Raw genomic sequence first — 247,636 nt, 5'->3', positions numbered from 1 at the left:
CATTGTAGCCAGTCACAATCATATCTAATTAGCACGTGAACGCAATGGCCTATCAGAAGTGCTAGTCAGTAGGGCTAGGTATTGACCCAAATTTCACGATTCGATTTTGAATATCGATACATTTTTGTATATACATCAGATACAGTAGGCTACATGGCAAAATTGTGAAATGGCAAAAAGAAATCTCTCAACTAATGCTGTAAACTGTACATTTAAAGGTTAAAATTAGCCTAACTGATTTGTTAGTTGTTTGTTGATAACACAAATTACACTCAAGGATGTTTTTTTATAATAATAAAGTCATAACACTAACTTTACAATTACGTAATCATATTTCTCCAATACTCCAATTCGTTTTTTCAAATATAAACATTTAAATGGTGGCTGTTAAGTTAACTTGACGGATTTATTCAAACGTGCATTAAATATTGAAGAACAATAAAAAATTATAATGAATGTGTAATGTGGTGCATATATTTATCAAAATGCTCCTTTCTAGATTTCCTTTTCCTATTTGACTAAAAGTTTATGGTTGCCGAATATGTTTTTTCTGCGGTAAATGTATACGTGACATTATGTTTACAAACTGTTTTATTGACTGTTTTTCCGCAGTTGAAACATTGATTTAGCGATTACATGTGACATGATACAGATTTAGGTAAGTTGTACTGTATTTGAACATACCTTCAGATGTTCATTCATGTTTATTTTGCGCTGTAACTGGTATTAAAGCGGTGGAGATGATCAGTTCATGTGCACTCCGTGCTGCTGCTTCTCCTGAACTGAGGCGCTACAGCGATGTCACGCCACATTAAACCGTGCCAAAACGGTATTTAGTTTTTGAATTTCATAATAAAATGGACGTAATGTGAAATCTGAGACTTTGTTTCATAAAGTAACAAAGCACAAAGATTTTTGGAATTTGTTGTATGGGAGGCGCACTACAATGTTCCCTTCATTCATCAACTGAAGAAAGGATAGACTAATCGATTCTTGGGATTTAAAGGGGTCATGTGATGGTTCTAAAAAGAACATTATTTTGTGTATTTGGTTTAATGCAATGTGTTTACGTGGTTTCGCGTTAAAAAAAGTCATTATTTTACACATACTGTACATTTATTATTGCTCTTCTATGCCCCACCTTTCTGAAACGTGTAGATTTTTACAAAGCTCATCGTTCTGAAAAGCGCGGTGTGCTCTGATTGGCCAGTGATCCAGTACATTGTGATTGGCCCGAATACCTTAAGCGAGTGATGGAAATGTCACACCCCTTACCATATTTGGAACATCAGCTTCCAAGGCAATAATGACAGGGGATAATGTAAATTCAAACCTGAATCTGATCCGCAAAATGCAGATGACCAAGCTGATCGATCAACTTTGCTAGCGCGACTGGACCAGAACTTATCAGATTGGTAAGGTTTTATTTCATTTGGGACATAATTACTGATTATAATGACTTCACGCGTCGCGCCAGCATCTTCACGACATGGCGGCGCCGGCGGCAACAATAAAACAGCGAGAATAAAAGTTACGGTCCCTTTCTCTGCGTATACGTTTGGGCGGTGTTATGAAACTCTGCCCCCACAAACTGACGTAGATTTGTGGGGGCGTGTTTGAATGAAGCGTTTTAGGACGGTGTGGCTGAGCCTTAACTTCTACAAAGAATATATCTTTAGGTTTGAGACTTTGAGCTTTGTAACTCTGCAGATCTTATACATGCACAAACAACTACATAACACAATAAAGAAAAAGGAAAACAAGAAATCGCATTATATGACCCCTTTAAGAATCGATATCGGTTCGTAAAAATGAGAAGGTTTAACTTCCAGCTAAAGTTAGTTTGATTGATTCACTTCCGTCACAACAATCATTAGTTATTAACTTGAGGGCCTTAGGAGGCCTTCACAGGGGAGAGACTAGTTGACACTTCAGGACTGCGTTGTTGTCGCGTCCAGGCACAGGTCCTTCATCAGGTCTGGATACGGCCTGAATACGGCGGATTGCGGTAAACCTCGGGATAAACAGAGAGACTAATATTAGCATAGACGCCATTCTTCTTATGATGTAACAAGTACATCAGGATTTATGGGAAGTGTTCCCGGTTCCGGCTTACCTAATCTATGCAGCCTAACATTGAATTATAGAAGTCTATAATGTGTTGTGTATGCTAGATCAAATACATGTGTTTTTAGTCTAGCTTTGAACTGACAGAGTGTGTCTGCTTATAGCCTACTCTTTTTAGACTTTTTTTTTTTTTTTTTTTTTTTTTTTTTTTTTTTTGGTGTGTGTGTGAAGGAACTCGATGGGTATTTTAGTTTTTTAATACATGAAAGTAATTAAAGACTTTTGTATATGAGACTTTTATTACTCATTTGTGATCAATTCCATGTGTGATGAGGAGTGGAGAAAACGTAATCGGAGCAGTGAAGGGACCGTTATACTCGTGTCTCTTTTTGTCCTGAGACATTCATCAATACCTTGTATAGCTACACTTTGTTATAATCAGAGGATTTGCCAGCATGCAGAATTGAATGAATGAATGAAACATTTAAATAGCGCTTTCCTATGTAGCCTATCTACTGTACACCCAAAGCGCTTTACAATCATATCAGGGAATCTCTCCTCAACCACCACCAGTGTTCAGCATTCACTTTGATGATGCGATTGCAGCCACAGTACAACGGCACCAGTGCGCTCTTCACACACCAGCTATAGGTGGAGAGGAGAGAGAGTGATCGAGCCAGTTCAGTGGATGGGAATGATTAGGAGACCATGATTGATAAGGGCTAATGGAGGGGATTTGGCCAGGATACCGGGGTTAAACCACTACTCTTTACGAGAAGTGCCATGGGAATTTTAATGACCACAGAGAGTCAGGACCTCGTTTTAACTTCTCATCCGTAGGATGGTGCATGTTGCAGTATAGTGTCCACATCACTATACTGGGGCGTTAGGGCCCACACAGACCACAGGGTGATCACCCCCTGCTGGCCTCACTAACACCTCTTCCAGCAGCAACCTAGTTTTCCCAGGAGGTTTCCCATCAGGAACTGACTGGGCTCAACCCTGCTTTGCTTCAGTGGGCAACCAGTCTTGGGCTACAGGGTGATATGGCTGTGGCAATTCAGCACTGAACAAAAACCCTGGTGTTTTGAGCAGTGCGTGGATTCTAACTTAAATGTTAGAATCTGATTGGCCATTGCGGTCAAGAAATCAACACATGTCTGTGATTGGCTACATTGCTTAACGCTGCAAAAAGATGTTATAAATAGAAACATACAACCTTACTGATAGAGCAAGCAATAATCTCGGACAGCTTGTCTAAGATTATTTCAGAGAGTAAAGTAACCTGTTGAAAAGCACCGCTCACTCGTGGCGCCGCGGCTGTTTCAGCACTTCAGCAGACACACGACCGCGCTCATGATAAGAAGCTCGAGCGCCAGGTGTGTTCTCTGCAAGACGCTCTAAACATAAATATCTATGGTTCTAATTACGTACTGCTTCTATTACTGATGGACGCACATAATCTTCAGGAACATTAACATTTCTCTGTTCTTGCTACACTTCGTTCTGCCAGTAAATGCCTCGCTCTTAATAGCTCTGCCGCCGCCATGTTTCCAAAACCTGGCCCCGCCTTGATGCAAGGATTGACAGGAGGAGATTAAGTAAGGATGCCAAATTTTTGGTTAAGATCAGTGATATTGTAATAGAATCAAAAAATTTTGTAAATTATTTAGGATGTCTTATTGATAATAAATTAACAGGTGAATTTGTGGCTAGAAAAGTTATTATGAAAATATGTAGTAGAATAAAAATGTTAGCGAGACAAGCTGATTTATTGGATGTTCATAGTCATACCTTAAAGATGTTGACAGTTGCTTTGATACAGCCGCATTTTGATTATGCAGCTTTTTTTGCTATAGTAGCTGTTCCATTATTATAAAAGATAAATTGCAGAAAGGCTCAAAGTAAATGAGTTGGAATATTATTAAAAGTTCATATTTGTGTAGTGAATGTTTTAAAGGGTTAGGCTCGTTGTCTGTGGCCACCCTAGTCATGGCCTTAAGATTTTTTGCTCACCAAGACTGCATTTATTTGATGAAAAATAGAGTAAAACAGTAATATTGTGAAATATCATTATAATTAAAAAGATGATGTTTTTCTATTTTAATATATTTTAAAATGTACTTTATTCCTGTGATGGCAAAGCTGAATTTTCAGCATCATTACTCCAGTCTTCAGTGTCACATGATCCTTCAGAAATCTTTCTAATATGCTGATTTGCTGCTCAAGAAACATTTCTTATCAATTTTGAAAACAGTTGTGCTGCTTAATATTTTGGTGGAAATCGTGATACATTTTTTTCCATGAAGAATTTACAAAACGACAGCATTATTTGAAATATTACTAATTTAATGTTTCCTTGCTGAATGAAAGTTAATTAAGTTATAAATAAAGCTATAATTAAAGTAAAAAATTACTGTCCTTTAACTTTTAAACGGTATTGTGTTTGGCAAATTAGTATAGTACATGCTGCACACTGCAGAAATAGTAAGTGCAGTGTGATTTATTTGAACTGACTTTGTTAAACTTTTCAGGAAGATTGTAAAATGTCAGATAGTAGAGTTGTACATCTCGACTTGTCTGTGCTTGTTTAGGGTGACTACTCGTACTGTTTACAAGTGCAGATCTGACATTCTTTCCAAAATCCACTAGTGAATAATATGCAAATACTGTTGATTTCACTGTAATATTGATATGTTTCTGTTGAATCACCCTCCGTTGCTGGAGGAAACGAGACTTGCACGGTAACACAAACAGATGCTGAGTCATATCAAATGTTTTGTCCCCCAAAGCTTGCCTGAGAATTTTGGTGCTGTTACTGGCAGTCTCAGAATTATACAAAGAGATATGCAGAAGTCTGTCCGTTTCACAGAGAGCACAAGTGATCAGATCAGAGCTGGAGCTCACAGGTTTATTCAGTTGGCCAAGCTTGTTTTTGTGGAGTGTGTGTAATGGAGTGAAACGTGGGTGTGCGTGCAGTCATGTGCCTTACATTGCTCTGACTTGCTTTTTCCTCTTCTTCCTTTAGAATTAAACAAGCATCTAAACTACGACTGTTAAAGAAAAGTTTTTCATTTTGTTTATATGTCAATGTGGTGTTTTTAATATGCTTTTTAAGACAAACCATGTGCAAATTCATCAGTCAACACCATTGCTCATGCTGAATATTTTCTCCTTAACTGCAGTGAACCAAAAAGAGTCTCAAAAACGTGGTTTGAAACCGTATCTGTTTCCTACCGTCACAAACATGTAACCAATCCCGTCAACGTGAGTGTTATAACCCGGCTTCCCTCCACTGACGTTCTATGATGTTCAAAGCGTTTGTAAGGATGTTGACTGTTAGAAGGCTGCTGTCTGACTCTGAGATGCGAACGGGAACATGGTTTGTGTAACATTAGCAACGCATTATTAGCTGTTTGATAACGTAGTCAAGCTAAAGGCTAATCACATCAATTATCACTGTGTCCAACGTTGTAGAGAGCGATACATAAAACACATTACCATTCTGATACAGTGACTTTTAGACGAGCCTGTCTAATTCACTCTTCTTCTTCTGAATCAGTTTCTGGTTCAAACATTATTATCAGCAAATTATTGACCGCAGAGGGACTTTAATAGAGAACAAGTAATAGAAATATATATAGAAGTAATCATAAAAAGCACTGCTTTGAGTCAGTTTTCTACGTACAATATAATGTGTTTGTCATGACTTGACAACAGTAGTTACATTTAATTATCAAATTAAAAATCGTGATTGTGCAGCCCTGTCAGAACTGCAGTGTGGCTCGTTTTCACTGCTGCAAACGTGGTTTGTTTAAAGAGACTGACTTATTTGACCAAATAACCTTTGAGTCCATATCAGTGGGTCCAGTGGTCAAACAGGTTGATTTAGTATTTGTAGAGTGCGTCTGAGTGGCTGTTGCCGGGGTAACCGCCCTCCCACAGAGGCCTACTCTGTTTACCTCTCGTCATAAATGAATGCAAAATACAATCGTTCTCTCGCCAGAACAGACAACAACACTGTTGTCAGACCTCACCTGTTTCATGTCAGACTGTCACTACATTGCCTATAGATAACACTTGGGATGCGTTGCGTTATTAAAGTTATTGGCTTCAGATAAATCTATTCATTTGTGGTAGAAGGAGTGGCTAAAAGCATTTCCAATGACCTTTGCCCCCTGCAGAATGCTCAGTAAGGATTATGGGAAGGGATCAAAGCATCTCACTCACTCCAGGGGTCGCTCCCTCAAAGGTCACAGAGATGGTGTGTGTCATGAGTTATGTGATGGGCTAATGCAGTAATGCTTTAGTAAAGATGAGGTTCATGGTAGCCTAGCAACAGTCATGTGCATGAGGACAACAATAATCAATCATGAAATATAATAATCTGGCTTATCCAATAAGTATAGAGTTTGAGATTGCAAGGGAGCCAAAATATGTATCTTTACATAATGTTTTGTTGCTGTACATTGGCAGTTGATGTGTATTTATTAAATAATGTGTTATTAATAATGTTTAATGCATATTGAAGTTCAAATTATGTACATTTTTCAAAGCTGACTAGACAGGGTACAGAGCTGTTACAGAGATCCAAGTCCATATAGAAAGTAGTAGGGCTGCCCCCTAATAGTTGACTGAACGTTAGTCGGCGAGAAGATGCTTGGTCGACTAAATTTTAATTAGTCGGTTAGTCGCTGAAAAAAACTTCACATGAATTGGCGAAGTCACACAGTGACAGATACTGAACATATCTGGTCCACGCGGCAAGATGTCAAGCAGAAAATCCAAAGTGTGGGAACATTTCGACAGGGTAAAAAATTACCACAAAAAGATGTGACCTCAAACATGACTTATTATACACGTTAGTAGAAGTCTAACGTTAGCTAATAACCACTTTTCACGGTCGCTCGGTCTAATGTAGATAAACGTGCACCAATATTAGGCGCTTTTCTAAGTGTTTTTGCGGATTGTGGAAGTTAAATCACCACGCTTACCGCACATGTTTAACTTGATTTCCACGTCTGTGCCATCACCACACATTTTCTCAAAGGCTGGCATCATTGTGAGCAAGACACGGAGCTCACTTCTCCTCGACAACGTTGACAAACTCTTTCTCATAATATGCAAAGATTAAAATCAGAGTAAAAAAATAGAGAGGGTTAGTCAGGTAGGCTGTTGCCTAATTGTTCATATTGTTTTAGTGTTTCAGTTTGTTGCTATATTTTATATTTTTTGTTTGTGTTCTGATCTCTGAAAAACTGAGTTTTTATTCAGTGTTAAAGGCTATACTTGTCCGTCGGGGGCAGCCCTAAGTGCCACTCACTCACAATCCGTAAGTAGAGAGGGAACATGCATCAGTAAGTGTTGAAGGATGCAAATCTAGGGCTGTTCATTTGCAGAATATCAAGTTGATCTCTAAAACATTTCAGTATTAAATCTCTCCAACCTCAAGTGTTACTGTGTGGCACAAAAAAGGTGAACGTTTCAGACCTGTTCATAGGCAACAGTCACTGGTCTTTTTGGGCTAATTTGATGCCAGCTATGCAGACTATTAAACGTTTGGTGTTCTGTGATGTATTCTACATTGGGCTGCTGATTTGTTATCAAGATAATGTTATCTAGTTGGCTGACATAGATGGGGGTTTGTCAAATTTACAAAAATTAGTCTTGAAAGTCTGAGGAAGAATGCGTTGACTACTACATTCTGATGTTTTGCATAGTTATTTATGGACGTTATAGCCATATAATTTTCCACTTTTTTGTAAAGAGAATTTGTAGCAAGTATAAAAATGCATTGCTAAAAATTGAGCCATGCTGATGTGTCAGTGATAAAAAGGAATAAGTCACCCAAAAATGAATATTCTGTCATCATTTACTCACCCTCATGTCATTCTAAACCTGTACTTATTTATTTATTTCTTCTGCGGGACACAAAATATATATTTTTTGAAAGAATGCAGGTGGTAACCAAACCAAAATGACATGAGGGTGAGTAAATGATGACAACATTTAAGTTTTTGTGTAAACTGTTCCTTTAAGAAATGAACAATGAAAATAATCATGAAGGGGGAAAGAACAAAAGCAAGTCAGACAGCAGCGGATCATGTAAAATGGCATGTCGTTGGATATGTACACACTCATTTTGGATAAAGCTGTCAAACAGTAGATGGCACTGTCATCACTTTGCTTTCCTAAAGAGATTTGCAGCTCTTAAAGGCATTGAGTGATGTGGTGTGTGTGTGTGTCGCACTTAGTGTTTAGTCCACTCACTTCCTCTTATCTGTCAACACTGGACCTTTAGAAAAGAATTGAGGACTTTACCTATTAGTTTCAACACTTGTTGATTATTTCTTGAGTCTATGTTGACTAGTCCCAGATCATGATCACAGGTCGGTAAGATTTTAAAGTCTATGCTCACCAAGTCTTATGATCACCAAGGCTGCATTTAAATGATAAAAAATGCCGTAAAAACAGTAATAGTGTTTAAAAATGATTACAATTCAAAATATCTTTTCTATTGTAATATATTTTGAAACTTAATTTATTCTTGTGATGGCAAAGCTGAATTTTCAGCATCATTACTCCAGTCTTCAGTGACACATGATCCTTCAGAAATCATTCTAATATGCTGATTTGGTGATCAAGAAACATTTCTTTTTATTATCAATGTTGAAAACAATGGAACCTGTGAAACTTTTTATTCTTTGATGACTATAGTTCAAAGGAACAGCTTTTATTTGAAATGGAATATATTGGGACGCCCTCCGGCGTTGAGTATGAATGAAACAAATTACATGTGAGAGTTTAGCGCTCCATAATGCTCACATTGTCCTATTTTGGATAAAAATAGGAAAAAAATACTTCTCTCTAAAGATGTTTGGAATAAACGTACAACATATATATATATATTTTACACGGCAGCTGCACGCTGTGTGACTGATTTTGTTTTATTACAGGTGCAACCAGCATTAATGTGCAATACTGACACCTACTGTACGTTGGGATGTCAACCAGATACTAGCGCTGGAGAATTTATGTGCCATTTTATCATACTGTACGTGTACTCTTCATTTGAAATATTACGGTGATTGCCGATACCGGTATATTGAGACACCCCTAATTAAAACAATAACAATATTTCATTTTTAAAATATCAGTTATCGTCAATGCCGGTATATTGTGACACTACTAGTCTTTACTATTACTTTTATATCAATTTCATGCATCCTTGCTTAATAAAAGTATGAATAAAAAAATAATAATTACCAACCCCAAACTTTTGGGTGGTTCTGTACAAACTGCCTGAGACTCTCAAAACAAACCAAATGTTGTCCGGTGAACATAAACTATAAGTGAGTGGGATGTGACAACACAAGCAGCATCAATAGAGATATGCAAGCTTTTGTTTCTCAGCTGCGTGGGACACTTTCTCCAGCTGGCCGTCAAACTGCTGATGCTGCGCGACATGTCATTTTACATGAGGTAAACAGTCCTTCGCCAACAAGTTGACTACTTTTCTCCATGACTAGTTAAGTAAAAATGAGAAATAAGATCTTGAAAAATATACTTCATTGGAAGTAGATGTTTTTTAATTATAAACTCTCATTTGCAGTTATAGAGTGTCAGTCTGTGTGGTCTGTTTCTTGTGTTATTGAGCCACGTGTTCTGGCTGCCATAGATACATTTCCAGCCCAACTAGTTGTCCAACAGCGAGGCCTGAAGTGTAACACACGCAGACAAGTCATCATGGTCTGCGCTGTGCCTCTGACCTTGTGGGCTTGAGTTTAAAACGAGGAAGGCAGAAAATAGAACGTTAGACACAGAGCCCGTCCGTGTTTCCGTGGGCTCAGCTCCGACACCTGATCTCATGGGTTCCTCTGTGGAGCTCTAGCTCTGTGCACTGTACACATAATACACACACACACACGAGGCTTGCAAACAGTCACCTGTGATTTTACTTTTTTAAATCCTTTCCTTGGAGCGAGCGACGTCTGAGTGAGTGATGGAGAAGCGAGGGTGTTCATGGTGTATTTTTGTTATTCTGTTGATGTCTGTCGTTAAGCATGTTGTTTGGTGTTTTGGGGGCTGAATGTAACTCTATGTGGTTAGAACCAGCTATCCAGGAGTGTCACTTCAGCTTGCTCAATCTGCAGCTATACTGTAAAAATCTGTATTGTAGCTGTGTTGCTATAGCGATGCCCTGTCTGACTGCACTCAAAAATGAAAATACTGCCCATTTCATAAACGAATCACTCTGGTGGTGTATAGTCCTTCTAATTGGAAAAATTATTTGGGATTTAGTTTACTCAATTATTTACCCGATAAGACCATACTTCTTTTGATATCTTTGTGCTTTGCGTGTTTGTGCATTGTAATCATAAATGGCGCCAACCAATATTGGTCAATAATAGCAATTATATTTATTAATTGTTTTTTACTTAAATCTGCTCATTTCTTATATGGCCGATATTGCATATTTAATTGGTTTCATTGTTTATTTTCTCTATTTGTCAATTTAGTTTTTACCTTATTACATTTGCCTTCAGCTAATGCTCATTTAAAGTTCTTTTTAAAAACACTAATAACACTGTTTAATAGTAATACTTGGAAAACCTCAAACTGAATATCCATTTTTCATACTGTACTACTATAATGTTGTAATGCCTAAATTCAGTTCTAACATTTTATGACAATTTAGGCTAATTTATTAATTTAGATTTAGCTTCTTGTAATGACCAAAATGTTAAAATCTGTGCATCACTAAATAAGTTAAAAAAAATTGTAACTGCAGACTTGCTGTTTCATGCTCAAGTGAAAAAGACCCTTTAGATTCAGGGAACTGTGTGTGTGTGTGCGCACGTTTGCATTAAATACATACAGTACATTTCCTTCTCAGTCTCTGGCTCTGTAAAAGTCACCTGTCGGAACAACTCACGCACACGCTCTCTTGCACATGCATTACTTCTGTGCAAGTAACTAGACACACAACTTTGTAACCAGCACACTCTCTCTCTCTCTCTCTCTCTGTGCATTTTAAAACAAACAAACAGTCTCTCTAATGTAATCCAAGACCACCATTCCATCGAAGTGGGGGTTTTCCCCACCCAGGTTTTTAAAGTGTGTGTGTGTTTGTGTGTGTTGTACAGCAGCACGAGGCGTCACCTTATATGAATGTGTCCCTGCATCTTGGAGATCTGTTTCTCTTTAATGTCTCAGAAGACCTCTCTGCACACCTTCTGGCTTCTGTTTAGTTTATTACGCTTCAGACCTTTTACTAAAGCGTATCTTTAATATCTCAAAACCTTTTGCTTTGTGGACTGACCGACTGTTAAACGAACAGGCAATCAATCTGGACGCACATGGAAAATAACTGCAAGTGATTGAATCACCTGAGCCAAAATGACTGTCATTGTGAGTGTGTCTAAATTAAGCAATGGTGCAGATGTCTTTCCTCTAGATGTGAGACATTTACAGAAAACGGCTCATCTGAATATTCTCTGCTTTTCTTGACTTCTGTGCTTCTGGTTGTTCAGGTTTAAATGCAACATTCTGTGGACCCGGTGTTGTTTTTCATAGAGCAAGTTGATCTGTCAAATTTCTGTATATCTGTGTTGGTTCTGTATTTTCAATTAAAGTTGTGCAGTCTTGCACGTCATTTGTAGAAGCCATTTGCTTTTTGTATGGTAAAGATCTCATGATGTCAAAATTGGAGTTTTGTGGCTATTATTCCATGACTAGATTGAGAATTGAGACTGCTTCCTACATGCTGCACAATTATACCTGTATACAATGTGAAACAGAAGTCATTATGCAACAATAGATATTTAAAGGGCACCTATTATGACTCTTTTATGACACCTATTATGACTCTTTTCACAAGATGTAAAATAACACAGCGAAGTACACAAAACACTCGTTACAACTAACAGTAAACAAATATAAACACAGCTTTTCAGTGGGTGCTTAATAAACTGGTAAACCTTAAAGGAGAACTTGGTAACTCTAGCGAACTCTTGTCACTTCTTCGCTGATTTTCCCTTTTGTTGTCGCATGTTTTCCCCACGAGCTCCCCCTACAGCTGTGAGGGGGCGTATATTTCACAACACAGTCGTAAAAAACTCACTTGCGGCGGCCTCCTCCCCCTCTCTACCGCTCCTCATGTGCGTTTGTTTTGATCGGAGCAAGCCAACTGTATCGCGTGGAGCTATGTCTACCGAGGTGGGTAATCTGGTAATACATCATACATGCGTGTGTGTTTATGTCGAATTGCCGTAAAGCAATTTGTGTTTCGCGCTCGTTCTCGTTCTAGTTCTCGCTTCTCACGAGACTTCCAATTTCTAACTTGCCGGGACGGTAGTGTTGCAAGTTGCAAGGTTGGTTTTCCGCCTGGGAACGCTGGGGGGAGCGGGGAATGTCACCAATATCACCAGAACAGGTTGTTTAACCATCCAAATGATTTCTAGACAGTTTTATTAAGTTAAAAAAGTTACCAAGTTCTCCTTTAAATCCGTAAAATGACTCGATGAGCTGTCATAAAGAGCGCGCTCTCACTTTCATTTCTGCCGTGATCAGTAACGTTAGGCCTGTCGCTCCGGAGACCGTAAGCTGGATCACAAACAGTACAGATCCATCCTCGAGTAACAACGAGAGTAAATGAAGACTGCTATGTTCATTCTTGCATCCAACAACAACAACACACCTCAATCGCTTAGGAGACATTCTTGTCTACAGCTGCTCAAGCGTCGAAACAATGGCAGACTCTGTGTCCAGCTCACTCAGGGCGGGTCTATGCTCAAACTGCAGTGTCAATCAACAGTCGTGGGAGGGGCCTGTGCAATTCTACGTCACATTGCATAGAATCTTAGAACAGCTCATTCTGAGACAGTGCTTATGATTGATTGAGATTGTAAAAAAACACTGGGTGGATTTTTATCATTCTAGGGTGGTTTTGCTCACACACTGCCAACACACATTTATGTATATATATATACACTCACCTAAAGGATTATTAGGAACACCTGTACAATTTCTCATTAATGCAATTATCTAATCAACCAATCACATGGCAGTTGCTTCAATGCATTTAGGGGTGTGGTCCTGGTCAAGACAATCTCCTGAACTCCAAACTGAATGTCAGAATGGGAAAGAAAGGTGATTTAAGCAATTTTGAGCGTGGCATGGTTGCTGGTGCCAGACGCGCCGGTCTGAGTATTTCACAATCTGCTCAGTTACTGGGATTTTCACGCACAACCATTTCTAGGGTTTACAAAGAATGGTGTGAAAAGGGAAAAACATCCAGTATGCGGCAGTCCTGTGGGCGAAAATGCCTTGTTGATGCTAGAGGTCAGAGGAGAATGGGCCGACTGATTCAAGCTGATAGAAGAGCAACTTTGACTGAAATAACCACTCGTTACAACCGAGGTATGCAGCAAAGCATTTGTGAAGCCACAACACGCACAACCTTGAGGCGGATGGGCTACAACAGCAGAAGACCCCACCGGGTCCCACTCATCTCCACTACAAATAGGAAAAAGAGGCTACAATTTGCACGAGCTCACCAAAATTGGACAGTTGAAGACTGGAAAAATGTTGCCTGGTCTGATGAGTCTCGATTTCTGTTGAGACATTCAGATGGTAGAGTCAGAATTTGGCGTAAACAGAATGATAACATGGATCCATCATGCCTTGTTACCACTGTGCAGGCTGGTGGTGGTGGTGTAATGGTGTGGGGGATGTTTTCTTGGCACACTTTAGGCCCCTTAGTGCCAATTGGGCATCGTTTAAATGCCACGGCCTACCTGAGCATTGTTTCTGACCATGTCCATCCCTTTATGACCACCATGTACCCATCCTCTGATGGCTACTTCCAGCAGGATAATGCACCATGTCACAAAGCTCGAATCATTTCAAATTGGTTTCTTGAACATGACAATGAGTTCACTGTACTAAAATGGCCCCCACAGTTACCAGTTACCATCTTTGGGATGTGGTGGAACGGGAGCCTCGTGCCCTGGATGTGCATCCCACAAATCTCCATCAACTGCAAGATGCTATCCTATCAAAATGGACCAACATTTCTAAAGAATGCTTTCAGCACCTTGTTGAATCAATGCCACGTAGAATTAAGGCAGTTCTGAAGGCGAAAGGGGGTCAAACACAGTATTAGTATGGTGTTCCTAATAATCCTTTAGGTGAGTGTGTATATATATATATTGGAACTATATGTAACTATTAGTTATATGTAAAACTTTGATTAAAAAAAACTTTTTTTTTGTACAGTGGCTAAATCTGCAGGATAATGTATAATGAGGTGAGTGAACAGGTTGGTGGTTTTGCCCCCTTTTGATCGGAAAAAAGTCTTTTCATTTTCGCGGAACCCAAAAAACGTCCAATCTGGCGAGCAAACATTTTTCTGTATTTAATCACGATTAACCGCCCTTACATTAAAGTTTTTAATATATTTTTGTTAGAATACTTTCACATTTAATGTCCAAAATGATGTAGAAACAACATACAGTAGTCTATATTTTAAATATTTGTTTGTTGGCATCTTTTTACTAAGCACTATGAATGAAGGCCAGTATCACTGATACCAATACTGATGTCTCTATTACAAGTAGTTTTTCTTTCTCAATTTTAGCCATTAATTATAGCCATTCAACATTATAGTATAATTGAAAGCTATCGATTTGAACATTTATTGGATTTAAAAAAGTAACATTTAATTTAAGAGAATTTAAAACAATCTTCACATACTGTAAGCCCATTGTAATAAATGTCACATTTAGCTGTGCCTTTAATATATCAGGGCTCAACGCTAAGTTTTTATTATTTTATTTTCAGGTGGTACGGTTCAAATTTTTACCTGCCCAGCTAAAATGCAGTTTTTTACCCATGTGACAGTGCTTTAAGATTAAGGAGGTCTAACTGGAAATATACAGAAATTGAATAAAGTAATCAAACACTTCACAGTCTTCACTGCATAAATTATAAATTAAATATAGATTAATCCTTATTAAAGCTACAAAAGTTATTCAGTCAAGAGCAGTGAGTGATTTTCTCAGATTTTATTGTTATTTTATTAACACTTATCACAGACAGCAGCAGGTTTATTAAGCTGCTGTCACTTTGACATGACGCGGATCCGACACACACAATTCTTTGCGGTCATTGAACTATTTTTAACTCATTTAAGGCTGTGCTTACGAGGATACTCAACAAAACTGGAATTTGCATCATTTTGTGTGTTTTTGTCCATTCAAGTACGCAAGAGAACTCAATGTTCTGTAGGAAATACATCATCTCAGTGAGGGAAACTGCTCATCCACCAATTTCATGGGGTGTTTTTATTGTCATTTCTAAATGATGGTGATGGTTCAAATGCTATCTGTCAGGTGGTACTGACCCAACTAACCCAACCAAACTAGTGGGTCCAATTCTCAAACCACAGCACTGAAGTGCTTCTAAATCAGCGTTCTGCCATCATGTGTGCGGTTATGTCAGCAAATTGGTTTTGAACCCTGGGAAGTTTAGGCTTCTCACCCTTCCTTTTCTGCTCACTGATTAGTTTACATATCTGAGTCCTTTTCAGTTCTTGGATAATGGAAAACTGCCTATTGTGACGTCTGATGACTGACCTGGTGTAATCCTCACATCCTCAAATCTTTTCCTCTATTCATTAAATAGAAATGGGATCTTTTGTCTTGTCTGGCATGTGTTTAATAAGTTTGCACACTAAAACGATTCCCCTTATTAGCTTTTCTCTCAGGCATTATCCGAGTCAGGTGGTGTTTCTATGGAAGGACACCCTAACCTTTTATCGCGAAGAGAAGTTTCAGCAGGGCATTTTTGAACCTTTTTTTCATGTTTCTCATGTGTGTGTGTTTGTTTGCGCGCAGACGTCTCTGCTCAGGAGCAGCCGGAGTTGTTCCTGAAGAAACTTCAGCAGTGTTGTGCTGTCTTTGATTTCATGGACACTCTCTCAGACCTGAAGATGAAAGAATACAAGCGCTCAACCCTCAATGAGCTCGTCGATTATGTCACAGTCAGCCGAGGATACCTCACAGAACAGGCCTACCCAGAGGTCGTCAAAATGGTGAGTGAAAAAGTCACCTGAACATGCATCATCTATCTGTGGACAGGATTCATACATTTACCTAAATGGTATAATCTGAATTTGGATTTCAATAATCAGTCAAAGTCAGACTTTTGACAATGGACATGAAATCTGGTCAGTTGAAACTTGTTCTGGCTGCTCATTTAGGAATGAGCCGTCTGGTTTGCTCTTGTTTATGTACAGGATTACTACCTCTCAAAAGTTTGGGGTTGGTAAGATTTTTTTGGAAGATGATTTTAAACTTTGTGCTCACTGCATTGATTTGGTCAAAATTACTGAACAGTAATATTGTTAAAATATTTAAAATGACTTTAACAACTTCTTCTTCTTCTTCTTCGATGTTGAAAACAGTTGCACTACTGCAACTTTTTTCAGGATTCTTTCATGAACAAAGTTCAAAAGAACAACATTTATTTAAAATAGACTTAAAAAAAAAAAGTTTTTGCCATGTTTAATCCATTTAATGCATACTTGCTGAATAAAAGTATTAATTTCTTTGAAAAAAAATCTTACTGACCCCAAACTTTTGAACGGTAGTGTAAATCTGAAGTCAGTGATACCACAATAATAGACTGGCATGCAGCAGAATTTGTTCATAAGACATGAAATTTCTCAGAATTTTTCATCTGTTCAAAAGCTGTGAATTAGGATTATTTTTAAGACATTATACAACATTATAACCTTTGAATTATAGTTGACTGATAAAATATATATAACACAGAAAAATACAGGCACACACTCACACCAGGTTGACTAATACATCACAAACCTGTGCACACTGATTCCCAGAAGTTGCACAAAGCCAATTTGATTGGAGCTGTGAGATTTTAAGAAAGCTTGTCTTTTTGTGTGAAATAGGCATTCATTGAATGGTCTGTAATATTTGATTAAGAAGTTTTAATCAAATTAAAGGGTACCTATTTTATGCCCCTTTTCACAAGATGTAAAATAAGTCTCTGATGTCCCCAGAGTGTGTATGTGAAGTTTTAGCTCAAAATACCCAACAGATAATTTTTTTTCAGCATGTTTAAATTGTCACTTTTTTGGGGCTCAGAAAAACGCACCGTTTTAGTGTGTGTCCCTTTAAATGCAAATGAGCTGCTGCTGCCGGCCCAGAGGGCGGAGCCTCACGAGCTCGCGCTCAGAGCCAGAACAATCTCATCTGATAGTATCTGAACAGAAACTCTCAGTAGCAGTGTTCATTTCGCCCTAGAGTCGGACAATAATGCCCACAGAGCCAGAGAATATATGCTGTATAGAAATAGAACAGATATAGTCTAGTTTAATTACGGTTATAACTTTATTTTTCATCTTGCTTTTATCCACTATTAGTACAAGCCTGTTGTAACGGACCGTGTCCGAATGATGGCCAAAAATATACTGATGAGTTTAATGAAGTTTATTGTACATCACACAAAAGATGAAGCGTCAGTTTTACTCCAGAAAATCACAGTAAGAGCTGAATAAACACAGTATAAGAAGTGTGCATTAAAATCTTATTCATAAACTCTCTCTCTCTCTCCCTTTCATTATCATCAACATACATAGCGAAGTACACAAAACACTCATTACAACTAAAGCCTGGAACACACCACACCTTTGTGCGTCGCCCGACTCAGTGTGACTCAGTGCACCGTCGGCTGAAATTGGTCCTTGTCGGCTTTTTTTTCGGCCGATTCGACATGTTGAATCGGCGTCGGGCCGTCGGTGAAAGAGTGAACTTGGATTGGCTGTTCAGCTTAGTGAACGAGTCAGTGCACGAGAATAATAGCAAAACAGCGAGCAAAGTCAAAACGGTACAGATAGAAGGCTGTTCTAATGTTACGTCATCTTACCTGAGTGTTCCTTGGCGAATATTTCAATATTAACACGAGAGGAGTGGAATAAAGAAAGTGTTTAGGAGGCACGCACTGCTTTGATTACGGTTTGTGTATCTGCAGCCGTCAATGTCGGTTTCCCTTTTTGAATGACGAATATAGACGAATATATCTGCAGAAATAGACAGTTGTCTCATTTACACGCAGGCGCAGAACACGCATTCTAGCTAACAGTCGGCAGTAGTTCTCTCGGTGTGTTCAAGTGCAGCTTTTTAACCCGACGCGAGGCGACAACACAGTCGGCTTTCATCAGCGCTATATCGGCTTGGTGTGTTCCAGGCTTAACAGTAAACAAATATATACACACCTTTTCAGTGGGTGCTAAATAAACTGGTAAACCTTATATCCGTAAAACGACTCGATGAGCTGTCATAAAGTGCGCGCTCACTTTCATTACTGCCGTGATCAGTAACGTTAGGCCTATCGCTCCGGAGACTATAAGTTGGGTCACGAACAGTTGGTACTGATCCATCCTCGAGTAACAACGGGAGTGAATGAAGACTGCTATGTTCATTCTTACATCCAACAACAAAACACCTCAATCACTTTAGGAGATATTCTTGTCTACAGCTATCCTGGAAATCCAGAGTTCTCGCGAGAGCACAATTTGAATTTGCTGCTCCGGTGTCGAAACAATGGCGGACTGTGTTTAGCTCTCTCGGGGCGGGTCTACGCTAAAACTTCCGTGTCCGTCAACAGTGGGACATCGTGGTAGTGGTAGGGCTTGTGCAAATCTACGTCACATTGCCCCGAATCTGAAAACAGCTTGTTCTGAAACAGTGCTTATGATTTATGGGGATTTAAAAAAAAAAAAGCACAGGGTGGATTTTTATCACTATAGGGTGGTTGTGTTAGTATACACACTGCCAACACACATTTATGTTCTAACACCATGTAAATGTGAATTTTGTGTAATAGGTAAAATAGGTTAAAAAAAACCTTTAAAGTTGCACTGTGTAATTTTTAGCGGCAGTGGTGAGTGAGGTTGCGAATTGCAATCAACAGAAGTTACGGTGGCCGACAGGAAAAGATGTCATCGTCTGAGACAGCAGAGAGTAGCCAGTTAAGCAGTGATGTTTTTACAAAGATAAATGAAGAAATTAGGTTTACTTAATTATTCAGTAAAACAATATGTTATTGCGAATATTATTGTTACTTGTTCATCATTGTGTCAGTGTTTTATTCGCTGACTTTAGCTAGCTTCTTTGCACGAAGAACAACATGGTTTGTACTTTCAGGGCTACTGTAGAAACATGTCTGCGCAAAATGGCTATTTCAGTGTAAATGTAGATAGAAATGGCTCATTCTAATAAAAACATAACGGTTCATTATGTAAGGTCTCTATACACCACTCAAAACATAGTTATGTATATGATATTGCATTTCTGTCAACAGATCTTCCTAAATATTACACAAATGCACCTTTGAGTTAAGTTTTTCCATGTCTTATGTTTATGTTACATCTCTCTCTTTCTCAGGTGTCCTATAATATATTCCGAACTCTTCCGCCCAGTGACAGTAATGAGTTTGACCCAGAGGAGGATGAACCCACTCTAGAGGCCTCGTGGCCACATTTACAGGTGGGTGTGTGTGTGTGTGTTTCTATGCGGTGGAGGTTCTTGAGAATATTGTTGTGTACTTTGGTCCCTTTCTCCTTGTGTAGAGCTCCTGTCTGTTTTATTTATTTCAGCATGTTTGTCTGTGTGTATTTTCGAGGGTTTGTACACACACTCTGACCCTCTGTGTGTGTGTGTGTGTGTACTCACTGTATGCTTCCAGGACTCCTTTAGAAATGAGATGCATATCTCAAGGAGAATCTTCCTGGTAAAACTTTTCTCTTTCATATTGTTATTAATCCCTGCTTCCTCGTCTGGAAAAAAATTCCAATATTGAAAGTCACATTCCCAGATTTGCTCCTTGTCCTTTTTTTCTTCCAACCTCTTATAATGGCAAAGACCACTGGTGGCAGTAGCAGTGTGTGCTGTGACTGTGTGACCTCAGTCGAACCATAACCTTTGACCTTTTCATTTTTTCTGCGTTTCTCTGCATGCATGCTGAGTTCAAAGAACTCCCCCAAATAACACAAACTCTCTCTCTCTTTTCTCTTCTCAGCTGGTGTATGAGTTCTTCATTCGCTTTTTGGAGAGTCAGGAGTTTCAACCCAGCATTGCCAAAAAGTACATAGACCAGAAATTTGTCTTACAGGTGAGGATGTTCTTTTAAAAAAAATCTCCTCAATTCCTTTTTTCTCAGTAACATTTGTTCATAATTTTTTTTTGTCCATCTGTTGTCCTGTCAGCTGCTGGAGTTGTTCGACAGTGAGGACCCACGGGAGAGAGATTACCTGAAGACAGTCTTACACAGAATCTACGGAAAATTCCTGGGACTGAGAGCTTTTATACGAAAACAAATTAATAATATTTTTCTACGGTGAGGGATCTAATATGACAATTTACATTATATTTGCACATGTAGGAATGAAGCGCAACCATTCATCTCTGTCTCTCTCATTCATAGTTTTGTTTATGAAACTGAGCACTTCAATGGAGTCGCAGAATTGTTGGAGATTTTGGGCAGGTGAGTTGTACTTTTTTGGTACTTTTTCAGTCACAATGTAAAAGTAGTTACAGATCATTTCTTCTGTATCGTTAAATGGACTATTGAAAAAGAAACCATGTAAGGCTATCCGTCTATCCATCAGTTGTTAATTGGCTGGAGGCAGATTGGAATGCAAGCTTGCAGTCAATAGAGGTTATGTGTGTGTCTGCGTGACGTCACCGTCGACCGGAGAGACTACGGTTACGCCCACTGAGTGGCAAAAAGACTGAGCGGCAGCATTGGTTTTCAGCGTGAATGCCACGTGAACACAAAACACAACTAAAACGGGAAAGAGCTTTGAGATTGACTGTATAAATAGAATTGACAAGAAATCTTAGGTATATTTGGACATCTGAAACATCTGGACTCCAGGCAGCGAAAGGTGGATTTGCGGTTATAGTTTTGTGTCATTATGCTGAATTTTGGGGTAAAATCATACCCTATATATTGTATTGACAACTCATCAATTAAATATTTACCATCGTATATTCTGCATAATTGGATATTTTTAAATAAACACTGACAAAAAGCTATTCAAGTTTTAGAGCTGGACTATATGATGTTTTATATATTTCTTTATATACATATATATAAATGGGTATTCATTCATGGGTATATATACACTTTCCCCCCGTGTTCTGGCGGGAAAGTGACATCAATGCATACCCTCTATTGTAAGAGAGGGGCAGGATTTAAGCAAATGATTGGAGAAATCTGGCATACCAGAGAGAAGTATGATGTATTACCTCGGCCCAGTTGTTTAAAAAGTTTAATCTGGATCAGATTTATCTAGATTTGGAAATCCCATGTTTTGCTTTCCAGGATCAAGTAATCCATCTTATTTTTGCGCTGGTTTTTCAAAGCAAGATAGGATTGGATCATGCTGATCCAGATGCACAATTTTTCAGATTACCAAATCTAGATTAGCAGTGCTTCAAACACATTTCACAAAGAGAAAGAATACAACATAAACAAACATTCCCGTCCATTTTACATTTTCTTTAAACAATCAGACCCCTACGGAGGCATGTTGCGGATGTTGGGGCAAAATATATGACATGGGTGAATTTTTTTTATTTTTAATGCTTTTGCGTTCCCCCAAGAAACTCTGCATTCACTCTCAAAACTTGAGTCCTTTGCAGAGTTTCTTGTGGGAACGCAAAACATTTGCAAGAGAACACTAAAGCATTAAAATAATTGTTTTCTTCCATCTCATATTTTTCCTTTCAGAGTTTCCATAGCCCCTCATGTGACCCACAACAAAAACAAGCTAATAAATATTCAATAAGGGATGCAATTGTTTTAGTGATTAAAAAAAACACCTACAATGAAATATATTATTTTTGATAATGACATCTGTTTTGAGGATTATTTTATAGTGCCAAAATTGTGTTTTTTACCTTACTGTATACTGAAAAGCTTAATAGGTAGCCTAATGTGTACTTGTTATTTAAACAGAATCCTGTTTTTTTTTAATCAAAGATATCCCAATCTTACTAAAACGTTTTGAACAACACAAACTTGAACAAAACAAGATTGGATTTTGTGATCTAATCTGATTTCAGAATCCTTTTTGTCTTTTGAATAACCCATTTTTCAAGCCGAAATCCGATCCGAATACTTTTGAACAACTGGGCCCAGAAGATTGAGTTATGGCATTTTGATAAAAAATATGGTCAAAACCTTTTTTTAAGATCATTAAGATGCATTTAGTAAATAGACAGGGTTCATTTCCATTTTATGCTGACTTTTATCTTAAAGCTGTACTGTTGGGTTTTTGTTTTTTAGAATTAGTAGACATTATTAGGGTTTTCATGGGTTAGTTTTCTTAAATGCTAGCCTTGCATGCATGGTCATTTACACGTTTAATTGATTTATTTAAATGAATCAAGTTAATAATATCTATAAGGATGTGCCACCAATTATGGTTAGTATTTGTATACTTTGGATAGGGTTGGATGGGGGGTAGTATTGGACATACTAAATAGGGTTAGTATTTGTATGTGTTGTGTATGCAATCAGTGTTGTGATTGTATTGTATGCAATTTCAGTCACTACACATAATTAAATAATTGCAGTTAACTAACTGCTGGGATTTTCTTTTACATGAGATACGAGTTATTCTTGATCGCCTAAACATGTAAGTCTTAGAGGGATGGTTCATCTGAAAATAAAAAGTATTTTATTTACCGTCATGTTATTGTAAAACCACAAGACGAGCAGAAGTTTCCATACAGTAAAAGCATACAGTCTCCAGGGGCTCCATAAAAATAGTCCATACTCATGTGATTGTTCTAAGTCTTGGCCAGACAAAAGCTTTTTTGTGAGGAACAGGCTGTAATTAAATTGTTATTCACTAAAGATCTTGACATCCGCTGCAGCTTTTGTCAAACTTGAGAACTGAAAGGTTATAGCACAGTCTTCTCAGGAATTTCCCTCAAATATGATTAAATTGGCAGAAAACCCCTGAAGATTAAATGAGTTTTGCATTGTGCTGACTGTAGGGGTAAATTCAGGGTTACCCAATCAGAATTCTGTTAGTGAAAGTTGTGTTTGTCTCCTATCAGCATCATCAATGGCTTCGCTCTGCCGCTGAAGGCCGAGCACAAACAGTTTTTGGTGAAAGTTTTGATTCCTCTTCACACCGTCAGGAGCCTCTCGCTTTTTCACGCACAGGTACCAGTGCCCATGCGTTTTAAAACATTCAGATGAGTTTACTTCCTGCAGTCTTGATCCTGTCAATGAAACCTCTGTTGTTTTCACAGCTGGCGTATTGTATTGTACAGTTCCTAGAGAAAGACCCAGCGTTAACAGAACCAGTAAGTGCAGTAAACGTACAAAGCCTTTCACTGATCATCTCTCTTTTTTTAAGTCCATTTATTTAACCAGTCTCATGTTTTCCTCTCTTTCTAACAGGTTATCAGAGGTCTGCTGAAATTCTGGCCTAAAACTTGCAGTCAGAAAGAGGTGAGCTGAATAGAGCTAATTCACAGCAAGAGGTTGATCGGTCATGATTTCAGGACAGTGGAAGTGTTGATGACGATATAGGATGCATTCTTCTTCATACACTGCTCTGATTGTCTGCATTGATGTGTGTGTAGGTCATGTACCTAGGAGAGTTGGAGGAGATTCTGGATGTGATTGAGCCCACGCAGTTTGTGAAGATCCAGGAGCCTCTTTTCAAACAGATCTCTAGATGTGTCTCCAGCCCTCATTTTCAGGTATGCACAAACCCACTCTTGTCCGAGACTGAATTAAACTGGTCCAAATATAATTATATTGCCAGAAATTAGCTCTTTAATAAATGATGATATTTAATAATGATATTTCACAACAGATCAGTTCTCCTCACAATTTTACCAGGTTTTCTTCTGGAGTTGTTTGTATCAAAATGCTTATAAATGCATGTAGTAATTGCTCGCATCAAGATGCTAAATAAATTCCACATCGTATTATGGGCTTAGACTCCTGGTGTTTCTATGTGTGTCCAGGTGGCTGAGAGAGCTCTGTACTACTGGAATAATGAGTACATCATGAGTTTGATTGAGGAAAACTCCAACGTGATTCTTCCCATAATGTTCACAAGTCTGTACCGGATCTCCAAAGAACACTGGAACCCGTGAGTCAAAGCCACACTCGTCTGATGTTATTTAACAGCAACAGTCTGTGAGACTTTCAAGAGTTCATTGGAGCCTCTCTTGTCCTAATCATATTCCCTGCATTTTCCTCAATTTCCAAACTCTCTCAGGACACGATTTAATTAATAAAATAATTATGTTAATTGAATTAAATTAAAATGAAATAATAAAAAATTAAGTATTTTTCCACACATTGCTTTTGGGATATTGGGACATTGCTTATGTGGTTCCTTTATTGGAGAAGTTAATTTAGCTTTTTTTATGTTAAAGTTGCTATACTCACTACTGTATACTTGTTTCCGCCACAGAATAAAAAATAAAAAAGGTAATTGCGACTTTTTATCTCACAATTCTGACTTTTTTTCTCTCAATTGCATCTTCCAATTCTGAATTCTTTTTATCTCAGAATTGCGTGATATAAAGTCGCAATTGCATGTTATAAAGTCAGAATTGTGAGATAAAAACTCGAAACCCGAAAACTTTTTTTGCAGTTTATATCTACAATTCTGACTTTATAACACGCAATTGGGAGATATAAAGTCATAATTGCGTGATATAAAGTCGCAATTGTGTGTTATAAAGTCATAATTGTGAGACATAAACTCGCAAAACTGAGTCGTCAGTCTTTTTTTCCTTAGAATTGGACTTTATAACTCGCAATTGCGAGGTTATATCACAATTCTTAGAAAAGATGTCAGAATTGTATGGTAGTCGCAATTGCGAGAAAAAAAAAGTCAAAATTGTTTAATTCTCACAATTCTGACTTAGCACGCAATTGTGAGTTTATATCTCGCAATTCATTTCTGACTTTATATCTTGTGATGTAAAGTCGCAATTGTGAGATAAAAAGTCGCAATTATTTTTTTAAATGTTTTAATCTGTGGCGGAAACAAGCTTCCATACTACTGTTCACTACTGGGGTCAGTATGAATTTTTTTTTTTTTTTAAGAAAATAATACTTTTATTTAGCAAGAATACATTGTTGATCATCATAAGTCACTGTAAAGACTGGTTGTTTCAAAAAATGTTTCATATGACACTGAAGACTGGAGTAATGGCTGCTGAAAATGTAGCTTTGCCAACACAGAAATTAATTATAGTATAATTAAAATATAGTGAAGTATAGAAAAACTGTAACTTTAAATTGTAATATGTTGAGCATAAAAAACCTTACCGATCCCAAACTTTTGAACGGTATTGTACACTCCATGTAAAGTTTCAGTATATCTGTATGTGATATTCACAACACATCACTGTCCAGCACTAATTGGATATTGCCATCTGCTGGAGTAAACATGTCCTGTCCTTCCATTTCCACGTGCTTTAAATGGTCTAATTCTTTCTCTTTCTCCACTTTAAGGGCCATAGTAGCTTTAGTCTATAATGTTCTGAAGTCCTTCATGGAAATGAACAGCACTTTGTTTGATGAACTCACGTCCACTTACAAGTCAGATCGTCAGAGGTGAGCTGTTTTTTCGATTCTTTACTCTTTGGCTTGCGTGCTGCTTATGCATGTGGTCTTAAACATAAATCCTCACCGTTATTTTCATTCCTCAGAGAGAAGAAGAAAGAGAAGGAGAGAGAAGAACTGTGGAAGAAGTTGGAGGATCTGGAGTTGAAGAGAAGCCTCCAGAGTGATGGAATTATTCCCACTTAATGACGCGCCTCTCCTGGACCGCTTTTTCCCCAACGCCTCCACCACGCGCTCGGAACGTTGGCCACTTTTTTTTTTTCTTTCTGTATTTGTGCGACTTACTTTACCGTAGATTCACCTCGTCAGTCTCATTATTTCAAAAGCACTGTAAATAACTTTATTTTATCCTCTTTTTTTTTCCCCCTTAAAAATATTATGCCGAAAAAGAACGTGACTAGAAAGTAAGTTAAAAAAGAAAAATAAGCAACAAAAAAAAAGAAAAAGAAAAAAAAAGAGAAACCCGCACTGGAGTTGGAAGAACTTTGAATAGACAGTAGGACTGAAATGAACGACTGCTGTTAAGAAAATCAAACAAACGGAGAATCTCAACCTACCAATCTGACTTACCTCGCCCATCCTTACTGAACAACACCAGCCCAATTCTCTCGCTCTCTTTCCTCACTTCCTGCCCCCCTCTCTACGTCCCATACTCACCCCCTTTTTCTTTTCCTCTTCATGTCAGCGCTCTCTGAATTGGATCAACATTCGCCACCTGAGTGTCCTGAATATTTGAAAGCAGATTTGTCTACCCCTAACCTTTGACCCTTGTTTATCCATTAACATCTGGATAAATGCAGCAGGTCTGGATTGTAGACTTCTCCAAAGGGAACGCAAAGGACACTATGCAGTAATCAGCAGAGAAGAGGAAGTGGACACAGAATCATGAATACACACCAGCTCATTCCCTCCCCCCCACTTTTCGTTCTTTTTCTGTCCAAATGCGGTACACTCATTTGGACTCTTTAGCACCAGTCAGGTACTGGTACCAGTGAATGAGAGACACACACACACACACACACACACACACATCTGAGGTAGTGTCTAGAATTCCAGCAGCAAAACCGGAGAAGCTTGTCACGAGAAATGGAACTGCACGTTCACACACACATTCTGCATTCGAGTGTGTGAGGGAGTTTCTTACAGTGTTAAGTACCTGTATACTGTATTTGAATGCAGTACTTTGATACTCTGTATCTAGTAGAACCTTTAGCGTATTTTTTGTTTAGGAGAATCCAGTATATGATGAGGAAAGATTGAACAGCCTCTTGGGATTTATCTTTTCGTTCTTTCTTTCTTGGGTTTCACTTCTAATTTGTTTTGGGTTTAGGTTTTTTGTCTGGAATTGGTTTTGTTTTTTTCTTTTGACCAAGTGGAATTTGTTCTCTCTTCCTTTTTTTACTTAGTTGCTGATTGGGGGGGAGTGAGAGGGGGATTGTGGAGGACTGATGCTGTGGTGAGCATTGTCAGAATTGAACCTGTGCTTTAGAAAGCCCAAGACATCAAACAATTACAAAAGTTAAAAAGGGTCGGAGAAATACAAATGTTTAATTATTTTAAAAAATAAAGAGATATTAAATTAAACCTGTTTTGTGATAAAGATGAAATGCACATTTGCTTTTTTTGTGGCGTGTGTGAGCGGATGAAAGCGTAAATGTGAAAACACTTTTTACGTTGGGCATTATTAGGGGTTGGAAATCGAGAAATGTTTCTTGTTTTCACGATCTTTGCTTCTGTTAACTGTTCTTACATACTTTAAAGTTTTTTTTGAGTATCTTTTAATGAACCAGTTGAATCTGTTCACAAAACCCATCTGTGGTGCGTCTCCCAAAAGAATCGTCAAACAACTGTGGTTTTAAGTTCCGTTGAACTGTGTTGGTGACCATAGTTGGCTTTGGGAAAAACACACACTGAATGATTCGTTTACAAACTGAACTGAATCAGAATTGCAGTGGTAGCAATGAATCGTGCTTCCTGTCACTCACTGTCACACAAATGACTCATGAACTGGTTCTTGTAATAAATTGATCCAAAATACTCAAAAATCATTGTTGAACTTGGGCTATCGAGTCAAATCAGTCGGAATGCTTTTTTAAAAAACTCAAGCAAGTCATACTGCTGCAGTGAGTCGTACAAATTGTCCAAACGAATGACTCTCTTGAGCTGGTTCTTCTAATGAATTCCTCAAAAAGACAAGCATCATTGGTGATGTTGTGTGTTATGTGTTTAAAAACAGTCAGTGGTGCGTTTCCCACAGCCACAGGTCGCAAGTTCTGTAGTTATCAACACAATTCAACTGAACTTGAATTGAATAACGATGCTTTTGGGAAACGCACCCCAGAATGATTCTTTACACAATCAACCACATTATATTTTAAATATTTTGTCAACTTGAAACTGCTACTGTTCACTTGTAAGAACAGAAACATTTAAATTGTTGTTACTCACCTTTTTTTTTTTAAACACCTGGCCACTATGAGTATCATTTTATTGCATAATCTTTGTAATAAATTATTTCTCCTTTTGTTTTCTATGGGGATTTCGAATGACTTGAGCGTGAATAAATAAGAGTATTTTCATTTTTAGGTGACCTATTACTTTTGACTTTTTTTTTTATTCGACAGATATGTTTTGTGTTTATAAAGTCAGTATGATTCTCTTTCCAGCCCTCTACTCACCAGTACCAAACTCACCCACAAGAGTGCAACAGAGCTCAACATCAACATTTTGCAAACCAGCTAATGATACTTTTGCTTCTGTGGAAAACTTGGATGTGGATCATAAGCTCTTTTCAACCTTTGTGCATGTAGTCTTTTGATGAAGGTCGGTTTTGTTGTTCCTAATGGTTTGCATGCTAAAGTGTGAGCTTGCAGGATTTTTCCTGAGGGGTTAAAGGATTTAGGGGCTGCTCTGAAATTGGCAGGTATATATGTACTTAAGACATATGCTAGCTTTATTCTTTCAGTTTGAGCATTAACTTGTCAGATACTTGGAGGGAGAGGAAAGGATAGGAAGGAAGGAAGGAAGGAAGGGCATATTTGGGAAACCTGGAAACAAGCATAGCAGTGTGTTTTGGGGAAAAAGCTAAATGTTCTTAAAGAGAGAGTTCACCCAAAATTGAAAATGATTTATTCACTATCATGTTTTTCCAAACCTGTATAACTTGATTTATTCTGTGAATTTTTCTTTCTTTCTTTCTTGTTTTGCCATTGGTTTGGAACAAATGGAGTTTTTATATTTTGTTTCTCATTCTCTCATAAAAATCCTTTGATTATAATATAAATTTAATGGGTGAATGGACAAAACACAGAATGCCACTGACACTAATGGACCTCTTTTTTGATGCTTTATTGAACCAATTCTGAAAGCGGAAAAATCTTTTGAGTCTTGATAATTGGAGAAGAGGATCTTCCACAATAACTGTAACTCTTTCCATTCATTTCAGCTCCACTACATTTCTGGACTTAGTTGGTCTCCCAGCCTGGTCCCGCTTGTTGGTTTTAGAGGGTTTTGGACACATGTCAGCTGGGAAAATACAAAACAAAATACACTAAACCTGCTAAACTAATTGGACACTCAGCCATGCTGGAGACCAGTTTAAACCAGCTAAGACCATTAAACCAGCTTAGTTTTTTCCCAGCAGGATTCTGATTAGTCTTCTTTACCAACTTAAAAAAATAAATAAATCTTTCTTGGTTTACATTTCACCACAGTGAATATGATGAATTACCTAAATGTATTATTATAATTCACAGGGTTCCTTCAGTTTGGAAAAGCATGGAATCTGATTTGAGTATGTTCAGGTCTGGATAAGCATGGGAAAAAAGAAAACCTGTGGAAAAAATTTGTTTGTGTCAGCATAGTATCCCCTATTCAGTTTTCTTAAATATTAAATTAAGAATTTCAAAAAAAATAAATGTATCATATAAGTAGAGTGTTTTCATTATAAAAGTTTAGTGATTTGTCAAACACAACTGAATGAATTCAAGGCGCACATTTTCATCATGCGAAACTGTTTGTCTTTACTATACCCACGTAGGGTCTCTTGAACAAATGTACCACTCAAACCATTAACAGATAAAGGAGCAAACGATCATCTAAATCAGACTGTACTTTACTGTTATTATCATGCAACATCAAACCACATTTACAGCATTAAACCAATGTGTCGGGTGAATATATACAGGTTTTAAAGCGTTTAAGGTTTCTTCTCATCATTTAAGCGCATGTTATCACTTGAAGAAAACCAATGAAAAAAAAAACTATTTAGGGATGACTGTGTTAGATAGATAGATAGATATACCAGATATAATGCTTAAGACCCATTTATGTTAAATATGGTCTGAAAATTTTGAAAAAGGTTTGGAAATTTGGGTCTGGAATTTTTAAATTGAAAATGTGTAGGAACCCTGAATTCAGTTGTCATTGTATAAACTAGTAAAAAAAAATTCTTCCATAACTGGAAAAGTATAGAGTAAAACTTTATTTTGATGGTCCACTTAAACATTGCACTAACTTTGCAACTATACGTCAACTTACATTACAAGCCAACAATAGGGCAACTCTAGCACAGTAATGCATAGCAAGTTTTTTTTTTTTTAGTTTTTTTATCTATAGAATAGTAAGTGTTAGTATTAATGGGTCAAGTGTTGATGAAAAAGATCTTGAAAACGGTTAGACTCAGCTGCTCGTGTTTAGTTAAGCAGGTCATTCCACAAGAGATTGCACCACAAGTTGGCCGGGACCACAAGCACCTCCGTCTTCACAAGGTTTATTTGAAGGTGGTCCTGAGATGCCTTTCATTACGAGGGTTGACAGGAGGATCTAGTGGTTAACTGTGTCAAAAGCAACAGACAGATTCAGCAAGATGAGTACTGAGGATTTGGAACCTGCTCTTGCCAATCTCAAAGCTTCAATAACCGAGAGCGGGGCACAGGGGCAGTCTCAGTTAAGTGGCCGCTTTTGAAACCAGACTGGATGTTGTCCAGGAGGTTGTTCTGGAAAGTTAGAGAATTGAACATTACTCGTTCAAGTGTTTTAGCAATGACTGGGCGTAGGGATACTGGTCTGTAATTTTCTAAAAGTGCTGAATTTAGAGTGGGCTGGATTTAAGCAGTGGGGTTATCCGAGCCTGCTTAAATGCTGTGGGAAAAGTACCAGTGTGAAGAGAAGTGTTGATGATGTGAGTGAGTGTGGGTACAACTGAAGAAGAAATGGCTTGAAGGAGATGAGTGGGGATCAAGTGGACAGTTAGAAGGGTGAGTTTGGAGACTTCTGCCTCTGAGAGCAGAGAGGAGGGGAGAATGTGTGTGTTTGTTTTTAAGATGTGTGTGTCAGTTTGGAAAACTGGCCTCTGATGGTTGTTGTTTTTATGAAGAATGTGGCAAAGTCATCAGCTGTTAGGGTTGATGAAGGAGGGGGAGGAGGATGATCAAGAAGAGAGGAGAAGGTTTTGAAAAGCGTGCGAGAATCAGAAGAATTGTTCATTTTGTTGTGGTACTATGTCATTTTCACAGTAGAGATATTAGCAGAGAAGGAAGAGAGGAGAGATTGATACAAACCAAGGTTAGTGGGATCTTTTGATTTGTGCCAATTCCTCTTGCAGCCCTGAGTTTAGATTGATGTTCGCGGAGAACATCAGATAGCCAGGGGGCGGAGGGGGTAGCATGGGCTTGGCCTGGATGAAAGGTGGCAAAAGTTGTCTAAACAAGATGTTAGAGAGGAGAAAAGAGCATTAGTAGCCCTCTAGTGATGAAAGCTGGTTAGGGGGAGGAAGTGTGGATGAGACCAAAGAGGATAGGCGGGAGGGTGAAAGTGAGCATAGGTTACACCGCAAAAAAGTGACCTGTGGAGGAGTTTTGTCATGTGCCAGATTGGTTAAGAGAGTGAGGAATTATTTTATTAACCTAACGGTCTACTACACTACAGTCTGTTAATACTCGGAGGTAGTTGACAAGTTACAGTTATAGTTAGTTTAATATCTAAAGTGGACCATCGAAATAAAGTGTAACAAAGACTATCTTGGATTTTTTTGAGAGCATCTTTCTGAATTACTCAAACTTGCTAGTGATGGAAACCTTGGGCCATGGAGTGTTTTAGGTCTTTATAGCAACAGCATAAAGTTATCTGGGGCTAGATTAAGGTCCTCTAAAATATTTATTAACCCTGGGAGGGATGGCCATCCATAGAAAATAGTAAGTTCAAGCGACAACTCTGAAAAAATGGAAATCGACGCAAAGCATAATGTGAGGTTGGGTTTTTTTCTTTTCTTTTTTTCTTTTTACTAATTTGTTCCTCACATATAATGTGGTATCAAATCTATATTTTGGGATTGTACTTCAAACCTGCACTTTTAAATTTGGGGCCGGTCTAGTGTGCTTTTTAAAATGTAGGCCTGTTATATAACTGAATATTCACACACAGTATATTCAGGTCACAAATGTCACACAGTCCTTGTATTTGCTGTTTCACTTGTGTGAAATTGCTGTATTTTCTATAATTCACACATTTACACAGTCTGTTTTGGTTTTAACCCAGTAATTGTGTAAGGGACTCCACAGTTTATGTGCCATAGAGACTGGGACACCGTCAACAGAGAGCAACATCTGTGTGTCACTCAGGTAACTGATATTCCCAAAGCAATTGTTGTTCATCCTAGAACAACTTTCAAACAAACATGGTCCACTAACACTATCTGATTGACAGTACTTTTGTTTCAGGACCAGTAAGGACGTTGATACAAAACTTGGACATTTTCTATCCTGTTTTTGACCCTCTTTTTCAAACACTCGGTTTGATGGGCGCGCCACATTCAAGACTTGGAAGTAAACGCCCACTGCTCCGATTGGGTAACAGTTTTGCATTTTAAAATAATTATCAACATGCTGCCATAACACTTGTGGAATTGTTTTAAAAACGTCCAATATTGAAAAATGGCAACCGGTGAAATTCAGCCATACATGTTTGAGCCAGAGTCAGGCAAATTAAGTTGAAGTAGGCCCTACTTAAAGTTACCACACTTATAGTTGACAAAATAGCTTACAGAGTTTAATTAGTGTAAACAAATTATGAAAGAGGGAGGGGGACTGGGGGGAGGAGGAGGAGGGAGGGTCTAGCTAGCCTCCGTTTTGTTTTACAATACTTTGAACGTCAACAAGAAGTGACGTCAGCCAACATCGCTTAGAGCACCTTTAAGGCGACGCTGAATAGGGGTTGAACGACTTCAAAAAAAATTTAAGTCGACGTTGACTAGTCGCTGATAAGTCATTGATGAACAAATAAGCCTGAAACTTGAGCTGAGACTCGAACGTGGGTTGCTTTGTACACTGATACAGTTGTGGTCAGAATGAATGGCACCCCTGGTAAATATGTAAAAAATATGGTAAAAAATTAATCTGCATGGTTTATCCTTTTGATGTTTCATTCAAAATGTTTGCAAAAATCAAACCTTTCAAAGAAGTAAAAGAATTGAAAGTGGGGGGTAAATCACATTATGAAATAAATGCTTTTCTCCAAAACACGCTGGCCATAATTATTGGCTCCCGGTTATTAAATACTTTTTGCAACCTCCTTTTGCCAAGATAACCGCTCTGAGTCTTCTCCTATAATGCCTTTCAGATGACTTCCGGACCGCAGTATTTCTACCTGGATGACACCTACTCTGAAGCAGCACTGCATGAGTCCTTCTGCCCTCATTCCGTGGTGGAGCTGCGAGCCAAGCGAGGAGACTACAGCTAAGGGATCTCGATGTCGGCACAATTCCCGCATGGCCCCCGCTCTCTAACATGCAGCTTCCCACCTCAGAGCGACGATCTGCTGTGTACGAAGCACAAATCACTCCAGCTCCACACCCATTCACACGATATAGAGCACAGAAAAGTTCCAGTCGTGCACACGTTATAGCTGTTGAGAGCCTGTTGTTACAGGCGCAGACGCTGCTGCCGCTCTGCACAAATTATCGGTTATATCTATGTGCATTGCTGTTGTACACGTTAACTGTGTAATAAGCACAGCCGGGAATCCGTCATCACTTTCTTGGTTTTGCCCAAACAGGTAGTAATCTTTGCGAAAAAACAACATCGTGTCGGCCCAGATCCGGCCCACATCTGGTACACATGGATTCCACATGGCCCAGATGTGGACCGGATCTGGGCCGACACTATGTTGCTGTCTGGGATACCAGATGTGCTGAGGCACCTATGCATATTGCAGTGCTTGAAGTGAGGGGGGAAAGTGCCGGTAATCTCATGCACCGCTGGCATATGCAAATCATTATCACATTTGAAATTTCTACAATGAAAAAAAAAATGCTGACACAAGAGGCATATCATTCACTATGGACACACACAACAGAGACAGACATAGAGGAGGAGGTTAGCCAGAAAGAAAAATAGAGAGTAGCTACACGTGTGCCAGTGAATTCAGTAATTGGCTATTCCAAAGGAACAGTTGACAATTGACAATTAAGTTGTATTATCTGATTAAATATTTGATGGTAGCATAAATTCAGCAGGCACTAGAAATTTCTGGGAAGACAAACATTGTTATTTATAATGTATAGATGATGTTCATACTTACAGATGTTCATACTTATGAAGTTCATACTTCATACTCAGCACATCTCCTTGTCTTTGTGAGGCTGGATGCTATAAGAGACAGAGCCAGAGGCAGAAGATTAGTCAGCAGTGTGGGAAGGAATTTTGCAAGGATATCACATTAAATGGTCAATTAATTCACTTGTAATCTATTGTGCTGACTCATACTCATTGCCAAAGACATGGATAAAACAAAAAGTAGCCTAAACATAAATATTGAATCAGAACTTGTTCTGAAAAAGTCTGCTCTAAATTTTATAGGATCCAAAGATGTTAACCTCATGAGAAAAGGCTCCAGATGGTCTTGTGGTCAGCTGGTGCTGAATGGTTAAATAACTTTGTGGATTGAACTGCTCTAATGGTGGTCCATTGCATTTCAGGAAAACCAAGCTGGACAGTCTCTTTACAGCAAGTAAGTTTCTTTTGACTGTAAGAACATCATTCATGAAACTGCAGTGTCCACCAGTGAATGTGAAAGAGCCTTCAATGGTATGGACAGCTTTAAAAATAGGCTTGAGGGTAGCTGGGGTTCGGGATGCCCTCAGTTCCTTGTATTCCTCGAAACACCTCCTCTTCTCTCTATTTTAAATGCTTCATATAAACGAAGCACCTCTGCTTCATCATGCTGTATGTTCAGATTTCCCTCAGACCAAGTGTCCGGTTAAAGAACCAGTAATGGCGCTTTTCCACTGCATGGTACGGTACGGCTCGGTTCGGTACGGCACGCTTTGGCGCTTTTCCACTGCATGGTACGGTACGGCTCGGTTCAGTACGGCTCACTTGTGACACGTTTCCACTGCATGGTACGGTACGGTACGGCTCGCTTCGGCTCGCTTTAAATGGTAGCCTACCACCTCTGTTGAGGTTCCAAGCGTACCGTACCGATACTAATGGCGCTTTTCCACTGCATGGTACGGTACGGCTCGGTTCGGTACGGCTCACTTATGGCGCATTTCCACTGCATGGTACGGTACGGTACGGCTCGCTTTAAATGGTACCACCTGGTCCACCTCTGTTGAGGTTCCAAGCGTACCGTACCGATACTAAAATGTGACGTGAAAACACTGCAGATCACTGATTGGTCAGACAGAATCATCACTACCAGCGTCATTCTCATTGTATTTACGACACGAGACACTAAACCCGCTAGATTTAAATAGCCAGTAGACAACAGCCAACGCTGTAGCGCCTGTTTTAAAAGTATTTGCTTTAAAAAAAAAAAAAGAGTATAAACTTTAAAAAAAGAAATGGCTGAATCGTGGTCAGTGGACGAGGTGCAGACGTTCCTCTCGTTGGTTGCCGAGGAGCGGATGGGGAAACACGGAATGAAAAATTCGCATTTCATATGATGATGTCATGGCAGTAGAGACGGCAACTATAACGATCAGTCCCACCCACTTTGAAGCGGTACTAACTGCAGTGGAAAAGCAACCGAGCTAAAGCGAACCGAACCGTGCCGTACCGAGCCGAGTCGTACCACGCAGTGGAAAAGCGAAGCGAGCCGAACCGTTCCGCGCCGAGTCGAACCGTAGGCTACCGAGCCGAACCATATGCAGTGGAAAAGCGCCATAACTCTTTAAGGGATGAGATATCTAAGGACACCTCATTTATATGTGTCATGTAGTATTGAACTTTTATATACAATATTTAAAAAATATATAGGGCATTTTATTGAAAACATGTCTGTTCAAACCCTGTTTCTCACCTTGTCTTTTTCTGAGGGTCTGCTATTTTAAAAAATAATTGTTTTTGAATGAAATATGGTAATGTACAACATGAGATCCACCCACTCCTGTTTCTAAAATAAAATACAACGCTGGCCCACACACATCCACACTGTCTCTCTTTCTGTCTCTATCTCTTTTTTCTTTTCTCAGACTGTTTCTTGTCTATTTTTTTGTCTTATTTCTTTCTTTCTTTTATCCCTGCATGGCTCGCTTTCTGTTGTGATCACAGGCAGAACAAAACCTTCTGTCAATTGATGTACACACCGTTGTGATGTCATGTCGTGAAATAACACTCTTTTTAACATGATGAAACATTGCATGACTAGTCTTGGGCGAAACTTCTGAATGTGCATCCTGTCGACAATCCCTAATTATCTGTCTTGTTATTGGCCGATAACAAAAATGGTCTTCCTACTCTCTCCTGAGCTCATCACCCCTTCATTAGACTTACATAATCTTCCTAGTGACGAGGATGTGTGTGTGTGTGTGGGGGGGGGGGGGGGTTGTGATTTCTCCATGGAAGAACTTTTTAAAATATATAAAAGGTTTTTTTTTTATTGTTATAATACACTCACCTAAAGGATTATTAGGAACACCATACTAATACTGTGTTTGACCCCCTTTTGCCTTCAAAACTGCCTTAATTCTACGTGGCATTGATTCAACAAGGTGCTGAAAGCATTCTTTAGAAATGTTGGCCCATATTGATAGGATAGCATCTTGCAGTTGATGGAGATTTGTGGGATGCACATCCAGGGCACGAAGCTCCCGTTCCACCACATCCCAAAGTTGCTCTATTGGGTTGAGATCTGGTGACTGTGGGGGCCATTTTAGTACAGTGAACTCATTGTCATGTTCAAGAAACCAATTTGAAATGATTCGAGCTTTGTGACATGGTGCATTATCCTGCTGGAAGTAGCCATCAGAGGATGGGTACATGGTGGTCATAAAGGGATGGACATGGTCAGAAACAATGCTCAGGTAGGCCGTGGCATTTAAACGATGCCCAATTGGCACTAAGGGGCCTAAAGTGTGCCAAGAAAACATCCCCCACACCATTACACCACCACCACCAGCCTGCACAGTGGTAACAAGGCATGATGGATCCATGTTATCATTCTGTTTACGCCAAATTCTGACTCTACCATCTGAATGTCTCAACAGAAATCGAGACTCATCAGACCAGGCAACATTTTTCCAGTCTTCAGCTGTCCAATTTTGGTGAGCTCGTGCAAATTGTAGCCTCTTTTTCCTATTTGTAGTGGAGATGAGTGGTACCCGGTGGGGTCTTCTGCTGTTGTAGCCCATCTGCCTCAAGGTTGTGCGTGTTGTGGCTTCACAAATGCTTTGCTGCATACCTCGGTTGTAACGAGTGGTTATTTCAGTCAAAGTTGCTATTCTATCAGCTTGAATCAGTCGGCCCATTCTCCTCTGACCTCTAGCATCAACAAGGCATTTTCGCCCACACCCACAGGACTGCCGCATACTGGATGTTTTTCCCTTTTCACACCATTCTTTGTAAACCCTAGAAATGGTTGTGCGTGAAAATCCCAGTAACTGAGCAGATTGTGAAATACTCAGACCGGCCCGTCTGGCACCAACAACAATGCCACGCTCAAAATTGCTTAAATCACCTTTCTTTCCCATTCTGACATTCAGTTTGGAGTTCAGGACATTGTCTTGACCAGGACCACATCCCTAAATGCATTGAAGCAACTGCCATGTGATTGGTTGATTAGATAATTGCATTAATGAAAAATTGAACAGGTGTTCCTAATAATCCTTTAGGTGAGTGTATTTCACAATGTTACTGTTTTTACTGTATTTGTGATCAAACAATTGCAGCCTTGGTAAATATAAGAGACTTCCAGTGATGGGTAGATTACTAACAAATTGTAGTCAGTTACTGATTCCAAATCAGTAGTTAGTTAGTAATGTAATCTATAGATTACTCATTTTAGGTAATGTATTCTGACTACTTTTTGATTACTTTTAGATTAATTTTGACCTAACTCATTTATCACATTGACTTGAATTGGATAATCTTGTACCATATTGATATAAATTTACAAAGAGAAGGAAAATGTATTCAAATCATTAATATAAACAACATGAAGTGCATTAAATATTGCATTAAGTCAGGATTTCTCAGACTGTGGGGGGTTCGTGTGTTTAATGAAAAGCTATTAAGTAATGAAGTCATAAAAATGTAAAATTAAAATAATAATAAAAAAATGAAAACAATCAAAATATAGCATTTACTAAAAAGATTGTTTACCTGAAAGTCATGTGACCATTAACTGACATCAGAAAACTGTGAACTTTATTATTATTATTACTGACTTAATATTATTATTGACCTAACTTGTTAACTTAAAATCTAAGGCCTTACTTCAAGTAAATGTATTAGGTCAAAGAGGTTCAGCTGACAAAAAAAGTTGGTGAATCCCTACATTGCATGTAAATATGAAACAACATGGAATTGTACATTTTAATGTGTTTGAAAGACAAAAGCCTTCCAAAGACAGTAATACATGGTTAAATGTCTCACTGAGTGATAATTCAAATAATAATTAATGTGTTCTTCAGGAGCTGATTAGATTTGCAATTTTGAGAAAACACTTCTTAAAAGGGAAATGATTTCTGTAAATCCAGTGATCAAATGCTGTTTTATTCTCAGTTTTCAATGATTACTAGGTCACATGACCATGATTATTATGGTCTGTGTGTGCGACTACACAAACATGGAAGACCTTCTGAACGAATATAAACCGTAGACTTTTATAGAAACGAAAATTTAAAGATGAAGTAGAAGAATCAATGAATTATGAATAATTTACTGTCATTGTGAGTATAATGTAATCATATAATCAATAGAAAATTCTGATTACCAGTATTTTCAAATGTAATCTAATCTAATTACAAGTACCTAATTTTTGGAATCAGATAACATGTACTGTAATCAGTTACTACCCAGCACTGGAGACTTCGTTCAAAAACATAAAACAAATCGAATTGTTCCAAACTTTTGACCGTATTAGTTGAGCACCACTGAACCAGATAAGCCAGTAGTGTATGTATCTGTAGGTCCCAGGTTGTTTTTGAGTCCCAGTCCATTCCCAGTGCCTGTCACTCAAACAGCACACAAGATTTCTTAACTAAATAACACAATGTTACATCATCTTCAGACCTTAGTGCTGAACTATGGTGGGTTATTAGACGTGTTTATATTGGTTTATTAATTATAATGTGTTGGAATTAACGAGATCAGGTCAGTGGGATTTATTTTTAAGTCGTGCTTTCTTCCACATAAACACATGTTTTCCTTCTATTTTCGTTTCTCCATTTCTTCATTTGCCTCTGAATATTTAATCAGTATTAATGTTATTCTGAAGATGTTTAGTGAGCCGGATCTAAAACTATCTGACATATCAAAGCGTTTCAGTGCAGTTGAAATGCTTCAGCGTGGTGCCATGAGACATTTTGATACAGACTGAGATCGAATGGATTAAACTGATTAAGAGAACGGTTTTATTATTTTCTTTTCACTGGTGTGTAGCTATAATTGTTTAAGTGACAGGACTTCAGAAAGAAACAAATCCCCAATTATTAAATGTATAGTTCTGGATGCTTAGTAGTCGACACAGCTTTCCAGTTGGGCTAAGATACTCAACATAGTAAAACTAGTTGTTTTATCATGCCTAGCGTATCCTGTTCTTTTTCCACAGATGAAAGACAGGAAGGGACAACATGGGGGTGAGTAAATCAGTAAACACAATTTGGCTGAACTATCTCTTTAATAACCCTGCATGAACACAAACTGTCATAGATTGTGGCTTGCCACGGCAATGTTAAATATGAACTATAGCCTACTTATCCTCTGTTTCCTGTGGCATCATTATATGAGGCTTCTGCAATATTATCATCACCTGTGCATTGTGGCTGTCCGTGAAGGAACTATATCTCTTCTCCTCCTTACACTTGGACTATAATGAGCGGAATAACAGTAAAAATGATTTGAACTGCTGAACTTCTGTGCCTATGAGGCTGGCTCATTGTAATTAGGGAGCATTTGAGACTATTAAACACATTTCAGCCCTGGATAATGTAGGAGTGTTTTAACTAATTTAATGAGGGCCTGACTGAATGTCAGTGAGTCATATCACATCAGGATCCCTTTCTCTCATGAGCTCTTTTTCTCCCTCACACTCTCTGCCACTGTCTTTTTGCAACTATGGTGTATTAATTTAGGCTATATGAGTGTTGGGGAGCAACTACCTAAAGGTATTGACGTTACTAAATATTTTTCATTAGCGTGACAACCTTTTTAAAACAGCGTAGGCTATTGCAGACACAGCTTTACTGCCAAACAAACAAATGTATTAATAAACACACTCACTCACCTATATAGTCAATCTCTATGGTGTCCTCAGAATGTGTCTGGGAAATTTCAGCTCAAAATACCACAGATCATTTATTATAGCTTGTCAAATTTTCCCCTTTTTGGATGTGAGCAAAAATGCGCCGTTTCCCTTTAAATGCCCCTGTTGTCCCTTTAAATGCAAATGAGCTGCTGCTCCTGCCTCCTTTCAGAAGACAGCCTATCCACGAGCTTCGGATACTCCGGCAATAAGGAAACATGCGAATCTCATCCAAAATTTCAGAAATAACCAGTAGCAGTGCAGCCTTACGGAGAGCCTCATGAAGAGGTTGCAACTTTAAGACTGCACTGCACCTGGACGTTTCTGAATGGTTAGTGGATACATTTATGTAGTTGTTGTGGAGTTACATAGATTCATCTCATCGACTTGCATGTAGCCTACTGTCTATCATGTTTAAATTTTACACAAGTTGACACAGTTTCCTGAGGTCTTTATAAGACTGTTGTGACAATGTTTCGTCAAAACAGTGTTCTGTGCTCATCTGTGCAGCAACGACAGAACAGTTTACATGCTTCGTCTTAGAACTGGTTACACTGTTGTCGCCTGCGAATTGTGCGAAAACCAAATGGCAGCGCTGTGAGTGGAAACGTGCAGATTAAGGGGCGGCAATATTATAATAAAATCCCCTTCCTACGGTGGCCCAGTAGGTGCACAACACAACGAAATTTAAAAAGCAAACATAAGTTCACAACACAACAAAATGAATCCACAACACAACGGAAATGAGCCACAATGAGCATATAAAATACAAATTATACGTTTTAACCACTTGGTGGAATTGCCAGACGTTCCCTTAGGGATCATGCGCTGTGGTAGCGCGTCAAAGCATTCTAGACTAGAGCATAAATATGCAGTTATAATGCACGTAGTTGATTTTGAATTAATAAATGTCGATATACAATGGTTAGCCATACTGTTAAAGCTAATCGTGGTATTGATATATTAAGACTGCTGACTCTATAGAACAATGACTATGGAAGTAAAATAAAGTCAAATGTTTTTGAAATAAAAAAGCCTGTTGAATTGCACTACTTGAAAAAAATAGGCATTGCATTAACCATGCTTGCATTTTAATGCATTGTATTTTCAGGGCTTGAATTTTTATGGGCTGAAATTCAACATGGTTGAATATTTAAGCTGTGAATATTTCAATTAAAAACATTTCAAACACATTTTCATTATTCAAATTTCAATAATCCATATTCACCTTTCATATTTCACTTCCAAAATATTCAAACTGTTTAAAAATACAACCTATAATATTCAACAGGCAATTTTCGGTCCATTTTATTTCGCTTTGCAAATTCGCTTCCACAAATTCAGTGGTTCAAATTCGACAGTAAATTCAACATTGACATCCAGGAACTGCAGGAAAAGCAGTAGATTGCCGAGCATACTCTCCATCTGCTGTTAGTCCATCTCACCAGCAGGCAGTGGCGGTTCTAGGGGGGTGGCCGGGGGGGCCAGTGCCCCCGTGTCACCAAGCTTGGCCCCCCCTCTGGCCCCCCTAAATTTGGAATCGTAAAATCACACCAAACAACTGCGCATTTTATCAGTTGCGGCGCCTTCATCTATAGGCTACACTGCAGCACGACGTATATTCACATCAAATGTTAACGCAGAGGAACGGGACACTGCAGTTCACAAAAGTTCATTATTTGCATGTGCTTTAAAGCCTTGCCGGTTAAACATGTCATTCGCTGCTGATGCGCTGTTCAAATATGCGCTTTACTGAGCGCGTACACTCGACGCGCACATGCACTAAAAGCCTGTTACTGGACTAAGTTATCTTTTGAGTCTTATATTGCGCTAATACTGTCAAATACAGACAATTTTTACACAAACAAAGTTTTTGGTTATGTCTATAGTGAAAGCAAACAGAGAAAATTAATTAAAATCTGCTTGTCATATGCGTGTATATTAGACGCGTCGCGTGCAGTTCTTAAAGAGACAGTAGCCCTAATAATAAACATGCTGCCGCTTGTCCTTAAAGAGATAGTTCACCCAAAACCAAACAGTTGCTGGTCCCCATTGACTTCCATTCATAGTAGGAAAAAAATATTACTATGGAAGTCACAGGGGTACATCAACTGTTTGGTTACTCACATTCTTTCAAATAACGTTTATTTTCAACAGAAGAAAGAAACTTATTCAGGTTTAAAACAACTTAGAGTAAATTATGACTTTTTTGGGGGAGAACTATCCTAATGTTAATAAAACAACAAAACACACAGAGGAAATCATTCACTGCTCTTGACTGAGAACTTTAAGTCTGTTGTGTTTTATTTTCATATTTGTTCATTTAATTACTTTCTTCAATTCTACTGTTAAATACACCTATAGCTGAAAAAATAAAGCACTGTTTATTTCATTTGTATATTAAGTTGTGTATGTGTAATATGTATCTCTGTTCTTAATTTTTAATAACAAAGAAAATAGTGACAAAGATTTTATTTTCGCCACTTTGGCCTAAATGTCTGCCATTCTTTTTTATTTTATATACCTATATTTTGTTACCTATAAGGCTTTGCTTTTAAAATAGGGACATTAGTTTGGCTGTAATGCTCAATCACATGCAAAATAGTAAAAACCAACATGAAAAAAGAATCGTGATAAAATCGTGATTTTCCTGAAAAAATTAATAAAATTGTGATATGATATTATAGCCATATCGCCCACCCCAGGTGTAAAAAAGTGCCTAGATGTGCTTAGATGCTAAAAATGTGTTATTATTGATAATTATATCACACTACAATTAAACATAATGAAACATTCATTTGAATTGAAATTGTTTTATTAGCTTAGCTAATATAATTTATTAGCTTTTTCTAGAGATTGCAGTCATGCATGACATGGTGAAAAATGACTTGAAATAATACTGAAAATAGGTTAAGATGAATGTTAAAGGTGTGCCCCCTAAAAGCACAAGTGGCCCCTGCCTGGCCCCCCCAGTTACTGTGGTCTAGAACCGCCACTGCCAGCAGGGGGTGCAAACGCGTGTTGTTGACGAAGACAGCAACAGTTAGAGCAAGCCATTCATTCATAAAACTCATTTACAGCAATGTAAGTGTATTTGTGATTATTATGATGGCTGTTTTATGTTAAATTCAGTGTCTTCACGGTTACTTTTCCTGTGTAGCCTACATGCATCTTTCTCTACCGTGAACGAGATTATGTTATTCCCCGATGCGAATATACAGATCCAATGTTACATTTTTGAGGTTGACATATATTTCTCTTGGTTGTTTAGTTGCCTACTTTATATTGTGGCGATGTGCTGCATGCAGGCTATTAGGGTTTCCCTCAATACTTCAGGATTCCCCTGCTGGACATATACAACGCTTAACGTGGAAATGTATGGGAATAAATGGTTTTTATGATTCTAGGAGCAAAAGGGACTTCCTGTTCTTAAATGTGTATGTGGCATTGAATCTACTCGTGGGCAGAGCTGAGCTGTAATTAAGCCCAAGCATGGAGACAAAAGAGATCAGGACGGTTTGCACTCGGCACAGGCAGCAGCACGACATGCATTTATCTGGCTACGTTTAAACAGATTCATGTGACTCTCAGGATACTCTGTGTCTTCAGGGAACAAATATTACAACTTAGTAGGAGGATGGCATATAATCTTATTGGTTCCAGGAAGACTACTCCTTTGAGTGACATCACTTAAAGCCATATGAGGCCAGTTCTGGGACACGATGATGTGCTTAAAATAGAGGCAGCCTGATACCTAAATCTTACGTTTAACTCGTATCAAGACAAATGTGTTTCGTGCTGTGGAAAAAAAAATCATGCTACTGCATTTAGAAATCGTCACTTCTGCTCTTTGATTGTTGCCTGTTATTTCTCATTTCATTCCCTGCTGGGAATAGGCCAGTGTGTCAGTTTCAGATGCTGGAATCCTGCTGTGATTCTGTGAGCTGTACTTGACCACACCACGTTTGATTGTTAGAGAACCATGAGGCAAACTTCTCACCTGACTGCTCTGATGAAGGAAGAAAACGCCTCCGCAAGAGGGACAATTATGTCCATTGTATCAGCACCCACTCATTTGCATTAGTGTTTATTTAATCTGTAAATCTTCTAAAAGAAAGTCAACATTGGGTCAAAACTGACCATATTCACTTTCATAATGTTCCTGCTCTTATTGTACATGATTGATTGATTAATCATTTAATTTATCGATTAATTATTATATTTTTTCATAAAAATGTACCAAGATGCTCCACCTCTTAAATATCTCCTTTTCAACTGACGTTGTTTGGGCCGCATGGGTTATTGGTTAATGTTAGCCAACAGTGAAAGCTTCCATTGAGACTAATGCAACTTTTCTAAAATCTTATGCAATATTTAAAGGTGAAATGTGTAACTTCAATGCCGCTGGCAGCAACAAACATGTCTGCAAAATTAATGCCAACGAGTTTCAAACTCTCTCTCATCTTCCATTATTCAGAAACAGTAGTGCTCTCCTAAACTCACACTACTGGTTCTGCTCAAGCAGCAGTTTGGTATCACTAGTGGCATATAAAATGACAAGATTCACCAATACCGTAGTAAATACATCCCAATTAACAATAATGTAATTAAGGTTGCAAATAATAAAATAACGTTATATTATGAAAAAGAAGTGTTACCATTATGATACAAACTTGACCTTCAACCTCTATATTGTGGTTCAAAAGTGTACGTCTCTTGTAGGTCTTTCGCAATTGACATTCAGGTCTAGTTCCATTCTGGTATGGGACGCCTACTTTTCATTTTCTATTCAAGTCCGGATGGATAAAATCAAGCCCAACCCTACTTGTTTGGGGGGGAATATCGCATTTTGCTCTGAAATATGTCACAATACAAAAGTAAAATGTTGACTTTATTTAGTTCACTTAATGGAATGGCCATTACAGTAATTCAGCCCTCTATGGGAAGTCTGGCAGTGCTACAGAGTCCGCTAATGGTGTAACGACAAAGGAAAATCTATCATGTCTGTGAAGTTATCATTTGTTCTCTGACCCTGTCACAGTTGCTTAGGGAAACCTCTCTGCTTTTAGATTCAGAGGCTATTGGCTTATCGACGGGATATTTTTAGTGATGTTCAAACAGATTCTAGTTAGGGAGAATTTTTGATATCTGACAGAGAGAGAAAAAGGGAGACAAAAAAAGACTGAGATATGCTCACGGGCTAATTAACAGTCACAATCGATGTGGAGAAATGAAGGCATGCCAGGCTTATTGTGGTGTGTGTGTGTGAGCGAGATTGGGAGATTAAGCGAATGTGTGTCAGTCAATACAGTAGAGTGTGTGTGTATATGAATTAGTGTTAATAATTGAGTGTGTACAATACATCTGCAATTACACAGCAGGTCACCGTCTCTGGAGGTAGAATGAAGTCACAACCCCGCTGTGTTCTGTCTCTGACATTTACAGTGAAACTTGAATTATTAAACATTTGAGAATATATCGATTACTTGAGGTTCATACAGTCAAGCCTAAACTGTGTTGATCATTAAAGAACCAACAGAGCTGTTATAATCAGATTATGTCTTAAGGAATGAGTTTTGGGCTCCTTTAAAGTTCCCAGCTGAGGCGATTGAATCTCTTTTCCTTGTGCTTCGCTACTCTCCTTTCCTCAAGTCCTCCATCTCTGTTTCTTATGTATTTTATTTCTGTCTTTACATCAAAATGATATATGTACTTTATGCCTCTCATGTTGTTCTAACTGCAAAGACAAAGTGTATGAGCCGGCTGGTGAGTGTGAGTGATTGAATGAACATTGACAGCTCTCAGAGTTCTGGAACCTTCTCTTTCTTGACTTGTGCATTCTTTTCTTTGCTGTGTAGTATTGTAGGATATGAACTGGTTGAATTTGACAAAGCTTTTATAAATATTTTAATTATATAAATATTTTATTATATATATAACGTATATATATATACATATATATAAAATTATATATATAAAAATAAAAATATATATACAGTGTATATATCTCGCTCTTGGACAATATTTTTCTAATTTCGTAAAAAAAAGGAAAAGGTTGGAAAGGATGTTTTTCAATACTGTATTAAATTAATATGAATAGTAATAGTTAGAAGAATCATTATTGAGGATAGTGAGAATTACAAACAAACTCTAAATAAAAATATCTGGACAATGAAAATTCATAAAAATCTGCTTAATTGTCATTAAAACCATTAAAAATACAAGCTTTTTACAATAATACAATAGCTTCTTTTTTTTTTTATTAATATACAAATATTATAAATATATTTTTTACAATTAAAATTGCAAAACTATTAATGTTCCTATTCCTAAACAGACTTCATTTTCTTTATACAATTTTCTTTTTATATATATATTTATTTATTTTAGTTGAAGGTAGGGTAGGCAATTGCGGAGAGGATAGAAATAGCAAGTTAGCTTTGAAAGCATAAGATCCCACCCTCCCTTTAGAGCGTCTCCAAACCCACGCCTCCTTCAAAACACATGAACGCGTACAGCAGGGAGAAAACAAAAGCGTCACAAGAGATGGCGTTAAATTAATTTGTCTCAAAGCACAACATTACAATAATAATGAACAACTTACAGAGCTCTTACTTGTACCACCTGACTGCTGCAGATTCATTTCGGTGTTGATAGCGTTGACATTGAAACTCATAAATCTTGAACAGCTCTGAGTAAAACATCAAGGGTTGCCATCTTGTAATTACAGTTACAATGGCGTGAACGCAGCATAAGATTGTTGTTTTGGTTCAGGAGGAACTGCAAAAGTAGGCGCTCGTTGACTGTCTGTGTGAGCAGGGTGCACGGAGTTATGGAAATATATATGTTGACTGGCAGGTAGGACATCCTATCAATACGCTATTTAGCTCATTCAGACCGAATGCAAATGGACAAACATTTTTTGGAGACTTCCACAGGAGATACATGTACACGTTTTAATATTTAGACTAGAACATTAGAAAATATTAGAAAATTTCATATTAGTGATTGCTACAGTATCGGGATGTGAAAAGAGTTTCTAAAACTCAATAAAGTTGTCTATACCCTAACTTTATGGTTAAATATCAACATGGACATGTTTTTGTGAGATTTCCCACAATAACATGCTTGCTTGCATAAATAAGTGCACTATATAAGTGTGCTTCTGCATGACTTCCTATGGTTTGGTAATTACCTTGCACCTCTTTAGGAGTTAAAAACAGGAATGGACTGCTCTAGTGCCAAAGTGTGGATTATGCCATGCCTGACTCTAAAACTGAACCGTTACCTCCTTTGATCTGTTCTATCTGAGTTATTAGTATTATTAATGGAATACATACATGTAAACTCACTCAGTATGAACCTCTATCACAGAATTCATCATGTCTCTTGGTTGGCAGGTGGCTGAGGGCAGAACGGGTGTTTTTGTGAGGGACCCATCCGAGCCAGAGTCTTCTGTGATTAAAGCTAAATAGAAATTAAAGGGTACAAGCTGACAGCACTAAAGCTGATATGTGGGGTCTTAAAGAAGCAACTATACACAGAGTTTGGCTGATTTTTGTGCTTGCTGTCATCTGTTGCATAAGCCGGTGTACAAATGGGTCTTGACAGCACTGTTTTTAGGAAAGGACAAATGGGAACATTGTCTTATGCCCTGTGACAAGGAGACAATGACCTGAATAGTCAAGGATGGAGGGAACCAAAGGTAAAGTTTTAGTCAATAAATAACCAGTAATTATTGGTCAAATCAGTAATCAGTATCTGTCATTATTAGCAGAACACATTTTACACATGGGGAAAACCAATGGTTTAGTCAATAATTCAATAGGGTCTTACTTTAAAGCTTGTGATTCTATCAAGTACTTGGCCTTATGAAATAGTTATTGTTATTGTTTAACTATAGCATTTATTACAATAAGGATATAATTATATCTATATCTATATATATATAGCTTTTGTAATGATAAATAACAATATACACATTTAGAAACTATAGCAACAACATACCACAGTTGTAATATAAATCTTTAGTGAAAAGAGATTCACTGTAAAAAAAAAAAAAAAAAAAAAAAGTTGCTGCCTTAAAGAGGTCCTATTATTCCCTTTTACAAGTCTTGATTTTGTTTTTGGGGTGTACTATAATGTTTTCATGCTTGATTGCACAGAAAAAGCATTATTTTGCACATATTTTACATTATTTCAGCACCTCTCTCCCCAGTCTGACTCAAACAGGGTTATTTCGATGAAGCCACTCCTTCCATAATACGAAATACTGTGATTGGTTAGCTGGACCAGTGTGTTGTGATTGGCAGCACTTAGGTGTTTGGGAAATGCCCCGCCCTTCCATAACTGCGACTTCTTCTAGTTTGAATATTGAGAATGGCGTCAATTTCAAACCAATTCGCCCGTTTCAGACCCTGACAATGTTGTTAACAAACAAGAGGATCGTGCAGAAAGGATTTCATGCACAGACTTTCTGATTTCACAGGACGTTTCAGAGTGGTATGTTTTTTGTAAACTTGTTTTACAAAAGCGAGAGCTTACAAAAGTAACAGAAAACAAGCTGTTCACCATAAAATGTGCAGCACACAGATAAACATTGGGGCAATAATGTTCAGGAACAGTGGTTAAAATAAGTTTTAACCATTCTAATTTCGTCAGCCTTAGGAAGTTCAAACAAATCTGTTTCGGAAATGTTGTGGGAAAAACAATGTCTATTTGACATAAATCGACCCCTAAACCCTCATTCACTATTTTCTACGTTAGTCCACTAATATAGGCTAGTGTTCACTTGAAGGAGTGAACGAATTCGGACAGCCGTTGAGTGTACGTCGGCTGTACACTCGTTATTGCAGTGCAAAGTGGGATTAAATAAATGCACTCATAACGTCCACTAATGGTTTCGGACACCACTACAACTGGCTTGTCCCTTCAAATAACGCCCTATTTGAGGGTATAGGGGGCGATTTTGAATTCCGCCACTTTCTTCTCTACTGCAGCTCAACCAGGCCTCATCCCCTTTTTTGCGTATTATTTAAATGAGGAACATTGTGACTTCATAAAAAAGTGGGGGGAAATTAGTCTTTTAGTTGTAGTTGTTGAAAAGTGGATTCTGTTAAATAAAATATCTCCCTTTGGAGTGGACTTTGAGCTTTGTTACCTTGCAGATCTTTTTTGTGCTCAAACACCAACAATACACACTAAATAAAGTTGAAACAGTGGAAAAGCATAATTGGAACCCTTTAATTTAAGTACAATCAACTTGGATGTTGAAGTCATTTCAACTAAAATTACATTAAACTGACTTAAAATTAGTTGAATCTTGTATTTTTTTAAAATTGACCATTTCTTCACTTATTTTGATGAGTTAAGCAATGTAAAAATGCATGTTGTCATAACTTAATTTTTTAGGATATAAATTCTACAAGTTAGTCAGAATTTACCACAATAAATACAATAGAATGTGATAGTAAAGGTGGTCATGATTAGTTTGTTGTTGCAGGATGATGTTTTCTCTTCTTTTCATCAGTCTTTTTAGTTTATTGTGCGGCCGTTTTAGATCATGTTTGACTTTCTCAATACGCGTTTTAAATTTTGTCATCAGCGTCGCAATAGGAACGGCTCGCCTTGCTCAAATCTTATCACACTTTTGGAGCGCGCTGGTGAACGCGCCTACGGGGATTCGCGCGCGCCACTCATGCAAAAATAGACAATTGGGTTCAGTCTTATTGCGCAGATAATTGATCCGTTCAGTTAGTACGGGAACTTGGTGCTTATAAAAGCTCCGAACGCACGACGTATATAATCAGTCAATTTTACGGGTATTATAGTATAACGGGGGTAGTATTGGGGCTATAGTATAAAGCTTAAGAGATTTGACAATGCTTTGTTTTTCCTCTGCAGTGGAGCTGTTGGGCACGCGCTCGGCGTTGGAGTTGGAGATCCCCAGCTTCTGCCTGTGCGCTTCGGTGCAGCTGCGCATGCGCGGGGAGCTCCCCGTGCCCACAGACTTGTCGCTTTGAGCCCAGAGCGCGCGCGGTTGGCACACAGAAGCTCCCGGCCAGCCAGCGCGCGACGTTACCATGAGCCTCCCCGCTCCACCGGCAGAGACTCCACGCGCAGAGAGTGCCCACCTGACGAGAGCAGCGCGAGAGCCACAGACGCACGATGCCCGGGGGAAAGAGAGGGCTGGTGGCACCGCAAAACACTTTCCTGGAGAATATCGTCAGACGCTCGAGTGGTGAGGAGCACGCTTGTGGTTTCTGGAATGCATTAGGTCACTTATCGTTACAGTGCCCATGTTACTCTGCATTTACAAACGGAGTAATTAGTAAATCATACTAAAACAGGTAGCCTAATTAATTTGAAGCTGCTTTTTTAAATTGAAGCTGCATTCGTAATTAGTTATTTATATTACATTTAAGATGCTAATCATGGACGCTGTAATGCTAATGTAATGTTTAATGCTTTAACTTCGTATTTTTCTGTCTTTTAGTGGTTTCTCTGAGCTGGGCAGGGTAGGGCCTACATTGTGATATTTTTTTTTAAATGCATAATTTACACAATGACAGGCTATTTGTTTTTGAGTTACAGAGGCGTTTTAGAAGATATTAACTCATCTCATGTATTAGTATTCATGTATTAAGATATCTTACATCTGAAAAAAAAAACAGTCTTCAAATTTACTTTATGTAAATAAAACATTAATTTCTTACCGCGCTGCTGAATTTAATTGTTTACAAACAACATTTATTTCTGTTTATTATATATAAATATGTATGTATATATGTATATATCCTATATATATATATATATATATATATATATATATTCAAATGTATTTCTTATTTTGAGTTAGCTGATTTTTCGTTCTTTTATAAAAAAAAGAGAGCATAGTATTGTCAACATCTTTAGAGAAATATATTAACGACAATATAACGTTAAGCAGCAGCAATTGACTAATACATTGTGTAGTAGGCTACTATACCAATACTTAATTTAATATAATTACGCATTTCTCGCTCAGTTGTTTTCTTCCTCCTTCAGTTGATTAAAAATGAACTCAATAAACAGTAATTTCAGTCCACGTCTCTGCGCCAGCAGCTCATCAGGACTCGCATGAAGTCGGCCTGATTGTTTTGAGAGAACTGTTGCGTTTATGACCACTAGAGGGGGCAACATCTCTAGTTCCTGTCACAATAATGCTGTTTGTGTCTGGTTTGCCGTCTCCATTACAAACAAATCGAATCTGAGAATTATAGTGTATATAAGACATGATCAAATTGAATAGAAGAAAAAAAATGTAGACAAACTCTAAGAGATTTTTAAACATCCCATTCACATTATGTGGTCAGAGAGTCTGCATTTTGTAGTTGTTTTGTTTTATGATGTTTTGAAAGTCTACATTTTCTAGAGATTTCACCAGATGTTACAGTAGGATAAGGGATAGTAATATACTGTGTGTGTCAGGTCACTAATTCCTGCTCTCTCTTTTATTTTTATCATCTTCTCTGAACACTCAGAGACAAGTTTCTTGCTGGGGAACGCTCAGATTGTGGACTGGCCTGTAGTTTACAGTAATGACGGCTTCTGCAAGCTGTCTGGATACCACAGAGCAGAGGTCATGCAGAAAAGCAGCACATGCAGGTGAGGGGATGTACACGTGACCATAGAAATCTGTAGATGTTACACAGTTCATGCTGTATTGAAGATCTCTGGTGTTGCAGTACATTTAAGGGGTCTGTATAACAATTTAAGACTGAAGCTTAAAATGATTTGTTGTGCATCCATGTGCCCATTGTAACAAAACCAAGAAATAATAATGTCATAATCTTGGGGTTGTGCATCACCTTGCCTCTGCCTAAAATGTAATATTATACAGTAAGTGTGTGTGTGTATTAAATATATATATATGAATCAACGTGTTAGGAATTTGGAATTTAAGTAGATGAAAGTATATTTTTGGCCCAGCCATGATCTGGCATTGTAGTGGCATATTGTGGTAAAAAAAATAAAAAATAATTTTAATTTCAGTAAGTGGCTTGAGACACAGATATACTGCCTTCCACTTAGAGCATATTTTTCTGCCATGCTCACAAGACAATCTTTTTATTTTATTTTATTAATAAGCTTTTATCTGTGACTGCAAGAGAAACAAACAGGTTAAGATGCCATAATTGGTCCCACTTTGCATAATGGGTGAGGTGCACACACATTTCAGAAAATCTCTGTAATCTCTTAATCTTTGTTAGAACATATGACCATGAGCCACTCATGTGGGAAAATCTGAATCCTGAACATCATCTGAGCATTTTACTTCCATGAATCTTTAGACCGGGATTTATGTAGATTCTAATCAATTCAGGGAGGGATAATTACTTAAAAACTATGCACTTTGTGAATAATCTCTCTCTGTAGTTTTATGTATGGGGAGCTGACAGACAAGAAGACTATAGAAAAGGTGAAACAAGCCTTTGATAACTATGAGTCCAACTGTGTTGAAGTGCTGCTGTACAGAAAGAACAGTAAGTGTGGCTTCAAACATATAGCCTACAGATACTAACATCTTTTAAGTTTCTTATAATGTCTAGTAGAGGTGTTGTAAACAGTAAATAATCATGTTGACTAAAAGAGCTACTAGATATTAAACATTTCCATGTACACTACTGGTCAAGGAATAATTATAGTGTTTTTGTTTTGTTTTTGTCTTTAGTCTCTTGTTGCCCACCAAGGCTGCATTTATTTTAGCAAAATACAGTAAAGATATTAATACTGTAAAAGATTACAATTTAAAAAAATTCTATTGCAATATATTTTAAAATGTAATTTATTTTCAGAAATCATTTTAATATGCTGATTTGGTTCACAACAATTAGTAACTGTTTTTGCTGCTTAAAATCTTGTTGTGGAAACTGTGATACTTTTTCAGGATTCTTTGATGCATACAATCATTGAATGTCTTTTAGAAATAGTAGAAATCTTTCTGTCACTTTTGATACATTTAATGCATTCTTGTTGAGTAAAAGTATTAATTATTTTATTTTTTTTTATCTAAAATACCCTAACATTTTGAATGGTTGTGTATAACAGTTTCCACACAAATCAAAACTGTTTTCAACATTAATAATAATAAGAACTGTTTCTTGAGCACTAAAATATCATATAAGAATGATTTCTGATATAAACTGAAGACTGGAGTAATGAGGCTGAAAATACAGCTTTGACATTTTTCCTAAGAAAAAAACATTGGGGGGGAAAATAATCCAGTGGAATCCAAGCCAAATTTAACGTATGGTATAACATGGATATCATGTGCTTATGAATTTATTGTCATCTATTAAAACACAATATATACTATGGTATATATACTATACTTCTTTACTTGATAAATACAGGAGCATATTTTCATCAACATTGGTTTGAAGACTTAATATGAAAAGGCTCTGAATGAAAGATTTAATGGTCCTGTCAGAAATCATGTGATGATGCTGACTTTGACCTCTGACCTTGTGCAGGAACTCCGGTGTGGTTCTACATGCAGATTGCACCAATCCGAAATGAAAATGACAAAGTGGTTCTGTTCCTGTGTACATTTAAGGACATCACTGTCTTTAAACAGCCTATTGAAGATGAAAGCACCAGAGGTGAGTTCGATATATACACACATTGTACAATTGTACACTTGTAACATCAGTGATGCATTCAAAATATATACTTGTCTGAAAGATGCAGACGCAGACGTGCGCGTTGTGCTTGTTAGACTCGAGTTTGTTCTGACAGATTAACACTTCCTCTAATGTGCTTATGTCATATAAATAAATATGTATTTATTATTGGCAAGCATTGATCGTTTTTTCCTTTGGCACTCAATCTCAAGTGTTATTTTCAAGCGTGTGTGTGTGTGTGTGTGTGTGTGTGTGCGTGTCTGCTGGGGGCTTGTTTATTAAGCTTTAATATGTTATATAGAGTCTGTTTCCAAAACTTCCAATAGTGTGTGTGGGTGAATTTCACAAAACTTGTCCAGCTCAATTTTCAAGAAATTATATTTTTCCTGTACAAAATAGTGAAGCCTGTATTTTTTATTACAGTTATTCTTTACAACAAGACAATTACTGTTACAGAATTGAGAATCACTTTTGAGAATAAAGGGGAATTGTTACAGTAATGAGAATTACTACATGAAAATAATGGTCCTTAGTTTTCTTTATACTAAATGATTTTAGGGTGAAGTGTGACTTGAGCAGGTTTGCATCAGATTCACCAGTGTGTGTGAGATGAATGTTAATCATACAAGAATCAAAGAGAGAGAGAGAGAGATTTGAAACCGCTCCAGACAGTGTTTCAGCAGTTATATTTCATTGAAGGATCATAACAGGAGCGACAGCAAACACATTCTTCCACTTTTACTCTACATAAAAAAACTTTGCTGAGTCATATCTGAGCCACAGAGGACTTATGTTTTGGATGTGTTCATGATATATATCATTCATATAAAGTCATCAAAGAATCCTGGAAAAAAAGTATCATGGTTTGGACTAAAATAATAAGCAGCACAACTGTTTTCAACTTAATAATAATAATAATACATGTTTTGTGAGTATCAAATCAGCATATTAGAATAATTTCTGAAGGATCATGTGACACTGAAGACTGGAGTAATGATGCTGAATTTTCAGCTTTTTCATCACATGAATAAATTACATTGTAAAATACATTAGAATGAAAAGTGACAATATTACTGTATTAATGCAGCCTTGGTGTCTATAAGAGATTTCTTTCAAAAACATAAAAACTGACCCTTCTATATATATAAATATATATATATATATATATATATATATATATATATATATATATATATATATAAATAATTCTCCCCTTTTTGGGAATTAATCAAATCAACAAACTTGTGGGATTGAATTTGTGAACCTTTTTGTACAAAATGTCAGATTCTTGCTCACGATGAAGCAACATGCTCTTTGAAATATTTTTAATTCAGTTCAGTTATGCAGGACCTTTATGATAGCAAAATATTGAATTGAGTTTCATTTGTGCAGATTATTTTAGAAGAGCACTGCACAACTGAACTGGGCCCTATTTTAACGTTCGAAGTGCATTGTCTAAAGCGCACGGCACAAGTGCACTCACAAGTGTCCGAATCCACTTTTGCTAGTTAAATGATGGGAAAAATGGTTGAGGCGCCTGGCATGTCTAAAAGGGTTGTCTCTATTTTTGTAAAGAGTAATGGGTGTGTTTTGGATGTAACGTGCAATAAACCAATCAGAATCTCATCTCCCATTCATTCCCTTTAAAAGCCAGTTGCGCTCGCACCATGGCGGATTCGCTATTTACAAACTGAATGCTTCTCTAACGAGGAAACGGATCTGCTTGTGTACGAGGTTAAAGCACGCAAGCAGACCATCAACGGGACAAGCCGGATTTCACCATATCTTTATGTACACTATAATCTTTTACATTGTAATCCTTTTTTTTTTATATTTGGCATGTTTGTGTTCTGCTGTGTGTGTAATAAGCAGAGTGTACGCGCGTTGTGGACCTGCCTATAGGCGCATATTACTGATGCGCCTTTTAAATAACAAAAAAAATACTGCACCATTGACTTTAGATCAGGTTTCAGTTGGTCAATAGCGAAGTCTATTTCAGTTGCCTCAAATTAGCAACGCGCCAACAATGCGCCAGAACACACCTCGTTTTCAGACCAGCACACCCATGGATGTGCGCAAATGCATTTGCTATTTGCTATTTAAACAAGGTGGTGGAAACAGGTCTTGAAAATTATAACTGCGTTGGGCTGAAACTACATTTACATTTATTCATTTAGCAGACACTTTTATCCAAATCAACTTACAAATGAGAACAACAGAAGCAGTTAAACTAACAATAGGACAACTATATGCAAGTACTATGACCCATCCCAGTTTAATCTAACGCAGTACATGCTTTTTAATTTTTTTTATAAATAGATATAGAATAGGAGAGAAAGTGTTAGTATTAATGGAGCAAGTGCTGCCGAAAAAGAGGTGTCTTCAGCCGTTTCTTGAAGGTGGCTATGGACTCAGTAGCTCTGGTTGGTTAGGCAGATCATTCCACCAGCAGGGAACAGTCAAGGTAAAGGTCCGAGAAAGAGATTTTGTGCCTCTTTGAGATGGCACCACAAGACGATGTTCACTTGCAGAGTGCAAGTTTCTGGATGGCACATAGGTCTGAAGTAATGAGTTTAGGTAAAAGGGAGAGAGCCAATGGTTGTTCTGTAGGCAAACGTCAGTGACTTGAATTTGATGCGAGCGGCAACTGGCAACCAGTGCAATTTACTGAGGAGAGGGCTCATAAAGACCACTCTTGCTGCAGCATTCTGGATCAGTTGCAGAGGTTTGACAGTGCAGGCTGGAAGACCAACCAGGAGAGCATTACAATAGTCCAGTCTGGATAGAACAAGCGCTTGGACAAGGAGTTGTGTAGCATGCTCTTATAGGAAGGGCCTGATCTTCCTAATGTTGTATAAGGCAAATCTGCAGGACCGGGCAGTTCTAGCAATGTGTTCTGTGAAGTTCAATTGATCATCAATCACAACTCCAAGGTTCCTGGCTGACCTTGAAGGAGTTATGGATGACAAACCAAGCTGAGTGGAGAAATTATGGTGTAGTGTTTGGTTGGCTGAGACCACAAGCAGCTCTGTCTTTGCAAGGTTTAGTTGAAGGTGGTGGTCTTTCATTCAGCCAGAAATGTCTGTCAGGTAGGCTGAGATGTGAGCAGCTACTGTTGGATCATCTGGCTGGAATGAGAGGTAGAGTTGTGTGTCATCAGCGTAGCAGTGATAGGAAAAGAAGAGAGGAGGAGGTTTTGAAAAGTATGCGAGAGTCAGAAGAATTGTTCATTTTGTTGTGATAGTAAGTCATTTTAGCAGTAGAGATATTAGCAGAGAAGGAAAAGAGGAGAGATTGATAAAGACCAAGGTCAGTAGGATCTTTTGATTTGCACCACTTCCTCTCTACACCCCTGAGTTTAGAACGATGTTCGCGGAGAACATCACATAACCAGGGGGCAGAGGGTGTAGCGCAGGCTGGCCTGGAGGAAAGGGGGTAGAAGTTGTCCAAGCAGGATGTTCAAGTGGAGAAAAGAGTATCAGTTGCACTGTTAGTATCTAGTGTTGAGAGCTAATCAGGTGGAGGAAGTGTGGATGAGACCAAAGAGGATAGGTGAGAGGGTGAGAGTGAGCGTAGGTTTCGCCGAAAGGTGACCTGTGGAGGAGTGTGTGTTGTGTTCTGAGGCAGGCTGAGGTTGAGAATAAGGAGAAAGTGATCTGAGGTGTGCAGCGGATTGACCAGTGTATGGTCAGTGGAGCAGTAGCGCGTGTAAATAAGGTCCAATTGGTTACCTGATTTGTGAGTAGCCACAGTAGATACTCGTTTGAGATCGAATGAGGCAAGCAGAGTGTGGAAATCAGCAGCCTGAAGTTTTTCTAGGTGGATGTTGAAGTCTCCGAAAAACACTAGCAAAAATCACTGTTGTCGCACCTGGCACCACATTGCGCCATGTGTATGATCCCTTAGTGTGTGTTACTCTGTATGAACACAATGCATGTCTTTTCAGTTCAGTTGTGTAATGCTTTTCATTAAATATGTCTTGTAGGTTGGACCAAGTTTGCACGTTTGACTCGAGCGTTGACAAACAGCAAAAGTACCATTCAGCAACTCACGCCCGTGAGCAGAACCGATGTCACTTCACACAAACAGTCCAGACTCGCAGAGGTGAGCGCGCACACGCACACACACACGCACACACACGCACACGCACACACACACACACACACACACACACACACACACACACACACACACACACACACACACACACACACACACACACACACACACACACACACACACACACACACACACACACACACACACACAGAGGCAGCATTTGCTTACATCCTTGACTGCACAGTACAAGGTTATACAAAACTTCATCTCACGGAGGACAAACTTGTAATAGAATCACACACACACAGGATGCTGCTGTAACGCAATCTCACACGTGTCTGTTGGACAGCAGAAGTCTACAGTTGACTGCCAGAAGCTGCTATTAATAATTAACACTGATGAGGAGTTTGTGTTTGTGTGTGTGTGTGTGTCAAAACCCCGGTTCGCTTTTCTCAAGTTTATGATTTACTGCTCTGTCACTGTTGTGTGATGGTGTTAAAGAGGAGGGAAATGTGTTACTTTTTTGAATGTCAGGAAGGAACAATCTTACTAGATATTTTTTGATGAGGGGGAACATTAAAAGATGGGATAGGTTAGCGAGGGTGGATGCTTTTATCATGGTTTAATGTCTCTGATCCTTGCTGAATGTGTGTTGTTGCAGTGTTCGCAAGGCAGCATTACACTGGTTAAGGTTTGTTCTTATTCATTAACTCTTAAGTATTAAACTTCTGCAATTCATTCAGCCTGAACCTCTTAAAGGAATATTCTGGGTTCAGTATAAGTTAAACTCAATCAACAGTATTTTGACAATGTTGACACAAAAATTTATTTAGACTTTTTCTTAAAAAAATATGGGTTACAGTGAGGCACTATAATGGAAGTGAATGGGGCCAATCTGTAAATGTTAAAATACAGTTAAAAAGTAAAATTACATGTTACTATTATTTTAGCGCTACCTATACTTTTATCAAATTAAAATGCCTAAAACCTTAAACAACTGTCAAAATTATGAGTACACATTTACAGCTCAAATAATACATAAGTTTTAGCAGAACAATTAATGTAAATGCTATTAAAAAATTATGTGCTGCACATTTCTGTTTTTAAATCCCAAAAATGGACCCCTTTCTCGTCCCTTTTGCAGTAGGTGCCTCAAAGTGACCTTGATATTTGCCCAGTTTAAAAAAAAGTTAAATAAGGGACTAGTCAGTTTTGCCACAAATGTGGTTGATTGAACCTTATTGTATTTAACCTTTGATTCGCATTGAATTCTTTATTACTTTTTTTGGTATAAACATTATACTTTGTAAACATATTTTTTCTTTCTTAAACTTAAGTTTAAAAGTCTCCTCATGACTTACACTGACAGAATTCTTAGCATTCAAAATGTGCCACCATTTTTGCATTTGAATTCTGATTGCTCTTCTTTTCTTGCATAGCTTACAATCAACAATTTAAAAATAGCGCCGATTGATATATGATCTGAAACAATCTTTCTCCCTCCGTCATCTTCTTTTCTTTATTGTCTCTTTGAGAGGAACTTCTGTTAAATCTCTGAGTAAACTTCATGTTCTGTTAATACAAAGATGCATAATATACAGAAAACAGCGTATTGTCCAGGGAAGAGCAGAAATTAGTCAGAGCTAGAATTAATATTGGAACAAACACTTTCCTGAGGGCCCTCTTTATTTCATTGCATTTTCACTCTCTCTTATGTCCCTAAAGAAAATCTGCTTATTAGGGATGTCAAAAATACAGTGTAAAAATGATTTGTAAAGTTGTGAATAAACAGTATTTTCTTGTAGAACATACTACAATGATAATTATTTGAGTATTTCTACTTATTAACATTCACATTTAATTCAATATGTTACTTGCAATGCCACGTTTTGTTGTAATTACTTGTGAACTTTACTAGCAATTTCTGAGTGAAAATTAAAAAAGTAGAAAAATTGTTTCAAATCCTGCACCAATTTTCTTTCAGGGCTGAAAGGAATTATTGTAAAATATGTATAAACGATATAAAATTATTGTAAAGCTATATATATAAAAATAACTTGATTACACAGTTTCCAATACTAAAATTTAAAACAAATGCCACTGGCTTCGGTATTTAACTTCTGCAATTTTGCCATTTTTCTTTTCCTCTGTGTCTCAGATCCTTCAATTCCTTTATCTTTTGTTTGTCTCGTTCATCTTTCTCAGGTGCTTCAACTGGGTTCTGACATCCTTCCGCAGTATAAACAGGAAGCCCCTAAGACCCCGCCTCACATCATCTTACACTACTGCACCTTTAAGACCACATGGGACTGGGTCATCCTCATCTTGACCTTCTACACTGCCATCATGGTTCCTTATAACGTCTCCTTCAAGACCAAACAGAATAACGTCACCTGGCTGGTTCTGGACAGCGTTGTGGACGTCATCTTCCTCGTGGACATCGTGCTCAACTTCCACACCACGTTTGTCGGGCCTGGAGGGGAGGTGATCTCGGATCCGAAGCTGATCAGGATGAATTACCTGAAGACCTGGTTCGTCATAGACCTGCTGTCCTGTCTGCCCTACGACATCATCAATGCTTTTGAAAACGTGGATGAGGTGAGAAACCGTATAACCGTCGCTTTGCTCCTGGTTAGGACTTGTATATGTTTGAAACTTTATTGTTATAAGATAAGCTGTGGTTGGCTTTTTCAAATAAAACTCCTCAAAGATGAAAGATTAAACAATTATTTCCTATGTCAGGACTTCTCACAGGTTCTCTTCTGAGAATAGTGCTTTAGGGTTCTTGTTCAAATTCATTTAAACTTTTGAAGAGCTTGATAGTTTTGGGACAGAAAAACAAAAAAGCTGAACTGGTAACAAATATTTTTCCTTTTGAGAAAATGTAGGAGTTTTGCCAGAAGGAAAACCTCAGGTAGTGGCACATAGACATACTTTTTATTGACGGCATAAAGTCTGTTTTGCAGCTTATTTAATTAAACACTATCATTCGCGTGGATTTAAGGTGTATGTGCTATTAAGCAATTTTACAATGTGATGTGACGTGTTGCCAAGAATGGTGTCTCATACTCTGAATTTGTGCTCTGCATTTCACCCATACAAGTGCACACACGCATCAGTGAGTGAGTTTTAAACACGCATACCATGAACACACACCCGGAGCAGTGGGCAGCCATTTTTGCTGCGGCGCCCGGGGAGCGATTGGGGGTTAGCTGCCTTGCTCGCTCTTCATTCACTGAGACTCGAATCCATGACCTTCGGGTTACAAGCGACTCTCTAACCATTAGACCACAACCGCCCCCATAAGGGTAACACTTTAGAATAATGGTCCGTCATTAACTAACTATGCAGGAAGTAATGCAGGACAAATGAGTATTACTACATTAACACTTCAGCTACTAATAAAAACTAAAATGGGAACAAGCTTAACTAATCATTAAGTAATATCAAATTTAGGACTGAGACAGGTAATCAATAATTACTGAATGAGATTATTAAGAACAATTAACTATGACAAATTCTAAAGAATTACCAATTAATTACTAATCACAACATTAACGTGTGTCTGAAAGAATTGAGCAATTTGTCTTTTTTACTCATTTGACCTGCATTACTTACCTATTAATGATGGATCATTTTTCTAAAGTGTTACTAAATTAAGTTCTGACAAATTAGTTTTTCCCCAGAAGCTCTCATTTTATCAACTCTGTACCCAGAAACCGTACTGCACTTCCACTTGCCAAAACAAAGAATGTGTAGGATCTTCTCAATTTTCTGAGCATTATGCCTAATGATGGGACTTTGTGCAGTCTGTGTGTGTGCCTACCTTCTAGACGGTATTTATTAATACACAGTCTGTACATACTAATATATTAGGGCTGTAACAATATCTAGCAATACACAAATGCAACAATATGTATCGTGGATAGTGACAATATGTATTGTGTATAGTTCACCCAAAATGAAAATTTCTGTGTGAGAAAAAAATTCAAGTTTACAGAGTTTTAGTGTCAGTTCTACATTAAAGTACTATATATAATGTATAATAATGCAATGGGGGAATATTTGTGGGTCCTGATAATGCCAAATGTATTATGTTACCAGTAAAAACATTGTTTTAAATATATCTAGTCAGTGACAGAGTGTAAGTCAGTGTAAAATAATTCAGTTTTTTTCAGCTTCAGAATCATGAATATTTTAAATCTGGTGTTACTATTGTCCTGTGAATTGGGTTACCAGTCCAAGCCTATTCATTTCCACCCAAAATGTAATACCAAATTTTGCATTTTAATCAACAGCACATTTTCTGTAATGTATAACATTTTACCATATGTCTTGGAGTATCGCAATAATATCTCAACAGTTAATAATCTGTCATGAAATTCGTTCATGATAGTTCCCAGTGCATTAACTAATGTTAAAACATACAACTTTTATTTTTAAAAATATATTAGTAAATGTTGAAATTAACATTATCTAAGACTAATAAATGCTGTAGGTTTATTGTTCATTGTAAGTTCAAGTTAACTTATTAACTAATGTCAACCTTATTGTTAAGTGTTACCGTATTTTCTTGTTTCATGCGTAAATCTAACAATATTTAGTGAGGTTAATGCTTAAAACAAGACAAAAAAGTTTTTTTTTTTCACCACCAGTCCTCAATTAACTATTTTAAAATAATGCATGCTGTGGCATTATCTACCATCATGCACTATACATAAGTGTTAATGGCCCTTGAAAGTTGGTGTGTGCTCTTACCAGCCCACAACCCACTGTATACATAATGCAAGTTTAATGTACAAGTTTTACCTAAGAGAGCTGTTCACTGTTCCAGAAACCTTCTGAGGAAGCCTTTATATCATATATATATTACTATATACACATAATATCACTATAGTCTGGACCCTATAATCTACTGTTCCTGTGGAGTCCTCTGCACCTCTGCACCTGTAGAATTAGTAGAAATGTCCTGCCCCAGTTAAATTGGACAAGCCCAGAAGCATCTACTGTATATATCTATCAAACACACATACAGTAATTGAATTCTGTAAAAAAATTGACACTTTGGAGTGTTTTATTTTTCTTCCTCAAGTCCACTTAATCAAGGTTTCTTGTGGCAAAATTTTTTTTACGTAATTTTTGTAATTAACCCCCTTATGCATCTAGTCCACTGTAGTGAATACATCTTTAAAACCATTTTTAACCAGCAAGGGTGTAATTATCACCATGGGTGATTGATTATATTGACCCATTACCATAGTTCTGTATGACTGCCCTGTTTATTTGTCATTGCATTTTTCATTTATTTCAACAAATTCGATATGGCTTAAGAAAGTACTGTTGATTCCAATAAAGAACCTTTATTTTAAGAATATAATGTGTATCTGAATGAGGGTTTAAAATCCCTTACTGTTGCATAGTGCATCTTGACTAGTTCAGGTCCACTCTTCACCATTTGCCTTGATAACAGAACTCAATTCTGTGTCTGAATTGAACACAGCATTGCGTGTTGTCTCTGATAAATAGCTCTGATAAACACCTCAAAGAAAATAGTTATTCCAGGACAAGCTTTCAGTTAAATCCCATCGCGCAACATCTCCATGTTATATTTCAGGTGGATTTCTTATCACATGAAAGAGAATTTAAGATTTAAGATTTTGCTGTAAGCATTATGTAATGCTCTGTTATTCTCATAAAGTTTATTCTCAGGCAGGCCAGCATCAGAGAAATAAACATGAGCAGCATACATGACTTCAGGCTTCAGTATCTCCGTTATTCATATCCATTTATGTGAAATCTGCATTTTTTGTGATAACAAATGTTTATAGTTTCAGTGTCACTTTGCTAGTATTTGTCATTCCCTGTAATTAAAGTTTTTCTTACTTTCATGAATCTTATTTATTTTTTACAGTTGACTTTTGAAATAGGATTGGGGTTTCATAACCGCTTTGTTGTAGGCTATATCTTTACATATTTTGGTTTAGCTTTACAGTTTCGGTCTGAGTATAACAAGCTACATTGTTGGTCATGTCTGCAGACAGAGTTGCTTGAATCTTTTACTGCATGTCTGTAACTGAATTTGCACTTTAAAAGAAGGGATGTGCTTCAGATGGTCACACCAGGCCAGGCTGGACTGAACTGCAATGTTTTTACGCAGGACTAAAGTGCTGCCTGACATCAAATTTTCAGAGGCCTTTTAATGTTGGACGATCATGTGTGAGAACAGAGCGTTCTCCTTGCAAAGTGATTCTGATGTCCAGCCACTTTCCCACCTTTTTCTGTCGTCTTGTCTCAGCTCTCCTGCTCCAAATTTAGAACAAACTGTTTGCACAATTATATTTTGTGCAATTTGGACTGTAAAGAGTGTGTTCAGTGAACTGAAAAATTTGAAAAGCACTCGTTGTTTCAGAATGTAGCGTCTAATTAACAATGCTGTGTGCCAAATAGTGTAAAATAACTCAGTGGTCGTTTAAGAGGCTTTGTAATAAATGACAATAAAGGAATGATTTAACCAGATAGACTGAACGTCAAATAGATTTTCCGTTTGTGTGCTGCATGTCATTATGTAGTGTAGATGATTGTTTAATTATGGGTTCATAAAGAGGAACTCTGTATATAAAAAAGACATCAGCAGATTTATATATATTGTATATATATACACACAAGTACTGTGCAAAAGTCTTAGGCATGGTACTATTTTCACCAAAAAAAAAGGGGGTTAAGCCAGTTATTTATATAATTTGCTGTAGTGTGTCAGTAGGAAATATCCGGTTAAATTTCCTTTAGCCATCAATTATAATAATCCAGTGAGATTTTTATATAAACAAGGAGTCTGACAGCAGCTGGTATGCTCCACACGGAGATCTGATATTTCTGATAGGTTTCCTCGAGCGTCTTAGAGTTGTTGCCGCAGTTCTTCTGGATTTAGTCTCTCTCTTCATGTTTCTTCATGTAATCCCAGATGGACTCGATGATGGTGAAATCAGATCTCCGTGTGGAGCAGACCGACTGTTGTCAGACTCCTTGTGCATACAAAAATCACACTAGATAACAATTCATGTAAAACATTAATTTGTATCTTTTGTACATTTTTCAACCCAATATTAAAGCAGTTCTAGTTGTACAAATCTGAAGAGAAACATTTTCAATGTAGCATTTACATATGACAAATATGCAGTAAAATATATGTAAAATACAGTACCAATACCAATTTTTTTAAATATATTATATTAAATTATAATATGTTATGTTATATTATGTTATGTTATGTTTAACAGTTTATTTTGAAAGTCCACTTTAGACATTCTACTAACTATAACTGTAACTATGCAACTACATGTCAATCAGTCATTAGAGTATTAGTAGATCGTCTACTTAATACAGTGGTGCAGCTACAGTATAAGTAGGCTACTGACTATAAGAAACTTGTAAGAAACTTAAAACTTGTACTTTGCAAGTACGTCAACTTATTCTACTAACCCTAACCGTAACATAACAGTCTACTAATACTCTGAGAGTTAGTTGACATGGTTGCAAAGTTAGTTGAATGTCTAAAGTGGACTATTGAAATAAAGTGTTACAATATTATTATAAACTATCTTTTTTTTCTCTTTTTTTTTTTCCAGGGCATCAGCAGCTTGTTCAGTTCTCTGAAGGTAGTTCGACTGCTTCGATTGGGTCGTGTTGCGCGTAAACTGGACCACTATCTGGAGTATGGCGCAGCTGTGCTAGTTTTACTGGTCTGTGTGTTTGGATTGGTGGCCCACTGGCTTGCCTGCATATGGTACAGCATTGGAGATTATGAGGTCATTGACGAACAAACCAACACCATTAAGACTGACAGCTGGCTCTACCAATTAGCCATCAACATTGGATCCCCGTACCGGTACAATGCCAGTGGGACTGGCCAATGGGAGGGCGGTCCTGGGAAAGACTCTCTGTATATAACATCACTATATTTCACAATGACCAGCCTGACCACCATTGGCTTTGGAAACATTGCGCCAGCTACAGACGGAGAGAAGATCTTCTCTGTGGCCATGATGATGGTCGGATGTGAGTGATTTTCTTCTTTAACATCATCTTTTTCACAACAAAATGAGCAGGTGAGATAGATTGTCATTTTCACCTGATAAATCAGATCACCCGAAGTAAATATTAATATTAGGTCAAACTGGGTCTCTTTTCTTGTTTCTTTTCTCTTTTTCTGTTTATTCTCTCCTCTGTCAGAGTTAATCTGACTAATCTCATCTGGCCCCTCTATCTTCCAGACAGCAGTGCTTTGCTTCTAGTGCATTTCCTTCAGAAATAACTCAGAGACAGTAATACAGAGAGATGGGTGGAGAGAAGCACATATAACTGGCCAGAATGAAGGAATGAAGCCAGTCGTTGTTAATGTCCTCCAGATCTGTGTGTGCAGTGAGGAGTCACTCTGGAGACTATACAGATATACAGTAATAATTATCAGCATGTTTGAGTGCTGAACTGCACAACACACATATTGAAACCCTGCTCACTGACCCCGCATGCACTGACTCTTGGGGCATCATGCAACTGTGTTTTCTGTAGGCTTTTTAAATTTACAGTTTGTTTTAGCGTGCAAGAAAACCTAGGTTCAAATTGCAAAAACACACACACCCGTAATCACCCGACACGAAGCGAGTGGTTGCCTCTGCGGAGTGCATTCGAGTCGCACTCATACATAAGGGATAAACCATGGCTAGCTGTGCATTAAACAGTTTAAATGCCCTCCGCGAGCATTCAAATCGTTTAATGCCCAGCTAGACATTGATTATCCCGCTCACACCATGGTCATTCGCCAGCATTGACAACTTAAAGATGTTATTGATGTTTGCGGTGCAGTATTTGACCGGAAGGGTTTAAATCAGACAAAGAGATAAAGTAGTACGTAAGATTACATTTATTTGAATGAATGAATTAAAGCATTTATTTGAATTAATTATTGAGAGAGAGAGAGATAAAGAGAGAGAGAAATGCATGTGTAAATTACCTGCATCTGTTCAGCATTTCTCTCTATTAACAATGAAGCTGTGAGTTTAATTGTTTCAAAACAGCGATGTAACCCCCTAGTTTCTAAGAAATATAATGCAGCGATTCAGTTACGAAGTCATTGTAATGTCGCAGGGCAGCGTTGATAAGTTTCTGTGTTCCTGAATGTGTCTGTGTGCGCAGCGCGACCTCAGATCTCTATGTGCGAGTGACGTGTGTGTGGTTCAATGAAAACAGCGCATTAATATAGAACGGTGATTAAACTGACTTGGAACTACCTGTGCATTAAACGGTTTTATTGCACACCTTCCAGCCAATCAAAATCGAGTATTCAGACAGGCCATATACATATTATTTTATTTAAAACAATAATTTTTTGATATTTCTTTTATTAATTTATTTTTACAATTAGATTTTTACAATTATGAGGTTTTTTTTAAAAGGAGTTAATAGTTTTATTCAGCAAAGATTAAATTGATCAAAAGTAATATAAACCTTTTACAATTTATAAAAAAATTCTATTTCAAATAAATGCTTTTTTTTTTTTACTTTCTAATCATCAAAAAAAATCCTGAAAATAATGTATCATGGTTTCCACAAAATATTAAGCACAACTGATTTTAATAATAAGTTATTTTTGAGCACCAAATCATTATATTAGAATGATTTCTGAAGGATCATGTGACTGAAGACTGGAGTAATGATGCTGAAAATTCAGCTTTGTCGCCAAAGCAATACATTACATTTTAAAATATAGAAAAATATAGAAAACAGTTATTTTAAATTGTAATAATATTTCAAAATATTCTTGTTTTGCTGTATTTTTGATCAAATAAATGCAGCCTTGGTGAGCAGAAGAGACTTCTTTAAAACTTTTCTTTAAAAGACTTCTTCATTATATTATATTATATTATATTATATTATATTATATTATATTATATTATATTATATTATATTATATTATATATAAGATGTGCAGAAATAGAATTACTTGGGCTGACAATGTCTTTTTGCCTCCCATCTCTGCTCCACTCGTCGTCTTCGTTTCCTCTGCCTTTTTGTAAAAAATCCCCCTCAGATCTAAGAGTCATACAGTATTTTCTTGCTTTTGACCTAGACAGCGGTTTCCCTGACCTGTAATATTCTCTAACAACATCACTTAGGTGGAACAGTCATTTTAAAAGCTCATTACACTAATGGGGTCATTGTGAATCTTTAAGAGGATGGCCGAATGAGCTCTGTTGATGCCGGTTTGGTTTCTGATGCATGAAATGTAGGAACAACAAGATACAACTTTCAGTGTGACGTGCTTATGGCAAATACAAGCAAAGACTTGATGTCAGAATAATGTTAGAACAAGGGATTTCTCCCGTAATGACATTATTGACACCAGAGTAAGGCCATGTTAGGCCAGAAATTAGTATGTTTTGGGCTTAAGGCATTTTAAAAAGGCTCTGTTGATCTACTCATGATGTTGTAAGGTCTTCAGAACACTTTGGTTTAATCAAGGGGAGATGATCACACACGCCCAATAAAAACAACAGCTCACAATTAATGGAGAGAATAATTGTAGTTAGCTGTTCTGATGACTCTTTGATAAGGCTCGTACACAGCGCAGAGCCCCATTCTCTCTTTCTCCGTCTGTAATTAACCGAACACATTGTTCTCATCTCCAGATCCTTCAGTCAAGATATTTTCTCTTTTGTTTTCATGTTTCGCTAAAGATCCTTATCTCATGTCTTACTCGTTCTTTCTTCCTGTCTTGCCCACATCTCTCTCTGTCTCTGTGGTAGTTAGGTCCTATAAGGCCTCATTATGTGTGTTAGTTTGTACATGCTCCCCTGAGACTCTCCCTAATGCACCATTTGCTCTACAACTTTCTCTATTTCTGCCCCAAAGCTACACCTGGATAAAAAGTTTAAAATCTCACTGGGTGGTATGTGGGGTGGAATTAGGGTTACCAACTGTCCCGAATTAGCCGGGACGTCCCGTATTTTGGGTCTAATTTATTTGTCCCGTACGGGACCTCCATTGTCCCAATTAAATAGACTGCTATGCTGATCTAACCACTGACTGATACAACAGCAACACGACACTTGAGAATGATCATGACACTGCATCATCCAATCACAGCCCACACTCACGCGCATCAGATCATACGCATAACAAATTAATTGAGAATTAATTATTCTTTTGGGACAAATTATTGTTTGATTTGCGAACAGAATCCTCTGCTGTCTGGTCGCTCCTGGTTCGATCCGGAGAATCCGGACTTGCGCAAACGGCAAATCGATTTCACTGTCCGCCCGGGTTTTGATTTCGGCAAATCAGTTTTGGTGAATTCAAACAACGTGATTATTGTTCATGAGTCCAACATCCAGCCACGCAAGAAAACATGACATCTTCCTGAGGGAAAAGTATGCTATTACTTTCTTTAAAATGTAGTGTATAATGTTACAAAAGCTTTCTATTTCAGATAAATGCTATTATTTTGAACTATGGTTTGTGTGTAATGTGACTTTTTTGTGTGACCTTAAAATTGTGACCTTATATTATATATACAAAATAATTATGCACAGTACACGCACATATATTATGTAAACACAAACTTTTATTTTGGATACGATTGATCGTTGCACAGCCCTATTTGGAATGTTTATATTTATGCCAAGCAGATTTTGATGATCACAAGTTCTCAGTCCTCATCTCTAACTGATGCTGAAGAACTGTGAGGAACTGTCACATCCAGTTAGGGCTGGAAAATATATCAAATATTCATGATATCTCGCAGGCGAGTTAAGCTGATGATTTTAATGCACATTATATCGTCCATTAAAGACTTATAATTATTTTATTTTTTCAGAGAGTGTTAAGTTATGCTTTAATAGCATCTCTAATTTAAAAATTCTGTGGAAAAAATGGCATTAGAGTTAAGTTCAGTTCAGTTCAGCTCAGTTCTGAGAGTCAGTTCAAACATTTTGTTTCACCTAAACTGATTCATAACAATTGATTCAACGATCCTCTGCATGGAAGTTCACCTTTAATGTGTCTGTTAAAAACCATCTCACTCACAGATCATTTCTGTTTCTCAAACCATATTGATTCAGGTATGGCCAAAAGAGTCTGTCTTTCCTTCTTTTCTTTTCTTTTCTTTTCTTTTCTTTTCTTTTCTTTTCTTTTCTTCTTTCTTTCTTTCTTTTACAATGACTCTCTGAGTTTTGTGTATTTATGAGGTTGTGTGTGAGGTTTCTTTGACTATAATTACTTTCTTTGAGTACAGGTGAGTCAGATGGCTGATATCCAAAACTTAAAACTGAATCAGAAAAAATACAAAGAGAAGAAATCCCCTTCCTAACTCACTCTCTTCAGCCTTCTGACTCCCTCTTGTTTTCCCTGTTTCTCTCGATCAGTTTTCTCCTCCTCTAACTTGGTCATTTCATTTGGCTTTTCATCATCCATTTTATCTTATCACATTCCATCCATTTCACTTTCTTTTCTGTTCCCGCTCTTCTCTTATTGGTTGTGAGTGGAAGTATTTGGAAAGCTATTTCAGGAAGGTTGCCATAGAGATGAGGATCGGAGATACTGTGGTAACACATGAGAAAGGCAATAAAAACAGGAGCAGAAGTTTACATTGTGCCATTTGCATTGTAAAACTGCATATTGTAAAATGTTTGAAATAGAGCTGCACGATTCTGAACAAACTAAACAAAATAACATAATTTACTAGAGGTTAAGAGACAAAATGTTAATTGCTGCAGTCAATTTAAAATGTTTAATTAATCTGAATGAATATTTTTTTTTAAATTGGTTTCAATTAATGATTTAATGACTCATAAATACTTCACTTGTTTCTTTAATGGATGAATCTGCATTTCTCAACAAATCTTTCACGAATGATTCAATGACAAATACTTCTTCTTTTTTTACAGTCACCAAATCATTGTCATTTAAGAATGAGATTTGTGGGTGTTTGCATCAAGTGTTTGCATTTTTTTTTTTTCGTGCAGTTCTAGTTTGAAACAATTACTGTGTATTTCAATTAATGCTAAATATATTCTGTCACACATATCCAAATCTATTGTCACATTTGAACAATTTATTTATCTACATTTCATTTTTCATTCATTCATTCATTCAGAATCTACCCAAAAATTGAATATCTGTCAAATTATAATTCTGTCATCATTTACTCACCCTCATGTTGTGCCAAACCTGTATGCATTTCTTTCTTCTGTGGAAGACAAAAGAAAATATTAAATAAACTTTATTTGTACATTTAACAATTTATTTAAATGTTTAAAATGAATTGATTTGAAGGATTTATTTAATTAGTTTTTAGGTACTTAAGTCTGCCACACATTTAAGACATTTAAATGCCACAAAGTGTTCTTTTTTTTTTTCTCATTTCAAATCGTCTGACCAATATCTATTTTATTCTTCTCTCCTCATGTCCTATAGCTCTCCTTTACGCCACCATCTTTGGTAATGTGACAACCATTTTCCAGCAGATGTATGCAAACACCAACCGTTACCATGAAATGCTGAATAACGTGCGGGATTTCCTCAAGCTCTACCAGGTGCCCAAAGGCCTCAGTGAGAGAGTGATGGACTACATCGTCTCCACGTGGTCCATGTCCAAAGGCATCGACACAGAGAAGGTGAGACTGAAACAGATGGGATTGGTTGCATGATTGAAGTGTTTGATATTATTCTTGGAAAATTCTACATTGGAAATTCATCTGTGCACAGGTGCTCTCCATCTGCCCTAAGGACATGCGGGCTGATATCTGCGTGCACCTGAACAGGAACGTGTTCAACGAGCACCCTGCCTTCCGATTGGCCAGTGACGGATGTTTGCGCTCATTGGCTGTTGAGTTCCAAATGATACACTCCGCCCCCGGTGACCTCATCTTCCATGCGGGTGAAAGCGTGGACCTGCTCTGCTTTGTGGTGTCAGGATCACTGGAGGTCATCCAGGATGACGAGGTCATCGCTATACTGGGTTCGTTTGGTAACTGTTTTTAAAAGCACTGATTTATGCCAGGTTCACACTGTACGATTTTGGCTACGATTTGCCCGCCTGAGAGATTCCTCTAATTCCTAGGCAAAAATCGGAAGTCTTTGATCGCTAGTTTGACATGTTCACCGACTTCTGATTAATGACTAATGTGATCAAATTTTCAAAGACAAAAGATTTGATGCACAGTCCAGACTTCTACGACAACTGTCAAATCAAAAACCAATAGGAGTGCGGAACATGATGATGCAGTTAGTAAGACAACAACAAACCACCACTTGCTCCAAACACACATCTTTGTTTTTTTCCCAGTTTCCTTTTTTAAGAAAAGCCATGATCAAAATTGATGCTAGAGTGTTTTTGTTTGCTAGCTAGAATTTCTGTCCCGCATGTAAATGCAGCTCACAGTCAACGAATGCGTCATGGATTGATGTTAAACCCCAGGCGAGTCTTCTTGCGTGCATCCGTTTTTTACTCGTCATGACTGCCGTACAGTCTCAGTTAAAGCGTAACTCTCGCCAAAATGCAACCTAGGGTCTTTTTGTTAATCTACCCGAAGCAAACTTTCATTTAAAAGCATAATTAGAATGGAAACGGCACTTTTAAGTTTGACCGTATTTTCGTTTTCGGTCAAATTGCCTTTTGAATGGGAGTGCTTGGGGCACGACTATCATAGCATCAAAATCACTATTTTTAAAACACTAAGAAGGCTCGACACAACATGAATTTTTGCTCGAAGTATCACCAGGGGCTCTACACATGAACTCGAGCATTGAGGACATTGTTTGTGTACACAGAGTTTACTAAAAAGAAAGATTTTGAACAATTCACTGTAGCTGTGTCCGCCGGCATTTTGACAATCTCCGAATGCGAATGAACTGACTCTGAATTTTAGTATTGTTTCTTATATGAGGATCCTTTTTCAAATACAAGGTCAATATTGATTTTCACTTACGACAAAACAACAAATTATCCGTGAATTTATATGGAACTAAGCTTTATAAGCTTTCCATCTTTACTCTCCTCGGCGGACAAAGCTACAGTGAGTTGTTCAAGAACTTTCTTTTTAGTAAACTCTGTGTACACAAACAATGTTCTCAATGTTCGAGTTCATGTGTAGAGCCCCTGGTAGAGCCCCATTTTGATGCTATGATAGTCGTGCCCCAAGCACTCCCATTCAAAAGGCAATTTGACCGAAAACGAATATACGGTCAAACTTAAAAGTGGCGTTTCCATTCTAATTATGCTTTTAAACGAAATTTTGCCTCGAGTAGATTAACAAAAAGACCCTAGGTTGCATTTTGGCGAGAGTTACGCTTTAATAACAACTGAGATCTTACAGTGTAACATGGCTTACAGCGGGGATCATGATCGTACAGTCTGACAAGCAACAGTCTGAAAGGACTATTATAAATCGTACAGTGTGCACCTGGCTTAATACATGCTCTAGGTTTTTTTTTTACCATCTATTAGCATCTCTCAATATCTGTTCATTCTTGCTGCTGTCAGTGTTTGACTTCTACATTAGAAAAACATTTTGGTTGTCATGGTGATGAAAAACTTTTTTTTAAATGATTTCTTTTTGACATCATTAATTTGATTTTGATTGAATCTCAAGCAATCAGACTGACTTCCATTATAAACACCATCTCACTTTTAAACTTTCAATCAGCTGCTTCACTGAAATCGCATTAGAATATCACTCTCCCTTGAGTCGTCATCGGAATGGAACCATACAGCGGCATTAATCATTAAGCTCTAATGGCCGCTGAGTTGAGGCCTTGTCTCTCCTCCAGCTCGGCAGGAAGCCTGGACTCACAGTGTCTCTGTGTACCCAGGAGGGTGGTGGGTGTCTGGGCAGAGGAAGATGGGCTCCTGGGGAGTCGAGTTAGTGAGGTGTAGAGCTGTGCGGCTCAATAGGAGACAAATGAGAAGAAATTATGACATTAGTCACATTTATCCATATGGCTTACATTTACCCAAAACAATTTTCACTGGACCGTCTTCAACAAAACCCTTGTAAATGTGCTTAAGGAAAAACATACCCAAGTGTCACTTGTTTACTTAAAGAGATTGTTTTCCCAAAATGGAAATTCTGGCATAATTTACTCACCATCATGCAGTTCAAAACCTGTATGATTTCCTTTCTTCTGTGGAACACAAAAGAAGATATTGCTAAAAGTTTCTCGGTCTACATTATTCTGGAGACATTTGAAAACAGCGTTTTCGTTTCAAAACGCTCTCGTTTTCAAGTGTTTTCCAACAGTTGCTCTTCCATACTGAAGCATCGGATAACGTTTAAATCATCTTACTGCATATGCGTAATACTAAAAGATCACTGAGATGATGCTGAGAGACGAGACATAATAAAGATCTCATGCTATTTTATTAGCAAAATATCCCACAACTTACTGTACTTGCGTTCAGTTTGCACTCAAAATACGAATGGTCTAAAATGCAATTTCTCTCAAGTTTTGCCACAGAACAGCAATTTTCTGGAATCTTTGCAGCAATGTAGTATGAAGACTGCACAAAGTAAAAACAGTTTCTAACAATACTATGAAAATAAATAGCAGGCACAACAATGCTGGTATAACCATAGATACCTTTGGGTACAATATACGTCACATGACTAAACATACGTCATTTTTTTCAAATACCTATGTTTTTACAGTCTACACTACATCATAAAAACAGGGTTTTTAATGTATCCACTTCAAAGAGCCTCTTCAAATGTCTCTGTTTTAGCAGGACACCGTCTCAGTTTGGACAGAATTTGTATATTCCACCTAACATTCTCAACCTTTACACACACTATAAAAGTATTATAAAATATTACAGTATGATCCTGAAGGTATGGGTTTAACTGTCCCCACGTGGCAACAGAGTGCCATGGTAACACATGACTCCTTGGAGACAATGTTTGCTGGCTTCTGTCTGAGATAAACCGTAAATCCCCACAGCCTCTTTAGGGATACGACTGTCTTCAAACTCTCAGTAGAGTCCTTGACAAAGTCTCTGCAGACCAGATCTGCTGCACACAGTATGTTCAAATTAAAATAAATACCCTGACCGTGTGAAACAACTTATTTTTTGTACCATAATAATGTTTACATGAATCAATTTGGAATTTGTATTAAGTTATATATACTGTATATATTGTACTAAATGCAACATATCAGCTCTTGTGCATGCAGTCTACAACATGTTATTAGGGTTGACGCAAGAGTGGTTTGCTTTGTTAAAGATGACAGCAGAACAATGGTTTTCAGGAAAAGAGGATGAATTTTTGAATGGTTAATTAGAGCGCATGTGTGCATGCATTCCTAGCAGCTGCTAATTGTGGTTTAATTGGTCTGGCATGTGCAGCCAATTAAATATGTTTTGTTACTAGAAATAAGTCTTTAATTGGCAGGACAAACACCTGTGGCAGATGATCTCTGTAAGGAGATAATGCTGAGCTCAGCATCAAAAATATTAGCTTGAAAACAAGAAACTTCTCTTTGAACGAGCCAAAAATGATTTTGATTTTCCCAGATTTCTTGTGGTAACTGCATGTTCAGCACTGCTGCGTCCTATGGAATCAGTGCAGGGTTTTGCACTTGAAGGTTGAAGGTCTATTTTGGGTCGCTGGCGCCGAGGATCTGTGGAAAGTGATGGGAGAGATCAGTGTGCCATTGATCTTCGGCATCTTAAACGAGTAGAGACAGCTACACTCCTCTCTGATAATACCACGTTCATCTATGCAGCAATTATCCTGCTTTCTTACTGTCTCTTAATGTTTCTTGGCTCTTTCACTCAGTTCTGAAAATAAGAGATAATTAAAAAATGATACTTGAGCTCTAAGTTATCTTTTGTGCTTTACACTTATTGCATTTCTGAGTAGTTTGAGTTCCTTTTTGGCCTTAAAATTTAAGGTTGGCAGGAAATGGTTCTCCACCCTATCTATTTTCTAAATGTATGTCATTGATCTTATTGTGAACAATTCATTCATGCATATGTTTCTTTTTTAGCTTGTAATTTTGTAACTTCCATTGAAATGTCAGACTTCTCTCTGGTAAAACCCCGTCCCTTTCTTACAATTGACAGCAAGCTCACATTCAAATCTGCCTCCATCCAAGTCCCTGTCCTACTTTTTTATTTTATTTTGATCAATCCATTTCATTAGGATGTACGTCACAAAATGGATTAAATAATTTGCCGCTAATTCCGTTCCATTCCTTTGACTGGAAAATGAAAATTCAGTCATTTACTCACCCTTTTGTGGTTCCAAACTCATTTGATTTTCCTCTATGGAACACATTTTTTTTGAAGAATGTCCAAGGTTCTCGTTTTCATACAACAAAAGTTGATAGTAATTTTTACTATGAAGGATTAAAAAAAAAAAACACCAAAAACTTCATATGACTTTTTATTCTAATTCACTGTTCTAATTCTTCTGAATTCACATGATAGCTTTGTATAAGGAATGGACCAGAGCAAGGGCAACGTTTCCAGTAAATATCCAAAAACTGTTAAAATATCATCTTTTACAGAAGAAAGAAAGTCATGCTGGTTTGTAATGACATGAGGGTGTTTAATGATAACAGATTTTTGATAGAGAATTCATTTTTGAGAGAATTATTAATTACATTTTCTGTCAGTTTACACAAAGCTATTATATGGCTTTATTCAGCTCCACGCAAGACATACATTCATATGAGTTCAGAATGAAAGGAAAGTGAGTAATCCAAAGTTCTGCTTTTTATGTTAATTACCCTTTTAAGTAGAGTAAGCTAAACTCTTTCCAGTACAGTAATTCTCCTGCTCAGGTTGGTGCCTGTCTCTAGATCTACAGTATTAAGAGAATATTCATTGAAATGTCAGATTTGATAACTCTGCTGCTCAACCTTGCTGTGAGATGATACATTTGATACAAGACACCAATTAAATCTCCCACTAACTCTCTGCTCTGTTAAATATCTTTATAATCTTCCCTTTGCATGTTCTCTGATCCTTTTGTCCTTTTGCTCTCTCAGGTAAAGGGGACGTGTTCGGTGATGTGTTTTGGAAGGAGACGACTTTGGCCCACTCATGCGCTAACGTTCGAGCGTTAACATACTGTGATCTTCACATCATAAAGAGGGAAGCCCTGTTGAAGGTGTTAGACTTTTACACAGCATTTGCCAACTCCTTCTCCCGGAACCTCATTCTCACCTGCAACCTGCGCAAAAGGGTGAGAAACATTAGCAAGTACACATCTCGTATGTTATGTCTCATTGTTTTTGATAGGATTGTCAGTGTTTCCATAGATCAGCATTTCAGACTCCTTTGTTTGAATGATTCGACCTATTTCAGCATTTTATGTGCTGAGATATCGCGCTTTCTTGCTTCCCTCGATATTTTCTCTTCCTGCTAAACACTTACTAAGCCACACACACTCATTCTCACACACACACACACACACACACACACACACACACACACACACACACACACACACACACACACACACACACACACACACACACACACACACACCCCTACCTACACCTACAAACAACAGAGTGTTTTTAGGCTAATGGTCAGATATGAATAAATCAAAACACAGCAAAAGCTCCTCTCATACATACTTCCCCTTTATCACTTTCTCTTTCTCTCTCTCCCCCTAATGTTATTCCTTTTTTCCACCCTGATTGTTCCCAGCATGCTTTTACCTGTCAAACAGTCTTACATTTATGCTGAAGCAAAAGACAAAATCACAGTAGCACTGTTTTAAAAAGTTTTAATAGATTTTTAGATTTTTGACTTTTTATTCTTAGACTTTTCTCTGCTGTATAAATAGTAAATAGAGGGCAGAAAATTAAGGGAATAGGAAAAATAGTGGAATAGGATCAGGATCATTCGTGCAAGCTTGATTTCATGATCACCATGACTTAACAGCTTGGCCAAAAAGTTTAGAATTGTTGATGGGAAAAAAAAAGATTAATTCACAGCAATTAATCCGTATAGTATTTATGATATAGAAATAAAACGGCAGCATAGTGATTTCAGATGTATTTTGTGGTCAAATGAAAGACCACATTTGACACATCTTGTTTAGTGCCTTTGTTGAGGGAGCCTGAGGGTTTCAATGGAATTAAAGATTTAGATTTCAAGCATGTATCTGCCATTTAAAAGAGGACAGAGAGAGAGAGAGGGGGGGTAAGGATGGCATCAGTCTGGAGAAAGGAGTGAAAAGAGACTTGCTGGTGTTTTTGATTGTGTGTGTGTGTGTGTGTGTGTGTGTGTGTGTGTGTGTGTGTGTGTGTGTGTGTGTGTAGGGCAGAGGTGTGAGATGATTATTTTAAGAAGGTTTGTGGAATATTCTCACATGTACTGTGTGTGTGTGGTCCTGGTTATTTTTTGGAAATTTTTGGGGTAATATACAGTTTGTACGGTATAAGAATAATTATGTCTATGGAATGTCGTGTGTGTTTGTGTTTTCTGGTTAATCAGTTAGGACAGTCTATAAGACAGCTTGTGGGCCTTCAGGCTGACACACAACACACAGACACACTTCTTCCAGAAGGCTTTTGCATTAATGATGTGACCCAGAATAAGACTCTGTCTGGCAATAACTTCCCAATTCTGAGACTGGTTGTTTGCCTAAACTACTACAGTACTACTGTCAAACCACATAAAATGTTCACTAGTTCCATGGCTATCTTAGCATTATATGCAAACAAATAACATCATTGTAGGAGGTTAATGTTATCTTTCTAATAACATGTCTAATAATGATGACAATGAGAATCATACTTGTATTAGTTAACCAGACCACCTTGCACTGCCCCGTGAAATATAATTTTACAAAAATATTCTAATATTCACTTTTTATTCAATTAATTCAATTATTATAATTATAATTTATATATACATATATACACACATATACTACTACTACTAATAATAATAATAATAATAATAGTTTTAACAAGTCAATTATTTTAAATAAATATTTTATGACTGTGTATACATAGCCTCAGAGATCATGTGGTTTTCTGGAGGTGATGCATTATTTATATTACTGTTTTAAAATAATAACATTTAAATACTCACTTTATTGTTTTGTATTACTTGTATTGGTATAATAATAATAATAATAAAGATCAATAATAAAAAAATTCTTATTATGCTATTGTTGTTGTTATTGTTAATAATAATAATTATAAATATATAGCAATAATAATAACAATGATAATAATAAGTGCATTTTTTATACAAGTTAATCATTTTAAATAACTGTATTGTAATAAAATTGCCAAAAGCACTCCTGAGTCCTGACTGTGTCTACATAGTCTCAGAATTCAAGTGTTTTAATGGAGGTGTGTGGTGTGTTATTTCCTCCGAGAGTCACATGTTTTTTAGGCAAAGAGATACGGACAGGTTTAGAATTGTTTTCTTTAAACAGTAAATTGAACAGAAGACTGAATCTCATATCTCATCAGTCTGATGCTGAATTAGAAGAGTTTTCAGTGTGTGTGTTCACTGCATGACTGCATTAGACGTGTGTGTATGACTGCAGGTGACAGGCAGGATTACCTGAACAGCCCTAATGTGTCACCTAATCACCCACCGAGACTGACACACTCTCCCTCAGTGTGTGTGTGTGCGCGCATGTGAGAAAGAGGAGGGAGGTTTAGGTACGGTACAGTGATGGCTCTAGGGTTTGAAGGAAAGAGAGATATTTATAGAGACAGACTTTTTTTTTTATTTTTCATTTTTCCTGAAATGGAAGAAATTCTTAAAATATATATATAATATTAATTTGCATTTAAAATATTTATATTCATTTATCTTTGATGTATAATGTGATATAATATAATATATATTAGCATTTGCACTACCTGATTGCAGTTCCTTTAGTGAAACATAAACAACGCTAGCAACTGGTGCCATTCATTCTTAGTGAAGACACACACGCTCCAGAGTGATACCATCCTTACCTTCCTCTCTCCCTCTCTCTCTCTCTCTTTCTTTCTCTCTCTCTCTCTCTCTCTCTCTCTCTCTCTCTCTCTCTCTCTCTCTCTCTCTCTCTCTCTCTCTCTCGTTAGTTTTCTCTCTCAGTCCTGTCTTCATCTCCATTTGGTCTGTTTAGTGGTCTAATTAGTGATGTTTTTAAGTTTATTCTCTGTAGTGACAGGGCTCAGGAGAGTACAGAGATACACAAATACACGTTCAGGCACACTAGATGATAAATATATGGAAAATGAAGTTACTGAAAAAAAAAAAAAAAAATCAGATAAAGATGGAATGCTTCCATGCGCTCGCTTCAGGCAGATAGTCCCCCCAAAAAATCAGACCCATTTAATCATAGATACACACAGCGACATCTTGGCAAGAAGGTGAGACTCCCCTGCCGATTTCCCTCTTTGGAGTAATGGCTTCTCTCTTGAGTGCTTCCAGAACATTCTAGAGAGTGAGAGATTGATGGAAGAGAGGAGCAGCCCTGCATTTTATTTAATTTTTTTTTTTTTTTGCTTGCTGGCAATAATGCGTGTAAGGAAAGCTTGTGTTTGTGATATTTCTGCTGCTTTAATTTCAGAGGGGATTCTTACATTTAAGACGGGGTTACATTGTCTATTAGTATATAATGAGGAGGAGGTGTGTGTGTGTGTGTGTGTGTGTGTGTGTGTGTGTGTGTGTGTGTGTGTGTGTGTGTGTGTGTGTGTGTGTGTGTGTGTGTGTGTGTGTGTGTGTGTGTGTGTGTGTGTGTGTGAGAGAAAGCACACCTGGTTTCCTTCTAACTGTAATGTGACAGTAAGAGGGTCTGAAGCATTTGTCAGTGATTCTCCGCAGTAAACGTTCTGGACACATTTTGAGCCAATTACCTCTCGTCAGAGAGAAGACGCTTCCCCACTGCGGGATGGCAGTTTGTGTGTGTGTGTGTGTGTGTCCAAGATCTGTTATGTAATTGTGTTGCTAACAGGCTTCTGTGTCATTTTAAGTCACTCAAGCCTCAATGGTTTACGCACACAAACATGCACACAAAATAAACATTCAAACTGGAAAAGGACTGACAAGTGACATGTTCAGAATGATCAAAGATTTTAGAGTCAGTATTTCTTTCTGCATTTATTTAATGTATTTTAAAATGTAATTTATTCCTGTGATGGCAAAGCTGAATTTTCAGCATAATTACTCCAGTCTTCAGTGTCACATGATCCTTCAGAAATCTTTCTAATATGGTGATTTGGTGCACAATACTTTTTTTATTATTATCAATGATGAAAAAGAGTTCAGCTGCTTTTTTTGTAACAATGTAAAAGCTCACCAAGGCTGCCTTAATTTGATGAAAATACAGTAATATTGTGAAAAAGTATTACATTTGAAAACATATTTTTTCTATTTTATCATGTTTTTTTTCCCATGATATGAAATCTGAATTTTCAGCAGGCTTCAACACGCATCAGCAGCAAACAAGTTAAAAGCTCCTTGCTCCATTGAATTAAATGCAGTAGCTGTTGGATCATGTGAAGTCCGTTAGTCCGTTGCATCTTGTGTGTGATCACTTAAGTGATGTCTTGCATGTGATGGGTGCAAATCAAGTATTTTGATTGCTCCACTGACCTAAAACCTCAGCAATCACATTCATCACGACAGATGGTTTTTCTTAGCAACCACAAGTTTTATTATTTATTTTTTATCTCTCATTCTGTCGGCAGTTGCAGGTGACTACAGACCAGTGCACAAAGCCTTCACTCTGTCGCTCTGAGATCAGAAGTGGAATCTTAAAATAGCCATTACAGTGTGGAACAGACATTTTCAGAGTGCTTTAATACTCCAAGAAAAGGCATGAAAATCAGATGCGTATTGCTATGATGTGCGGTATTCCTTCGGGGAAGGACAGTCAGGTCAGCTGTCTCTTGTTTAGAAAAAGTGAGATTCTAAAGTCCTTTGAAATGAATGTGAATCAGTTCATTTGAAAATTTTGAACCGTATCATTGCTTAGGATCCGTAAAAAATGTGATAATGGCTCTGCCCAAGACCTAGTCTGCAATTCTCTTCTTCTGCCTCTTTCTTCTGTCAACAAAGTATTTACAATTTTTCATGTATATATTTCAGCCTTGCACCTCTTTATGCGGTAATTGTTTATACAATATGCCTTCTGGCAATGTTAATTTCTCTGATATTACCATATGCATCCCGCAAATCTGAATATGCATAGTACAAATTTGCATCGTGTCCTTTCCGCAAGAGGGTTCATGATTACAATGTCATAATGTGCAGTATTTCATCTTTTGCAGCTTTCAGTGTCATTTTCTTATTGAGAATTACAGAATATGCTGTAAATCTTGACAATTTCTATTGGTTGCATGTACTTTTGGACCACCACAGTATTAATTGGGTTCATGTTTTTTCAGGTTTGTTTGAGTAGAGCCTCTTTCTTCTAATCACTCACATGCTCTCCATGCACTAATTGCTTGGGTTATGTCCTCTTACAACATCATCAAAGAGATTCTGCCTTAATTTCAACCTTTCTCTGAGGACTCTTGTCACAGCACATGAAGCGATGAAGGTCGGTGGAGAAGACAGACAGAAAAACCAATGATAATAATAATAATGCCTAATAATATGTTGTTGGTGCTGCCAAAACAGCGTCAACCTGCCGATGCATGGACTTTACAAGACCCCTGAAGGTGTCCTGTGGTATCTGGCACCAAGACATTAGCAGAAGATCCTTCAAGTCCTGTAGGTTGCGAGGTGGAGCTGCCGTGAATCAAGCCTGTTTGTTCAGCACATCACAAAGATGCTCAATTGGATTGAGGTTTGGGGAATTTGGAGGCCAGAGCAACACCTTGAACTCTTCATCATGTTCCTCAAACAATTCCTGAACAATGTGTGCAGTGTGCATTATCCTTCTGAAATAGGTCACTTCCAACAGGAAACACTATTGTTATGAAGGGTAGTTTAGGTAGGTGGCACGTGTCAAATTTACGTCCACGTGAAAGGCCAGACCCAGGGTTTCCAGAGCATCACACTCCCTCTACCGGCTTCTCGTCGTCCCACAGTGCATTGGTGCCATCACTTCCCCAGTTAAACGGCACACACGTACATGGTCGTCCACGTGATATAAAAGAATACAGGACTCATCGGATTAGGCGACCTTTTTCCACTGTTCCAAGGTCCAGTTTGACGCTCGTGTGCCCATTGTAGGGGCTTTCGGCGGTGGACAGGGGTCATCATAGGCACTCTGGTCAGCGGCTGCACAGCCCCATACGCAGCAGAGTGTGAAGCACTGTGTGTTATGACACATTCCTCCCATAACCATCATTAAAATTGTACATGACCTTCTGTTGGCTCGGACCAGACAGGATAGCCTTCCTTTTCCTCATCCAACGATGAGCCCAACACCCTGTCGCCAGTTTGTTGTTTGTCCCTCCTCGGACTTCTCATGGTAAATTCTCACCTTAGCTAACCAGGAGCAACCCACAAGCCTTGTCATTTCAGATACTCTGACCCAGTCGCTTTGCCATAACAATTTGGCCCTTGTCAAAGTCGCTCAGATATTTATTCCTGCCCATTTCTCTTGCATCCAACATGTTGATTACGAGAACTGATGGTTTGCTTATCATCTAATCTATCCAGACCTTAATATGTGGCCTTGTTAGGAGATGATCAATGATATTCTATTTACTTGTAACTGGTCAATGTTTTGGCTCATCAGTGTATATAAAATAGTGATTCAAATATATATCGTCAAGAGACAGGAGATTTTGAACAAATCTTCTATTTAAATTCGAAAGGATTTGATTTGTTTTCCATGAAAAGGACATGGAAACGTACTTCTTGAAAATCGACAGCAAGCAAGTCTCCCCTTTGGATGAATTGATTGCTTTTCTAATGAAATGAGACAAAGATTATCACACAAGGTTAAACTTGAACCGAAGCCTTGTTTGCTGATATTCTGGTCTGTAACTCCTCCCCGAAAATCCCGCTGCACTGTATTGCTATCTCATTGGCTATAGGTCATCGCCGATGTAGTTTTCAGTCAGAACACATTTCACAAACGTTGGCTTCAATGGACTGGCCAGGGTAACATTTTCTTCCTTTAAATCTTTGTTTTTGCTTTGTATGTTTAAAGTTTGACAGACAGCCTACAAAACAGTGGTCCCAGCATTCCTGTGCTCCCTATGGCCAGTTCATCCCTGGCTTTACTACAGTTAGTGGAATCACATTTAAAGTGTTCTTTATAAAACCTTATTTGCAGATGTCCTTAAAAGGCGAACAAGCAATCATTGCCTTGAAAGAGGGCAGAAGAATTAGGTTCTAATGAGCTTTCATCGCTCAACGTTATTAAAAAAAAACAACACAAATGCCTGAAGTTCCCTCCATGATTGGAACTCTTTAAATAAATTCTGTTGGTTTTGTGTGAATAACTTTAAGCTGTACCAGGAAATGTGTGTGTCAGAGGAAAATGTGTGGTCTCAAACAAAGCCTCAGTGGAACAAAAAATGTTGTAATGTTCAAATAGAGAATGTTTCAGTGTAGCTCTTGTTTTGCTGACTTTCAGAAAGGGCAAAAGTGAATGACAGACTTGCTCTGTCTGTGAGCTCCAGTGTCTGAACAAATCCATCATTTTGGTGTTCAGATCTAAGAGTTGCATATTCTTCAAAATGAAGCAGATTCTTAAGAAAAACAGGAAAAAAGGTGATGTGTGTAAATCTGCTGATCTTAAAATGTATTTTTCCTATCCCAGCTTTTTATCCCAGCCTTTTGTAAGTTGATTTCCCCCTAAAAGTGTATCTGTGGCACTATCAAAACAATAATATATTTATTTGAGCATCCTACTGGTTAATTAATTGCCTCAACTAATTGTTTGGGGTAGGACTTTCTGTTTTACACAAACGCACACACATTGTGTGTGTTTGTGTGTGTATGTGCGTGCGTGCGTGTGCACGCATGTGCATAAATATACATATAAAATGTTGTTTATTTCGCTGGATTAAATGTCTTCTAGCATAATCGATTTGCGCGAAAAAAATATTTATCATAGAAAATTCTAAATGATCTGGGCTGCATTTTCCAAAAGCATCGTAAGCCTTTGCCACCAATGGTCCCTACGATCAACTTAACTCACAATGCTTTTGGGAAACGCAGCCCTGGTCAATAATGATTATTATTTTTCTTGCAATTCCAGTTCATGATGCTTGTAGTGCAGCAATTACAAACTTTAAAACTGTTATAGCTTGAGCATTTTAGACATGTAAAAACATTAAGGTCTATTAATTATAGAATAATTAAAAGAATAAAAACCTGATTATAGAATGTATTTAAATGGGTTATCAGAAGCTATTCTGTTGACCGGTTTTGCCTCTAGTCTGACATTGTTCTTGTCTTTTACAGTATCTTGAGAGAGAGACAGACAACTAAATGAATATAATCAGCTGAACGAAATTAATCAAGCACCACAAAGCAGTTTCAATAAAGAACGTGATGATTTTCATGTGGAGAAAAAGTGGGATATGAGAAAGACAGTGGGGGTGAAGAGATCAACGTATATATAATTTAAGACAATATACAAGCATAGGTAATCTGTGGGCAGACAATGGCAAGACACAAAAAGAAGCGTTAGCGTGATGGGCTGGCTTTAGAGGAAGATAAAACATGTATAATTTAAATCTTTCTTTCCCATCACAGCACACATTATTGATAATCCCCTTATGCTGAAATTCCCACATGTCAAATGTTTAATTTTGATACTGGAGCAGCACTTCTTTTTTGATGCTCATGTAACTATTTTATGTTCAATATTTAAATATTAGTAAATCTTTTCTGATACTGTTTTTCATTGTTATAATTTCTAAATAATAGAGAGAAATTTACATCAAGAGTCTTATAAACCGAATTTGGTCAAAATGCACCATATCTTAAAGTGAAAGTTTTGATGATGATTCCAAAATTCTTGTAGATGCCAAACTAATGGTATTTCTTATTGTCTCCATATTCAGTTTATATTCCGTAAAATCATCGATGTGAAGAAGGAGGAAGAGGAGAGGCAGCGCTCAAAGAATGAGGTCCCACTCACCATTCCGGTGGACCACCCGGTCCGAAAACTTTTCCAGAAGTTCAAACAGCAGAAGGAGCTCCGTAACCAGGGTGCTTCGGCCCAGCTCGACCTGGAGAAGAATCAGCATCACCTACAGCAGCCCGCACGCATGCCAAAACCACACGCCTCCCTCATGCAGAACTCGCTGCACACGGTTCAGAACGGATCCACAAGCAGCGTGGTCACCATCTCCCAGATCACACCCATCCAGAACTGTCTGGCCTATTCTAAACTGGGCGACTCCATCAAGCAGAACAACCGCGACATCATGGAACTCAAACCTGCTGTGGCCAGCGGTGACCAAGTCGCAAACCGGCTCAAAGTGAATAACACAGCGCGGACCAAGCCCGCAGGAACCGCTCGTGGCTGGATGAGACTGAAAAACAACATGGCTGCCCCAGATTCATCTCCAGAGGAGGGGAGGAAAGAGGGATTAAACAATGCAGCTAAGGCCGTTTCCATGGAGCACCTTTCACCAGAAGTCAAAGTTCAGATAGAGAGTGTTGAGGGGGTTGGAGGATCTAGGAAGAATTCGCTCCGCAAAACGGACTCTTGGGATAGCGGCCTGACCTACAGTGACCAGAGACTGGATCGGGTTTCGGAACCACAGAGCCCTGTACCCAGACTTAGTAGAGGAGAAGGACCAGCCTGCGATTTTTCCCCCTGTAGCGAGAGCTCATTCCTGGCCTCGCTGCAGGAGGCCAGGGTAGAGCTGCGGACTGATATCCAGGCTCTGAACGGAAGGATGGTGACTTTAGAAGAACGGATTGGACAAATTCTCAGGCTGCTTTTAGAGACTTCAACGGCCCCATCTAGTGAAGACTCAAATCTGAAAACGCATAGACCCAAACTCAAAGCACAGGGCAGCATCCCTGAGTCCACACTCAGTACACCTGATTCTGAAAAGGATGAGGGATCGCCATAAGAAATTTGCATTCAATAAGCATTTGAGATGAAGCATTTGTAGTAGTGTCACTGTTTTGGTGCATCCACATCTGGCTTCTATACCTGCAGCTCATAGAGGAACGTCCTAAATAGGAGCTTGGTTTGGATTCTAGCTTGTAATTGTAGACGATAGAGCTGTCAGTTGAACATTTGAGTGGGAGCAGGAGTTGGTTTCTAGGTCTAAATAACTGCCAGGGACTCTAACCCTCTCTGAGTACAGTGGCATTTACTGCTTAATACAAAAAATGAAAGGATTTATAGTTTTAGTGCTTTAATGTTCAATCAGCACTTTTGCACACTGAAATAATGCAGGAACTATACCCCCCTTTTTCAGCGTGAGTTTGTATATATTCTGCATGTCCAGCTGGGTTCTGGCTTGCCAAAAATTTACGACCCTGATGATGTCGAATACAATTGAAATTATATTTAAATGCTTGTATATTATGCAGTTAACTGCATGCAGATCTATTTATTCTTTATTCTAAGAATGCTTATTTTCAATGTCTAAATGAAAGAGACTGTTGATTGTCTTGATTTCACCGTAATGTACATTCAGGGTTTTTAACAACATGTAGCATGACAGATCACTGAGAAAGAATGTGTCTTGTCTGAAACATTTCACGTATGCATGAATGACTTTCACAGCACTCAAGAACTTTGCCTTAAAGGACCTTAACATCACTCTTGAGATAAAGCCGAAGAAGAAAAAATTGCATTGGTTATCAGTGTAGGACATGTCTGTGTGGTTATTTTTTTCATCTGTCCATGACATTTTAACTGCCATATGTCATTTTTTTGGACAAGGATTTTGGAGGGTGTGGGATTTTATGCAGTTCAATTATGTACCACTCAATGTTATTGGGGTTTGTTTCATTTTATATTGCACCAATAGCAGCTTTTGGTGACTGCAGCTTCACCACTGCATATCTGTCAACTGTATTATATGCAACCTTAATAAAAAATGGTAAATAAGTATTTACAGTTTTAAGGATCAGTCACAATATTTTGTTCTCATATGCAAAATAACATTATGATTTGTTTATCTCTCTAAAAACAAAGTCACCCTTATCATAGGACTGGAATTCCCAGAGATGTCCTCACGAATTGAAAGACCTGAAACACACCCTCTTCAGTAGATCAAGTCCAGTTTCCAGACCAGGACCCCACAATGACAGTAAAAAATGGAACTAAATCTGAAAAACTGCTCATAAGGACTCAAATTTAAAGGTATTATTGGATTTTTTTTTTTTTTTGAGCTTCACTTAAATGCATTGTGTGCCATATATATATATATATATATACAGTATATATATACACATACGTGTGTGTGTGTGTGTGTGTGTGTGTGTGTGTGTGTGTGTGTGTGTGTGTGTGTGTGTGTGTGTGTGTGTGTGTGTGTGTGTGTGTGTGTGTGTGTGTGTGTGTGTGTGTGTGTCTGTCTTTGTGTGTATATATAACTAGTATGTTTGTGTAATATATATATATATATATATATATATATATACGGCACACATTTAAGTGATATATATATATATATATATATATATATATACATACATACACGTGTGTGTGTGTGTGTGTATATATATATAACTAGTATGTGTGTGTAATATATATATATATATATATATATATACACACTAGTTTGGGATCAGCACGTTCAGCACGTTTTTTTTTTAAAAGAAATTAAATGACTTATGATACATACAATTAATCAAAAGTGACAGAAAAGACTTTTATATTGTTGCAAAAAAAATTACTTTCTATTTATCAAAGAATCCTGAAAAAATGGATCACGGTTTTAATTTTAAAGAGACCAAATGTTCTCTTAATTGATTTATTGCATTTAAATAATGTTGCTTAAGTTTGGAATTTTTCCAGCTTTTATCAAAGTTTCTGAAAATGAACTGAAGAGGATTTTCTCAGTTCTAAAAGTAACCTTATGTGTTTTTTCTACTACATCCAATTCTTTTAATCACAGGTTTCATGTGCCTTGTCTCCCTGTCAGTTTCCAGGCATCAGAGAGTTAAAACTTCCTGCACAGGTTAAAGAGTGCAGCTCTGTATTGCAGTCCTGCTGGTTTGATCTTGTCCTCTAGAAAAGAAAGACGGATGAAGCTCTCAGCTGAAGCCAATTTTCAGGTAGTGGAAGCTGCAGTTTGGCATCAGGCCCTCAAGATTCTGTTATTACAATCCATTTATCTCTTACTCTTTCTTTTTGCTGAGCTGGCTAAAGATCTGGAATAGGTTTGGTTTTGCCATAGCAAAGTGATTTTATGTGAAAAAATTTGCTTTTATATTCTCTTCACACACACACACAGACACATAAATGTTGTTTCACGTATTCATGTCCATTTCAGGAGTAATGTGTGTTTGTGAATGTAAAATCAAAGGGTTGGTGCTGTATTGAATATAACATGAGGTCTGCCCTCTGTGTACTAATGGGTCCTGACTTTAGCTGGTCTTAAAGTCTCAATGAGCTTAACTTCAATTGAGGTCATTAGACAACATTTAATTGGGAAAAGACCCATGGGTCAAGAGTTTTATTGGCATGGTTCTGTTGGCTTCTGCTGGAAAGTACAGTAACATCATTCTGCTCCTCAATCTTTCTGCATTGACAGCCATTCTAAAGTAGCTTGCAATTAAGATGAATGGGAATTTTCAGATTCTTATTGATCAGATTGTCCAGATATCAGACAATTTTCTTTAGCAAGCTTCACACAAGCTAATATTGATGCTCTCTGGGAAGCATCTTAAAGTGATAGTTCACCCAAAAATGGAAATTCTGTCATCATTTACTCACCTGTAAGTTGTTCCAAACCTGTATGAATTTCTCAACAACTTGAGGCTGAGTAAATGATGAAAGAATAAAAATTTTTGGGTGAACTATCACTTTAAGATGCTTCCCAGAGAGCGTAAAACAGGAAAGTGATGATACAATTGCAACCCTTTCATTTGATCCTGGTTACAGTATATAGTTTTATAGAAGTTCAGAATTTTGTGGACTAAATCTAGTTAGAAAGTTTTTTTGTTTGTTTTTTTAAATTAATTTGCATGTAAGCTTGTTTCCGCCACTGAAAAAGGGGGGGGGGGGGGGATGGTAATTGTGACTTTTCTCATAACTGTGAGATATTAACTTGAATTGTGAGGTAAAGTCTCAATTATCTTTGCTTTTTTTTTTTTATTCTGTGGTGGAAACGAGCTTCTGTAGATTAGTGACCTTGTAGTGCAGATATAATTACTAGTATCTAAAAAGACTAAAAATGAACGTAAATGAACATAAAGATGAGAGAGTGAATTGTGGTGTAAGAAGACTGAACAGTGTCTCCTATATTTTTCCCTCTTGCTTATATTTAGAAACTCATTCGGTTGGATCTGTACCTGTCAGCTCAAACGCCTCGAGTCGTTTGAAAGAGCCTGTCATGTCCATGAGTTGGGCCAGATTTAGAGTTTGTTTGTTTGACAGTTAATTGAATGGAAGTGATTTGACAGAAGGGTAATTTTGGTAATTAATCTGGGACAAAGGCAGCTTTGGGGGAGGTTTGACATTTCTGGGAATGCTGGTGACTTACATACATGCCAACATTACCGTAGCAACAAAATCACTGGGAACAGCGTTGATCAAAAGCCAGGATGGATTATGGTCCTACCAGGCCCCGGGGCACCCGTCTCTTTGGAGGCCCCCTCTTGTACCCCCACACACGGTTTTTGCTAGGGACTTAAAAAAGGGAAAAATGGTATATTGTAATTCCAAGTTAAAATAACAGAAAAGATTTGATATTTCCTGACCCAAAGTTAAGAATTAGCTTTTAGCCTCTCTTATTTTACAAAATGCAAAAAAAAATTATTGTAGTAGTCTGCATTTTTGTCTCACTCTTGTGAAGAAAAAACTACATTTACCTGAACATTTACCTTAATGTGATACTTTATATGGAACCACTTCCATTCAAGTCTGTTATGCTCACCAAGCCTGCATTTATTTGATCAAAAATACAGTAAAAATAGCAACATTGTGAAATATATATATGAAATATGAATTTTCAGCACTATTACTCAAGTCTTTGGTGTCACATGATCCTTCAGAAATCATTCTAATGTGCTGATTTGATGCACAAGAAACTTTTCTCTTTATTATCAATGTTGAAAGCAATTTTGCTGGTTAGTAGTCTGCAATATCTTGAGAAATTAAGCATCAAAAGATGTGAAATTACATTTATCCTTCATCCTTCCATCGCACTTTGTATCTTTCCCTCGCGGGTCAAAATGACCCGAAGCCCTAAAATTGTTTAGGAATTTTTATTTTATTTTATTTTTTACTTTAAATGACTAGATTTGATCAATACAAAATAAATAAATAGTCATTTAAGCACATTCCTCACATTGTTTCAACTTAAATTCAAAATAACTCTCAATTTCATGCATAACCCTTTTAATTAATCTCAAAATATCTTATATGTGGTGTCTTTGCCGACCTCTATTGAAAAGAAATATATATATAACATGATATTTCATGACTCTTGCCACTATAGATGGCCTTATAGCTCTATAGTCTATAATAGACTCTATATGGAGAAAATTAGCTGTTCCGCTGGGTTCTAAAGTCAGTTTTTCTTTAGTATGCAGATACACATCTAGACATTATAAATAATTTTTTGGTAAAGTTTTAGCATTTTCTAGTTTGAATTTTGAGCATTTTTAGGTTTTTCTAGGTGTAGGCCTACTGAAGCATTCCCCGGATTCCATTTATAGGGGGTCAAACTGACCCACGAGTGAAGGATATGTCACGTTTTAAAATTTCAACCACAAAACTCCTTGAATCCATTGAAAAATGTATATATATTGTGTGTTCTCGGTTGAATCGTGACGAAAGTCCTGGGTCTTGGACCCCTCTGATGAACATTTATTTTTTTAACGAGTTTCAGGTGAAAATGACCCGAGGGAAGGATGAGGGTTAATTTATTTATTTTTTTATTATTCTTTATTTTAGATTGATTGATTGATCAGAAGCTGACCAGAACTTTCAATTTAAGTAATTTTTTTGTTTTAATGAAATGGCTTTTTTGGTCCACTCTTGTGAAGGAACCACCACATTTACCCTATCAAAATCAATTTAACTAATCTGCACACATTTGTAATTGTGGATCTTAACGAAACTATATTTAACTGTTGGCAAAGGTAATTTCCAGTACAAAACTGCAGAACTTGACCTCTGAGGCCTTATACACCAATGGAAAAGGTAATAATAATCATAAGCGTCTGCTGCTCAATACAATGCCAGAATAGGAGAGGAAAACGTTTTCTCATCATTTTCACATTAGTGAGGTTTTAAATAATTTATCTAGCAGGGACTGCTGGGACATGTGAACTCACAGTAACACAGCTTTCTGAGATATTAGTCTTCAGTGTTGCAGGATGCTGATGATGAGAAAATGATTTATTCTCATTCTCATATGTTTTCATATGTGTGTGATCAGCACACGAAACAGCGTAGATGCTTAGATGCAGGAATGGATTAAGTATATGAACAAAGTAAATACACAAAGTTCACCTGGTTGGCCTGAGAAGGAAGAGCCAGAGCAGGTGGTACTGTATATATAATACAGTATATGACTGTGAATGACTGTCAGAGATGAATCAGTGAGATGAGAGCAGCATTGAACAGGTGGTTGGACCCCCTAATGATACATCCATGAGATCCACAAGACTTTCTTTAGCACTCACACACACATATGGACGTGTCATAGTCACAAGACTTTTGCATCTACCGTTTGGAACAAACATATAACAAATCTAATGGAAAAATAAGCAAAGCAACAACAACAAAAAAAAAACGTTACCATTCGAACAGAAATGGAGTTGATTTATGTTAGCCAGCTTGTGCGGCCATTTGATTATATGTCCTTAAAAAAAAAAAAAAAAGATAATTTATTCCTGTGATGCAAAGCTGAATTTTCAGCATCATTACTCCAGAATTCAGTGTCACATGATCCTTCAGAAATCGTTCTAATAATGATGATTTGCTGCTCAAGAAACATTTATTTTTAATAATTTTTTTCCAGAATTTTTCTGATTAATAGAAAGATCTGAAGAACAACATTTAATGTGTTCTTGCTGAAAAAATTTATTAATTAAAAAAAGATTAAGATGAAACTTATGTTACGTGATTTTGGCTTATGTCCTGCCGCTACAAGATCCATATTTTTCAGTTTATGACAGAAGATCGCGGGTGTGGTGTTTGCAGTTTTGTTTTATTAATATAATTTTGATCTTTTCAGAAAGAGGAGGAGGGGAAAAAAACATACAGGGACCATTTAAAGGTAAAATGTTTATTCCTGCAGTGCACATGGCGTTTGGTGTTTTAACCGTAACATAATGGCTGGTTTCTCCTGCATATCAGACAGAGGTGATGCATTCAGTGGTGCTGGTGAGACACACCCCACAGTCACACCGCAGGGCCACTGGATAGGTGTAGGACGGGTCCACGTCGGCTGAGCAGTTGGGCAGCTGCACCGTCTCTAATCGGGTCTCATTATAGGTGCACACGCGCTGATGCGACTCGATGAAGGGCGGGTCCAGGACAGGCTTCTGCAGTGATTGACAGGTGATGTCAGACTGATGCCATAATGAGGACTTTTCATTTGTGCATTTTTTTTAGATGGACTATATACTTAAAAGCATCTTTATACTTTAATATTTAACAGTACACTAATCTTTACATTTTAAATAATGTCCCAAATGTCTGTTCCAATTCAAACGCCATTAACTGAAATAGAAATTTGTCTCTGAAGGCACTTTTTTTCTTTTCTTTTAAAGTGAAACTGTGCAGTCCTGATCTCATCCTTAAAACTGGAGTGCTCTAATGTTGTCAGGTTGATTCAGCTATATAAAATTATATTTTTGAATTCAAAGTAGTTGATTTTGACGCTAGCACATTTTTTACAGTGTATGTTGCTGCACTTATAGACAAATTGTCTGTGAGATGACAATAAATTACAATAATTAGACAAATTGTCTATGAGTACAGCAGTAATAATACTAGTAATATTTATACATAATACATACAATTATGGTACTATGTAAAACATACTGTGGTATTATTAAATATTATTTTTAACATTTATTATTATAAACACCACAAAAAATACATTGAAAAACATTATAAAACAATAAAAACAACAGTAAAAAATAATGCCAGGCCTGACTGAGCAAATATTGCTACCATTTTCCTCAATTTCCTGTTGTTATTTTATTCCCCCTTTAATTTCCAGCAATCCGCCCAAGAGGTTCCCGACCTCTCTCTTAAGAGCACTAAAGGAAAAGCGGTTCAGTTTTTTTTCTTTTTCAGAAAGTGATTATTTGGGTCAACGTGAGTTCTGCTCTCAAAAAGTGCCTTCAACCGCTCTGTGTGTAAAAATTAAACACAATTACAAACAATAAATAATGCAAATGCAAACTCTGATTATATATTAGAAAGATTAGTTAATATTAGTTATATTAATTGTTTTCAAACCCTGTTGGCTGCTTCAATCTGTGTTAAAAGCAAAATCACCTAATCTATTATTTTCTGCCACTGAGTAATAAATATGGGGGTTTAATTTGATTAATTTGATCCATTTTACAACCCTGTTAAGTCATTTCAATGCATTACAATCCTTCTTATAAAGTATTTTCTCCTTGACAGTTGTATAAGTATTCATCACATTGCAGGTGTGTGTGGCAAGAGCCTTTCTTCTCTCTGGCTTTAGTAAATGCTGTTCATAGTCTTACTTCCCAGGTCTCACAGCGTCCCCAGCAGGCGTCAGTGGAGATGTGCAGCCCACCGCATCCCGGCTTACGGGCCAGAAAGGTAAATTCTCGAACTGCGCAGCCGATGAAACGCTTCAGGTTGAGCACAGAAGCCTCAGTATGAGCTCCACAGCACAGCCAGACAGCCAGTGTCACACAGCACAATCTATCACACACACACAATACAGTACATAAGAGTTCATGTGTCTCAGAAGAATGATTCAGAGTTAAATATTCTGTTGGTGTTCTTCCTAAAAAATTTAAAGTAATTACTCTTGATTAACGTAACATGCAGTTTATAATTAGAGCTATTAATTATTTGAGTTGTAATGATCCATGTAAGCAGAAACGTTTTCCTTTTTTTATATGAAGGTCACATTACACATTACGTTCAACATGTACACTGTCATTCAAATGTTTATTTAAAGAAATGAATACTTTCATTGATCAAAGGTGACAGTAAAGACATAATGTTATAATATTAAAGATTTCTGTTTCAAATGATTGTTATTTTGAACGTTTTATTCATTAAAGAATCCTGAAAGAAATATATATATATATACAAAAATATTAGGCAGCACAACTGTTATCAACATTGATAATAGTAATAAATGTTTCTTAAACACCAAATCAGCATATTAGAATGATTTCTGATGGATCTGAAGGTGCTGAAAATTCAGCATAAAAATTTGAGATTACATTTAAAAATAGAAAAGTTGTTTTAATTGGTAATATTTCACAATATTACTGTATTTTTTATTAAATAAATAACATTCAAAAAATGTACCAACCACAAAATTTCGAAAGGTGCACAATAAAAAGTGATCAGTTGACAACTTAAAAAAAGTGAGGAAACCCGTTGCCTTAAAATTATTAATAAACTTCATGCATAATTGAAAAAATTTAGTTATTTGAACTTGACAATTCCACATAACTTAATCTTTTCAATTACGCATGAAGTTTATTTACTTAATTTTAAGGCAATGGGTTTCCTGCCTTTTTTTTTGTTGTCAACTGATCACTTTTTACAGTGTGGTGTATTACTGTTTTACCCTTGAAAATCTGTCATAAAAATATAAATTTAAAAAAAATATGATAAGATAAACCAAAATAATGTTTCCAAACCTAAAAAAATTAATAAAATAAAATTAATAAAAAATAAATAAAGTGCTTTGTAAGTTTCTCACCCCTGTGCTCCAGACCTCAGAGGAGTCATAGTGTTTCCAGTGATTGTGGATCTCAGTGGATGAAACAGGTGCCTAAATCACAGTAATTAATAAAATACAAGTATTTCTAAAACATAAACCTCACTTATCTTACTTCTATTTGTCTTCGGTTCAGCAAGGTCAAAGATACCTGGACAGCAGATTCAGCACAGCAGAACTCTCCAGAACTCTCACTTGCTCTTGTAGCCTTGAAGAACCTCTGATGCTGATCTTGCACAAATCTGTAATTTATTAGAAACGGCAATGCCAACCCCACCTAAAACACACGGGGCTGTCTCTGTAGCGCCAACTGCACCCAGCAGTAATAAAGAGATGTCACATAAGACCAAAGACAAACAGGGAAGGAGCCGATGTGTCCATGTTTGTGGAAGTTGATCCAACCCCTCAGGCTCTGAAATCTCTGCATGTCTTACTTGCTAGTACTCAGGTACATCAGCCGTACATCCATTAACTTAATGAAGAGGAAAGAAGCTCTTTTTGTTCCGACTCATTCACATGGAAGAGAATGGGAAGCACCTTCATCCTCTAATCCATGTATTCATCTATTCATCCATCCATCTTGTGGGCTGTGGTTAGTCCTGGCTCCAGAAAGAATAGGAAGGTGTCAGGACAGGTTAAATGAGACGTCAGGCTGCAAACACTCTGAGTTTAGTCAGATACTTACCATGGCAACATGTGGCAAAATCAAAGAAGCAGTTTTCTCAAACTGAGGGGGCGAGGAAGACAATTGCGCTGACTTAATTCAGTTCTTTATTACATTTCTACATAATTGGAGTATAAATTAAATGACATTTGAAAATGTTTGGATGACAAACAGACATATTAGACATAACTATTTGCTGCCAAATCAAACAGAAGTCTGAATAGAAGACAATAGCTTTAGGATTGATCTGACTGAGGCCACTGTTATAGGGCAAATTTGATTCATAAAAAAAGTATAGAATATCTATTACAATGTAAAACAAAACAAAAAACTAAAAAAAATTTAATTAAGTTGCTGCCTTAAATTTAAGTTCAATTAACTAGGATGTTTAAGTCATTTAAACTTAAATTACATTAAACTGACTTAAAATGAGTTGAATCTTAGACTTACTTGAAAAATTGAAAACTGCTCAACTTATTTTGATGACTTAAAGCAATGTAAAACATGTTCTCTTAACTTACTGATCATATCACTTTTTACAGTGTACCTGAAAAGTAGGCTACAAAGTACCAATTATAGAGTAAACATGTTGTTTTTCTCTGCATTAAACTGCATGAGACTATCTTCAAGTAACGTTAAACAAACTTTTCTTAAATGACGCCACAGTGACGTCTAGTGGTCAATTTGAGAAGTTTCTGGTGAACTTCAGAGACTCAATATGAGCTAATCACTTGAACCGTGTGATCATGCTGTCTCCCAACATTTCCTTTAGTTCTGCATCAGTTTCTTCTACACAGTGTTATTGGTATTAATATTGTAATTATTAAGGATGTGTGACCTATAGTGCTCCTGAAACTGATGTCAATGGAAAGAGCCTACTTTTATAGTGTCTATTAGCAACTGGTGATAAATACGCGCTTTGACTAACCTTGAGCCATCCTGTAGCCTATTACATCATTTCTCAATAGGCTACTGAAACTTTAAAGCCCATTTAAAACCTATACTTGTAGCCTATGAAACTTGCTGTAACTTTACTAAGGCCACTAACTATGTTTTGACTTCTTTGGCGTGGCTGAAGCATTAATTTGGTGGGTGTCCTGCACAAATGCTGTAATAATTCGCACCGTGGGATATTGATCTGCACAGAGGGTGTGCTCCTGCTATGCTCCTCTGTGTCTATTCGCTGCCCTGAGTGGTGGTTATAATTAGAGACCCCCGCGGGCGCGTCCGGTTTCACTCACACACACACTCGAATCACACCGCGAACGGGAGGGAATCTATAACTTCACTCTTCGCTACACGCAGTAATATGAACTCCCTAACGATTTATATGTGTCGTTATTGTAGTTGACGACGGAAAACATTCAACACTGGATGTGTAAGTGGACATTTGAAGAGAGTTTCATACTTTGCCTAACATGTGAGTAGAAACCGAGTTCAACAGACCCATATTAACAGCTCTAAGGTCATTGAATAACGCATAACATAATTGTAATCACACCATATTTATTTTAATATAGCCTATTAACTAGGCCTATCTTTGTTGTTGTTATTTGTTTTGTTCTTAATTTAAAACGTTTTGTTAAAAAATAGCCTAAATACTGTAAAATAAATAATGATAATAATAATATGGCATAATGCCACTTTTATAATATAGCCTAACTTATAGTAATAATAATAGGCCTAGCTGTATAAGTAGCTAGTTTTAGTTTAAAATATTAATTTCGGGACTCAAATGACGAAATAAAGTCATGCAGTAGGCCTAGAATTGATTATGTGTTAGTTGATATTGATATTGTGCTCTTTGTAATAGCGACGTGCCCGCGCGAGCGCTATTTTGGTGCCCGTGGAGCGCGCCACGCCCCTCTCGCGCTCAAGGCATTCTGTGTGTCAGAGGTCACGCTGGTTATTCTGGACCGTGTGCGGAACGGAACGTTTCTGTCATTGTCATGTCATTTTTATATGCCATTGACTTGTTCAACGTTTTGGGTAGGCCTACAGATGTGAAGATGCAAACCAGCTTGGAGGAAAGCTTAGTTAGTCTACGTAAAGTCACTTACAGCTTTTGTGGATGAGCACTGTATTGATTTCTCTCATAGATATATATAAAAATAGATAAAACATGTTTTATAATGGTTTAAATGAGTAGTTTACACAAATCGTCTGTAGCAGTTCTATCACTATTTGGAAACGAGCTTCATTTAGCTACTATTTTAACAAAATTATAGTGGGTAAACAATGATAGATGTTTACATTCTGGGTGAATTATCCCTTTAAACAAAGACAGTTATCACAATGTTTTGTTCAAAGGCAGTGACACATGTCCATAGATTTGCCTGGGGTAATGTGGTGTACGTGTGAAATGCTTCAGATGCTGTGGTGGTCAGTCCGTGTGGATGAAGTTTCCATGTAACTTCCATGTCGTATTTAGTGTGATTCGACTGTGATCCCAGCACACTATAATGTTTGATCTTTGGGAATGTGTCCAGTTCGTGTTAATGCATGCTGTGTGTTTTCATTCCACATCATTATGCCAGTATGTGCAGTATCTCTCTCTCTCTCTCTCTCTCTCTCTCTCTCTCTCTCTCTCTCTCTCTCTCTCTCTCTCTCTCTCTCTCTCTCTCTGTGTGTGTTCCTGGGATTCCATCTCGGGATAGCACACCCCTCTGTACCAGAGTCACGTTGTTCTGCAAGGACATGCAATGACATTTTACCATGACTTTGTTTATTTAAGAAAGTCGTCTTTAAGACAATAGAAAAATAATTGATCTAAAACTTATAATAATTTAATAATTCTCCCACGCATTCTGAAAAAGTGGCAGTTTTGGATCCTTAGAAGGCACAACTGCTGACTTTTTTTGTCTACCTGCAGGAATTTAAAGACATCATGAAAGGGAAGTTGTGACAATCTTTTCTTCATTATTGTGACATGAAACGGCTTCTTGAACAAAAAAAAAATGTAGGGTGGGACTTGATTTTGTCCATCAGGAATTGATTGAATCATTGGCTCTGCTCTCGCACCAGTAAATATGTCATCACAGAAGAGATGCAAGAGGAATGGGAAGTTATTTTGATAAAAAATTACGAGTGCACTTGAATAATAAAAAAATGATGTCCATACATAATTTATAATAAATACTGCAATATTCCATAAAAATAGGAATGGTCAATTTTGATTTCATGGTGCCTTCAGCAGTAGGCTATGCAGTACATTTCAGTATGTTCAATTTCCTCATCATATACTGTATGTCATAATATAATGGATAAAATATTAAACTAAGGAACTCATTACTGTTTCTATGACCACTAATATGAAAAAACACCCAAAGTTTGTCCTTGTTTCTAATCAAAATGGTTATGTATATTGAGAATATTGCTTTAAATTAGTACACCATTTATTGATTTTTTTTAATTGACATGTGTAATTTTTGGCCGGAAGATACCAGCTCGAATAGCCAGTATTATGGAATTACCATTTTCATAATATTGTGTAGGTTATTTATCAGGCAAATTGTCAGCTTCAACAGACCATATTTCTGTAAGTCTAATGTATATATTTATAGAAATGCTTCCTTAAATTACAAAACAAACCCTTCATAAAAGTTACAGCCAATAGAAGAAATGCATAACAGAAATTTTAATACAAATCTGTGTCAAAGGAATGTTAAAATAAACCTGGACTGATATGACATCATCTGTCCCCTCGACAGATGCTGCAATCCCTCAGGTGGTTCTCAGCTGAACCGTGTCCGTGGGAACCATGACATCACAGAGGACATCCGAAGACCCGCCCGTCGAACGTGGCTCACTCCCACTAGACATCGATGATGTCCACATACTACTGCAAGGTCAGATGGAAGCTCTTGATTGAAGGAAATTATATTATCTGATATAGTCTGATATTATCACTATATCTATTGCACTGTGATTTTCATCGGACTTTGGAGGATGATATGAATTTATTTGTTCATTTAACAAACTTTTGGTCTCCTCAAAAGCAGATTAAACTGATTTATTGGTGATACTGAACAGTATGGGTTAAAATCGCTCTAGATCTCGCTCTCTCACACACACACACACACCCAAACACGTTATGCTTTGAAAAGATGAAATGAATGACTTTATTAAGGCATAATTACAGCATGGTCACGTGTTTTGCAGATTGTTTGGGAACAGGCAGTTCTATTGCCCTGAGTCATGAAGAGTTGCTCAAAAGTTTTTTTTTTTCTAGCATGCAAAGTGTGGGTGTTTCTGTGTTTTTTATCCACAGAAATCTTCCCTCTCTCTGTTGTTGTTTCCAGAGTAAGGTGATGATGAATGTGATTTCTTAATGAACATAATTTAGGCAAATACTAAGGGATGATTACTTCTAAAAAAAACACAATTGCTCCTTGCTCGATTGTAGAGCTGAGGGGTCGGTTAAGCTCCTCCAGAAGACATAAGGAAGCCCCATAAAGAAAAACAAATAGATTTAGTAATTTTATATTGTAGTCAGTTTACTTTAAGCAGTCAAAATCTCTGCGAATTAAATGTTGACAATGTGTAAGATTAGGGATATGAATACCGATATGAAAATGTTGGCCAATACAGATAACTCTTTATATTTGAAAGCCGATAACCAATATATATATAAACAAAACGCTAAATCTAAATCAAAAATGTTATATAACTTTTGGGAGCCTGATTACAAAAACAAAAGTCTCACCATTAAAAGCCACATCCCAAACACAATCATAATGTTCTCATTATAATTTTATGTAGCCTATATGACAGGCTTGTGCTACACATGTTGCACTTCAATGTATTTTCCGTAGCAAGTGGTTCCAATCATATTTTAAGCAATTCAAAAGCATTATGGCAAATATTGCTCATCTGAAGTGTCTCAGCTGAAGGAAATAATTAATATTTATCAGCTTTAAAGGTGACATATTATGCCCCTTTTCACAAGATGTAATCAAATCTTTGGTGTCCCCAGAATGTGTCTGTGAATTTTCAGCTCAAAATACCACAGATCATTTATTATAGCTTGTCAAAGTTGCCCCTTTTTGGGTGTGAGCAAAAACGCGCATTTGTGTGTGTCCCTTTAAATGCAAATGAGCTGCTTTTCCCTGCCTCTACTCAGAGGTCGATCCTTTACACAAGCTTCGGATACTCCGGCAATAACAATTGCACATTTCACAAATCCAAAATCTCAAAAATAACCAACAGTCAGATTCAGGAAGAGAATACATACATATATGTAATTGTTGTGGAGTTACATTGATTCATCTCATCGACTTGCATGTACCGTCATGTTTAACTTTCACACAAGTTGACACAGTTCCCTGAGGGATTTATAAGACACCTGTGGCATTTGTTGTCTGTGCTCGTCTGTGCAGCAACGACAGAACAGTTTACATGCTTTCCTTGAACTTTTGCCATTGCGTTATAACTGGTTACACTGCTGAAAACCAAATGGCAGCGCCGTGGGTGGAAACGTGCAGATTAAGGGGCGGCAATATTATAATAAGATCCCCTTCCTACGTCAGAAGGGGAGTGAAATCTGATCTGCTTATTTTTTGACAGGCTTGCAGAGAAAGGCTTACCAAAACAAAGTTACTGGGTTGTCACTTTTCATGTTTTCTGGGTTGGTAGATGCACTGAGCACTTAAACACGGATAAAGTCAGATTTTCATGATATGTCCCCTTTAATATATTGGCCAAATGTTCTTTTCGGCCCGATAACGATAACATTAAAAGAATAGTTCACTTAAAAATGAATATTATGTTATCATACTCACCTTCAAGTTGTTTCAAACCTTTGGTGGGACACAGGATTATTTTGAAGAATGTCAGTAACCAAACTGTTGATGGGGTCCATCAACTGTTTGATCACTGACATTCTTCAAAATATCTTATTTTGTGTTCAGCAGAAGAAAGAAATTCATACAGGTTTGAAACAACTTGAGGGTGAGTAAATGATGAAAGATTTTTCATTTTGAAGTGAACTATTCCTTTTAAATGAACATATATCGGCTGATACCGAAATGGTGGCCGATATATATCGTGCATCCATACACTGTAAAAAGTGATCAGTTGATTTAACCGTTGCCTGAAAATTATTAAGTAAATAACTTCATTCGTAATTGAAAAACTTGACAATTCCACATAACTTAAAGGTATAGCGGAGGATCTTTCCAAATTTTTGATAAGACCCGCCCTCTCCACTTTTTGAAAAGTTTGATTGATTCACCAGAATGATTGACAATTAGGAGGACCAATAGTTTAGACTACCCACCAGGAAGTAAAACATCCTCCGCTATACCTTTAATTTTTTTCAATTACACATGAAGTTATGTACTTATAATAATAATTTTAAGGCAACAGGTTTCCTCACTTTTTTTAAGTTAAGTCAAATCCCTTTTTTAAGTGGTTTTATTGTGTTTCAGGCTACTTAATATGTTATTTTTTAAATCATTAGGAAAAAAATACCTTTATGACAAACTGCACAAAAATAAAAAGTTGTTATTTTTTGCTAAAATTTCTCTCTGTCAGAGTTCTGAAATTAACAAAAAGAGTCAGTTGAAAATGGCTAAAAACTTGATGGCTGGTGAAATTGTGAAACATATTTTGACCCTGAGGATAGAGTAGATCTGCATTAGAAGAAGCGTTAATCAGCGCCTGTGTGGACATGCTGTGTGCGTTTCTTTTTTTGACATAGGTAAAAGGTGGAGCCTTTTTTAAAACCTGCAGTACTGGCACTTGATCTTGAATTACTTAGCTAAAGGTTACCGGGCAAGTTGTGCCATGTGTTTACGGTAGTTTTCAGTTCTTCAGCTGATACATGCTTTCCAGATTTTCGATGCAGGAGTTTTGTACTGATTTGCTGAACTGCAAGATGAGGCTGGTTTATAAAGCATTTACCATTGCACACTCCAACATGCAACAACTGATTATGATACAGGAAATTCTTGGATAGTAAATCTGATGACGTCAGAATGGGTGAGTTTGTTGTAGCTCTAAAACTAGTTGGACAACAGATACAGTAGTATGCAATAATCAAAATAACATTTTGTGCATTTTTAATTGCCATAATATTGTTCTATCATATGTATATCTGAACATCATGGTGCAATCACTGCTGATGTCTCCTTAAAAGACAACAAAAAGAAGTTGCCTCGTTTTGTCGGGGTTGGACACCCATCTGAAAGGTCTCATAGCAAGAAACATGGATCACAAGGTGAGGTGCTTATAATAAAAAGTATTGCATAAGCATAAAAGCATTGCACATTCTGCAGTGCAGTCTTACAGAAATTGGCAAAAGATCTGATTAACAAATCAAACATAATTTTAAATTATACATTTTTCAATATTGTATGTCATGTAAAGGTCTTTCGGGTTAATTAAGGAGCTTTTTAAGCGTGGTAGTGCATTTGATTTGATTTCACTATTATTATTAATTATTATGAAACAGTCTGTAATTTGTTCATGTATCTGTATCGCCTAAATGAAGTGTCAGTCAAAGGCATGTTATGGGGCTTTTCTTTTTTATCTGCTTGATCGTTTCATCATTGTTTCCCCTCCCTCTGTTGTTCTGCTCAAAGGGAGGTGTTGTATGTAACTATTTACGAACCACCCAAAACACATTAGAACACACAAGATGTGACCTTTGATCAATGGAAACATTCCAGTCTGTCATTGTGTTTCTGTAGAGTTCATTTAAATGAAGTCACCAGTAATGGAGAGTGTTTGCTGAGAGAATTTTGTTGTTTCCAAATCTTTGTTTCTGAGGTGGATCAACACGTTGGTGAAAGATTCCACGAGTTTGTGTGTCCCTCTCTGCACTTGCCTCACTGTGTTTTAACTATATTTTTATGTGAGCATTTTAAAGGAAAGTTAGCTCATATTCAGCTCATATTCATCTCTGCAAAACTAGAGAAACAATAAAAAAGAAAATAACTAAAAACTCTGCTACAAATCCCAGGAACCATACCTGATCTCCATGTTGTTTTCTCTTTTACTTAATAACAAACATTAGCAACATGAGGTTTAGTTTTTTTTAATCGTTACAGATGGATGTCTTTAATAAATGTCATTAATTATATTTGACTGAAATTATGTATAAACATATTTTGTATAATATATTTTTTGTATTACTATAAGAAAACATTTTCGCACTATGGTTACCTGGACTATCTCAGACAGCAACACAGTGTTGGCCCAGATCCAGCCCACATGTGGATTCCACACGTACCAGATGTGGGCCGGATCTGGGCCTACACAATGTTGCTTTCTGGGATGGGTCTTTATGTTGTTTTTTTTTACCCTGTAAATGCAATAGGCTTCATTTACTGGGTTATGCACGTTGCACACTTGCAGCAGTACAATATCACAGCAAGCTGTTTAGCAACAAGACACCATTCAGTATTATGTACTTCCTCAGTGCTTGACAAATCATTTTCCCAGGGTAAAAATGACCCTGGGTTAACTGCGTCAAGTGTAAAAGTGCATTAGTATTTGATAGCTGAACTCTAAATAAATCCACAGGAACCTGAGGGTGGGTGTCAGCTGATAACTTTAACCATCTCAAAGCTTTCCCTCATTCTGTGCTACTGATACAGGAGTGTGGAAACAGTGACTGTCAAACCCTGCCAGTCCTGTCAAAGAATTTATTCAAACACACACTCTCTCGTTCTCTCTTTGTGGGTCAGTCGGTCAACAGCGACATTATCCTGATAACTGACCTGAGAGTCTTATTCATAGTGAGTGTGGCCATGTTTAGCACTTAATGAGGGAGAGCTCTTTTAGAATCACTGCTCAAAACAGAGTCAGGTTGGCGATCAGATTCGTCTAATGGGGTTCATAGAAATAGTCGTTGTAGATTTTACGTGCTCGTTTGAAGAAGAGTGTCGACAACTCTGAGAAAACAGTTTTGGTAAAAGTTGATCTGTGTAGACTTGGACGTATTGTGAGAGATTTGAAGGTTCTTGAACAAGGAGAAGAATGGAACAAGTGGATTGTCAGAGTATGGAGGATAAAGATGTTCTTCACACAGCTGATGAGCTCATTGATTTTATGGAACTTTATAACGGTAAACATAAATTGCACTCTATTTGACGTGACAGCTTTTAGGTCTGAATTGCATTTCATGGGAACCACATGCAAATTATTAAGACACATAAAAGTTTGTATGAATGAATGAATGAATTTTTTATATGTGAGAAAATACATTTTCTTTCCTCTACAGATTAAAATGTTATTTACATTAAAAGTTTATGCATTGCTACACATTCAATTAACTGAAATTGACAAACCTGACCAGTGTTATTAATTTCTCATGCATTTATAAGATCTATTCTTAGACATTGTTTGAATTGAAATGAACACAGCACATAGAGATACAATCCTACAGATCATTTGTGTGTAATGTATTCGCTCACTATGTTTGTAAATGCTGGTTTTCATGCTTTTCTCCTGTCTGTTCTGCCCTCAGTGGAGCAGGAACAAATTCAGAAGAGAACCTTCACCAACTGGATCAATGCCCAGCTGTCTAAGGTTAGAGTCCAAGTTTATCAAAGTTAACTTGACTTAGAAAATATATATCAGTAATAGACTCTGTGTCATGTTTATCTGAATCCTCATGAACTTCACTTGCATTATTTGTAATAATTTGTATTAACTGCGAATAACACACAGGACTTTTCCACTTTCGGAAACGGCACCTAAACTACAGATAAATGACGGATATGGAAAGTGTTGTTGGTAGAGGTCATTCCTGCAGGTTCTCCAATAGCGGGGAGGGAATGAGGGGTGTGCAGGGGGTAAATATAATCTTCTCAAACATGGCCCAGAAAGACAGACAGCAACAGGAGTTGTGTCAGCGCACACACTCGTGAACGCACATATTCACAGCCACGGCTACTTATAAAGTGAGCAAATGACACAATCAGTTTGACGTGGCTTGGCATCCTACAGGCATGAACGGGATGTGTGCACACATAAAAGAGACATCAGTGTGTCATTTCAGATCATTTCAGATGCTCATTTCTGTCTCCCCTCAGTTTTATGTAAAAGGTTGAGTTCACATAAGCTTGTCTGATTTGTCCCCTAGACATAATTTGAATATCTGCCGTGAGCATTGACTCCTGTTACCTAACAAACTGATACAAATGGACACTATACAATATTCCAGCAATACAAGGCTGTATTTGTCAATTCAAAAAGTTTTGGGTAGATTTAAGGGGAAATTTGCTTTGTCATGAAAATTAGGCCACAATGCAAAATATGTATATATACAAGTGTAAAATAGTTTTTAGCCAAAACCCAAAATGTATTTTATATCTTAAATCTGGGGTGAGATATCATATGGCCCTGAAATGTTTTCGTGTGATTTGCCTGAATGGTTTAGTTCTGAAGTTATAAACCATGTGCATTCTGGTGTTTAATGTGGGATATTTCATTCTGATCTCTCAGAGGAGTCCTCCGGTTACTGTGCTGGATCTTTTCAATGAATTCAGAGATGGAAGCAGACTATTGGATCTGCTGGAGGTGATGAGTGGTCAGAGAATGGTAAGTGTCTAGTTCAATAGTTGTTAAAGGAATAGTTCACTTACAAATTAAAATTCTGTCATTTACTCACCCTCAAGTTGTTTCAAACTTGTATGAATTTCTTTCTTCTGCTGAACACAAAAGAAGATATTTTGAAAAATGTCTGTAACCAAACAGTTGATGGACCCCATTGACTTCCATAGTATTTTTTTTCCTACTATGGAAGTCAATGGGGTCCATCAACTGTCTGGTTACCGACATTCTTCAAAATATCTCAATTTGTGTTCAGCAGAAGAAAGAAATTCATACAAGTTTGAAACAACTTGAGGGTGAGTAAATGATGACAGAATTTAAATTTTTAAGTGAACTAATCCTTTAACTTATTTTTCGATAACCTATGCTGATATCTAGAGAGCAAGATGGCCATCGCCCAATATATACACAAATATACCTATACATGTATAATATAATGCAATATAATTTGATATAAGATTTATGAGACTATATTAATGTTAATTTTGCATTATTACATTAAAACATTTTTTTTGAAAACAGAAAATGTGCACTTTCCAGTTACTAGGCTATTGGTGCAAACCGATAATCTCAAAATGGCCAAATATTGGCAAATATAAGAATCTATTACAAAAACTTAGTGGGATTTTCTAATAATCATAACCAACCTTCATTACAGAGCCGGGAGAAAGGAAGGGGGACATTTCAGCACAGATCAAACATCGAGAAAGCTCTAGCGTTCCTTATGAGGAAATCGGTAAGATGCCACACTTGGAAAAAACTAATGGAAATGTATTTCAATGGGCTTTCAATCAGTTTAAATTTGCACACACACAAAAAAACGTAATTTGTGTTGAAACTACTTTTTTGTTTGTTTGGGGAGATTTTCTGTTCCCAGCATGGGACTGAATGGGGAAAGTTTGAGAAAGAAACTTAAGAAACTTTAAGAAACTTTAAGAAAGTTTTCTTAATTAAGAAATTAAGCTGTATTTAATTTGTTTTTATGTAGAGGGAGACTTGTTCGCATGTGGCTAATAAAAGATTATGGTCTGCTGCTTTGAAGAACAATCGCATTTTTTTTTTTTTTTTTTTCTAGTTTTAGTTCACTTCTGTGTGAAGGTGAAATATCAACATCTGTAACTTTATCAACATCTTTACCCTGCAGATCAAACTGGTCAACATCAATGTCTCGGACATCATGGACGGCAAGCCTTCCATCATTCTGGGTCTGGTCTGGACCATCATCATGCACTTTCATGTACGTTTGCTGTCTCAGTGTAACAAAAGAGTTGGGTTATATCAACCCCTAGATATAAACTGAGGAGAATGATTGTCAGTTTTGTTGGATGATTTCTCTGATGGGTCTTCTACGTTGTTTAGATTGAAGAGTTGGCCAGCACATTGTCCTTTAGTTCTCGTCAGTCGTCTCTGGAGTCGCTGGCGAGTTTGGACACGCGTTCCACCAGCAGCAGTGCCCGCAGCAGTCCAGTGCCACCCCGTGGTTCACCCCTGCACGCACGTTTCCGTGTATCTGCCAAGAAAGCCCTGCTGCTGTGGGTCAGAGAGCAGTGCCAGAGGTGAGGAACACCTGCTGAAAGGGATTCTTGGGAACAGTGAGATTCTGGACTATAAAACCATTCATCTTTTCCTGTCTTTTCAGGGCTGGTTGTACTCTGAATGTGAAGGATTTTAAGGTGAGCTGGAGGAGTGGCGTAGTGTTTTTGGCTATACTTCATGCTCTGAGGCCGAATATAGTGGACCTAACCAGAGCCCGAACAAGAACGAACAGACAGAACCTGGAGGAAGCCTTCCACATTGCTGAAAGAGAACTTCACATCCCCAGACTACTAGATCCAGCCGGTAAGTGTGTGTTTGGGCAGTGCAAATGTACTGTATGCTGTGCAATTTAGTTTTGTGTGTGTAACAAACAGCAATACGTTTGTGCTTCTGATCTCTATGTATATGAATTATCATATAAGAATGGTGTATGTGTATTTCAGATGTTGATGTTAGGGATCCTGATGAAAAGTCTATAATGACTTATGTTGCTCAGTTTCTACAGTACTCTAAAGATACTTCTGTTTCTGACGAAGAAATGCAGGTTAGACACACACGCACACACACACACACTTAGACTTTTTTGTACACTTTTGAAGATTTCTTGTTTACTTTTTTCACTGTTTACAATTACTATACCCTAACTTTAACCTTTCACAGATGGCTTTTGCCATTTGAACCATTTCACTAGTGAACACTGTCCTCACAAGTATGGAAATAAGAAATAGTTCAACCAAAAATGAATGTTCTGTCATAATTTATTTATTCTCATGTTTCAACTATTCCTTGAATTGTTCCTGTAGTAGGATTAACTACAGCTGCACAATTAATGGAAATAAAATAGAAATCACGATAGAGTTTTTATTTTGAATCACAAACACAATTTAAAAAATCGGAGTCGCATTTTTTTCGAAATTAGATTTATGTGATACTATATTTGTGAGACTTTTTTTATATTCAATCATAATTATATATCAAAACAAGTGATAGTATTCCTCCAACATTTCACACTGTAAATCTAAATGCTCAAATGACTCTTTATACTCTCTTATCTCTTTATCTTTCTGTTTTCCCCCTCTCTATGGTGGTTTAGTATCTCACTCCTCCTCAGCGTCTCTCTCCTGTCAATCTGCCATCAGACTTTACTCCCTCTATATCTGCGTCACCTCTAAGACAGGTACTTCTATCTCTCTGTCGCTCTCTGTGTTATTTTTAGGTGCATGATTCATTCATTAACTGCTTTTTCTCTTTTAGTTTGGTAAAGGTGTGTTAGTTTTTGCTATCAGTGTCAGGATTATTCAGAAATGTCTATGAAAGGTTAATTTGAACTTGTCTGGCCTGTTTAACCTGTTTTGTGAGCGAATACACTATACTGTTATTGTAAGTGGTTGACACATAACATGTTTATAGACTTCTTTTAAATCATCAAGATTTTGGGTTAAAATGTAAAATAATGTGTAAGTAAAAGTGTATATCTTCCTGTAGGTCTAATGATTGAAACTGACTGATTTTGACTGAAGAGTTTGAATGCTATGGCCCACTTTTAATTGTTTTACTTGATATGTTCTCTGATCAGGCTCACCTGTTAATGCCCTGTCCAATCAAATCAGGCCCTCCCCAATCACCTGATACAGCTAGAGCAGCTGGCCCTGGGGTAAAATATCCACTCCCCTTTTTAAAATACCCCCTCTGATGCTCCGTAACCAGTGTTTATACCAGTGTTTTGCATGTATAAACATGCTGATGACTATACACTCAATTATGAAGATAATCCCAGAAATTACAGAGCTAATCCATTAAAACCAGAGAAAATCCCTGAAATTAAGGAGATAATTCAATTAATAAAGCCCCTCTTGTGTTTGAAGATTCTAATACACTGAACTTTAGCTTTCATGGTACTTGGCAGGAGCATTTTAATCACAGACATGCTGAGAAAGTTGGTTTGTGTTAAGAACTTGCTTCCTATAGAGGACTGCAATACTAAACTCTTTTACTCGCTTTACTGTTTAGTGTGCAGTGCAAATGGTTTAACTCGTGCACAGCTTTAATCTTTATTTTACCTCAGATATTGATTGCTGAAAATATTTTTGTTTCGTATATCGTTACTCCCTAATGGATAATAAAATCAAACAATTATTTTTTGTTTCTGTATGTCCAGACCTCAGCCAATCAGAAGGCTCAGGAGGTCACATGCTGGTTAGATCAGGCCTATCAGGAGCTGATTGAGGGATGGGACTCCACAGAGGGAGAGAGCTATGCTGAAAGATACCAAGTAAGACCTGAATATCAATGAATGTCTGAGGGGACGTTTACACAACACCGGTTTTAACTAAAAGCTTTCAATTAAAAATGCTCCTTTTAGTTAGTTTTTGTGCGTTTTGGCCGTTCATTTACACAACAACAAAGTTTTTGGGCCCTGCTTTTGAAAACGATACCGTTATGTCTCTGTGTAAACTACAAAAATGTGAATTTGTGATAACGGTGACGTCATGCGGATGTGTATTACGTGTTCAGTCTTTAGGCGTGTAGTGTTTCTTTACAAAGTGACATGATCGCCAACTACTGGTATGGCAGCATAATACAGTATTTTTTGTTGTTTTCGCAGATCTGTGTGAACGGGGGTCTTTTTGACAACGTTGTTGTCTGTATGTGAAAAATGCAACTGGAAAAACGTTTCTGTTTTTAGTAAATTATTGTCGACTTGTGTAAACGTACCCTATTAAATTCTTGAATTTGAGTGAAGAACATTCTTTTTTTTTATTTAGCAATAAATGCACAGTCATCATTCCTCAAAACAAAAGTTTATGAGCAAATCTGCTTTATTTGTTTGTATATTTGTTTGTATATTTACACATTTAATATGTAGCATGAATTAAGAATGTGAACGGTACCTATTGTGTCATTGACTGTGTTGAGGTACTGAGTTATAATATCCTGGTAATCCTGGTAAATAAACACATTTTATATTTGCATTGGTTTTGTTGTATATGATCATTTGCTTCTGTTGTTGATTTGTTGCATTAATGTTTATTTACATTTGTTTCAGGTCTTCCACACTTTCATTGTGTCCTTCAACGAGCAGAGGCGGCCCGTAATGCCGTTACTAACAGCGATGAAGAGGACACCTCAGCTCAGTGTAGAGCAGAAAGCCCTCAGACGAGCATGGGACACTCTCGCTGAGAAGGTCAGAGTTCACAGCATCACAAAAACGTTCTGTTGTGTTACTTTCTTGATATTTGATGTGTTTTATTTGATTATTCAATTTTGTGCTGAGATTCATTAGACTCAATTGAAAAACAGAAAAATAACAAATGAATATATTTGTCTAAATGTGAGCCATCTAAATGGATGAACTAGCTTCCTAGTGTACAGAAATACACAGAAGCCATTTGCTAATTTATTTGCACTGATATATGTGTCTTTGGTAGCTGCGTGAATATAAAACAGAGCTGGACCTGAGTCTCCCATCTCCACTGGACATTGTGGGCCGCTGGTTGTTGCGTATTGAAAAGGTTTTATCTGCCGAAGAGGGCGAGCCAATGGATCATGCTCGAGCCGCGGAGGAGGCCCGTGAGAAACTCGATCTACTAAAGGTTTGACTGACTTCCATATGTTAATTTTATGATGCTATAGAGCTGTTCAGACATGAAAATGTAATTTATGTCATATTTCTTCCACATTTTTGCAGGTGTGTTTGGAGGAGATGTCACATCACATCAAGAGGTTTAATATGTTTCAAAACACAAATGAGTTTGGAGAGACTCTGGTGCCGACAGACAAGATGGAAGAGATGAAGAGAAGGTGAGTTTGACTGCTTAACCAGACATGAATCCTACTGGGAATGAAAAAGCATCACTTTTAATGACAATATTTCTGTTATCGTTTCATGAACAGCAGTAAACTGTGTTTAATTATTTTGTGTACGTGTCCATTTTCCAGGTTCACCAGTGTCCGTGTAACAGCTAAATATCATGGTATTAAGCTGGAGTACCATGAGCGCAGACACACAGTGTTAGACCTGCTGAATCAACTCAAAATTAAACTGCGTTCTTGGAAAAGAGCCTACATTTCCCAGGAGGCTGTTCGTGTGCTAATGCAGGACTGGAATGTAAGTGAAAAATGACAGAATGCTAAAAGTGTATTTACGACTGGGCATTACTTTGCGATTATATTAAAAGATTGAAATCATTAAAGCTTTAACATTTTATCACAATTAATGTTTTTAGGAGACTGTGAACAAACAGGACTTGACATCTTTGCTGGATGGAGCCCTCCACAAATTTAAATTAATCGCTAACAAATACACCAGCAAGGCTGCCTTGGGTAATACAAAGGAAGTGTGTGTGTGTGTGTGTGTGTGCGCATAGTAATTACAGTATAAATAAATATGACAATGAAATGGCATTTTTTGGAAAGTGTTGTTAATCAATAATTATTGATAAGCTGATGTCTGCTTCAGCTGGAGACTCCACACAGGTAAATCGCCAGGTGGCTGATCTAGAAGCAGATGTGACAGCAACTCTGGAAGGTATACGGATGATGAGGGGAACTATGGGACGTGTGTTGGCAGCATGGGACTCTTACAGTGATATCTATACCTCAATGCGCGCATGGCTGGAGCAGGGTCCGCATAGTCAGCGACACGGGCAGAGAACAGAGGTACACACAAACTTTTAAATTACTTTTTTATTGTAGTTTTAAATGCTATAAAAAAAAATTGTACTGGGCAGAAAAACCTTAAGTATTTTTTTCTGTTTTTTGGAATATAAACATGCCTATCCATCGACTTTTTTTTCTTTTTTTTTAGGTGACATTATCAGTGATGTCAGAGTGGAGTTCTCGGCAAGCTCACCTGAACGAGGTGGCCAACTACCTGACTGAGGTCACAGACCCGCAGACTAGCCGTGCTATTTCAGACGAACTCTGCAAGATAAATCTGCTCTGGGCTGACTTTGCCAAAACAGCCCAGTTTGTGAGTCACCCATCATGTTCAAACTTGAATAGTCTATGTACAAACATATTCGAAAGTGAAGTATTTAAAAATGTGCACCTATCTTGACTTGGGACAAAGTTGATTTGTCCGATTGTGTTGGACAGATAATCTACTAATTAGTTTGCTTCTACAAATATAAATAGGTTAACACAGATTGGATGGTAAAGCTATGCATGCAATTTTAAGTAGTATTTTGAAGCAAATTGTATATTTCAGTCTTTGGCTGAGGAGCCCAGTGCTGGCCCATCTAGTCCTCAGACATTACAGGCCCTGATGAGGGAGGCTACTCAGTTACTGAAAGAACCTGTGGATGTGGTTTCTGGATCGCTACGTACTTATACAAAGAGACTACAGGTATGCAGTGTGTGAACAAACTCTTATGCACGCACTCACGCATCAATAAAAGCATACAATATATACTTCATATGTCCTGCCATTTTTTGTAGTAGCTATTTGTGATTATGTTGCTTTATCTTTTTGTTTTCTAAATTTGAGACTAGACTAAGTAGGATTTAGCTTCAAATTGTTATTTCTCCCAGCTTATGATGAAGAAAATAAAGGACGTGGATCTAGAAGCCCTCTCCCCATCTCTAGACTGCTCTCCAGAAACCCTGAGCAAACTTCAGCAGGCCATTCCTGAGGTAAGCAAATACAATGCTTTGGGTGGCCCCTTCAGTTTCGTGTGAATTGTGTTAATTCCCCTTTGTGTGTACTATCAAATTATACATGACCCGAGAATATTAGCAGATCATCCTGTTTTTAATATGTGTTAATCTCTACTAATTATGATCTTTTCTGATGCTTGTATTAATTTCTGTTTGTATTTGTTTATGTATCTATATCTATCCCTGTATAAATAGGTATTGCAGACACTCTGTGAGGCTGAACAGGTGTGCGATGAGCTGCGTGTGAGTGTGAGTGGGTTAGACGGGCGTCTAGCTGAACTGTTACACTGGGAGATGGAAGCCAGAGAGCTGTATCAGCTCCTGAAGGAGGAAACACACAGGCAGAAGAGAGGACAAGACCCTAGAGCCCGGGTGAGTATATAGAAGTATATACCAGAAAATATGCATTAATTCTCCCTCTCTTCTCGCTACATCTCTTTACTTGGCTGAATTGAAATAAATTCTCTCTTTTCCTGTAGCTGTTAATTTCGAGAGGGCTACAGTTAGAAGGTCAAGTGGTTATGGAAGAGCAGGATCTGCAGGTGATGGTCATGACTGGTCAGAAGACTTCACCGCTGCAGTATCTCATGGCATCCACCATGCAGGATAGGGTCCGCTCTGTTGTTGAAAAGTCACAGGTCTGTCTATCGCTTTTAGATTAACAACACTTTAAAAAGCTAAAAGCATGATTGCACCTATACAATATTAATTTGAAAGATAATATACAGCATTGAAACAGCTCTTTCAGTAATTATCAATTATGCCATAAATAATGTTTTCTGTTAATTTCATATAATGCCAAGGAATGAGTAACCATATTTTAGAATTGTATGCAAATGCATTATGATTTTTTAATTTTGCTAAACCTCAACAGGAAGCCGTAGGCATGCTTAGCTCTTTGGGGGCTTGCAGAGACAGAAGCCCTGCTAGAGACCGAAGCCCTGCTAGAGACCAGCCCCCTTCCAAGGTTTTTGTCCAATATCAGGAGGCAGAGGAAGAGTCCAAAACCCAGAAGCTCTCCTTCCAGCCTATCTCTCCTTCAGGAGCCCCTAGCCAAACAGAACCCCAGCCTGCAGTCAGAGCCAAAGTCCCAGTACCTTCTCAGAAATCATCAGAGATACCTTCTCAAGCTGTAGTTCTCAAGAGCCAGCCGTGTAGTCAGCCTGTGCCTATGATTGTTGTACAAGAGTATGAAGAAGAGAACAGGAGTCCACAACCACAAATGCACCCCTGTGAGCAAGTGAAAGACTCTCAGTCTATTGAGCAAGTGAAAGACACACAGTCCATTGAAGTGAAGGCACAGAAAGTTGTCCAAGCTCAATCAAAAATCAAAGAGCATCATGTAGAAAGCCAGACATCTTTACCACAGCCTGAGACACAAAAACAGACAGAAAACCAGTGGAAGATGCAAGCTCCAATTGCTAGCCAACCCTCACAGATCCTGCAAAAAGCAGCATCACAAGTTCATAATGAACAACAATTAGCAACACAGCCACACGTGCACATCCAAAAACAAGAAAAAACTCAACCTACAAAACTGCAGAAGGTTCAAGCACAAACGACAATCCAGTCACAGCCTCAGGGCCAATTAGAAACACAACCACAGAAAGATATTACAAGCCAACATCAAGCTCCAAAGCAGCAGAGGAAAGCAAAAAGATCCAAGGCAAATCTGCAGAACAGACCTTGGCTTCAACAGAGGAGTCAGCTGGAAAATGTTACCCAAAAAACAGCTCAACTGGTGCCACAATCTCAGTCAGAGCCAGAGGACAAGGGTCAAATAAGTCCTCAAGCACCACCACAACATATAGTGGCTGTTACCTCACCTGAAGCTCAGGGACCTGTTCATGGCACGGTGACAAATCAGTCTAAAAGCATTGTTGAGAGTGGTGAGAAACGCATGAAGCACGCTCAACCTGTTGCACAAGAGGAACCCCTTATAGTGACACAAAAACTACCTCAAACTGTGCCAGCAGTTGCTGCACAACCAGTGATTCAAAAACAACCACAACAATGTGTGTCTCCTTCGATTAGTCAACAAGTATTAACCCAACATCCACCTCAACCCTCTATATCAACTCAAACACAAGGAACTACACAATACTCACAAGCAACTGCACCTATTCAGCAACAAAAGCAACCTCAAACATCGATATTGACACCACAACAACCTCAAGTGATGATCATGAGACAGGCACAACCTCAATCCATGACTCCCATGCAACCACAATGGCAGCCACAACAGACTATTTCACAATCTCATCCTGCACTGCCGCAACCACAAAGATTTCCAGTGACCCAAGCAATGCCCCAAGGCATTTCCAGACCAGGGCAGCAGTACCCAACATATCCCATTCAACCACAAGTGATTATGCAGAGACAACAGTCACCACATGGTGTAGTGCAGACCCAGCAACCCACACTGCACAATCCGACTGTGATTTTCCCTCAGCCCAAAGTTGCATCCCCCATACAACCCAGAATCTTCTCTATGCCTCGACCCCAGATGCCTGTTCAATCTCAAACCCAAACTCAGGTCATAGCACAGGGAAGCACACCACTTATGAGTCAACCACACGGGAAACCCCAGTGGTATCAACCAGGAGATGTCCCCCAAACTTACCCCAAGGTCCAAGGACCAATTTCTGTTGCTGCCCAAATGCAGCCTCTGGCCCATTTCCAAACTCATCCCCAACCTCAAAGTGTCCCTCCATCTCAACCTAAGCCGTGGTCAACAGTAAGACCAGGCATAGTGGCCCAGACCTACCCCACTGTTGAATTTCCAGGTCAGAAAGTCCAAACTCAACCTCAAATGGCAGTTTACCCTAAAACTCAGCCGCAACCACAGCCTCAGCAGTGGCCCCCTGCTAGACCAGAATCAACTTGGGGTCAATCACAGATAAGACCCCAAGGTCCAGCACAGGATATGGTTACCTCTCAGCAATGGAGACCTGTCAGTCCAGTATACCCAAAGGCTGAATCTCAAGGGCATGGACCATATCCCCAGCTCCAATATCAAGCCCTTCCAAGACCACAAAGCCCTCAACGGCAGTGGGGTCCAGTCCAGCCAGAACATCAGTTTCAAGTCTCTTCCCAGACTATGTCCCATGGTGTTCTCCAGCCAGTGGCTCAATGGAATCAGCCACCTGCTCAAGCTCCCATAAGATATCAGAGTCCACAGCAGCCTCAGCAAAGTCAGCAAAAGTGGGTTTCATCCAGGATAGAGGCCCCATCTGAAACTCTCATCCAAAGTCAAGCTGCTCAGACAGAGCTTCAGTCCCAAGATCTGACAAAACCTCAGTTACCAGTACAGGAACTGCCCCAACAGCAGTCAGCTCCTCGGGTTAAGCAGCCAGCACTTGCCCAGGCTCCCCCTAAAGCCTATACTGAGGCTTATATAAAGGCACAGGCCCTGGTTAGGAATAGATTTGAGGAAGCCAAGCACTGTCTTCAAGAGCACATTCTCGAAGCTATCAATGTATTCAAGGATAAGCGAATGACAGACGAACAGGCATCAGTTAAGGAGGTTTGTCCATTTTAGACATGACTTGGTTTGCTTGTTTTTCTCTAGTGTTTTCAAGAGCCAAAAAGCCAAATTTCATGAAAATGTACTGTTGTGTTTGGGTCTTTTATAAGAGAATAATAAGTCTCGGTTTCTCAAGTGTCTGTGTTGTTTTTTTGTTTTCAGGAGACGCTCCGGACTCTGGACCCTGAACTCCTTGAAGAGTTCTTGAGGGCTACAGAAGGGATGGAAGCTTTCTGCACCCCATCTGAACTTAGAGACATGGAGTTTTTCACACAATCTGTTAGAACACAGTGGAAGGTATATGCGTAGTAATATTAGTGCTTGTGTGTCTATATCTGCAGTGTGACTGTATTGCAATGTTATTAACAATTTTTATTTTAGATACTGTTTAACTGAAATGCTCGACAGTATATTGAACTGTATGTGAAGTTAACATTAACTCAAACATTAAGAGATTGTGTGTTCTTTTGTGTGTTGTGTGTTCTTTTATTTAATTAACATTTTTAGGCTGTTCGAGTGCAAATATCAGAATTTTTGAGGCAACTCAGATTTGAGTTAACCCGCCTGCATTTTAACCGTATGGTTGAGATATGTGAGATGCACTTTAAAAGGGAAAAACTCAGCCTTAGGCCTGAATCAGTATCGGAATCAAAGGGAGAGGTAAAGTTACTGACCACAGAGCATGAACATCATATGATCGAATCGGAAATTTCTCTCTTTCTTTACATTTTATTTCCTCCTTTCATTTTTTTAATCTTTTGATTTGGGTTCCATTAATTTCTTGTTCTTGTCTTTCCTCTTAACCACATTACTACTCACTCATTTGGCATGACATAATTTTGTTTGCATGTTGCAAGGCAGGAAAATACAATAAAATACTGCCAAATTAAAACAATAAAGGAGCTTACAATAAAGTAGCAGCATTAAAGTGCCCTTATTATGCTATTTTAAAGGTTCCTAATCCTAATTTTGTTTTAAAGGTCTCCTACAACTGGTTTACATGCATCAAATGTTAAAAAAAACTCTTTAATTTTCTCATAATATACATTGCACTATAACACTACATTTTTCAATTATTCTCAAACGACTCATTCCGATGATTCAGTCTCTCTAAATACCTCCTTTCTGCGAGCTACTCTGCTCTGATTAGCCAGATGACCCAGTCTGTTGTGATTGGTCTACCGCTTACAGCGTGTGTCGGAAACGAAATGCTTATTACCATAATTTAATTTCAGCTCCAGAGGCTTCCTAAAATTCAGAGTTCGGAGTTGATTCTTTCTTTTGAGAGACAATAGCTTTATTCATCGTGCACTTTCGGTTTCACAACTTTGCAGATCGTTTACATTCACAGACAGCTATATAACACACTGAATTAAATGTAATATTCGAAAAAACATAATTTTTTATGGCACTTTATGGGGCACTTTAAATAAAAATTTTAAATGACAAAATAATCCTTTTGTGATACAGGTTTAATGATACAGGTTTTTTTTTCGCTTCCTGCAGGCCTGTTTTTCAGCAGAGGGCAGTCTGGCAGAGGCAGGGCAGCAGCTTGAAGCTCTGAAGGAGTTATGTGATACTCTGAGCCCTGAGGACGCACACAGGCTTGCACAAGCCCAACTCAGAGAATGTGAGAGACGGCTTGCTGCCATCCAGCGGCAGTTTAGTGGAGACAGAGATACACCTCCTCCGGACACTGGGTAAAAGAAGGAGAAAGAGCCTCTCTCATATGTGTTATTTATGTCTGATAAAAACATTTTGGCATTAATTCTTTTTTTTTAATGCCTAATAGTTCACAAACAGAGCAAACCCCTGAGCCACCCCCTCAGAAAGCACCTACAGTCTCACCACCAGCTGAGAAGCCCAAAGAAGTTATTTCAGAGGTACAGCTATATGAATATTTTTTAGGACATATGTTTTTTATATATATAATAAAGTTAGTCCCTACTAAATTTATCTTTGGTGCATTTTTTGTCTGGGGGATATTGGTTTAGGCTGTTGCACCGGTCAGCCCCCAGCGACCGAGAACTGTGGAGAAGAGAGAGATAGTGAAACAAACGAGTACAGAAGAGGACAGGTATGGATAAAAAGAGAATATTGTTTATGTTTCTGTATATGATTGTGTGTGGTATTGTGTCAGATTCTTATTTTTCTTGGATTGCTCAGGTACCGCAGCTCCAGATTTGCATTACAAGCTCAGCTAAACAGAAATGAGCAATGCATGCTGGGAGATCGTCCCTCAGAATCAGTCACTCCCACAGACCTGCAGAAAAGATTAAGAGAATTAAAGGTAATGCACTGTGTTTTGTGTAGTTTTTAAGCTGGTGATTTGATATCATTATGCATTTTCAAAGGACAATTACTATAAAAATCAGGCCGTAGCAACTTTTAAAACTGGCAGGGAAATTACTAAATTTACCCCCTCTCTGTTTTGTTTTAGTCTCTATGGGACGAGACAGAGACTTTGTGGAAGGAGTATGAAACACTGTGTATGCAATGTGTTCAATTCAGCGAACGATCTGTTGAGCAGGACCGAATGGAGCTCACTGTCAGGTGGAGAGAGCAGAGGTCACAGTTACAGGGCAGGTATGTGTGTGCATCAAGAAAACAACCCTGTCATGTGAAAGTTTGTGTGTTCAGAGTGAGACATTGCATTACTTTCATCTTTCAGAGCAGTATAAGCTGGTGTGTTTTAAACTAGTGAGCTGAAATAAATATTCACATAACACTACAGCATATTACAGCTTTGTTTTTGTTCTTTCACCCAGTGTCACCCAAATGATCATATGATCCACTCAAATCAAAGAGTTCCAGAGAAAATATCCTGTAGCCAGACTGTCTGTGTTTGCATTGTGTTGTTTGTTAAAATAAGTCTATGCTCTCTGTCAGGGTGGATTCACTGGGAGCAGCACTTGAGCTCATGGACTCCATTACACTGAAAATCACGGAGTTTTCTGAAAGGCTGGAAAAATTCATTAAAGAGCCCAAAGACATTAAAGGATATACACTAGCTAACCCAGTCATTCTGAAAGATGTGAAGGTGAGAGACATTTATATATATTAATTTATGATTCTTATTTATGGTTCTGTTTGTGGTTAAGCTTCATTATAAAGACACAAATACCATTTTATTTGGTTAATGTAGTTAGTTTTATTATCTGTCAGTCTAATTTATATATAGCATTTATTCATAATAATATTTACTTAGAATGTTTAATATTTATATCCACTGAGTAAATGAAATGAGGAATGTACAAGTACACAGATGGCATTTTATTTGGTAAATGTTGCTATTTTTTGTAGCTATGACTCTCATGCAACACATCATAAAATATATAATGTAATAATATTTACTTTTTCTACTTTTAGCACAGTTTATAAATAAAATGAAAGATTCAGCTGTAAAGGGCTATAAATTTAACGCATTAATTTAGTATAATAAGTTATTTTTAAAAAGTGGGGGGGAAATATTAATGCATTTAATCATGCATTCTGATGATCTGTACATAACAGGCTATGTCTATTCAATTACATAGTTCAATTCGACTGCATCATTTGTATATCTTTTCTCATCTTACTGTATATTTGCATATTGATATTTGCTATTAATTTGAGTCATCTATCAGTGCTTTGTGCAATTACTATTTAAATATTATATAATCTGAGAGACAAGGAAGTTTGACGTAATAGATTCCGTAGTAATGTCGCTGCATGTTAAGCTTTTTTTCCATCTCATCTTTTTATCTAAATATCTACCTCGTCCTCATTTTCAGGACCTAGATGAAAGTATCCAGACCGAGTTGGATCGTCTGTCTCGATTCGACTCTGAACCCAGTCATCTGGACCTGCGAGACCGATCGCCTCTGACTCAGGTGGTTCTGAACCACAGATCCAGCCTTGACCGACTCAGGCAACAAGTGCGCAAGAGCGACGCTGCTGCCCGTGCCCTCGACCGCTTCCTCATGTCCCTGCGGACCGTGGAGCTCGATGTCTCTTCTGTGCAGAGCGCCCCTGGCAATGATCATGTGGTACTGCAGGACAGCAGGTCTAAGCTGGCACTAATCAGGAAGGGACTCAGCAGCCTTAAGGATAAGGCTCCACAGCTGGACCAGCTTTTGGGCGGAGCACAGCTCGAGGTGACCCAGGATGGGAGCCCTGTTTCCTGTCTGGATATGGTGGGCGTCCTGGTTCACAGGGTGGAAGAGGCAGATGATCGTCTGATGATTCGACAGAATGAGTTCCAGAAGGAACAGCAGAACCAGGGACTCGGCCTGAGGAGGAAGACTATGCAGGCTGAGCTGAGAAAGGTGCAGGGGGCAGCAGAAAAACAAGGTCTAAAAGATCCCACCATGCCAGCTGTGCAGCACCGGTATTGACATTTTTTCATGCTTTTGTGTGCAAGTGTGTCTTGTCTTTATTTGGGCTTAGTATATTGATTTGGTGTTAATTTATCTTAATTTGATTAATTAATCAGCATGTGATGTAATTTCATTATTTAAGCAATTTAATTGATCGATAGTCCCTTTTTTTTTGCAGAATGTCCATTTACACTGTGTGCATCTGTGTTTAGGATTCGAGCGCTGTCCGATCTGGAATCACATTTGAACTCTCTTCGCCCTGAATACGAAAGCATCAAGAAGCAGAAAGAGCACCCTGATCCAGCAGACGAAGAGCTGGACCTCCTTTGGGAAGAGACTGAGAGAGCTGTATCTGACAGGTGGGTTCTAAACAAGAGACACAAAAACTAAATTAATGAAATTTGCCCATATAGGGTTAGTTATTCACTCACCTTCATGTAATTCCAAACACAAATGAAAGATTTTTTAGAAGATATTTTTCATTAAACCTGAGATATTTCTGTCCCTCCACTGAAAGTCCATTCCACCAAAACTTTCACACTTCAAATCGTTCTTAAAGAGATTATAAAATAATTCCATATAAACCGAGAGGTTTAATCCTTGTCTTTGTGGAGATGTTTTTTGATCCCATGAAGGAAAAAAGCTTATAAATCCATACTAAGTGATGTTTTTTGAAAATGTAATAATGCAGAAAGTTTTCTGTGATGGGTAGGTTTAAGGGTAGAGTTAGTGTAAGGGGAATGAATATACAGTTTGTACAGTATAAAAATCATTATGTCTATGTAATGTCCCCATAAAACATGAAAACCCAATATATGTGTGTGTTTGACAGACAAGAGCAGTGCACTGTTCTTATGGAGCTGCTGAAGAAGTTTCAGAACTGTCGCAGTAACCTTAGCAACACTCTCCAGAGGGCGGAGCAAACGATCAATGAGCAGGCATCATACATGGGCAAAGACAACCTGCAACGCCTCCTAGCAAAAGTATGTCAACCTCAGACTAATCCCAACTCTTCACAATACATGCTAATGTTATAATTGCCTATTGTATTTACCATCTGTTTTCTTTCACATAAAAAGTACTTTAATACTGGATTTGTACCAACAGGTGTCACTCACAGTAATGTCGCTTCATTACTCATAATATAACACTAAGATCTTTTAAAATTTTCATCATCTACATGTACATAATCTACGCTTTTATTTGTCTGAAAGAAACTACTTTCATCATTGCTCTGACGAATCGGCGCTGAAGTTTCTCTAATACTTTTAGATGCTTGCTATAATTGGTCAGATCCTTCATATCCTGTGGTACATTGTTTTCTGAGTAATTTTCATGAATAAAATTGGTAATTTATTATTTTGCGTGGTCTACACTGAAAATTCAATAACTGCAGGGTCATTGTTCATGGGTAGGATCAAAGAAATTCTTACAGGTTATAGATCATGCCTACCTAGAATGAGTAGCTTTAGATCCTTAACCATCAGGCCACCATGGTCACTTTTTCTATTTAATCTCATACTGTTTCTTTTAAGCGTAGTCCTTTATTATATTTACACTATGCGTTATTATTGCAGGTTGTTGGCATAAAGGAGGATCTTAATGGCCTCGGACTCAAGATGGAGGAGTTCAGATCTGTGTGCAGACAGTTGCAGTCTCAGCTGAAGAAAATTCCTGATTGCTCAGAAACTCCTTTTGAGATAGAGGCAGATGCTTTGGTGGACTCATGGCTGGATGTGAGTATATGAAAAACATCTGTTCACATGCATCACACTTTCAGTTGTTTTAGTTTCTTGGTTAATCTGCATGTCTCTTTGGCAGGTGTCAGAGAAGACTGACTGTTACATGGATAACCTGCGTTTGGGTCTGGAGTTGTGGGAGAAACAGCTGGTTCTGGGTGGAGACGTGGACAGCTGGACTTCAACTAAACTTATCATCTTCTCAGAGTCTCACCCTTTCAGCAGTGAGACGGAGGTTCTCAGCATGAAGGTGTGTCTTCACAAAATGCTTCATAGGGATTCAAAATGTTCACAGACATGGACTAAAAAGCACAAGACTATCGTTTTGATTAAACAGGTTCGTTATGTTTTTATTAGAATGAGATTCAGTATCAGGAGGACAACCTTGAACACTTCCACAGGAAGTTGCTAGAGATCCAGGAACTGCTGCAGAGCAAAGAATCTCCACTTGAGTTACAGGTGAATGTGCAGATTACTTTTTCTGTTTATTAAATGATTGCACTTTCCTAATTCCTAATTATTCCTAACTTTAAGTGTACACACACACTGTCTCCCTTAGGTAATGGAAACAAACCTGAGGAAGAAAATGGAGCAGGTGAAAGAACTCTTCTCCGACTGCACTGACGTGTTCCAGGAGCTCCTCACAGTTAAAGCTCATTTGGCTGAAAAGATTGACACTTATCAATCATCTGTGAAGAATATACGCTCCTCAGTAGATACGATTAGCTCAGAGGATCGCACACAGCTGGATGCGCACTTACAGGTATGATTAACAGACAGACAGACAGACATGTACTGTATAAACACTCTTTTGGTGTATAATTTTATTCATTTTCTTTTGTAGGACTTGTCTGAGCAGCTTTTGGACCAGGAGGAGCAGGCTGATTCTTTGCTGAAGGAAATCGAGCTCATGTCCAGCATTACTGGACCGCAGGCTTTGGAGGAGCTGACCAATCACACCAAGCATCTCAAAGACAGCATTGTGGAAATACGAGAACTGATTCATCAAAAGAAGGAACAGGGGGAGAAAAGCTTCCTTCAGACTATTAAAGGTTTGGAAACCTCATTCTTTGCCAAGTGCATTGTGCCATTAATTGGAAACTAATTGAGAAATAATGTAAATTTTTAAGCGATTTTTGTTGTGTCTATTTGTCCCATTGGCTCTCTGCAGAAGAGTTCCAGTCATTTGAGGAATGGTTGCAGGATGAGCAGCTCTCTGTGAATGAGTGTTTTGAGAACCCTGAGAGGAAGCAGGATGTCGAAATGTCCATGCAGAGATTGACAGTGAGTAACAGTGAGGTCACAACCCTATGGTTATGGTTTCCATTGTGGCTTTTACATTTTTCGAAATAATCGCATAATTATAAAATAACAGGAAGGATTGAAATTTAGTAGTGTCTGTTTAACAATACTGAACAATTTGTGTTTTCTTCAGAATTTCCTGGCCTCTAAAGAAGGAGAACAGCGTCTGGCCCAGCTGAAGGAGAGATTTGAGAGAGGTGAACGGGCAAAGGTTCCTTCTGAGGCTCAAGCTTTGCTCTCCTCATGGCATCAGGAACAGGAAGGAGAACTGGCCACACTCAGGGCTCACTGCCAGGGACGCCATAAACAGCTAGATGACATCCTCCACAACCTCAACAGGTACATGGACTGAGCTAACATCACAGCTATTTGTTGCTACTGTTTTTTTTAATCCATTCATTCATCCAATCATGTCTTTATGTATTTAGTTTGGAAGAGGAACATAACCATTTGAAGGACTGGCTTCAGCACAGGGAGAAAGTGCCAGAACAGAGAGAAAAAGTTCGACAAATCCAAGAGGAGTTTCTTAAAGAAAGGTATTCGCTTTTCAAAATGTTCATTTTGTATTTTTTTTTTTTTTTTTTTTTTTTTACAAAATTAACTAGAATTAATGTGAAAAAATGTAACAATACATTTGCATTTTATTGGTTCTTTGAAATGCAGGTAAACAAATTATAATTTTATAAATATAAATAATAGTAATATTAATTATTATTATTATTATTATTATTCTAAAAGGAATATATTAATTTTGTAATAATACAGTTAAATATTTAATCATTATTAGGATTTTTTACATTATAAGATACTAATACAATACTAATATTTGTCAAATTTTAAACACTCAAGCTTTTAATTTGGTGGAAAACTGCAGAGAGACTTTAATTCTTTATTTTTAGTTGCTTTATGCTTTAACCAGAAGTAACAAATCTGGTAAAATTCTTAAAAATACTGTAATACGCATGTAAATGAACACAGTGCTGCGCTTCATCAGACTTAAATCGCAGCCTTTTACAATGTGATCATTGCACTAACTCATACCGCGATTCAACTTGACTTAAATTGAACAGCCCTTTTATTTGTAAAATTTTTACAATTTAAAGGGGTGGTTGATTATTTAACTGTTTTAACTTTAGTTAGTGTGTTATGCTGCTGTTTGAACATAAACAACATCTACAAAGTTACAATGCTCAAAGTTCCAAGCAAAGGGAGATATTTGCTTTTAAAGAAATTGCTTTTTAAGGACTACAACTAACGGCTGGTAGGGACTACACGACATTCCTCTTGAGTTAGTGATGTCACCAACCCTAGAATTTACATAAAGCCCGCCCCCTGAACACGATTTATAGATTATCAAGACAGAATATGCTAATGACTAGAAGATAACTACACATAAGCAACATAAATTCATAAACTAAACATTCAGAAATGTCCTGTTGCATTCTACATGTTGTCACTTCTTCTTGAGTCTCTCCATCATTGTCTGAATCTGATTTGAACATAAAAGGCTAAAAGTTTTTGAAATTTTCAGTGCATGTCTGTGTGAGTGCTGGTTTTCCGGTTTTCCCTGAGCAAGAAAGCTTTGATGTGCACAATTGCTTGCAAAAATTGCAGTTGTATTACATATGCTGCCTTTCCACAACAAAAATGAATGACCTGTGCTAAGTTTTGGGGAGCAAATACTGATACTATACACCCATAAAACCTGCACAACTCTTACCTTCATCCTTAATCTACAGTGGTCGTATGGAGGCATTCAATGACCTGTTATCAACTGTAAGGATACGTGGCCTGAGGGGTGACCCTTTCCTTAGAGACAGCGAGACCCTGATAGACCAATATCACAGCCTGGGGATTCTTTTGGAAAATCAGGCCCAAGTCCACAAGACCCTCGATGATCAAACTGAAACATTCCAAACCAATGCAGAGCAGATTAGAGCCTGGATCAGAGATTTAAAGCAAGGACTTGAGTGCATCACCACAGACACGCCAATCCAAAAGAAACATATGAATGCTCAGGTGGGTCTCCTAACCATTACTGTTTGGATTTTTTAGCTGTGTTTTGCTGGGGGAAACATACATATATTCAAACATTCTTAAACACCTAAAGGAATAATTTACAAGAAATGTAAGTTCTGCATTCATTTACTTGTTCTAAACCTGTATGACTTTAATGTTTCTATTTAACAGAACATCTAATTTTAAAGAGTATCCTCAATGTATTTAGGATAATTTGTATGTTTCTGTGTTTTAAGTCTGTTCTGAATCTAAGTGCTGAAGGTGATTCTAAACTGGGGGCTCTGAAAGAAGAAGGTGATGCTTTATGTGCTCATGAGATTTTGGAGGACACCAGAAGACAGGAGCTCATTCACACTCTTAGAAACATTGAAGATGAGTGGAAAAGAGTTCTGGATATGGCTCAACAATTAAAACATCAGGCAGAACTCCAAGACACTCTCTCCCGGGAACTAAAAGATCTACAGGCCCAGGAAGAGAGCTACCAATCCTGGGTGAGAGAACAACTGCAAATGCTGCACTGTCTGGGGAAGGAACTTCAGCCACAGGAAAAACTAATCAAAATACAGGTAAGAGCAGAGGAAAAAGTTTGTTTTAATTGAAAAGTCCTTTTTTAGGAATCTTGAATGGTTCTTATCTACCTAAATCTAAAGGTAAATGTTGCTTGCAATGCACATATTGTGTTGGAGAGTAATGTCTGTATATCCTCTAGGCTGTATTAGACCTTGGTGATGAAGCCAATTCCAGACTGGCCAGTTTACAGAGACAAGGAAAAAAATTATGTTCTTATAAAGAGCTTGACAATGAGAGGAGGAGCCACATTGACCAAACCCAGAGAGCGATAGAAGAGGAGTGGAGGAAAGTGCTACAACTTGCCCAAGAGCTCATGAACCAGGTCAAGCATGAGGAATCTCTCTACAGATTGATACAAACCTTCTGTGATCAGGGAGAGGACACTCGGTCCTGGATTGGACGGCTCAGAGAGACCCTGGGTTCTCTTCATGTGACATCTTCCATTCAAGAGAGGCTTAATGGAGTTGAGGTAATAGAGAGGAATATTTAACCCTTAAATGGTGCAGTTAGTGGGTGGGCCTAATTTATGATAAAATGTAATATGTCTATTGAAAATAGGGCAACTACTCAGGTCAAGTGACTTAACTCCGCTCACCTCATCTTTTTCTAAAAGAATAATGGCAGTATGTTGTAAGAAATCCTCTGGTTTTGAGGTAAATGTTGATATTTTATGTATTAACTATATTTGTAGGAACTTCCCTGTCAAAATACCGTTTCTAAGCATGACGTTATTTATGTTGAAAACAGATGAAAATCTAAGGGCATACATTGAATTATATCAGATGACCAAAAGTAGCCGACACATCTTAAGCATTCAAAATGGAGGGCTACATAAATATCATTGGTGCATAAAGTGATAGGATGGGTCTTATTCCTTAGTTAAAGGGATAGTTCACCCACATTTTTATTTATCCCATTATGTACTCACCCTCAAACCATCCTAGGTGTATATGACTCTTCTTTCAACCAAACACAATCGGAGTTACGTTAAAAAAATATCCTGGCTCTTCCAAGCTTTATAATGGGAGTGAATGGTATCTGACATTTTGAAGCCCAAAAAAGCGCATTCATCCATCATAAAAGTAATCCTTATGGTTCCTTAAGGTTTAATAAAGGCCTTCTGAAGCAAAGCGATGAGTTTGTGTAAGAAAAATATCCATATTATAACTTTATAAATGGCCGTACGCGAGTAAAGTTCCGGCGGAAGAGTGACCTCTGACCCGACGCAGATGTAGGAGTAGCGTAAGCTTAGGTAAGAGTAGATGCCTCTCGCTGTTCAAACAAATAGGGCTGGGCAACAAACTCAAGCTTCTCTTATATTCTCATTTTAGACTTCTAATTCGTGACCGGTGTTTTGTTTTGCTCTTTCCTATGCGCTTCCGCGTTTGTCAATAAGTCATGCGTCGGGTCAGAGGTCATCCATCCAAACTACACTTGCGTACATCCGCTATCGGAAGCCAGTGATTATAGTTTATAAAGTTATAAATATGGATATTTTTCTTACAAAAACGCATCGCTTCGATTCAGAAGGCCTTTATTAACCCCTGGAGCCAAATGGATAACTTTTATGATGGATGGATGTACTTTTTTGGGCTTCAAAATCTTAGGTACCATTCACTCCCATTTTCACTCCCATTATAAAGCTTGGAAGAGCCAGGAGATTTTTTTAACATAACTCAGATTATATTTGGCTGAAAGAAAAAAGTAATATACACCTAGGATGGCTTGAGGGTAACTAACACTTTAAGAATCAATACAATATGTCCTGGAAGAGTATACATTTATTAAAAACCTATAAAAGCTTCGATTGGCTGCACAAATGCATAAAGAAATAAAAGCATGATAGAAATGTTCTAGATGAATATCCTGTTTTTTTATTGTTTTTTTTAGGCAGTACTAGCTCATAGATCTGAGGGGGACTGTAAACTTGCTGACCTAAAGATGAAGGGAATGAGTCTATGTTCCTGTGAAGATCTAAAAGAGGACAACTATCAGACAATCCAACAGACATTACAAGATGTACAGCAAGAGTGGACAGGAGTTTTGGCGGATGCTCTTGAGCTGAAGAACCAATCAGAATTTGAGGATTCTCTTTCCAAGGACCTTCAGGATCTTCAAGAACAGGAGGAGAGCACTCAATCTTGGATCAAAGAGCAGCATCTGAAGATTGAATTGCTAGGTGAAGATACTCCGTTACAAGAGAGAATGAATGGAGCTCAGGTAAGAGACAAAGCGTGATATTCAACCTTCAACAAATATGTCTGACTTACTCGCTGACATGTTTTATTGGTTTATTTACTCTAGGCCATCCTGAATTCTGAATCAGAGGTAGATTATAAGCTTGCCACACTGAGGAGGAAAGCAGACGGTTTGTGCTCTCGAGAAGGCCTGGAGGAGAAGAGAAAACAGGAAATCCAACTGAACCTAAGATCCATTGAAGAAGAATTGAAGAAGGTCCTGGCAAGAGCTCAGGAACTAAAGAACCAGACTGAGCTCCAGGATTCTCTTGAAAGGGAGCTTCAGAATGTATATACCCAGGAGGAGACCACCTGGTCCTGGGTGAAGAACCAGAAAGATGGCCTGGACTCACTGGGAATAAGCACTCATGGTACACAGAACCAAATTGAGGAGAGACTAAGCAAAGCACAAGTAAGTAGTATAATATGGAGAAACTGAATAAACAATTAAGGAAACTTTAAATTCTGCTGATAAAGTCCATAGTGAAATGCTTATTTAAATGATGAAAATGTGGTAGTCAAGAACAAGTATACCCCTCTGTCCTTCAGGCAATTCTAAGTCTTCACTCTGAGGGCAACTCTAAGATTGCTACCCTGAAAAGGACAGTAGACCATCTATATATCCGTAAAGATCTTGATGAAGACACAAGACATTCTCTCATTGAGAAAATGAAAAATGTAGAGGAGGAGTGGAAGGCAACACTGCAGCAAGCACAGGAGCTGCATAGGTTTGATATAATAATTCTATATGTAAATAGTAATCGCACACAGCACTAATAGATGATTCAAATGATTGCAAATAATCATATATTCCGCAGTCTGCTGAAAAGTGTAGTGGAACGCCTGGTGTCCTGCCAGTGTCAGAAGGAACAGCTTCAGTCTCGTCTGGAGCAGGTGAAACAGCAGACAGCTGCACTGCCACACCACTTCCCCTGGCCTGGTTTAGGGGATCGAAGGCACACAGTGGAGCAGGCCAAGAGTCTGATAGACCGTACCAGAGCCCTGACCCCATCTCTGTCTGCTGTCCGTGCGCTCGGGAGGGAGATGAGCCAGCTGACCCGTGATTCCAGCTGGATCGATCCATCCTGGGCCACCATGGAGGAGTCCATACCTGAGTTGATCACAGAGCTTACGGTAAGGCTGTAGGAGAGTGCTGTGCTAAATATTTCATAGAATGTTTCATAGAAACCTGATTTATGTGTATGAATTTTTTTTTGTATGTGTGCTTGCATAGGAGTTTTGCGTAAATCTTGAAGAGGAAATACGGAGAGAGCGGGTTTGTGCTCAGCTAGTTGAGCAGCACACCGTAGCTCAGGATTGGCTAAGAGAGCAGGTCAAAGGTTTCGGTGCCCTGCCCACTGAACGCCATGGGTTACAAGGCTCTATTAACACTCTTAAGGTCTGTTTGAATTCTTTGTTATTATATGTATTTTATTAAGACTGTCAACTGTCAATGCATTAGTTTAATTTAACTTAAATATATAAAAAAAGAAAAGTTAAATATGTTCCCTTATATAAAGGGAAATAAATTCTTTAGAAAATATTTTTTAATTCCTTTTTAAATTATTTTTTTCTAATAGCATCTAATATAGCATCTAATACTCTAATATTTTTCCCTTTTTCCGTCAAACCTGTTCATTTATAAAATCATAAATATTTTATGGTAGCACTGTAAGCTTTGAGTAAAATTATGATGTTTCTTAACTTTTCTAGGCGCTTCTTCAGACCGTAGACAGGGAGAAGAGAGAAATGAAAGAACTGAATGCTGTTAAAGATTCCCTGATGGACCTATGCACTCCAGGAGGTTGTGATGCCCTGACCTTAGAGGTCAGCCATCTTCATGACCTCTGTGTGTTCTCGGAGAAGGAGATGAGGGAACGGTTATCTGTGTGTGAGGCCAGATTGAGTGAAATCGACCTAAGGCTTGCTGGAAGGGCACAGATTCTCAGGGAGCAGGCAGAGAGCCTCCTGGATGAGCTCCGTGCTCAGGACCACTCTTTAGGATTTCTAATGGGTAGCCAGAATATCAGCCAGCTACAGGAGAACTGGCATAGATTCAAGGTATTGTGGGAATATGCTAATTATTCTATGTTCAGTTGGTTTGTTCTAAAACTTAAGAGAAAGTCAGTGTATCCAAACCTTAGGCCTACTATTTTCCTTTTAAATGATTTTCTCATAGACATGTGAGAGAGACGTTGAGGCTTTAGAGGCTAAAGTTTGTGACCTTAGTCAGGCCCTTCGAATGGTCCCACCTGATGAAGAGCCCCCTATTGATGTCATTTCCATAGTGGACAAAGTTACACAACAATATTGCAGGTACATACAGACATGTTGCTTGTCAAATATTAAACTGTTTAAAACTGAAAGGTCTATAATAATGTATTTACATTTGTGCTGTCAACGTTAACGCATGCGATTCATTATTTCCAGTTTAACACGTAAAAAATATTTAACGCAATTTACGCAGCATCCATTTTTTCTGCCATCCTTTAGCTAGCGTTACATTTATGATCACGCACGCAAATGCTTTTAAACCATTCAAGCGCGACAAGACAAACAAGGAGAATATTAATGTTAATCAAAGAACAAAGGTAACAGAGAGAATTATTCACTGCTCTTGACTAATGAACTTTTGTAGCTTTAATAAGGATTAATCTTTATTTAATTTATAATTTTATAAATGTAAATATGACATTTATTATGAGTTTATATGAGGATTGTTTAAAGTTCACTTAAATTAAAAGTTGTTATATTTTTTGAAACCTAATAAATGTAAAAATATTGATAGCTTTCAATTACACTGTAGTTTTGAATGGCTATAAAGTAATGTTTATAATTGGGAGGGGGGATCAATTTCATTGAGACATCAGTAGCAGTAGGTTATTAGTATCAGTGATACTTTGCCTTTAATGCCATTAAACAAATATTTAAAATATACTGTCTTTATGCTGTTTCTACATTAATTTGGAGATTAACTATGAAATGATTACATTATAAAATATATAAAAATATTTGTAATCGCTATTAATCACAGAAAAAATGTGTGATTAATCTAGTTAAGTTTTTTAATCGATTGACAGCACTAATTTAAATCTGAATCCAGTTTATTTAATTGTAATATGGATAGCATGTTTGTCTCACTGTTATAGTGAGTATATAATATTTATTTATTGGATGTGCATTTTGGAGAATCATAATTTTTTTGTCAGTCTGCGATCAAAACTGTCGGAAAGGCAGAATGACTGTGCAGACAGCACTGTGCAGTGTGTGAGACAAGCCTTACAAAACATACAGTCATGGAACCAGATGACACATGCAAATCCTCCCAGCAGCTCAGCCTCATCCATGCAGGTGTGTTTGTGGCTTAATTTGGATGCAGTGTGTGAGTACAAAACACATACTGCACCTGCAGTATACTGGTCCTTTTGAACAAGTATGGTTGCTGTTTCAGTGTAAACATACAACATTTTTACTCTTTAGGCTGCAATTGAGGAAGGTGTGAAACTATGTAAAAGCCTGCAGGTGGTGCTATCCCATAAAGAACTCCTGAGGGACTGTCTAGGCCCTGACTTGGCAGGCAAACTTGAAAGAGATGGACTGAAAACCCTAAATGAGGCAGAAACAAACACGAATGACCTTAAACAGGATCTTAAGGTGAGTGTGACTCAATTATGTGGGATGGTGTTTTAAATGAAATATATAGTGTTTTAACCAGATGAGTTTCTGTTTCAGAATTTTGAGGAGAAGCTGAAGCAGGAAGCTCAGAGTTTGTCACTAGAGGCTCAACACATTCAGTTAGAATCACGGGTACAATTTTCACATTCGAAAACATATTTCTAGACTTTTGTTGTATCAAGCCACACTAACAGACTATGTGCAGCAATAATGTATGATAAATACCATTTGTAGGTTTCTCCTGTGACACCATCGACCAAGGAGTCTGAACAGTTGGAACTTCTTTCTACCTCATCCTTTATCACTGAGAGCTGCGAAATGATGGATAACCGCGAGGTACTGCCATCTGAAAACCCTGAAAGCAAGATTCCTAAATGTGTAATCACAGAAACTGCAACAGAAACAGAAGTTCATGTTGCAATAAAATCACCACCAATATTAGAAACTGACACTGAACAGGCTGATGTCAAAACAACTGTACCGTTAACCATGGAGATTCTACCTGAACCAGACATAAGAGTATATGATTCTGCTGTTCCTACAAGCAGCCATGGAGCAAATGAAGCTGAAAATGAGAATTTAATTTCTGTTGCTTTGGAAACAAAGGCTGATAATGATGAGGTTGTAGATGAAAAGAAGTCCACTTCCTTGTCTGCAGCTCTCCACAGCTTGGAAACCACAGTGCAAGACACAGACTCTCAGTGCTGTGGAATTCCAAGTCTGAGCTCAAAAGGACAAGAAAGCCAGTTGTCTGTTGAGGTTGTGAGCTTAGACTCTTTTGCTGAAAGAGTGAAGAGTGTGAACATTGAAGCAGTGACTGTAGAATCAGATAAAGAGGAAGAGGGCTCATATATTCAACATTTTCAAGAGGAACCAGGTGAAAAAGGTGAAGCACAAACAAAAGTAGTTGCTGAGCTCATTTTAGATGTGGATACTGTACACATACAGAGTGTAGACACACGCACAGACAGTTCAGTGAGGACAGCCTCTCCTAGTGCTATTGTAAATGAGAAGACATTGTGTACAACAATGGGAAAACAAGATGATGGAACTTTGGCTTCTCCAGAAGCTGAAATGTCTGACATAGCAAAAGAAGCAAGCAGCATTCAGTCTTTTCTTAATGAGGCAGGTATGGTGAGTGTATCACATATTAGTTCAGCAATTGAACCTGAACAGTCACAGCTCACTGAAATAGACACCAACAGACAAGTGCAAACAACCACAGCCCCACTTGCTGAAACACAAGGTAATGGAGATGCTGCTTCAGGAAGTATTGGAACATTTTCTTGGAACAATGGACCAAATGCTACAATTGCTGACAGAGAGGGCAACTGGACTACAAATAATGGCCCGCGTGAAATCCAACAGCGATATATTATTCTAGACCTCCCTGAGGGGGCGGAGATGCAGAGACGTCATGCTCATGAAGCTACTCCATTAAGGGAACCTACTGAGATTCAGGGATCAGAATGTTCAGCATCAGAAATAATGGAGACAGAAGGTGAGGCAAAATCTGCTGAAACAGAAATGGGGGTTCTAGCCAACACAAACAGACCATTAGGAGCATCAGAACAATCTGAACCGGTTGAAGCAAATCAAAACCTACCAGCAAGGCAGGTTGGAGAAGTCATGCATGTCATTGTAGAAGAAGAGACAAAAAAGACCCTGTCAGGTGGTGATCCTAAACCTCCAATCAAGCAACAAAATGAGGGAGAAACTGAGATCCAAACAAACCAGATGAATGTCTTAACACTTGAGGAGAAACCTGAGGGGGAAGAGGCCATGGGTGTCATTTTGAGAGAAGAGACAAAGACCCCATCAGGTGATGAAGCACAATCCACAGAAATTGAACCTAATCTGACACCTCCAATCAAGCAACGGAATGATTGGGGCACTGAGATACAATCCAAAAGAATGAATGTCTCACTGACACCAGAGGAGAAACCTGAAGTTGTAGAGGCCGCAGATACCATTGTAGAAGAAGAGACAAACAAGACCCAATCAGGTGATAAAGCACAATCCATAGAAGTTGAACCTAAACTGACACTCTCAATTAAGCAGCAGAATGACCAGGAAACTGAGGTCCAGTCAAAAAAGGTGGATTTCCCACCAGAGGAGAAAACTGAAGGTGCAGATGTCATGCATATCATTAAAAAAGAAGAGGAAGAAGAGACAATTGAGACAAGTGAAAAAGCACATTCCATAGAAGCCAAACCTAAACCAACACCTCCAGTCAGGCGAAAAAACGATAAAAAGATTGATATCCAATCAAACAAGGTGAATACCTTAACAACATCAGAGGAGAAACCTGAAGGTTTAGAGGCCATTGATATCATTGTGGAAGAAGAGGTAAAGATGGCTCCATCAGATGATAAAGTAGAATCCCTAGAAGCTGAACCTAAATCTACGCCACCAGTCAGGCGACAAAATGAGGGTGAAACTGATATCCAATCGAACATGGAAAAAGTCTCAACAACACCAGAGAAGAAACCTGACGGTGGGTACACCATGCATATCACTGAGGAGGGAGTGACAAAAAAGGTCACATCTGTTGATGAAGCACAATCCATAGAAGTTGAGCCTCAACCAACGCCACCAGTCAGAAGACGGAATGAGAGTGAAACTGAGGTCCAATTTGACAAGGTGGATGTCACACCAACACCTCCCACCAGACGACATAAAGGTGATAGGTTATCTTTAAACATTGAATCACAGATAGAGGGAGAAATATTTCCCACCCCACCAAGCAGAAGACGTAAAGAGAAAATGGGAAGTGAGAGTTTTTCTCTTGATTTAGAGTCCCAACCCACACCACCAGCAAGACGACGTAAAGAGAAAGAAGGTAGTAGATTATCGCTCAATCTGGAGACCCAACCCACACCACCAGCAAGACGACGTAAAGAGAAAGAAGATAGAAGATTATCGCTCGGTCTGGAGGTCCAACCCACACCACCAGCAAGACGACACAAAGAGAAAGAAGATCAAAGACCTTCCCTTTGTTTGGAGACTCAACCAACACCACCAGCAAGACGACGTAAAGAGAAAGGAGAAGATCAAAGATTATCCAGATCCATTGATAATCTGGACACTCAACCCACTCCACCATCAAGAAGACATAAGGATAAGCCAGAGAGTGACACATTATTTTACAGTGCTGAATTAGGAAAAGGTGATGATGGACAAACTGGTGAACATAAAGACAGCGAAGAGCCCATTGTTAAACCAACTCCACCTGTCAGACGCAAAATTAGTAAAATAGAAAGAGATGTAACATTAGCAATTAGCAAAAACCAAGAAGAGAAAGAAACTTTTGTGAATCCTACACCACCAATAAGAAGGAAAGATAGCAAAGTTGAAAAAGAGATAGTCACAGGTGCTTTTGTGAAAGAAGAGATAAGCATAATTAAACCAACTCCACCTCTGAGACGAAAAGACAGCCAAGCAGAGACTGAGATAGTTTCCACCACTTCTAAAAGTCAACTTGAAGAAGTCCTACCAACTCCTCCAACCAAGCGAAAAAAAGATAAAATCGAAGCTGACAGCGTTCAATTAATGCCAGAAGAGCCACAGGTGATACCAACTCCAACAACCAGCCAGAAAGAAAGTTCAGGGAATGAAATGGTTTGTGCAAAACTGGAAGTGGAAACTTATGTTGAACCAATAACTAAACAGGAAGATAAAGAGGAGTGTGACACCAAGCCATTGATTGGTCATGAGCATCAAGAGGAGGGGCAGGACTCTGATACCTTGGTCCCAGAAACTATAAGTGTAGTCAGCCAAACAGAGAGCATCAGTGAGATGCAGGTAACTTTAATATGCATGATTTTACCAAAGGAACAAACCTGCATGATGGTGTGGAATCTGCATGTTGGAGATCTTCTACTGAGGACGTGTGATTCTAGGGCCAAAATGAAGTGTCCATTTTTGCAGTAATCCAATTGTCTCCATTACCAAGCACAGCTAACACATTTGGTTTTAACTCTGATGGAAAAAATCTTCTAACAAAGTTACCATTAACACCTGTGGCTCCTGAATTGGATCCTTTTTATGTCTTTATATGTTGGTCTGGCTTTGGCTGTCTTACCACAGAGACAATCCCATCACATTTTGCACCATGCACTGCCTTTTATCAGTGAATAAAGATTTTGTTATTTTAATATTGTCATGCTCATAGAGAAGGCATAGATATTTGTTCTGTTCCCTCTTCTCTTTCTTATGGTACTTTGTATGTTTGGAATGGCTTTTTGAGTTTGATTTTGTGTGTGTTTTTTTTAAAACATAGTTGATTTTGATTGCTTAAATTTACTTAATTTACTGCTCTAATTTCTCAGTTGTCTACAATCTTTTATCCTGTGCAAGTAATATTGTATTTGCTAGTCTTCAGTTCAACAATTAGTTTACTCTGTTATATTATTTTATGTGTTGCAGCCACAGGATCAAGATGTGGATTTTTCTCTGCAAGTTGGTCTAACCACTGAAATCTCTGAGAGTCCACCAGAGGAAGAGCCAAAGGGACCCACAATGAAGGATCTCTTTGTGGAGATCAAAAACATGACTGAAAAAGGACTAAAAAGTGTACTCATGGAGGTAATATAAAAAAATGTACCACTATATCATCAAATTCAAAATACTGGTGTCAATGCGATGTACGGTACATTTAGAATAAACAAACAGGAATAAATGTGCATTGTGTCAGCTGTCCTTTCAGAAAGCTTTTATTCTTTAGGGTATACCACATGAAAGTACAGAGAAACTTCTTGACACGTCCTGCACTGATCTTGAAGCTCAGTTAAAAAGACTAGTGTTCCAGTTACTGGACCTTCGAATTTGCCCAGCTGCTCTGAACTCCACAGACATGGCTAAACAACTAGAGGAGGCTGAGGTGGGTCTAAGATTTTTCCTTAGCCTATTTCCTATTTAATATGTGAATGCAGTGTTACTGTTTCTTTTTTAAGTATTCATTTTTATAAAATAATTCTAAGTTATGGCTGAAGGTGAGCTCATTCAATATTTTCTACTGTATTGTTATACTATTTTAGGAATGTAGAAGGTGTGCCCAGAGACAGGTATCTATGCTGTCTAGGCAAGACCAGGCTAATGGAGACATTGGCACTGGCACTAATGGCACAGTTCATGACCCCGAGGGCATGCAACAGCTAAGCGCTCAATGGAGTGCAGTTTTGTGGGATGCAGCAAGCTCTGTTCATTCCAAGGAAGTACAACTACAGATGGTTACAGATTTTGACAGACAGATCAAGAAAGTCAAAACTACTCTGGAGAGACTCAAAACTGAGCGTGAGGCACTAAGAACGTGAGTATTTACTATTAAGCAAGTTTATTTTTGTACTTATCACTCTGAAAACGGATCAAGTTTATTGCTGAATTAAACCTCTGGTTATTAGAATGGAAAACAAAAATGTGTCTTATATATCTCTAGATCTCCAGCCATGAGCAGTTTTGCTGAGGAGGAGAGGCTGCGCTCTTTCTTGAGAAACATGGAACAGGAAAGGACAGCTCTCGGTGAGCTAATTCAAACTCGTGCAAAACTCTCCCCCCACCTCAGTCTGCCTGAGAGACAAGCAGTGGAAATACAGCAAAACAACTTGCAACACCAGTGGAGGGCCCTGGAGAAGGATGCAGAGATTGCTCTTTACATGGTTAATGCTTATGCTAAAGAAAGTGGCAGCCTTCTTCAAAATGTCGGTGCCTTAAAAGACCATCTCAAGAACATTCAGAAAACCTTGGATGCATTGAAATCCTCACCAGTTTTATGGGATGGCAAGAGAGCTCAAGAAATTATGAATATAAATGCTGATCTCACTTCCACCCATCAGCAGTACCTCTACCTACAGAAGACCTCTGAGGCACTTGCCCAGGAATTCCAATTCAAGGCAGAGACATCCAGCGTAGAGCAGGACCTTCAGCATATCAAAGATCAGCTGGATCAAATAGGCAAACAGTTAGCAGCTGCAACCCCTAGCAGCAGCAACCCAACGTTAAGTAAAATTGTAAAAGTAATGACAGATGCTCTAGCTTGGGCCAAGCAGACAGAATTTGACATCAAAGGACGCCAGAAAAGGGTGTCTCTGCTTCCAGAAGAGGTACATCGACAGATTAAAGATTTAAAGAAATTGCAGTCAGAGATGAGCTCCAAGCAAGCCCAGTTAAAGGCTTTGGTTGAGGAAGTCAGTGAGCTTATTGGTGACCTAGATGAGGATGATGTTTCAATGGTGACTTCATCCTTGAAAGCCCTAGAGGATTTGTCCAAATCCACAGCAGGAAAACTGTCCAAGGCAGTTCAGGAGGTGGAGTCAGGGCTTCAAACCCGGGAGAAGATGTCAGAGCAGATAGCAGATGTTGATTCCTGGGTGGTTGGACATCTCTGGAGGGAAGCTTTGAGGAGAGAGGATTATCAAAGTTTGAGTCCGGCAGACCTGGATCGCAGGTTGAGGCAGATCCAGGACACTCTTGGAGAGGCAGAAAAGCAGTCCGCAGTCACTGAAGCTCTTCTGATGAAAAGCAATGACATTGCATCAGAGCTACATGTCTCAGAGAGTACTCAGCTCCATGGGAAACTCACCAACCTTCAAGAAGACATCAAGGCTATTGTTATCTATGAGAAAGCATGTTGCCAGAAAGTTATGGATGTCATACAAAGCCAAGAATCCTCTCAAAGGAAGGTATCATCTCTTGAGAACAGCTTGAGACAAATGTTAGTTGATTTAAAAAGACACAGGTTTCCTGTTACCAAGGATACCCTCTCTGTTATCGAACCTTTTAAACAGATGATTGTGGAGCGCAAATCTCAGGTTGAACAAGTCAGTCCCTGTGCAGAGGACAAGAGAAGAGAGCTACTATGTGTTATCACTGAACTGCACCACAAAATGATCGATTTGGATCTCAAAGCACAAGCTCATGAAAGGTACCTGAGTCTCAGTCAGTGTATTGAAGATCTAAAGGAAGAAATGGAGGCTCAGATTCCAAGGACCAAAGATGAGAGCATCAACAAAGAGGAACGCTACAGAGCCTGTCAGAACCTACTGATCCAAATCCCTTTAATAAAACTCTTGTGTGAGGAAACAAGAGTTGAACTCCAGGAAATCATAGCAGATCTTTATCCATCTCAGATCTCTGCTGAACAAATAAGACTCAAGCAAATCTTGGAGAGTCTCAAAACCTCAGAATTGACACTGAAAAATAATCTTCAGATACTGGAATGGGATCTGCTGAAACATATTCACTACCCATCAGAAAAGAGAGTACTTCAGCAGTTCCTCAAAGACACCAATGAGGAACTAGAAAAGCCTTGTTGTATTGAACCAAAAGGAGGAGTAATTGAAAAACAATTAAGAAAGTGCCTTGTGCTCAGAAAGACTGTAGAATCTAGAATGCATGTGCTTGAGTTTCTTGAAAAAAAGATTGGAGCTCAACCTCCGCAGGACTCCAAACAGCTTACTTGCTTGAAAGATATGGTTTTGGAAAGGTGTGATCAACGAATGGTGAGTTTATGATGCGTTTCATCTTCGACTCACAATTTCATGGACCTAGTTCTTTGCAATATAATTGATATAAATATAAAGGTTTATAAATATATATAGAAACTTTATTGAAAATATACATTTAAGCATATAGACTTCAAGGAATATTTTTTGCTCTCTTTTCAGGTAAGTTTAACTAAAGCCAAAGAACTGTTGAGGAACTACAACAAGGCAGTGATTGATACCATTCGGTTCCTCCAAAGAGCTGCATTGGTCCTTCTTCCCTCAATCTGCTCTGCTAGAAGCTGCTCAGAAAGACTCAAAGACACTCAGCAGGCGTTATTGACCCTAGACACAGAGTTCCAATCACATATTTCACAGCTCCAAACTAAAAATCTACAGCATCCCTGCTTCAATCCACAGCAAACTGAATTTCTACACATAGAGCTTCTAGGCGAGCTCTTGGTCAGGCTATCAACCCTCAAGGCCCAGGCCCAAATACAACTAGAATCTCTGAAGAGGTACATAGTAGGAAACCTAATTGTATATACTTTAGTGTATAAGAACATAGAGATCAGAGTTTTTTTTTTTTTTTTTCTCACAGTAAATTACCATAATCACTAATTAATTTGTGAGATACTTAATAAGCATTTATTTTATATACAAAATGCTCACTGTGCTTATCAAATCTTATCATCACCATATATCCTGTCATCAATTTCTAAATGCCCCATGTGTAAAATTTCTTGTCCATAACAAGGTGTGTTGAGTGCCAGAAACATTCTCGCAAATGCTATGAGGAGCTTTGCCAGCAAGTGAGAGACACAGAAACATTGCTATCACAATGTGCTTCCAAAAAAAATACTTCACACAAAGACTGCAAAGACCAGCAACTAAAACTCAAGGTAAAGGCAAATAAGACCCTTTTCTGTAGAACGGCTAGCATTTGTTAGCATTAGCTCCCCATATACAGTAACTGAAAGATCTGTATCATTTATCTGTTTTGCCAACTTATGCATTGAGATACATATGGTTTGGCTGTTAGGCTAGTTTATTCAAACATATTCCTTATCTTTTTAGGCTGTAGGGGAAGAGGTTGCCATACTTCTTGGAAAACTGGAGAATCTGAGAGAATGGTGTTCATTATATGGATGTAGAGCCAACAGGGAGGATGCAGTGAGTGCTGTCTGGGGGCAAGTGGCAAGATTGCAGCGCTGTGCCAATGATCTGCAGACACGCTCAGGACAAATGGAAGCAGAGTGGAGCTGTGTCACAAGGAGTGTAAGTGCCATGACCACAACTGATAGCGAGTATCTGACACCTCTGTACATCAACATTCATGTGAAATAACAAAGAAACTTTAAAAAAGCTTGTTTTCTTTTGTTGTCATTCTACAGGTGGAGCAGGCAGCCGGTGTGTTGGAGCAGGTGGATGCAGAACTTCCAGACAGCGGCAGAAAGAATCTGACTGGTGACGAGCTGCAGGAACTGCTGCTTTTCTGTTCCCAGTACCAAGACAGACTGGACTGTGAACACAGAGCTCTTTCTGCATTGGAATTAAGAGCTGCGAGGTTGCTTGGTGTTCCCCCCCACCTGGAACAGGCCCCACCCATTGAGCTGTGCCAGAAACTTCATGCCCTGCAGGAGCGTTACCATAGGTCAGAAATCTACTTGGTTTTCAGTTTTCTTTTCTTTCATCATATTCTGAGATATTTAAATTATTGTTTTCTCAAAACATTAATGACTTTTGCGTAATATTTCCAATTGTGGACTCCATGTGCCAGTGATCCATGCGTTAATTCCAAATCAGTGGGCTTACAAAATAAAGTGGGTCAATGTTGGATGCCAACGTCCCGTTACAGAGAGGGCCAGCAAGCACATGCTGCCTTCAGAACATTAAACCACACAGTCTCAGCTAAATATTTATATTTAAGTTTACTTATATGCATTTTTATATTATGCTGAACAAGAACATAACAATGTATGGATTCTGGGACATGTATCAGCATTTATAGCATCCATTTTGCAGTATGGACTTGGACTGAGAGTTTAACGTATTTTGACTTGTATGTTCTGCAGTCTGAAGGAGCGGAGCACTCAGGGTCAGAGGGCAGTAAGAACAGAGGTGGAGGAAAGGGGACGAGTGCAGGAGCAGCTGGAGGGAGTCAGAGAATGGCTGGAATCTGCCACCTCTCTCCTCTCTGTACTAGAGCACGAACCCAGCAAGAAACAGCTGCAGGTTAGTCACCCTGCTTGACTTGTGCTTTGATTAACTTTATTTTTTTACATTGCAAAGTTATAATCCAATTCTTTAACTCATGTCCAGGATAGGTTTGTACAGTAAGAAAATCTATCGCTCCAGCCTGAGAATTACTTTTGCTTATGAGATGGAAAAAAAGGAAGGGGGATTTGCCATTGACACAATGTTCCATTTGTCCCTGACTGCAACCGGCAATCTTCATTATCTCTGCTCTGAATAATACCTCTCACATGTGAAGTCCCTTTTGTGTCGGGAAGTAACTAGCATCAACTAACGACACTACTAGCTTGACTACATTTTTTCAGTAGCATGACAGCTGATCTGCTTTCAAAACAGTGTTGTTTTTTTAATTGCAGTGTAGCAGAAGCAAAACAATGATTCCTGTTTTTTTTTTTTTTGTAGTGTAGATTCAGTGTTACCCCAGACTAAACAGATTTAATGACATACTGGAAAAGCAAAACAAATGCACATACAGAAGTGCAGACGCACATTTTACACATGAATAAACCTGAATGGACACTGACAGACATGACTGCTGTAATGTGGTTTGTGTCTGGGCACTAGAGATACAGTACTGTACTACTGGCATATAGTGTGGTTTAGTCATGGCAGGTTTTTATTGCTAAGTATCGGTTGTCCCAACCAGGCTGTTTTGAGTGACAAGCAATTTGTAGAAATGGAAACCAAGAAATCGTCAAAATATCCTGTTTACAGCTTAACACAACTGTTGCTGGTTAAGACAAAGCTTTGCGCTTTATCGCTTCATGTCTAGTTAGAACTCTGTGTGAAAGAGACTTTTTTTTGTGCTGAATAGGCTGTTCCATCCAATCAATTCAAACACACACACACTCTTAAAGATTCAAAGACTTTTAAACAGTTATTCTCTTTCAAACACACACAACACTGCTGCAGACTCTGCTGTTTTTCTCTCTCATTACCACACACAGATGAGAGGGCTAGTGTGTTAGTGTTCTAGTTAAATAGCTGAGTCAAGTTAAACATTCCCACACAATCTTTCTTTTCACTGTTTCAGATACACACACTCTCCTTCTCTCTTTTTCTCAAGCACACACTTTTGATTCAGATTTTCCCACACTCACACACACCTGTAAGTGGATCCTCCAGGTTTGATCCCAAAGCCAATAATGCACTCTCACTCTTACTCACACACTCTCACTCTTACTCACACAATCCATCTTTCAGTCTTTCTTTTGCTCAAATGTGTCCCATAAGATATTGAAAAAATGCTAAAGCAATAAAGGAACAGAATGTGTAGGAATGAGCATAAAACCATGAAGAACAGAGGTCCTAATAAAACACAAACAGCCGCCAAATAGAATGATCTGAATGGATAATCTATTCCTCTCTCTCTCTCTCTCTCTCTCTCTCTCTCTCTCTCTCTCTCTCTCTCTCTCTCTCTCTCTCTCTCTCTCTCTCTCTCTCTCTCTCTCTCTCTCTCTCTCTCTCTCTCTCTCTCTCTCTCTCTCGCTAAAGCATGGTCCTTTCTGACTCTAAATCCCTCTGGGTTTTTGGTAATTTTGGGATCTTGTTTATGCAGCTTTTCTTCCCATCTTAAATGGCTCATTATAATATAAATAGGAGTTAGAAGCTTTATCTCACTAACTGGAGCCGGAGAGGTGAATAGGGTTGAGAGAGCGAGAGAGCTTTTTGAGTGAATTGTCCTGGTTCTGTTATCTTAAAGCTTGAGGGACTAAGAGCATCATCAGTGACTGGGTCCACCAGCGAGGCTAGTGCTAAAGAGTGGTACTGGTACTGATATGCATAAACCGAATATCGCATTGTGCATCGTTTCCATGTGCTTTATGATGTTCCTATAAATTTACAGTAAGTGTTTTCTTCATTATACCGGTTTTTGTTGCTATTTCCTATCCAGTAGAATCTCAAAGTAGAAATTCTGGGCACCTTCCCACTATTAAATGTATAACCTATTTTTATTTTATATATATATATATATATTTTTTTTTTTTTTTTTTTCTGCTAAATGTTTGCTAATATTTGTTACGGTGTACGAAGAAAAATGAAAGAGCCTGAAGGGAAAAGCATAGGTATTGTTTTTATACCTCGCTGAGGATAAATTTCTTAAACAATACTGCCTATTTTTATATATATAAATATTAATAATTTCTCTTATGTTTTCAATTTCCTAATTAATCATTCGTTTGATATTTTTGTTTGACAAAGTAAAACATCTAAAGGTGTACAGTAACTGTCCTGATAACATGAAATTCTCTTTTAAAAAAATCTTACAGTATGTATTATTCCTTAAAAAGAAGTTAAACAATTTTGAATGAAAATATAATATTTTTAAACAGTAAATTAGTCTGGTGTATAAGCATGAAGCCATTTTGTTGTCCCAAGGACAAGTAAATTAATTGTATGATATGACAAGGTTAGTTCAGGTAGTCTAAAATAACATTTCTAAGAACTTGGTAGTGACCTATAAAACTTTTTATATCATAATGAATATAATTATATTTTCACCATAGGAACAACCTTAAGTTTCAGATGTTTTATAGTCACTTTGCCGAGTCAGTTCTGCCCTCAGTGAATGCCTGTGTTACGTGTGTCACTTTTTCCATTCTTGTTTACGATTAGCTCTAGTTTGGAAAAAACTTTTACCGAGAAGTATTTTTTAAACGAAATGGATAAAATGGAAAAATGGTTATTTGTGCAGTACACATATGTACTCAATACTAATGTTACCTAATTGATGAGTAATGTCCTTTTTCGCTCAACAGGAGGTTCACTCACAGCTGTGTACCCAAAAGGCCATTCTGCAGCGTATTTCAGAAAGCTTGAAAATGATGTACTCTGACAAAAACACACCGATTCCCGAAGAGATAGAGGGACTGTTACAGGAAGTCTCACAGTCATTACAGGAAGTGGAGGAGCAGGTTTGATGCATTCTTTAAAGTGGTTCCCAACTTATGTTTCAGGACCCAGATTTTACATTCATCAAAACAGACCTGTTAGTTTTTGGTTTCTGGTTGAGATACTGTATGAGAAATTTTTTTTTTCTTAAATTGATATCAAATGTTCAAAAGGACTGAACTCATACAACTAAATGTGCTTCACACACACCCTGTAAACATCACACTTGCTGCAGTTTCATCTCATCTTTAATGAATTAAGCGAGGAGAACATCTCAATCTATAAGAGTTAGATCCCTGCATCAGAGACACATAATCTGCACACATTCACAGGTGTAAGAGGTGTTGCATCATCCATATACACATTCAAACACACACACACAGACACACATACTCCTGTTACTAGAGTTTTGTCTCATAGACACTTATTGTGTCCATGTGTTTAATGATTTTTAAAAGTGAATATAGTCAATTTGTTTGTTTCAATTGACGTGTTTGTTTTTATGTCCATTTCATTATCCATCTGTCTCGCTCACAGGTGAAGACAGCCGTGGAGAAAAGTGGCCCACTTCACAGGCTGGGTGCTAAAATCTCAGAGATTAAAGCAGGTCTGGGATCAGTTCAGAGCTGGTTAGAGCAGAAGAGCCAGAACTTCAATGAAGCTGAGAGCACACAAAAGGTCAGAAATTAGTTTAGTCTACTTAGTCTAAAACCTGTTTCACAAATTTTGTATTGTAAGCATATATTCATATTAGAGCCCATGTGACAGATTAAAGTGTAGCAGATGTAACACTTCATGTACGGTTTCGGTGCAGATATGTTCTGGATTAGCGTTTATAAAGATGCACTATAAACCAATTTATGAAGAAATACACAGTAACAAGGTGAAGTACTTTACACATAGTTTGGAAAAGTACATTATTCAAAAACAGTTGATGCACGCTCCCTGTGATATATTTTAAAATGTATTAAAGATTTATTAAATTGATTTAAGTCATTAAATGAAATGCACAATATAATAGCCCATAAATCACTTTATTTTTCCATACTGTACTGATATGTTTGTCATCTGATTGTCAGTCTGAAAGCTCAAAACGCACCTGCATTTGCTTATGGCCTATAGGTGCAAGTTCTGAGAAACAGTGTTTTAAATCTTTTAAATTATTTCTTTACCGTGAAGTCTAGAAACAGATTAAATAACCTATGGAAGATTTAATGTGTTTTTTTCTATATTGTTCCCTCGCAGCGAGTCTGGGACGAGTTGGATAATTTACACACTCGCCTGGCGGCAGTGGAGGTGGAGCTACAGGACGTGAGTGAAATGCGTCCGGACGAGACCCGTCTGATTCTGGACAACCTGGCCAACACTCAGCAGACCCATACGCGCCTCACCAAACAGGCTGAACAGAGAACCACCTTCCTCAGCAAGGTCACCTGAATAGACTCGCATTTAACCTAAAAATTAGCAAAGAAGTTGAACATGATAGATTGAGATGGAAGGAAAACAGAGTTTTAGTGAATAATTACTGACTTCAGTTGCATCATGTCACCTAAAGTGTGTTATCTACACGGTCTCTGTGTAGGTCCGTGATTGGCTGCAGGAGCATGAGGAGATGGTGAAGGGGTCACAGAGCTGGATCTCAGAGGCTCAGTCCTGGCTTACGACACCCTGCACATACACCACTGCCAGATGCCTCGACAGTCATGTAAACGCATTGCAGGTATTATTCTCAGAAACATCATTATCATTTAGCTGACAGTTACTTATAACAGGAAAAGTCCTCCTGGAAGAAAACTGCATCATCCCATTGTGGGGTTTGAACCTGCACTTATTCGGTTATATAGATTAGGCTAAAGACCCTATTGAATCATTTTCATGTCTAATAATAATGTGTGTTTGTGTGTGTTTCAGATGGTTCTGGATGATTCCGCTCAGATGAGACGGACTCTACAGGGTTTCAGCAGTGTGCTGACAGAGATGGGAAGTGTGTTTGATGTCAGTCCATTAGAGGAGCAGCTCTCAAATGCTGATCGACGTGTGGCAGACATGCAGCACAGCCTTCTGGGACCCCTCTCTCAGCTGGAGCATGCAGCAGCAGTGAGCACACACACACACACACACACACACATATATATATATATATATATATATATATATATATAACATTTAATTTTATGTTTAATTACTTAATTATGAATAATTTTCCAAATGAGGATGTCAATGTATGTTCCCAGAGAGGGATTTTTTTTTTTTTTTTTTTTTTACTCACATTTGAGGATAATTTTGTCCCCAAACTAGAGCTTATTGTTGAAAAAATGCACAGCTGTCTAATCTATAGAAGGTGATTTTTATGAAACATCTGTTTATGTGTGTGGTGTGTGTTTTTAAGGAAGTGGATGCCATTGAGACAGAGGTGAAGGTCATGGAGAAAGATGTAGTCACAATTAAATCTACTCTGACTACCAAGGAAGACATCAGCCAAGACAATCTTAAGGTAAAATAATTGTGTACTTAAACATTTGACCAGTTGTAACCTATAGTGCGTTGTAAATGATCCACATGACACAGGTTACCGTAACCGATTGGATTTTGTTTAAAGAAAAGCACAAAGCAGAACAGAATGGTGCAGCATAAATTTGCCTCCGTCATTCTTCCTACGTATGCAAGGCTCGGAGAAACCCCAAACATGGGTCCTAAAGTAACATACACAGAGACCATACACAGTCAATGGGGAGACGTTATGTAGTTACTGTCAAACACCTGATTCCTGTGGGTGTTTTGTGTGTATTTGCAGGCAACAGAAGACAGGATTGACCTGATGAAAAGGACAGTAGCTGAGATCCAGAACTGTAAGGATGGTCTGTGTCTTCCTGACAAAGCTGAAAACACACTCCTGGTGTTCAAAAGAGCAGAATTACTACAGAAACAGCTCCTGGAACTAGAGCAGGTAGAGCACATATACACAAACACATACACTCAGGCAAACACACAGTTCACACAGTGCTCAGTGTTGTGTTCATCTCCTCTCAGCTGGCTCTAGAATACTCAGTTGAGGTGCAGGATATTCCTGCTCCGGCCCTAAGTGTTCCGCCCACTATCACTGAGGAAGAGACACAGGTTAGACAAAATATTATGTTCAAATCTAATGCTCCAAACGCAAAGATTAAATATTAAAATATATATATGTTATGTGTGTGTGTGCAGGACAGCGGTCAGATTCAGATTGCGCATGTTGAGGAGGATGTGTTGAGAAAATCAGGAGCAGCGCTGATGACGGTGGCGCAATCCACACCGGAGCAGAGACTCACCTGGATCTCTGAGAGGAGCAGCCACTCCCCCACAGAAACACAGGTATGAGGGAACACATTGAATGCCCCCTTTTTGAAATCACCCTGGAAGTTGTAGGTCATCCGGGTTCTTTTCGTTTACTGTTTTATGAATACACTGAATTCGGACATACTACTCATACTGTTTTTTCTGTTATATAGTAGGGAAGTATGCAATTTCGAATACAGCTATAGTCAGAAAGATATGCAGGTGTCATAATTAATCAATAAAGTATTATTACTAAATATAGTCATGGATAAAAGGCTTTGTTCACCAGAACATGCAGAGGTTATTATTGCTTTTATAAAACAGTTTACTAAACAAAAATATAAAGGACAAAATCATCATCCAGAAATCGGCATTTTCATTTTATATTGCTTATATTAAAGTCCCCCTGTAGTCAATAATTGTATCCCTTAAAACTCAACTTTGATCACCAAAATGACATATTGAAAAAAAATAATAATAATTGGAAAAAAAAAGTATTCATGCCTTAAAGGGGTCATCGGATGCAAAATTCACATTTATATGGTGTTTGCATATAAATGTGTCTTTGCAGTGTGTGGATACAACCACCATACAATGAAAAAAATCCATTCCCTCCTTTTTTTTTTTATCCTCAAAAAGTCTAAACACTCTCAATAATCAAGCCGTTTGGATTTTCTGAGCAATATGATGTCATATTGCTCATGCTCCGCCCACAAACACTGACGGACTGTCCCGTATTAGCATATTTCCGCCCTCAGCCATTTGTATGCTGTCCGCCAAGGCAGCACTTTACGTGTCTTGTGTCGACACACGCCCCATGGAAGAGAGGGGTGGGGTGAGCAATTGCTCATTATCATTTAAAGAGACATGCACCAAAACGGGTCGCTGTGAACAGAACTGTTTTTGAGGAGGTAAAAAGGGTGTTGTTTTACACAACCATTGAGGAATTTTAACCAAAGTATGTTACAAACTTTACATGAAGATCCTAAAGAATCATACCAACTTGTGGAAAAGGGGCATGACCCCTTTAAAATACCTAATTTAGTATACATGGTTCTATAAATATACAAATTAGCCCCGCCTTCACTCACTCACACCACACGGACATATAGACGACATTAAAAACTTGATTTTCACCACAGGGGGGCGTTAAAGTATAATTTACCATATACGCAAAACGTTGTTTTTGCTAGAAATGCATTATTGTGTCTGTTCATTGATCTTCCTCAAGAATCCGTGAGGCTGTCTACACAAAGCTACCCTTGCAAATCCATTTGTTCTTTGTGTCAGAAGTAGCGCGAGCGCTTGAAGTGCATCAACTGGTGTAGACATGGTGTAACACTTATTATTTATCTCTTTTGAATTTAATGTTCATTTCCAAATCTGTAAATACATACGTAAGCTCTCAGGTCAAAATGTACCTGGCAATATTTCAGATAAAAAGTAAAGCTCAGACCTTGTGTATGCTTTTAAAGAGGACAGCGTCTGTCCATAATGCTTCATGTTCTCAAACAAGTACTAAAATGCAGAGCTTTTAATGCTGTCAAATGCAAGAGCTTGAGTTCTAATGGCTTCTCGTATTTGACGTTATTAACCCAAAATAATTTTCAACCCCAAGTTAGCATACTTTCTTGGTAAGTTGTTCCATATTTCACTGTTCTACTTTGCTCTGGGTCAGCAGTTAATTCAATATTTTACAATGTGCAGCTGTAAACCCTGGGTTAAAATTCTTATTTTCATATTTGTTAGGGTTAATAACATCAAGTGCAGCACATGACCTGTTTTAATAACTGTCTGTCTATCTGTGAAATCATCTCCATCACCCCAGTTAATTTGTCTTTTGTGGTTGCTTGGTTTTGTTTGTGGCTGCTGCTGTGCATGTGTGTGTGTGTGTGTGTGTGTGTGTGTGTGTGGCTGATGTGATGGGACAGCAGGAGTCTGAGGAAGAGGAGGAGGAGGAGGAGGAGGAGCTCTTTGAGGATGTAGAAGAGGGGGAAGATGATGCTTCTGATGAAAACAAAGAAGAATGTGAAGTTCACATAGAAAATGAGGATGACGAGGCAAGACGAAGGTCGCCCGCCTCTCTGAATTCTGAGGCTTACTTCTGCATGACCATGGAGGTAATGCAGAGGAATCAGAGACTTCATCCCTCGACAACTCCTAATGTTTCCTTTGCTTTCTTCTGTAACGTTTTCCCATTCCATCAAAACCCGTTGACTTAATTCTGTTTCCTGGTTATTTCATCTTCTAAAAGTTCTGTTTTTTATCGTAAGGGTGATTTATCGTCACCCTTGTCATCTTCACCAAGTCCTTGTTTCTTCCACTTCCAGATTCTCCTTTATCACTTTTCAGTTTTGTTCTTCCTTTCAATTTAGTTTGAAGTTCAATCTAAAGATTATTTTGATTTTATTCTTCTGAACAGTGCAGTTTCCGCACTGCTTGATTGAATGAAGATGTGCATGTTATCCCTCGTCCTCTAGGGGGCAGTAGGACTTCATCATTCTTTCACTGAGTCTGTATTTATTCATCTTTCAGATGCTCCCTGTACTTGAGAATCACAAGTGCTGTGATCTCCATTTGCACATGTAACACATGATGAATCATTTTGAACATTATGCAAATCTAATTTATATTTCTCTAAAAAGATGTATGCTAAAATCTGTATTGGAAAAAAGTAACAATTAATTGATCTTTAATAAACCATGAGTGGTGTATGATAGGCACAGCATATTGTGCTGCTTTACTGAACTTCATTTAGACTTAATTTGGGTTACTAATTGTGTGGTTGACATTAATGAATGTGCTTTTTTTGTACAGGACTCTGTTTCTGCAGACAATGTTTCTTCTACAGAACAGATTTTGGAGGAAGCAGAAGCAACAGACTCTAAGGTAATGCTAGATTCTTAATTTGATCACAATAATGCGTGTGTGTGTGTGTGTGTGTGTGTGTGTGTGTGTGTGTGTGTGTGTGTGTGTGTGTGTGTGTGTGTGTGTGTGTGTGTGTGTGTGTGTGTGTGTGTGTGTGTGTGTGTGTGTGTGTGTGTGTGTGTGTGTGTGTGTGTGTGTGTGTGTGTGTGTGTGGGTGGGTGGGTGGGTGGGTGGGTGGGTGGGTGGGTGGTATATTCAGGGGCAATAACCAGTAAAATCATTGCTGCTTTGCAAGCGTCAAGTTTTTGTTCTTTAAAAATTAAGAAAGAAAAGTGGCCACTATCGAAAACTGTTTTTTTGTCATTTGGAAAGTTCAGACTGTGGCCAGATATAAAAGTATGTAACCTCTTTTTATCTGCATTTACAGAGAAGTATCTACATCTGTGGCCTCGGGAACAGGTGTGTCAGAAGCTTTATCTGAAGAGGACGCCACAGTGGAAAGCCAGTCTCTCCCTGCGGACATGGTAACCAATACCTCCTCTGTTACAGAGATCTCCACATCCCCTTCCAGAGGCCAGCAGAGGTGTTTGGTCTCCTAGTTGTAGTTCTTTCCTTTCAGAACCTCCATGTCTTAACTGCACCTCTAGAACCCCTAGATGTAGATGTTTCTAGTCCTAGAACTCTCTTTCAATGCATTCACATGGCAGATGTGTAAAAAATAAGGACTTCTGAGGAAAGAATATCTTCAAATAGTTCAGAACTGAGAACAAAACGAGGGTAGAATTAAGCTAAATGGTTTTATATAAATCAAATAAAGCAATGTATAAAAGGGCTTAAAGCAACTTCCTGTGGAGTTTGTGATTTTGTCCCAAACTTTTATGATGTCGTCTATTTCTGTCAGGACATTCTAATACCAAAGAGCATTTTGAACTTTTGTCAATGTTTACATGTCACGCTGTGTCTGCACTGGACGTGTGCGGTGTGTGGCGCAATAAAACTGGATCTTATTATAATCAACTACACTAGAAAGGTGCGGTCGCATTTACCGTTACTCAACTAAATTTTGCAGGCAAAAGAAATACCACAAAATACTATGTATTTTACTGCTAGCAAACAAACCAACTCTCAGTAAAAGTCTCTTTGGAAAGCAATTATTTAGTCTATTTTATTGAAGTGTAGTGTTATGTTTGAGTGGGCACTGTGAGAATGAGGGCCTGGTCCATTGTTGATCTTTTTGCTATGTTACAAATGCCCTCCCACACATATGTCACTGCCAAACCAGGAGGCTTGCCGCAAATTGTCAAAGTTCACCAAATCTGAGCCCAATGTGAAATTCGTGTTCATCAGGCAATATTCTTCATTGCGCCGATTCAAATTGAAATTTCACCCACAAAATGTTGCAGGTTAATGGTAAATATGACACACACTTTATAACCACAATTTTTGATATGCTGCACAGTTACTCCAGCCAGTTTCCATCAGATATAAATTATTTTATTTACAAATTTCATTATACAGTACCAGTCAAAAATTTGGACACATCTACTTTTCATTACCTTTTCATAATTACTATTTTCCACATTTTTGTTTAATTATGACATTTAATGTCTTGACTTTTTTAAGCAGGGAGAATATGTGTATTTTTTTCATTGCATGGTATCTTGTCCTTGATTTTTAACTACTAAATACAATGCTATAATACCAAAAAGATCCTAAAATCTTTTATAGGGCATGTTGTTGGTGTTTTGTTGTTTTGTTTTTTATAGCAGTGTGGGGTTTTTTCTTTTCTTTTTTTTTCTTCCTAATGTAAGATAAGATGGCTACTGTGAAAAGATTGTTCGAAACAAGTGTATGATTGAGTGAAACAAGTGTATGTGAACATTTAAAAATAGCTAGCCAATGACTGCTCACTCTGCACAGCTGTCTAAGTGCATGTGTATTAAGAATAATTTATTGTCTTTCACGAGCGATTGTTGTTTACATGACACATTCTCTAAAAGTAAACTTTTTCCTGCTCAAGAAGCAGGAAATGGTAGGCTATATGTTATTTATGTTTACTATTTTATCTTATACACACCTGTGCATGTTTTCCTGATCTCTCCCTCTCATACTTCCTGTGCGATCACTGTCATGCTTCTTTAAAGTCTGAAAAAAATAATAAATTCCAACAAAAAATTCACACTCGCTCGTCTCTCTCTTTCTCTGTCTGTGTCAGGAGCAGGGTGCATGGAGGGGGGAACAGACGCCACACACCAGTGACACACACACACTCATGACCCTCCCAGAAAACACACACAAACATCCAGAGTCACAAGCCCCTCCCACAGAAACAGAGGACATGTTGACCTCACCTAATGTCATGACCTCTGGTGAAGAGGTGGGCGGGGCCTTAGAAAAACTAGTGGGATTCTCAGAAACGCATTCCACATCCAGTCAACAGACCCATTTAGATGAGATCCCCTATGTACTTCAGAGCCTGGGCTCCACAAATACACTCTCAGCCAAAACACCAGAGCACTGTACACACACTCCGTCCAATGCAGACCATAGGTTAGACAGCAGAAGCACACACGACACACACACACCGATCGCAGTCAAACCCCACCTGGAGAAGACAGAGCCTTTGGTTGAGAGCACATCTTTGGTAAGCACAGATGCTGATGGTGAATCTCACCCCACTGACTCAAACTTGACACAGACCTTGTGTTCATCAACTCACTCACCGCCTGACTTCAAATGGTGTGTGCTGCATTTTATCTGCATATTTCTCTTTGCTCACACAAATTAGAAAATAAATACTCATTTATTTTTCTGGAAACTAAAATAGCTAATTCAGTGCTATTCTTGCAGTCTGAAATGTCAAGCATTGGATTCAGTGACAGGAATTTACCTTTGCAACTAGGTGATTCCTTAAAAAAAATAATCCTTTTTTAATCATTAATTGTTGATTATTAATAATTAACACCTCAACACATTATTTTATTAATATTTTGTATTACTTTTATTACTGTGTGTAAAACAAACTGTGCAGAAAGTCAGGAATCCACTCATATGCAAAAAAAGTATTTAAAATTAAAGGTCATATCACATATTTTTCAGCTAAGATCCACTTATGTGTTTTTTTTTTATCAAAAAGTCATAATTTAGTTTCTTTATGATCATTTTCCTCTCTCTCTCTCTCCCCCTTAGAATTGAAAAGGCCATTTTTTGCCTTCAAGACATCTATGTAAATGCCCTCTTTGCACATGAAATGAGCTAAAGTTAAAAATAAAAATAAACGTCATTATTAATTTTTTTCTGGCATTTACTGCAGGAAGTCTACTTCCTCAATAGCTCACCATTTCTTAACACAGAATAGCCGTTGTTTAGCAGGCTAAGAGTTTAGTCTGTTCTCAAAAAGTTTTATAATTACACAAGTCATCTTGCAGCTTAGTTGAAATTAAACTTTTTTGTGGACTGGGAAAGATTTGTTTTGTTTTGTTATGAAAGTACGTTTTCATAGAACAAAAAAAGTTTTAAATATAGTACATGACCCATAACCACCAAAGACATTGAGGGGGACACGTTCCCCCGAATATTCAGATTTGCAGTCCACCAATATAAGTTTTTCTGTGGCTGATTCTTAAACTTTACATTAGGTTCCCCCTACTCCTGAATATGTGGCTATATTTCTGATATATGGAAGAAAACAGTCAATTCTATGAATTGCAGTGATACCAGTATGTTAAACAAGATATTCTGTGACATCTGAGAAGGGACAAAAGCTTTTTTTTTTTTTTTTCTATAAAGTTAGAAAGAAATGAAATAAATACTAGTGTAATGGAATAGAATAAAGGATGAAAAATAATCTTGGTCAGTTGAGTCAGTGCAAGGCTAGTATAGTTCCTCCTTTATATGTGTGTGAGTGTGTTTTCGGACACACAAGCTGCCCTCGAAAGTGACGACATTCCAGGAAGTAGTTGTAGCCGCAGGTGGGTGGAGTAAACCAGGGACAGACAGACAGAGAGAGAGAAGCCACCTGTAAAATGAAAGCTGAGACAGTGTACTGAGAGAAAGGCTGCACCGGGGGGGCAGAGAAACACAAACAAAAGGGTTAAACCACTGAGAGAGAAAGCAGTGTGTGTGAGTGTCAAAGTTTGTGTTTTTTTGTCAATGGACACACCCAGTGTTTGTTTTGCTGTGAACTCAGTGTTTCTCCTGCAGTCAGCCAGAGCAGGTGTGCTGTCTCTCTCTCTCTCTCTCTCTCTCAGTACACCTGTCTTTACCTTTACTCTATTCTCCTTCCCCTGCCTCGTGATTCTCTTTGGTCTCTGAGCTGCTGTTGTTGTGTATGATTGTCCAGGCGGACTCTGCTGGATGTCTGTCCGGTGACGGGCTGCTCCATGCCTGTCGTGAGAGGGCCGAGCAGCTGGAGGAGTGTTTGGAGAGAGCACAGGTCAGTCTGGAGGGGTCGAGACGGCAAGCTCAGGACGCAGACATGCAGCACGGCATTGAGCAACAACTTCACACCTGCCAGGTAATCTCACACACATGCCATTTATATCTGATTTATCTCTGCACATGACTAATATATACAAATAAGTAGTCAAATATATTTTATATATAATTCAATTATTTAATTTTCTGTTATATGGGGTCTGTAGTATTTATAATTTTTGAAATATATGTATGTACATTGCCCGCCCCCCAAAAAACCTCACTGTTTGGATTTAAATAGGTAAATGCTTAAGATTCTATTGGATCATTATTGCTGTGATTATTATGTTTCTAGCATGTTATATGTTTGGTAACAGTTCTTTTAATCCTAATTGATGGAGTGTGTAGCTTTTCATTTCTTAAACAATGTAGGAAGACACATCATGGCCATATTCCAGGATGACAATGTCAACAATCATTTTCACACATGAATTGGCAACAAAAATGTATTCACCTCTTGATGGAAATACATGTTGCATACATTTTTGTTCAAGATCTTGTATTGACAAAGCAAGAGTCAAGCACTCTGTAAAGTCTCCTCCAGCACATCCCAAAGACCCTCAATTCATTTAAGTTACCGATTCATGTGTGAAAATGATTCTTCATGCTCCCTCCCAACTATTCTTTCACACTTTGAGCCTGATGAATCTAGGCTTTGTCATCCTGGAATATGGCCATGATGTGTCTTCCAACATGATTGTTTAAGAAATAAAAAGTTACACACTCCATCAGTTAGGGTTAGAAGAACTGTTGCCACACATATAAAATGCTAGAAACATAATAATCACAGCAATAATGATCCAATCATAGACTCTTAAGCATTTGCCTATTTAAGTCCAAACAGCGACTTTTTTTGGCCGGCGGTGTCCGCACACACACACACACACGTACACACACACGTATATCCTCTGCCTACTGTTGTTGTGAAAGCTGACTCAGCAGGAGAGGAAGTGAGATCTGGCACACATTGAACATGTTGATATATTTGTATATATGTAAAGTTGTTTCTGGACATGCCATGAGCATTACTGTACATTTATAGAGAAATCTGACAGTATCAAAGTATCTTCTTCTAAAGTTTCTGTCTGTCTGTTCATTTTGTTTTAACTTTAAAAGATTTCATTATCAATTTCTGTAGAATTCAGTTCTCTCCTATATAATCAAGTCTATCTTCTTTTCTTTGTGACTTTCTCTTTCATTTTCTTGTCTTTTACTGCAGTGTTTTACAGCTGTGAACTCTTTTACTACTCAGAGATCAAAGTGTTATCCGATGACCGTAATCGAAGCCCAGATCCAATGATATCATTAAAACTGTAGATTGTCAAAATGTATTTTTTGGTTTAAATTTGGTTAGACTGAAAGTTGAATGTTTGTTTTGAAGAATTGTTGCTGTGTACAGAAATACTGACTGGCTGAATTACAATCAGGAATATATTGGATTGGATTAGATTAGATGACTTCAGTTACTATGGTAACAAAAAACAAAACAAAAAAAAGATTATCTTATTTGGTGATGGATAGTTTATTTTGCTTTTATCGCAGTGCTGAATCACTGAAGTTATTTGCTGATATTTGTGTTTGTTTCTTTGGAAATCGAAATGCACTGCAAGTCAGTAAATTGGGCAGTACAGTACATGGCTCAATGAACCAAAAAGTCTGTTATTTACCTTTGGGGTGGAGTGAATACATATCAATGCCTGCTTATTTCTTTTCTCTCTCTCTCGACCTATTTTATTCTCTTTTAAACACACATACATGTTATACACATGACGTGCATGAGCATTACTGTGCTTTTTACTTCAGATGCATCAGTGTGTCAATGCATCATGAATTTTGACTTCTCTTTTCTTAAGGAAACTCTCTGTGCGGATACTTCAGTTATTGATTGTTTACTTTCACTCAGATTAAAGTTTTTTGAGGAGAGAGATAGCTGGCAATAAATATTTCTTATCAGTCAAGTTATCTTACGAGTTCCTCATACATTTCCTGTTCAAATGAAATAATTTAGCCTGTCTGATCTTTTTCAGTGTCTTAAAGCCCAAAAGGAATATGGATGTTTGTGCTCTTCTGATTTGTTGAACTTGGCATTGAACGTTTTAGTCTCATTGTGCTGCTTGGATGAGGTCATGTGTCTCTTTAATGCAGTTAGAGCTGATATTACTGATGACGTTTGCTTTAAAACTAGGTGTGGTCATGCTAGACTTTGATCATGCAAATTTACTTCGGATACCACAATGAATACGGGCAACAGGAGATGATGTGCACCATTTATTCTGTATATTTAGAAAGTGACGTCACTTTAAAGTGGTTGAGCCAGATATACAGTAACCTGTGTGTGTGTGTGTGTGTGTGTGTGTGTGTGTGTGTGTGTGTGTGTGTGTGTGTGTGTGTGTGTGTGTGTGTGTGTGTGAGACGTGTGTGTGTGCAACCTGACTCCTTCATCAAAGATTCAGGGATTCAGCTGAGTTCCAGCAAACTTACCTGGTAAAATGTTTCAACTACCACTCAAGCACACCAAAAACCGAATCAACCAGCCTTTGTGTCATTTGTACACATTTGGTTCTGGTGAAGAAGGTGTTAAAGGGATACTCCACCGAAAAATGAAAATTCTGTCATCATATACTCACTCTCATGTTGTTTCAAACCTGTATGAATTTCTTTCTTCTGCTGAACAGAAAGGAATATATTTAGAAGAATGTCAGTAACCAGACAGTTTTAGATACCATTGACTTCCATAGTAGGAAAAAAATATACTATGGAAGTCAATGGTCTCTAAAACTGTCTGGTTACTGACATTCTTCTAAATATCTTCCTTCCTGTTCAGAAGAAAGAAATTCATACAGGTTTGAAACAACATGAGATGATGACAGAATTTTCATTTTTCGGTGGAGTATCCCTTTAAAGGGATAATTCACCCAAAAAGGAAAATTCTGACATCATTTATTCACCTGGTTTAAAACGACTAATTTTCTTACACGCACACAAAAAAGATATTTTGGTGACCACTGACTCTTATTGTTTTGACACAACAAACACTGAGACGTTTCTCAAAATGTCTTCTTTTATGTTCCAGAGAAGAAAAAAGTCATATAGGTTTGGAATGATATGAGGATGAGTAAATTATGACAGAATTGATGAACTGTCTCTTTAAGGTATGGTAAAGAATTATCAAGGAATTATCATCAAATTGTGCTGGAAATCACAAATTGTTCACTCAATGGCACTCAGTGTTTTCTGCAGGATGTACAGGTGAACAGACTCTGATCAATCCCAAGCTAAAGTTCGTCTTTTGGATTATTAATGAGACTTTTGTTCATAATTGTTTTTCTAAGACTCAGTATTGTGTAAAACAGGGCATTAAACACCTGTCACCAGCCTCGCAGCCCTGCTAGCTCATTTTCTGAGGTGGACTCTGATCTTTAGTGTTTATTACTTTTGATTGATTGTATTTTCTCTATTCTGAACCTCAACCTCAATGGGTGTTTATTATTGTAACTTCTTGTTGTCACTATTAGTTGTGTTAGAGTGATTTAGAATTTAGTTTGAGTGTGTGTTGATTTGTAATTGTGTATCTAGACAATTCTGGTGGAGATTGAGCAGAGGATCTCCATTCTTCCTGCATGTGGACTGAAAGAACAGGAGCAACACGAGGCTGAATCGCTCAACACCAAACTCCAGCTGCTGAGGAACAGACTGGTGACTGTGCAGTTACTGCTTCAAGACAGACAGAGCGAAGATCAGGTACACACACGTACACTAATGCACCCTGAAATTGTAATGTCTGTCTGTTTTTTAAGGTTGGGGACAGTGTAATCCAGGTGTTGTGAGGAACTTAATGAACAGATTGCATGTGATGACAGAAAGTGATCATTAGCATGGTAACTGCAGACAATTTTCACATTTGCAGATTCTGAGAAATCCAGAAGTGTTGCTAGCGAGAGGCTGCAAAGCGCCTGGATTGAGTTGTGAAAATAGGGCTGTCTGAGGTGTTATATTTCTCTCTCTCTCTCTCTCTCTCTCTCTCTCTCTCTCTCTCTCTCTCTCTCTCTCTCTCTCTCTCTCTCTCTCTCTCTCTCTCTGTAGGTGCGTATTGAGAGTCAGAGCCCCCTACAGGCCAGGAGGACTCGCAGCAGTAGTGTGCAAGAGATGTTGAGTTCCTCCAGAACGAAACTGTTCAGACAAAGCAGCCTTCAACAACAAAGGGTAAGACACACATTCATGCACACACTTTAAAATATTAGCCTTTCTACTTTTTTTTAAAGTATTGCTCGGCCCAAGTATATGGATTTTTTACAAGCCTAATGGGATCAGATTTTTTTCTTGCCCTTCCAATATTTTCATAACACCCCATAAATACCACCATGATTTTATTTTCAGCAATATATTACCGGCTTATGTATGTATATATATATGAAGACTGAAGACATACATATGATACATCTCATATATATGAAGTGCCATCTGAAATTCTTTCTAGAATGATAATTTTAACAAGCTTGTATGTTTATGTTCAGTTATTTCACTTAAATGGCAATGAAAATTACCTATTAATTGTCATTAAAGTGAAATTACTGAACTTAAATATACAAGCTTGATAAAAATGCTCATTTTAGAAGAAAATTTTAGATGGCACTTAGAGGCTTTTGCATCTGAAGTCTTCATATATATATATATATATATAATATAACATAACTTCATTATGCAATGTAACTTCATTAAAGCTATAAATTCATACACATTATTGCGTACCTATTAATGCTTGTAAGACTATAATAAGTTATGTCAGTCCCTCTTCCATCGTTGTCTCTCACTGTGTTTTTTCCCTCTCTTTTTCAGGAATTGGAGCATGGTTTGAATGAACAGAGGGATCTAACTAAAGCTATTGCAGTTCAGTGCAGCAGAGCCCGAACACAAATCCAGAGCACTGACGAATATACAGGGTATCTAAATACACATACTGTACTTATTTCTACATATATATGCCTACACTTTGTAACCATATGACACTCTCTGATTGTCTGCAGGCCTTCGGCAGCAAAAGAGAATGAAGACAAGAGACAGGAAGCAGAGTTAGCAGTCCACAGGAAGTGGACACACCTCTGCAGTGGACTGACCAAGACAGCAGAGACCGAACAAGATGGAGACAAAGATCAGGATCATTCTGAGGTCTGAACAGTCCTGACTTTACTATAAATATGAATATTTCAGTTTAAAATTATTCTGATTATTCTGGCTAGGCTGGTTGTAATTTGTGTTTTATATTCATTCTTTTTCTAATGTTTATTTGATGTTTTCATGCTTACATTTTAATGTGTCGTTATTTTAATGTATATGTTATTTTAATCAGATAACCTTAAAATGTATGTTATCTAATTTCGTGTGTGTGTGTGTGTGTGTGTGTGTGTGTGTGTGTGTGTGTGTGTGTGTGTGTGTGTGTGTGTGTGTGTGTGTGTGTGAACAGATCCTTGCTCCATCGGTGTGTTTGTGGAGTGGAGCTGCTGTTTCTCTCTGTCTGCAGGAGATTCAATCCAACATTTCACAACTTAAAGAACTGCAAAACGCAGCAGTTACGCAGGTGTCAATAACAAACACACATCCTACACACACATCAGAGTACACACCTAGTCAATCCAGCCCAGAGATAACAGAATCATATTGAATTGATCTGTCTGTGTGTTTGTGTGCAGGACCATCAGTCTCTGGATGAAGGTCTGTTTGAAGTGTTGAGTGGAGTTAATCTCACTCTCAGCTCTCTCACACACACTCTCGTGTTTCAGCCAGCAACCTCACACACTGACAGACTAAACCAACAGCAGCAGCTACAGGTATCCATCCGCCTGTCTGTCTGTCTGTCTGTCTGTCTGTCTATATGTTTATCCATTTATTTGTTTATTCATTCATTCATCCCTTACTCCCCATTTCTTCTCTGATTCATAGAGTTTGTCTGCAGAGCTGAGCTCCTTGGGTGCTATATTGACCTCCCAGGGTTCAGAGGTCATAAAGTTGTTAGGTTCGAGTTCAGAGGTATCCTCCACCTGTTTTAACCTGCTGACGCATCGTGTATGTGACATTCAAAAGACTCTGGCCGAAAAACAGGAGCAGCTACAGGAGCGAATAAAACACTCGACTCAGCTGCAGGTCAGATTTCCGTCTGCATCTATGTATTTATTACCGACACAAACTAATGAGATGGATATTACTAGACTACACCAAGTAGATCAGAAAATTGATGCTTACTGTATGTGTTTACAGTGTTATGTGTCAGCAGTTACATTTTAGCAGGTTTTTACACCCCAAACCCTCAGATATCTCACCCTCATAACTGTCACAACTACTCACTTGTTTGTTATGGAAGAAGAAGAAAAGAAAACACCACAAACCTCTGTTATCATAATGTCAAACAATGGTCTTTAGAGTCTCGTGATTAATCCCATACTTCTGTCTCTGCATTTAAGATTAGATAGAAGGAAGTATTTTAAATCTACTCTTATTTTATGCCTTTTTTGTGCAGTGTGACTTAAATGTAATGTTTTCTTGTGTGTCAAACCCTGCAGAAGAGAGTGAAAGACCTGCATGACTCAGTACTAACTAACACGTCAATCCTTCTCCCTACAACTAACGGAGAAATCCACCATGATCTTCACACACAGCTGCAGGTAAGCACAAGCGCCTGTGAATAATAATAATAAATCAAAAAGAATGCATTTTATTTAAGGCGCCTTTCAAACCACTCAAGGTCACCAGCAATAACAATATTAAAACAGAAAATAACAGTAAATAACAATGGCAATAAAAAAGAGCAATAAAAAAAGTACTACTAACACTGCCTGTGACACCTGGGGATGAGTATGTGTAGATTTGTTAAACACTACTAATAACAGTGTGCTGAATATCTGAATGAGATAAGCCATAAATGCTTCTCAAATGTCTGTCTCTATCATTTTTCAACATATCTTCTGGACAAAATGCTGATGTCTTCATTGTACATTTCACTTCAGAACCACTTTACTTCTCTGCATTTTAGAAGCTTCTACAATTAACTAGCATTTTATTTTTCCCCTGAAGGCTCATTGTGCCAGTCAGGGTTTATTGCACTGAAAACAGACACACTTTAGTTTTCTTATTAGTTCTGATCCACTGATTTGATTAGGCAAGCATCATTCCAGGAGTGCATTAGAACATTGAGGTTCTTCTTATTAGTGTTCATTGAGCTTGAAGTCTGAGATTTTGACCTTTGCTGTACCTGTGTTTCCATGTGAAGGCTGTCATTGGGCGGAAACAGGAAGTGGAGCAGAGCGAGAGAGAGCTGGCAGAAGTCCGAGACGAGACAGAGAGTCAAGATCAGCCTTCATCCCTCACACAGCAGATCAGCACACTGGAGGTATGGGTGTGCACACCATTCAGAATTTAGAGAATGCCTTTTAAATTCAAATTCAGTACTTGGTAGTAAGCATGAGACAGTTGACATGTAAAATCTGAATTTACAGAAATATTCTGAAGTAGAATTAATATAACTATGTAAAAATATAATGTTATGTACAGTAAATGCTGTAAGTGTAGTTTTTAATAATAATTGTAATTTTTCTCTATGAATTATAAATGTATTTATACTTTCAGAAACATTAGCTTATGTTAATAATCAATGTTTGCATCCTATAGACAGTTTTCACACAGTATATAACAAAATATACATACCGTTCAAAAAATATGTTAAGGCCTTTTATTTATAATGGATTATGAAGGTATTAATAATGTTTGTTATACTACATTAAATCTTTTCATAAATACTTGTAACTAAATTTAAAATGCACTATAATATTTGCAGATTCCTTGTTAAATCTGAAATTGGTTGTTTGTCATGTGTTTTAATGCATTATACTCTCTAAAGGCATAACATAAGTATTATTATGCATTATAACTGTGATTTACAATTATTAATGAGACCATACAAAACATTATAAGGTGAATTACAAGGCATTATTCGTGCATTAAAACACTTTTATAATGCATTATATATAAAAGCTGTGACATAAAGTGTTAACAATAATACTTTTATTCATCAAGGACACATTAAATTGATCAAATATGACATTTATAATGTTAGAAATTATTTCAGTAACACTTTAGATTAGGGAACACATATTGACTATTAACTTGGAGTTTTCCCTAAATAAACTCCTCATTACTGCTTATTGATAGTTGTCACATGTATGTTCTGTTTTGCTTGGGCACTTGTCCCTGTGTTTTGGTTTTACCTAGTTTTCTTTGTTATCGGTTTTCCTCCCACTTGTTTGTAACTATGGTTCCTGATCAGTCCTCACCTGATCGTTGTTCTGTTGATTGCCATCCCTGTGTATTTAAGCCTTCAGTTCTTTCGGTTCTTTGCCTTGCGTTGATGTTGGTATTGTATGCTAGTGTGTTACTCTGTTCCCGTGTTCATTAAAACTCCTTTTGCTTTCATTTCCTTTTGCCTTTTGGATTATATACACAGCAAGTGTGACATAGTAAGTAAGGGTTGGTGTAGTTGTTATGTTTAGGTTAAAGGATGTAGAAAATGGTCAAGCAAAATAAGGCATTAATATGTGCTGTATAAGTACTAATAAACAGTCAATATTCATGCTAATAAGCAACTTACTTAATAGTGAAAATGTGTTCCCTAATCTAAAGTGTTTCCAAGATTTCTATTTCAAATAAATGCTCTTCTTTTGTACTTTCTATTCATCAAATAACCCTGAAAAAACGTATTACGGTTTCCACAAAATTGTTAAGCATTACAACTGTTTTCAACATTGGTTACTGTTACAATAAGAAATGATATCCATAATATAATAATATATACTCTCTTTAGGCGGTATTGGACAGTGTTTGGAGTGATCTAGAGCAGCGCTGTGGAACTGTTCAGTGGAGTCTCGATCAACAGCAGATGATTGAAAGAATACTGAAGGGTCTGCAGATGCTCCTGAATCTTGGGAGAGAGAAACTCGCCTGCACCTCTCAGCTGGAGTTTAGGAATCCAGCACAACTCCAGACACACCTCAGCAAACACACGGTAAACATATCACACACATACAAACACACTAACTAAATACACACACGAACAGCCCTTAAAACTAAATTGTCAGCAGCACAAATGCAAAAAAACCCCCAATGCATTACAGTACACATGAATCTTGCACACTATAGCACCATTATGATTTCAGACAGAGCAAGGCCTGCAATCCCTCATTCATCTCTGTAACTTTGTAAATCTACAGGTGTTTTTCCGATCTCTGGCTGCCCACCTGCGGACACTGCAGATACTGAGTGTGCGGATCCCAGACAGCGCCTCCTCAGGCTGGGAGGCTGAAGTGTCTGAGGTGGAATGTCAAGTGTCCAGTGCCCTGCAACAGGCTCAGGCTGTTGGCACAGTACTGCACTCCGCACTGCAGGTACCAGATCGAGGGAATCAAGAAATCATGAGGAATGACACTTCTATAGTTTTTACGTATGGAAAGCTGCATCAACCAAGAAGAAACAGGGATTTATGGATAAATGAACGAACAAATGTATGGAAGCTTGTTTCCACCACAAAATAAAACATTAAAAAAGATAATTGCGACTTTTTATCTCACAATTGCGAGTTTACAAATTACAAATGCGAATTACAAATGCGAGATATAAAGTTGCAATTGCGTGTTAATTATAAAGTCAGAACTGCGAGATATAAACAGTTTATATCTCGCAATTCTGACTTTATAACACGCAATTGTGAGTTTATATCTCAGAGTTTATATCTCCTCTATTCTCAGAATTGTGAGATATAAATTCACAATTTTGAGTTATAAAGTCCAATTCTATGAAAGAAAAAATACTTTTTTCCTCAGAATTGCGAGTTTATATCTCACTCTGACTTTATAACATGCAATTATTAAGTCAGAATTGTGAGATATAAACATGCAATTTTATTTCTCGCAATTGCGACTTTATATCACGCAATTCTGACTTTATAACTTGCAACTGCAACTTTATATCACGCAATTCTGTAAAGTCAGAATTGCGATATGTAAACTCGCAATTGCGAGAAAAAAAGTCTGAATTGTGAGATAAAAAGTCGCAATTACCTTTTTTATTTTTTATTCTGCGGCGGAAACAAGCTTCCATACAAATGGGATTGATGAGTGGATGAATAAAGGAACTGTTAGAGTGAATGACCAATTTGATCAATGGCAGCTTTTACTATATATTTTTTTTACCTAAAACACACTTCCCTTAATACAGACTTTGATGTATTTCAGATTTGCACTCATTGGGATGAAAATCATTCCTGGTTAGCAACACTGCTGCAGAGGTTAGAGACTCAGCTTCCCATAACTCCTCTGTGGGACCAAACTGAAGGGCAACTCAGCGAGAATATTTCTGTGTATCAGGTAATGGTTTAAACTTAAATTTAGTATATTGACCCACATATACTTTTAAATCAGAATGCAGGCATATTTGAAGATCCCTGAATTCTTCTTGTTGTTCGTGACAGAGTGTGTTAGCGGTTCTGGAGCAGAACAGAGCTCGTATCAGTCTGGTTCTGGATGAGGGCCGTAGACAGCAGGAGCAGATTTCTAGTAGTGAAGTCGCTGTTCCTGTACACATATTGGGTGTGTCTACAGCAAGGCTGGAACAGCGATTGGCTGCACTAAAGAGGAGGGTGGAGCAAGGACTAGACTCCACCCACCATCTTAAGAAGCTTTGGAACAGGTAAAGATGAATGTTGTGGGGTCATTTAAGTTTGACTATTGACAAAAAATTCTTGCCATTTGTTTGTACAATACGCATAATTTTTGTACAGACTTTTAAAATCACCATATTTTGAGTCATAATGTTTAATTGAGAGATGTGTAGAAGGACTGAGGGATGGAAAATGACACAGAGGATAAATACAAAGTTGGCCTATTTTATATTACCACTGTACTTTTTTTCCAGGTACCATAGCGATTTTGAGGCTTTCAATGAGTGGAAAGAACGAGCCAGAGAACGCCTGCATGCATGGAGAGATCACATGAACGCAGCTGAACAGGAGGCGGACACCCTCTCCCAGTTTCATCACTTCATAGTCAGTCAACTAGTGATTCTAATCATTCTTTTTTTAATTTCTAATGTTTTGAACAATTAGGTGATTAAAATTTTTTATGGCCATTTACAGGATTTAAAGAATATATATGTGTGTATATATATATTAATATTACTTTAAAGGGATAGTTCACCCAAAAATGAAAATTCTCTCATCAATTAGTCAGCCCCATGTTGTTCCAAACCCGTAAGACTTCTGTTCATCTTCTAAACACAAATGAAGAAATTTTAATGAAATCTGAGTGGTTTCTGTCCCTCCATTGACAGTCTTTGCAACTACCATTTTGTCACTACAAAAAGTTCATAAAGAGATCATTAAACTAACGCTTTAAATCCCTAAACAAAAATTTGTTTAACAAATACAGTTACATTTTTTTCTAAATTCCATTTAGTTTTAATTTATTAATAAAAAAAAATTAATTGTTTTAGTAATGTTTGTACTTCAACTTATTTTATTGCAGTTGTTATTTCATAAATTCTTGTTTATATTTTATTTCACTTACTTTTTTCAATTAATTAATAAAATGTTAATGTATAATTGACACAGGAATTCATTAAGGAGCTGGAGGTGAAATCTGCTCTAAAGGCATCAGTGATCAGTTCTGGATCATTGATCCTGTTGCTCAGTGAAAGAGAACATATCATTAAAACACAGAAGATCAGCAAAAGCTCTAGTGCTCCAAGGACATCCACTCCCTCTGGAAATACAACAATCTCTGAAGACCTAGAGCCGAGTGAAACTAGCAATCTCACCTCAAACGACCCTGAAGACTTTCCTTCAGAAACCAATGTTTCCTCTGTTCAAAACATCTCAGAAGAAACTCTTTCAACCGCAGAGAGATCGGATGCAAACATCACAAATGAAGGTGTTATCTCTGAGGAACCGACGCCATCTGCACTTGATTTGTCTGTAAAACAAGAGATGGTTCTGTCCCCTGTTCTTCTGACTCTACAGTCCCAGCTGTCTCAGGTGGAGCAAGACTGGGTGGAGATACAGGCACACATACCCACCGTCCAACAGAGACTGCACCAGGTACATTTTAGTCTGTACTTCAATTTGTCTGAAATTATAGCATGTACTGCATCATTACAAGCTGTTCCCTGGATGGTTGAAAAAGAAATACCAGTCAGTTTCGTTTGGAACATCAGTTATAAAAGTTTCTCATGAAGGTCATGCAGCCATGATTCCCTGGACTCAGCAGCTGATGAAATCTGTGAGGAATAGTCTCTGTCCTTTTGTCATCCGTTATGAGGCTCTCTTTCTTGTTCTCATCCCCTTTCTCTTCTTTGATGACATGTGTCACCCCTCACCTGGCTCCACGGTTTTCTTTCTTCTCTATTCTCTGCACCTCTGTCTATCACTCTCATCTGTCTCTCTCTCTCTCTCTCAGAGTGTGGTGGAGAGTCTGTCTCCTGAAGGGCTGCTGGCTGATGTGTGTGGCTGGATTACAGGTGCTGAGAACAGGTTACAGGCGGCTGAACGAGAGGGTCACAGCACATTTACCGCCGCAGAGCTCACACACCTGCTCAGAACATATCAGGTACATTGTTCTCTTTTTATCTCTCGATCAAGAATTTCAGTAATTAACAAATAAAATAGATGATCTTGGGTTTGGATTTTATTATTTCCAAAATGAAATAACAGTCCAAAAATAACTGATTATTATTTTATTTTTAAGAATAACAAATTGAAAATAAACGACAAGCAAATATAAGTGAAAAAAAGATATAAAAGTAACTAAAATTTATTGTGGTTTATTAGCATGACAAAACATATATTTGTATTTCCGAAGTGTTTGCAATATAAACAAAGCTAAGGAGTAGTAATATGAAATAAATAAAAAAAATTATTAAATTAATTAATGCAGACTACTCTTATAAAAAGTAGTCAGTAAATAACACAAAAGAAAACATTATGAAAGTAACAAAAAAAAATCATTATGAAAATGTAATTCTCTTTTTCTCTTTCAATTTCAGTTAATTGTGCTTTACTGACATGACAAAACTGTGCAAATTTGCATCACCAAAGTGTTTGCAGCTTAGCTGTGTGAAATGAAAGTGTAAATTAAGTGCAAAATAAAATCTAGAAAGTAACATTCAGCAAATACAAAAAAGAATGAATTATGAAGGCTTAACATTAAAGAAGAGTAATTAACTTTTTCTCTCACGTTCTCTCTCTTTATTTTACTCTTCCTTTTCTGAATATAGATAGAACAGTTTAGAGACGATTTTTGAAAGAACACATTTTCACTTTATTTATTTTATTTATTGATGGCAATATAGTTTTAACTTAGACCAAATTGAAATTTTGTTGAAAGTTTCTCATTCTTATTTTCTCTCTGTCCAGGGGATGAAGAGAGAGATGGCATGTCAGCAGATGTCTGTTGACTTTATTAATCAGTGTGAGCTGAAGCAGGTCGGTTTTGACTCTCACACCCGCCGGTACAAACACACTGCGTTTGCCGAAAGCCTGGGACATGTCTGTCTGCGCTGGCTTACTCTACAGGCTCACCTGAAAATACAGGTGACTTTATTAAGTTTATTAGTAAAAAGTACACAGGTAACCAACACAGCTTAACATATATTGTAATGTGTTTCACAGATTCTACATGTTGAAGAACAGGTGAGGATAAGTGCAGAGCGAGATAACAAACTACACCTCCTGCAGCGCTGGGTCAAAGGTCAAAAACAATGGATGCGATTGGCTGAAAGACCCATCAGTCGCTCATTTGCTGAGAGGAGCCTGAAGAAATGTGAAGTGAGTCGCTGATATTTTCTGGTTGTGGAAACTGATTATGATTATAAGTCTGCATGAAAGAGAGGTTGCAAAAGTCTTTTCTTTTCTTTTGTTTCTTTTGTGATATATATCTGGGTGAAACGGGCTTAAGGGAAAAATGTAGGACAGGACATGATTTTGTCCATCGGGAATTGATTGGATGGTTAGGATGTCGTGTGAGTGACAGGTTGTCCCGCCTTTGCGCCAATAAACACATCATTAGAGATGAGATGTCTCTGCAAGAAGATTAAAATTATTATAATGATTAAAATAATAATAATGAAATGCATGAATAAATCATTTGAAATAAATCATTCATGATGACTAAAAAGTAAAAACTTTCAAAAGTGTTTCAGTTTTTATTTCAATATATTTAAATGACATTTTAGAGTAATCTTTTCTCATTTTCAGGAACTGGGGGAAAAGTTGAAGGACAAATTCACTGAACTTACTGAGCTGGGAAAGAGGAGACTTAGCACTTATGAAGAGGACAGGGATAAAGACTTCCTCTCAAAAGCTCAAAATCTCTCTCAATCTTTGACGGACCTTTCCCAACAGGTATAGAGTCAGAAACTTCCTGTGACTCAAAACAAAACTGTCATTTGAGTTTGTGTAATACGGAATTTAATAATAATTTGTAAATTTGATTAATTAGAGTAAAGTCCTTGGAAATACCCTGAGGGAGCTGTGTAAGGTGTGGTCTCAGTTTGAGAGTGGGAGGAGCCAGGCAACTGTAAACACAATGAGGATCTGCCAATCACTAGAGTATTACCACGCCCCTCTGCCCTCCCTCTCCGCCCTCCAGAACAACATTGATAAGCTACAGGTGCTGTCAATCAATCACACAGTTTTTCATTTCTTAGATATTTCTAATTGATCACAGTATGACAACATATTATCCCAGACTAAGGGTACTTTTACAAGACAACGATATGCTTAACGGAGAAGTTTTTCCTTTGAGGTTCCCGCGTACAGACGACCCCATTGTCAAAACGATCCCCATAGAGAGCCTAAGTCCCTCCGCTTACGGCTCATGGGACCTTATTTCGGAAAAAATATGTATGGTAGTCAATGACGAGAGACAACTTATCTTTTTATTCCGTCTGAACTGTGCCCTGAATTACACATATGATGTTTGTCAATTTAAAAGATAATTATGAAAGTCAAGAAAGTCGCAGTTTGTCATAAAACAGAAGAGTAACATTTAGTTTTATGTGAAAATCACTCAATGAACTACATCTCTCGTCTCGCACTATGTACGTATGTGTGCAGTCTGGTACAAAACACTCAGGCATGACGGTGTAACGTTACGATTATAACTTAAGACTTATAACGTAAGACTATAGAAAAAATGACAGACGTTAGCTTCAGTAAAGTTAGCTTCATTCATTGAGAGAAAAGGTATGACGTCACATGTGCGCCTTTTGGGTTTGTAGTCTTTGTAATTACGTATTTTCACAGTCTTCTACCTCAACAGTTTTACATCAAACTGCGACTTTCTTGACTTTAAAATTTATCTTTTAAATTGACAAACATCATATGTGTAATTCAGGGCACAATTCAAACGAGATCAAAATATTTGTTGTCTCTCGCCATTGACTACCATACAATATTTTTCCGAAATAAGGTCCCTTGGTGGTCCACCGGAAGGGGAGGGACTTAGGCTCTCTACACGCAGGTGATTGACGTCATCGTCTTCAGAGATTCACGTTTTTGTTGTTTAAACCACTGTCTATGGTTTAAACGGAGACCTTTTTCAAAAGCTTCCCCTTTGAAACACGTTTTTAAAAGTTTGCGTTTTGGCTGTTCATTTACACGACAACGACATTTGTGGTGCCTGAAAACGCAAACTTTTAAAAACGCGTTTCAAAGTGGAAGTTTATTTTCGTATAATGGTGTCGTCTGTACACGGAAAACTCAAAGAAAAAACTTCTCTGTTTTAAGCATATCGTTGTCGTGTACACTTACTCTTAACTGCATGTTTGAGCTGCTTTTTACTGAAAGCAACTTGCACTGATAGGCTATATCTTAAAATTTGTCAGTGCCATTGTTTTGTCTCAAGATGCACACCAGTAAAAAAAAATTAAGGCATGTTTATTAAAGCTATTTAAATTAAATTAAGGCCTAATCCTGTCTTAATCTAAGCCCTGTCTGTGAAACCGGGCCATGATGTTACATTTGATTGTATTGGTTAATAATTTTTTTATGATTTATAATCACAGGTCTTAAAAGCTGACACAGAGGAGAGTGACAGACAATGGGAGGATCTTAACAAGACAACGTCTGTCCTTATTGGTGGAATTAGCACAGACTCTGCCCTGATATTATCTGAGCACCTAGAAAAAGAAAAAGCAAGGTTAAACTTCACACATCTCAACAAAACGATGTGAACGTGTATGTGAATGTTCAAGCTCATTCACCTGTGTGTTGCCCTCTAGGTGGTCAGAGATTAAGGAAAAGGTCATACACACCTTGAAGAGGTCACACAGTCTTCTGAAGGTGTGGCAGAGATACTCAGATGTGAGAAGCACCTGCTCAGAGCAGCTCCAATGCCACAGAGAACAGCTTGCCATGCACGACAAAACACCTGCTGACAACATACGACTCGCACACAGCATCGCAGAGATGAAGACTGTGAGTATAATGCAAATTCACAGACAACCATTCATTCAAATCAAACTGTAACTAGAAAATAATTCAAACTAAAGTGGGGTCCAAAAAGTTTCAGACCAAATTACATTTTTAAATCAATGGGATGTTTTAAAAAAACTAAAAAGTTATGATATAAAACAAAAGAGAAATGATTCTGCACTACTTCTAGGTCAATAATCAAATAATCATTATAGTTGTAAAATTGTAATAAAATATAAGAAAGAATGCAAAAGTCTTTTGGGCTCCACTAAAGTATTTCACACACTTTCTCATTGTCCTTATTTTCTTCTCTTAGATGTTAGAGAAAGGTTCAGAGACTCTGCAGACTGATGTTCATGAAATGCTAGAAGCGTCAAAAGATCTGATTGAACAGGTGGATGATGAAGATGCTGTTTTCATCAGATCAGAATGTCGTTTGTTAACACGAGGTTACCTGCAGTTAGAACAGACTCTGAAAGGACGAATTGAACACATGCAGGTAAGACTCATATACACTAACATCCGTGTTTTAATGAGCCTGGAAGTGTTTAAAGAATAGTTCACATTGTTCCAAACCCATCTCCTCTTATTTTTTCCACTGAACACAAAATTTGCATAGATTATCGTGATCAAAAACACCATAATAGCGGCATAAAATGACCAGAATAGTAGTCTGTCTTCTGAAGCCATAAAGGTGACTGTTACTGTTCCTTCAATTCAAACTATATGTGTGTGTCCAGGAGGATCTTGAGCAATTTCAGGAATTTGAAAGGTTATACCAGTCCCTCGAAACACAATTACAACAGTGGGAAAGCAAGCAAAGGGTGGACAGCGAACACACAGACATATCTCAGGTGATAAACTCTCAAACGCATAACTCAATAACATCCTTTTATCGAAGACATCCCCAGTATTGAGGGTTTCTGTGTTTCCTCGTCTACAGTTGGGTCTGATGGAGATCAGTTCTCTCTCTCCTGATCTGGATCTACTAAACACACTCAGCTACAGGCTGACCCTCAGTGACGCCGTGACACAGAAGCTACAGCACCTCAACAGGAAGTGGGCACAGGCCTCGGCACATGCTCAGGAGAAGTGCAGGTGAGACTAAGTGTTGGGAAAATTACTTTTAAAAGTAATGCATTACTCCCTAAAAAAGCAGCTAATTGCATTACTTAGTTACTTTTATGGAAAGTAATGTTACGTTACTTTTGCATTACTTTTTCTAACCTGGGCTGGCCTTGCTTGTTTGTTTTTTAATAACAAAAAAAGCCAAACCCAAATAAAAAAGCCCTTTCACACCAAAAGTGAAACGAATAAGCCTCAGGCTGAAGGAAATGCAAATTCATGCGTGTACAATAGAGGGCGCAGCTCAAACAAACCTTTCAGCTGTGCTGCAAATCTAGATTGCAGAAGAAAGTTCAACATTCTTAATTCAGCAATAATATAAAAAAATTTTTTTTGCTTATTAGTATGGTTTAATTCGATCATTGAAGGTCAGCAACAAAGACGTGGGTAAATAAAATGACATAAAGTGCACTTGTTTTATTTAACATAGAATATTACGCAAACCTGCAATAATAAAATGAGTTTGATTTACACTGTTTTTATTCATTTTGAGGAATACTAAATCTGTATTTGTGGAGGTGAGATGAGTAAATGTATGGTCACATTTAGTTTAGAACTACATGTTCACACAGCGCACACAACGCCTCTGCACTTACTCCCGTTTTCTCTCAACATGGGGACAGAAGAGGTGTCAGTCTATAAATTGGAAAACAAAGTGACTCATATATTTTTATGTAGGTTTAAAAGTAATGCGTTACTTTACTCATTAGTTGGAATAAATAATCTGATCTCCTAACTCGCGTTACTTGTAATGCGTTAGCCCCAACACTGAGACTAATATCATGCTAGTATCAGGTCCAATATACAAAGTATTGCGTGTTTACAATGTGTGTTAATATGTTTATATTATGTGTGTTTAGTGAGTTGCAGGCAGCCTCTCTCCATCGGCAGAGCTTTGAGCAGAGATGTGAGAGCTGGCTGGCTTTCCTACAGCGTATGGAGGACAGTTTAGCTGTAGAAATTGCATCAACTTACCCTGGACTAAGAGAACAGCAATGCACGCACCAGGTACAACAATCACACACTTAAATGCTGCTCATATGGATCATAGATCATCCAATTAACGCATTAAAATCTATCTTTTTCTCTCCTTCTCTTCTAGTGTTTTCAGGCTGAGTTGTCTTTAGGCCATCAGATCCTTCACTCTGTGATCAGTGAATCTCTCCTCCTGTTGCAAAAGGGAGATGTGGAGGACAGGTGACGATTCTCTGCGTGTTTCTGTGATATAGCAATATATATTTTTTGTATATTTTTATCAGCATTGATAATAATAATAAGCAAGATTTATTGTGCACCAAATGATTGGAATAATGATGCTGAAAATGTAGCTATTAAAGGAATAAATTAAATTTAAAATACATTATAATAGAAAATGTTTGATGTTTTGAAATAATACATTTGAAAATATATTACAATATTACTGTTTTTTACTCCAAACTTTTGAGTGGTAGTGTAATACTGTATTTTATAATTGCATCATAAACACATTTAAAAAAAATGACCTGCTCTCAAATATTCTCACAGTGATTACTTGTAAGTTATTTTTAAGTAACCACCCTGCGTGTGCCCTCAGGAGCGACTTCCTGTTAAAACTGGCCCAGCTGAGAGAGCACTGGCAGGGGGCGGTGCAGAGAGCGGCTCAACGGCGTGCTCTAGTGGAAGGGCTCATACAGCAATGGCACCTTTATACACACACAATGCACAAACTCCGCAAACTTCTCACACTGACACACACACTCCTGTCCCCTACCAGTCCCACGCACTGTAGCGTCCTGCAGCTGCGCCTCTTGCTGGATGATCTGAAGGTAACAAGATGATTTTTAAATATCACTATCATCAATGATGAAGACAAAGGTTTTTAAAAAAACAGCAATTTGTGAAATATTACAATTAAAAATAACTTTTTTCTATGTTATGTAGACAATAACATATGTTTCTATCCATTTTTATCCATTTCAAATTTTGCAGTTATCTCTTCTGGTAATAATTCTCAAAAATGTGGTTATTGAAATATTTCTTATTCATTTTACATAATAGCTTTTCTTGTTTGTTTGTTGTTGTTGTTGTTTTTTTAATGAATTGATTTATTCTCTATACTATAATGACGTACTGAAACCTTAGCTTGCAATTGGCAGTGACAAAAGATTCAGTTTATTTGTTTCACCCTCTCTCTCTTTTTTTATCTCCCCCCTTCACTCTCTCCCTCCTCTCTCTCTCTCTCTGTCCCTGTGTAAAGCGAACAGAGCTGTTGTTTCAAAGGTCGATCTCTGCGTATCTGTGTGTGATGGAGGTGGGCAGGCAGCTGTTCTCAGTGAGTGACACGCAGACGCAGATGCAGCTGCAGACAGACCTGGCTGCTCTGCAGGAGGACTGGGAGCAATGCCAGTGCATGCTGGGAAAAAGAAAAACCCTCACGTCTGACATCATAAAGGTAAGATGGTTTGATTAGGTGTGAAATGGGACCTTTGAATGAGCTAACTCTTGTGTTTTATTGCTTAGCTCTATAGACATCCTGTTGCCACTCAGCAATATTTATCCTAATCCTTATTTTGAAGGTCAAAGGTCACATGAGAAATCCATAAAGCCAAGTGAGTGGGTTTGTGTGATCAGACTTGATTCCAGAACAGGGTTCTTATGATCATGGAAATCTGGTAATATTAGGGAATTTTAAAATTGTAACTTCCAAACCAGGGAAAGTAACTGTTAAAAAGTAATTGAAAAGTCCTTAATTTGCATATACAATATACATATATTTAAATTAGTTTGATGCTTAACTGTGACATATTTTATCATCTTGAAATGTATCTCTGTTAGTGGAATCATTATCCTTATCTAGTAATCACAAACAAACAGAAAAGTTTTTTCTAGATTCTAGATATCATATCTGCATATCAGCATTTATGAGGGTAAAGTTTATACAACAAAACAGCTCCAGCAGAGTGAAACCCGCCCTTGGAGTTTTTATGTTTTGATTTAGATGGAAATAGCAGGTCATGGATTGTCACCCTGATGAACACCTGCTCAGAGCCTGTTAACTGTCCATCCCTTTATGGACGCGTCTAAAAAGTGTTTCACTTCACCAGGAATAAACTCTGCCATTACATGCTCCCAGTCCAGAAAGTTACAGGGCAACTCAAAATGTTGGATTGTGTGTATTTTTGTGTTTAGAAAAAGGTGATGCTGTATTATGTTATGTTGGTTTTGTGCAGGAATGAGTCCAGCTGAGTTTGACCTACATTCCCTTTGATTCCACAGCTGGACTAATCCAGATCAGACATTTACAAACACACACACAGACAGAGAGAGAGACACACACAAGCACATTCATTTTAATATCTGTATTCCTGACCTGAAAAGTCTTTATGCATGTCATGCAGGTCAATAAGTCATAATATGTTCATCCACCCATCCATCCGTCCGTCCGTCCGTCCGTCCGTCTGTCTGTCTATTTTTCTGTCTGTTCATCATCTATTTTTGACCTTGATTGTAGTTCAGATAATATGAAGACATAGAAGATAGAAAACACAGTGTGTGTGTGTGTGTGTGTGTGTGTGTGTGTGTGTGTGTGTGTGTGTGTGTGTGTGTGTGTGTGTGTGTGTGTGTGTGTGTGTGTGTGTGTGTGTGTGTGTGTGTGTGTGTGTGTGTGTGTGTTCATGAGTACATTCACTTGTCATGTGCTCAAGGGTTTACAGTAAAGCCTGTCTAGGGATTTACAGCTCTCCCTGCCTTTCTGTCTCTTTCTCACAGTCCATAGTCTGTCTTCATTTCTCATTCATCACCTTATAAAATGAATGCCAGTTCACAGCACTTTCCTCTGTGCAGTATGTGTTATTATAATAGGGTTTTACATGTATTATACTGTATGTGAGTTGTGCCTTGTGTGGACACATGAGTCTGAAGCAGTGAGCTTGTATTCCAGTACAGTAGTAACATGTAGATCTGTGTGTGTTTTGATAACCCTACGTGTGTGTGTGTGTGTGTGTGTGTGTGTGTGTGTGTGTGTGTGTGTGTGTGTGTGTGTGTGTGTGTGTGTGTGTGTGTGTGTGTGTGTGTGTTCATGTATGTATGGTGTTTTCATTGCCCTTAGTGTTGGCTTAACTTCTCATTTGTATCTGATCTGAGACATTGGTCTGATGTAGTGCACACTGACCAACCACAGTGGATATCTGGACACCTGTGCATATGTTTGTGTGTACAGTTCTACCTTCACATATCCATAAGCTTTCACTGTTTTCTCTGCATTATTTTTGGCTCTCCTGACTGATAAGAACTCTGGTCAAGCCCATACCAAAACAAAGAGGCTTACAGATACAATATTAAATCAAGAACATGTCAGAGCATTAAAGCAGCCTTTATTACATATGTTTTTTATTTTTTTATTTTACAGAAGTGGGAGACCTGTGAGACCAGACTAGCAGATCAGGCCCAGCGCCTGGATGAGCTACGCGCCAGACTAAAGCAGCCGATCCCAGATCAGCAAGAGGAGATGGAAGAAGAAAGCCTCCTCGTGAAGGTACACTAACTCCAAGAAGAGAACTGCACTGTAATGATCTTAATTTTAATGGTAAAAGTCTAAAAATGCTCCGGTAAAAACCTGTTAATTGGCTAAAAGTAAATTCCCTTACTGTATAAGGTGAAAAATCGAACCGGACATTTTTAACTTGACATAAAATACTGTTAAATTATTTTTTTTAGTGGAAGTGAGAAAGAACAAGACAGTCATGTTATAATTTACAGTGGAAAAACCAATGGTGTTTTATATTTGTGTGCATGACACTGCATGTACGTCCTGTACAATATTGTATTTACCTCAGCTTGTGGAAAAGCTACTTGTGATGAACTTTGATTCATCGTGGCTTTCTCTTTACCACATTTTTTTGTGGTTGTCAGTATATTATAAATGTACATAATTTTGTCTATAAAAGGGCAATATAATCATAATAAAATACTGATATATACTGTAATAAAAACACACTTCAACAGTTACCTATGGTAACAGTTAGCAGTTAGCCAGTGCTAAAAAAATCCCACATAACAGCTTTTGTTTGTGTTGAATGACACTTTGGATTTCCCTTCCTCCCTGCTATAGGCTTATTCAGCTGTGATCCTCCTCTCTCTCTCTCTCTCTCTCTCTCTCTCTCTCTCTTTCTCTCTCTCTCTCTCTCTCTCTCTCTCTCTCTCTCTCTCTCTCTCTCTCTCTCTCTCTCTCTCCTCTGCCCTCCCCCTTTGTCCTGTGGGCTTTAATCTTGTTGGGCCAGAGGCTGAGAGAGAGATTGCGTGAGTCAGAACTGGGACTTGTGGCAGTGTGTGTGTGTGACGTGGTGTGTTATGTTATGCAGGAGGTTCAGGATTGTTTAGAGGACTGGGCCGTCAGTCTTTCCGAGCTCAGCACCATGAAGACGGACCTGTCCCAGTACATCCTTACTGATGACGTCCTCCTCCTGCAGGAGCAAGTGGACCATCTGCACTGTCAGTGGGAAGAACTCTGCCTCAAGGTAAGACACACAAACATGTTTACCTAGCAAACATACCCCATAGACTTTTGTATATTATACAATACAACTATATAATAATACAGTATCTTTGAGAAGGTCCCCATCTGTCCTCAAAAGGAGGTTTTGTCAGATGTAGTAAACTTCTAGTGACTATTTTATCGCAAAAGTATAGCCAAGTAAACCCATGCACATAGTTATTTTGCATAGTTATTTTGAATACTATTTTTGTACACTTTCATTTAGAGAAAGAGGAAACAAAGCAAATATAAAGCCTACAGGAATCTTGTGACTAAACATTGACTGCTGTTTGTAACTCATTGAACTGACTGGTAAATCTTGTCGTGTGTGTTGTTAAAGGAAATATTTAACAGTAAAATAGGTTGAATGAATCTGTACTATTTGTATGTAGTTTTGAGGTGGAAAAGTTAATCATTCATTCATTCATTTATTAAACATTTTACCTTTGAGAACATCCTGGATGTCCTCAAAGGGATGTTTTGTCATATTTAACTTTTGGAGACAGTTTTGTCCCAACTACTGCTAAGTAAACCTACACACGCAGACAACATGCTCAATGGAATTCCAGCTATTTTAAATACAATGTTAGCACACCATCAATACCCAAGAAACAGATGGGAAGATTTGTTTGAATGTTTTTTAATCAGTGCTCATTGATTCAGCTGGAGTCATTGTTCCTGTGAAGTTTATTGATGTATGATGTTCTGGTGTCTATGATCCATATATTGATTTACTTTCTGAACCTGTGCCTCACTCCCATGAGGTCTCGCTGCTGTTGAATATGGTGCTGGATCAGTCAGCTGGAGTCTCCTGGGGTCATGTTTTGGGGTGGGTAGGGGTCTTTGACACTGGAAGGAGAGAGCAGATGGTAGAGAGTGAAGGACACAGAGAAAAGACACAGAGAAGTGAATAGAAACAGGAGTCTTTGGCTCTTTGTTTTGGAAATCACCCCCAGTGTGTGTCTGTCACACGCCGGAGTGTGAGTGTGTGTCTGTAGGGGGTGGTTGTTGTGGAGGTGTTGCCTGGTAACAATGAAATCCACAGCTGTTGAGTTAGTTTGGATTTTAAAACTTTCTAGTGACAAGGTTCATAGAGATGTTTTGGCTGGAGATCAGGGGTCTCATTTATAAGACTGTGCGTAGGAACCTTACTAAAAGTGTACGTGCGCCCGAAAGCCGAAAATGGCGTACGCAAAAAAATATTCAGACTTATAAAACCGTTCGTACGCCAGAACCTGTGCAGAATTCACTTTATAAATCCCAGTCAGCGGAAGATTGTGCGCACATGCGTCTCCACCCCGAAATAACCATATATGGAGCTTACAACGCCTAGTTTTACTATGCAGATCCTCATCTGCATATCATTTGCATATGATTATTCATCCACGTGATAACGTTTAACGGTACAAGACACATTACATTAATAAAAATCATGTAGTTGCCTATCCTTGCCTTGTTTTTGAATACATAAATCAAATAGTGTAAAATACATTTCAGAGAAAGTTTTTCTCAATCTTTTCCACTGGCCGAATTGTATTTTTAATTGATTTATATTTTTAATGGAAACAGATAGGCCTTGGGCATTATTTGCACAAAACTATTTTCTCAGACAATCTGGTATTATCATGATAAGCAATTATCTCTGGGGTTAAAACATTAAAACGCAGCACGCCAGAGGAAAAGTGTTCAAAAACATTGCATCCACAACAAATATTTCTATTGATTGAATATCATTTTTTTTGTAACTTCTCAGTAATGATTTCATGTTTAAGTGTTTAACTCCATTAATTTGAATGCCATTTTTAATCTAAATGTTTATATCAGATGTAAAACATAGTTTAAATCATTATTTTATTTATTTAAACTGTTATTTGCGTCAAATTCACTAAACGGCCCAACGCGCTCGATGGCGCGGGCATTTAAGAAGGGATGGATATTTGCTTCAGGTGACAGGCTTGGTGAGTGAAATTATATTTGTATTATCTTTCTGTATATGTTTAATTTTCTTTAGATTTTCTGTCTAAAAGTGACCAAAAAGACATTTAACTCCAGCTCACCATCGGTGTCACCAAACTGCTCCATCTCCAAAACGTTCGTACGCATGGGTCAGAGTTTGCGTGCAGGTGCGCAAATTTTCCCGTAAAGTTTGTTTTTATAAATCACAACTTATGCGTCGGAAGTGGCGTACGCCTCTTTCAGGGCCTGTTTTGTGCGTACGCAGCGGTTATAAATGAGGCCCCTGATTCTTTGAACACAAATACACAGGTCCTCTGTGACTGGAATACCCTGTAAACTTTAAGAGTATTCGTGTTTTTATGTTTTAAATGAAATGTAGTCTCTAATTTATTAATATGAACCTGTAAACTTACAGTATATTTTTAGATCACTTACTTTTAAAGTTAAATTAATTAATTAATTAATAAATGAAAAGGAAAATTAATAATTTCTTCTAGAACTAATAAATAAATAAATAAATAAATTAATTTATAGGGTGTGTCTCACAAAACCTGTGTAGAACCCATTTGGTCCAGAAATCAAAATAAATTGGATATATATTGGATATATATATAAAAATATATATATATTTGAATTCACATAATTTTCATGATAATTTTTCCCAGAAATACTTTCTCAACATGTTTTTATTTTGAGGGTTGTTGTTTATTTGTTTGTTTTCTCATTACTGAGATTACTATGATAATTTTTCTGTATTACAGTAAAGACACCTGTAATACAATGTTTTTTTATTTTTTTTTATTTTTTTAAATCAGTATAAAAAGCAGTACAAGAATACTTAATACATCAAGTATTAATTCTACCATTTACATTTTTTCTAATTGCATTATGGTTCTGAGAATTGTTTGTATTCTTAATTGAGTGCAAAAAACATCTGAAATAATTAAAAGTAAAATTTTTATAAAGCTAAATATTATATCTTATTTTATTTTTTTCATTTTGTTGTAAAATATATGACCTGCACATCATTTTGACAGGTTTTAGTCAGATTCCCATTTTGTGTGTGATGCTGTCATAGAGTATCTCTTATGTATTATCTCTCTCTCTCTCTCTCTCTCTCTCTGCAGGTGTCTCTGCGTAAGCAGGAGATTGCTGACCGGCTGAATGCCTGGATCATTTTCAATGAGAAGAATCGGGAGCTGTGTGAATGGCTGACACAGATGGAAAACAAGGTGGCGCACAGCGCCGAGCTCAGCATCGAGGAGATGGTGGAGAAACTCAAGAAGGTGAGACAAAAGTCTTCCATCACCCAGCCCAAACCGCCTCAGATACACGATATTCTCTGCTCTAGCATTACACTGTATTTTGCTAAACCTAAATGAAAGAGCAGACATTCCACATTTATTTGCTTTAATTGCTTCCTTTCCTATTTAGTCTAATGTAAGCAAGCAAACAAGAGTATGGCAGTAAATAAACTCATTCCTCGCCCCCTTTCACACAAATACTCGCTCTACAGGACTGCATGGAGGAGATCAACCTCTTCAGTGAGAATAAGACGCATCTGAAACAGCTGGGAGAACAACTCATCACTGCTAGCAACAAGACCAAAGAGACCGAAATAAATGACAAGATCAAGGACATCAACGACCGCTGGCAGCATCTGTTTGATCACATCGAGGCCAGGTGAGACCTTAGAGTAACCCTGAGCATGGTCATGGTTAAATACACTAAATCAAGGCTAGAATGTGACCATAAAATGGTCAAACATCAGTAACTTTGCTGGATTTTTAGGTTTGGGTCATGTGATATGAACTGCTTGTATAGAACTTTCTAAGATATATCCAAGAGACAGATGTGGACATTAATCTGACATTGATCCGATTAATTTCAGTCACACTTTATTTAACAGACACGAAGCGTAAACATCAGCACAGTGAACGTGTGTGTGTGGCGTCCAGATGGGTGTGATCAGGGAAGAGTGTGTGGAGGGGGCTGGTTTATCCTGCACTCCGTTTGATTGACAGTTCTTTGATTAGACAGATGGTGGCTGTAACTTCATGTCACACTGATGGCCAGCTTGTTGACCGCTTGTCTCCAAGTCTGCCTTTCTTTTTCGCATTTTCTCAGGTCTTTAGTTCTGGATCTCTGAGATCATCATAAAGTGCATTCAACGCATCTATATGTATTAAATTGTATGCAATATACACCAAACTGACGTATATCATGTTCCATATTACTTACAGAGGCTGAGATTAGACCATATCTGCCTTTCAGCTACACTGCCATAGAAGAAAAATGTTTGGTTCCCCAAAGAGCCTTTCAGTAAACTTTGCTGGATTTTTTGGGTCATGTGATATGAACTGCTTGTATAGACCTTTCTAAGATATATCCGAGACAACACAGAGACGAATGTAATTACAATGTAATTGTGTCAGTTCTTAAAAGAACCATTATTTTAAAGAACATTTTGGTAGCACTTTATTTACAATCCTCTTCCCCATGGCATGTACAGATTATGTACTCATTATAGTATTTACAATAACTGGGTAATAACTAGGTACTAACCCTGAACCTACCCCTAAACCCAACCTTAACCTATGTAGTTAACTTATACTACTCAGTAGTGATGTAGTACTCGAGTCCGGGACCGATTTCTGCTTTCTCGGACTCATCTCGGACTCGACCCTTCAAAGACTCGGTCTTGACTCTGACTCGACCCTTCAAAGACTCGGTCTTGACTCGGACTCGGCATAGGCGGTCTCGTCCCCATCACTAGTCCACTAGAATACATACCACTAGAACATTTTTATTTGCTCTGCATGTCCTAACTATGATTAAAAAAGTCAGGGTGGGCTTAACATGTTGATGACAGAGCAGCACTGTTGAAGCAGTTTAGAAAAATAGGCAGAGGGCTTAATTTGAGCCGGAACATGTTCCGTCACCTCCGACGTTGGATCCGGAACCTTTTTTATTGGATCCGGCACCTCCTGTGTCACTATGGAAAATTAATTGCCTAAATGAAAAAAATAAAATTACTGTTTGTGTAGTGTTCAATGTTGTTATTTGTCTGGTTAGTCTTTATTCGCCATTGAAGTTGCGATCAAGCTGTCGCAAGCTGAAGCTGTCATCAACATGTGAGCCCATCCTGACTTAATCATAGTTAGGACATGCAGAGCAAATAAAAAGTTCTACAAAAATCTTGTGTTTGCATTTGCATTACATTGAATTGTTATTTCGACATAATATCTTGTTATTTCGACATAATAAGGGGACATTCTAATTTGCATTAAGCCACATTAAGCGTTCTTATAATGGTTTTCTATGGGAGGAAAATGCGTAACGTGTAATTGCGTTCATATTCTGGGCTCATCTGATTTTTTGTACATAGCATAGCCTACTTTGTTATGATTTTAGTATCATAATGATTAATAAATGCATGCACAATTATCCGTGAATTTTGACCACTTCATTAAGTTTTGTTTTGTAAAAAGCCTTTCTTTAAAGTGAATTTCGTTTTGTATAAATTGTATCTTAATTTTAATCAATTTTTCATCAACCAATTGCCTGGATTTAATGAATAATAAGCAAATATAACAGACAATATAATCATGGAGGCGCCCGCGCGGTCTCTTGCATTGCACGTTAACTGGAGCGCATATCTCATCCTAACTTAACGAAACTCAGTGTATGCCTCACACAGACATGAGAAATACATCAAATACACAAAGCTTGAAATGTCTTTAAACAAATTATTCAAAACGAAAAAAGAAAAAGGCTACTCTCTGATTATGTAATCCATTATGTGCATTTCTCTCTATAGGCGCGTTCACTACGAATAGCCTATGGCGATCGTCAACTTCATCTTTACAGCCGACACTGTCAGAAAACACTAGTTTATTAATAAAAATCATGTACGCGTCACCGGATTTACAAATGTACATCTTGCTTGTTGCACGCACACATATTATGTCGAAATAACGAGATATTATGTTGAAATAACATTATTATTAATAATAATAGCCTACATCTTTTAATAATAATTCATAATTCATAATAATTTAATAATCATAATTGAATATTAAATATTTAGTGGCCAAGTTTTGCGCAGCTCCCCTTGTCAATGATCTAGCACCTCCTCAGCACATGCGTTACAAATTCTCTGGCGCCGCCCCTGCAGAGAAGCTACGTAAGTAATTTTAATTTTTTTGTTCAATTACCTCCAACCCCCGTTTTGAGTCGCTCGGACTCGACTGAATTTGAAAACCAACGGACTCGGTCTTGACTCGGACTCGACCCTTCAAAGACTCGGTCTTGACTCGGACTCGACTAAATTTGAAAACCAACGGACTCGGTCTCGACTCGGACTCGACCCTTCAAAGACTCGGTCTTGACTCGGACTCGGCATAGGCGGTCTCGTCCCCATCACTACTACTCAGTACTTTCTTAGGTAAGCAGATCATCTGGTGGTATGTCATTTAATGTAATTGTGTTGCTTAGCCTCTTAAGAGAGGAAGGAGGAGGTTAAAAGGGAAAGGAGTTTGTTACCCGTTGAACCCTTTAACTGCAGCTCCCTCTTGCCTCGTAACAACAGATACATTCACCTGTAGAGCTCTAGATCTTCACATGAGCAGTCGAGCAAAAATCTCTGCATTCACATTGACAGTGATTAAAACTGCACGTAGCTGGCTCTCAAAAACCAGCGTCATTGTGTTTTTCTCTGCTTTGCAAACAGGCAGGCAGACAAATTATACCTTGCTTCAGACAGGCATATCATAGTTCCAAGCTGAGCAGATTCCTGAGCGCCTAGAAGCGATTTGAATGTTAGCTCTGGCTCTTTGCCACTAATGTCAAGGTTTTAGGTGCAGGTGCATGTGCATGTAGACACTAAAAGTAGCTTTGTGGATCAGTAGGTAACCAGGCACGAGACCAGCCTGTCTGTCGGCTCTCCTTGAGCTGCAGCTTTACGCCCGTCAATATTCCTTCCCATCAACCACTCCATGAGCACAAGTCAAACGAAAAGACACCTACTCCCGTAAGGACACCTACTCCCGGCCCAACACTTCGAGCAATCCTCCATTTTTATTTCTCGCTGTGATTTTGTAGTCTAAGCTCAAGGATGCAGAAGTTACGAGAGAGTAAGTCAAAATGTTCGGTTGTTGGATGTAGTAACCCACACGCTTCATTACACCGTCTCCCAGCATCAGAACCTCTTTGAAGTGCCTGGTTGAGTTTTATTTTTAACGGAAATGTACCCATAAAGTCATTTTTGTGTGCGCGAACGCAAAGCACTTCAAGGATAACTACTTCAGCAACAACAGGGTTTTTCCTGCATTGAACTTGTTTAAGCGCCCGCCAAAGCGATTTTTTTGTCCCGCCAAAGTCTTATTTGATCGGTGAGTAATGTAGATGAACTGCCGCGCTTGTGACAGGGCGCATGTTTAACTGAAAGAACGAGCAGAGAGAGAGACCCGGTCGCGCGTGATATGTCTCCTTTAAATTCACTTTGAGTGTGTATTGATAATTCCGTTGAAGTCATTTGTTTTCTCTGTGTCTGAGGTCAAAGTTCACAGGCGTGACTCCAGCGCGCTGGGCCTGTCTCAGCTGGTTGCTCAGTTTTCATTGTTACTATTGAGTGATTTCAGACATTATTTTGCATCTGTTTTTAGACCATCTTAGGAGAATATACTGAATATACTACCGTTTGTAGTATTTACTTTTTTTGTTGAAGAAATTAATATTTTGATTTAGCTAGGATGCATTAACTTGATCAAATGTGTAAAGACATTTATAATGTAACAAAAGTTTTCTATTTCAAATAAATGCTGTTCTTTCTATTCGTAAAGTATCCTGAAAATGTATCACAGTTTCCACAAAAATATTAAGCAGCACCGCTATTTTCAACATTGATAATATTTCTTGAGCACTAAATCAGCATATTAGAATAATTTCTGAAGGATCATGTGACACTACAGACTGGAGTAATGATGCTGAAAATTCAGCTTTTTCATAAATAAATTAGAATAGAAAAACGTTATTTTAAATCGTAATAATATTTCACAATAGTACTGTTTTTAATGTATTTTTGAATATATAAATGCAGCCTTGGTGAGCATAAGAGACTTTTTTTTTTAAGAGACCCAAACTTTTAAACAGCAGTGTATGATTTTGTGTGTCACTCACACAACTTGCAAATAGGAGTGTGCGATTGAGATGAGTCTCTAAGCAGGATTACAGAAGTTGACACTAACGCGTCCGACTCTTTTGTCACCTAAAATCACAGCAGAGTTCACCCTCACAGCATCTGCACACGGGGCAGCTGCTGTCTGCTAGCACGAGCCTTTGTGTCCACTCACCCTCCCATAAGTCTTCTGTCTCAACTTATTGTGTCTCTCAGCCAATCAGCATCAAAGCTCTGTCCTTCTGCTCTTCTGCTATTTGCTGAGTGATGGCAGCCATTATATTATTGAACTCTTGGTGTCTTGCAAAACTCGGCTCACCATTGTTGGACAAAGGGCCAACTTAGATGTTATGTTGAAAACACCCCTGCTGAACACACACATAAATGATTTTGAAGAATCCCACTCTGGAAAGTTCATTAAAACTCTCTACTCAATGTTTTAAGGACCCATTATACTGCTTTGATAGATGCTGACCAAAGCGCTTGGATGAGGACATTTGTTTTCCAGTTTCCACTCAAAAGTTCAGACACCTGAGCTGAAACTGTTGCTAAGGCAGCAAATTTGTCTTAAGGTTATTTTAGTGTGTGACAGCATTGCCTGTTTGTGTATGTGTGGTTTTGTGTCTCTTCACAAAGAGTCCACATTTTAACATAAGCTTTATTCACCATGACTATCATCCTGAATGGATATCAAATACTGACTAACCGTGAAGTGGGACGGTGTAATTAAACCCTTCAGAGGTTTGAAGTGTGCTCTGAATCTTCCCAACACCTGTGAATCGCCCTCTTCTAAAGACTGAAAGCAGCTCTATCTATGTGAGGCCCACCAACGTGGTTCGCTGTGCCCCAGATTTATCAACTCATTTGGCTGAACTGCTTTAAAGTTTGAACAATTACTGCAAATAATAATGTGAACTATTTTAAATGTTTTGAAAAAATACGATTGGTGCTTGCCTGTTCAAAACGTGCCGCAAAGATGCCAGAAGTGTCCCAAATGATGCTCTATACACTACACTTATACTATGTACTCTTCTGCCTTTTTGTTTATCTTATGATTTTGTTATCTAGTATCAGATTCTGACAACCTCTCTCCTTCTGATACGTAAGGAAAGATTTGACAGTTGTCTTATTTAAACTTTTTCCCATTTAAACAAGTGGTTTATACAACAAAATGGCATAAAATAGTGCATAAGTACGCAAATTGGGACACACCTTTTGTGTTGCTATGCAGTTGCTAAGGTGCTCTGAGTATTTGTTGTGTGTTTGCTAGCTTGTGTGTGTATGTGTGTGTTAAAGGTACAGATGTGTTGTTTTAGGTTATATGCAATTGTGTATTATTTGTTATTTGCTTCTGATCATTTGTGAAGTTCTCCCACCTGTTGCTTAGAGAAACAGCGCAGTGTTTTTCTGGGATTGATAATCTGTTCAGGTTAGGTTTGGATTTAATTAGCTTTAGTCCATGGAACATAATCTCAGACCACAGAGGAATACAACACATCTATCTGTATGTCCGTCCGTCTTCCTCTCTGTCTGTTTCTCAGTTCCTCATCTATTGTTGACCTGGATTGTAGTTCAGATAATATGAAGACATAGAAAACATAATCAGTGTGTGTTCGTGAGTACATTCACTTGTCGGTCGGTCGACAGTTGGTTCATTTATACAACCAAAAAGTGTCTAAATACTGTTTGTCTAGAGTCTTTTTCTCTTTTCTTTTTTAAAGTGTGCTTTTGCTTTGAAACAAATGTGTCTTGGTTTATTTTTTATATAACACTTACCAAGCTAAACTACCACACACTGGCTTTAATACTGCTTTGATAAATAGTCTTTTTAATGCCTTGTTGATTTTGATCAGATTTTATAGATCTTAGTAGTTTCAATTGAAGAAATTGATGTGAACTGAGCGTCCTTACTATCCCCACTGTTACTGACATATCTCTTGACCATTCAGTGAGAAGTGGGGTGGGGGGTGAATATGAGAGAGGGACAGGAGGGTGGGAGTAATGTACACAGAAGCTCACGGTCTGTGAGAAGAGTGTGTGTGAGATCAGCCACTGCCATTCAGACAGACATGCTAACGCTAACACGAGAGAACCATGGAGCCTCACCGGTTTGTGAGTAAGTGTTTTCTAATTGCACACACACCACACGGATGGGTCTTATAAGCATGCATTCATATATGTGTGTGAGAGGGGGATGGGCAGTGCTTTTGTCAGTGTGTGTGTGTGCAGTACTAGCCTGAGTGCAAGACTGATCATAATCTGCTTTATATGGAAACACACTTGTTTCTAGGGAGGACGTGTAGGCTACTGATGTGCTGATGGTGCATGGTGCAAACAGATATGCACTGCGTGAGGAGCATGCATCTAGAATCATGCATTATGCATAGAATCAAGCATTACTAATAATGCATTGAAAATTAAATGCATTTTAGATTTATTTTTTATGTTTTTATTATTTTTAATCTCTTTTATATCATTATACATTTTCTAAGGCTTTCATATTCATGTGCTATAGAGGACATCTTGTCTCATTTCCTCATTCAAGCTTATTTCAGTGTACCCTTTTACAACTAATATTTTGAGTGACTGCTTGCATCTATTATTTTCCCATGACTTTGTGATAATGCGAATAGCACTTATGTATGTGACAGTAAGAATAAACCTTCTGATAAGAACAAACGCTCCAATGCAGTGCTGTCACGTGCAGTTGAGTTGTTGTGTGATGTCACTTCTTCCACATCAGCACTCCGGTTTGTTTTGGTCGGACCTCCATTGGAATGGTCACGTGACTGTGGAGGAATGTCCTCATCCTCGTAGTCACATGACGTCACTTTTAGAGTAGAATTAACACTGAGTGTTCTGGTGTGGTTTGAATAGAGTGCGACAGACAGACATGACATGGGTCACCGCACACTCAGACTGAGCAAAACGCCTTTTTTCCTGCATTGTTTCTTTGTGTATAACTCAGCTGATAGGCTAGATGTGTAGGAATGACACTAGGTCAGGGAATGTTTACTTTTTATGTGAACTGTTACTCAAGCACCACAGAACAAAACTCATATACTAGATAAACATTTATATTAGATAAATGAATATACCAATGTCATCTTGGTTTTTAGCAATAACGACTGGAGGTTATTAAACAGTATCATATGCTTTTGTTGAAGCCATCAGTGTACACCATTTCAACTTATTTTTAAAATAATCATGTTTAATCCTAGAATTGCTAGAAAAAACTACAAATCTAGAAAAACTAGAAATCTCCACCAATCAATCAGGGAAACAGATATAGGTGTGTGTGTGTGTGTGTATGCGTCTATATATATATTTAATTTAATTTTTATTTTTTTAAATCTTTTAAATGAATGGGAGAAATACTTCTGGAACCAAAGGCACTGCAAAAGTTGCACTGTTCTACTCTATGGAAGAAATGAGGACTGTGAATTGGCTACTGTTTTATAGGAAGGCAAATGTACAACCAATCAGGACTCTTTAACAGCAGAGAAGATTACCTTAGTGGTACATATGTTGTTAGAATAGTGTTTATTTCACTCTTTGTTTAGAATATTATAGTTTGTAATTCATGTACTGTAATAATTAATATTTTTATGATAGATTGAAAGTCTGGGTCTGGAGATAAAATAACAAGATATCATTCTGTTTTAAAGAATTGCAGGGTTTTTTCTGGTATAAAATCCAAATGTGGCACTAGCTTCACTGAATGACTGACATACAGTATTGACTGACTTGAGTAAAAGATTGATTGATTGATGTTTGAGCAAACCTGAGTTCGAGTCCTTCCCATATTCTGTTCTCTCTCTCCTACTATTGCTTCCTGTCTGCTCTTACACTGTTCTTTTAAATACCGGCAGAAAATTCATACAAATGACAGACTGACCAATTGTGTTTCAGGGTGAGGAAACTAAAGGAGACATTGGTGACAGTGCAACAGCTGGATAAGAACATGAGTAATCTCCGTTCCTGGCTTTCCCGTGTTGAGGGTGAGCTGGCAAAACCTATCATCTACACCATGTGCCACAATGATGAGATACAGCGTAAACTAACAGAGCATCAGGTAATCACCGCATTCATAAACCACAATATGTAGCTAATATGTATGAATATCTAATCTGATTAAGTTTATATTCCTTTATTATTTAAAATCAAAATGAGCTTTCTCCTAATATGGGATGCCTTTGCATCATTTTAATGTATTGGCAATGTCATCTTTCTTAGACTGGTAGTTTGAGTTTTTTGCTATATGTCAGTCTTAGATTGTGATTTGATTTTTATCACTAGGACTTGCAGAGAGACATTGAACAGCACACAGAGGGTGTGACGTCTGTTCTGACCCTGTGTGATGTTTTACTGCATGATGCGGACGCTTGTGGCAGCGATGGAGAGAACGACTCCATTCAGCAGACCACACTCAGCCTGGACCGCCGCTGGAGGAACATATGTGCCATGTCCATGGAAAGGAGGATGAGGTCAATACAAACACCCAAATCAGCTTGTTTGACCGCATCAATGTCACTCTTTAGAAAGTTTAATTTGTTTTTGTTTGCTTTTTTGGGCCCCTGACTCCACACTGCCCCCTGCAGGATTGAGGAGACATGGCGTCTGTGGTGCAAGTTCCTGGACGACTATGCACACTTTGAAGAGTGGCTGAACACGGCAGAACGCACAGCGGCCAACCCCGCCACTAAAGACGTACTCTACACCTGTGCTAAAGAGGAACTTAAAAAGTTTGAGGTCTGATTCTGTTTAGTTCTGTTTATTGATGTTTATTTTTTTTTAACTAACTGTAATAGTAGTCTTTTCATATGAGAAATAGCATCAGTTCTGTTATAAAAATGAAAAATGGATACTTTAGTGGCTTTTGCAATTGTCATTAGATCTATTGGACATTTAACCCTTTTTTTAAAAACATGCACACATGCAGGCGTTCCAGCGTCAGGTCCATGAGCGCCTGACACAGCTGGAGCTGGTGAATAAACAATACCGACGTTTGGCACGAGAGAACCGGACAGACGGTGCCAGTAAACTGAAGTTGATGGTACATGAGGGAAACCAGCGCTGGGATATGCTACAGAAGAGAGTTGCTGCTGTGCTCCGCAGGTTAAAGGTCAGTAATTCAGTAATATTTAGTTTTTTAAAGAAATTAATACTTTTATTCAGCAAGAACACATTGATCAAAAGTGACAGTAAAAACATTTATAATGTTATAGGTAAAGGTTTCTATGTCAAATAAATGCTGTTCTTTTGAACATTCTATTTGTCAAATCAGAATCCAGATTTTTTTTTATTATATATATATATATATATATATATATATATATAATATGTATACAGTATATTAGTGCTGTCACGTGAATTTTTTCCAGTTTAACGCTTTAAAAATATTTAACGCAATTAAGGAAGCATCCATTTTTTCTGTCATTCTTTGGCTAGGTTACATTATATGATCATGCTCTTAATCACGCAAATGCTTTTAAGCCCATTCAAGCGCAACAAGACAAAGAGAACGGGCTGTCTGTGATTGTCCTGACACACACAACACACAGCAAAGACGCGTGCCAGAATCGAGTTTTCTTTCCTGCTTGAACGAACAATAACACAAATATGCCAAACTGTCTGTTTTGTCTAGTATCCTCATAAGAGCAGTCTTAAAATAGTTAAGTCTTAAATGAATGTAGAGAGTTGTGGGAAAATAGGATGTGTGTTCAGATCCGCATCATGTGCAGCAGTGGCAGATCTTAAAGTGACAGCAGCCACTAATGCTGTCTGTCATTAATGCTAATCAAAGAACATAGGCAACAGAGAAAATTACTCACTGCTGTTAATTAACTCAGTATTAGTTGTCTAGTCCCACTCATCTTTCTCTTCCTCTAAAGGGAGGCCCATATGCTCCATTGACAGTCGAAAAAAATAAAAGCAGGGCTTGTTCCAGTGTATCCAAGCTAACATCAGCTAAGCCTCTGAAGAGGATGCCTATGGGGATTACCCCCAGTTTCCACAGGAGAGCAACATCTCTCCTTAGAGAGTAACATCTCTCCTTAGAGAGTAAATGAAGAGGAAGGAAGGATGCTATATTCTGGTCCTAACCTCTTTGCTCTTTCCTATAAAAAACTACAGCAATTATTAAAGGGAGCGTGTCAAAATGCTAGCTTTCACCATTACAGGTTATAACCTTCTTCCCTTCCTGGAAAGCCCCAAACCCTCACCCATGAAATTGGGTGGAAATGGAGCCACACCTATACATCCTTGCTAAGGGGAGCTAACCCAACTGACATGAGGAAGAGAACAAAATAAGGCACCCTGCATCAACCCTAGAATGCAGGAGCACTTTGTCCAATTGAGGGCATTAGGGTAGCCACCTGTTAAAAAAAGAGGGGAGCTTCCTCATAGAAGGTGTGCTCAACCCAATTAATGCTTCAGAGGACTGAGCACAATGGCTGGCCTTAGTGACACCAAGTTGATGTATATCGTCACTGTCACCCGTTTGATTATCAAGCAGAAAGGAATGTAGGACGTGATCAGTCATCAGTTTGTCGACAGATAATTTACATCAACCAATTCCAGTAGCTGGTAGGATTGATGCAACAATGCCTTAGCTTCACCGCTCAATCTTCAAATAGCGACAGGCTCCATGCTCTGGCAGGAGATTAAACTGCTTCAAGAAGCAGTAATCACCCAATTAGAAAGTGAGGGTTTGTAAGGGTTTACAAATGGGTTCAAGTGGTGACCACTCACCATACTGCCAGTACCTGATGGAGAATGAATTAACATGAGATCGCTTAGAGGAGGCAGAGGTTCTGGACTCGGCCTTAAAGGAGAAAAATCTTCTGAAGGCAGCGGACTGCACCCTCGCCTCCTTGAATCTCTCAACCACTGTCTTAACAGAGGTGCCAAAGAAACCCAAAAGCTAGATTGGGGTGTCAAGGATGAAAGACTTATCTTTCTCCTTGATTTCTGAGAGGTTTAACCATCTCTCATTATATTTATATATATTATATATCTGAATAAACCAAAAAACCTGCAAAAATTGTAATAAAATTAACTGCATCTCTGACTTTCACCTGTCCTGGCAGAAATGTGCTCCACTTTTCATTTCCATGCTAACAAAGTATAATTTATTGGGGGAGGATTTTAAAAGAAAATGTTGGTAAACTCTAAACGCTCCTCCTCTGTGCAGCACTTCACATCTCAGCGGGAAGACTTTGAAGGAACGAGGGAGGGGATTCTGGTCTGGCTGACTGAGATGGACCTTCAGCTCACTAATGTGGAGCATTTTTCAGAGAGCGATATCCATGAAAAGATGCGTCAACTAAACGTACGTACTCTCCGATCTGAAACATTTTAAATGTAATTTTAAAATGTTTAAACATGTTAAATGAGCCTGGACTGCAGTCAGAATGCAGAATATCTTGTGCTTTGACTTCCTGCAGGCATTTCAGCAAGAGATCACTCTAAACACAGATAAGATTGATGCGCTGATTGTGTTTGGAGAGAACCTGATCCAGAAGAGCGCTCCGCTGGACGCTGTACTCATCGAAGATGAACTAGAGGAACTGCACTCCTACTGCCAGGAAGTATTTGGCAGGGTCTCCCGATTCCACTATCGTCTTATCAGCAGACGCCCGGTCAGTTTGAAAAGACTCATCTCACAAACGCTCAACAAAATACTCTTAAGCATGAGTACTGACATGAAGGTGTACTTTCATAGGTGATTGAGGAGGACCGAGAGTTCTCAGACAGAGACACAGATCCGGAAGACTCGGCTGATTTCAGTGGGGTGTGGGAGAGGGAAAGGGAGGAAGATGAGGCTGCTATGGGATCCGATGTTTCACTGACGGTACGTCAAGCCGTGTCCCACCTGTTACCACCTGCTCTGGAGCGCTCAGGGCGTGAGACGCCCGTCAGTGTGGATTCTATTCCGCTGGAGTGGGACCACACCGTTGATGTGGGAGGATCTTCATCTCCAGAGGATGATGAGGAGTTGACATACTACAGTGCCCTATCAGGTAACTCTTTACTGACTGGTCTCTGTCGTTCTATTAAAGCATATCTAGAGCTGTTATATGCTGCTCTGTTGGTGTTTCTAGATCTCAGTTTGTTATCTGCTGCTCTATTAGAGAGTATCTAGATTTCTTTGTCTCTTACATGACACTGTTAAAGGGATAGTTCACTTTGAAATTAAATTTTGGAATGTTTTAGCTTACCTCAAGGGCATCCAAGATGTAGGTGTCTTTTTTTCCGCAGTAGTTTCAATTTTTATATTTTTAGGTCAAACCGTTCTTGTCTGTCAGTCATATAATGCAGGTCGATGGTCACCACCTCAAAGAGCATGCACAGAGTCCAAATTAAAACAATTCCCCATCGTTCAAATTAAACAATTCCCCATCGTAAGTACACATTGATGGCCTAAGACACGAAACGAGCGGTTTGTGTGAGAAAACGAACAGTATTTATATCGTTTTTACCTCTTGTACACAGCCACGTCCAAGTGATCTGAGAGCGCAGTCGGGTATAGATATATACAATAGAAGTCGCCTTGGCTACGGCAGTTCATTGGAACGAAACCGTAGCCAAGGCTAAATCTAGTGTATATATCTATACCCGTTTCGTGTCTTAGGCCATCAATGTGTACTTACGATGGGGAATTGTTTAATTTGAACGATGGGGAATTGTTTTAATTTGGACTCTGTGCATGCTCTTTGAGGTGGTGACCATCGACCTGCATTATATGACTGACAGACAAGAACGGTTTGACCTAAAAATATCAAAATTGTAACTACTGCGGAAAAAAAGACACCTACATCTTGGATGCCCTTGAGGTAAGCTAAAACATACCAAAATTTAATTTCAAAGTGAACTATCCCTTTAAGAGTGCATAGATCTCTCTGTTTGTTTTTTAGTGTGTCTATATCTCTGTCTGTTATGTTCCTCTCTGTTAGAGGATATCTAGATCACTATCTGTAATCTGTCGCTGTATTAATGTAGATGTAGATCTCGCTGTCTGCTATCTGCTGCAATGGTAGGTCAATGTAGATCTCGCTTTCTCTTGTTTCTACTATCCAAAGCTTTATTAGTGTATAAAGATCTTCCTGTCTGTTGGCTCCCGCTATGTTATACTGTATCTAGATCTCTCTATCTATTATGAGTCATTATATGAGATTTTTTAAAACAATTTTCTTCACAACAAAATCATATTTAATCCATTAGTGAAAATCATATTATAATCTCATACATTTTGTGCATAATTAAATAAAATATTTATGTCCTTAAAAGTTGTCAACTATGTTACTAACCAAACAATCCCCTGCAACTAAGAAATGGTTTATCAACCAGCATCATGTGTGAATTAAGTTGCCATGTAGAACCAAATTCTTAGTTAACATAGTACAGTCCCTCCAGAAAAACGCGATTATGCGATCTTATAATTCAATGCATAATCAGCCAAAGTCCGCATATTTATGCGGGGGCCGTATTTTTCCACAAAAAAAAAGCCGCACTTTCGCCGCATAAATTGCCGATTTCCGCGCGCAAAATATGCGGGGCGTGCATGATTTCATAATCCCCCGCATTTTCGTTGCAAAAAAGTCACATATATCTTAGCAGAAAGTTGAAAAATGTTGCGTTTACGTCACACAAGCGCAGCCATTTCCCCTGTTGCCATGGGAACGTTATGAAGTGACGTTATTACAGTTGTAAGTATATTAGTAGTATGTCAATTTACGTTACAGTAAAGGCCCTTTCACACCGGATGCGTAACGAAAAAGCGAAACGAAAAAGCGAATAGTTCGTGTGCGAATAGTTCGCATCAAAACCATTCACATCAGCCGCGACGCGAATTTGCGACGTCTGTGACGTTCAGAGAGCTTCAACATTCCCGAACTTTCGCGCGAATCGCGCCGACAGCTGAGAAAACATGGACACTTCATCATCATCATCCAGTCATAGTCATAGCATCCAGTGAAGACGAGCTTTTCATTTTATTTAAAAGACAGAAAAGAAGGTTTTGGGTGCACCCAATCTTACAGAACAGAGAGTCTGAAGGGGAGTATGCTTATGTGCACAGTTTTTTTTTTTTGCGTCTTCAACTAAACACAGTGCGTTTTGTAATGTAATGTAACTACATGTAACACACGAAGTAAGTAAGTTAAAAATCATTCGACTAGAAACTGTAGATATCACACAAAGAATGTATACTAAAAGCAGCCCTAAATAGTCTCACTACATTTTGTTACGTGTTCAAAGTAAACACGGTCTCTGTCTCTATCTTTGACGATAATAGTGTTAGCTTTCTATCCCAAATGTAGTTTCGCATGCCTACACAGCACAGGACTATATGACTAAAACTATCACACAACAAACTCACAGTCAAGATAACCGAGTTGGTTGGCAATGCTACGCCACACATTGTCTTTCAAATCGTTGTCCTTGTAGTATGTGATTGGCTGAAGCCTATTCTGTCGCCGCAAAAGTAAAAAAAAAATCGACATCGAAGCGAATAAAATAAAAGTCGTTTTTTCGCCGCTGCGCATTCGCGTTCGGTGTGGAAGCACTCATTACACAAACAGCTGATGTTTAATAAAACCATCGCGCGAATGGTTCGTGCGTCAAAATCGCGTCCAGTGTGAAAGGGCCTTAAGAGATTGCACTTTGTGCATTGGAAGCACTTATTTTAACAGAAGATGTCTGTTTTGTATAGCTAACCTCTGTAAAGCAGGAAGCACACATTTTATATTTTTATATTTCTTTCATTTATTCATTTTTACAGAAGTTGTAGCATATTCCTTTTGTAAAGCTACAGAACTTGTTTGACTCTTCAATGTTTTGTAAGTTTGAGCCATGTGTTTATTAAGGTCTGAAATAAAACAAGATGAGAACTTAAATATTCCCAGCACTTTCTGTGATGTATTATATCATAGGAAGTAATAAGAAATGACTCTTTACATTAAGGTAGTAGCCTAGTGAGAACAGTGTTGTTGGAATCACTTTTTTTCCTCTTTTTCATCAAACCGCAGTTTTTGCAAGTTCCCACAATTTTTGCAATCATTTCATCGCATAAAATTGCATAAATATCCCGCATATTCCATCGCATTTTTTAAGAAAATGTGCCGCATAATCAAGGATTTTTGCCCGCAACAATCACAAAAAAACTCCGCATTTTTCTGGAAGGACTGATAGTGTACTGTGTGACTGTACACTGATGATAATGAATTGTTTGCCATAGGTTTTATCCTAATTTAACCTACGTGTCAGAAAAGACTGTGTGTGTGTGTGTGTGTGTGTGTGTGTGTGTGTGTGTGTGTGTGGATGAGCTAATAATTTGTGCAATAGTTAACAAAACATCTCTTTAAAAAAAAAAGATATACCTGAACATACCTGCAAAATATAATTCTTAAAATTCATTTTTTAACAATCACTATAAATATTGAAGAACAGATAAAAAAACAAAAACTTAAATATGTTACCAGAAGTGTAGCACATAATTAGTGTTCTGTACCCCTAATTATATAGAATGAGCCATTTAATTAATTGTTAGTGTATCTAGATCTCTGTAATAGTCAAGTCAAGTCAAGTCAAGTTTATTTGTATAGCGCTTTTCACAATACAGATTGCATCAAAGCAGCTTCACAGTATTAAATTAAAATAATACAACAAAGTTTGTTTCAAGAGGAATTTATTGATTGATAAAATTAAATTAAATATCCCCAAAATATCCCCAATAATACAATGCTCTATCAGTGTATCCCGCTCTGTTATATCTATATCCTGCTGTCTTCTATGTAACACTCTTTTAGAGTGTATTTCTCTGCTCTATTAGACTCAGATAATTCTGTCTGTTACAGTGTCTCTAGATCCGTCTGTCTGCCGCTCTTCTGTTGCAGATGTAGAGGTCACTGAGAGCTCTCAGTCATTTGTTAAAGCTACATCTAAAGCTCTGAAAGCTGTGTCCGGTAGGCATCAGCCTGCTGCATGCTGTCAGCACTCTCACTGCACATTACATATGTGTTTTAGCATACATTACAATATCTGCATGAACCCAACTGCATCCTACATGCTTCCTTCATTTGTCTTACAAATAATAGACGTTATGCTTTGTGCTCGCGGCCTGCTGCTCACTGCTTCCTCACTCAAGCAGCTTCTTCAGCATGTGTTGCAGTACTTTTCACAGATTGCTACCAATTTCACAGTGGCTTCCCTCATTGCTATAACTTCCATTTTTATTACAGATATTTTGTGACAATTTCCCAGAAAGTGGCGATTTTGTTCTCTTGAAAACTTGGGATGGAAACGGTGCTTTATTCACAAATGTTTGATGCAATATTCCAATTTCATGCATAAGTTAAATTTGAAACTGTGGATGGTAAAATAGTTATTATAGTTGGGTAGACTTCTATAGTGGTGAGCAGAAACCTATGGTACAACATTTTTCATTTGCTTTAGTAGAAATCCACGATAGTGTTTCAATGACTTTCCAAAAGAGGGAAAAAAAAAATATTAAGAGATTGATTGTTGGTCAGAAGAGAGAAAGAAAACAAATCTGCCGTCAACCGCTGAATCACTCACTCAGCGGCGTTAACCAGTTTTCTATACCAGGGCAAGAAAAAACTAAGTATAGTGTTGTAAATGTACTTTAGATTTTTTTTATGAAAATATGAAAAACCTTTGCTCAATTTACAATGTTAATAACTGTGGAAACTCATAATCCCAGTCTGTGAAAAGGGTCCATTGCATCTTTTTTGATTTATGTTTTCAGCAGCATGCTCTGTAACTGTGTTGACTTCCTGCATGCTTGTTTCGAGTGATTTTAGGAGTTCAAATATCTCTCTCTGTCTCTCTCAGGAGGAAGATCAGTGGTGGAGACGTGGCACTCTCCTGATACACCAGACAGGACACGAGTGAACAGAGAGATCACCAGCACACAGTACCACCCACAGGCCTATGTGAGGACCCACACATACTTATCCAATTGGGCTACACACACATTATCATTGGCTTACACATATATATAAACACGTTTTTTTTTTTGTATTTCCTCACTCTCTCCAGGATAAACTCATGTCTGAGTGTGCTGGCAGTATAGACAGTATAAAGCGAGTGAAGCTGATTCTGAACGAGGAAGAACAACTGGAGGATCAGGGACTGACGGTCTTCTCTGCAGCAGATAAGACGGGTACTGCTGTTTGTATTATGTACACACATTTTTACAGGTATGTTCATTGAAATATATTTGACCTTTGCCCTCTGATCTGTGGCTTCAGGTGTGATCGAGCGATGGGAGCTCCTGCAGGTGCAGTCGTGCAGCGTGCCACAGGATCTTCAGCAGTGGCACAGACTGAACTCTGACCTCAGCGATGTCATGGCATGGCTGAACGCTGTGATGCCTGAGCTAGAGAAACTTCAAACTCTAGAGCCAAAAATCACCATCAGAGACATGGAGAGCAATATCCACAAACTAAAGGTACTGAGAGAGACATTTAGAGAGTGATAGAATCGAATGCAAAAACTGAAAGTTAATAAACCTATAAGCCACTTGAAGCTGTGCATTGCAAGTAGACCTGTCTTAAAGGAATAGTTCATCTGTCATCATTTACTCATTACTCATCATTTAACACAAAGGAAGATATTTTGAAGGATGTCGGAAACCAGACAGTTGATGGACCCCATTGACACGTACATAATAGGAAAACAATACTGGGGTCCATCAACTCATTCAATTCATTTGTGTTCAGCAAAAGTATGAAATTCATACATGTTTGGAACAACTTGAGGGTGAGTAAATGATGACAGAATTTTCATTTTTAAGTGAACTATTCCTTTAAACCTGCTTAAAATGATTAGTGGATTTTATTGAGTGGCCTATTGCTTAAAAAACTTGTAGTAATATAATTTAGAGGAAATAATTTTCATTATATACACTACCGTTTTAAAGTTTGGAGTCAGTTTTTAATTAAGAAAATGTATTATATAAAAAATAAAAAATAAATATATATATATATATATATATTATAATTTATTATATTTTATTTGAAAATTTTGCTTTGCCATCACAGGACTAAATTATATTTTGTAATATTTGTAATTGTAATCACAATATTACTGTTTTTATTTTTATTTTTAAATTCAGGAGAGATTTCTTTCAAAACCATAAAAAACAATTACAGACCCTAAACTTTTAAAAGGAAGTGTATGTTAATAAGGAATATGCAATAAAAAGTCAATTTCTTTTTTTCTTTTTTATTAGGACATGCAGAGGACTTTTAACGGCTACAAATCGGTGATGATTGGTGTCAATCTCAGTGGGCGGGGCTTCCAGCATGGAGACAGCACTGAACTACTAGAACTGCGTGAGAATCTGCAGTTAGCCAATCAGAAATGGGCCCAGGCCTGTGCGGCCCTGGACGGCTGGGAGCACCGACTGCATCAAGCACTCATGGAGTGTCAGGTGAGGAAAACCAAAGTCTCGCTGACACGTGGTTTGACAGACAGAGTTGAGACAATACAGCAATGTACCTTGAATGTTTTGTTTGTTTTGCAACTGCAACACAACATGCATTTGGTACGTACGTTTCTGTGCACTTTCACACATTTGCACTTGTTACATTCTGTGTAGTGAGATTTATCTCTGGATACAAAACCACAACTTTAGTTTTTTTTTTTATGTTTTTTAAAGGTTGCAGAAATGCTAAACACGGGTTGTTCTCGAAACCACAGCGTACTGGGGACAGAGTCATTTCAAGATCATAACCTCTCTTGAACTATCATTTCTTTAAAAAAGAAAACAACTTTTCAGTCAGTTTTGAGATTTCAGTCAGATTTACACCAGTGTTATTGTAGTTTTTATTGAAGTTTTATTATTTTCAGTTTATTGCCAAGGCAACATTTATATTTTTTGTTTTGTTTGTTTTATTTTATTTTAGCTTTATTTAAAATGAACAGAAATGTTTTTTAATAGTTTTAGTTTATGACAATAACCCTGATTTACTGTACTGTTATTCTCAGGACTTATTTAAAAATTGTGAGCCATTTCTTCCTGTAACTTCCTGTAAATGCCCCTGGTATAGTGGTCTAAACTGAGCACACACAAACACTTCATGTAATGAAGACCTGTGAGAAACACACACTCATCTTCATATTCTGCTCTGTTTTTTCCCCAGGAGTTTCATGAGACTCTTCACTCTCTGCTGCTGTGGTTAGCTAAAGCAGAAAGCCAGCGCTACATGGTCAACATCCATGACACAAACACAGACCTCAACATCCTGCAAGAGCATCAAGACACACTCAAGGTAGAGTAGTGTGTGTGTGTTTGCAGGCAGATTCTGCTATTCTTGTAAAATATCTGAAAATGTCCCCACAAAAAGATGAAAACATGATTAATTGTGGGACTAAATTTCTTGATTCATATCTTAATATGATAGCAAGAACTATTATAAGTTGTTGTCTGTGCACAGGCTGTTCAGCAGGACTTACAGTCTCGTGAGAGGGACGTGAACTCCCTGCAGGAGATCTCCTCACAGATCCTACTACAGGACCAGCGAGAAGACACCCTGGAGGCCAAAGAGAAGGTTCACGTCATCAGCAACAAGTTACGGCTGCTGATCAGACAGATCGCTCACGACCTGCACACACTGCAGAGCAGACTGGTATGTTTCACACACAGCTTTCTCTGCAGGCTCTGTTTCAGTCTCACACACACACTGATGTTTTGATCTCCGCTGTTCTGTTGCAGGACTTGTCGGGTCCAGATGTGGGCAGGACAGCGTCAACACAACACCAGGTACAGAAACACTCTCTCCATTAAACTTTTCCCCTCACACCCTGTTCAAGTCAAGTCAAGTCAAGTCAAGTTTATTTGTATAGCGCTTTTCACAATACAGATTGTATCAAAGCAGCTTCACAGTATTAAATTTAAATAATACAACAAAGTTTGTTTCAAGAGGAATTTATTGATTGATAAAATTAAATTAAATATCCCCAAAATATCCCCAATATTCAGACTGGAAAGTACAAGGCTCTGATTTAGTTTCTGGTGTAATAAATTTATGCTATTTACAAAGTCTAGATTCAGGGGGGCCTGAGCGCTGAGTAGTGAGTAGCGCCAAAACTGTTGCTGCATACCCCTCTGACACTGGGTAGTTGCGCCCCTGATTGCAGCCTTAGGTCATGAGAATCTATTTCGCCTTCTAACTTTGGTTTTAACACTGGCAGTAAATCTCTGAAAAGTCTGATTTTATGAGACCTGGTGGTAACAAACACTGACTCATTTTTCTTCTCTCTAGGAAGTGGCAGAGGTTCAGGATGTTACACAGGGATCTCCAGCGAGTGTTAGGTACACACTGATAGTGCTTCTGTGCATCTGCGTTTGTGACCTTGCTGAACTTCTAGTGCTCTCTTCACACTCCCTAGTTCTTCTCACTTTCACCTCTCAACATAATAATACATTTTATTTGTAATAACTTTCTCAAACTCAAAGCGCTACAACATGTACAGAACAAAATAAATCAAATATGGACAAAAATACATAATATCAAAAAATACACTGTAATAAATTATACATTAAAAGCTTAACTAAAAAGATGTCTTAGGAGTTTCTTAAAACAATCCACAAAAGCAGCATTCCTAATAGATGCAGGGAAAGAGTTCCATAACTTATAGGAAATTATAGGAAAAGCCCCTCCCCCCAACATGTACTCTTTATGTTGACACTCAAAACCCATAAAGTTATAACTCACGTTTTAAAGTCGTATGTGACAAATAACATGACAGTTAAGAATGTTCTTAAAGCAGCATCTACATTTTAGGTTACAATTTATATACAATACCCTTCAAAAGTTTATGGTCAGTAAGAGTTTTAAAAACATTTTATAGAAATAAACACTTTTATTAAACGGACATGTTATATCAATCACAAGTGACAGTAAAGACATTTATAATGTTACAAAAGATTTCAATTTCGTAAATGTTTTTTTTTAAACTATTTATCAAAGAATGTAGGGACCCCAATGTATACACGTCTCTTATGACTTCTCTCACCAAAGCTGCATTTATTTAAACAAAATTACAGTAATATTTTTAAATGATTACAATTATAATTACGATTTAAAATAACTGTTTCCTATATATATATATATATATATATATATATATATATATATATATATATATATATATATATATAATTTATTCTTCTGATAACAAAGCTGAATTTTCAGCATCATTACTCCAGTCTTCAGTGTCACATGATCCTTCAGAAATCATTCTAATATGCTGAGTTGCTGCTCAAGAAACATTTATTTTTGCTGCGTAATATTTTTGTGGGCACCGTGATGAATTTATTTTTCAGGATTCTTGATGAATAGAAAGTTCAAAAGAACAACATTTATTAGAAATAAATAAATGTAAATTCTTGCTAAATTTGTAACAGTGTAAAAGTCTTTCACTCAATCTTTTATTTAAAAAAAATCTATTGCTAACCCCAGACATCTGGTGTAAAAATGTTTAACTGTCCATTGTTTAGGGCCGATAAGGCTGATCGGTCCCCGGCGAGGCCGTTCCTGTACCGTGTCCTGCGAGCAGCTTTCCCCCTCCACATCCTCTTCCTGCTGCTGCTGGTTGTGGCGTGTCTGGTGCCTCTCTCGGAGGACGACTACAGCTGCACTCTCTCCAACAACTTTGCCCGATCCTTTTACCCCATGCTCCTCTACACCAACGGACCCCCGCCCACATGAGCATGAACACATTTGGGATGTTGTCCACGCTTCCCGGGTTAACTCTCCTGTTGCAGAACCTGTAGCTCTGGAGTTTGGGTTTCAATGTTCAATCAATTCTAGTTCCCAAATCTGTTGCTGAAGGAGAGGGATTTTTCTGAAGCAATCCGAAACCTGTCTTCTTGGAGAACACTTTGACGGCAAGGGTCCCTCATTGAAGGTGCACTCTAAATGTTTTCAAACTGTATAGCATGTAGCAGCACACATTGAAACGCTCCTTCACACAAATGTATTTATTTTTTAAATGTAAATGACAGATAATTGAACCTATAGTTCACCCATAGATGGCCTGTATTTTTTAACTAGAATCCCTGTGTATATGTGTGAGTGATGGGACTTGAATATCAGTTGTTCATACTGTCTTGTTTTTTGGAGTCAATGTGAAATGACTTGAAATGATGAATATATTTTATTTGTAGCTGTTTTAACTGCCATTTCTTTGGTTAAAGCCATGGAGAAGAGACAGAGACATCAGGGTGTGTGCAAATGTAGTCTTTTAATTTATTGAGTCTAACGTTTGGTGGCTTGTGTTGTTTTCAATTGTGCATGTCTGAATAATGCAAAACTGCTGAAATTATAATTGGTAAATTCTCATTGGAGATTTAAATTACATCTGATTATGTTCATAAGTAGAATTTCTCAGGCAGGAGACTCTGGTGTCCAGATGGTCTTAGTTTTTTGTTTTGCTAAAATGTCCCATAGAAACACATTTCATGTATCCACATGATTGCATGGGGCTTTTATGCTTATTCACCCACATAGTTGAATGTCAGTTGTGATGGTAATAATATGGTGAAAAGGCCATTAGTCAATCTTTTGCTCGTACTAACTGCCAAAGTCTCAGAGACTTCATATTATTATTTTTTATTGATGTTTTTAATTGATTTGTTACAGTGGATTACATTATGGGTCAACTGAAATAGACTATGAAAGAAACAGACTGTCACAGAGAAACATTTACTTTATTATGAATTTATTTTGCAGCAAACCTTGCACTGCCGGTGTCAAACACTGTTTGAAGAGAATATAAAGTTAGATGTGATTTTGGTGCTTTGAGTTTGAAGTCAATTTTACTACAAATAAACAAGTACAAATATGCGTTAATCTTCACTTAATTCCCACATTTATTTTGCAGCTGTATACAGTTTTGGAAATAAAAATGAATTTAGTTTTGCTATCTTTAGAAACCTAGTATTGTGTTATCACGTATATTTCATCCTGTTTAAAGCTGAAGTGTGTAATTTTGATGTTAAAATACCTTCTGCTACCTCAGTTTAACTAGAAAACTATAAGCGGTTTGTAAGTTAACGTCCCAAAAACTGTAAACACAGTGGAGCTATTAACTCTTTCCCTGCCAGCAATTTTCACAAATTTCATGGCCCCCAGAATATTTTGTTGTTTGAATATCTGACCATGCAATATATGAATGTTTCTTATCATCAGATACTCTACTTTTTCAGAAGATGCATAACAACGTCCCCGGAAAATTCCATCAAAGGTGGGGAAAGAGTTAAAACTCTGTTTGAGCATCTCTACCTGTTCAGTACAGTAACTTTGTCCAACCATTGGCAGATGAGGGAGTGTTGGGAAAAAACTGTTAGAAAATTACTTTTTGCAATACTACTTGGTGACACGTGCAGAAATGATACACTCCAGCTTTAACAACTGCCTTTTTAGGAAAATGTAGGTGCAGGTTGTGATTACACAAGGCATTTTTTCCAGGATGCACCATTACTAACACTTGTAGCACCAGGAAATTACACATTACAAAGCCATTTTTCCAGAATGATACACCTGATCGTGCGTGTAATCCGGGCTTTAAGAGTACAGCTGCAAACGTTTTTTATAAGTGTCACATTTACTGTCAATGACAAGTACTTTATAAACCACGAAAAGCACCACAGGACAGCAAATAACCACTTATACAGACACAGAGTACAAAATGCATAAACTATTAGAAGTGTGCGTACCATTTCCTTTAGTTTGGCCAGTCTTGAAACAGTCATGTTGAGTCAGAGGTTCTCAGAGATCTTGGATGACAAACAAAATATGTAAATGTGCAGTGTGTAATTTCTGGAGTCTGTTTGAATGGCTCAGGAGGAGACATTACACTGGCTCAACCAATGGCATGAGTTTGGGGTGGGGCTACCTGGTTGCGGAGCAATGGTAGAAAGGGGGAGTGTTTCAATCAAGTTTTCTTGTTATTCTGCTATTAGTGGCACAGAAATAACACATTTCACATTATACGGAACCGGATACAGCCTTAAAAAGATTCCATCCGTGATTTCTTGAACAAGATTGAGATTGGTTTGGATGAGATTCATTTCTCTTCAGGTTCACATTATGGCATAAAAGGAAACAATATAGTTCGAACTATTGTGTTGAAGTAGGACTTAAATGCCATATGAAAGCCCTGTTTGGTTTTCTTATTCCCAGGTGTGGTTTGAATCCCCTACACCATACAAGCGGCTTGAAAAGTATGGATGGTCCGAATTCAATTACCATACAGAAGATAGATTGTCAGTCTGTGTCCATGTCCAATGTCCTAAAGTGCAATGTCTCCTCAGCGCTAGAGAGACAGACACAAAATCTGTGTTACCTTGTTAGAGGTTTAGCACAAGATACACTATTTACATTTGTAAAGCAAGCAAAAAAATTGTGTCCTTGGAAGTGGAAGTTTGGGGTCTTTAAGATTAGTTTTTTTTAATGTTTAGGTTGCATTTATTCCTAAGATATATTACTGTGATGGTAAAGCTGAATTTTCAGCATCATTACTCCAGTCTTCAGTGTCACATGATCCTTCCGTTGTTGCTCAAGAAACATTTCGGTAACACTAAGGTCCAATTCTCACTATTAATTAGTTGCTTATTAGCATGCATATTACTAGGATATTGGCGGTTTACCCAATACCTAAACAACTACCTTACTAACTAATAATAAGCAGTAGGAGTTTATTGGATACAAAGTCGTAGTTAATAGTGAGATTTGAACCCTAATCTAAAGTGTGACCAGGATTTCTTATTATTATCAGTGTTGAAAACAGCTGTGTTGCTTAATATGTGTGGAAACCATGATTCATTCTTTTTCAGAAAAATTCAAGTAAACAGCATTTAAAAAAAAATATATATATATATATAAATAATAATATATATATATATATATATATATATGTTAAATATAACATTTATATATGTTAAATTGTGACTGACTTTTGATCAATTTAATGCATCCTTGCTGAATGAAAGTATTAATTTCTTTCTAATTTATCTTTCTAACACTTTTGAATGGGAGTATATACAGTATTTAAGCAGTTACATGAACTTAATCTATAAAAATGTGTAATTCGAGCTGTAAAGAATCATCCTTTTAATAAAGTACTACGGTTTTAGGCAAATTAAGCACTGATGTTTTGTGGATGGACTCTTCACAAATTATGATTTCTGTATTACCAAAAACGACATAATTCAACACGTGCCTGTATCCACTCACTGTGGACTGTGCCGGGTCTCCTGGTCGCTCTCTCTCGGTGCAGGCTGCGGTCTGGATGTGTGGAGGATCTCTGGGGTCTGTTGTGTGTCCAGCCGGAGAGAGGTTTCTGTGTGTGTCATAGAGAGCATCCGGCTGCTCTGGGACGTGTTGGCGTCCAGCATCTCCAGCAGAAGATCGTACAGCAACACCACGTTTTTTCTCTTCATGCTCGACAGATGCTCGATTCCTTTGTTGCTATATGGACGGCAAGAGAAGAGAACAGTCGATCACTATCTGCATGATCAAGAAGAGCAAAGTGACCGATGAGAGGGAGGTATCTGTGAGATTACGACAGTCTGCAGCGGTACCTGAGGTGTCGAATATGTGAGAGCAGCATCAGCAGATGGGCGAGCCGGATGGACTGCTGCTGAGACGACAGGCCCGTTCTGGAGATGCTCCAAACCAGAGCGTCAGTCACAGAGTCCAGCAGCCTCAGAACCTTCCCACGACTCTCCACACCTTCAGGAGTCTGTGACAAGCTTGAACAGTTATCTGTTAATTAGCACAAAACAGGATGAGATCTGATGCAGGTAAAGAGAATAGTACTTTTTGTGATAATATTCAGAATAATCGTTTTCTTTTTTTATGGAACAGTTGATTTTACCTTTAGACAAAATATATACATAATGAGTTTTATGTTCTTAATTATATATTTGATACATCAGCCTTTTGTACACTAAAAAATTATTGTTCGTTTAACTTAATAGCCTGGATGCCTTAATTTTAAGTTCATTGTATTAACTCAATTTCAATGAACTTAAAATTGAGGAGACTGGTTTAATCAACAGGAACTCAAAATATTATGTTATCTGAACCACATAAATTATCTAAGCTGGTGATAAATCATGAAAATATATATTTTTTTACAATGTGGCTCATATATTATGATATAGTGAAAACCTCAATTTTATACAGAGGCCCAAACTGAGCAAAAATATGCAATTTGTTGCAGTAGTTATAAAGCTGAAAAGTAGAGAAGAAATTCTGATAGCTTATAATGTAAATCAATGAGATTTAGATAATTGATATTTATATGCATTGTATGCAAGTAATCACCCTATATCTCCAAAATATGCCTTGATAAGATGATATTTAAATTAGTTTCATGATCAAAGCTCTATAGTTTTAATTGTGGGGGCTAAACATATAATTCAATGCAATCATGTTCCAACTTAGTTGATGCATACATTTTAACATGATTTAACATAAAAAATATATATATATGCATGGATAATCAAGTAGACCCAAGTTGCTTCAGTCCAATAAATATTCCTATTGAAAAATTACTAACAATATAAAAGTTATATTTACGGTAACTTCGTAAAATCAGTAAAGATTTCAAGGCAAAATCTACAAAAAAGGTATCGCATTGTAGAGGGTTGGTGTATCTACAAGGTTTATACAAAAAACTGAAGGTGGACTTTTTTATAATTATACTAAAATGCCTGTAAGACAAAAGGCATGTAGAAGATTGTGTTTTTCAGCAATGTTTGGATGATTTGGATAATTAGAGGCCTTAGCAATTCATGTATCAAATAGGAGTAGGCTATTTTTTTTTATATATATTGTATTTTGTACTATATTTTGCTTTTTGTATATGGATTGGTTTATTGGTTTATTGATTGTATGTTTATTTATTTCTATGTGTATCTCTGTGTTGTTGTTGTCGCTGCACTGTTTTGCTTTGTCTTGGCCAGGTCGCAGTTGTAAATGAGAACTTGTTCTCAACTTATTTTACCTGGTTAAACAAAGGTTAAATAAAAAAATAAAAAGAATAAAATAGGCTTTATAGGGTTAAACTTAGCAGGTGGTCGCCTTGGCAGGTGACCAGAGACCAGACATGTAAATCAAAAGCTTCTGTTATTGAACAACATGCTAACTATAGTTAACTATATAGCCCTAAAATTATGTAGAGAAAAAACAAGATATGTAGCATTTTATTTTATAGCATTTTCCTCTCATTAAATAACGCACGCACACACACAATCAGAGAAGTGTCATACTGGAGTTGAGAAGGATCATGGCTTTGAGACAGACGTATTCCTCCCGCTGTAGCTTCAGTTCTCTGAATCTGGAGGTGGTGGCCAGAAGCATGTCAAAGATCTCCATGATGCCTTCAACACAATTCCATTCACCCCTGAAAGTAGAGAGAAAGAGAGTCTGAAACTGAGATCAAGGAGAAAAGGCCAATCACCTGATGTGACTAATCACTCTGGAGCCACAGGAAAAGGGTGCCGCTGTGCACAATCCCAAACTATCCCGAATATGTCAAGTCCATTTTAAACTTTTGAGAGCCTCCAAAAAATGCAGGGCTCCAGACTGCGACCAGCTGGTCGCATTTTGCCACCATTTTTCCTGCAGGTGTTGTGCCGAATTTCGACCCCCTGCCAAATTATTACCCCCCTCGTTGAAGTCAGTACCTGATTGCCTAATCCTAACCCCACCCCTAATCCTAACCCCTCCCCCACAGCTAATCCTAAACCTACCAATACTAGGGGGGTAATAATTTGGCGGGGGTCGAAATTCGGCACAACACCGGTACTCATTTATGCTTCACGGACCAATAATGGACAGCGCAGCGCCCCGAACTTGCCAGTCGCGGGCCGATCTCGATCAAGCAACACTGTAACTAGGAGATCCAGGGAAGAAATCCATTGAATTCGCCTCAGAATTAATAATATCGTCGCTGCGAGATCCAGTGAGAAACATTCCGATTCGGCGCAGAGTTCTCTGTTATAAACCATAGATATCAGATCAAACAGCGCTGACGTGGAAACCAGGAGAAACACTTATAGAAGGCTTTCAGTCCACAAATCAGCAACATTCACAATGGATTTAATGTAGTAACTGTAACCATAATGTGACAGAAAAAGTCAAACGAAGAAAAGCACTTCAAAACTATCATATATATAAATTTAATTTTTAATGTGATGACCAACACATTTTTTGTTCATCCTTCAAAGATTGTCCTAAAACTAAAAAAAATTAAGATGTAGGGAAACTCTTATTTAAAGGAACACTTCTACTTTTGGGGACTTTAGCTTATTCACCGTATCGCCCAGAGTTAGATAAGACCATACATACCTTTTTCATCTCCGTGCGTGCTTTAAGTCTGTTTGACGCACCCACCGCTAGCCTAGCTTACCACAAAGACTGGATGTAAATGGCTACAGCTAGCATACTAATCCCAATAAGTGACAAAATAACGCCAACATTTTCCTATTTACATGTTGTGATTTGTATAGTCACAGTGTGTACAAATAACAAGGTCATATGAGACAGACATTTTTTTAAACGTTTAAATACTGGGAACTATTTTCTCAGAAGGCGAAGCACTGCTACTTGAGCGGAGTGATTAGTGCAGCACCCGAGAAGAGCCGTGGTGAGGAGCAGAGAGTTCGCTCAGAGTTAGATAAGACCATACATACCTTTTTCATCTCCGTGCGTGCTTTAAGTCTGTTTGACGCACCCACCGCTAGCCTAGCTTACCACAAAGACTGGATGTAAATGGCTACAGCTAGCATACTAATCCCAATAAGTGACAAAATAACGCCAACATTTTCCTATTTACATGTTGTGATTTGTATAGACACAGTGTGTACAAATAACAAGGTCATATGAGACAGACATTTTTTTAAACGTTTAAATACTGGGAACTATTTTCTCAGAAGGCGAAGCACTGCTACTTGAGCGGAGTGATTAGTGCAGCACCCGAGAAGAGCCGTGGTGAGGAGCAGAGAGTTCGCTCAGAGTTGGAGTAATAGAGTCAGCAATTACTAGATAGTAAATGCAAAGTTTACAATCATGGGTGTTCGCTGTATTGTAAAGAGCTGCGACAATAAACAGGGGAGACCAGGTAATACCATGATGTTTCATAGAATTCCAACCAAAAACGCTGACCTGATGAATCGGCTACTTGCTCTGGATATAGATCCAAACACACCTGTAAACATCATCAAGGACTATCGCGTTTGCTCAGAACATTTCACTGAGGACGACTATTTTGAAAAAAATGGAATTTGCCACACGGACCATGAAACGTGTGCTGAAGGATACGGCCATCCCATCGATAGTAAAGACAGGACATAGTGGATCACCTGCGGCTGCGGTAAGTGTTCCGTTATGTTTTTAGATGACTAACGTTAGCCTACTGTTACAGTGCCATTAGCTAGATGTAATGTAACCTTAGTGACACTATTACATGTATAGGGTGCTCACTACTATTACAGTTGTTCCCGGGCTCCATGTATCCCCTGTAATGTTAGTATTGTGTTGTCACAAACGCGCTCTATCGCCCCAGTAACAAATAAGCAGCGCTAAAGGTAACTTTCAGGACTGTAGCCTTCAACTTGCTAATGAATTGGAAGGGGGGATGGGCAGTTTTCATTTTTGAGAAACAGTGACCGTGTTTGTGAAATAGTAGGCTACTCCCGTTCTGACTCTCCCCTCGACCTCAGTCTGTTTATCTTGTCTATCAGCTTCTAAAGTTTGTAACTCCTCGTCTGTGTATTCTGGCTCAGAACGATATGGTTCTGGGTCTTGGTTTGATACCAAATAAAAATCATGATAAAAATCCTCTGACAATTCCTCAAAGTCAGCCATAGTCACGAATCACGTTCGCTACTAGCTAGTTAGTCACGCTGGTTTTGTTGACGGAACCGCGCTTCTCGGGTGCTGCACTAATCACTCCGCCCAAGTAGCAGTGCTTCGCCTTCTGAGAAAATAGTTCCCAGTATTTAAACGTTTAAAAAATGTCTGTCTCATATGACCTTGTTATTTGTACACACTGTGTCTATACAAATCACAACATGTAAATAGGAAAATGTTGGCGTTATTTTGTCACTTATTGGGATTAGTATGCTAGCTGTAGCCATTTACATCCAGTCTTTGTGCTAAGCTAGGCTAGCGGTGGGTGCGTCAAACAGACTTAAAGCACGCACGGAGATGAAAAAGGTATGTATGGACTTATCTAACTCTGGGGGATACGGTGAATAAGCTAAAGTCCCAAAAGGTCGAAGTGTTCCTTTAAACACTTATTTAAAAATAAATAAATTACCATTGAAAACAGTAGGATGCTTATTGGCTATTTTCACTCCCTAATATATTTTTTTTCCCCTTGTTTTGCTTTTAAATTAATATTAAGACATTATGAATTATAATTAAAGGTAATTTCATCTATACCCTAAATTAAGCTTAGTGCTTTATTGTCAGCCCCAGTGCTACAAGATATTTTTTTGTAGAACTCAGTGGCTCTGGTGCTGCTGCCCTCAGATGTTAGCCTGGAGCCCTGTGAACTTAAAATAAAACTGCACATTGTAATATCTGTACGTTAAGTCCTTTGTCAGTATTACAGTTATTTTGTGGAAAATTTGAATAATTGCATTGCAAGCTGATTTAAGGTGTGCCCCTAAATTTTCTGCTTGCGCTCCTAAAATTTTCAGTCAGGGGCTACAGCGCTCCTAGTAAAAAAAAGTTAGTCTGGAGCCCTGTGTGAAGGCGCACCCTCGCCGTCGCGTTTCTCTAACACACGCAGAGAGAGAGAGAGAGAGAGAGAGTCAGTCTTACATACCACGCAAGACTGACGCGCTACATGTAAACGTTATTTTGACAGGAAAATACAATATTCATCTAATATTATTCAGCTTTTAAGAACAAGCAGAACATATGCCGGCTTCTCTGGTAGTGGACGGAGCTTATGTGCAAACGGCAATCTCATTGGATGGCACTCATCCCTGTTTTAATTTCAGCAAATCAGTTCGAGCAAACGCTGACAACGTGATAAACATTCATGAACCCAGCAGCTCATGTGTTGTATATTTTCATTATTAGTAGGAGCATTATTATCTTTTAATAATAATTACTAATACTATTATGAATTACTATTATGTATTTTTTACAGAAACACTGAATGACTAACAATATCTTAAGCACCACCACAAGTCCTAAATTCAGTTAAAATGACATGGATTCATGCATGATTATCAAGTTTTAGCTCTAATTACTAAAGTTCTATCATTAAATAATGCTTGACTGTGTACATTTGCTATGTTCACAAAAAAATATTTAAAAAGCTGTGCCATTTTACAAAGATAAGCTAATTTGGTGGAATATAAAATAATAAAATAAAAAATAAATATATAGGCCTATATACAAAAACAATGTGTGCGAGATACATTACTGGCTAGTAAATTTTTTTGGTTACTTGCCAGACTGAGATATATATATATATATATATATATATATATATATATATATATATATATATATATATATATATATATATATATATTATTAGTATATCAGTCTGGCAAGTAACCAAAAAAAAATTACTAGACAATGGCAATTCTATGGTGTGTGTAGAGGGTTGCATACATGCATATAAACACACATACATACATATCTATTATAATTTTTTTACTTTTTCACAGTTATACAGTAAGTGTAACAAAAAAGTAACTGAGTAACAAAAAAATAAATAAATAGAAAAAGATGGCTAAGATACTAAAACTAGTTAGAGTGCCCCTATTATTTTTCTCTATTTTATTTTGGAGGTGTCCTAGAATAGGTTTACAAGCATCCAAGGTCAAACTGATGGTCACTAATTTTCCCATGATACATTGCACATCACCTCATTTCAAGTGTCTGAAAATGGTTCATTCGAAAATTCATTCCCTCTAAACCCTTCCTTTCCACGAGTCTCCTCTGCTTTGATTGGTTAGATGGCCCAGTCTGTTGTGATTGGTCAACCCGCTTACAGTGTGTGTCAGAAACAAAACACCCATTACAGCGTAATGATTGTATCGTTTTTTTTCTCTGTCAATTCCAGCAAGAGTCCTCATCCTTTGGAAATGTATGCAAAGTGGATTCGCAGCACTGAAAACAGCATCTTCTTAACATGTCGACAACACGAGCCAAACTCAGCTACAGTGTTTGAGGGCGGGTCAAAATAAACGTTGTTCGCGAGCAGCAAATGGAGACCGTATGCTGGCATTTTGCAAGAATTGATTCTTTACTTTCGGAAATACTGTCATAAGTCCAACTTGTTTTTTGAAACTTTGGCCATGTTTAGCATGAGACAGTGTAAATAAGTCAGAATGCATGAAATAGCATTTAGACATCCCCTTTAAAACTTTGCAGACATTTTACATTCATAAACAGCTAATAGTAGCCGTTTAGGATAAAAGTTAGCATAAAAGGTAATATTCGAAAAAGCATAATAGGGGCACTTTAACATCCATCAGCTTATACTGAATGAATAGACAACCTTAGAGTGTCAGGTGAAAGACAAAGGAAGAACACGTTGTCTCACATACTTTCTCATACACACACTCAAATGTGTGTGAGAAATGAATAGTACAAACTAAGCTCGTGTTATGAGAACACACCAAGGTTTGTTAAGACCCTAGAGATAATCACCAAGGAAGAGGAATATTCAATTCCACAGAGACACAAATGAATAAACATGCACACACATGCATGCAAACCAGGTAAACATTGCAAAAAATTATTTTCTTCCTCATTATTTTTGTCTTGTTTTCCAGTACAACATTCTTAAATAAAGATACATTTACTTGAGAAACTAAATTACTTGAGATAAAGAAATTTTGCAGTGAAAACAAAGAGGGTGAAATCTTTTTGCATTCAGTTTTCTTAATCAATGAACTTCAACAACAACATTCATGCACGTCACACACAGCGTGCGCACACAAACACTGTGTGCACTGGACACACGCAATAGCAGATTATCTGAAGGTTGATGAATAAATCCACTAAACACCAGTGTTTTCAAATGTTACCATCAAGCAAGATATGAGACGATTTCTCCCACTTTAGCAACTTACAGGTTACAAAGATTATTAAAGCTATGTAGGCGCTCAGTTTTTACAGTCGTTTAATATACAGTTTTTGGCAAAAAGCTTGTGTTATAAAAGACCAAGTGTTATGCACAGGCTGTATTGGCTATGACTAGACGGCAAATACCAGACTAAGACGCTCTTCTCCGCTCCTGTAGCTACTGTATGAGGTTTTGTCGACCGTTTGAGGATCCACTCGATAAACGAGCTTTAGTCACAGTCTCGTAGTATCGTTAAATTCATTAAAAGTTGCATTTTCAGTTGAATTTGGGGAAACCACTTGAAACATTTGTTGTGTTGACCATTTCAATTAATTTTGTTTGATTTGTTCATTGCAAACAGCTGAAAGTAAATTTTGCCAATAAACCTGATTTGCCATGGGGGTTGAATCATTTTGATTACATCCCCTGCTGTTTTTGAAAGTACGCCCACTTACAAAGAAATGAATGGTATCATACAGAATATCAACCAAAAAATCCAGAACACCACATTTTATAAAGGTTGTAAATTGATTAAGTATTTGATCCCCTACCAACCAGCAAAAATTCTGCCTCCCACAGATTGTGCCCATGTGGAACACAGATTAGTTCCTTCAAGAAAGTACTCCTAATGTCAGTGGACACCTGTCCACAGAATCTGTATCTTCCATTCCAACCTCTCCACCACGGGCAATACCAAAGAGCTGTCAAACGTCAGGGACCAGATTGTAGACCTGCACAAGGCTGGAATGGGCTACAAGACCATCATCAAGAAGCTTGGAGAGGAGGAGACTTGTTGGTGTGATTATTTGGAAATAGAATAAATACCAAATGAAAAATCAATCGCCCTCGGTTTGTAGCTCCATCCAAGATCTCGCCTCATGAGGTAAGGATGATCATAAGAAAGGCCCAGAACTACAAGGAAGGAGCTTGTTAATGATCAAGACAGTTGGGACCACTGTCAACAAGCAAACCATTGGTAACACACTACGCCATAATGGACTGAAATCCTGCAGTGCCCGCAAGGTCCCCCTGCTCAAGCAGGCACATGTACAGGCCCGTTTGAAGTTTGCCAATGAACGTCTAATGATTCAGAGAAGGCTTGGGAAAAAGTGCTGTGGTCAGATGAGACCAAAATCAAGCTCTTTGGCATCAACTCAATTTGTCGTGTTTGGAGGAAAAGAAATGTTGACTATGACCCCAAGAACACCATCCCTACAGTCAAGCACGGAGGAGGAAACATTATGCTTTTGGGCTGTTTCTCTGTTAGGGGTACAGGTCAACTTCACTGTCTTGAGGGGCCAACGAACGGGGCCATGTACTGTCAAATCTTGGACGAGAACCTCCTTCCTTCAGCCAGAACACTGAAGATGGGTTGTGGAAGGGTCTTCCAGCATGACAATGACAAAAACATACCTCCAAGGCAACAAAGGAGTGGCTCAAGAAGAAGCACATTAAGGTCTTGGAGTGGCCTAGCCCTCAATCTATATAAAATCTGTGGAGGGAGCTGAAACTTTGAGTTGCCAAGCGACAGCCAAGAAACCTTAAGGATTTAGAGAGTATCTGTAAAGAGGAGTGGACCAAAATCCCTCCTGAGATGTGTGCAAACCTGGTGACCAACTACAAGAAACGCCTTTTTCAAATGAGTCATAAGCCGTGACGTCAAGACAAAACATTAACATTAGGGCTGTGACGGTGGCAGTTTTTTACCACCGCGGTAGTAATGGACCCAAATACCGGCGGTGTTGCGGTTGTTGGGTGGGGGGTGTTTTGAAATAAATAAATTAAACAAAAACAAAGAAACAACAAACTAAAGCCTGTAAAGCATTGAAATAAATATCAGTAAATACTGGTAACTTACATAATATAATAAAGTTGAATCTATTTAAAAAAAAAAAAAAATTAAGAAAAAATTTCGGTTAATATTTCCACACAAAGGCGCGTGATATAGCCTACCGCTCTGCGCATTGAGAGGGATGTGGGACACAAGCAGGAAAGAGACCATCGATCTTTTCGAGACCATCATGTTTTCTACTTGTAAAAGGTATGAAGAGCGAATTTTATCTTCTACAAGGGCAAGGCATTTAGGCTGTTTGCGCGCTGCCAGAGAAAGCCAAACTAAAATCACCCGCGGTTGTGAAACGCGCTTTACAAAATGAACTTGACGCTTCTTACCAATTATCATGTCTAACAAGCACAAACTGTGTTAAAAAGAATTTGACTTATAAGTAAAAATGTAGGCTATCTGTCCTACAGCGTTTTTTCTACTTTAACACAGTAAAGAATACGAAAATAATCGACCTAAAAGCGAACAAAGGAAGAAACGTTTATAACGCGTCTTTGGGTGAGACGCGAGTGAAGATATGGGAAAAGAAAAAAGAGATTCATTCCATGCAGGGATGAGTCACGATTTTTGAATATTCGATTAGTTGATTTAATTATAGAATATCTAATGTTCTAATGTCTGTTGTGCGATCATTCTCTAAAATAAAATCTCCATGTTCTGGTGCTGATGCAGTGGTGATGCGTAACCGGAGGGTGACGCTGCCAATAACGCACATAACAGCTGTCACAAAGAACTGGCAAAAGTAATGATTATGAACGTGTCAAAGATAGCAAGGAGACATTTGAATTGTTTATTAATAAAGTGTTTTTTTGTGTGTGTGTCAGTGTCGGGCTGCAAAGATGAAGTTGACGATGCTCACTCTTTGCAGTGAACGCGCCTAGAGAGAAATGCACACTTCATACGGAATACACAAGCATATGCTAGTCGGTTTATTTTCGTTTTGAATTGTTTTGTTTAAAAGTATATAATTCAAGCTTTCTATAAGAATAACTAATGGCATATTTTTTAATTCGCTAATAATCGGGTGACCAGATCGCAAACCAGAATTCAAAGCCGACAAAGCTTATGTTTATGGGCTCACGTAGGCTACAACTCTCTCATTCGTCATGAATTTAAACTTTTCCATGGCTGCGATATTACATTTAATTGCTAACCTATTATTTATTTTGTAAACAAAGCTTTGTGTGTCATAATATTAATGTTAAACAGCATTCATATACAAAAATTTTTTTTAGGCGAACTACCGCCGGTACTACTCAGCCACCGCGGTGGCGCTTTACAACCGCGGTGGTGCGGTTGTCAAATTTACCGGCACAGCCCTAATTAACATATTGCCTGCGAAGACACTAGGGAAAACTTCAACCTCACATCGAGAAGATGCTGTGCTCTACAATGTGAAGGTAAAGCCAGTTTTTCACAGCCCAAGGACAAGCATGTGAAGAATCAGAGGTTAAAATTAATCTTTACCACGATTTCACAGCAGTATAATCCTAAACTTTTGCTGTGGTCCCTTTATTTTATTTGTGACTGCTTCTCAAATCTCAGAGTTCAATGCATGATTTCGCAAACCACTTGCTCTTGAAAGATGGTGTTCAAAATAATTAGTTTTGAGTTTTATATTGTGTAGGTCTCCTGCTAACTGGTTAACTCACATTATTACTGTCTTACTGAAATACTTCTGCTAATCAGCTGTGGGCCACTTTTACCTAAAACTGTCTATTAATGCAGATTGTCTGTCGTTCTCACAAATTTGAGGAAAAATTAAGCATGGAGCAAGATTTGTTTTACCAACGTTTATGTTACATCAGTCATTCGGCTAATGTATACATTGCATACATGCACTGTTATTGATACAGTTTCCATGTGTTCACCGCAATATATTAGAAAAATACTCTGTAAATAAATTACTACAAGTAAAATAATCGGTTAGATGATGGACATGCACTTGTTAATGCTGATGGTGAGGAATTACAGTTGCAACATCTCATAATGTACCTCAAACTAAGTAGCGCATCACTGAGAAACGTCCTGCTTAAGTCGTCCTTGCGATGGAGGTTCCGGTTGAATAAATAGTTCTTCCAAAGTTTCATCATCGGACTGATATGGTAAAAATCTATGTCATTGTTCATTACTGTGTTTAGTTTACGGTGTAGGAAGCCTCAGGACACGCAGAGCTGATGTACTTATGGCAATGGGCGTTTTTGTTTTCGACACGCGGTAGACCAATCACAACAGACTGAGCTGTCTGGCCAATCAGAGCAGAGTAGCTCACGGAAAGGAAGGATTTAGAGTGATTGATTTATCTGACGAGTCGTTTCAGAATCATTGAAAATGTGGTGATGTGAAAATGTATACTATGAGGAAATGAAACATTGACATTTGATGCATGTAAACCTGTTGTAGGAGACTCTATGCAGTGTAAATACTCCCAAATTATCCTCTCAGAATGCATTCTTGGTTTTAAGAAAGTGTTGTGACATTTACACAGATGGCAGTGTCATTTGTGCTGTGGAAGGAGCTGTTTTCCTATGTCAGTAGGAGGTTTTACCTGTTCAGTTTGAGGTCGGGTGAGAAGATGAGTTTCCCGGGATGATCCACAGATCTCCACATCAATCCCAACATCAGAATATCCAGCCAGCAGCATTCCAACAGATGCACCTGATCTGAAAGCGTCAGCTCCACAAAACCTGAGAGAGGATAAACAAACACACAAAGGCCTTCCAGAACACACTCCTACACACAGCTGCTGCCCTTCAAACGCTTGAGGTAAGACACACACACACAAAATTATGATGTTTATGAAGCTTTTTGTTATTTCTGCAGTATGACAGCCCCTGTTCACCTTTCATTGCACAGATAAGAGCAACATTCTGCTAAACTATTTGATGATGACTAAATCCCATTAACCTTTTAAAAATGACAAGAAAGTCAATCTGCAGTGAACCCGACCTAAGAACTTTTTCATAAATTTATACAAGCACACACACCTGGTATCTTCTTGGCCCAGCTGATCATGAGCACCAGTTCCTTGTCAGCGAGGGTGGTTAGTGACATCATCATGCTGGCCTCAGTGTACGGCTTTTTCACTGGCTCTTTCAGGCAAATCTGAGGAGGCTCCGCCTCCAGAATACAGTTCACCAACTGCTCAGGGGAGAAGCTCAGGACACACCCCTCAGCTCTGCCCCCAGAAGGGAAGAGGTGATCAGTGGGATTGAGAGGAATTTCTAAATTATGCTGGGAACAACCTCTGACCCCTAACGCCTCGCCCAAGCCGTCTCTGATCTGGGGATTTCGACGATGACGAGCACCACGGTAACTGCAGCGTTCCCGCCTCACACCTGTTCAATTACACACATGCATCAAAAGTGCACACAGCACAGCACACTTATCATTCTAACTTATTATAACATCTTTTCAGACGTAACAATTTAACAAATTCAATGCACACATCATATGACATCACTTCACATTTTCCAGGACGACAGTGCAAGTTCAATTTTTATTAACGACTGTTTGCAGAAAAATGGGTAAATACTGTATGTCTTAACACCAGACAAAATCAACATGAAATGGTATTCACAACCCACTTCACTTCTATACTGTGATATATTTCCAAATAAAAAGGATGTTCAAAGTTTAAAGTATAATATCTTTCTTTCTATACAATAAGTATGGGGGACACACAGAAAAAAGATAGGCGGCTGCATACCACACTTCATCATGCCCGTTTCATAGCACTTGCGGAGTCGACAAGCCTGGCAGCTCTTGCGTCGGCTCTTGTCAATGGTGCACTGGTTGGTGGCTGGACAAATATAGTCATTGTGTCCTGAAGAATATTGGGAGAAAAAACAAAATGTGATAATCAAGCTCACATTCTTGTGGGGGAAGCTAGACTACAAATCCACAGTGGACACCTTGGATTCATACCCTGGTAATCCAGAGTTCTCGCGAGAGCACAAGTTGAATTTGCACCAATCACATCGGGTTATCTGATATAGGCGGGCCAGAGGCGAGATGACGACAGCGCTGCGACGTTGAAGTCATTAGTAAACATTGCAAGATGGCTATGGATGAACACTATTTGTTTGAAACGGCTTTGGCCGCTACAATGAACATGACTTCAATGAACCTGACTTTTTCTCTAAAAGAGGAACAGACGACGGCGCTCCAAATCGTTCCTTTGCAAGAAGGGCGTTTTTGCTGTTTTGCCGACCGGATACGGTAAGAGTCTAATCTACCAGTTAGCTCTGCTGGTAGCTAAGCAATAACTTGTTGTGATTGGTCGTAGTGTTATCCAATTGCATGCAGTGAGATTTTCAAATGCATGCTTGGTGCCGCCACTCGAGCTGGCCGATTTTCATTAGTCGACGCCAGACCCTTAATCTTTTAGATTTAGGTCTGGATTTCCAGGCTATTGGATTCAGCTTTTTAATGTCATCTCACTCTGTGTAAGATAATATTAACACATTAGGGCTGACAAATTATATTTTAGCACGATTAATTTAATATATATTTTTTAGTTAAAGCAAACAAAACAGAATGTGTAATTTATGAATGCTCAATGTCAGTACCAAGTAACATTGGATATTGACTGATATAAGAGATTTATAAATAATTGTAAAAAATATATATTTTATACATGCACATAAACCTAATTCTTCATATATAAATATACCGTTGCCATTATCTAACGGTCATGAAAAGTTCATCTTTAAAAGCACTAATAATTGAACAAGGTTAAATGTAATCTTCAAAAATTAATTTATTTTTTCTTATGTTTGTAAAATATAAATTACACATAATATTCCTCTCTGAACTATTTTTTTATAATGAAGTAATCCTTGGATATATTAGTAGGAACATCAAAAACTCATTCCAGGCAAAAAAATATTTCCTATTCAATGTATTCAAAAATATTTTTGTGGTTTTGACTGAGATTCATTATTCTCATGTTTTTTACATATCTTGCCTTTTGAGTAGTCTATTGGTTGAAAGGTCATAACAAACTTGTTTTAAGTCCTTATGGAAGAACACAGTGCACTGACCCTGACATATCCAGAGAAATCTGTGTACAGAACAAGTACAGTATTTGAGGGTTCTTGGAGGGAAAAAAACTCAAAAAAGGAAGAAACTTTCCATTCATTTCCATGGAATTTCAGAAACCCAAACTTCTGAAGAGCATGTATTTGTTACGTTAAAAAGTTTGACCATGAGTATTACCTTGAATGCTCCGTTTGAAGAAAGCCTTGCACCCCTCACATGACCAGACACCATAGTGATACCCAGAGGCGTAGTCATGACACACCGCACAAAAGTGTGTGTCTACTTTACCCACAATGCCTGGAGAAGGATTCAAGCCATCAGCACCTTCCACTTGCTGCCCTAACAGCTTTGCATGAGTAAGGACAGAACTATAAAAGATGAAGGTACAGATAAAGTAAAAGAGGAGAAGAAGAAAACATTTTTACACTTCTTTAAAAAAATGTGATTGGTGCATGCCCTGTGTAAAACTCATCAGCATGATGCTGGGGTGTTCTGGGTGGTTGCAAGTGTGTTGCTATGTGATTGTTATGACATTTCTATGCAGTTAATCTGCTCTAGTTGCTTGATATAGTATTATAGTACTATACATGCACTGCCGTTCAAAAGTTTGGGATCGGTACTTTTTTTAATGTTTTTAAAAGAAGTCTCTTATGCTCACCAAGGCTGTATTTATTTGATTAAAAATACAGAACAAAATCTAATATTGTGAAATATTATTACAATTTAAAATGGCTGTTTTTTATTTAAATATATTTTACATTTTAATTTAAGTTTTCTAAAAAAAGAAAATTCTTACTGACCAGAAACTTTTGAACCGTAGAGTATGATGTTACAAAAGCTTTCTATTTCAGATAAATGCTGTTCTTTTGAACTTTCTATTCATCAAAGAATCCTGAAAAAAACTTCACTACACAGGTAATGAACATAATCTAACTAACATTTATAATTACTTACAGCTAAAATGTTGCATGTAACAAGAAACATTATGTAGCAAAGTATTTATCATAATGTACTTTAAATAACATTAAATATATCAGGTCTGCTGCTGTTTCATAAATACAAATAGTGATCACCAGAAATAGAGTCAGTGTCCGGATGTGTAGTGAGCCAGTGTCTTTACTAGTGCCCAAATGCATGTACACCATATATTGATTCACTGTTTGAGACGCACCCTTTGTTTCCATGGTTTTCCATTGATTGTTTGAGTAGTTGCACCTGATGTTTATTTCATTGATTAGTTCCCTTGTGAAAAATGTATATACAAAAATGTATTTGAAATACATTTATTTTATGCTAAGTATACTACAAATACAATAAATTTACATATTTTACAAGTATTTTGAGTTTGTGTTTAATAAAATAATTTCTGTATTTAGATCCTGCAATCACAGACTGAAAATGTAATATTATAGCCTATTTATCTCGCTAAAACTATAGACTATTGCAAGGTGAATTTTATTATATATGATCTACGGGCCTTTTTACCCGTTTTATTATTTTTAAAATACTGTTGCAAGCACCTCTAAGAAAGTGCATGAAAAATAAAACATTTTGTTTGGTCACAGGGCTGTTATGTTTCTATGGCAACTGAGCTATCCCTTTGACAGCTGCCACCTGGAGATGAAAGGAATATATCTGCTATTAGTGGCTAGTTTAACACACGCACTGCACTGTTTAATACACATTCTCACCTGTTCTGGTTGAGCGTGTGTGTCTTGGCCTCTTCCCAGGCAGTGTGTGAGAATGTTTCGCTGTAGGCCAGTGGAGGTGGGCAGTGCAGAGACAGCGCAGTGTGTGTGGTGTGGGCAGGCCAGAAGATTGTGGGACTGAGCGGAACCAGGCTTTCAGACACGGGGGGATGAGGGTACCCTAGAACTGCGGAGGACACCGGGCTATAGAGTGTTAAAGCTCCATGGTTGAACTCTCCCCCGTGCGGTGGTGAATAATCCTGACAGGCTTCCAAATACGGAGATGGAATGCAGATGGTCTGGTTGTCCATGCCGAGTGGGGAAGTGTACAGACGGGGTAAGAGGTTAGGAGAGTCCCCTCGATCGGCCAGGGCAGGGGAGACTGACGCAGGGACTGGACCAGGGGAGGAGCTCATTCTGGAGAACTCAAGCGAGGTCCTGGCTTGACAGACTACTGCATCGCAGGCCCAATTGTGTCAGAGGAAGCTCTTGCTGAAGGACGAAAATAGAAATCAGATCCTGATATCAGAGTAACACCGTACACCTCCTCCTGCATGTTAAACATACACTACAGCTCAAAAGTAAAGGGTGCGTAATAGTATTTTTTTAATAAATTGTCAAGGTTTCCTCAAAAACATTCAGGCACAACTGTTTTCAACTGTAATAATAATAATGTGTTACTTGAGCAGCAACTCAGCATATTAGAATGATTTCTGAAGGATCATGTGACACTGAAGACTTGAGTAATGATGCTGAAAAATTCAGCTTTGCTATCAGGAATAAATTACATTTTTAAAATATATTAAAATAAAGTTATTTAAAATTAATAATATTTCACAACATTACAGTTTTACAGACTTTCAAAAACATTAAAATAAATCTTACCAACGCCAAATTTTTGAACGGCAGTGTACATGTTGCATAAGCCTTTAATGTGTCCTGTAAGTGTGAAATAGGTGTTGCCTGGATTTTCTTTAATGGTCTCTAAACCTGTTTGTGATTTTCAGGGGTTTTCCAGACACAAAACTTGGCAGGCTACGGTCTACATAAAGACAACACAGCATGCTCAAAAAGACATGCTGTACCAATGATTGCTAGTAGGCCTGTTTTTTCCTAGTTATATTAGCAGATGCACCTCCTAGAAAAACGTCACAGAAAAACGATGCATATTTAATATAATTATTTCTAAATCTGTCTAATGCACATGATGTTAAGTGAGACGGGTGCTGTGGAGGGAGGTAAATAGCTGCTGTGGCGGGTTACACTGCTCTCTTCTAGAGGACTCATCACACCAAAACAGACAGGATAACTGCTTTTGACGGAATTGGTAATGTTTTTTTTTTGGGTGGGGGGGGGGGGGTGGGGGGGGGTTCAGATGACATTTTGAAAGGTGCCACTCCAGGAAATGAGCTGAAGGATAATTTCCTTGTGATGGAGGCTCTAATATTCTACTGATACTGAGAAGTTGTCACTTTCATAAGTCTATACATTTGAGAAGAGTCTGCACCTTTAAGAAGAGTCTATAACTTGAAGTGTAACCTTATAAAAAAAAAATTAAAAAAAAAAATTAAAATAATTCCTTTCCCTTTGAAACATCACTTATCAGGCTTATGCTACTCTGAATAATACCTGAACTTCGTATTTTGAGCACTTCCTGCGTTGTTGTTGCTTTTGCCTCTTTATGATGACTCGCTGAATTTAGTCCTAATTTGTAAGTCGCTTTGGATAAGGGCGTCTGCTAAATGACTAAATGTAAAAATGTAAATGTAAATGTAAGAGGACCAGTTAATGGAGGGTACAGTAGAGGCACATCAGGTCAGGCAAATGTTTTAGTAAGAGATGCAGAGGGGAAAGATCATTTAAACAGTTTGTCACAAAGGTCCAGAGTCCACAATGCTTTATGTAACATTGTAACCAAAGATGAACAAATAGACTATGATAAGACTATGATAATTCTCAAGAGATCCAGAATAAACAGAGTGTGCGTGTGTGTGTGTGTGTGTGTGTGTGTGTGTGTGTGTGTGTGTGTGTGTGTGTGTGTGTGTGCGTGGGTGAGAGAGAGAGAGAGAGAGAGAGAGAGAGAGAGAGAGAGAGAGAGAGAGAGAGAGAGAGAGAGAGAGAGAGAGGGAGGAGAGAAAATGTGACCACAGTTTAGGATCAAGTCAGCATATCAAATTAATAAAATAAATTGCACAAATATTACATCAGTATTAAAAAATATACGTTTTTATTTTTGTCAAATCGTGTCTGAACCGAGGTTTGATTTTTAAATTAGAAAAATATGCAAAAGTGACAAAAAAAAAAAAGAGTGAAAATAGCCCTAGTGAAAAAATAGCACACTTAAGCACAATTTATTCATATGTACTTTAATATAACTAAATCTATTGTGGCACACCATAAATTGGTATACTTAAAGTCTGTTAAATTGGAACAACTAATATTGTACTAAATGCATTTTAATTTTAGCCCAAAAGCAGTGCTGAAGTTCAACTAAAGTTGCATTAAATATACTTGTTTGTGCTAAAGTGGAACTATTCCAAGTATACTTAAATACAAGAGTAGATATTTAAAGTGTTTGAAATGCAGACTTCACTCAGCATAAACTTTAAATGCATTTTGGTGGCATTACAATTGCAATTCAATTACAGTGTTGAACATATACATTAATATTATACTGATAACAAACTCAGGTCATACTTAGTGATTTAAAAACACATTCCAATGGCATTCCAAGTAAACGTGGAGTGTGCTAATGACATCATTATTGTGTGCTTCAAATACAATAAAGTAATCTTTATAAATAATGGCACAGTTTAAGAATGTATCTTTTACTGACATTTTACAGACACCCCAGTATACCAGTAACTCCCTTATCCGGAGAACATCAGAGACAATGGGAACACATATGTACATTGAATGTAGGAAACACTACAGACTGGGATTGAACCCGGATCGCTGCCACGCGAGCGCTATCGATTTACCAGTTGCGCCACCGCGCAGATATTCACCATGCTAAACTGGGGTTACTTTGTGTTCTTTCTATGCTGTTACCAGTACTGCTATAAGCAAACAGATTTTTCTATCAGTGAAAGCACAGATTATATGAATTTAAAGACTGCGAATCACAGAGAAAAGTCTCAATATAGGCGCAGTAAACGGTGCATGAAAATAAACGCGAAATGGTCTGGAGAACACGAAAGTGTGTTAAACTTGAAGCTGTTGAGGAAATAAAGCCAGCAGACATAACATTAAATATCATCTGCAGAATGTTTTGCTTCTCTTTTACTTGACATGATCTGTCATTAAAGGGATAGTTCACTTTGAAATTTATTTTTGGTATGTTTTAGCTTACCTCAAGGGCATCCAAGATGTAGGTGTCTTTTTTTCCGCAGTAATTTCAATTTTGATATTTTTAGGTCAAACCGTTCTTGTCTGTCTGTCATATAATGCAGGTCTATGGTCACTGTCTCAAAGAGCATGCACAGAGTCCAAATTAAAACAATTCCCCGTCGTCCAAATTAAACAATTCCCCATCGTAAGTACACATTGATGGCCTAAGACACGAAACGAGCGGTTTGTGTGAGAAAACTAACAGTATTTATATAGTTTTTACCTCTCATACACAGCCATGTCGAAGTGATCTGATCTGACGTGTACGCAAACTGGTGCATAGATATATACACTAGATGTCGCCTTAAAGACATTCGTTCCAATGAACTGCCGTAGACAAGGCGACATCTAGTGTGTATATATCTATGCACCAGTCTGCGTACACATCAGATCACTCGGACATCGCTGTGTATAAGAGGTAAAAACTATATAAATACTGTTCGTTTTCTCACACAAAAAAACGAGTGTCTTTCTCTTCGTGTCTTAGGCCATCAATGTGTACTTACGATGGGGAATTGTTTAATTTGGACGATGGGGAATTGTTTTAATTTGGACTCTGTGCATGCCTTTTGAGACAGTGACCATAGACCTGCATTATATGACTGACAGACAAGAACGGTTTGACCTAAAAATATCAAAATTGAAACAACTGCGGAAAAAAAGACACCTACATCTTGGATGCCCTTGAGGTAAGCTAAAACATACCAAAAATTTATTTCAAAGTGAACTATCCCTTTAACGCTGCAGGAAGCAATTGCATTTACAAGCATAACATTAGTTTTATTCTTGTGCATGCACTAAAACAGACAGTTCCGTTCGTTGGTGGAAGAATGTGAACTTGCAGAACTGCTTGTGTTTCAGTCCGTGCGGATGGAATAAAACTATCCGTAACATTTTTCTGCTGCTTCAACTCTCATTGTACTGCAGAACTGGCGGTTTGACAGTCTCGCATTATGCTTATATATATAAAGCCTCTAAGGGCCATCTGAAATTTTCTTCTAGAATGATCATTTTGATCAAGCTTGTATATTTAAGTTCAGTAATTCCAAATGGCAATGAAAATTACCTATTAATTGTCATTTAAGTGAAATTACTGAACTGAAATATACAAGCTTGATAAAAATGATCATTCTAGAGGAAAATTAATTATATATATCAAATATAGATATAGATAGATATATAGTTCTAATAAATCTGCTGCTGTGTTTTAATGTTAATCAAACAAAGGAAAAGAAATTACTCGCTGCTCTTGACTAAATAGGCTACCTTTTGTAACCTTACAAAAAGATCCATCTATATTTAATCTATACAGCAATGAATATGCAGTGTTTTTTCACATTTGATTACTTTATTCAAATTTCTATACTGAACATGTTATATCTACCCGAAAAACTCTAAAAACACTGTTTATTTCATTTGTAGCCTTTCTTTGTGCAATTTGTAATTTGATTATTTGTACTTAATTTATTACTGATTGCTTACTTGTCTTTAATAATGTTTTAAATTCACATTAATTGGGCTGGTACTTTTTGTTGTTTTAAAATTGGAATAAAGAATTGATATTTCACTGGTGTGTAAACATTTGAATCACTGACAGCAGCTCTAAATATGTGTTGTGCTATTAAATGAAAGATAAAATATGATAGAGCAATAGAATGAACAGTGAAAGTAACATGCATCACAAATGCATTTTAGCAGTATTAATTAAGCATGAAAATAACTGAAGGAACAACATATTCGATGAACAAATTAAACCAATATGATTTATGTTCTTTTGGTTTCTCTACCAATACATTTAAAAATTACAAATGCAGTGAAAACACAGGTATCGGTGAGTACCAAAAATGCAAGTATCGGTATCGTACTCGTTCTGGAAAAAGTGGTATCGGTGCATCCCTAGTATTTGTTCATTATAGGTGCATTTTGGTGTATTAGGAATACACTAAAGTAATAAAACTTTCTTTCACCATTTAAAACTGACCATATGTTGTTTTCTTTATTTGTCATAATTATATAGGCTAATACATATATTTACTTGTGTAACTACTTTCTATATGTATGTAAAGCTGCTTTGCAACCATGGGAATTTGTAAAGTGCTATAGAAATAAATTTGCAAAGGTCATAATTCTAAAACTTAGTTGTTGATTATGAATTTTATTTTGCAACTCAACACAATTCCTGTTAATTTTTATCCATACCATTTTTATACTCAACAGGTAGAACTCAAATACAATTCATTGTATTGTACATTTAATCATAACAGGTCAACAGAGGATTCAACAAAAATAGTACAAAATTAGTACTTAAATATTTAACAAATTAAATTGTTTTATTTGCAAATTGCAATAGTTGTGTTTGGAAATTCTGCCCTTACAGCACCTGTTAGCAGAAACAAGCTAGATGTAGATGCTTCAGTACATACCTCACATTTTCTTTAGTTTGCACAATAAAAGTCTGATCTAAAAAAAAATTACATAGCATCATCTAAAAAATTATTTCATCATTCTCAGATTTGAAATACATGGTGAGTTGTGTCTTTAGATGCAATGAGTTTTTAGACACTAAAGGTTTCCTCAAAGGCAATGGATGCAGAGTGTGCCCTAAGCCCCTTTCACACAGAGATTCCGGAAAATACACGGATAAAGTGACCCGGGATTTGACCCGGGTTCGTTTGATTTTGGTCATTCACACTGCCAGTGATTTTCCGGAATCAGAGAGTGCGTTCACACACAACCCGTAAAAATGCCGTAAAGACACGTGACATCGATGTGACTTGTAATCTCAGCAGCGTCTTAAGTTTGCTTATGAGCTGCGATCTCTCTCTCGAGAAACCACGCCTGTGCATTTGTTTCTCTGATTCGATCATAAACTTGCGCATTACGTACCGTTTCACAGCTGGAGAACGAGCCCGGCTTCAGCGTCATCACTACGACACGGCATTATTACGGCTTTTGTTCACACAGCGCGCGTTCCGGGACTGAACACGGCAATGTTCTCTTACGAGAGGTACTCTCGTACTGCGTAAATCTTACGCTAGGGGAAAATCTCTTTTCCGCGAGATACTGAAGCCAAAAATTATCCTTAATTTTGAAATAATGTAAAACGCGTTGCGGCAGCATGCAGACACAGGCGAGACGGCTTGTGCGCCTATTGGCTGCCCTGCGGCAACTGCAGCAGCCTATCGATAAGGCCCACTCGTGACGTCAGCTCCAATGGGGGCGCTTCGCGCCCAATACGTCACGTCCCGCCAGAATGGGCGTGGTCTAGGGCTATAAACATAGCTTCGAGAGGCTAGCTCACTGATTTTTCATCTCTTCAGCGAAGCTCTCGCATCGCTGGATCCGGAGAGAAGCCGCGCCGTCTGAAAAAGCCTTTCAGCGGGACGAGTCGACACTCTGAAGCCGCTGGCCGCGCCGCCTTCAGTCGCCTTCCTGCTGCGCTATCCGGCGTTATATCCTTTCTCTGCTACTGTGTTTTGTGTATGTGTGTGTGCTCGCCGCCGCAACACACACTCTCATTGCACTAAAAGAGCCGGGCGTCTTTTTCAAGACGCCCCTTTCCTGAGGATCACGCAGCGCTCGCGCTCGCGCTCGCTGACGGCGACCGCCCTCACTGCGAGCCAGTTACTGCCTATGGTGACTCTGAGGACTCACCTGGCATCCTGCTCCTCCGCCCCCCCCAACCCGCAAAGCTCGCCGGTGCGCCCGCTTGCCTTGCCTGCTTGGGGGATGATACCTGCTCTCCCTCTGTTCGAGCCGCGCAAACCGCGCCGTTCACAGGGGATGTCAGGAGCGGACGGTCACGGGGCTAGCTTTCTCTCTCCCTCTGTTCGAGCCGCGCAAACTGCGCCGTTCACAAGGGAGGCTGGAAGCGGACGATCGGGGTTAGTTTTTCTTTACGTTACAAGAAAGCTACCCTGCCCTTGCGCCCCATTCACGCGTCACTCACCGGCGAAAAGACAACTCAGTTCCCTGATTAGGCGACTGGAAATATCAATATTGCAGCAAACGAGCCTGTTGTAACACGCACGCTTGCAAGCAAACGCCGAAGAAAACATGTTGACGCTCTCTTATATGCTCATGCATCTATATACCTTTGTGTTCCCCCCCTGTGGCTCAGTGGCGGAATCTTAGGTTTTTCGCACGAGAGACCGGGGTTCGAATCCCGGTCTAACGGCAGATATATTATGCCGCCAATGCTTCGCTCTGTCAGTTCCCTGAAAGGCGACTGCAGATGTGCATTTTGCAGCCAACGAGCGCGCTGTACAACCCGCTCGCCTGCACCCAAACACCGTTTCTATGGTTCCCGTGCGTCACTGGCGAAAGGAGAAAAGGGTGTTTTTAGCCCCGCTGCGGCCGGGCCGACCTCCACTCCTGACACATTTCTCATTCCCCTCTTAAGTTCAGGTGACTGGAAATGTCAATATTGCAGTGAGCGAGCCTGTTGTTTTGCACGCACGCCTGCAAACAAACGCCAGCATGTTGACGCTCTTTGATAATACTCGCGCTACTGAATGTCTATGTGTCTTCCTCTGTGGTCCAGTTGTAGATCGTCAGATTTTCGCGCGAGAGACCCGCGATCGAATCCCGGGTCTACCGGCAAAACACACTTTTTGCCGTCAATTCTCGCTCTGGCAGTTCCCTGAAAAGGCGACTGCAGATGTGTATTTTGCAGCCAACGAGCGCGTGGTACAACCCGTTCGCCTGCACCCAAACTCTGTTTCTATGGTTTCCGCCTCTGAAGTTCAGACGACTGGAAATGTCAATATTGCAGTGAACAAGCCTGCTGTAATACACGCACGCCTGCAAACAAACGCCAGCATGTTGACGCTCTCTGTTTCTATGGCAACTTCTCGCTCGTTCAGTTCCAGTAAATGCGACTGTTCCAGTGTATTCTGCAGTAAACAAGTCGGCGAAACAGCCCGCTTGCCTGCACACAAACGCCGCTTTTACGGCTACCCAGATAAATCCCATAAGAGTGTATTTTCTGGTGTCCCGGCCACGGCCGATGGTGTTACGAATGTAGACGAAATTCCTACACACAAACACAGCCCGTCACACAGGGCTCGCGCACATGAAATCGACCCAGGTCGATTGCGCATTAAACGTGGTAAATGTGCCCACTGCCCAGTGCCCACAAACACTACGTTCCGCATATCTCAAGGTTTCTGTAAAAACAAAACCAACGTGCATTCGCTCTGCTCAGGCGGACAATGCTCTCAGTGTTGTAAATGTGCCCGCTATCCCGCGCCCACATTCACACATAGACATGACAGGTCCTACGGGACTCGCCCAGCCCTCCCCTCTCGGTTGACCACCGCAAAGGAGTCGAGCGCGGGCAATCTGCCCGCTGTTATCAGCGCGCCCCCTGCCTCGAAGCGCGACGCTTATGTTACAGCACACCGAAGCCCCTCTGTCGCTGAGCGACCAGAGCGCGCTCCGCATTCAGCCCCTAGCCATTCGTGCAGATGCATGGGCAAGGCTACCCGGGGGTTTTGAAGTGGGTGCTAGACATTATAGAAAGAGGCTATTCGCTACAGTTTCGCCGACGCCCTCGCCGCTATGTGACGCGCGTCGAAGCTACGGTAAAAACAGAAGTAGCACCACCTACTTCGAGCCGAAATTTTGAAACTGTTGAGCAAAGGGGCCATAGAGCCTTTATCTCAAGCTCAGAGTGAAGGAGGGCTATACAGCAGATACTTCCTGGTACTGAAAAAAGACGGGGGTCTCAGACCCATACTAGATCTAAGGCAACTGAACAGAGTGCTTGCGAAGCAACAGTTCAGAATGCTCACGACCAGAAAAACCCTCACGCACATTCGCCGAGGAGATTGGTTTGTGTCAATAGATCTGAAAGACGCATGTTTTCAAATACAAATAGCGTCACGTCACAGGCAACGTTTGAGATTCGCCTTCGAGGGCCAGGCATATCAGTGCTCAGTCCTACCGTTCGGCTTGTCTCTAGCCGCTCGCACCCCTCAGACTACAGGGCATGCGAGTATTGAACTACTTGGACGATTGGCTGATTCTAGCTCAATCTCACTCGGTGCTCATAGAGCACAGGACCATTTTGCTCGATCACCTCGAGAATCTGGGTCAATTGGGCGAAGAGTTCTCTGTCTCCCAGACAGATAATATCTTTTCTGGGCACAGAACTGGACTCGCTGTCTATGATAGCGCGACTGTCACCAGAGCGCGTACTAGACATTCAGCGCGCAGCGAGCTCTTTCCGCTGCGGCGCATCTGTCCCGCTCAAGAAATTTCAGAGGATGCTAGGTCTCATGGCCTCAGCATCATCAGTACTTCAGCTGGGCTTGCTTCGCATGCGCCCGCTACAGTTCTGGCTGAAAGCGCGAGTACCGCGCCGAGCGTGGGCTTCCGGTCTGCTTCGTCTCAAGGTCAATCAGAAATGCATCGCAGCTCTGAAACCTGGGAAAGCAAACGACTTGTACCAATCAGGTGTTAGCCTGGGGACTTCCTCGAGTGTGAAGGTAGTGTCTACGGACGCCTCCACCTTGGGATGGGGAGCACTGCTCAAGGGCAGACCGTTCTTCGGCCAATGGTCAGAACGGGAGAAGCTTCTACACATAAACTGCCTCGAAATGTTGGCAGTAGACAACGCACTGACGCGTTTTTGTCCCTAAATACGAGGACACCACGTCCTGGTCCGCTCGGACAACATGTCAGTGGTGTCCTACATAAATCGCCAGGGCGGCCTCAGGTCCCGAAACCTGCACAGGCTGACAGAACGCCTCCTGGTGTGGGCTCAGCGCAACCTGCTCTCGCCGAGAGCAGCGCATGTGCCAGGGCTCCTGAACGTAGGACCGGACAGACTGTCCAGAAACAATGTTCCGACAGGCGAATGGCCTCTACACCCACAGACAGTCCAGCTGCTGTGGAAGAAATTCGGCAGAGCGGAAGTAGACCTGTTCGCGTCTCAAGAAAACGCTCACTGTCTGGAATTTTTCTCCAAGAGCAGGGACGCGCTGGCTCACGTATGGCCCCGCCGCCCGCTCTATGCCTTTCCTCCCGTCTTTCTCCTGCCTCAGGTGATAGAACGGATCAGAGAAGGATGCTCAGTGCTACTCGTAGCGCCGTTCTGGAAAAACCAACCCTGGTTCCCAGTTCTGATGCAGCTAGCAAGCACTGCCCCATGGCCAGTGAGGAGGGACCTCCTCTCTCAGGCCAAGGGCTCGTTTTGGCATCCGCGCCCAGAGCTGTGGTCCCTTCATGTTTGGGCCATCAACGGGTACCCGCTGACCTCCCCAAGCGGAGTGTTAAACACGATCACTCAGGCTAGAGCTCCGTCTATGCGACGTCTCTATTCCTCGAAATGGTCAGTGTTCTCCAGCTGGTGCACAGCTCGTGGCGTGTCGCCCCTAGACTGTGGGGTGACGGAGGTTCTCTCCTTCCTACAAGAGCTGTTGGACAAGGGCAGGACCCCTTCCACGCTCAAAGTGTATGTGGCGGCCATAGCAGCGTTCTCAAAAACAACGCTGGGTCAGTCAGTAGGAAGGAACGATTTAGTCATCGTCTTCCTTAGAGGAGCTAAGAGACTGAATCCTCCCAGACCTCCCTCAGTCCCTGTATGGAACCTTTCTACAGTGCTGGAAGCCATGAAAGGTGACCCATTCGAGCCTTTACAGACGATTGATCTTAAACACCTGTCTTTCAAGACAGTGTTTCTTCTGGCTCTCGCTTCAGTGAAGCGCACAGGGGACTTACACGCGCTCTCAGTAAGCGCGACGTGTATGGAGTTTGGGCCTAATGACTCAAGAGTTATACTCAAACCTAAGCACGGTTATGTTCCAAAATCCCTCAACACACCGTTTAGGGCGCAGGTCATTCCCTGTCAGCCTTACCGGTCTCTGACGAGGAAGGAGACGCAAGCTTCCTTTGCCCAGTCAGAGCATTAAGAGCTTATGTGTCTCGCACGTCTGTTTTCAGACAGACAGAGCAGCTCTTTGTTTTCACTCTACGGACGTTCTAAGGGACTTGCCGTGTCGAAACAGAGCCTATCCAGTTGGATAGTTGATGCTATAGCGCTGGCTTATACCTCTAAGGGCTTACAGTGCCCATTTGGAGTCAGAGCACACTCCACGAGAGGCGTGGCCTCGTCGTGGGCTTGGTCTAGTGGGATTGCCTTGCAAGATATCTGTATGGCGGCAGGCTGGGCCTCCCCGTCTACATTTATAAGGTTTTATAACCTAGAGGTTCCCGCCTTGCAGGCTAAGCTGCTTTCGGTCTAAAATCGGTACTGTCTGCCCTGATGTGTTCGGGCCAGAATACTGAAACTGCTTGAGCAAATGCTCGCTGTTGGATCGCGCAGCTCTATGGGCAGTGTGTAAGACCCACTATATTCGTCAGTCCAGGCCGGGGGTCGCCCTGACTGTACGACACATCATCAGTATAACTGCTCCTTATAAGATGTTATATTATTACAGGAATGATGCTATTCTAGCCACTCTTTCCTGGGCTCTCTGTGAGTCCCTTATGATCATGTACTATATGAGCCCGGGCACTTGCCCTTGGGACTTTGGTGCTGGATCTTAGCATGCACGGCGTTTTACACTGTTTCCCCTAGCGTAAGATTTACGCAGTACGAGAGTACCTCTCGTAAGAGAACGTACTCGGTTACTAACGTAACCTCGGTTCTCTCTAGAGAGGAAACGAGTACTGCGTATCTTGCCGTGCCTGCACACGCGCTGGTTCGCTTCGGCGATGAAAAACCAGTGAGCTAGCCTCTCGAAGCTATGTTTATAGCCCTAGACTAGGGCTGGGCATCGTTCAGAATTTTTCGATCCGGTGCCAATTTCGATACCTCAGTTTCGATACCGATTCCTAACGATACTTTTTTCGATACCATATGTTTTAAAATTAATTTCAACATCAACAAAAATACATTAAACACAAAGCTTTTATTTTCCACCTTAATTGTGAATCAAAACAGTTATCAAAATAAAATAAAAAATCTGGTAAAACTACTCACTTAGCATGTCCACAAAACGTATATTTTTCTCTCCGTTTTGGCCTTCCGTCCACACGGAGACGGCGTTTTTATTAATGAAAATGAAGCTTTTTTGAAAACGCACTCCATAGTGGATACATTTGAAAACGCGGCAATACATGAGAGCAGTTGCGTTTTAGACCAAACATACGGTGACTGCGTGCGACCTGGACCGCATCAGTGAATGGTGAGATATTTTACTAAATAAAATTATCCTGTCAGACGAATTGCGCGATAACTTCATTATTTATTTTTCCATCTGAATCATATCAGTGATCTTTGGTGGGGATTAACACATGCGCAGTAAGGTGAATTAAGCGTTTTCAGGCGTTTCTCAAAAGTTTCTAATCCACACTGAAACGTCCGAAAACGCCTGAAAACGCTAGTGTGGACGGAGAGCGTTTATAAACGAAAACGCCGTTTTCAAATGTATCCGGATTAATGTAGACATAGCCTAACATTAATAAAATGACTGCCTGTCAGTCAGTCATCAGGGGAGAGAAAACACCAAAACACGCGTTTCCACTGTCGGGCCAGGGCCGGGCTAGGGCTAACAGCGAGCCGAGCCGGGCCAGTGGCCTCGGGCCTCAAGCACCGGGCTTGCGTTTCCACTGCCGGGCCATTAGCCCTGCAGCGCTGCCCTAAACCCCGCCCTTAACACGCCTTCCTGGATCAAACGTCATACAACCTCACCCATTTCAGCGGGAATTATGATGTTCATTCAGGCAGGAAGTTAGAAAACTTAGATTTTAAGAAGATAGCATGTATTAACTCACCGTCCGCGGCTGCCATAGTGTCCCGACTTGTCTCTCCACTAACAGATGGACGGTGACCCAGCACACCGTCCATCAAGTCGAACCATGGAAAGTTCCTTCTCTGGGCACCGCTTTGTCCATTGTGCGTTTTAATCGCCTTGTACTGCGCCCACAACTTTTTTATTTTTTCCCGAACTCGAAGCGTTGTTCACTGAATGCTTAGCTTAGCAAGTTCAGCAACGATGTATTTTATAACGTCCTCGTTTCTGCACAGAGGAAGCTCCCGAAAAAAAAGTTGCTTTATTTTATGATAGTCCGGTATAAAGAGACGAGACGTGGGCTACTGACAGATAAAATAAAAACATGACTGTGATAGCCTTTATGATTGGTCGGATATCTTCAAGCGTATGTTTTTTTACTATGCGTATCTTCAAGCGTTTACTATGTTTACTATGGTAACGGTTAGCGCGCATAGTCTTTTGCATCACAAACACAAGGCATTCAAACATGAACGCGAGTTAAATTATTTTAAAAGTCTTTAATGCTGACAGAATTATCCGGCGCTGCCGTCTCCCGACTCAGGTGAACTCCGCCTCTGTTCGTAACCACTCCTCTAGCCCGAGCTGGCCCGCTCTGGCCCAAGGTATTCGACGGGCCAGAAATCCTGGCCGTTGGCCCCGAGTAAGCCCCGATCAAGCCCCGGAAGTGACAGTGGAAACGCGACTGGCCCTGGCACGCACTAGCACGGCCCGGCCCTGGCCCGACAGTGGAAACGCGGCTATTGTGGCTGCTTGTTTAGTAAGAGGAAGTGTAACGTCAACAGCACCGCGACCGCTTTCTGCTCGCCATTAAATTAATATCATATCGCAGCAAACGCTGTCTGCGTGAAGTTTTAAAAAACTGTTACCACACTTGAGACCAACCGTGACTCTCTGTGACTTCAGCAAAACTGCAAACAGTTTAATCCGTCCGCACCTCTCCGTGTGTGTGTGGGTCGGAGCTCCGCTCTTTGTCAATATGCAGAGAGGACAGATAAGCTTGCGCTTACGCGCTCAGATGGAACCGAAATTTGGCACCGAAAGATAAAGAATTTTTCGATACTCATAGAATTGGAGTATTTTTTTCGATACCATAAAAGTATCGAAGTTCGGTACCCAGCCCTACCCTAGACCACGCCCATTCTGGCGGGACGTGACGTATTGGGCGCGAAGCGCCCCCATTGGAGCTGACGTCACGAGTGGGCCTTATCGATAGGCTGCTGCAGTTGCCGCAGGGCAGCCAATAGGCGCACAAGCCGTCTCGCCTGTGTCTGCATGCTGCCGCAACGCGTTTTACATTATTTCAAAATTAAGGATAATTTTTGGCTTCAGTATCTCGCGGAAAAGAGATTTTCCCCTAGCGTAAGATTTACGCAGTACTCGTTTCCTCTCTAGAGAGAACCGAGGTTACGTTAGTAACCGAGTACGTTACTAGGTCCCGACCCGGCATCGATCCCGGCATAAATCCCGGGTCGAGTTTGCGTTCACACAGAAGGCGCTCTGGCAATTTGCCGGCAATTTGCCGGGTTCAAAGCGCTGTGTGAAAGGGGCTCTAGTGGAAGAAAAAAAACCTATGCCAAAATGTATTTAAAATAGGCCTACACATTTATTTCATACTAACTAAACTATACTACAAACCCATTGATATATTTACTGACATATTACTTGAGACTTACTGAAATAAATATTATAATTAAACTTTATTTGGAGTTCTTTATTGCACAATGCATATTTCTTAATATTAGGCCCAAAATGTGTTTAACATCACTATTAGTAAGGATAGTATGATCACTGTATAATTTAAATGCAAGATGTGTAAAGTGTACCTAAAGTATAATTGCAATAATTCCACTTTAGCACAATCAAAAATACTTAAGTATATCTGTAGTTGGACCTCAGCATTATTTCTGGATAACTAAAGTGCATTGAGTACAAAATTAGATGTTCCAATTTAGCAGACTTGAAGTATACCAAAGTACAATTGCAGGGTATTTAAATATGTGAATGTATTTGTAGTATACTTAGCATGAAATAAATGTATTTCAAATAAAAATAAAAAAAAATTTCACTAGGGAAGGGTTTTCACTAGGCCAGGGTAACCCATACTTGGGAATTTGTCCACTGCATTTAACCCATCCAACTTAGTACACACACATTAGGAGTAGTGAGTACTGAACACACACACACACGCACGCACGCACGCACGCGAAAAGATATCAGACAAAAATATCTGGCAAAACAACAACATACACTGCTTAGAAAGACAGCATAGGAGAAAAGCATGCAAGTTAAAAAGCAGTAAATTGCAGACTTTGAAAGAACACAAAGCCATTCCCTCTCAAGCACACACAAAGAGATCCACCCAAAACCTCCCGGTAGTGAAAATTAAACCTGCCCTACTCAAAAAACCCCAAAACTTGAATGTGAATTAAAGAGAGCCATGTGTTCACATGTTTCTGTATATAAATGTGTCTCTATATCAGATCAGATTCCCAATACGCTCTTGAAATGCTTCACTCGCAGCTATTTATAATGTTTTTGAACCATTTATTTTATTAGGATTATGTATAATATTTGTTATATTTCATTTAAAAACATATAATATAAGCAAGTCCGTACTTAACGTACAAAAAAAAAACAAATCAAAGACAGAAAGAAGAAGAAAGAGAGAGTACGAGAGAAAGAGAAGAAAATGACCAGTTACTGCACTGGTTTTGTGGGGAAAATGAATATAAATATAAAACCGTTTATAGCTGAAAGCATAAAAATATATTTCTGAATGATAGGTGCTTCAATTCTGCAGGAATCTGAGGACATTTTTCTGAATGCAGAAGCTGATTTATCATAAAATGCCTGAAATTCTTTATAGAGAATCATTACAGAGATAATTTTGAGTACATTAATTATTTCCCATACTTTTCCTGCAGGTGAATTCACTCAAAAATGGTTCATTTAGTTCAGAGTTTTATGAGGACAGAGACTGAAGTGAAATATAAGACATATTTAATTTAAATGAGTTTAAATGGTAAATAAAATCTCAATGAAACTGCATGAATGAGTAAAAACAAAATCTACAAACAAACACTCAAAACAACTAACTTTACTTTAATATGCAGAGTTCCCTGTTCTCTAGGCTAAAGGGCAACTGCGGGCTTTAGGACAGAGATCTGGCTTGCTGCCTCAGTAAACAGAAAGAGTAAAGGTGAGACGCTGATGTGCAAATGCTTTTACTGAGACAACATTGTGTTCTGTCTGAGAGAAAAACACACATCCATAAAGAATATAGCCAGAAACCTTACGATTGTTTGATTAATGGAAAGATCAAAAGATCAGCATTTATTTGAAATAGAAATCTTTTGAAACAGACAGTACTGTAACTTTTGATCATTTCAATGCTAAATAAAGGTATTCTTTTTTCAAAATGTACTGACAGCAAGCTTTTGAACAGTAGTCTGACTCTGTATAATATTTTAAAGCATTCTTCATCTTTTTTAATAACGCACACGGCACAGCAGACAGGAAGGGATAGAGCGAGATGGGGGAGTGTGAGAATGCAGAACACAGGCTTGCCACACTTTCTGACCATGAATTTCAATGACTATTCCAGATGTAAACACTGGATGAGAATAAAAAAAATTATAAAAAATACTACATTTACTAGGGAATTCACTCGCAAAGAACAAATGTAGATGAAACAGCAGAGTTTATAAATTATTTAGATATTATATTCACTGCAGAAATGTCTATATTGTCCTATTGGTTTTGTGACTGTTATTGATTTCTAGAATGTTTCCTGGTAAACACTATTTTAAAACTCTCCAATATTTTCAGGCTTTTTATGACAATGGGAACCCTAGAACAGAACTAAATTTCTCTGCTTAATTTTGGCCGTTTATTTACACAACGACGTCGTTTCAGGGGCCTGAAAATGCAAACTTTTGAAAATGGGTTTCAAAGTGCAAGTTTTTGAAAAAGATACCGTTATGGTCTCTGTGTAAACCACAAAAATGTGATCGCCAACTACTGGCCTGGCAGCCTTATAGTGTTTTTAGTCGTTTCCGTGGATCCGTGTGAACGGGGGATCGTTTTGACAACGGTGAGGTCTGTACGCAAAAAAACGTAAATACTTTTCTGTTTTTTGTACATCATTGATGTGTAAACGTACCCTCACTGATTTGTGTTCCACACCTGCTCACCGTTTTATTGATTACTCCCTGTGTATTTAAGCCCTGAGTTTTCCTTAGTTACTTGTCCAGTATTAATTGTACGTTAGTTGTTTGATATGCTCTCACTCTTCGTGGTAATTATTCAGTCATTCATTCTTTGTCCTGCTCCTTGTTCCTTGGAATTTCACACAGCAGCCCATAACAACCAAACTAGTTCACTTTAATTCACCCTTGTAATAATTTTACATATTTTTTTAAAAGGATGGTCACATATTTCAGCTGGGAGCTGGTGAAACTTTAGCACTTTCCTACTGCCATTCTGGTAAAGCTCTTGGCTAAAGTCCAGACACACATACCACTGAACAAAAGGCCAAGGACAGGACGAAGAAACCCCTACACATAACACACGGAGTCCCTGGGTGAACTTTTCTCCATCCTAATAAGGTCCTCCTGCCAACTTGAGATTTCTTTGAACATACAGAAGAATTAAGTTTCAATTCATTTCACATCGGGCACATGCAGGCCCACATCACCCCAGTAACTGAGACTTTCGTCTACACTTAGCGAACCTACACACAAATAATTATGCACATAAACACCTGGGTTTGTGTACACATGCACATTCTTCACGCTTGAAACCCCTCCAATCGCTGACACCATTCATGTTCTCCTAATTGAGACTCGTTTCTTGCAAATAATGAGGAGAGAGAGAGAGTTACAGGGCATGATTTCTGACGTTAATAAATCAGACAGACCGATTTAATCCCATCACTTGTCACACAAGCCAGCAAACCCGTCAACAGAGCAGTCCACATATGTTTTTGTTTTGACCACAGCTAAAACCTATTGCTGCTAACCCAAAAACCAGAAATATCTCATTTTAAATGCTACACAGCCATTACACATTAGGCAGTTCCTTTCATAAAGACAGTATTAAGAGATTTTACAAGAATTATGAGTAAATATAGACATAGTGAATGGTTTACTCTTGCATAGAGTCTAGTGTGGCAATACAATGAAAATTTATTTGAAAGGAGTGCAGTCTGTAGCCATCATTTTGAATGATATCAGACCATTATGTCCAGTGTGAGTCCTCGTCCATTGCTCAAGAGGACAAGGACCTCTGTCTAAACTGATAAAAAGTGTTTCTTCTCCTCCCTCACATTCTCTGGAGTGTCTCCCTTCAGCAAAACACACCGGAAATCCATTCCTGTACTTTTGTAAAGGTTGTGGTTTTAACTTCAGGTAGGGGAGACACATAAACTGATCCCTTGAGATAATGTGTCCGAGCAATTTACAGTATGTTCTATATTTTGCTTTGGATTTAGACTCAGACTTTAGACAGACAAAGACATTTGGGAAGCAGTTTAGCATGTGGGACAAGAGAATGAAAAAGGATAAAATACAGGTGGTCCACACTGTAAAAAATGTTTTGTCGGTTACAAATGTGCTTCATGTGGTATGCTCATGTGGAGCAGGTTTATTCAAGTATGGGAATGATAGTGGCCAAATATTAAAACTAAATATGCACAGAATACATAGTTCACATAAACAACTGAGGCAACTTGTATATCTAAAAGAGTTCACAGCATACAAACCCTCACTCACACAACAATACTTCTGAAGTATGATGTACTTAAACTGAATGTTGTAGAAGTCGCTTGTTTTAGTTACGTGGAGTTTTGGTTAATGTATCCGCAGAACAGATATTGTGAAAGATTTGCCCTTGGCCTCTGATATACAAAACTCAAAACATGAATAAAAAACAACAACAGATGGTCACTGTTAACACCATATTCAAAAAAAATATGTAAAATGCTTTCTTGTTGTTACTGTAATGTGATTGATAAATTACACCGCCCAGATGGTGGTCTGTTATTCTGATGTCTTATTCACTGAAAAACCTCATTTTATAATTTCCTTCTGTCATTGAACCATCACTTCAACCGTTTTCAACCTCTCCTCCAAAACCCCAGATTTCTCTTATCACTAACGTCATTTTAATCTTATCATGATCAACATTGAGTAATAGATTGGGTTGAGTAATAAACCCTATCTGCAAAAAGTCTAGACCATGCCAGGCACATCATAATCACCTGTACGGCCAAATAAGTTAAACAACAGTTATAGCAATGATTTTAGTATTGTTATGTTACTGTAAAAGTTATAACAAAAATTCTCATGATTTATCACAACTTTTTTCCTTTATCAAATCAACTTAGATAATATGGTTCAGAAAACATAATATTTTGAGTTTTTGTTGATTAAACTAATCTTCTTCCTTGTATTACCTCAATTTTTTTAATTTCAATGAACTAAAAATGAAGGCAACCAGATAACTTAAACTAATTATATGTTTGATCACTGACCCACAGACTTTAAATTAAAATTATGGACATAAATAGCATAATTTAATCAGAACTAATTTCATTATTGCCATTTTTCATTATTTTTATATGTATTCTAGCACTCGTGGCTTTTTTGTTTTTTGGGTCAGACAAGGTTACACTGAAGAACATTGGGTGGTCACCTAAACATCAAATCATGAAACTCCATACCCATACTCACAAAAACTGTTTTTCTTTCTTTCTTTCTAGTGAGCAACCTATCGAAGCAAATTATTAGGTCATCATATAGGCGCATTCGTTCAAAGTAATTTCAACAGGGTTTAAAGTTTAAATCAGTTTCTTTACAAAAAAAAAATTACAATGGGTTAGGGTTGTTTACAATTGGTTAGTTTCCGACAGTTACAGTTCCTGTCACTTGCAGAATAATAATACTTAATAGCCTACATGAAGACTGGGTGTAAAACAGTGTAAAAAATATTTTAGAATCTCTTCAGTTTGTTTTTAAGACAGTGGAAACTAGCACAAGTTAGCACATTTTAATGCCGGAAACTATGGTTACCCTTTTAGTGCGTTAATACGAAACGGCACTTACCGACAGCAGCGAGCAGGCAGCAGGTGATGAGAGCTGGAGGGCAGATCTGTGTGATCAGCCGTGGACCGGATCGATCTGATTTACTGCACGCACAAAGAGAAAGAGCAGCACTGAAGAAAGCGACAGACGCAAGAGAGGGACATGCAAACACCTGGTAGTGTCCTAATGGCGCACTTTGACTGGTTGTACTTTGGCAGAAATCTGTCTTTGGATATAACAAATTAGAAAAGCGCGTCACCGCCAGCCGCGCCCTCGTGGAGCCGCCCCCAGATTTACTACTCGAGGCAGAGAAGTTATGACAAACAACTAACAACAGGACTAAAGGAAATTTTACCATATTCATGGTCAAAGTTCACGGTATTCAATTAATTTGTGTGATTCTCACGACAATAAAACTCTGGTAACTTATTAGCTGGTGTGCGAAATATTTAACATCTTTCAGGGATGATGACTTTAAATTAAAGCCTAACACAATTTGTTAGCAGGATTTCAACGTTACCGCTTGAGGCTTGTCGTCTCGCTCCACAACCGATTTTTTTGGCGCCCAAACCCTTACCAAAAAGCCATTTGGCCTATTCAAGTGTGATATTAGTATAACGTTTGCCCACTTATTTTAAACTAAAAATATCTTTCAGTCAGCCGCGGCTCGTCTGTATGGACAAAACTATTCATCCAAACATAGACCTCTTTACACTGAATTAATAATAAATTGAAAATGTGCATTCTGCAACAAATATTTTTCAGATTTTTTTTTTTTAAACCATTTTAAGTCGTAAAGTTATCAGCATATATTAAAATTTGGCAGGCATGTATTGGCACTGTCCACGCGAACACGGAATTTTCAAAACTGCAGCTTTTTCTATGCGCTTTGGCCGTTTGTCCACACGCAAACGCAGTATCTGGTCACTGAAACCGAACTTTTTTGAAAACACTTTTGCAGTGCAGTCG

General features: G+C 38.3%; 5 protein-coding genes across 9 annotated transcripts; 3 read left to right on the top strand and 2 right to left on the bottom strand.

Annotated features, from left to right (window-relative positions):
• Positions 1–15,254: 15,254 nt before the first annotated feature.
• On the top strand, positions 15,255–28,357 carry ppp2r5eb (protein phosphatase 2, regulatory subunit B', epsilon isoform b). The gene is made up of 12 exons (XM_082154211.1): positions 15,255–16,162; positions 19,539–19,640; positions 20,173–20,265; positions 20,360–20,490; positions 20,578–20,637; positions 23,226–23,334; positions 23,424–23,477; positions 23,575–23,625; positions 23,760–23,879; positions 24,150–24,277; positions 25,657–25,758; positions 25,854–28,357. Exons 1-12 carry the CDS (start codon positions 16,037–16,039, stop codon positions 25,951–25,953), a joined length of 1,176 nt encoding a protein of 391 aa, XP_082010337.1. The 5' UTR covers positions 15,255–16,036; the 3' UTR covers positions 25,954–28,357.
• Positions 28,358–39,815: 11,458 nt separating this feature from the next.
• On the top strand, positions 39,816–88,236 carry kcnh5b (potassium voltage-gated channel, subfamily H (eag-related), member 5b). Its single transcript, XM_082154418.1, has 12 exons — positions 39,816–39,844; positions 50,413–50,749; positions 52,032–52,155; positions 52,927–53,033; positions 54,024–54,152; positions 58,159–58,277; positions 60,438–60,830; positions 65,858–66,287; positions 71,703–71,902; positions 71,994–72,246; positions 77,280–77,476; positions 86,235–88,236. Exons 2-12 carry the CDS (start codon positions 50,677–50,679, stop codon positions 87,255–87,257), a joined length of 3,048 nt encoding a protein of 1,015 aa, XP_082010544.1. The 5' UTR covers positions 39,816–39,844; positions 50,413–50,676; the 3' UTR covers positions 87,258–88,236.
• Positions 88,237–93,505: 5,269 nt separating this feature from the next.
• Positions 93,506–96,958, bottom strand: gphb5 (glycoprotein hormone subunit beta 5). Its single transcript, XM_082154914.1, has 4 exons — positions 96,418–96,958; positions 96,249–96,320; positions 95,044–95,227; positions 93,506–93,861 (listed from the first exon to the last, which is right to left on the bottom strand). The coding sequence occupies exons 2-4, from the start codon at positions 96,275–96,277 to the stop codon at positions 93,670–93,672; spliced, it is 405 nt and encodes a 134-aa protein (XP_082011040.1). The 5' UTR covers positions 96,278–96,320; positions 96,418–96,958; the 3' UTR covers positions 93,506–93,669.
• A 1,234-nt stretch (positions 96,959–98,192) lies between these two features.
• On the top strand, positions 98,193–207,503 carry syne2b (spectrin repeat containing, nuclear envelope 2b). Of its 2 annotated transcripts, XM_082154398.1 has the most exons (130): positions 103,670–103,911; positions 104,069–104,149; positions 106,403–106,464; positions 107,383–107,478; positions 108,149–108,226; positions 108,635–108,727; positions 108,850–109,046; positions 109,130–109,329; positions 109,470–109,570; positions 110,120–110,203; positions 110,603–110,680; positions 111,185–111,298; positions 112,073–112,210; positions 112,455–112,619; positions 112,715–112,827; positions 112,966–113,134; positions 113,253–113,349; positions 113,486–113,685; positions 113,834–113,998; positions 114,236–114,373; positions 114,559–114,660; positions 114,880–115,056; positions 115,164–115,322; positions 115,559–118,210; positions 118,373–118,507; positions 118,718–118,870; positions 119,717–119,910; positions 120,003–120,093; positions 120,205–120,287; positions 120,377–120,500; positions 120,651–120,796; positions 121,100–121,250; positions 121,984–122,579; positions 122,781–122,927; positions 123,401–123,551; positions 124,146–124,304; positions 124,390–124,557; positions 124,665–124,766; positions 124,867–125,070; positions 125,152–125,359; positions 125,479–125,591; positions 125,743–125,948; positions 126,038–126,145; positions 127,349–127,628; positions 127,865–128,194; positions 128,338–128,667; positions 130,089–130,418; positions 130,503–130,847; positions 130,985–131,163; positions 131,254–131,569; positions 131,670–131,834; positions 132,149–132,496; positions 132,615–132,751; positions 133,645–133,786; positions 133,916–134,089; positions 134,168–134,242; positions 134,345–137,914; positions 138,539–138,697; positions 138,837–138,992; positions 139,150–139,421; positions 139,548–141,609; positions 141,775–142,109; positions 142,349–142,493; positions 142,669–142,869; positions 142,986–143,245; positions 143,667–143,826; positions 146,607–146,762; positions 147,277–147,417; positions 147,985–148,167; positions 148,322–148,459; positions 148,651–148,836; positions 149,129–149,233; positions 149,534–149,686; positions 149,770–149,856; positions 149,944–150,090; positions 151,986–152,174; positions 152,872–152,946; positions 153,351–153,446; positions 155,138–155,566; positions 157,265–157,438; positions 160,975–161,139; positions 161,482–161,601; positions 162,235–162,338; positions 162,423–162,564; positions 162,860–162,973; positions 163,086–163,223; positions 163,336–163,536; positions 163,953–164,054; positions 164,660–164,779; positions 166,247–166,447; positions 166,653–166,826; positions 167,673–167,804; positions 167,909–168,126; positions 168,352–168,481; positions 169,046–169,531; positions 169,890–170,039; positions 170,846–171,022; positions 171,101–171,256; positions 171,686–171,832; positions 171,930–172,100; positions 173,497–173,630; positions 173,713–173,908; positions 174,222–174,404; positions 174,646–174,759; positions 174,849–175,003; positions 175,891–176,038; positions 176,133–176,227; positions 176,604–176,835; positions 177,267–177,461; positions 179,418–179,543; positions 180,370–180,525; positions 183,626–183,784; positions 184,015–184,181; positions 192,589–192,751; positions 192,976–193,163; positions 193,278–193,428; positions 193,619–193,801; positions 195,872–196,009; positions 196,125–196,319; positions 196,403–196,700; positions 200,574–200,642; positions 201,532–201,632; positions 201,739–201,862; positions 201,951–202,150; positions 202,934–203,134; positions 203,847–203,975; positions 204,141–204,332; positions 204,419–204,466; positions 204,969–205,018; positions 206,207–207,503. In XM_082154398.1, the coding sequence occupies exons 1-130, from the start codon at positions 103,908–103,910 to the stop codon at positions 206,415–206,417; spliced, it is 29,481 nt and encodes a 9,826-aa protein (XP_082010524.1). In that variant the 5' UTR covers positions 103,670–103,907; the 3' UTR covers positions 206,418–207,503. The 2 variants fall into 2 exon arrangements, with proteins under 2 accessions (XP_082010525.1, XP_082010524.1); XM_082154399.1 differs by lacking the exons at positions 103,670–103,911; positions 104,069–104,149; positions 118,718–118,870 and adding exons at positions 98,193–98,350; positions 100,641–100,778.
• Positions 181,196–246,910, bottom strand: esr2b (estrogen receptor 2b). Of its 4 annotated transcripts, none has more exons than XM_082154478.1 (10): positions 246,689–246,910; positions 226,396–226,884; positions 224,882–225,072; positions 223,371–223,487; positions 222,649–222,999; positions 222,210–222,348; positions 211,988–212,121; positions 210,293–210,476; positions 209,946–210,179; positions 181,196–181,391 (listed from the first exon to the last, which is right to left on the bottom strand). In XM_082154478.1, exons 2-10 carry the CDS (start codon positions 226,806–226,808, stop codon positions 181,340–181,342), a joined length of 1,815 nt encoding a protein of 604 aa, XP_082010604.1. In that variant the 5' UTR covers positions 226,809–226,884; positions 246,689–246,910; the 3' UTR covers positions 181,196–181,339. The 4 variants fall into 4 exon arrangements, with proteins under 4 accessions (XP_082010604.1, XP_082010607.1, XP_082010605.1 ...); XM_082154481.1 differs by having other exon boundaries at positions 209,932–210,179; positions 246,689–246,909; XM_082154479.1 differs by lacking the exon at positions 181,196–181,391 and adding an exon at positions 207,400–209,025.
• Between the last annotated feature and the right edge of the window lie 726 nt (positions 246,911–247,636).

This window comes from Leuciscus leuciscus (genome assembly GCF_965113295.1).
Source record: "Leuciscus leuciscus genome assembly, chromosome: 22".
Classification (NCBI taxonomy): domain Eukaryota; kingdom Metazoa; phylum Chordata; class Actinopteri; order Cypriniformes; family Leuciscidae; genus Leuciscus; species Leuciscus leuciscus.
Note: the sequence above shows the minus strand (reverse complement) of the source record. Positions and strands in the feature narration are given on the sequence as shown.

What these genes read in the sequence shown, in the direction of transcription:
- ppp2r5eb (XM_082154211.1), top strand. Translation starts at nt 16,037, where the DNA reads ATGGACACTCTCTCAGACCTGAAGATGAAAGAATACAAGCGCTCAACC. An exon ending in TCCAAAGAACACTGGAACCC is followed by an intron (nt 24,278 to 25,656) that starts GTGAGTCAAAGC and finishes CTCCACTTTAAG; the next exon opens with GGCCATAGTAGCTTTAGTCT. An exon ending in TACAAGTCAGATCGTCAGAG is followed by an intron (nt 25,759 to 25,853) that starts GTGAGCTGTTTT and finishes TTCATTCCTCAG; the next exon opens with AGAGAAGAAGAAAGAGAAGG.
- syne2b (XM_082154398.1), top strand. An exon ending in TCCAACAGAGACTGCACCAG is followed by an intron (nt 169,532 to 169,889) that starts GTACATTTTAGT and finishes TCTCTCTCTCAG; the next exon opens with AGTGTGGTGGAGAGTCTGTC. An exon ending in CTGTGCTCCGCAGGTTAAAG is followed by an intron (nt 193,802 to 195,871) that starts GTCAGTAATTCA and finishes TCCTCTGTGCAG; the next exon opens with CACTTCACATCTCAGCGGGA.
- kcnh5b (XM_082154418.1), top strand. Translation starts at nt 50,677, where the DNA reads ATGCCCGGGGGAAAGAGAGGGCTGGTGGCACCGCAAAACACTTTCCTG. An exon ending in GCTGCTGTACAGAAAGAACA is followed by an intron (nt 53,034 to 54,023) that starts GTAAGTGTGGCT and finishes GACCTTGTGCAG; the next exon opens with GAACTCCGGTGTGGTTCTAC. An exon ending in CCTGCAACCTGCGCAAAAGG is followed by an intron (nt 77,477 to 86,234) that starts GTGAGAAACATT and finishes CTCCATATTCAG; the next exon opens with TTTATATTCCGTAAAATCAT.
- gphb5 (XM_082154914.1), bottom strand. Translation starts at nt 96,277, where the DNA reads ATGACTCCTCTGAGGTCTGGAGCACAGGG. An exon ending in CTGAGGTCTGGAGCACAGGG is followed by an intron (nt 95,228 to 96,248) that starts GTGAGAAACTTA and finishes TGTGTGTGATAG; the next exon opens with ATTGTGCTGTGTGACACTGG. An exon ending in GACGCTGTGAGACCTGGGAA is followed by an intron (nt 93,862 to 95,043) that starts GTAAGACTATGA and finishes CAATCACTGCAG; the next exon opens with AAGCCTGTCCTGGACCCGCC.
- esr2b (XM_082154478.1), bottom strand. Translation starts at nt 226,808, where the DNA reads ATGAGCTCCTCCCCTGGTCCAGTCCCTGCGTCAGTCTCCCCTGCCCTG. An exon ending in CACACGCTCAACCAGAACAG is followed by an intron (nt 225,073 to 226,395) that starts GTGAGAATGTGT and finishes CATCTTTTATAG; the next exon opens with TTCTGTCCTTACTCATGCAA. An exon ending in GAGACCCGGCACAGTCCACA is followed by an intron (nt 181,392 to 209,945) that starts GTGAGTGGATAC and finishes CTCTCCTTCCAG; the next exon opens with TGTCAAAGACCCCTACCCAC.